The sequence below is a fragment of the Camelus bactrianus genome, chromosome 9 (genome assembly GCF_048773025.1).
Source record: "Camelus bactrianus isolate YW-2024 breed Bactrian camel chromosome 9, ASM4877302v1, whole genome shotgun sequence".
NCBI classification, from domain to species: domain Eukaryota; kingdom Metazoa; phylum Chordata; class Mammalia; order Artiodactyla; family Camelidae; genus Camelus; species Camelus bactrianus.
Window position 1 is genome coordinate 16,419,391 of NC_133547.1, and position 286,004 is coordinate 16,705,394.

At 50.9% G+C, this 286,004-nt stretch overlaps 2 protein-coding genes and 1 non-coding gene across 6 annotated transcripts in view; 1 reads left to right on the forward strand and 2 right to left on the reverse strand.

The window, feature by feature from the left end:
- Nucleotides 1–6,494: 6,494 nt before the first annotated feature.
- Nucleotides 6,495–126,899, reverse strand: CHST8 (carbohydrate sulfotransferase 8). 3 transcript variants are annotated; one of them, XM_074369835.1, is made up of 5 exons: nt 126,407–126,899; nt 92,062–92,138; nt 70,459–70,674; nt 8,638–8,675; nt 6,495–8,073 (listed from the first exon to the last, which is right to left on the reverse strand). In XM_074369835.1, the coding sequence occupies exons 3-5, from the start codon at nt 70,586–70,588 to the stop codon at nt 6,967–6,969; spliced, it is 1,275 nt and encodes a 424-aa protein (XP_074225936.1). In that variant the 5' UTR covers nt 70,589–70,674; nt 92,062–92,138; nt 126,407–126,899; the 3' UTR covers nt 6,495–6,966. The 3 variants fall into 3 exon arrangements, with proteins under 3 accessions (XP_074225936.1, XP_045368907.2, XP_010948352.2); XM_045512951.2 differs by lacking the exon at nt 92,062–92,138 and having other exon boundaries at nt 126,407–126,897; XM_010950050.3 differs by lacking the exon at nt 92,062–92,138 and having other exon boundaries at nt 70,459–70,677; nt 126,407–126,897.
- A 61,762-nt stretch (nt 126,900–188,661) lies between these two features.
- On the reverse strand, nt 188,662–188,734 carry TRNAA-GGC (transfer RNA alanine (anticodon GGC)). The gene has a single exon. It is a non-coding gene; the product is annotated as a tRNA-Ala (tRNA).
- Nucleotides 188,735–200,549: 11,815 nt separating this feature from the next.
- PEPD (peptidase D) overlaps nt 200,550–286,004 on the forward strand; it is a 106,938-nt gene continuing 21,483 nt past the window's right edge. The window contains exons 1-11 of one of the 2 annotated variants that reach the window (XM_010950048.3): nt 200,550–200,691; nt 208,708–208,891; nt 210,745–210,872; nt 219,129–219,192; nt 225,351–225,398; nt 226,760–226,821; nt 233,482–233,526; nt 242,934–243,009; nt 243,935–243,981; nt 283,541–283,609; nt 284,736–284,813. In XM_010950048.3, coding sequence (XP_010948350.2) covers nt 200,675–200,691; nt 208,708–208,891; nt 210,745–210,872; nt 219,129–219,192; nt 225,351–225,398; nt 226,760–226,821; nt 233,482–233,526; nt 242,934–243,009; nt 243,935–243,981; nt 283,541–283,609; nt 284,736–284,813 — 818 coding nt within the window. In that variant the 5' untranslated portion in view covers nt 200,550–200,674. The remainder of the gene's footprint in view (nt 200,692–208,707; nt 208,892–210,744; nt 210,873–219,128; nt 219,193–225,350; nt 225,399–226,759; nt 226,822–233,481; nt 233,527–242,933; nt 243,010–243,934; nt 243,982–283,540; nt 283,610–284,735; nt 284,814–286,004) is intronic. The other variant, XM_010950049.3, reaches the window with a different exon arrangement.

Below are 286,004 nucleotides of genomic sequence, written 5' to 3' on the forward strand. Positions count from 1 at the left end.
CTGGGCGTCCCATCACACCTGCTGGGCCCGCCAGGACTTTGCCAGTGTTGTTGGAGTTTCCCAAGTGAAATGCAGCGTGGAGATGAAATGACCCCTGAGCCTCAGGCTTGGGTGGGCGAGGCTGGGAGGAGCCGGACCAGCCCATGGGGCCTGGACCCCCACCTGCTCCACCCGCCCCTTCTAGGAGCAGGGCTGCCGGGTCTTTACCTTCACCCAGGTTCTCAGGATCTCCCAGAAATGGTTGCCTCGGCTTCATGCCTGAAACCTCAAACACAAATAATTTTCAATTTGCCTGGGAGTTTCCATTGCACAATCCAATGTTAAATAATAGATTAGATGCCTCAGGGAGAGAAACAGGGTTTAAGCAGAAGAAATAAATAAAAGGAAAAGTAAAATTCAGCACATCGGCTCAGAGAGTAAGAAGGCAGCTTTCCCTCCTGAACTGCATTTGCTGCCCTGGCCTGTCCTGCAGGCTGGGTCCGCCTCCCTGTGTGGCCTAGAGCTGCCTGGAGAAGGTTCCAGGTGTCAGTGGTCCTGGGTCTGGTTCCACCCCTTACCCTTGCTCCCAGGCACTGCACACCAAGAAGATGTCTGACTCACAGCCCAGGGACCTGCCACCTGTCCTGCAGTCAGGCTGACCTGGACACTTAGCAGTTATAGCCACAGAGCCACCGTCAGGCAGACACAGGCTGTTCTAGGTGACAGGCAGTTTAGCAGGCAGGTGGCAGACATGACCTGATGGGGCTGGATGCAGGTGTGGGATGATGGCATCTTTGGACCCAAGAGGAGGCTGAAGAAAGTATGTCTATGGGACGTGACTTGTCTTCAAGCTCTGGAACTGATGTCATCTCTGTCCAGTGACCTTCCCTTCTGCCCACCCTGCCCTTGCATCTCCCCCCATCAGCCACAGTCTGTCCTTGTTACACAGAAACCACACTATCTCCAAGGTCACAGATTCCCAACTCCCATCTTTCTTCTTCTCCATAGAACTTCCTACCTTCAATCTGCCAGCAGCCTTTCCTGTCCTGTCCCTTCTGGTCTTGCCCAGGTCCCTCAGGCCACTGTTTCCCTGTCCCCTCCCCTCCTTCCAGCACACATGCCTAGGAGGAGCCCAGCTCTGACCTTGTCTGTGCTGTTTGAGAAGCAGGACAGCACATGGGGGACACGAGGGCCAAACTGCCAGAGTTTGAACCCTGGAATATCCTCTTAATAGCTGTTTGAGCTTGGGCAAATTACTTAACCTCTCTGTGTCAATATCCTCTTCTGTAAAAAATGGGAGGATAATGACTGTATCTACTTTACAGGGTACATAAGCTAATATATATATGAAATGCTTAGAGCAGTCTCTGGTAAAGCAGTAAAACTATAATTCTTATGATTGCTTCAGGGGCTGAGGAGGGAGACAGAGGTGGCTTGGGTTAAGCTGAAGGCACTGGACAGGGAGAGAAGGATGGATTCAAGATATACTCAGGGGACAGAGAGAATGACCTGTGTGAAAGGGAGGAGTCCAGGGCTAGAGGGCTGAGACAGGATGCCTGGGGAGGAAAGACCTGAGCGGGGAGAGATGCGAGGCTCAGCTGGTACGTGAGAAGCCAGGTGCCCTGAGACACGCCCACCAAGGTGTGCTGCGGGGGTCTGAGCTCAGGGCTGGAGGTGCCGATTTGGGCACCAGCAGCACAACGATGTGAGGCTGGCTGAGCACGTCCAGGGAGTGTGTAGATCCAGGAGTCTCTGTCCAATTCAGAACATGGGATAGTTGGAGACGCTGAAGCGAGCTGTTTCTATGGGTGGGGGGACTGGAAGGCAGACCATGGTGAGCTCAAGAGTAAAAGGCTGGTGAATGTGTGAGGCAGCGGGACAAGTTTTGCTGGGAAGGAGAGGACAGAGATGGGACAGGAGCTGGGGGGGGTGGTTTGGGGCTAAGGCTTTCCTGGTTTTGAAGATGGGGCACTGATCAAGCCTGATGAGCTGGCAGACAGAGGGTGAGGTCTTTGCGGAGGAGAGGAGGGCTGGGATGAGGGAGTGGAGGGCTGACCCTGGCAGGGCAGGAGGAGAAGGAGAACTGAGGCCAGGGCATAAGGAGCATCAATTCGACAGGAGACAGAGAAGGCCTCTCTGGTCCTTCCCTTTCATTTCACTGCAGTAAGAGGTACACTGTCAGCTGTGCACATTTCTCTGTGTGTGTGTTTCTGTGTGTGTGGATGTGTTTCTGTGTCCAGGTGCACCTGGGTCTCTGTGCATGCTTATATGTGTATATGTGTCACAAGTGTGCATGCGTGTGTGCGTGCGCACATGTTTGTATCTGTGCATCTGTGGCTGTGTCTCTAGGTCTGGATGTGTATGGATTTCGGAGAAAGGGTATGTGTGTATCTGTGTGTGTGGGCATGTCTGCATGTGTTTATGCCCACAGAAGTGTGTGTGTGTATGTATGTGTGTTGTGGCTGAGGTCACAGAAGGCCTGTGTCACCCTCCTGGAGAGTGGGAGATAAACACTGGCTGGTTGGTGGTGGCCCTGTGAAGTTTGTGATCGTGAGTGTAAGGAAAGCTCAGTGCACCCTCTCCTCCTGCAGCAGAGGGGGCAGGCTGGAGTGGGTTGGTTGCACTGGGGTCCGCCAGGGGCAGGAGACAGAAAAAGGTCAAGGTCGTAAGGTGGGTCAGAGTGCACTAAGCTTGCCAAAGGAGTGAAGCCAGCAGAGGTGATGGCAGCCCCCCCATCCCCCCACCCCTGGTGACACTTGGCCCTTCTGCACTCTGTGTCCTTCGTGCTGACCAGTCTGTGCTTTCCATGGCTTCCTGGCCCCATTAGGCCTGTGAGGGGTGAGGAGCGCTGGGGAATTTTGGGGTTTTGGTGTTAGGGCAGATGTGTCCTCTGGAACTGGTGGGTTTGAGAATGACCTCCAGGGTCTTCCTGGAGACAGAGTTGGAGAGGCAGGGTCCCCGTGACCCCATGGCTGGGAGGGACAGAGGGCAGAAGACCGATGCACTTTCCGCTGGGTCTCGGGGAAGCACCGCCTCGCATGAGCTGCACACATTCGGGGTGTTGCTGCCACCTCGTGGGCCGATCGGGGATGCTCAGGGCACAGCTCAGGAGCGAGGACTTTGCGCCCTCTGGTGGCCAAGTGCTGTCTCTGCCCGTGGAGACCCGCGCCCTCCTGCAAAACCCCCACCCCACCTTCCATCGCCCTCCCGCCCCCACAGCACAGTTGCCGAGGGGGCGGGGCGGTGGGCGGACACAAAAGCGAGGCGGCCCAGCCCGCCTGCATGGGTCGGATGCCAGCTCCAGGGCCTGTCGCTGTGCAGCTCTGGGCAAGCCTCTGCGCCTCAGTCTCCTCACCTGAAAAGTCCGGCGAGGCGTGGTCAGGGCTGCGGGGAGAGGCATTTCAGGCAGCACGTAGGCGAGGCCAGCACAGCACTGGCGCATCAGGAGCGCTTGATTCAAGCGGGCACATCCTAGGCTCCATGGTTTGGAATTACCCATTTCTGACCTCTGACCCCCGACCCTTACCCTAGGTTTCAGGTGCTCTCAGGAACAGGCCTCCAGCCTTCTCTCTCCACCTCCCACTTCCGGAGGCGGGGAGAGGGCAGGAGCGTCTGTTCCCAGGTGGTCCCAATTTCGGCAGACCCCTGATCACCCTCTGATGCCATCTTACGGTTGAGTCTTGTGTGCAAAGGGCCCTTCTGGGCAGCGTGAATAGTCAGGGAACAGCAGCGGGCCTCACCGCCAGGCCAGGCCAGCCCCAGGAACCAAAACAAAGCTCAGGGCTCTCGCACACCTTCCCCTGAGCCTGGGCCACCAGACGCTGGAGCCCATTCTCTCTGTAGTAACAGCTGTCAGAGCTAACACATGCTCCATGCCAGGGGCAGCTCCACCAGCCTCATTCAGGGTCATTGTACCCATCAGCCTCGGGGGCCCAGAGTTGGAGGCAGGAGTATTTCAGGCCTGCTCAGCCCCAGACTGCTGGCCCCTGGCTTCCAGAGACCATCCTGGTCCATTCCTGGGACCATGAGTCAACTCTCAGCCCCCCACCCCGACCTGTGCCCAGCTCTGGGTTCTCCAGCACTTGGGTGGGATGGGGGCGACCCCAGGATTAGCCAAGGGTGTTCCCCAGAGAGGAAAGGGCTAAGATGCTGGAGGGAGAGAGAGCAGACCACCTCCCCACCTCAGGCTCCCCTGGGGCACCCATCCCCCACTGAGGGGGCTCAACTCCTGAGGATGGAATTGGTAAATGGGCCCTGCCTGGGTGGGGAGGGGGTACTGGACAACTGTTCCTCCATCCACTGCCACCCACCTCGGTCCTGGGTCCTATGTGCAGCCAGGACCCTGGGGACAGCACATAGGAGGGTTTGGCCATGTCTAGGAGGCCGGGGGGCCTCAATTTCATGTCTGACCACCTGGCTTGATCTGGCACCTCACCTCCCCAGGGAACTCCAGACTTCTGGGGCTCACAGGCCTCAGTGGGGACCCTAGGTTTGGGGACATCTATTTTCTTCAGTACACAGAGAGGAGGGCTCATGTCTGGGAAGGTCTCAGCCACTCTCAGGGCAAAGGCCTGGTAGGGGCTTCAGTGAAGTTTGGAGAACCAAGCTGGCAGAGGGCACTGGGGGTTCTCTGGTTATTTCCCCAACTCAATGGGCCTGCTTGACTCCTTGGAGGAATCCATGGCCCCTTCTAGATGGTTCCCTCTAGACTATACCCCACAAAGTGATGAGAAGATACAATCGGGCAGGGATGGGCAGGGGAGGGAGCAGCACAAGACTGTCCCACAGAGGAGGACTGCCCACAGTCCCCCGACCCCCTGACACGTATAGACTCACACACATTTACATATCCCCTCACCCCAGACACTATCCCCATCAGACGGATACCTACTATGTCACTTATACACACATACATACACGTAGACTCACATGCTCACCACCCTCTTCCTAGACACACACACACACACACACCCACCATGGGAGGATGGCCCCCGGGCAGTCTTGATCATCTCCAAACAGCAGCAGTGAGTGAAGGCGCCCTGCAGGCTGCCTCAGCTGGGCTTCCCCGTGTCTCCTCGTTGATCAGATGACCAGTGACACAGCCACAGGCTTCACCAAATGCATCCATGACCAGAGACATTGTTTCTCTGTATTGTGTATTCCCTCTCACTTTGTGAGCACCACAGCCCAGGGGCAGCTGTTTCCGGGTCATTGTCCGCCAGGCCCCTCCCAGCTTCCTCCCATGCTGACCTGGCCCTGCCCAAAGTGTGGGTCCGTCTCTCTGGCTCTCTGAGCCTTCGGCATCTCCCTTCCTGCCCTTCACATCTGTGAGTCCTTCCAGCACTGATCACAACCTCCTACCCTCCCGCCTGACCTCAGGGGAAGCTTCACCCTACTCAGGGTTCTTGGATGCGTGTGGCCCCAAGCAGACAGGTGGCAGCCTCAGCCCCCTGTTCTACTTTTATAAATTTCCAGAGCTTAGGAAGAAAGATGGAGCAGTTCATGACAGTGTGAGCCTGGCTGGGATCCAGCATCATGTCCCACCTTGGGGACCAGCAGCATCCCCGCAGGGTCTGGCGGCACCCCCCTAGCAAGTGGGAACAGATTGAGAGCAATCTCCCAGGAGAGACTCAGGCCACAGAAAGATGTGGGAAGCTGTGCAGCGGACTGCTGGCAGACAGGTTGACAGACAGATGAGACCTCAAAGTGGCAGAGAGACAGACAGACAGGCCCCTGGAAACAACCACGACAAACAAGACCCCAAGACAGCCACAGTCATGCCCTCACTTTTTCTGAGAAATTTCAAGAATCGCCCTGGCTTTTTGACAATTTCAGAACCATTTTTGAGTGTGAAAATGTATGGTTTTGGAGAAAAAGTTTCCTATGCAGCTTCTCCTCCCCCTCCCCCTGAGTTGGTTCACAGTGGGGCAGGGAGTCCTAGCAGTTTTGAGGTGGTTTTGTCAGCTGGAGTCAGGGATCAAGGTCAGGGTCAGGGGGTCTGTGGATGACATCTTTGGGCCAAAGCCCTTCTTCCCCTGAGGTTCAGAAAGCCAGGGATGGCATCACTCCCTGCTGGAAACGCAACCCCCTGAGACCCATGTGCAGTGTCCCACTGAACCCAGAGGCAGCCCCAAGTGGTAGCTTGCCCGGAGAGACCTTGTCACTGCTCTGGATGTCCCCAAAGGGCCCCCCACAAAGTGCACTTACAAGAAGGGACTCTGATGGTCCTCCATGGGGACAGGTCTGTCTTCTTTTGGGATGACTGTGCTGGTAGCAAGACGAGAGGACCCCGCGGACAGAGTCCTAGCCTGGGGAGCCTGAGGCGGGATGCTGCCACCGAGTCCCCTGCTCCTTCTGCTCCTGTCACACACAGGCTGCTCCTGCCCTCGGCTGCCCTGGGTGTTGCTTGTGAGCACCTGGCTCAGGCCAGCGTGGGGAGGGAGGAAGAGCCCCAGAAAGCACAGGGAAGGGTCTGTGTGTTCCCACACCAACACACGGAGTATAGACAAGGCTGCTCTGGAAACCATGTGCTTTATTTGGAAACTCATCCCAAGGGACCCTTCCCCCCTTGGTCTTAGAAAAGCTGCAAACCGTGTGGTTTGGTACAAGGCAATGGCTAAGGGACTGCAGGAAATCCCTTACCGCTGGGGCCCCTGTCCTCTGGGCCTCAGACTTCCCTGGTCATCCTGACTCTTGGCCGAGCTGGATATGGGCAGCTGGGACTCCTGGGGTGTTCGGCTCACCCACCACCAGCATCTTCCTTATTTGAGGAGTGAGGAAGTGGGTATGGGGCAAGGGCCAGGGTCCCCATTCAAGGCCTGGGCCTCTGTCCCCCCTGACGCGCCGGCACCACCCAGCAGCCACGGCTCCTCACCTCCTCAGAGCCCTGTTTCTCTGGGTACATCTCAGCTCCCAGGTGAGGACCTAGGAGGAGCGGGATGCCGCCTGCCGACAGGTGAGTGGGTGGGGCAGGGTCGCCCACGCCCCTCAGTACAAATCTGCAAAGGGCTTGGAGTAGTTGAACATCAGGTAGTCCATGTAGTAGAAGTCGTAGGTGCGCTGCCGCTGCAGGGTTGAGAGCTGGGCGAAGTACTGGTGGGTGATCCGCGCGGTGGTCCGTGCCTCCTGCGAGTGCCGGTCCTTGAACCGGGGGAAGGTCAGGTTGCGCGGTGCATGGATGAGGCTCAGGAAGAAGTTGGCATCGTCCTCCATGCTCTCAAACTTGCCCACAAAGTCATAGTCGATGAGGCATGGGCTGCAGAGCCGGCTGACGTGGTCCCAGTGGATGTCCATGCCCACTGGCCGGTGCACGTCCAGCAGGTACTGGACAAACTCGGGGAACCGCACACCGGAGCCCGTCCGCAGGGCCTCCCGAGAGGCGTTGGCCCGGTACCGGGCTAGGATGGCCTTACCGAAGACAGGGTGATAGTAGCTATTGGGGTGTTCGAACTTGTCGCGGAAGGCGGAGACCAGCCTCTCGAAGGGCTCGCGAACAAAGAGCATCTTGGTGTAGGTGCTGAGGCGGTGAAGGATGCCCTGGCGGTCGAAGGTGTCCAGCCGCTTGAGGGCGCTGCCGTAGTGGACGGTGTTGTGCTGGATGTCGGTGGTGGATGAGGCCAGCCCTGCCAGCACCATGAGCACCCGCTTCCAGTTGGAGCAGCCCGCCTTGGGCACCTCGCAGTACAGCACGCGGTGGCGGTCCTCCACGAAGATGCGGGACACGTGGCGGGGCGTGACCGCCCTGCGGCTGCTGCTTGCCCGGTACTTGGCGCACGCCTCCTGCATCACTCGCTTGCGCTCCTGCTGACGCCGCTGCAGGCCGACCCAGTAGCTGTCCAGGGCCCTGGGTGCCGGCTGCACGAACGTACTGGCTGAGCTGTTGGTCAGAATGGCCGCCGCAGCCGGCATTTTCTTGATAAGCAGCCGGCGGCGGCGCTGCCGTGGTCGCAGACGGGCCCCCCTGTTTACGCGAGGTTGAGGCTGATCTGGCACCAGCAGGTTGAGGCCTCTTGGGGCCCGGCTGGACAAGTCTCGAGTGGCCCTCTCTGTGGGTGCCTTCAAGTCACCATCCTGGGAACTGCCTGGTGGGAGGTCCTGGGGCAAGAAGAGAAACAGTTAACAAGGTGGACAGGATAGCTGGACACTGAGGGTTACACAAGCCAGGACCTCGCCATGGCCAGGTCCCTGCCACCCTCTTTGGACTGAGTTTTTCCCAGGTGAGGGAGCGGGGGACAGGCTGACCCTGCAAGATGTGACCTGCAGGATGTGACCCCCTTGGTCTGAGCCCTGGTCCAGCCCCCACTGCCCCCTCCCCTCTGCTGGCCATAGTGTGAGGGGCAAGTGTCGTTTTGGCCACAAGATGGCGCAGGTCTCCCAGGAACCTCTGTCTGGCGAGGAGGAGTTGGGGTACTTGGTGGCCTGAAGGAGCCAGGCTCCGATTTAATGCTTCTATTAGCACAGACCAAAGCTGCCATCCAATAGGAAAGGGAACTTCATGGGCCCAAAGCCCCGGCATTTGTTCCTAAGGCTCCTGGGAAGGACCGGACACATTTTTCTTTCCAAAAATAGATTTAATGTGAGCTCCTAGTTTTCTTCCCTGCCCTCCCCAGCTTTCCCCAGGCTGCCCATGCTGAGATTTATCAGACTCTCTGAACTCACGTTGCGGTGCTGCTGTGGCCTGATGTTGAACTTTATTCCTGAAAAGCAAAGAGAACAGTATTAGCGGTGGAAGTACCACTGTGTGGCTCCCAGGGACCTGCTTATGGGCTCTTGACTGCAGGTGCCTGGGCTGGAGGGTACTTGGGGTGGACTCTGTGAAAGGCAGTTCAGAGGAGGGAGCAGAGGCACCCCTCAGTGCAAATGCCCCTCCAATCCCATACCCGTGGGGAGAGTAGGGGTGCAGCAAAGATTTGGTCTCACTGGCTCCCAGCTGATGCACACATCTGTGGGTCTCACTTCCTGATGTGACCTGGAAGGTCCAGGAAGCACCCTGCCCGGGTGTGCCCACACACCCACCCAGTGGAGCAGCCAGGAACCCCACACTGTCAATGTCACGAGGAAAGGGCCCTTCGGGAGGATCTGTCCGTCTTCTCTCTACACCCTGCCCTGGCTCTAGTCGACGTGGACTTTTGCACTCAGCTATGACCCACTCCTACCCACACTCTTGCTCACGCCAGGCCTGGGAGTGGAACACACTCCTTCCCCTCAAACTGGGGCCTCCTCGCTGGCTCCAGAAAGTTCCTTCACCTAGGTATCTGTTTTGCGATTTTGGCTGTCTCAGGTGGTCATGGGGCTCTGGGGTGAACTGGCTTCATCCTGCTCACCTGGTCTCCTCTAATGGGCAGAGGAGAGGCCAACACAGTGATTGATTGCCTGGCTACCCCTGTCTGGAGACTCGGGGGAGATGGAGAGACATCAGTGCATCACTGGCTACACTTCAGAACATCCTCTCTGCCCACCAAGGAGGTGATTTGCCTGTGCTAGGGCCAGGGTCACTCAGGATAAGCTCTGGGGAGGCAAACCTTTGGCCAGAGGAGAGGATTCTGCTTCATACCCAGTTTGACCCATTTTGGGGGAGGTCCTGAGAGGATTTCCTTCAGGGAAACCTACTTAGGAGTCTTGGTCTCCTTCCCTGTCCCTGCCTGGCCACTGAGACACTGGGGCTCTTCCTGCTCCTGTGCCATGTGAGTAGACATTTCTGCTCTGAGGCTTTGCCAAAATAAGGACAAGCCATCCTTTAAACAAGCAGAGAGCTCCAGCTGGCACAATGGGGCACTGTGTCGACCACACCTGACCGAGTTCTGGCTGCTGCCAGGGGTTGGGGGTGGGGTGTTTCGGAGGCCCAGCACTTCCCTGGCTGTCTCTGTGTACTTGGCAGAGGTCCAGTGGCTGGGGCCCAGCTGGCGAGGGGACATCCAGGTTCTCTGTCCCTGAACCAGGGACTCTGCTGATTTCTCATGCTGTCTAGTTTTGCAGGTTCAGCCACTGCTATAATCCTGGCCTTATACTGGTCAGTCTGCGGATATGCCCACAATTCTTCATTCATCAGCAATAGAGGACTGGGGATGAGGGAGGACATGAGGTCACCCATGGGCTGGAAAGTTAAAATCCCTGAGCCTGCCGGGAACTTCCTCGAGTCCCAAGAGCGGTGGAGATAAAGGCACAGCTTGTCACGTTGCATCTTTCATCTGCTGCAATACAATTCTTTGATCTCTTTGGACTGGGAACAGGGGCCGACCCTTCCCTGGGCAAAGGGCAGAGTGTCCACACCTTCCTGGGCATTTCCAAGCTGATGTGCATATGTGTGTGTGCATGTGGGTGAGCACTGAAACAGGCCATCCAGATTCTTCCATGGAGGCTGAGGGGAAGCTCCATGTAGAACTGGCTGCACCTCTCAGGGGATGGGGTGTGAGTAATGGGTGCCCAGCCTTGAGAGCTCTTAGAATTAAGCCCCTCACCAGGGTCCCCCTCTCAGCCCAGAGTCTCTTTCCCTCTGCTGGCCACCCCCTGCCCCACGGCTGTCCCCAGCATGCGTTTCCTGAGCTCATTTCCTTCTGGTATGTGTGGGTTTCCTCCTGCAGCCAATGAACACAGATCCCTTCACTAGAAGGGACCTTCTGCGCACTCAGTTTTCCTCCACACTGCCGGGTTTCCTTAATTATTTTCTTCTGGTGATGGCAGCTGGCTCTGCTAAATCACTTTTCCTCAGAGTCTCAGATACGGGAATTTACTCTGCTTGTCAGTCCTGTCAACCTGTCAAGGTGCGATGGCACTTATTTATATTCGTTTTCTGGAGCAAATGAATCACGCCAGATTTGGCCGAGAGTGGGGTGAGGAGCCACTTACAAAAGGCATCTTGCTGGTGGGTGAAGTCGGACGAGTATGTGCTTACAGAGGTCACAGCCCCTACAGCTGTGACCTTCCACTGGCACCGTCCTCACAGCCTGGAGGGTGGTGGGCTGTGGGGCCTGACCCATTTTATCTGTGCAGACTGGACAAGAGGGCACTGAACCCAAAGGGTTTCCAAGGTTGGCCCACTGGAAGACAGGTGGGGCCAGAGCTCTGAGACAAAGACCTTGCTGGACAGCGCCCAGGGCTCAGTGAGTCTCCTGACATCTTGGTTACTTTTGCCCAACAAAGCCAACGTGGCTGCAACTGCCCGCTTTGGGGAAAAAAAAATCAAACAGAATTATCTTGTGGAAAACCCAATAACAGATCTTATGTAGAGCCTGAGTTTGCCACAAGCTGCATGTTCCTGACCTTGAACTTATGACAGCTTGTTTGTGAAGACTGAGACTGTCCCATGTAGCCACTTTGGAATAAAGAAAGAAACAACGGAGGAAACGTAATGGGCTCGCCCGCTGGCCGGGGGCCCAGTGTCCATACTTTTTCCGCGGAGGAAGCTGCTCCTTCATGCACTGCGCAGATAACGGCTGAAGCAAAGACCGTCTCCAGCTCAGAGTGCAGCGACCAGGAATCCTGGGCATCTTGAGGCCCGGGGGGGGGGGGGGGGCTGCGCATTCCCCAGAGGGCTGCACTTCAGGACCCTGGACAGCTCCGAGGCGGGCCAGAGGAAGGGCTCTGCCTCTGCTACACCACGAGGAAGGTACTGCCGCCAGGAGCCCCCAGAACCCGTGCCATGGGGGACTTAGAGCAGGGCTTGGCCTCAATGTAACACCATCAGCACCCCCCCCAAGCCCTCAAATAAGTGTGCAGTCTAGATAAAAGCCATGCCTTCAGCCTCCCCTTGCATCCAAAATCATCACGTTGCCTCTCACATCCCATGTCTCCCTACCCCGACACTGCGACAGGAAACCCCAAGGAGAGTCATGTACACGATCCACTTTCAGAGTCTGAGTCACTTGTCCTCTCTTTTCAGCATAATATTAACAACCTGTAAGGGAGCCCTATCCCCCTGAAATGGTGAGAAATAAACAACCACTTTCTCTTTCTGGACAGAGAACATTCGCGGAGCAGTTGAAACACACGCGGGATGATAAGAGTGAGCATTGGTGAGAATAAACAAGGCATGAGTTATTGGGGCTGCCAAGTGTGCTCCACACTGTGAGCTCTTCATTGGCTGAAGATTTTCTTCTGAGCATTTGGCTGAAAAGCTTTCTGGTTCCCTGCCAAGGGGAGGCAGAGGCTGATGTGAGGGTATGTTAGGCCAGGTTCCTATAATGAGGCCACACTGCCTGGGTCTGGAGCAGAGCTGGGGCAGGGGCTTCAACCAGCACGTGGGCTGCTGGGGAGGAGGGTCCCTTGCCCACTGTTTTCTAAATCACAGGAGGGACACCTGCTGCATTCAATTCAAAAGCCCCAATCCTGGATGCCCACTGGGGCTGAAGGCTGAGGACCAGCCTTTTGGTGAGGCTATGTAGACAGGTGACACTGACATGAGTCAAAACAGGACTCAAGTGCCTAGAAGGGGCTGCTTCATGAGCCCTTGACCCCCTGGTCCCAGGTTGGTCATGTCTGAAGAGAGTGACTGCTATTATGGCTGTTCAAATCCCAGCCCTGGGCCCTGATGGTCAGTAGGGAGAGGGTCTTATCACTGTGAACACTGCAGCCTTGGCGAAGGCATGGCCATCTTGAAGGAGTCAGACCCATAAAGAGGGACAGAGATGGGGAAGAACTGAAGGGGTCAGGAGAGGCCACAGGGCTTGAGGGTAAGTCCAAAGTCCCTGCCCTGTACAGAGTTTCAGACTTGTGGTCCTTGGATTCCCTAGAGTTTCTGACACCAAGCTGTGTTTCCTTGGCTCTTTTTCCATGGCCTGGCTCTTCTGTGGCTGAGCCTATATGATGGATGGCCCCACACCCACCTGTGCCATCCACCCACTTATCCACTTACGCTGCTCATCAGGCCAGGAAACTTCCAGTGGTTTCAAGCTGAGTTGGGCCAGGAGAAACACCAAAGGCAAGTCCCTCACTGCACCTTGGCTTCTCCATGCATAAGATCCTGTGTCCAAGTGTCAGTCCCACCCCAGATTTGCTGGCAGTCACATCTGGTGGGACAAACACTGTTGCCCTGCTCTGCCGTTTCCACATTCCAATTAGAAAGAAGTATATCCTGTACCTGGCATGTGTGCTGGGAGGAAGACCTCCACACCCTGGGGCTGCCCTGCATGGCTGGCCAGTGTACGGGACATCACATAAGTCGGGATGAGCCACAAGGTGTGAAGCAGGGCTGATGGCAGGAAGAAATGCAGTCAGGGTGCACATGCTGCCTGCTGGGGTCTGGGGAGAAAATTCTGAGGGAGCTGCCAGGCTTCACTCCAAAGGAAGTCTGTAAGGTTTCTGAATGAAGGTCTTCCAGGGAAACAATCCATAGGAGATATATATATATATCTGGAGGGCAAATTATTTTATGGAATTGGCTCATGCAGTTACGGGCACTTTGTGAAATCTGCAGGGCAAGTCAGCAGGCTGGAGACCCAGGGAAGAGTGGATGGTGCAGCTCAAGTCTGAGGGCCATCTCAGAATTCCTTCTTCCCTAGGGGACCTCGGTCTTTTCTCCTAATGCCTTCCACTGATTGGATGTGGCCCACCCACATTCTGGAGGGTAATCTGCTTTACTCAAAGTCTAATGATTTAAAGGTTAATCACAGGGAGGAGGGTATAACTCAGTGGTAGAGCACACACTTAGTGTGTACAAGGTCCTGGATTCAATTCCCAGTACCTCCATTAAAATAAATAAGTAAATGAATAAATAAACCTAATTACCTCCCCGCATCAAAAAGAAAAAAAGAAAGAAAGAAAAGAAAAAAGAAAAAAAAAAAAAAAAGAAAAACAAATCCCAAAAAAGGAATAAAAAAATTAAAGGTTAATCACATCTAAAAATTATCTTCACAGTAACATCTAGACTGGTGTTTGACCAAACATCTGGGCACCATAACTTCGTCAAATTGGTTTATAAACTTAAGCATCATGGCAGGTATATTTTGTTCTTTAAAAAGAATGAACATTTATTCTCTCACAGTCTGGAGGCCAGAGGTCTAAAATGAAGGTGTTAGCAGGGAGGTGCTCCCTCTGCAGCCTCCAGGGGAGCATCCTTCCTGGCCTCTCTCAGCTTCTGGTTGACGAGGTGTTCCTTGGCTGTGGCAATTTAAATCCAATTTCTGCCTCTGTCTTCACATGGCTGTCTTGGATACCTATCTCTTCTCTGGTTGTTTTGAATTAGGGCCCATCCTAATGACTTCATCCTGATCACATCTAAAAAGACCCTATAATGTGGTCATGCTCACAGGTTCAACCCATTGTGGGGGAGTCCAACTCACAAGGAGTGGCGAGATTTCAGAGGCTTTAACAGCATGTGAAGGCAGGGCAGGAACGGCCTGGAGGAGGTGAGAAAATACTTACCCTGCTGGGTTGGGTTGTCCAATCAGTAGCAAAGGATTGTGTTAGTTCTCTGTGTTCTTCGGGGCAGGGACTGTGTCCTGTCCACCTGTGTTATTGGCAGAAGCTTCATAAATTCTTGTAGAAAAGCAGATGCTGTCTGAACTGAGAGCTGGCCCTGGATGTAGGGGTGGGTGTTGGGCTTTTCTCTGAAGAAGCTGGGCCCAGGGCTCTGGCTGGAGCCTGCCAACTCCTGGCCTGGCTGCCTGGGAAGGCTCTGTGTGTCTGGGGGCAGCTGCCAGCTGAGCGGCCAGATACAGACAGGAGCTGCCCCGGCTGAGGGTCTGTCCACCCCACGCTGGATGTGTGGGGTCTGTGGGGTCAGAACTAGGACACACCCAGCTGGCTGCCTCCTTCTGCCATCAGCAGGGCACAGCCGGGGCCTGCCCCCGGTGGCTGTACCTCCTCTGGCTCTTCTCCCACCAGCTCAGGCTCCGCCCTTTGGAGGGGCAAACCCTCTCCACTCCCCATCGGCCTCTGCCTGCCTCATTTTGAGCGGCTCCCTTCAACTAGGCAGATTGTTAATTTATGCAGATTAGATGCAAAACTGAAGTTTAAACACTCAGCAATTAGAGGGCAGCCTGGGCTCAAGGCACAGAATTCAGATAGAAGAAGCCTCACCAGAGGACCTTAAACCCTCACTTGTGTTCACTAGAAAATTCAACTCATTAAATTCTCTGCTAAGGCCTCTGTGCACAGCCGTGCCACCTCTGCTGCCCCCAGGGCCCAGGGCAGGGAAAGGGGGCTCCGGGCAGCAGGAAGCTCCAGACAGAGGTGCCGGCTGCCCCTGGAACCCAAAGGTGGCTCTATGGTCAGAGTGTGGACCTCAGGAGAAGGTGAGAGTCACGCCACCCGTGCTCCCCTCTCCTCCTGCCTCTGGTGGTGGGGATGTGGGGGGTGCTTCTTCAGGTTGTTCTGAGACAACCCAGCTCACAGTGGTGTCACACATTTTTGGCCTAGATCAGAGCAGGGGCTTCCTCTTCCTTCACTTAGAGACTCCACCGAGTCATAGCTGTTAACAGGGGACAGTATATTTAAGAAGAAGAAGAAAAAAAAGAGAATGAGGACCTTGACCTCACTGAACCTTAGTCTCCTTATCTGTAAAATGGTATAAAAATTCCCATCTCACAGATCTGACAATGTACAAATGAAACGATGCACAGTGCTGGGCACAAAGAGCGCACGGGATGGAAGCCGCCGGCTCCCGGTGCTCCAATCACCTGGATCCCTTCCTGGTAGCTGAGTTTCCCTGAGCCCAGCTCCTGCACCAGCGCAGGGGCTCTGGGAGCTGTCTGTGGGGGAGGGAAGTGGGCATCTTCCCGTCTTGGGCTGATGGGCACCTGATGGCTCTGACTGCTACTTGTTTTGTTTAGCGATTCCATTGCCTAGCCTCTGTGATTAGGATCTACGATTCAACTGGGTAGTTCCCTGTCAGCTTAGCCTTGGCTGTGAATTCCCTTGGAGCTGTCAGAATGGAGCATCGGAGCTGCCTGTCAGTCAACCAGCCAGCCAGTTAGCCGGTCTGCAAACCCAACAGCTGTCCTGCCACTCCACATCCCACCCCCCATCTGCCCATCACTTGGTTGCAGGAGGAAGGGGGCAGTGTGTCCCTGAGCATCCTCTGTGTGTCCTGTCCACAAGGGAGGGATCCCCAGCTCCTGCTTTGAAGCTCTCCTCTGTCAGAACCTGTGGGTGACTCCACCATGTTTGGGGTGTGTGTGGCCCCAGTACACATGCCATGCACTGCACTGCACCCCCATGTGTGCATGCTGCATGGAACAGGGCTCATGCTGTTTTGTGCTGTGTTGTACCATGCGTGCCGAGAGAATGCATCACATCACATCTCTGTGCTGCACACTTGCAGGCTTCTGCTGTGTGCTGTGGCCTGTCCTGGGTGGAGAGTTTGTTCACAGCCATGTACAGTTTCTGAGAGCCCATGGCACGTGGTTTAGGGCAGGTCACACCTTTTCCTCCCTTCAACACACATGGGCCTGGAAGGATAAGTAGGACCTAGTGCATGCTGCTGCGGATGAGACAGAACTAAGTTTGTGACACTTGCCAGCAAAGCCACGGTGCCCCTGGCAGCCCCTGTCTCTTCTTACCCTGCAGTATGATGGCAGAGCACAGTCACACAGGCCACCACCATCTGTCCTTTCACTCTACAGTGACTGAGTACTGTATGAGCCAGGCAGTGACTCAGGCACCGGTGACGGTGTCTTGGCCATGAACAGGGCAACCGTGGCCCCGCCCTCATGGAGTTTACAGTCTAGCAAGGAGGTGAGGCTCTGAAGTTCCACGCGTGATGGCAGCAATGGAGGACGTGGCAGGCAGCATGTCGTGGGAGACGTCAGCAAGCCCAGGGCATCAGGTGAGGCCTCCCTAAGGTAGTGACAATTAATTGGCACTGGGCGGTAATGAGGTCATTCCTGGCAGAGGTTGGTGGCCTTGCACCATGACAGCAGGGCTCATGGGACAAAGAGATGCAGAGACTGGCGGGTGTCAGGAAATGGCAGGACCACGGTGGCTGCAGGAGTGACCAGCAAGCAAGGGGCCTTATGGTCCTGGTAAAGGCAGCAGATCTTACCTTCTCTCCTAAGACCCAAGGGGAACCTAGAAGGGCTTTGAGCCATGAGGTACGTTGAATTTACAGGCCATTCTGAGATGAAGAGCTGAAGACAGCAGCAGAAAGGCTGGTCAGCAGAAGTGACCATTGTCCAGGCAGGAGACGTCTGAGGCCTGGACCCAGGTGATGATGACAGGAGGTGGAGAACAGATGCAGAGGATATTTCAGGAGGAATAATCTGCAGGGCGGTGTGCTGCTAAATGTTTAACAACTGGCTCCTTGGGTGATGGGGTGGGGGTAGGGCGGAGTCTAATTTGTAGTATTTGCTGATTTCTGGGGTGTAAATACTCCTACTGTGGCAGATTTCAAGCTAATTATGTGAACGTGGTGTTGCTGGGCCCCTGTGGGCTGGTACCAGCCGGCTCCTGCAGCTGCCTGCTTCAGCAGGACCTGGGGACTGACTGAGTGCAGAATAAGGGAGAGTCTGGCTTTGGACTTGAGCAGTGGGTGGATGCTGGGACCATTTCCTGCAAAGAGGGGCAGACTCTCGTTGAGTCTGAGATGCTGTGGGTTTCCCAAGAGTAGACATCCAGAAGGCAGGGGACAGAGAGGGAAGGAGGGACAAGCAAGGGGTAGGGGCAGCTGTATGAGCCGGGGGCACATTCCACAGCCTGTGGCTGTCCAGGGTTGGTGGCGGTGTGGGACCCACACTTTCCAGAGGACAGATTGCAGGGCTGAGGCAGCCAATTACCTGAAGCACCGGCAGTGGGCCTGGCCCGAGTCCTGCCTTTGTCCAGAGCCTGTGGGGCACCACAGCTTGGGCTCTGAGTGGTCGTGGCCATGTTTAATGGGATGGATGTAACGGTTCCTCCTGTGTGGCTATCAGGACCCCTGGTGACTGCTCTCCAGCCAGCCCTGCAGAAGGGGGCCGAATTTGGCTTAGATATTGGTGAGTTCCCGCCGGGGGTTACCAGAAAATAAAAATGAGTGAGTCATGCTGGAGCCTGAGGTGGCCCCACCGAGGGGCTGCCTGCTTGCAGGAAAAATGCCAGCATCACCGGCTGGTCCAGGCCTGTGACAGACACTTCTTCACCGGAGCCGAGCCAGGCCAGCGGAGGCCACCAGCAGGGCAGTCTCATCATCGCGGTGGCCTGGCCGCAAGATAATGATTGGTCTGGCTCTAGCCGGCTTTAGGATGTGACGTTCCGGCCACGGCGTCAATTACTGAGCTGGGCTGTGGCTGTCAGACCCGTCACAGCTGTTGCCTGCGATGCCTGGAGAGCCACGGAAGTAAATCCTAGTTGATGGTTCCTTGAAGTGCACCCCTCCACCTGCTGCCAGACAGCTCGGAGAGGGAGGTGCTCCAGGCCCCCAGGGGGGAGTCGGGCTCCTGCAAGTGAGGCTGCAAAGAGCTGCCCAGGGGCTTGGGGATGGATATGCTGATCCTCAGAGGGGCACTCCAGATGATCGTGCACCGGTGGTCGCCACTGTCCCCTGACTGTACCCAGAGGGGCCCCCAGCCCCAACTCCAACACCGCCTAGGCTCAGCCTGTCTCCAGTGTCTCTTCCAGCACCTCTGGGACCACTGAGGGGCAGTGCAGTGGCATTTCAGAGATCATCCTGTGTGTCCCCTGAGCAGAAATGGGTCCCTGGTGACTCACAGATCACATGGGTAAGGTTGGTGGTGCCTGGAGCACCTGGGGGCCCTGGAGGTCAGTCCTGCTGTTCTCTCCCATGGGTCTGGAGAGCTGCCATCCACATCTAAGAGGAGAGGTGACTCTCCCAAGGCAGGGCCCTGAGAGTGGAGTTGGGTCCAGCCAAGCACTGCACCACCAGCAGCTCAGAAATCCTCTGGCCTGAGGATTTGGCTGGTTCTCCTAAGAGGTAAGCCCCAGAGTACAGATGTGAATCCTGGCCTTGGCAGTGGCTGGTTGTGGGAACGTCACTTTCCTTGGACATCTGGCTGAGACCCACTTCCTCTCCCTTCCGGTTGGCCAGCCCTTGGCTCTGCCCAGCTTAGCACCCTGGGGTCCAGCTAGCAGTGGACCCCACTGGGCTGGCAGTGGGCTGACTACGGCAGCCCCAGGCCATCCTGGGAAGCACAGACATCCTATCCTGCCACTGCTCCACCACAGCGTGCTGGGGCTGGGCTCCACACCACGTCACACAGCCCTGCAAACACCCACAGGCCCAGCGCATCCAGCTTCTGGCTCATGACCAATCCTAGGGCACTGACCGCATGACTGGGAAAAGTGGGGAGGGCAGAGGGGCCCTGTGGGCTGCATGTTCAAAGGTCTTTCTGGAGGCAACTGGGGAATGACCTGCAGAAGAGTAAGGCATAAAGAAAGGGGAAAACTGACTCATATCTCCTAACATAGGCGAGCAATGGTGGGCCCGAACTCAGGCAGGGCAGGGAGATGAGAAGGGGAGAGTAGATTCTGGAGGATGACCAGGTGGGAGGACTGGAGGACTTGGTGGGTCAGGAGTACGAGAGGTGAAGGTGAGGGAACTGTCTGGGGGACCCGGCCGCGTACATGCTGTCAGAGGGAGGTTCGGGGGAGGGAGGAGCCAACTGGAGGAAGACCCGCCCCTGGGCTTGGCCATCTAGAGCCTGACACCCAAGTCTTGAGTAAAGCCTGCATGTAGAGGCGCTCTGCTGGAGACAGTGTCCAGACACAAACCACGAAGCCCAGCCCAAACTTCCAACATCCTTGAAACAGGGGCCCATATAACACTGCCTAAAACCACCCTCATTAGCTCTGAGCACAGGAATTTTAAGTGGACCTGCACCCTGGCAATGACATCCAGAATTTTCACAAATGTCAAGTGTTCTTAGAATTTGCCAAAATCTTTAAGGAAATCCCTCAGCAGAGACCCCCCGCTCCGTGTCCCCTCCCCTGTCCAGGATTTTGGGGCTGTCTCCTTAACTCTGAGAGGCACCCTTCTCGGGGAACTCAATGTGGGCCTTTGCCTGCGCTGGGGTGCGGCTGCAGGTTTCCTGGAAGGCAGGTCTGAGGTCCCCCTGAACGTTCCCTTCAAGGCTCAGCAGGTCTCCTCTTAGCCTTGGCCTGCACATTAGCAGCAAACCCCTGGAAATTAGACCCGTCAGCTTTGCAAATAGAACATGGTCCCTGTGTAATGGCTGCTCGAAGGGTGGCGAGGGTCACCATGAACAGGGAGCTAAAGAAGATGTTCTGAGCTGTTTTCCTGTTTTCTTTGAAGTCCAACCAGAGGCTGCTCTCAGGACAACGCATGCCAATCACAGGCATAGACGCGGCCCCTCCCAGCTGTGTGCATTTCCTTTGGAATTAAGACTCCTGTCTGGACTGCCAGGCACAGGTTTGGGGCCCCTCTTTGCAGTCGTGAATGTGCTACTGCACAAAACAAAAGCAGCCTGGCTCGTCCCTTCGTCCTTCCAAAGCCTGTGTGCGGTGGAGACGAGGGGCTGCCCGTGTTGCTGCAGATGGGGCCATCTTCTCTAGAATTAATGATTCTCTGGCTGGGTGAGAACAGCTCAGCCCACTGAGGCTTCTTCTGCAGGATTAAACGTCATTCCTTCTAATGACTTGATTTATGTCTGGAGGTTTATAGCTCCAAACAAAATATTGTGATGATGGCAATAAATCACACGGGGGATGCTTACAACAGCGACTAGCATGTTTTCTGTTTGTTAGGGAGGTGATTACAGAATGAGGGGCTGCTGTGTAACAGCTCATGTGGCGCGTGGAGTGCCCAGGACACTGGCAGCGTCAGGTAGAGGAGCACTTGAACAGGATGTATCAGGCTTTGAATGCCTGAGGCCTTTGTGAGAATCTGTGGTTGGAGATGGTGGGGATTTTGGAAGAGCTGGAAAGCCACAGGAAGGCACTATCCTGGACACCGGGAGGGGCGGGGCACATGGGTGGCAGGCATCCTGAGAATATCATTTCCAGCTTTCAACCACTGTCTGCCCTGCTGCATCTCCGACTGAGAGCACAAGCCAGCTGAGATCGGGGCCCAGGAATCCATGTGTGCCTCCGGAGGTTATACCATTCCTCTGTGTAAGGACAGCTTCTGGAACACACTTGGGCCATTTTCCTGTCTTGGGTTGGGAGAGGACCTGGATGGGTCAGGCTAAGATGGCGCGGCAGGGCTGAGCTCCTGGGAAGAATGAGGACTAGTCGGGCTGCAGAGGACCCTGGGCTGGCATCTCTCACTGAGATGCTCTGGGATTGGCTGTCCTTGTGAGGCAGGACAGAGGCTGGAGATGGCATGCGGGGAGGTGAACACTCGAAAGGCTGTCCCAGAATAACCTGGACTGCTCCCACCAGCCCAGCTGAAGCTCCATTCTGGCCAGAAGTCTGTGGGAGCACGAGACTCCTTATTGGTAAAATGAATCCCATCCATGGCCTCAAAGCCGGAGGTGGGGGATGCGGAGCAGGGGTTGGGAGGTGATGGGAGGAGGCAGGACTGGGGTCAAGTTTCTGGGGAAGGTCTGCTCATCTAATGGGAACACAGCAGCTCTTCTGGCCCCTGGACTCTCTTCCTAGGCAAAGAGATGTATTCTCAGAGGAGCTCCATGGCCTAAAATGCCACATCAAAGACAGGGTGCTCATTGGAGGTCATGATACGGGGTGACTCAGGGCTGCCAGGCACTGGAAAAAAGTGATCCGTGGCCAGATAATGACCCCAGCTGCTCATGGCACATCTAACTGGGAGATGTGGGTGGGGAAATCTGGGTGGGGGGAGGCTCATGTGCTACACACAGGGTGTCTTCCACGTCAGATGTGATGCAGCACAGGTGAAGGGGAGATGGCAGGTGGCTGGGACACTGACAGCAGCTGGGATACTGCACAGGTAGCGGGTGGGATGGGATGAGCATGGCATGTGAGTGGTGGTGGATGATGGGTGGATGCTTGGTGGATGGGGGCTGGACGGAAAGTGGATACTGGATGAAGGGGTCGAGGTCCAGGGAAAGGGTTTGCGATGGAGGCTAGGTGAGAACTGTGGCTGGACAAGTGGGTAGCTGGAGGGGAGATGGAGAGAGAAGGAAGTTACACAGGCGCAGGCAGGTGCAGTCCAGCCCCACTGGCCAAAGACGCAGCCTCTGGTTGTGCCTTGCCTGAGGACAAGATGGACAGGAAACTCCAGCCTCCCTGACCGTCTTTGGCTTCCCTGATGCTCAGGAGGTGGCTTAGGTGACAGCAGCAGTGGCAGCTCCAAGTCAAAGAAAAACCAGGGCCCCCTCTGACCCCCTTGGGCCCCGAGTGTACATCCTGGTGGCTTCGAAAGATGGCACTTCTCTTTCCATTAAATGCTGAAAGCAATCTCCAACATCAGAAGACAAAGCTTCTGTCCATCTTTGATTAAAACAAGGACCAAAAAAATGTTTGTTTTATAAAGTCTGGCCAATTTTGATAATGAAACCTTTAGAACATATAATACCGAAACCTTTCGAATTCCAGGCAGATAAGGAATGATGGTAACGTATTTCAACTTCAGAAGCAAGAAATAACCTTTTATCACCTAATTTAACAATGTTACTGGGAAAATATGTTAGGAGAATGTAAAAATGCTATTTAAATGATAAAATATGCTGTCTTGGATGCCAAGGATTTTAATTGCCACACTCAGAGTCTAAACACACTTTCACGCCAGCTCCAACAGACACCGCTAATGACATGGTGTCTGTCACGAGGCACCAAGGAGAGGGTCAGCATCGACTTCCACCGTCTCCCTCGGGATCTGCCAAAACCCGACAGCTGTCTGGGCTCCGCAGTGCTCATCTGCATCCCTGCCTTGTGAAGTATGAACCGGTTTGGTATTAATATTAATCGGCCAACACATTAATATTAATCAGTTAATATATACTTCCCATGACAACAAGAGATAAAGGAATCTTATTACGTGGGGAATCAGGGAACACGGAATATGTAAGTGGATTTCCTTGGGATGCACGGTCTGAAGGAACCTAAGCCTCTTAGGCGTGTCATCTCTGCACAGAATGGAACTGGGGCGCATGCGTGGGCAGAGTCACTAGCAGGAAATGCCTTGGGGGTGATGGTGAGTCCTCTCCAGGGGCAGGGAGATGTTCCCCTGGTTGGCAAGCAGGTTGGTGGGACTGCGGTGGGTGTGGGCGGCCCCCACAACCCTTCCTCTCCAAGGAGGAGTCCTTCCCAGGGGAAGCAGGCTTTACAGCTCAGAAGGAGAGAACACAATGACCCTGTTCTCAACCCCCAACCCTCCTGATCCTGGTGGAGGGGGAGCTTTGCTTCTGGAATTACTTATCTGGAACCTGGTGGGTACTGAGGACACAAGGGTGTCTCATGCACTCAGCAGAGAGGGTCTTGCTCTTTCTGTTTTGTACGAGCGCATGAGTCTCAGAGAGGTTCCTTAGGTTGCTGGCCTCCATGCTGCTGGCCTTGTGGGTGGCAGAGCTGGCATCCAGGCCAGACCTGTCCGACTCTATGACCTCATTCTAACCATTATGCAACACTGCCTGCTAGTGTCTGGGGACAGTGGTCTGGCCAGACAGGGGTGTCACATCAGGTCTCACAGAGCCATCACGCTCTGTGTGTCACACAGTCAGATTGGGCACCAGGGTCTTGGCCTTGGGCTGCCCACTCTGGGCTTTCTGGGGAGGCCAGCCTGCAGGGCAGCAGCAGGGGGTGTGCAGAGGGTAGAACTTTGTCCACAGAGGACCGCCTTCCTGCATGCTCGCTCGCAGTTTCCAGAGGCAAAAGCACATCTGAGCACAATTAACATTTTAAGCACTAATTATTTTACTTGGGTGTCTAAGTCTGAGCATCCTTCAATTTCAGTTTAATTGGAGAAAAATGGTCATCAGTTATTGAACAACGGGAGGGCGGCTCCATGCTTCCCCAACACCGAGCCAAGCTGAGAATCATAGGAACATATGGGTCCCCACGGCAGCCGTGCCAGGCGAGGGTGCGGTGGGCGGGCCTTGGGCACCCTGCCCCGCCGTCCCTGACATCTGCTGGGAAGGCTTTGGGGCCAAGTTAATTACTCGCCTTTTTGTCTTTCCCATTTTGTTCCATTTTCTGCAACAGCATCTGTTGCAAGAAAACCAACTGCAAGAGGAAATGGGATTCATCATCAAAAGGGACCTTATAACATCCCCTTCCCTCCCCCTTGTGCTTGGTAATAATCTGAGCTCAGGCCCTCCCCCTCACGGCTGGGAGGGTTGGGGGCCAGGACGGGTTGCATTTGGCTGCGGCTGAGGGACACAGGGGCTGTCCTGCATGGGAAGCTCAATCTGAGGGGCTCAGGCCAGTGCCCATGGCTGCCCCTGCCCTCCCCTGGGGGTGGGAACCCCAGCATTTAAGGTCTTCTGGGAGAATCACGAGGTTTTGTTTTCCACACTTGTGGAAAACTAAAAGGAATGTTTTATTTTGCTCTGCCTATTTTTCATTTTGGTCCTCTGTGGGTAACCAATTAAGAGAATCAATAGTTCTGGATCCCTGACAGGGAGATGAGAAGGTGGGTCCCAGGAGCCTGGCTGCTGGCGGAGTGGGGGTATGGTGTTCTCTTCTGGCAGTCTCTGCAGACTGGATGGTCTGGCCCACAGCTGGGGAAGGGGGATGGGGAGGGAAGGGTGGCTCAGGACACAGAGAGGCTCTAATTTTGTGGCTTCTCCTCAAAGACAGACCCTCAGGGCCACGTAGCCCCAGGGAAGAATGCACAAGAGACTCTGAGTAGGAAGGGTCTGCCCCAGTGCATGCCCTCACTGGGGACCAGAGTCCCTGGTGCAGTCCTGCAAAAACTGAGTGCAGTTGTGACCCTCTGAGGACATGGGACAGGCCCCTGCCCAAGAACACATCCTCCAGACCCCCCACTGACCCCACTCAGTAATCTCCCCTAGTCACACCCTGTGACCCCACTCACTGACCCCATCAGAGTCTCCTAAGTGACCCTGAGACAGGAGGGAAGGGGGCAGGGCACAACCATTAAAAGAATGGCACAGCCATTGATGACATGACAAAAACTGGTTAGAACCTACTAAGCCCAAGATGGCGGAAGTTTCCACTTCCACTAGACCTCGAGCCTCATTATATGCTCACTGTAACACACCAGCTTGCTAAGTGATACCCGCAGGCTCCACGACAGTTCCGAGGCTGACTGCCAAAAGCCAAAAAGTGGGCAGTGGCCAATTCTGGGAAATCCCCACCCCTTCCCCAAAGTAGCTGGAATAATCCTCTCACTTGTGAGCACGTGAAGTGACCGAGCCCTTAAAACCAACAAGCCTGCACCCTGTGGCCTCTCTCTCCCCCCTCTCACCTTCTGAGACGGCCCACACTCTGTCTAGGGAGTGTGTATCTACTTTTACTCTAAACTAAATGCCCCCAACGAAGTCGTTCTGTCTTATTCATGATTTAACTTGGAATTGATGCTAACTAGAGCAGTCTGCTTTATGGCCTATGGAACTTGCAGCGTACATCTGCTTTAGCCATTAAAAAAAAAGAATTCATTTAACAATCTGAATGGAGTAACCGTGGTTCAGGCATCCAGAATGGAGCCAGGTGGCCACTGTGGATGTGGTTCTAGACATGTTCCTGCATCACTGAGAACCTGAATCTTCTGATCTGTATCAGATGCAAGGACACCACCAGCCATTCTCAAAACAGCGTCTGCCAGCATCTGCCAGCTGCAGCCTTATGGTCTCAAGGTCTCCCCTTGTAACTGTGCAACCATTTCAGACTCCAACCAACCCTTGCTTAACAAGCACCCTTGCTTTTTGCCAGCTCCAATTATAATTCTTGACAAACAACTTACATAATTGTGTGGTTTTTGCCTTTATTAGCCTCCCCAATTTTGTAGTCTGGAAGAACACAATTCAAGTGCTTCTTGAATGTGCGTCTCCCAGGCTGTAGCCCTCAGTTTGGCCCAAATAAGACTTTTCTATTCCCATTAAAAACATAAACAAAACAAAACAAAACTAAACCGAACATCCCCACACCTCACAGCCTCTCGCCTTTTGAGATGGCCAGCATTCTGCCTATGGAATGTGCATCTCCTAAGCCACTCTCACTTTCAAGACCACCTCATCTCCTGGGACGGCCACTCTGCCTTCTGGGACAGCCCACATTCTGTCTATGGAGTGTCTATCTCCTTGAATAAACTTGCTTTCACTTTGCTATGGCTCACTCTGGAAATCTTTTCTGTGCAAAGCCAAGAATCCTCACTTGTCAGGGTGTATCCCAGGGACTCGCCCAAGACCTGGGACATGACCAACCTCTCACACCCCATTTTTCCTGCAACAACCCCATGCTGTCACCACCCTGCTCAGGACACTCTTCTTGGGCCCCATTTCTCTTTCAGCTTCCAGACTCCTCCTGACTCTCCTCCTCAGGGAGGGGCCCCTCCTCCCAGGCAGGCCTGACACAGAGCACCCTGATGCGGGGTCTGGGTCCTCCCAGCCCTGACCCCTCTGGCTTGCCCCAGTGCTGTGGCCCCTCAGTTGTGTCAGCTGCCTCGGACAACCTTAGCTCTGGTTGCACTTTATAGAGGCCCTCGGGCCCTGCAGGACTTAGGTGATGCAGCCTGTGGACAGATGAAAGGCAGGACCCATCCAGAGATTTGAGTGCCTACCGTGGCCCCACCTGGCCTGATGTGTGCCATTAATGACCCCAGTCCTCTCACAAATGTGTGAGCCCACCGCACAGTGCCCACCCTTGGCAAGGGGCCCCTGCCTCCCTTCTCCTAAGGCTCTGATCCTTGAAGGCTGGGTCTCCCATCTCAGCAGCCCACCCACAGTGCCCAGAGACCACCCTGGGGGCCACCGAGGGAAGAGCAGGCACCGCCCTGCTCCTGAACTGACCCCGTGTTCCTGTCATTGAGGGCATTTGCTGATTCCAGGCAGCCCTGTAGAAGCTCTGGACCCTTACAGAAGCCCACAAGGCTGGTGTGATTTTGACCCAACTGACCCATGAAGAGATCAAGATGCACACGTGTTAAGCAGCCCATGGGCACACAGCTGGTCATGGCTGAGCCAGGATTTGAATCCAGTGGTCCTTGGTCCCAGGGTCTGCTTTCCTCCCCATCTACTGCTTTCTTTCTTTCTCCCCCCGCCCAATTCTTTCTTTGACTTTATTATTTAAAAACTTTTTAAAATTGAAGTATAGTCAATTTACAATGTTGTGTTAGTTTCTGGTGTATAGCAACAGTGATTCAGTTATATATATATGTGTATATATATATATATTCCTTTTCATATTCTTTCTCACAATAGGTTATTACAAGATATTGAACATAGTTTCCTGTGCTATACGGTAGGACCTTGTTTATCTGTTTTATATATAGTAGTTAGTACCTGCTAATCCCGAATTCCCAATTTATCCTTCCTCATGCCCTTTCCCTCCTGGCAACCATAGATTTGTTTTCTATGTCTGTGAGTCTGTTTCTGTTTTGTAAATAAATTCATTTGTGTCATTTTTCTAGATTCCACATGGAGCTGTTCACGCCCACAGGCAGGGCTGCCCTTCCTGAAGCAAACGGGACTCTCCATCCACTGGACCACACTTAGAGCTTGTTAGGAGTGTGAACTTTGTAGCTGCACCCCCAGTGGATGCAGGGGGAGCCAAGAGCAGCCTTCAAGCTGCTTCCACGATCTCCACCAAAAAGCCATACCCCACGTGTGTAGGTGAATATAAGTTCAAAGCTTAAAAGGCTTCCTTAGGGTTTTTTTTTTGTCATGAAACAATTCATCACACAAAAGAATATACATAACATATAATGTTTACAATATAAAGGAAAAAAACCCACAAACATCCAGGTAATTCACCACCCAGCATAAGAAACAGCTTTGTTAATATTATCAGTATCACCCAGAATCCCTCTGCCCCTCTCAGACATCCCCATCCTGCCCGGCCAGGGTAACCACTACACTGAATTCTGTGTTTATCACTTTCTTGTCTTTTAAATGTCTTTTCTCTTTTTTTGCATTTGCTTCTCCTCCTAAGAAAAATATTTGTTTTTGCAAGGTAGCTTGGAATTGGCCACACTGCGGACATTTACACCACAGAAATTGGCAAATGCTACCAATCAGAGATTTGTTTGTTTGTCTCCTGCCCCCAAAACACGTTTACCAGCATGTGTCTCGTTGGAAGCCACCTCCAGGAGGAAGGCATCACCTTCCAGAACAGGTTCCTGTCAGCGGAGGTCAAATCTCTGATTAAGGGTGCAGCTGTGAGCCATCAGCAGCCCTCACTCACGGTAGCGGGTAATGGGCGCAGCCACCGGGGACGCAGATTTGGGCAGGGCACCCACAGCATCCACAACAAGAGTTATAGCAAGACCCAGATGAGAAGTGGCCTCACAAATCTGCCCCTTCGTTTTTTACTCTACGGCTCACAGTATTTATAGGCCACTCCCTGGAGTCAAGCACGTGCCTACCAGAGCTCTTCCCAACCTGAAGTTATTTATGACTTGGCATTCAGGGAGGAAAAGCAATTTTCTCGAAATGTCTCATGTCATGATATATAGTCCTTTTGACATGCATGTGCCAAACCCGATTGCTCTGCTGGTCTGCCCCTCAATTACTATTACCCTGAATTAAAAAGGAGAATTAATGTTGCTTGGCAGGATATGAACTCAAGTAGCACCCAAAGAAAATGCTTAGAGCATCTTCTAGAAAAATACATACCTTGGAAGAAACTACAAAATGCACCGGTTTTTTGGCCAGAGCATTGTCTCCTAGAGCTCTTTGGGTAAGTGATGCTGGAGGAAAGTCCAGCCTCCTGGCTCAAGGAGTCCCCCTCGTAGCTAATTCTGTCTGCATGGCTGTGTACAGGTCACACCTCCCACCTGAACTGCACTAAGGAACATGCTGCCTGGGTCCAGGTATGCCGTGACAGTGAACTCTAAGAACATGCCCACAAACAGACGAATGGGTAAATAAATTATGGCAAATCCATACAATGGAGTGTTAACTGTCTGTAAAAAGACACAGCTACTGACACACATGGCAACGTGGATGAAATTCACAGGCGTCACGCTGAACAGACGAAGCCATACTGTATGTGCTGCGGGGTCTCACCTACGTGAAATTCTACAACAGGCAAAACTAATCTCTAGTGACGGAATAAGATCGGTGGTTGCCTAGGGGGATGGGGCGGAGTGGGCTGAGAGAGCAGGGGTATGAAAAAATGTTCTAGGGTGAGGGAAATGTTTTATATCTCGATTGGGGTGATGGCATTTCATTTGTCAGGACTCACTGACAATAAATGTGTTTTCCCGTGTATAAATTATACCTTGATTAAATTGATTAAAAATTGTGTGAACATGTTTTAGAACATGTCTAAGGTGCCATGTTAGAAAAAAATGCTCTTTTTGTTTTGCAGAGATTGTGCTTGTAGCTCAGAAACCAAATGGCAATACCTGGAACGAAAAGGTTTTTAGGAAACTGAAAAAAAGAAGTGAATTTATTAACATCAGCTACAGTTAATTTTCAATGATCCTCGAGTAAGCGAAGCAATTTGGAAAAACTGCTCCCCCACAATTAAGGCTTAAGCACATGTGGGTTGGAGGGGTCAGGAGAGTGAGGGCTGGGAGCTGGAGGTGAACACTGTGGGGAGGCTGGGATCAGATAAGATTTGGGGGATGATGGGGTGCAGTGGCCACTGTTGAAGCACAGTGACACTGCTCACATACAAGTTTCCTTCCAGAGATCACTCTCAGCTGTGGAAAGTTGCCTCACCCAAGGTCGCATCTTCCCTGGGGCTGCCGGTATCCAGTGACTGGTTGATGTAGACCATAAGGCTCCAGCCCCTTGCATCAGTTTAGGAGGACTGGCTGATTAAATCACAGTCTGATTTCTCCCTCTGCCCACTCTTACTTCCCTCCCTTCCCCCACTCCCCCTCCCAGCCCCCGAGCCCCACATTCCCTGCACTTCCTGAATCTGCTCTGCAAGAATCTGACAGTTGGTACCAGTGGTTTGAAAAAGGAGATGCTAGGATGAAGTATTAGAGTTGAATCACATGATGACCAGCCAGCAACAAGGACCCCAGACCTGGCGGTAGGTAGAGCAACAGACAGCCCTTGGCAAGAGGCAGTAATGCAATTGTTAAAACTTTTACTGGTGGTGAACTAGGATGGCATACCAGTGGAAGGAAATGAACTGGTGTGTACAAAAATGTATGAGACGTTTGAGAAATATAGGGCAAAAGGTAATTTAGGGACAACGGAATTGGCTGTCTATCGCCTCTTTGGCAGCTTATCAAAAGACTCTCATCTTCTGCAGCAAGAAGACCAGTCTTAGGACTTCATTGTAAGAGAAGTGGAGTAGTGGAGTGAGAAGGTTAATTCTCAGCAATGTCAGGCACCTGATGGGGAAGGGATGGGACCCTGAGAAATGGGATGGGGACATCTGGATTGATGCATGTGAAGAGGAAAGGGACTATACTCCTGAGAGAGGTGAAGGACCCAGGAAACAGGTACCAGTAGGAGCCAGGTGTATACATAGAACTTGATTCGGAGGGCATTAGACAAGAAAGCAGAACATCAAGCTGGAAAGGGAGGAACAATTTATAGGGGAGCATTCTCTTGAGATACAGGATTTAAGAGTATGGCCAGGACCAAAGATGGTGATGCTAACATGCTGCTATGATAGCTCTGAGAAACACAGAGAAGGTGACGGTCCACACAAATTAAGCAGAAATGACAGAACTTCTGTGGCAGACAGTGAAGGAAGAGATCAAAAGGCTCACAAAGGTGATCATGCCGGGGTAATCTGTGGAAGGCTGGAGAACCCATAGCATGACTGTTTTGTAGGAGGGCCTGGAGGGTATTCCCCTGCCTAAAGCAATAGAAAATGCACCGGTGAGAGGGGCACCAGCAGCAGTGAGAAGCTCAGTGTTGGCTCTCCTGTGTAGAACATGGCTGGGTAGGGAGATGCCTTTACAGACCAGGATTCCTTGATATCAGTGGGGGACAACAGGATCCTGAAATAATAAAAACCACATGGTGGTGCTTAGTTACTAGAAGTGAATCCTGAGCAGCAATGTCAGAGTGGCAGCCAAGAGGAGCTAACCTGCAGAGAACTATGAAGAAGGTTAATAGAACATTGTATTCCCAAGGGCAAGAGTGATGGACAGCCAACAAAGGTGTTGACCCATATATACAATGAGAGGCAACCAAGGATGGGACAATCAGGAGGCTGAGGGCAGCTGTCCCAATAAAATGACACAATCCCTTGGACAGTTTTCAAATCCAGAACTCAAGGACTGAGAAGAGGTTGGGTTCCCAAGAGGAAGACCCTTATATCATCGTGGCAAGGGTACACAGTAGTCCTCCCTCAAAGTGACCTATGGCCATTTATTTGGATAAGTGTACACTGCAGGGGTGTGTGGGGAATGACACCTGAATGTTTCTAGACTATTATGAATTGACATTTACACCTGGGAACTTGGCCCTTGGGGAAATGACATGTCACTGTAGCCTCCCTGGTAGGGTGCGGGAATATAAGGGTCGGGTAATAAATGGCCCACGTCTGGCTCAAGTCAGGTTCATAGACTCCCCCTCTGATCTCTAGATGTACAATCAAAATGGACATATGTGATAGTTGGCAGAGCCCCTGTGTCCTTACCCCTGGGATAAGAGCTATCACAGTAAGGAATGCCTAATGGAAGCCTTTGAAAGTTACTATATACCCTGAGCCAAGATATTAAATCAAAGATAATACTTAATTTTCCATTTTACCATTCCTGGGGAAATGGCAGAGATTAGTGCCACCTTTAGAGATCTAAAAGATGCAGGAGTAGTCAAACCATCAAATCTCCACGTAATTCACTAGTCTAGTCCAGAAAAGTGACAAATGGGTCCTGGAGGATGACAGTAGATTGCCGCAAACTCTATCAAGTTGTAGCCCCAATTGTAACCACTGTGTCAGGTGTGGAATCTTTGCTAGATTTACGTGGCCTCGGATACATGGTATACGGCCATGGTTTGACAAATAGATTCTTTTCCATCCCTGTCAAAAAGGAGTATCAGAAACAGTTCACACTGACTTGGAATGGACAACAGTAGATGTTTAGTTTGCTCCAAAGCTTCTTTAACTCTCCTCTCCCCTGTCATAATACAGTCCCAATAAATTTCCTGCACGTAAATCTCTGTCTCAGGGTTTGCTTTCCCAAGGAACCCAACATGCAATAGGCTGGAGTGGAAATAGAGCTTTGCAATCAGAGGCCAGAGCTGGTTCAGGGCCTGGCAGGACTGAGGTTACAGGCAGAGGTGATTCAGACAGGCTCACGTCAACAATTGCAAGGACTAGGGGCATGACTGAAGCAAAAGGCCAGATTCTGCCTGGGATCTAAGCTGGACCAAGAACCATAGAAATCAGGTGATTAAAACCAGGCACCACGGCATCCCTGAAAATGGGACCCTGTGGTGGCAACTGAGCCATCTGGGAGAAGGGAGGCTGTTTTCAGGACTACGGACAGCTCCCAGGGCTCTTTCCCCTCCAGGGTTTGGCCCTAGGTCCTCCTGTTCTTCAGCTCTCCCATTCCAGGAGCCCCCCCGGAACTCTTGGGAACAACTCTTTGGGACTGATGGAATGAATCTTGAATTCCATCTAACACACAAGCAGGTACACAGTTTCATATCCATGCAATCACAAATGTAAGTACCACTTGAGTCTCATGCTGTGATTTGTGCAAAAAGTAAATGAGTGACTTAATTTTCATTTACTAAGCAGTCCTGAGCACACAGGATAAAGCTACAGTGTAATCTGGGATGAACAAATGCAGACACTGTGTGGAGTGTCTGAGGATGATCAGACAGCGCCTCACTCAGCTCAGACGGAACGGAAGGGAGGGAGAGGTGGACGGAAGGTTTTCTCTTTCTGTGACTTCTGGGGATGGGTGAAGTCCAGGCAGGGCTAACCTTTCTCTGCTTGTTATCACTCCATCTTGTGGGAGTGAGAGAAGAGTTAGCTCTGGCTGGGAACGGCCATGGCTGGGAGTGAACTAGGGAAGAGATTAGATGGTTGGAACTAAGTTAAAATGAGACTCTAAATCTCCAAGAACTTACATTTTCCTTGCTCCCCCCACCTCCCCCGCAGATGGAAATGGAGAGAGGACAGTCAAGGCACATCCTGTAACTTTAAATGGTAAACGGATTTCTGAAGGGGGCAATGTTGCATGGGGAGCCTTGCCTGGTCTTCTTGGACACAGCCCATACCAGGGAGCCCTTCTGGAAGTGAAAGCAGGCAGGATTCTCACAGCCTGAATTAATCCTGGCAACCTCCTCTGCTCCCACTGTCCCCCTCTCCAGCCAGGAAACCGTCAGTGCACTTGCTAAAGAACTTGTGCCCCGTCTCTCCAGACGTCAACGAGAACTAATATTTACATCAGAGTAACAGCACACAGGTCTGTAGTGGCTTTCTGACTCATTTGGAGTCCACGACTCCTTGCTTCTGAGAGAACTGAAGTTCTGAATGTGTTCAGTAATCCCCACTCTGCTTCGGCCAGCTGGGTTTCCTGGAAGCCCAGGGATGGCGAGCTCAGAATGACTGCAGTCTTTTCGAAGGCTGTTGTGAGCTCTCCTGCCTCTGCAATTGTTCCATTGCCCCGATTAATGACTCGGAGAAGGGCAGAGATGAAATGCTGCACAAACTTTCCAAACATACATTGTCAGGACCTTTCAAAGTGGCCAGCCCATGACTGCGTCCTCTCACACAGGCCAATGGTGGCTGGGGGACACAGAGTCCCCAGATCAGCCCCTGGGAAGTTTTGAGCAGTCAGAGAAAATGATATATTTATCTAGCAGAATGTTCTCTCGCTGCATGTCATATCCTCATCAAGAATGGGAAAAGGGTAATTGGATTTAAATGTCAAGATGTTCCCAGTGTAAGGTGGAAGGCACATATCTATTTTCTCAGCTACAGTTTTTTTTTTAAGGTCTTATGATAATGAAAACCGCAACCACATGTTGCTGAGGATGACAGGAGAAAATTCTCTGGAGATTTGGAGATAAATGCTGAGTCACAGCCCAGGGGCCAGGTGCGTGCCTACCAAAGGCAGAGGCCCCATGACAGGTGGTCAGGGGAAGAATGAGAACCCAGGATTGGGCAGGGGGAATAGGCTGGGCAGAGAACAAACTTGGAGGAGCCCTGGGAAGAGATGGCTAGGAGAATGTGACAAGCCCAGGCACTCCCTGGGGACAAGTCCTTTTTGGATTTCTGTCCTGTGGCCTTTGTCTGGATCTTGAAAAGCTAACTGTAAGGACTGAATAGCAGGGGAAGGTGAACTGTCTCCCCCATTTGTCTCAGCTCTAATTAAAGCCACCCTTATCCCCAGTCACCAGGCAGCCGATTTCCAATGCAGGGCACAGCTCTGAATGCATGTCCCACTGGCCCTGCACTTAGATGTGGAATGACAATGAGACACCACACATTCTTTCTTTCATGTATATTGGGGGCACGGCTGTATCCTACATGGCCACAGATCCCCAACTTCTGTGGTGTGGGGTCGGGAGGTGGTTGTGGGGGACAGTGTGTCTGCTGCTGCTGGACCATCCCTTCAGGAACAGGAAGGGAGTTTGGACAGGACACTTCCCCAACCCCAAGGACACAGGACCTCTGCAGTGCCCCAGTTCCCCACACTGCACCAACATACTCATCTGCCAAGTAAGCGGTCACCCCAGTTGGCCTGGCAGGCACTGGACTAATCATCTGGTCTGAGCTCAGGCAGACACCCCTAGAGCCTCAGAAGAGTCCTCAGAGGGATTCCTTCTCTGTAAAAGCGAGGTCCCGCTCTCTGGAGATGGCAGTACCCTGCTAAAGGAACAGCCAGGTGCAAACCATAGACAGGGGAGGGGAAGCAGTTTAGCTGAGGACCAGCTGGGGAGACTTTCTAAGAAGTGCCACCCACCCTACACCTTCATTCTGAACAGCAGGGTCTGGGGGAACCCCGTATGATCCTAACATGCATTCAACGTTAAAGTCCTGGTTAGACTTCTCCCTTGCCCCCATCCATGTTCATGGCTGATGATGAAAGATGGTTTCCTCAGGAGGTGGGAGTGGAGTCCCGGAGGGCACCTGAGGAAGGCAGGCAGGAGGCAGGACCCCAGGTCAGCACTGAGTGTGGCTTAATCAGTTCCTGGCTAGTTCTTCACTGCTGGTTTCCAAAAAGCACCTCAACTCTGATGCACTCTCTAATTCATCCTCCAGCCTCCTTCCTTGCCCTTCAGGAAGGGGTCCAATTCTCAGTTCAGCAAGCACAACTGATAGGACAAGGATAAAAGCAAATCATTCATCCGGAGGGCAGACTTTGGGGCGTTGCTAGGAACTCAGTGGAGCACAGGCTTAGGAAGGGATTCCAAAGGCTGCCTCCACCCAGAAGGCCTCCAAGACTGTTCCCAGGCTGAGGGTCCGTGCAGGGGAACGAGGCAAGAGGCCCTTCCAAGAGCAGGCTGGGGCTCGGGTGTCTGTTTTGTCATTTGCAGCAGCAACATAGATGGACCTAGAGATTGTCACTCTAAGTGAAGTAAGCCAGAAAGAGAAAGGAAAATACCATGTATCACTCATATGTGGAATCTAAAAGAAAAAAGAAGAAAAAAGGACACTATGAACTCACCCACAAAACAGAAACAGACTCGTAGACATAGTAAACAATCTTACGGTTATGGGGAAAGGGGGTGGGAAGGGATAAATTTTGGAGTTCGAGATTTGCAAATGTTAGCCACTCTATATATAAATACATTTTTAAAAAACTCACAACCCTTAATTAGAAACAGGTGGCGGAGACATTGGATTCCATTCACAGGTGTGAGTGATCCTTCTGGTGGAAAGCAGAGTCTGATTTTCTACGGCTGGTGTGGAGCGAAGTGTGTGTGTGTGTGTGTGTGTGTGTGTGTGTGTGTGTGTGTGTGTGTGTGTGTGTGTGTGTGTGAGAGAGAGAGAGGGAGAGAGAGAGGGAGGAAGGGGGAGAGGTGGGGAAGGAGATGGCTCTAGTGCAGACTCCTTGGCTGCCTGTGGGCTGGGGAACCAGGAGAGGGGGCAGCACTCAGCTGAAGTCAGGCAGTGTCCCCTCACATTCACTTCTCATGCTGCCAGGGACACACTTGGCGCCTTTCCCCATCAATCTGTGAGTTCTCTTCTCCAGCTCAATCGCTTACTCTGAGTGCTAAGTGTATGAAGCCTTGGCTGGATGTGCCCCCCTCACCCCCTGCTGAGAAGCAAGGAGGTGGCCTCTGTGGCAGGAGGCTGAGTGTCGGGGAGGAGGGGGCCCGAAGCTGTCCCCGCCTCTCTTCCCTCTCTCCCCAGCCAGGCTGTGTCCAGGGATTGTCTTTGTCTCTGCCAACAGCTGGGATTTTGCTAATGGAAAGCCAGCTCTGGCACTGCTGCTTGCCAGCAAACACATGCCTTTAAAGGCTGCCTCCTCCTCCTCCTCCTCCTCCTCCTCCTCCACAGGGCCGCGGGCTTCCCTGCCTGAAATTTACTGCAGCTTCTTGCCTTGCTTGGCTGTGGTACGGAGGACCCCTGGACAGAGACCCTGCTCACTCTCTGCTCAGCTTGATGCAGAAGAAGGGGGATGTTGGGGACCAACTGGGGAGGATTCATGGTTGTCACTGGGACATCACCCCCAACTCACTGTGCAGGGTCTTCACTCACTCTCCACCCTTCAGGCAGGAAAGGTACTCAGGGTAAGTCAGCTCTCAGGGAGGGGTGCCAGGCATGGCGGGAGGGGCAGGAGAGGCCTTACCCCGCTTGGCTCAGGGCAGCTCTGGGAGCAGGACGGGGGGTCCCCATTCCCGGCAGACTCTGCTGCTGGTGACCCTCCTGGCCTGGGTGGGCACTGAGTAAGAGCCCTCCCTCCCCCCTCTGCCCTCAGTGAGCTCCTGCAATTGGGGTGACAGTGGAAGGGCACACTCCTGGGGGTTAGGAGCCTGGGGCCTGGCCTGGCTAATCACCACCCCCACCCCTTCACCTCCACCCAAGGGCAGCACCCTGAGTCATGCCTGGGGGTCCCTGCTGCTGTCTGCTCATAGAGGAAGGAGCCTCGACTTGGAGAATCTACAAGATCAGCCCCTGAAGCCTGAGATGGGCTGTGGGTGTGAAGCGGGGCCTCGAGAACAGTGCTCCACGAGGTCGGGCGTGACACAGAGCACCCTTAGATGTCATGTGTTTTTTTGGAGCTGAAGCTGGAACCAGTGATTAATCCATGATACTCCATCTTGTGTGGAGAGGGTTGAGGATGGTGTACAAGACACGCCCGCATAAATTAAAAGTGGGCCCGACAAAGGAGAAACAAGGAAGGGGCTCTAAATGGATCCAACGTTCAGCCTTCACAACGATGTATTCATTTGGGAATAGGCTGTGGTGTAACAAAGAATATAAACAGTCTTTGTCCTCAGCTCCTGGCACAGAGCTTCAAAAACCCCTGGAATCTCCTGAGTGGTAGGTGTCTTTGTTATGCTAATGAGATGACTCCTGTGGGGGTCCCAAGAGAACTTCAGGATGGGGGCGGGTCACCAGAAAGGTCAACCATCTGATTGGAGAGTTGGGACTTTCAGCTCCTGACGGAGACGGGGTGGGGGCCTGCAGACTGAGCTCTATTGTGCGATCAGTGATTAACTGATCGTGCCTCCGTTCTGATACCTCAGTAAAAACTCTGGACACTGAGGCTCAGGGGAGCGCCTGGTTAAACACACTGATGTGCCAGGAGGGTGACGTGCCCTGACTCCATGGGGAAGGACATGGAAGCTCTGAGTTCAGGATGCTCCTAGACCTGCTCTGGGTGTATCCCTTATAACGGAGCTGTTACGGTAAAGACAGCACTTTCCTGGCTTCTGCGACTGATTATCAAACTGGAGGGGATGGTGGAACTCCTGAATTTGTAGCCCACGGGTGAGCAGCGGGGGTGGCCTGGGGACCCCACTGGCGGCTGGCTCAGTCTTACAGGGGACTCTGCCTTCCACTTGTGGGACTGACCAGGGTGTTAGAGTCAGAACTGCATTCTGTGTTGTAGCCCCCACCCCACTCCTAGTTGTGGGGAAACAGACCAGAACATGAGCTTCTCAACAGCCAAAGAAGAACAAGGATTCTTGGTGGGGGCATTAGACAAGGGGACTCCCCTGTGACAGGTGAATGCGTTGACCTCATCCTAAAATTCAGAGCAATGACAAGCCCCAGGAGCTGTTTTCCAGACCCCTTCAAAGAAAGAGTCAGCGTCACAGGGAGCACAGCCAGCTCTTGGCTGGACTCACAGGGCCATGCTCAGTGTGGTGGCACACCCAGTGGGGTTAAAGTGTACGCTCAGAGGCCCCAGCATGTGGATGAAGGGCCCCCCGACACCTGAACCCCAATCCCTGCCATGTGATCAAGGTGCTGAGATGCCTCTCCTGTTCCCGAGGCTGTGAGCTGCTTCAGGTGGAAATGGGGTCTGAGGCAGCCAGCAAGGAGAACAGAGCATCCTCACACCTCTCCTCTGCCCAGGCTCTTCCTGGGCAAACCAGAGAATTAAGCCGTACTCTGCTGCCCAGGGCCCAGAGCTCCATGGCAAGAACTTAAACTTGTCTTCAGTCACTGTTTGCACACATGCGGACACATAATGACACATCCAGTGAGCTGAAGGTGAAACCCAGTTCCCCTAACACCCAAGTTCCTCTGCTGAGTTTATGACTGACCTCTCTATCCAAAACGTTGTTATGCCTTTTCTTGTCCTGCACTTGTTCCCCTCAGGACTGAGGAATATCAAAGAAAAGGCGGATCAAAGCTGAGCAGGACACTGCGGGGCCCTCCCGGGTACAGGGGCCTTTCTAAGTCCCCCATCTCATCTCTTGTTTGTAGAAAAAGGCTCCTAAACCTTCCCTGAGTTCCAAAGAGTGTATTAGAATCGTTACTAATTAGACAAGTGAGGGAATGCAGAAACAAAGGAAAAGGAGTCAAGAAACAATAGTTCAGCAATAACACAGAGTCCAAGTTCCTCCTCAAGGGATATAGAATTGTTCTGCAGGAACTAAGGCCCCCCACCTAGGTGGAGGGTGGGGGATGATGGCTGCGTGCTGAGCAGAAGCATGCAGACCCCAGACTGGCTGGAGCCAGAAAATTGATGATTGATGTTCCTAAAACACGACCAACAGATCAGAAGAACGTTATGCCCCCTGCATCCTTCATCCCAAATGCCGGGGGCAGCCAGTAAGATGGATTTGAGACAAACCTGTATTTCCCATTCCCTCAGTTGGTGCCCTCTCGATCAAGAAAACTTTCCCTGCTCCAAACCCCAATATTTTGGTTTGTTTGGCTTCACTGTGTGTCAGGCACACGAACTTGGGTTCAACAACAAAGAGGGCAGCAGTAAATGCCAGGCTCTGGGAGGGAAAGGGGCAAAACGATGTCCGAGGGAAAACGATCACATGTCTGCGTAGCCCCACGCCGAGCCTGGTCCCCATATTGCCTCATTTAATTCTCACCTGCCATGTGAGGAAGCTCTGTTAGTAACCTTACACCCACCTTATGGATAGGGAGACTAGTCTCAGAGAAGTCAAGCTTCTCCCCAGTGGTCTCCCTGCTTCACCCTTGCCCCACCCCAACTGTTTGCACACAGCAGCCAGAGTGATTCTTTATGCTGTAAATCAGAACACGTCATTTCCCTATGAAGGCGCCCCAATCACATCCCACCTGTGGTATGCAGCCCCCAATATGGTGCTCAAGGGCCCCCCTGCCTGGTAACATGCCCTTGTAGTCCCCTCTCCATGTGTGTGGGAGACCAGCCTCTAATACACAGGGGACAGCTAACGTGATGGATGTCACTTCTGACTGTAAGTTACAGACACTGAGACTGCGGTTTGGTCTGCCCTGTCCTGCTTACTCGCTCTGAAAGCAGCCAGCTCCCATGTTGTGAGAGGGGGAGGCCCACACAGCAAGGGACTGGGGGAGTTCTCTGTCCTGAGAGGAATGACTCCTGTCAACATCTATTTGTGTGAGCTCGGAAACAGATGTGCCCTCAGTCAAACCTTCAGATGAGACTGCCTCCCCAGCCACACCTTGATTGTGGCCTGTTTGCCCCTGAGCTTCCACTGGACTTCCCTCCAAGTTCCCCTGGCGACTGAGGCCCGGAGCTCCTGGGGGGCCCTAGTGGCAGGGTATTCTGGTGTAAATGGGGTGGGCCCGTCTCCCCTCTGTCCCACTCCTGCTAGATGCCAGCAGGGCAGCTCCCTGGGCTAGAAGGCTTTGTCAGCACTCGGTCAGATGCTCTTCTTGTCTGTTTCCAGCCTCTCCCACAGGATGCAATGTGGTCCACAGAAGGTGGGGTTGGGGGCAGAAGTCAGACTAGGGCAGCCAACACCATGGTTACATGAGCTTGTCTCCATTCTGAGGCCCAAGGCTCCCTCAAGGGGGCAAACCTGCCTCAGGATGCATTCTTTCCCTGGGGGACCCCAGCTCCTCTTGACCCCACCTCACAATCTCCCAGACAGCTGGAAGGGGTAGGCTCTGCCTCCCTCCTTCCCTCCCTCTCCTGTTATGGGCTCCCTGCACCTCTCTTCCCAGTGAGCTGTGAGTCTCATGAGGGCAGGTGCACCTCTGGGTGCCTGTAGACAGCTTGAGGGTGGCCAGGTTGCTGAGTGAATGAAACCCAAGTATCAGAGGACATGCTGGGAGCTCTCAGCTGGGACTGCATGAGGGCCCTGGGGCATGGTTATTTGAGGTCCAGCCTGAATGCACCCGATCTTCACCTGGTACCAGTTGGCACTAAATCCCCCCACCCCTTTGGATCTGGCAGGCACCCTGAAGGACATCCATTGTCGGAGGCTGTGGTGTGTAGTCCTGGGAAAAGCCAGGGGGAGAAGCAGATGCTACTCAGAAAGGTTAAAGGTACCACCACCCCTGCCACAGGAGCCACCCCCAAAGCCGCATCCACATACAACCAGATGGAGGACACAGACATCACCCCTCGCCTAGGCCAGAGTCAGAGTGGATCCTAAACTGGATGCGACTGTGTTAATTATCCCGAATTTGTCCAAGAAATCATGGGCTGGACTGAATTTACCAGAGAGAGTAGCTAAGTAGTCTGGGGAGGTGGGGTGTGGCTGCGGGTCTAGAACTAAACAATTAAAATCTATTCTGGAAAGAAAGTTCTGACTGTGATGCCAGAATTTCTGTGGACTGCCACAGGTGTGGCTGTGAACCTGTCAGGAGGCTAGGGCTGGCTGCAGCCCCCAGGCTCTGCTCACAGCATTGGGGCTCGGCTACCCACAGCCCTGCCCTGGGGCCCCTGGGGAGAGGACCCCCCATCCGTGACCCACCACAGGTGGTTAGAGCCTGGCTGGGTTTGGGGCTCAGCAAGACAGTGGGGCCAGGGCTGCGGGACTCTGGAAGGGGAGGCAAAGGAAGGCACACAAGTTTGTGCAAACAGCACACAGAGGCTGTCCTGGAAGGCAGCCACCAGCCCGCTGCAGCAGGAGGTGTCCCCAGGGAGCAGATTCACTTGGCACCTGGTCACGGTAATTACTGCTGAACTTTAAAACCTAACGCAGCAAAACCACAAATATTTAACATGTGCTCCTCCTCCCGGGGGGGCACGGAGGAAACAGGAGCAAGTGGCCAGATTCACAACATGAACTCCGGGTCTGCTCACAAAGCGGATTAATAAAGAAGCCAGCTGAGACAAGATGCATGCCCCCCGGCCAGCAGCAGTCCCTCGCCCCCAGCGCTGCTGGGAGCATGAGCCCGGCCAGCCGCAGATTCTCAGCTCCTCCGAGGCCCACTCTGGCACAGACAAGTGCACAGACACTCATGTGTGTGGATACACCTGCCCACAGGCTGGCAGGAGCCTCCCCGCTCTCTGCCCAGTCCCCGGGCCCCCCCACCCAGGACTCCTCGAGTGGTGCTGAGAGGAGCCATGGGAACTGGTCCAGCCTCCTGGGTTAGCACAAGTTAGTGGTCTGGCCCAGCCTTTCCATCCAAGCTCTGCAGATGGAGCACTTCCAGGAGGGGATGCCCACGGTACCAGGATTCCCCTCTGGTGGGAACAAAGGCCAGAGCAAGGGAACACAGTTCTGAAGAAGCTGGTGTGGGAGCATCATGACTTGGGCACATCTGGGAAGCCAGACACATGGCTGTCAATGGCTCCCACGTGATTCTGAACAAAGTGCATTGTCCCAGCAGGTGCCTGTGCTGGGAGCGGAACCCATCAGGTCGGGAGAAATTGGGCAGCATGGCCAGGCTGGGTGCTGGTGTGGGTGGGAGCAGCACCGAGGCCAGGCAGCTGGGAGGCCCAACTGCGGGGTCTGCTGTCACCTTTTCCTCCCACTGTGTTTGCTCACAATCCTCGCCCCTTACCAGGGGACCCCTCCTTCCTGGCAGCTAGATGAAGACACAAACCCAGAGCTGCCCTTGCCAAGTGTGGGGCTTGGCGCCTTTGTGGAGAGGCTGTTATTTGGTGGGTGTCTCTGCTCTAGGAAAATAGACCCAGCTCCAGATTTCCCACCCAGCAGAGAGGTCTAGGGTCCGCGGCCTTGCCACCACACCGAGGCTGATGCCTCACCTTTAAGTGGCCCAATACTCACTGTGACCAGACCCATGTGACCTGGCTCTGTCCCCTACCCTACCCACAGCCCCACCTTGCACTCCCAGTGGGCAGCATGGTCATCTCAAGAGATGAGTGGCCCAAGGTCCCACTGCCCAGGTCCACGAAGACCTCAGGGCAGAGCTGGGTCAACTCCAGCCTCCAGCCAACTGGCCTCTTCTAGGTCAGGGAGGGAAGAAGAGGGATTGTGCAGGATGCCCCCCCCACCATGAGCAATGACCTTCCTGTGCAGCCTGGCCACTTCCCTCCGGGCTGCTGGACTGCAGGCAAGAGCCCCGAGGGGCCCTATTCCAAGCGGCGAGTCTAGCTGAACCCAGGCCCCCGCCAGGCCACCCTGACCCAAGTGTCTTCAAAGTGTCTACCATGACCAGATGAGGGGACACAAAGGGACAGGGAACACTGGGGCCAGAGGTGAGGGCTCACGCATAGCTGAATGCCCCAGTCTGGTGCTGCCTGCTCCCGCTCCCACCCGACCCCTTCCCTGCTCACGCCTCTCTACTGAGACCCCCAGAGTCCCAGGTGAGGACCGGGATGGAGGGTGGTGGGGAGCCACAGGGGAAATCCTACCTCCCGCTCGTGTGCCATTTGGAACAGACAGGGAAGAGAAGGCGGGAAGAGTCACCCCCTTCTACTAACGGGGACACCAAAGCCCCTCCAGGTGCCAGGCCTCCAAGACCCCACCCAGGGCCCAGCAGGAGCCCAGGCTGGCACAGTGACCGAGGGATGTGGCCATTGGTTTTTAATTTTCACCTTTCCCAAATTTCATCAACGAAAATTTCAGGTTTGAAGGCTTAAGACCTCAGGCTCCACTCTTAGAATGCGGGTCTGAGGAGCCCGGCCAGTGGCCAGTGGATGTGCTCCAGGAGGGGATGCCCTGGCGGTACCTCTGAGGGTGGTCAACCTAAGCTAAAGGGAGATGCCCTTCCAGGCTCGGGATCTCCTAGCCCTGCTCGAGTCCCTGTGACATGCAGAGGCATAGACCTGGGGACCCAGCTGTGATCCCTCAGTCACACACACAGCTACTCAGCTTCTGACCCACCCACACAATACCACACACCGGCACACACACGTTCCTGGCTCTCATGACACCTGCTCCCCACCCCTCAACACGTCCATGCACAGCTGAGTTGGATGGCTCCCCAGGGCTTGGGGCACACTGCCTGCCTCCTTTCCCCATCACCTCTGGGTGCCTCCTTCAGGGATCTGCCTTGGAGCAGCTGCAGGCTGTCTGTGCTCCAGCCTGGCCCCCCAGCTGGAGTGAGATGGGCTCATATGTGGCTCCTCCCTCTGGGCCCCTGGATCAGCTGCAGAGAGGAGGGGCTGCTGGGGATGGCCCAGGCCACTCCCCTGCCCCACCCATAAGCGGCCTTTTTGTTTGAGCTGGCTCCCAAGCCCTTCCCAGGCTTTCCACGCCTGCACGTACAGAGGCAGTGACCCCACTCCTGCCCTGAGGGCTCCAAGGATGGGGAGGTGCGTAAGGAGACTGGTGCAGGGGGCAGCCCCTGAGGGGCAGGCTTGGGCAAGGCCTCCCCCCTCTCCAGGGCCATCCCCCGAAGATGAGACCCACCCAGCAGAGCCATCTGAGCCTGTTGCTGCACGCAATGGGGGAGGAGCATCCTCCAGGCTGCAGGCGCACATTTTAAGGTGCCTTCAATTATTCATGGAGACTTGGAAGAGCTGCCTGCCTGCTGTGAGCCACCCTGCTGCCACTCGCAGAGGGCTGCCTCCGGCTGCTCTGGCTGTACCCCAGAAGGGCCTTGGATGTCTCCATCCAGGATGGGAGGATCACTGGGAAGGCAAGGCCCCCACGCTGTACCTGACCCCCTAGGGGAGCACTGGCCCAGCACCTTCCCCTTCTTCTGAGAGGCTGCCATGGGGTTGGGGGACCCACACCCAGGGTGCAGACTGGGTCAGAGTCTGTCGGGAAGGGGGTAGGCAATAGAGCAGGAGCAGGACGGGGCCTGGCCGGGGAGTCTGGGGGGAGAGTTTGGGTTTCATGGGCAGAAGCCAGTTTAGGGCCTGGGTGACTGGTAACCAGTGGAGCCTCGTCCAAGGCAGGTGGCCAGGGGCCAGGGTTGTTGAAAGCCTGAAGCTAGAACAGCTGACCTCACCCAGGGCCCGCATAGTGGCTGTTTTGAGCTCTGACAAGAGGCTGGGGGCACTGAGGATGCAGGCCCAGTGCCTTCAGGCTGCACCTTTCGTACCTGGGACAGGAGACCCTCGCCAGGGAGAAAAGTGCCAAATACGGCTCCTGCCCACTGAGCCTCCCGTTCCCATCCAATCAGCACCCACTGTTCCCCCTCCCCACTCTCAGCCCTTGCAATTTGGACAAGATGACACCATATACACCAGGAGGGACATGTGATCCAGCTGCACCAACCAGCTTAGTTCATCCCCATAGGAATTGACTCAAGGAGGGTCAGGTGACAAAGCCAGGGTGATAATGGAGGCCTAGAGATGACAGGGCCACCCCTTGGTGAAAGGCTGCCTGGGAATGAAGCCCATAAGAAGAAAGCAGAGGTGAGGAATAGAGAAGCTGTGTTCTGATGACTGAGATAGCAGCTGAATACAGCCCTACCTGATGCCATCTCTTTCAACTGAAATGTTCTTGTCAACCCAGGACCCTTCTCCCTACAGATTCACTTCCTCTTTCTGGCACCTGCTTTCTCCAGCAGGAAAGGGACAATGGGTGGGCACAGAGCTCCAGTCACCACTCCTCCCTTTCAGGCACCAGCTAAGGGGGGAGTGACATGACAGTGAGATGGCCCAGGGTAGGGCATCCTGCAGGCACCCCTCTCCCAGAGAGAGGACTCAGGGGTACCCAAGGGGGCTGCAGCCTCTGGCATGTACAGCAGCATCCTGATGACACACACAGGCATCCGGCACACACCTTCATGTAGACACACATGTGCACACACAGTCACAGACATGGGCTTCTATACATGTGCACACACTCAGGGATGTGCATGCAGATCTGCACACACAGACATGCCTATTCTCAAATAAATGCTCACTGTCAGATGCACATACAGAGGAGCCCTCAGGCACACCCTAAAGCTGGCAGTCACCCTCCAAGCTGCTCATACTCACAGGCACACGTGTGCTCACGAGCTCAGGGAGAGTTCAGGTTCCCACTAAGTGGAGCTCTTGGTGGGATCGCGTGTTGGGAGTGGACCAGGGTGAATGCCCTTGGCCTGCAGGGGCATGAGGCAGAGTCTGACACTGCCTCCTGGTCTCCAGCAGGCCTCGGAGCAGAGCCATGGATCTCTGGAAGGGTGAACACCAGGTGAAAAATGATTAACTGTCACTCAGCCCTTGGCTGATGCAGCTTGCTCTTGGCAAAGGGCTGACACGTTATTGATCCACTTAGTGTACTCAAACCAGCAGCCCCAGAGCCTGAGCCAGGACGAACTAAAGAACATAAAGGGCAGGGGAGGACAGGGCCACGCGGGGTGAGGGGTGCGGTGCTGGACCAGCAGTTAGGCCCTGGCGGGAAACAGTGGTTTCTCTCCAGAAACCTCATTTCTGTAGTCACACCCGTTCCAGATCTGCGTCCCAGTGGTGAATGCCCAGCCCAGATTATTGGAGAGGGGAAGGGATGTAACCAGGGAACAGGCAGGACAGAGGTAGAACAGGTAGAAACTAGATGACAAGATCATAGGAACACTGGGTGTGAGAGCTGGAAGGAAATGTCAGCATTTGGACCTTTTTCCTGGAGATGTTCTCTGTTTCCTGAGAGAATTTAGTCCACAGCAGGGGCTATGGCTTCAGTCTATCAGTACACCTTTACTGATCTCCCTCTCACTTCCTTCTTATAGTACATCCACCTATCCATCCATCCATCCATCCATCCATCCATCCATCCATCCATCCATCCACCTGTTGATCCATATACCCACCTACCCATTTGTCCATCCAGCCATTGATCCATCCATCAATCCACCAGTCCGTCTCTCCCCCTTCCCTCCTTCCCTCCTTTTCTTTCTTCCCTCTTCCCTTCTCCCTCCCTCCCTTTCTTCATCTGTTCTTCTATCCATCCTTCTGTCCATTCAACAGACTAGACAGTTGTGAGCTGGCTCAGGGCGCCCTCTGCTGGTGGCAAGGCAAATGCACACCTCTAAAGGCAACATGGGGCTCTAAAGACCTTGGAACTGGGCTTCGAGGGGTGTTCACAGGACACCCAGGAACCTAAGAACTCCTAAGGGACCACCAGTCTTCCTGTCGGATTCCATCACCCCTTTACAAAATTTTCATTCATGGATATATGGACTTTGGGTTTCCTGTTGCTACAGACCAGTCACACCTGGGACAAATGACCTTGAGCCCGGGGACGGCCACATATGCAGGCCAGGGACAGGCAGAACATGTCTGGTCGGACCAAGCTTCAGCCACCCTGGCTCGGGCCAGGTCCGGGCACCATTCCTTCCTGCGTCCAGGCTGACTCAGAGTACAGCAATGACGGGCATGGCCATTCCTGTGGAGGGCTCCCACACACCTGGCCCCAGCTCCCGGGCGAGATGGCCTCTACAGGGGGAAAGGAACTGAGAGGTCCCTGCCCTGGGAAGCTCCTGCACTGCACACCTTCGCCTGACCAGCTCCCTGCCGGCTGCATCCTCATGGCCTTGGAGTGGACACGTGCCCTAGCTCTCATCACTGGGGCGGAAGCTGCAGTCACCACGGGAGCCCCAGAGGGTTAAAGGAAGGAAAAGGGCTGCCCCCTGCAGCATGCAGACGCCAGGCTTGGAGGCAGAGCTTCGGCCGTGCATGACTTTGGCTGGTGAACAGCAGCCAATGGGACAGAGTGTAGTGTGTATGTATGTCGGGGTGTGTGTGATGTGTGTGTGCAGTGTGTGTGTTATGTGTGATGTGAGTATGTGTGGTGGGGTATGAGTGTGATATTCGGTGTGTATGATGTGTGATGTGGTGTGTATGTTGTGTGTGTGTGTGTGTGTGTGTGCACATGTGGGTGTGAGGTCCCTCCCTGCCCCTCCCAAGGCACCTGGAAGCCCAGGTCCTTTCCCTCCTCTGACAGGTTCTCTAGTCGAGATGGTCTGGCTGGGAGCTTCTGCCCCTCCGAGGGGTAAGTCCCAGCTTCCACGGGGGAGGGCCACTGAGGCAGACTGGAGGATGGCCCCGCCTCCCAAACGCCACAGGTTTGAAGGTCCCACAGTGGGGAAGCCGTAGCCCAAGTGTCTCCTGGTGGCCCTAAGCCTTCCCATTGTCATCCGGCAGCTGACAGGCTGAGTGTGTGGCCACAGCGGTGGCACTGTCACAACACAAGCTGGTGGCCTCCCTGGCGGCTTGAGGGCTGTTTACAGGAGCCGGTCACACGCCGTGTAAAGCCTGGGCTTGCTGTGAACGGTTCCGGTTTCACTGCAAGAGTTTCTTTATTTCTTGTAACTCAAAATAAATTGCTCCGGGCCCCATTCGGCTGACAGGAGGGTCAGGCTCAGCCATGTCTGGCCCCCTTTCTTCCTTGCCGGGGTCCTGGGGTGTCCTCCTTGGTCAATGCAGGCAGGTGGAGGTCCAGTCCTCAGGCACTGTCCAGTCTCCCCTGGTCCCTCATCGTCCTGCCACCTCCCTGAGCCTGTCACCTCCTACCCAGAGAACCCCAAACACCTGTCTTTTCCTAGCCTTGAGCAAACTCCCATTCGTCTCAGCTTTGGACATTGAATCTGCTCACATCTTTCAAAGACACCCCCGTCCCTTTCCCCTAGAACAATTCCTCAGTGAGTGCAGACTTTCCAGAACAGAAACCGGAAGTAGGGGGGCGTCATCTCAGATACAAATCCACTCCCCCACAAGGACACAGAGAGACCTCAGAAGGAAAAATTCAACCAGAACTAAACATGAATTACTATCACCATGGATTATTCTGCAGCAACAGCACAGCCCCTTCCTGCCTGCCCTGCAGCTCCCCCCTCCCCCCTTACAGACACAGGGTTCCACCCCCAGGCCTGGGTCTCCCCAGAAGCCTTTCTTTATTTCCTGGGGAGAGTCCTTGCTCTGATCCTGTTCCTCCAGTCTCAGGCCCCCCACCCGCTCCCGACCCACACCCGGCTGACAGAAGGCATTTGCCTTATATCAAGGGAAGTGTAAACAGTTTTAAAAAACATTTTAGCAGCTTCAGCAACAGTTTGGAAAACATGCATTATTTTGGAGGTGTCAGACGCCTGCCCTGTCTCTGGCTCTAGAGTGTCACACCCATGACATCACTAGTGGGAGAGGGGGCCTGGCAGGCATGGCAGTTCCAGGCCCTGGGAACCAAACCTGGGGTCCGGAGCCCGCCGTCACGCAGAGAAAGACCTGGGAGCCTCCTCCCTCTATCCGAGTAGCAACAGGGATTCAGGATTCTATGGCAGCCCCACGGGCCCCTCCCGCAGACCCCGTCTCACCCCGTCTCAAGCCCCAGGTGGCTGTTGCCCCTCCCCACCGGGTCCAAGGGCTTCCGCACTGTCCCCTGCAGGCCAGGGGCTTCTGGGTGAACAAAGTGGACTGAACACATACATCTATCTCATCTTCCTCCCAAGATCCTCGTGTAATGACAGCCAAGGAATAAAGCAGATAGAGGAGCAGAGACCTGGAGCAGGGACCTGGAGGAGGGTCAGCAGCAGATGCCAGATTTCAACACATTTTTGGAAGCTGGGAAGTGGATGGAGGGTGATAACAGATGCTACAGGGTGAAGGAGCCGTGTAGCCAAGCCCGCAGAGGCACGTACGGCGGACTGATCTGCCTCACTGACTCCAGAGAGGCTTGGGACGTGGAAAACCCCAGCTGCCGGGGCTGACGTGTGGGCCTAGCCAACTGTCCCTTCATCACCACCTGCACCCCCGATCCACCCAGCACGGGATGGAAGATTTCCCCTCCAGTGAAAGTGCTAAGGGCTTGGGGACTCCAGGTGGGGAGGGGAGCAGGGCTGCTCTGGAGTGAGGATGAACTGCAGGTACCGGAGGCCTCCCTGCAGGCTAGAGACGGCAGATCTCGCTGAGACCCGAAATCCATCTGTTGAAGTCCTATCCCTCAGTAGTTCTGAATGCAATTGAAGATGAGGTCTTTAAAGAGGCAGTGAAGTTACAAGGAGGTTCTAATCCAACATAACTGGTGTCCTTGTAAGAAGAAGAGATTCAGACAGAGCTAAAGACAGACCATGTGAAGACGCAGGGAGAAGACGGCCACCTGTAAGCCAAGGAGAGAGGCCTCAGAAGAACACAACTGTGCCAACACCTCGATCTTGGATGTCTAGCCTCCAGGACTGTGACGGAATACCCTGCAGTCTGTGGCAGCCCTAGCAGACTGACATTCTCCCTTGGAAGTCTCCGGCTAGAAGGCTGACGCCTCCCCACACTCCATGGAGGAAAGCCTTGCCCCCGACCTTACATCAAACAATCAGGTGTTTGGTGCCCTGCTGTCAACTATGAATCGATATCTTAGGGTCACCAAGCATCGGAGGACTGCCCCCAACACAAGAGAGACCAAAAGAAGCAAACAGGAAAAGATGACCCCAGAGGAAACAGAAATAATTTATAAACTAGACAAAAATTGCAAACACTTTAAACGTAAATCAGTGGGGAGCTGGTTAAACAAATCGATGGTACATCTTTACAATGAATACTGTAAGGCTGTTAAGAAGGGCAAAAATAATCTTTATGTGTCTGTGTGGAAAGAAGTCCACCCAGCAGCATTAGGTGAGAGAAAACAGATTACAGGGTGTGGGGTGTGATTGTGTTTATGCAGATTACATCTATCTAAGAAGGGCCTGGCAGAGGGTGGTAGGCAGGCTTGCAGTGCATGTGTGTTGAGAATACCTTCCAAATGGACTCACACATGTGTTGGTAGACAATCTCTATGGCCTGCCTGACTTGCGTGCTTGCCCAGGTACCTCTGGATCCATGGAACCACTTCTGTTTGACCTGGAAGGCCAGGAACTCATACACCTGCCTGAAGAGGTCAGCATGAAGCCAGGCACACAGCAGACGCTCAATGACTGCTTGCTGGATAAACAGATGGATGGATGGATGGATGGGAGGATGGGTGGCTGGTTGGATGTGATCACATGATCACGCTACGCTGGGAGCTGGATGACGACCAAGACCAACCAACTCAGCAAGGAGATGCGGAGTATCCTTGGCGGTGAGCCGTCTGCCCGTTGAAGACCTGCACATCTCCAGGGCTCCTGTCACCTCCTGCCTGAGCAGACACTGATGCCCAGAACAGAGACTGAACCTGTTGAGTTGCCAAGGTAACCAGAAGCACGCTGGGATGCAGAGCTGCCAGTCCCAGGCAGTCTTATCTTCCATTTCCTAAATCACAGCCCTATCAGCACTACCTTGAGACCAGTCCCTATCAATTCATAAACCAGCCCTCTGGGTCTGCTTTCCCTGCCTGACCTCAGTTCCAGGAGAAGCTGTAAGACCCCCGCCAAGACCCACTATGTTCCCCACCCCGGGAATGGGGGTCTAAGTCCCTGCTCCCGAAAGGGCTCAGATCACGCAGGGGGCAAGGCATAGCCAGGCAGCGGGTTGGGAGCTTCGAGCCATTCACAGCATACCCGTGGCCTGAACCAAACAGCAGCCCCGGGAGAGTGGGGAAGGGGAGGACCAGGGTGCAGAGCAAGGGAGTGACTTGTTCAAGGGCAGGGCTGGAGTTTTTTACTGGCTGGAGAAGAGAGGCAGTTCAGATGGCAACAGGGCAAACATGAAAACAGCAGGGTGAGCATTCTGCACGAGCCCCATCTAGAGGGAAGCGGGAGTGTGCGAGAAGGTGACAGCTGGTAGCCTCGGTGCTGGGGTGAGGGGGCTGTGGAGGGAGGGGCTGGCTGGGTGCAGGGCGGGTGGAGTGGGGTGGCTGTGTTGATGACCGTGCTGTGTGTCAGTAGGCTGTGCCATCCCCCTGATGGGCAAGGCTGCTCTGTGAAGCTGGAGCTGAAGTTCCGAGGCTTGGGTCAGTATGAGCATGTCTGGTGTCAGGATCCCACACCCAGTGGGATGGGGAAGGAGGGGCTGAAGCAGGGGCTTAAGGAGGACAGAGGGAGGGCCACCCCCAGCTGGGTCAGGACTCAGAGTGGAAGAGGGAGAGGACGAAAGAGCTGTCAGGAGCTGGAAGGACCCAAGCCTGGGCATCGTCATTTGATGACAGAGATGTTTGCCTGTGACCCCCGATGAGGTCCAGAAGCAGCCCTCCTCTCTCTCAGGCTTACTGGGCCATTAAAGTCTCCTAAACGTGTCTCAGCCTGTCACGTGTCCAGCGTGTCTCGGCCTCCAAGTGCATTCACACCACATGGGAATCTTATCAATCTGCAGATTCTAATTCAGGACATCTGGGGGCAGGTCTCAGAGTCCGAGGTTTTAGGAAGCTCCCAAGTGTTGCAGATGGTGCCAGTCGGTCCACAGGCCACATTTTAAGTAGCATGATTCAAATTATGAACACTTGCTGTTAGAAATGCAGAATCTTGGGCCCACTCAGACCCTCAGAATCAGAATCTGCATTTTAACAGGTTGTCCAAGCGATGAGGAGATACATTAAAATCTGAGAAACACTATTCTTAATCCAATGGCTTTCAGAATTGCTTGCAGAGTGGAGTCGCCTGGGGAGCTCTGTAAACTTCTGCTGCCTGGGTCTCTTCTCCAGAGATTTGGATTTGATTGGTCTAGCGGGCAGTTTAGACTTCAGGATTTTAAAATGTCCGCAGGTAATTCTAACATGCACTCTGGGCTGAGAACTGTTATTTCTAAGTAGTGGCTGCCCCTTCCAGTACCAGGTAGAGGGTGCTGGGTAACTGCAAGGCCTGGCATTCAGGCTGCTCTGGCCCAGCCCTGCACTCCTCAGCCAGGGTCTGTCCGGCACCTGCAGCTCAAAAGCCCAGGTAGATTCAAAACCTCCATCCCAGCCTCTCCAGCAGTCACAACTTGAAATGCTCGGGTTTTGCCTGGTAGCTCCATGCCTCGAGGAACGGAGACCCTAGGAGGGAAAGGGGGAGGGGAGGCAGTGGTCTCACCAGCACAACTGCCTGTGACCCGGTGGCATTTGAGGCAGCGCCTCAAAGATGGCTGAGGGGGAGCCTACTGCTGCTTTACTGCTAACAGGATGCCAAGGCCGCCCCGAGCAGCGGTGCCTGCCCGGGCGACCAAGCCTCGTTCCTCTGCTGGGAGAGCAGACACTGGAAGATGCGGTACCTCCACAGACCCCTGTGGACTGAGAGAAGCCATGAGTGGCAAGTGGAACCTCATTTCGCCCACCCACTGAAGTACACTGGTTCTTGAAATGGCAGTGAGCATGGCTGGGCGACAGACCCCTCTCATGCGTCAGGGATGGAGGGGCCTGTGCCAGGTGATGCTGGGGTTACCGATGGCAGGTAGGGGATGTGAGTGCCAGAAACCCCAAGGCTGGGCTCAGGGCCTCATCACTGATGCCTGGCTGCTGTCCACGGGGTGAGAGGGCCCACACTGGATGGCCAGTCTCCATCTACATTGTATCTGAAGGAGTCATGAGCTAAGCCTTTTATAGCATGTCCCTCTAAATAAGGGTGGACAGATGGTGGGGAGAGAGGTGGACATACAGACTGGCAGGGTGGAAGGGCAGAGGGTGATCGGCAGCAATCAGGCAAGGTCCCAGCACCCTAGCTGGGGTGGGGGGGTGTCCTAAGACTAGCAGGGCAAGGAGCCCCCTCTCCAGTTCTTGGCTCAGGGCTGCCCCGACTCAGAGTGAGGTATTTCCACTTAGGCTCCCATTGGACAGTCCGCTGCTGTGGAGCAAGGCCTAAAATTAAGGCCCAGTATTGTGTGCTGCCTTGACACCTGGTGAAATCGAGAGGGCCTCCCGTGGCCCAACTGCAAGCCCCCTCCCCACTCTGCTCCGGCAGATGAGGTCCCCTGGTCGAACAACCCACCTGTCGGGGGTCCAAGCACAGTTCAGGCTCACCCTGAGTAGCAGGTTTCAGTGCCCTACCAGCCCATGAAATTATTCAAATGAGCCAATGACATCCTCCTGTGAGAATCAGGGGGCCCCTTACCCTCCTGATACTACGAGCCTGCCTCCCATAGTTCCTGCTTGTTCCCTCTCCATGTGACCCTAGGGGAATGGCATGTGGTGTCCGCCTGCCCGAGGATGTGGGTACATGTGACTAGTCAATGGCTGTTGAGTTCAGCTGTCTAGTGTTGAGGGTTGGCCACCTCCATAATCACAGGTTGGGAATCCCTTCTTACCAACGAGGTCAATAGGAGGTAATTAAACAGGCACCCGGCTCTAGGAGTGGGGCTACACTGAGAGGGGCCGGTGCAGAGACTCAGAAGTTACATATTCTGCTTCCAAGGGTTAGCTGCATTTAAAAATAAAGTCCAAAGTTTATTACTATCCCTATTTTCCTCCCTAACATGATAAGGATCCTAGAATTCTTAACTCCAATTACTGTCTCCCATATAAATTTCCATGTTATTGCAGTTCCTAAACCTCTGCAAAATGAGTGTTTATTATATTTTTAAAGTAAATTTTAATTACATTTATCTACATACCTACAACTTATTTTCTTACCACCATTTTTTGCATCCCATTCTTTCTGGTTAAAATTTTTTCTTACAGAATTACATCTACAGGGTGATTTATCATCAAAATAAAGCCACTTCTGGGAGTTGAGGGAGCATGGATAACAATTATACCAGGCCATAGGTATAAACTCGGACTCTCCCAAGCAAACTGGACCAATGGGCAGAGGGCTTGATGCCTTCTGTGAGTGCTATTTACAGACAGATTACATTCTAGTTCAGCACTTTAGTCAGGCCAGAGATCTGCCCCCTCCTGTCTATGCAGACATCGAGACCCCAGGATGGAGGTGGGTGTCTGGAACAGCTAAGTGAGGAGCTCAGCAAAGTCCTTCCCCAAAGGAAATGACGTAACAGGAAAAAAAATCAAAACAACAACTTTAGAACGCTGGAAATTGACCAAAGATATACAACATATTAGGAAGCAATTATTCAAGAAATTCTACTGAATCATAGGAAGAACAATGTAAACCCACAGTATTTCAGCCTAGGGCTACTCCCATCACCCTCACCCAGTTTCCTGGTGGTTGAAGTCCCACCAAGGTAGAGACGGCTATGAAGATGAAACATTTCCATGCTCAGGAATGTTGTTGAAAGTAATAATTCCAAATTCCCAGCTAGCTCAAAGTGTGATACAGGGGAGGGGAAGGAATAGACCAGCAGACCATACAGAAAGTTAAAGTGGGATCTAAAATGAGACAACTAAAGCGGACTACAGATAAGGCAGTGCTCAGAAGGAAATTTATAACAGTAATATCTATATCAGGAAACAAGGGTCTCAAGCCAGTGACCTAAACTTCTGCCTTAAGAAACTAGAAAAATAAATTAAAGTCAAAGAAAGAAAAAAAGGAAATAATAAATATTAGAGTAGAAATCAATGAAATAGAAAACAGGGGAAAAAAAGACAAAAACAGTGGAACTAAAAGTTGGTTCTTTTAAAAGATCACCAAAATGGACAATCAGGAACAAAAGAGGAGACGTCACTAAAGAATATATAGAAATACTATCAACATTTTTACACCAACAAATGAGACTTGAATGAAATGAAAAAAGCCCTAGAAAGACGTAAATTACTGAAGCTAACTCAAGAAGAAATGGAAAATCTGAATAGACTTGGAGTAAAGAAATCAAGTTTGTAATTTAAAAATCTTCCCACAAAGAAAAGTCCAGCTCCATATGGCTTCATTAGCAAATTCTACTAAACATTTTAAAAAGAAATAATGCCAATCCTTCACAAACTCTTCCAGAAAGATAGAGGAGGTGGTGGAGGAAACACTTTCCAACTCATTCTAAGACCTATATTAATCTGATACCAAAGTTAAATGAAAACATCACAAGAAAACTACAGACAACTATCCTTCAAAAAATTCCACACCGTAACTTTACCAAAATGAATTCAGCAACCCATGAAAAATAGTATACACCATGACCAAGAAGGATTTACCTCAAGCATGCAAGGTTGATGTATTAGTGTAATACACCATATTTACAGAATAAAGGATAAAACCATATACACATTTTGATAGATATAGAACAAGCACTTGAAAAAATCCAACACCCATTCATGGTAAAAAAAAAATTTTTTTTCCCAACAAACTAGCAATAGAAGAAAACTTCCTCAAACTGGTAAAGGTCAAAAATCCTACAGCTACCATTATACTTAATGGTCAAAGATTGAATGCTTTCCCTCTAAGATTAGGAATAAGGCAAGGATGGCTACTCTCACTACTTCTATTTCATATTGGAGTAGAGGTTCTAGTCAGTGTAATCAGGCATGAAAAAAAGGCATTGAGATTGGAAATGAAGTAAAACTCTCTTTATTTGCAAACAACATGACCCTATATTTAGCAAATCCTAGGGAATTTACAAAAAGAACTACTAGAACTAATCAACAAGTCGCAGGGTACAAGATCAACATAGAAAAACCAACTGTATTTCTACATATTAGTGATTAACAATCCAGAAGTGAAATTAAGAAAACCAATTTAATTCACTATAGCATCAAAAAGGATAAAAAACAGGAATAAATTTAACAAAAGAGGGGTAAGACTTGTACACTGAAAGCTATAAAATATTGCCAATAGGAACCAAAGAAGATCTAAATAAATGGAGAGGCATTCCATGTTCATAGATTGGAAAACTCAATCGTTAAGGGTGCAATTCTTCCCAAGTTGATTGTTGGATTCAGTGCAAATGCCTATCAAAATCCCAGTGGGCTTTGTTGGCGGAAATTGACTGATCCTAAAATTTACCTGGAAATGATCTTTACAAAGACTCAGAATAACCAAAACAATCTTAAAAAAAAAAAGAACAAAGCTGAAGGACTTATACTTACTAATATCACAACTTATTATAAACCTATGGTAATCAAGACATTGTTCTGTTGGCATAAGGATCAACAAATAGATGAACGGAATAGAATTAAGACACCAGGAACAAACCCTTACATTTCAAGCCAATTTATTTTGACCAAAATGATAAGGCAATTTAATGCAGAAAAGATAGCCTTCTAGAAGCAGTGCTGGGATAATTGGATATCCACATGCAAAAGGCCATTATCTCACACGAAACACAAAAATTAATCTATAATGAATCATGGACATAGATGTAAGAGCTATAACTTTTAAAGGAAAACATAGGAGAAAATCTTAATAACTTTCAGTTAGGCAAAGATTTCTTAGATACAGTTCGAAAAGCATGATCCATAAAAGAAAAAAAATGAATTGCACTTCTTCAAATTTAAAGACTTTCGCACTTCAAAAGACACCATTAAGAAAATAAAAAGACAAACCACAGATGGGAGAAATTATTTGCAAACCTAATAAGTACTTGTAGCTAGAAAACAAAGAATAACAACTCAATAAAAAGACAAATAACTCAATTTAAAAGATGGGCAAAAGATTTGAATAGATATTTCACTAAAGAAGATATTCGAACGGCTAATAAGCACATGAAAATATGCTCAATATCACTAGTCATTAGAGAATGCAAATTAAAACCACAGTGAGGTACCACTTCACCCTCACTAGAATGGCTATAATCAAAAAAATAGATAACAACAAACGTTGACGAGAATGTGAAGAAATTGGAACCCTCATACACTGTTGGCGGGATAAAATAGCGTAGCCATTTTGGCAACAGTTCCTTTAAAAATTCAACATAAATTTACTATACAGCCTAGGAATTCTACTCCTAAATATCTACCCAAGAGAAATGAAAACATATGTTCACACAAAGACTCGCATGTGAATGTTCGTAGCAGCATTATTCGTAACAGCCAAAAAGTGTAAACAAATCAAATGTCCATCAACTGGTGGATGGAGAAACCAAGAATCCATGCAATGGAATACTACTGAGCAAAAAAGAGGGATGAACCACTCATTCAGGCTACCTGATGAATCTCAAAAACATGATGCTAAGTGAAAGAAGCCAGATGTAAAAGACTACATATCATATGATTACATTTATGGGAAATGTTCAGAAAAGGCAAATCTATAAAAATGGAGAGTAGATTAGCGGTTGCCTGGGGCAACGGGGAATGACTGCAAATGGACCTGAGAGATTTTGGGCTGGAGCCGGGCTGGAGGGTGGGTGGAAATATCCTAAAATTGGATTGCGGTGATTACACAGCTCTGTAAGTTTATTAAAAATCACTGAAGTGTACACTTGAAATAGGTGAATTTCATGGCATGTAAATTATACCCGAATAAAGCTGTTTTGTAAAAAAAAAAAAAAAAAAGCCCTCGCCCCAGGCTCTGTGGCAGGCGTCCCCTGGTGCTCACTGCTTCTCTCTAATTCCTCTCATTTTCTGCCTCCTGGGAGTCCTCTTTCCTTCCTGAGTTTTAAAGAAGTCATAGGTTCTATTTTACCTGGGGTGGGCAGGTGTACCAGCTGTCAGCTGCACTGTCGGCATTTACTTTCCTGGGATTCTGGCATTTTCTCTTCCCTGAGGAGGGCTGTGTGTTCCCCTCAGTGAAGCGAGTGGAAGACATTTAAAAAATCGGCTTGGTGGAGGATGCTCCAACCTGGGTGGGAGCTCCGATCGGCTCCTGCTGTTGGACCTGGCTCCCCCACCCCTCTCTCTAGGACACAGGACAAGTCAGATGGGGGTCATGCCATGCCAGTGCCCTTCCTTTCCCTTTCTCTGATCAGCAGGACATCTCAGCATGGTCTCAGCCTCAGACCCTAATTCACAGGCCCTAAAGTGCAAGAGGAAGCAGACCCAGACATCATCGCTCTCCTAGGACCAGCTTGTTTGGGGAGGAGTCAGGTGGACACCAGGAACTCCCCATCACCCTACTCACTGTGAGTTCCTTGTGGTCCCGTTCTCTGCAGAATCCCAGTGCCTGGCTGTGTTAGGACTCAGTAAATATTTCTAAGATAAACAAATGAAAGTGGAAAAGTGCCCCCAGCAAGAACCCACCTCCTTCCGGCTTGTGGCCTTCTTGTTCTCACTGACGGTTCTTCCAGTCCCCAACAAGGGGCAAGGCCCACACACATTTTGCAAGCCCTGTAGATTGTACGTGCTCGATGAGCAGAGTTGGTTTAAGCCCAGAAAATCCTTTAATTACTGCCGCTACTTCTGGCTGGGCTCTGGGAAGGAACTAATTCGAGCAGCCGTCACTCGACCTGAAATATTATGAATGTAATTTCATTATTCGGTCTGCCCCGGTCGCAGGCAGGGGGGTTACAGTAACTGGTTCTGCTGAGTTCCTGCTGGAATGGCAATTAATTTCTTACCCACTTCAATGGTGACAGACAACCGCAGACAACTCCCTTCTGTGGTAGCACAGACAACTCCCTTCCGTGGTAGCAAAGTCACCTGCCCCGGGCCAGGTCCTGAGGCGCATGTCCCACGCCTGCTCATATCACCTGCAGTTGTGAACATCAGTGGGTGTTCCAGGCAGCCAGCCCCAGACTTCAGTGGGAAGTGTTTCCCACGTGAGCTGCAAGTCTGAGACACACCCTCTCTTGGTGTTGTGCACGCACACACTCCATACACACGATCGTGCATGAGAGCCAGACATGCACACGCAGTCATAGAGGTCCCCGTCCCTTCACCAGCACATGTATGCGCAGACCAGAAAGTGTCTGCAATGCACAGGAATGAAGCACACCCCACACATCAGTGTGGCACTGTATGCGGGCCCCCAGTCTGGCCCTCCAATACTGTGTGTCTCAGCTCCGAGTGACTATCAGGGTCACCAGTAAAATCCTGTGTCTTTGGGATCCAAAGACCCGGGTTCTAACTTAGACACTGCCACTTCCTGGCTGTGTAACCTTGGGCAAGTGACTCTGCCTCTCTGGGCTTTAGTTTCTCTATCTGGGAAATGGAGATTGGGTGCTGTGAGGCTTCAGTGTGCGAAAATTTATAAAGCATGTAAAGTGTGGTGCCTGGTAGACAGTAGGTCCCTGGCACTCACACCATCATCGCTGCTCACAGTGCAGCCCCAGGTGCCACCTCCCTGAATGCTCTCCGGTCCCACTCACAGCCCCCGTGGCATCACCCCCAACATTGAGGCCACTCCCTGGCTCTCGCTTCCCTGATATCTCTGCCAACCAGTCACCTGGTCCTTGGTGCCCAGGTCCCAAGCCTGAATGGTGAACAGTTGTCTGGTGGGGCTCCTGGCCCCCTGAACCAGACAGGGGTCCCTCAGGGTTCTGGGAGGTCATCCTTGGGCAGCAGGCCCTAGAGAAGCTCTGCCCATGATTTGCTTGGGGACTGGCTTGATGTGAGTCCTGCCAGGACTGGAAAGAGCTAACAAGTCTCCTGCCCACCATGGAGACCCCCCACCTCTCTGTGCCAGGCAGGTGGGGGAGGGAGAGTGGGATACGGGACAGACCCTCTCCTTCCAGCCCATCCAACCAACAGGTGTCAAGTGTGACCAACCAACTCTGAAGGCACCTTCTACAATTTGAGCTGCCGCTTGAAAATCAGGAGAAATTACATAATTCTATGTTACAGCCTCCTAGCTTCTTTGAAAAAAATAAAAACTAAAAAGGTGGATCTGGCCACCCTGGGTCTGCATCCCACACAGAATTCTTGGCTGCAGCTGAGCAGTGGCCCTGCCTGAGGAGCCAGGAACCATCTGTCCTCCCCTCTTCCCCATCCCATTCCCCGCGGTGCCCGCGCCCTGGCTGCTCTGTGCTGAAACATTTTCTGATGGACCTGGTGACCCCACACGGTTTTCACTGACATCCCCCCTCATCTCCTCCTCTTTCTTACCTGCCTCCCTCAGGCATAGGCCCAGACCCGAGGCCAAGGTCAAATGCACTCATACATGCTTGGTAGCCTTTGGGGAGGTGGGGTGGGGGGCCTCAGTGCCTCCCAGGCTGCCTTTCCTTGACAGGACAAAACACATTCAGGCACATAACCAAAATGTGGTGAGCGGTCCACAGATCACCCCCTCAGTCCAACCCAGGTTGGGAACAACCCAGGCTGAGAACCTTGGGCCAGGGACTGGACCCTTGACCTGCTCTGGGGACAGTCAAGCCGGGGTGAGCGGGGAGCTTGGAGAGGAGTCAGCCCACTTGACAGGTGGCCGGTTTTCAGGACTTCTGGAGGCTGGGAACTGCAACAGCCAGGCTGCAGGGCTTAGCAAGACGCAGCCCCCAGCTTCCGGCCCGGACCCCAGACTAGGAGAATGGGAGGACTCTCCCCCACCCCGGGGTCTCCTCACCCCTCCACTGAGAGCCAGTCAGCTGTGCAGGAGATCCCAAGCAGCAACTGCTGGGGACAATGGAACCTGTTTATGTTTGGCTATTTTTCCAACATAAATAAAAAAATTTTAATAACAGGACTGTCCACCGAGTTCCACCGTGATTCAAGTTAAAACTGCAGAGCCACAAATCCTGGGAAATAAGCTTTCTAATGAAAACATGGGCAAATCCGTAACAATGAGCTTCTGGCTTAGACGGGGTCTGCCTGAGCCCCCAACTTCCTGCAGAGATTTCGGGAAGGAGATCCGCATTGACCCTAAAGCCACATGAAAGGCATCACCACAAACAGGAGGGGTCAGCATGCCCATCTCTGCCCTGAGCAGGCAGCTGGGGCCCAGGTGAGAGCCCCACAGGACCGGGCCCGAGGCCCGAGGGCCTCAGCCCACACCCAGGGCATCCCTGATGGGCCCACTGCATCCATCGTGGACCCACATGGGCCTCCAGACCCAGCCTCCGGTGCTTCCGTTGTCATAACTACCACCATGACCTTTCCAGGGTTTACAGAAACAAGAACCACCCAGTGGCTGTGGAGAAGGACAACGACCCGTAGCGACAGCCTTGTCCTTGGACCGGGTTTCGGCACAAAGTCATCTCTCTGCTGCCAGCGTTAGCAACCTAGCATTTCTGGAAGGTTAGCGGAGCCTCGATAAGCACATGTTAGGACCTGACGGGACCCTTCCCCACGTGGGCAGTGAGATTCACCATGTGTCCTGAGCCCCTCTCCCCACACCCCGTCTCCTCACCCAGAGACTGAGGCCAGCCAAGTGGACCTGAGCGGGAAGACGAGACAGGCAGAAGAGGCTGCCCTCTCGGAGCCCTGTGCCACTTTGGGGTTGGAGTCTTGCCCTGCCCTCCTGGTCCCCCTGGCAGAGCTCCTGGGCTGAGTAGGGGGGCCTGGCTCTGAGGTCAGGTACCCCCCACTACTGAAGACTCCTGGCTGGTGAATGGGCACAGGGGTGGCAGAGGTGCGGGACACATGTGGAGGGAGCTCAGCCTGGCTAATGCTGCCACAGGTGCGGTCACCACGGTGGCCCAGGCCAGACGTAATTCTGGGGCATCACACACAGATCTTGAGCCCTCTTCCTCCTCCCTGTGTCCCTCTTATTCATTCTGGGCAGATGGGAAAGGGGTCACCCACACCTGAGCCCCGCTCTGGGCCTGTGGAGTTGTGACTCACATCGCAGGTGAACAGAGCCTGATTCACCCTCCCAGGTGGGGGCCTGGGGTGGGGGAATAATCACCTGCTGTGGAGACACAACCCGAAACCAGGGCTCCCGGGGCAGCGTGAGCATCGGAACCGCCAGCCCCACTTGGCCCGGCTCAGCACGGCTCAGCCCCACCCTGCCTGGACACAATGGGAAACCCAGTGTTCCACTTGCACTGTAATTTCAGAAGATGTCTTTGTGCGGGCTTCATTAACCAAGACGCCAGAGGAGACTTGGGGCTGAGCAGGGTGGCCAGCTGCTAACAAAACCTGCTGGGTGTTGGCAAGAAATGCCTTTTGAGGAGAGGGTAGAAAAACATCGAATGAGAAAATACGAGCACTGCAGACTGACACGTTAACCAGCAGCAACAGGCGAGGAGGGCGGACTGAGCTGAGTGAAGAAGGGTTTTGAAGCAGGCAAATCTGGGTTTGAATCCCGGCTCTGGCCACTCTGGCTATGGGTCTTTGGACAACTGACCTAACGTCTCTGAATCTAAGTTGAGGACAATGATGCCTGCGTCTCTCTCACAGGGTGAAGGAAGATGAAATGAAGGCACTGGGGACAGTGGCTGGCGCCAATGAATGAAAACTATTACTAGGTTTCATGCACACTGAAGCTTAATTACATTGTCTCGTTTAAAAAATTATCATCGTACACGTGTGTGGAGCTCCGTGGATTTCAAAGCCATCTTTGTCCCTTACTTCATTAGAGCTACACGGTGATCCATCTTCTATTTTTAGCATTTTACTTTAGTTCCTTTAAAACCCAAGTCTTGCTCTTATTGGATCCGATTGTCCCCATTTTCCATTCATCTCTCCTTTTTAATTTCCCCACCCCTAGGAACCTTTAGCATAACAATGCTGGGACCATTTTCTATTAATATCAATTTTCAGATTACAGTGATATGATGTCTGTTTCCTAATTTAATTAGGTGATTCCTGTTATTAGTTCCTACATGCTCATTATTTTTCATTTAGCATATTTTAATGCACCAAAGGAAAAGTGAGGCTCTGGCTGGAGACCTCCGGGGTGTCTTCTGCAGGGGGTAAGGAAATGTTCCCTCCCCTCTGCAGGAGGGTAGAGGAACCCCAGAAATGGGGGCTACATCAGAAGCAGATGCCAGCGAGCTGCAGGCCAGGGCGGTGTTTCAGGTGAGAGAGGGTGGGAGCAGAGAAACTCCCACTGCAGGGGCCCACAGTGGGCACCCCTGAGGCCAGGGCCTTCCAGGGAGGGTGGTAGTGAAGGTCCTCCAAGAAATCCTCCCCAAAAGCAGACTCTAGAGAAGATTCCAAAGCCAGCACCCCCAGGGCTCCCAAACCCACTGGGCTGTGGCACTCACACTTGAGGGCTGCATGTTCTGACGACCCCCCCCCATTTCTGATCGCCATGGGTACGTCCCAGGTCTGCCCCTGTTGGAGTACTGTCCTCTGCACAACTCCAGGGGGCGCCCTTCACACCACAGTTTAAATCAACACTACCCTGGAATTAGCACTGCATATCACGTGAAGGGTGCCCCCCAAAATGTGCAAGCTCTGCCTCAATGCTCCCACCCCATCTGTGGTGGGTACTCAGCCATTATGCCATGGGCTCCAGCCACCCCTGGTCGCCAGTCCTCTAAATTGTCCACACTGACCCCACCAGTTTCCTTCCCTCGGCTGGCACAGTGATGGCTGGGCTGGTCAGCTCACTTCCCACCCTATGGCACCAGAAAGAACCCCGGTAAAGTCACTCGAGTTGAGGAAAGAGAGGCAGAAAGCCCCAGGGCCACGCTTGGAGAGAGCACTGCTATGAGCATCCTGGCCCGCAGCCCTGACTTTGAGAGGCCTGTGCATTCTGTGACGAGGAGCAGGGACTCCAGATACCTGAAAACTCACTGAGTGGGTTTACCCAGAGTCCACTTGTCTCTGCTGTGGCCGCAGAATGGCAAGGCGAGGGAGGTGAGGCAGCCTCCGTGAGCCCTGGGTGGCATTCGGTGAAGAGAGTCTGAACACACACGCTTGCAGGTGCATTGTTTAGAAACACTGGGTTCTGAGAGTCCCAGCCCTGCTGATTTTGCAATGATATATTGCCAGCTACTTAACAGGATGGATCACTGCAATTACATGTCACTTCTGATATTCACAGTCACAACAAGGAGGTGTCAGCCTCGCAAGGTTTGTAGGAAATATATATGATGTTCCACAGTGCCGTTAGAAAATGGTTTCAGGAGACAGACTCCAGAGGATTCCAATAAAACCCACCTGCCCAGGCAAAGTAGATGGCTCCATGGAAACTGGAGGGACTGGCTCCCCTGGCCCTGGAAGGAGCATGGGCGTAGGCACCCCGGCTCCAGCAGGCTGCCCGTCCCCCAAGGCCAGACTGGAGCCACTTGCCCAGAGAGTGCAGAGGAGGGACAGCCATCACATTGCTGTTTACTCTGTCACGCTCACATGGGTGAGCTGTTGAGAGCATCTCAGCATTTTGTCCCTTGGTCCTGGCCCACCCAGAGCTTTTCACCTGGTGACGTGTCTCGGGGATACAAGGGGTCACACCTGGACAAAGACAGTTGCTGTAGGAACAAGACAAATCTTCAGCCTTCAGTGTTGGCACAGGCAGGGCCATGGGTCCCTGGTAACTATGGAATCGAGGCTGAGGGCCCCACTTTATCCAGCCAAAACATCCCTGCCTCGTGGGTGCTCTAGGGTGGGTCAGACCCCTGGGCTTGGAATTCTGGCTCTGTCAGGTTCTAACTACGAGATATTGGGCAAGACACATAACACCATGCATTCTGGAGAGAGACCCCAGGCTCCCACAGAGTCTCACCCAAGTCCTCTTCACTGTTTCCGCTGGAGGTGAGTACTTTGTTGCCTCTTGTGCACTGGAGAAGGCAACCAAACAACCGACAGCCTGCCTCCTCCAGGAAGCCCCCCCTGACTTCTCTGGCCAGGACCCTGCCCTTGGATGTGTGAGAGCGAAGGAGTGAGTGCATGACCTGTGAGTAGGGATGCAGGTGGAGGAGGGGGGTGGGGGCAGGGTGGGAGCTTCTGCTTCTCTCACCTGTTCTGTGAGTCTGGAACCCTGGATGCAGGAGTCACAGGGCAACACCACACACCCTGCCCAGCATCTCAGATGCCATCTGCCCAAAACAGAACACATGGTCTCCATTCCCTCCCCCAGACCACTCCCTGTCTGCTGTGTCTGCCTTGGTGAGTGGCACCCCAAGTCCCATTGACCACAGCGAGAAACCCTGAGCCAGAGTCACCCTGAACCTGGACGGCTGCCCTCCTCACCCTCCTCATTCTCCCATCCACATGGTCGCCAAATGCCCGGACCCGCTGATGCCCCTGAATCACCCTCTCCTGTCCCTGCCTGCCTGCCCCAGGCCTAACCATCTCTTCCGGCCTCACTCACCCTCTCCCAGCTGGTCCTTGGGTCTTGTGGTCTCCCCCTCTGCTGTTGCCCACGACTCCATGACATGCAGCCACTGGAGTGGGCTCTCCGATGGCCACTGCCCCTCAGAATCCCCAGAGCTCCCCCAGCTGAGTCTGCGGCAAAGGCTCGCTCCCCTGAGCGGTCCAAGGGCTCGGGGTCCCTGAGCCTGCCTGCATCTTCAGCCACAAGTCTGGACCCACGGATCTCACTCCAGCCCCTAACGTAGCCGGGGGCTCTTCCTACACACATTCTCTAGTGCCTCCGAACCTGGACCCACGCTCTTCTCTCTGCCACGCTCTGCTCTGGGCCTGGACAGGCCCTCCTGTAGCAATGACTACTGTTGGGAGGGCAGTAGGTACAGCGGGCAGGACAACTCTCGGCTCTGAAGCCCAAAGCTGTGTGATTATGGGCACAGCGTGTAACCTCTCTTATCTCAGGAGTCTCATCTGTCAAATGGTGTAATAGGACTTAACTCAGGGGGTTCCGAAACCATTAAATGAGTGCTAAATACTCGTGAAGTGCTTGTCTTCCCTAGTGCCGGGCACACAGGGAGTGGCTCGGAGGGTGAGCCAACATCAGTGGTGGTGGTGTCTGTGGGTCCACCCTGTACATCTCGGCATCTTATTTATTATAAGAATTATACGCATTACAACATGTAGAGGGCTTACATGAGACCTGGCATGTGGTGAATTCCCTGTTGTTATTACTGTTGTTATCCCTGGAAGCTCTTGCGCCCTGGATGAACGTCCTGGGGCCAGCTATCGACCAACAAGTCATCAGGGGCTGTCTAGTCCCCTTGTCTGCACCTGGGGCCCCTGAGCCGTCACTGTGGCTACCCTCCCCACTCGGCACCCCAGCACTGGCCCCAGCCCCCAGCAGCCTCACCCACAACCCCACGGCTTTGGGAAAGCAAAGAGCTACTTCACTAAAATGTGGAGCGGCCTGCTTTAAAGAAATTCACTCTGCAAAAGCCAAACATTGAAACAACTATAGTGTGCTAGAAACAGAAACTCTCATTAGATCGCTTTTTTTTTAATGTATCAATGAATAAGCCAATCAATCCACTGATCACTTTGGCTTCATGGGTCACTAACAACACCTCACCTCACCCCATTAAAACAAAATCCATCCCACTTAAACGAATGACGAAGGAATGACACAATTAGCGCATGGCACTGTGCGGCCCCGAATGAACAGATGGTCTAGACACACGATCAGTGGCAAATTGACATCCCAAAGCAGGTGCATGCCTCCCGACAGAAGAACACCGGACCACATGTAAATTCTTGCCAAAAAAAAGAAGTAAAAGCCAAATCTATACCTGGCCTGCTAGATCTACTTTACTGACAGGGGATACAAAGAACAGAAGGCAACGTTGAGCTCCACCAAACGGGCACAGTCAGCAAAAATCCCAACTGTGGGAAACGTACAGGACCTGCAACCCAGTTTCCTCCAATAAATAACAAGAGAAAAATTAAGATGACGAGGGACTCTTAGAGACTGAGAGAGACTTAAACGACTCATCCAGCACCTGCGGTGTGCAAGCCTTATCTGGATCCTGGATAAAACAAACTGGACAGAAAGGTATTGGTAGTGTTTGCGGGACAACTAGAAATTTGAACACGGGATGTTTAATGATATTAAAGAATTGTTGAATTTAAAGAAGAAAGAGTTCTTATCTTTTAAACTGAAAAATATATTGAAATAATTACGGCTGAAGTGACAGGCCATCTGGTATATGCTTCAAAATGAGACAGGAGAGAAGTGGATGGGGTCATGTTGGGGCTGCTGGGTGTTGGGTGCACATGGTTCATTGTACTATATACTAATCTACTTTTGTGTGTGTTCCAAGCTCTCCATGATACAAAGTTCCTAAGGTTCATAAGTTTTTTATGAACTCATAAAAAGTCAGCCTGCCCAAACACACGTGTGGTGTGTGCCTCCTGCACCCCCAGGGTCAGCATATTGGGATGTGTCAGCCCTGGTTCTGGCCTGTTCTCCGAGTCTCCCACTTAGGGAAGGGGAAGCTGTAGTCTCCTGGGTCAACAAGTGAGTTTCCTGAGGCCCCAGGACCTGGCAATAGTGCAGACTGGAAAATAGTTGGATAGGTGAATTCTCTGATACCCAAGAAAATCTAATCTTAGAAGGAAGGTAAGCAATTTTATGTTTTGAAAGGTTTGATTTAAAATATAAGCAAACATTTTTGAAAATATGGCTTGGTTTACAAAAGTGGGCAACCCTGTAGGGTTACGTTTGATGCACAAAGCAGGTGAGACTGGCTGGCCTCTGAGAAGTTCAGATGCTGTTAACACCTGGGAGCTGCAGGGGAGAAATCTGAACCCCGAGGGACCACAAACAACTAAAGGCATGGCCTGCCTTCTCAAGCTTGTTTCTAGAGCTTCACCTGCTCCCCCTCTCCCTCCCTGCTTCATCAGGGCCCCCAACAGCAGATCTCAGGCTCTCCATTCCCAGGGAAGTTTCTGCAGCTAGGAAAGCCAGAGACGCCTGTGTGGAATTTCCTCTGTAAAAAAGTACCTGCCCATTGGCCTTGCCAGATCTAGATGGCAGGGCAGCCTCCGGAGTCTGAATGTCCCATGGGGAGAAATCCGGGCTTGTCCGGGGGCCCACAGTACCACCCACCCATGCAACTGGATACATACACTTTGTAAGCACTGTTTCCAACAGATAAATGTAATCAAGGTTTATATGTTCAGAGAAGCCAACAGGATGGGATTGTTTCACTTGAAAGATCAGAAGAAAATTGTAACTAATGTTGTGGAAAATTACTTTGATATTGCTTTCTTGGTACCGAATCACAATTAGGCTGCTGTGAGAAGTACAGGGAAAGAATAAATGAATAGTAACAAATCAACACAAACAGCCTGTGTCAGGAACACTTTGCTCAGGGAAAGTAACGTAAGCATTACTTAAAGTTTTATGACTGTGTTTGATGTGATTTACGTAGAATGGCCAGGTTGCCCACCACATGGCACGGGACGAGGGTGGTCCAGCTCCATTTACAGCCAGAAGAAGGCAGCTCAAGACCTAAGCATCCTCCTTGCCTGCATCTGCCAGGTCCACAACATTCCCAGCTGCAGGGGACGCTCACCTACATGCCCTGCCAGCCTGAGGCTCCATGCTCCTTCCCCATTCACCACTCCACCCCAGAAATCCTAGCCGTCCATAGGCCCCCGCCCCAGCGATAATCAAGGAGGCCTACACGCACGTGCACTGGGGCAGCTGTGCAGGGCAATGCTGGCTGGGGGGAGGGACAGGAATCCACACCTGCAGAAGACATGAGGGGCAAACGCTCTGCTTTGCCAGCTGCTACGGCACTGCAGGACATGTGTCGTGGCCACCAGACTCCAGCTCCACCCAGGAATATAACACCTGTCCCTGGAGGATACCCCAGATAAGCACATGGCCCGTCCTGCGTGGACACCACAGACATACTCATGCCTTCTCTCCCAGGCCCATCCCACAGAATGCAGACACCAGACATGAGGACCCTCTGCACACGTGCGCCCCAACCATGCACACGCCAGGACGTGCTCCAAGGATACACAGAGCCATGGACCCCAAGCTGTGTCTGAGGGCCTTTTGGGGGAGCTCACTTCTGCACACATAACACCCAACTGCAGAGACCAACTCTTAGTGCCTCCTGACGGTGCTACGTGTGGGGCCCGGGTCTGTTGACACAGGGTCGCCAGACACCCTGAGGCTCCCATGAGGCTGCAAAGTCTCCACAGAGCAGCCAGCAGGGTCATGGGTCCTTGCTTCTTTAGAAGCCAGGGAGCAGCCAGATCCATTTTGACCACCCCCACCCCCTCACCCCCGCCAGTCAGGGTCCAGCCCAGGCATGAGTCAGCACCTGTGACTCACCCGCCATCTCCTGGGGGCCCAGCGCCTGGGCTGCCTCTTGCTGACTCTCTGTGATGAAAGAACCAACTCACCAGCCTGTCCCACCAGGGCCTCTGATCACAGCTGCCAGGCCCAGGGTCCCAGCTCTGGATCCTTTGTGCTCTTTCTGCCTTTCTACGTGGTGCTTACAGACCCTCAGTCTGAGCTCAGGTGGGGTGCTGGCTGCCCTGAGAGTGTGAACCACAGCTGAGGGTGGGGCTGGGGAGGAGGCTGCAGGCCTGAGGGCCTGAGTGCCCTCCCCAAGGGCGAGGTGCTCCTGCATCATGCCCCACACTCCTGGGCTATGGGCTGCAGGCAGGGATGGTACACAAGTCCCTCTGCCTAACCCCCCAGTCTCCATGTCTCTTTCCTGCTGTCCATGTCCTGGAGCACAGGGCTGCCTTCACAAGGCCTCCAGGACCACTGCTGGGAATCGCTGGTCCCCGTGCCTGGCAACCGACGCTTTCCTCTCACCCCAAAGCAGAGTGACCTCTGGCTTTGGCTCGGCACCTGCTGCCCTCCAGCCCTTCCATGCTCTCTGAGGTGGGGGCTGTGTCCCAGCCAGAGGGGCCTTGCCCAAGGTCCCCTCTCCACACCCCTTCTGTCTCAAGGCTCCAGAACCATCCTTCCTGCTCTCACCTCTCTGCCGTCTCACCTCTGCGAGTCAGGGAGGGTGCTTCCCTCCAGTGGGTTGGGGGCAATGGCTGAGGGGGCAGAAGGAGCCGCCTCAGTTTCACAAGCCAAGAGGTGCTGTGACCCCCACCCTGGTCCAGGCTGAAGGGACAAAATTCAAGGGGTCCTCAGGGTTGGGCAGAGAAACTGAGTCCTACTTGGGAGGCCTGGGCTCAGGGAGAAGTCATTCGTCCTCTGATATCCCAGACTACGTGGAAGAGGCCCCAAGAGGTGGCAGAATCCTCCTTAAATCTGAGTTTCACCAACCACAACAACTGGCTGGGAGATGGACAGTCTGGCTATCATTCCCAAGAGGAGTGCACTGGCCAGAGGCCAGAGGGCAGAGACCAGAGGCCAGAACCCTGAGGCTGGTGGTCTGACAACAGACACAGTGTCCCCATATTAAGGCTGATGACCACCAGCAGGAGGCCAGGATCCCTCCTCTGCCTGCTGGGGGGTCTCAGCACAGCCTTGGCACCAGGGCAGCATGGAGGCCTGCACGTTGGGCGGGAAAGCTGCGGCAAGTGGGCGGCGGGGCCGAGTGCACGGGCTCACCTGGCACCTGCTGGGGGGCGAGCTCCGTGGGGTCCTGCAGGCTGATGAAGAGGAGGAGGCCTGCGGCTCCGAACAGCAGGATGGATGAGAACATGCAGGCCAGCCGCATCGCTCCTGCTCTCGGGGTCATCCGGGGCTCGCTCCGGGGTCACCTCTCGGGTGTGGGAGGCGCGCTCTTCCTTCATCATCCACACCAGGCGTCCATCAGGCCACGGGCTACTGGGCAGCAGGGGAGAAAGACGGTCCGTCACTGAGGCATAGGGCCCCAGTCACTGCACGTGACCGAGTATCATCCCTGTAACCAACCCCCTTCTTACTCAGGTGTGTCCCTTTCATCTTTTCAAGCCCAAGCAGGTGAAAGGGAAGGCTGGCCACCACCTGCAGCTGGGACACTGGCTTCCTGCCAGGGTTCCTGAATCTGCACCCCCAGGAAAACCATGGAGGGAGACTCTCCAACTCCTGCCCCGGGGAGCCCAGGGTGGACCCATGACCCCCACAGCCAGGGATAGCAGTCACCCCCCTGCACTGTCCAGGCAGGAATCTGGGTCCTTGTCCCTCACCACTGGCCTGGTGGACAGAAAAGCTCTTAGATCTCTCTGCCCTGGTTCCTCTCTACCAAATGCTGGGGACAAGGGTCTCCACAGAACAGGAGGCTTTGAGAAGGAGCCTCCCAGGCCCAGAGGATGTCAAGGACTGACTCCCCACCCACACCAGCCAGGGCTCTCCCTCCCTGACAGATCGAGGGATGGGCTAGTGGGATCAAGGTCCCATGGATAGTCCCACCAGTAGGAGCTGCAGCTCCGGCCGGATCACGGTTGTCCTCGCTCTCAAGACCCCTGGGCCTGGAGCTGAGACGGGGTGGCCAGACTTGGGTCGGACAGACTTCAGGCTCAGAGGCCGTGTCCCCGAGGACAGATACCTGCTGCTCTGGCCACTGCAGACCCACAGCATCCCCGCATGACTTGCCCCCACCCTGGTTCCTCCTGAGGGGGAAGAAATTCCAAATACCCCAAAGACCAGCCAGTGACCTCAACTGGGCCAAGCTGTGGGTCAGGACGGAGCACCCCAAGGCCATGTGCCCAAAGGAAGGATGTAAGTTCCTGCAGTGGGGTGGGATATGGGGACAGTCAGGCAGGTGTGGAAGACGAATCCATCCAGCAAGCTGGGCTAGATGGGCAGGAATTCCAGGACCTCCCATGGGGGGGGGGTCACTCTGTCCCCTTACCCTCACCCGGTCCTACCCTCCAGGCCCAGGGATGTTGCCCCTTTTCCACCCAAAAGAGCCTTTGGGATCTTCCCCCTTCCTGGCACGGGGCAGTGCCCAAGGGAGGCTGAGGCCTGGTGGGCAGCTCCCAGCAGCCTTGGAGACCACAGCTGGGTGGCTGGGCAGGCCCCAGACCAGACGTGCTGCTCAGCACAAGGTTGGCTCCCTGCCCGGGGTCTCCTTGGCGAAGTACTTTGGTCAGGGAACCCATCCCCGATCTGGCACCTTGGTGATGGGGGCGGAAGCCCCCGATTTTGTCTCTCTGCATCCAGCCTCACGGGGCATGAGGCAGGAAGTGGTAATAAGAGAGGCCCCTCCCTCCCCTGTGCAGACAAAGATTCCCAAGGTCTAGCCTGGTCTCCGCAAAGCTCTGAGGCTGAGGAGTGTTAAATTGCAGGTTTGGGTTTCTTCCCTCTGCCGTCTCTGTAATTATTTTTTCACTCAGTTAACTTTAATTAACCTGCCCCAGGCCTCCACGCACGGGAACACGCCTGAATGCCGGGCGGGCTCTCTGGGCGATGCCGAGCAGGAGTTTCCCACGACCTCCTAGCTTTTGTGTTTGGGATGCACGCAGCGCTGAGCCGGGCTCAGTTTTGCCTCTGGAGTCGGTTTCAGGGTTCCAGCTGGCCCCGACCTCACTGCAGCAGACCCCGCTGCAGAGAAAAACGGTTGCTTCCTGCCATCACCAGGGACACAGCTGCCGTAGGCTTGTAGGGGGTGAAAATGGGCAGCCACGTGTCCCTGAAGGCTCAGACCCTGAAGCCCCTTGTGAGGGACCGTGGCCTCCCCAACCGTGGCTGCCCCAGGTGGGGTTTTCCCTGGGCCCTGGCTCCTCATCCTGCAAAGACACAGATGAAGGAGTGCGGGCCCCAGGCCCCGGGGAAAAACGAGGACACTCTCCACACCGCCCACAGCTGACACCCTGTGTTTTCCCAGCCCCTTCCCTCAGTGATCACAGGCTCCGCATGCAGGGCCCAAGGGGTCAGCCCAGAAGCAAGGCTCCAGCCGTAAGGAAACCCAGCTCATGCTAGCCGTGGTGTTGGCACACTTTCTGCAGACACAGCCTCCTGTGTCAGACACGACGTCAGGAGGTTGATCTGATCCAGGGTGAGCTCTGGGGTCAGGACACTTCATAAGGACAGGGAGAGGGAAGGAGGAAAGAAAGGACAGCAAGTTGATGGCCAGCATACACAGCTGCCAGGTAAAATAGCGAATAAAATGCCACCCGATGTCGACCCAAAGACTACTGATGGAAAAAGGGGACTCAGACGCACGTGGTTTTACCACCGAATTGTTTATACAGCATCTGGCGCTGCAGAAGTGACCACAGAAGAGCTGGCCAGTTCCCTCTTCTCTCCGATCTGTTACACCGTCGCTGTTCAGGCCAGGAGAGACTTCCCCATGTCCTGCAGCCACAGCCTGCCCTCACTTGTTTCTGAACCTGCCCAAACCAAGCTCACCAAGTGGAGCCAGGCTCCGGCAGCCCACGTGCCTGGGAGTCAGCATGAGGACCGCATCCCCACCCCCAAATCTGCTGCAGGGAAGAGAACAGCCCCAGGACCTCACCTTCACCATGGCAGGAGCAACAACGGTTCAGGTGTCTCATTTCAGAGACTCTCCCCTTTGCTGGCCCCCAGGAGGACGTGCGCACCCTCTCCACGCCCAGGGAAGCTGGTGTTAGAGGCGTGCATGTCTTTCCCTGCCCAGCTCCAGACCCTCAGCCTCAGACCCCAGTCTTCCCCTGCTGGGACCCTCCTCCCAGGGTCCACTCTCACTGGAGACCATCTGACCTGCTCTCTCTCTGCTCCGTGCAAACAGGAATCAAAGGTTAGCATGCCCCCGACCCTGGTTTGTAGTCTGGCAGGGTCTTCAATGCCCCAGGAGGGGGCCAATCTCACAGAATGTGTAGGAACCTCCATCCTTTAAAGGGGAGGTAGATGGGAGGTCATCAACAGACCACCAGACACTCCAGACAGGGTGCACGTCTGATTCCCTTTGTTCCTGTGAGGGTCCCTGTCTTCAAAATCACACATTATTTTCAAGGCAACGGGGAGGTACTGTCTCCCTCTCCTGGGAGTTGAACTGCTGCCTAGAAGAGGGCAGTACGCCCTGTCCCAGGCTGGGGCTGGGCTGCCCGGGGCCCCATGCACACATTCACAGGCCTCTGCCCCGACCTGGGACTGGTGCATCCTCACCACTCACTGCATCACACTCAGCTCCAATCACAAGTGGAAAACCCTCCCCTGCTTCCCTGCTTCCCTTCCAAGACCAACAGACAATAAAAAAATTCAAATAGCTGGGGGTGGAGGAGGGAGGGGTAAGGCAAGAAAAATAAACAGCCCATGGAGTTTTCACGAGGTCCTGCCCTCCTCACAATCCCTGGTCCTCCCAGAGGCTTCTCTCCCTGAGGTCCAAATGGCATCACCAATTTTTACAGTAAGAAAGAGAAATCCAATTAATCTTGTAAACACCTCCTGGGACACAGGGCAGGACCAAGGATTTCTCCTATTTCCTTATTTATCTGATTTAAAAATTTGCCTCTTCAGAAAATTCACTTCAGGGCACAAGCAAGGACTTGGGAATTCAGCCAAAACACACGCACCTCCAATGGTGAAGGGCCGGCAGGCAGACGGACGGACGGTTCCAAGGGCACACTTGGCTGCAGCTGCTCCAAGGCCTGGACACTTCCCCCAGTCACTCAGAGGACCCCTCTGGCTGTGGGGACCCACCCACTGCCCCACTGGAGGCAGCAGGAGGCATCCAGCCACATGCCTGTGGGTGAACCCACTTGGTGTGCAGACCCCAGGCCTGGGAAAGTTCTCTGTCCAGCCAGTCTCCTCCTCAAACCGGCAGGAACGAACAATGACGTCCCTCCCAGCTGAGGGCTCCAGGAGAAGCTGCTCATCGGGAGAGAGGCTGCTATGGCAACTTGAGGAGAATGGAGCCAGGCACTGCCGTCACCTTGAATCCGGCACCGAGCAGTCTGCCGTGGCAGCAGCGGGGGCCGTACCTCCAGCTCTGCCCCCACTGAGGCCAGCACTGAGGCTGACCTCCCCGGCTGCCTGCCTCAGCCTCCTGGCCCCAGTAACTCATTTGCTCTTTGTTGAAACAAAGCACACAACCCAGTCCCCTGAGAATACCACCTCCATCTGTTTTGTCAGACGAATTCTTCCGTGTGTGCGGCTCCTGCTCACTTCTGAGATGGGGTTCTTCTTGATTTCAGCTCATTAAAATCCTGCAGCTAATTAAACTTGCTCTAACGGCAGCGGTGGTGGCAGCAGCAAACTCTAAGACAAGTCCCTCCAGTTTTTATGCGTACACATAAAGTTACAATGCTCTGTGAGGATGATGAAGATGAGGAATGGCTGCAAGTGCTGAGGCTGAGGTGGGGCTGCAGATTCCTGCCCCAACACTGACTCAGGGGAGCGCTGACCTGGGTCCTGAAATGGCCAGGGACCAGCCTTGGCACATCCAGGAGGGCATGACTGCTGGCACATCCAGGAGGGCATGACTGCACCCTACTCCTGGGGGATGCAATTCACTTGACATCCACTCTCCTGTTACAAGGGAGGGATTCCCTCCAAATCCTCTTGTTCTCTGCAGGGGGAGAGAAGGGACCATCAGGCAAAGGCTGAGGCATAAATCAGGCTCAAACAGCCCCAAAGCCTTGTCCCCACAGCCCCACTAGAACACCACAGCCCAGCTTCCCACCACTGCTCATCCAAAGAGGATAAGGGGAAGCTTGCAAATACAGAGATGCAGCAAGGGGGTCCCGAGAGCCTGGCCAAGGTGTCACAGGACACAAGGCCCCCCACTGCTATCAGGGGTAAACCACACCATGCTATTTCTGATTTGAACTTCTTAACATTTTCAGGGCATTTTATGACAATGGGGTAAGGTATGGGGTAGTAATTCTGCAGGTAGAGAAACAGTCCCTTTTCACTCTAACTCTGGCAGAAACTGGAATAGGGACTCAGTATCTCCAATCCTGGGGGCATGTGTACCTCAGTTACAGCCCTTCCCCCACTGTGTGGAGAGCATTCACATGTCTGTCTCACACTCTTGGGGCCTCTGCTCATCTTTGAATTCCCAGCACTTACTACAGTGCCTGGCACAGGTGATCGATAAACTTCGCTGCACATTGAACGGGTAGGAGTTAATAGAGAGAGGAGACTGGGCCATCTGGAGAGAGGCACTCCATAAACCTGGAATTTTAAAAAGGTCATTTATGTTTCAGGGAGCTGTGGGTTTGTTTTGATCAGGTCTGGGTTGGAATTAGGCCCGACGAGGAGTCCAACCCTATGATAGAAGAAGAGGCAAGGAACTGAGCTCCACCAGGGAGTCCGATGGGACTTGACAGATCCTAAACACCCAAGGCCCCCTTACCACCAGGATGCCACTTCTGTATCCTCATGTTGGTAGGACAGATTTCAAATCATGGGGCTTGAAGGCTAATATACTTGAAGAGGTAAATGATGACTCTATATATACAGGTATATTAACACAGAGAACACATACACACACACACACACACACACACATACACAAAGACACACACACACACACACACACAAATACACACACACACAAATACAAGTAATTTAGATGCTGTAAAATGGGTGATTCCCAAACATTTAAAATATAGTATGATGCTAGGAAACTCCCAAACAAAACATGGTATATCATGGATGAACCTTGAGGACATCATGCTATGTGAAACAAGCCAGTCACAATAGGACAAATGTTGTACGATCCCATGTAGTCAAATTCAGACACAGAAAGCAGAATAGTGGTTACCAGGTGCAGCAGGGGAGGGAGGAATGGGGATTATTGGTTATCAATTTTAGTTGGGGAAGATGAAAAAAGTTCCAGTGATGCATGGTGGTAATGGCTGCACAACAATGTGAACGTTCTTAATGCCTCTGGATTTGGTTAAAATGGTAAATTTTATATTATGTATATTTTACCACAATAAAAAAAATGAAGGCAAACTGAGCAGAAATCACTCTGATAGTTTCACTCATTCCACAGGTGACTGGATGTGGGCCCAGGAGCTAAGGAGGACAAGAACGGTCAAGTTCATGTGTGAAACATGATTAGGACATGGAGGAACTGGGCTTATAGACCCAGGTAGCCCGAAAAAAGTGGCCAGATGTCATGCGATGGACACTAGCCTCAGAGTGGGGAGCCCAGGTTCCCAGCTTGGTTGCCTCTCCAATTAGCTGTTGACCTTCAGGACTTGATTTTCCTAATTTTGGAATGAGTCTACATCCAAAATAGCCACTATAGGCGAGTTTCCAAGTTCCTTGCAGCTCTGATGTGAGACAAATAGGAGTCTTGGAGAACACAAAGGCACCTTGTGAATTTCATTTGCATGAGGCCACTTTTGAGCAGAGCAAGTGGCCCTCTGGAAAGGGCGTCCCTCACCCACATCTGCTGACTGTCCTTTGCCACGGATTTGGATCCCTGCTGTGCTCTGATGGACCAAAGCTGCCAAGCTGTTTTGGTCCTTTTGAGGTAACTCTGTCCTTGTTTGAGGGGGCAAAGAGCCTTCCTGCAAGCGTCAAACTGGAAAATGTGTTCTCATGTTCTTTCTGATCTGCAAAGCCATGCTCCCCTGAGACCTGCCTAGTTGAGGCCAGTCTCTCCTGGGGCCAGTCTCTACCGAGGTGACCACTGATCTATGTTTGAACCCCAACACTGAGCCCAGTGCCTCATTTATGATGGAAATCATTTCAAGACAGAAATCAAAACAGGGCTAATGATTTGGAACCCACTGTATCCACGGTCATCTTTGCCATTTAAAAATCTTTAATTTTTAAAGAATTCAAAAGGGCAATATGAGGCATCCTTGTGGTGATGGAAATGTCCTCTATCTTGCCTGTATCAATGTGAACATTTTCATTGTGATATTGGACTGTAGTTTTACAAGATGTTACTATTGGGGGAAACAGGATAAAGGGTATACAGTATTTTTCTGTACTACTTCTTATAACTGCATGTTAATGTTATTTCAAAATAAAAAGTTTAATTTAAAAAATCAAGAACTTAAAAATAAAAGCCACTGGCCTTTCAGCTCATACATAATGGAAGCAAATTCTAATGTTGTGCACGTAAATAATAGATAACAGTTTTCATGGATCAGCGCCACCCTCTCTCATATAAGAAACATTTTAAAGTTAGGGGACTATGCCTTTAACAGGAAAATTTGATGTGTTAGCAACTACTGGTTGATCTTTGTGCATTTTTCAATTGTAAATTGCACTTTAAAAATGCAAACAATTATTAATATTGATTTGGACTAAAACAATATTGAATTTCAATATATTTCCAGCTCTTATATGAATTACCCTGTGGATATGTGGTGATTATGATAAAAGAGTATTTGCATGCTCGATTTCCTTTCAGTGAGGAACCTTGAAGAGGACTGACATGATCCACGGATAATGAACTTCACAGGGACAAAGCTGGCTCCAGAGTCCCCCGCCTGGCCCTTCAACTTAGCAGCTGGGATAAACTTTCAGGGACATTTTTGTCTTTGGGCTTTATTCAAATTGATATTACAGAGCACAGGACATGAACAACTCCTCAATTCCGGGAATGGGACTTAGTGCCACAGTGTTTAGTGGAAGGAAAGGAAAAGGAATAGACATTTGTCACACTCATTAATGTTCCATGAACTACGTTGGATATGACATAAACATCTCATTTAGAAGGGGAGGGTATAGCTCAGTGGTAGAGCGCGTGCTTAGCATGTACGAGGTCCTGGGTTCAATCTCTGGTACTTCCACTAAAAATAAATAAATAAACCTAATTACCCTACCCCCAAATTAAAAAATAATTATTTAAGGAAACATCTCATTTAGCTTTCTCATTTAGCTAATCTCCTGAAGTCAAAATCTTCATCCTTATTTTTCCCAGGCTGAGTTCTTTACAAATAGATGCTGAGATGGAGTTCGGGGTGCAAGATGCTTATCAAGGATCAACACCTGTGAAGGGCAAAGGGAGGAAGAGGAAGTGGGCAGAAGTGAAGTTGGTCAGGGATACAGGTCCAACAAAGCCTAGATGGGTGCTCTGGAGTGAGTGTCGGCTGTCAGAGCACTCTGCAGAAATGGCTGTGCCTTCATGTCTCCACCTTACTCAGTAATTAGATGTGGGGTGCCCAGGGAAGGGTGTGACCTGGGATGAGGCAGTTTGCTGCACATCCTGAAGTTGCTGACAGCTGAACACCTGTCTCATGAGTGGTCAGCGAGTCCTTCCTGGAAGGGGATCCAGGCAGCATATCTCCAATTCCACTGCTCTGTTTTACACAGACCCAGAGAGACTAAATATTGTCAAGGTTACACCGTAAAGAAGCCATCCCAGATCTGTTTGAGTCGTTTCTCCCAAACAAAATCATAGATCAGACTGTCCTGACCTTCAGTTACTGAGACACAAAGATTTGAAAGTCTCCAGAGGAACATGCAGAAAGTTTGACTGTGTAAGCAGATACCTTCGTTTCACCTCTGCTAACATCCCTGCAACACACACGTGTGATCTGCATGAGCATACACACACCTACTTCTTGGCAATTATCTCATTGCTAATAGTAGGTGGGGACATGAATTATTTGGGATAAAAGTTCCCCTGACAGTACAGCCTGGAGAACAACCTCCCCCTGCCCCCCCAAGTAGAGCTGCTGGATCTTGCCAAGAGCAGCAGACGATGTATGAAGCTGCACAGCCTCCTTTTACTTTTAGAAAGCACTGAGCTATTCACATTTTCCAGCTGCTCTGACATCCACAGCCACAGCAGGGAAAATTACAGGGAGGAAAAAATTGCATATTTACCTCTCAAAATTGAAAGTTGGGGTATAATATGGACAAAAAGGAGTATATGAGTAAACCCAGAATGCCCTGGCCCCTGGCAGGGTGCAGCTGCCTCCAAGTTGCAAACAGCAATCCATAGCCTCCAGAGGAGGAGAGGATGGCAAGGAGGTCTGGCTTCCTTCCAGGAAATCCCTTTCCCTGTGGCTGGCACAAGGGAGCCCCAGAGGACTTGTCTTTGTGTTTCCAACTGCCAGTTAGTGCCTGGCACTGAGTAGGTACATACTCGTGCAATGTGTAGTGAGTGATGAGAGAGTTAATAAGAGAAGGGAGGAAGGAAAGGGATACTTGCACACTAGGGCCAGCTGGGTCCTTTGAGTTGAGGTCATGTGGAGCCCAGCAGGTGTGCCCTGGGTGTCCTCTCTAAGCTGGCTCTAAGGCTGACCACCACATTCTTAAGGTTTATTTATTTATTTACTTATTTTTAATGGAGGTACTGGAGATCAAACCCAGGACCTCCTGCATACTAAGCACACACTCTACCACTGAGCTATACCCTCCCCTCAGCCCCCGCCTTCTTGATCCTCACCAGTGCAGCATGATTTTCCCCAGAGTTCTCCTCAGTACAGCCTGGTTTCTTAAAATCTGAGGGCTTAAGGACTGAGAATCTGTTAGAACAATCAGTCAAGACTATGGACTCTGTCCTGATTGTTCTGCTGAAAACTGGGTCTCCTTCAGGCTATCAGGATGGAGCCAAGGCTGGGAGTGACCTGGAAGTTCTAATGAGTGGCTATGCATGAGGTAGGAGCCTGCCTTCTCCATAAGTCTCTGCTTCATGTCTCCCTCTACTTGACCCCCCTATACTTCAAGTCTTTTCCATCCCAGTGACCCTCAATGCCTTCTTCCTCTTTATCCACATTGTTTTGGAAAGATAGAAATTTGGGACCACCTAACCCTCCCTCTCCTCTCTCCCGACACCCACCTCTAGACTTGGTTCCCTGTGTCCTGTCTGTCTTTTCCAGCCCCTCAGTGCAGCTGATTCAGCACTAGTGTCCTGGACAGCTCCCTGCAGTGTATTTGCTATCGCTATCCTCCCCTGTTCAAAACCATCTGAAGTCCCAGTTGCCCAATGGTCCGAGTTTAAATGTCTCAGCATGTTCCACAAGGTCCATGAGTATCCAGTCTCATCTCTCACCATTCCCTGACAGCCCCCAGGCCATGTGAGACACAAGCCAGTATGCTCCAAAGAGCCCCTGGGCTTTTCTCCAACACAGGTAACAGTGAGAGGCTAGTGTAGAGAAAAGGCCACTGGGCTTTGAGTGTCTGCTACTCAGCATTAAATCTTCTCCCTGGGAGACTTTGAGCAACATGATTTTACATCTCTGAGCTTCAGTTTTCCCAAACAGGAAGACAGTCCCTGGTGGACTGATACCGCAGGGCTATTTGTGAAGATTCCTGCTGTGATGGGATGCTGTCCTGGGGCGGAGGAAAGAGGCTCAGGGCAAGTGGAGTGGGCTTATGGGTCCCAGTCCCTTCCCTGCAGGGTACATTCTCCCCACGGTTGGTCTCGCCTTTCTCTCCACATGGTTTTGCTGACTTCTTTCCTTAACTTGAATAACACTCATGGTGGAGAGGGGTTGTTTTTCCTTCCTCTGAGCTTGCAGCCTCTTTTCTGCTGTCCTGGGTCCTGTATGTCTTCATCTCTCAGCCTCAAGGACACAGGCAGGAGTGTCATAAAGGGGTTAAACCTTTACAGTCCTTGAACATGGCACTCTGTGGCATGTTTGCCAGGCTGGAGTGGTGGGCCATGGAAGTAGGCAACACCCAGTGAACTGGGAGCATCTGAAAGCAGAATGGCATCTCCACAGGTCCCAAGCTGTGCCTTTGTCCCACTCTGCATGTGAAGGGTCACTTGAGCCTTGACTTCTTACATGGTTGCTGAAAAGAGGAAGACACAGGTGCAAATACACATTTTTTTTGATGAGACTCAGATTGGCCAATAGCTGGCCTTCAATGGATGCTCGTTTGAAGTAGCCTGTTTCTTGTAATTACCGTATGACAATTTTATATGAAAAAAATTTTTAATTGAAGTATAGTCGATTTACCATGTTGTGTTAATTTCTAGTGTACAGCATAGTGATTCATATACATATATATATGTATTTCTTTTCATATTCTTTTTCATTATAAGCTATTACAAGTTATTGAATATAGTTCCCTGTGGGAAATTATTTTTAAATGACCCTCAGATTTTCCAGTCTGGAAATCTGGATTTTTAACTTGAAATTTCCTGATTCTCAAATTGGCAGGCAATGCACATTTTAAAAACTGACTTAAGCCAATAAAAACTCATGTCCAAGTCGGATTTGGCCTGAGGTCCACCCTTCGCCACCTCTGCCATGAAGAACATAGCCTAAACTGGGGAAAAGCACCTGACCTCTGGATGAAAATGATGCCTAAATGTTCAATGAATTTTGTGCAAAATCAGTTGAAGGGAGAGAAGGTGTATGAGTCAGCTGCGGTGGAGAGAAGTTGCATTAGCTTCGCTGGTCAGGAGCTGCTCCCTACAGCTCTGTAACTGGATGACATTCACACAGCAACACGGGCTTCCAGCACAGGGCATCTGTCTCTGCCTGGAGAGTCACTGTGGTGGGACAGGGGAGTAGTGACATAGGACCTCCACCCAGGAATGGCTCACACACACATACACACACACACACACACACAGACTCACACTCATATGCACCTGTTATGGGTTGAATTGTGTCCCCCTGCCCCTCAAATTCATATGTTGAAGTCCTAACCCCCAGTACTTCAAAATGTGATCTTACTCGGACATAGGGCCGTTGCAGAGGTGACTGATTAAGATGAGGTCACACTGGAGTAGGGTAAGCCCCTAATCTAATAGGATAAAACACCATTTTTATAAAAAGGGAAATCTGGACACAGACATGCACACAGGGAGAATGCCCTGTGAGGAGAAAGGCAGAGATCTACAAGCCAAGGAATGCCTGAGGCTGCCAGCAATCCCCAGAAGCTAGGGGAGGGGCCTGGAGCAGATTCTCTCTCATCACCCGCAGAAGAAACCAGCCCTGCTGACACCTTGATCTCAGACGTCTAGCCTCCAGAACTGGAAGACAATATTTTCCAGTTGTTTGAGACTCCCAGTCTGTGGCACTTCATTATGTCAGCCTCAACAAAGGAAAGAGCCCTGGGGAAGAAGGCTCAGCCCTGACCTACAGGCAGCATCCTCACAGGGACACGAAGGAGCGGGGGTGCTGCCCAGAGACCAGTTCTTGCCGGGTTCAGTGGTTGCCATCAGCTGTGTGCAGTGTCAGGCCAAGCATCTGACACGAGCCCCCTGACAACCAGAATGTGTTTGCAAGTGAGTAACAGGAAACCCAGTTTGGTGGGAATCCCGAAGTTCCACGGGGTCACCAGGACCCAGGTCCTTCCTGTGGCTCCCCTTCCCCGTCCTCAGGCAGATTTTATCCTCAGATGTCCCCTCTATGGTTGTATGATGGCTGAGCCACAGTCCAGCCCATGAGCATCCTCATTAAGTCCAGCAGGAGAGAGGGAACCCTGCCCCAACCATGGAACAAAACTCTTGGACCCTAGGCTGACAGCACCTCTGGGGCTGGGGGAATGCCCTGTGCTGGTGGGTGCGGGTCTGGGTTACTGGAACCAGTGGGATGGAACTGGCCTCTCCAGAGCCAGGGGTGGGGGGTGCCTCCCAAACTCAAGGACCAGGGGGCAAGGCAGGGGGCGGAGAGGCAACACGGAGCTTGCCACCAAGTCCATCACTATTCTCCCCTTTGCTCCATATAAAAGCCACATAAACAACTATAACATCATTTTACAGATGAGGAAACGGGCTCAGAGAGGCTGAGTAACTTACCCAAGGCCACACTGCTAGGAAGTGGTGGAGCCAGACTTGAATTCAAGTCTAAGTTCAAAGGACGGGCTTTCCACCACCCCCTATTGAGTCCTGGCATTAACTGTGCCTGTTACTGAAGAAGCCACATCCAAGACACACTCCAGTGCAGACCTGTGTCAGTCAATGAGGAGGGGGTCAGGGCGGCTCTGTGCTCTCAGAAGCCCTCTCCAAGCCACATCCTGCCTGCAGCAATGGCCCACGGGCTCCCAAGCAGATACCGGCCTCAGTGAGGGCTTGAGGGACAGTGAGAGCAAGGAAGGCCCTGAGAGGGCCTGCGGCTCATATATGAATGCGTCTGTGACTACGTGCGGGCACACCCATGTGTCAGCGTGCATATGTGTCTCTGTGACTCCATCCTGTAGATGGAGTGTGACGGCCTGTGTATGCATGCCTGGGTGAGCATGTGCATGAGTGGATGTGTCCATGTGTGTGTGCACGTGCGTGGGTGTTCCAGAACCTCCCATATCTCTCCCCTGTGGCCACTAGCTGGGAGCAGTCCAGCTGCAGCCCAGGCCATTCCCAACTCCTGGTTACCAGGACAAGGACCACAGCAGCTTTCACTCCCAGCTCCACAGTGCTCCCCCATTCCCCCTGCCACTGCCTGGGGTCCAGCCTCCTTCCCGGCAGGGGAGAGCAAGGCTCCCTTTTCTGCAAGGTCTGGAGGGAAGCCGGTGGGAGGGTGGGCTGGGGGTGCTCAGGGGTAGCAGCCCAGCAGGGCCTTCTGCCATCTGTGCCTCCCGCTCCACCGCCCTCTGTTCCCGCTCTGCCTCAGGGTGCATCACTCTGGAGACCCCTGGGAATCGGAAGCTAATTTTCCACGATCATTAGTGATGGAAAGACCTCAGGTTCTGCCTTTAATTAAAGTCAAACGTGGGGCTGAGGAGAAACGCTGCACGCAGGCGTCCTCTTCTCAGTTGTAAAAGCCATATGCAAATAATTAGCTAGACATGGAAGCCATAATTAAAAATTTCACAAACCCCCTCATTAGCTGAGCAGTCTGTACAGTGAAGAGGGACTGAGTTCCTTCCCCATGCTGGTGGCAGCTCCTACAGATGGTTAATGGGGGCTGGCGGGGAGAGGTGGGCTGCATCTAGGTGAAAGTGTCCCTCTCAGTGAGTTTGCAGGACTCCTGGCCTCCCAGGGCAGCAGTAATGACCTCTCACCTCTATCTAGGAAGCTTCTAGCCAAGGACCAGGGGTCCCAGAGTGACGTGGGTGAATCCAAACATTCATCCATCCATCCCAGGGCAAGGAGAACCACAACACAGGACCCTAGTCTGAAATCATGCAGCCTCCCTGGCCTGAGCCCCATTTGTGCAGAGAGAGGATGCACTGATGGAGTGGGGAGAAGGGTCTCAGCTAGAGACTAGACTCAGACTCAGCAGACCCCTTCTCTCTCCCAGCAGCTGCATGTCCTGAGGCCCTTCAACCCTCTCCACCCACACAGATGTCCCCAAACCTGGTGGCTGCTATGCAGGGAGTGACCCACCTGAAGACTAAGGTCCCATACAGGATACCCCTACACCCCCCAAGAACCACTCCGTCAGCCCCAGCTTCAGTCAGCATCCAGGGAGCTGGGGGTGAGAGGGGAGATGGCAATCTCGCTATTCTAGACAATCTCTGGTCCCCTCTCCTCCCAGGGCCCCAGCCTGAGCCCTCAATCTCTGTAGATATCTGGTCCACCTCATGTCCTGAATCGATCCTGCCTGGCCAGCCACCACAGGCATAATCTCCACATGCTTACTGACACTTTCAAATGAATATTCACTCATCCCGATCATGGCCACTTGTTTTCCGTCGGGTCTGATCAATGGCGCTCCCTCTGAAGGAATTATGCTTACCAGAGGCATTGATCGATGTCTTGGAAGCTGCCTGGCATGCATGCACACATGATGTGTCCTCCTAGCCACGAGCCTGGACACCGACCAGCTCACCGCACCCACAGCCTGCAGGCCAGAGTGTCTACACCATCAAGACCCTCATTCCTTCAGTGTCACAGGCATAAACTGAACATGATTAAAAAGAGATCCAGAAACTGGCTCTCCTTTCATGGACTTGGGGATCTTATGGGGCCACAGGAAGTCATGGAGCTGAGTTCTGAGTTCTGTTCCTCTCAGGTCAACCCCAACCCAGAGGAGTCCCTGCCAGACATCTTCCACCAGGTCCCTGAACTCAGCCCTTTGCACCTTCCTCGTGGCTCAGGAAACATCATTTCTCTTTCTGTCTCTTCTCTGGCAAGCAGAAAGGATGGAAGCTTTCCTTTCAAGGGTCATCACCGCCCTGCCAGCATCCTGCTCTCGGAAGCTGACCCCAGGCAGCTATGCTCTTGTTTCTCATCTGTCCCCAACATGCTGTGATGGTCAGCTCTGCAAGTCAGCCCGGGGCTCCCTTCATTTTGCTCACCCTCCATCAAGCTGCCCTGATGGTCAGAGCTTCTGCCTCACCTTCTCTTCCTGTCCCTCCACATCCCTCTGTTACAAACGCATCTGCCTAAGAACCCGCACGTTCAGCCATTGACAAAAATACTACACAAAAATGAGCCTATATGTTTGGATGGAGAAGGGGACCATCCCACTGACACAAAAATATATAAATTTTACTTTTTGACTCAGTTTGATTTTTAAAAGTTCGCTATGAAACATTTCAGATAGATAAATGATATATAAAAATGATAAAGAACAGCCAGTACACTCACCCTTAGCTTAAAGAATAAGACAATTACCAATATTTGGAGACTCTTTTGTACCCCTTCCTGCTACTTCCCTGCTCCCTCCCCTCTTGAGGTAACTACGTGTCATAAATATTTAATGAGCACCTACTATGTGCTGGGCACTATTCTAGGCAATTGAGATCTATTGGTGAACAAAACAAACATCCTGCCCTTGTAAAATCAAATTGCAACCACGAGAGAGACAGCCAGTGCTACAAACATAATACATTAGTAAATTATAAATAACATTAGAGGGTGATAAGTGTTACAGAGAAAAGAAAAACAGCAAGGTGAGAGGGCTGGAAGGACTGGAAGCTACAGGCAGTCTTAGGACCTAAGCATGTGGGAGTAGGTCTCAGTAAGAACTGACACTTGAACTACATGGAGATCTAGGGAACAGCACAAGCAAAGGCCCTGGGGTGGGAACATTCTTGATACCCAGTGTGTGTGGGGAGGAGTGAACATAAGGAAGATGAAGGAGAGACGAGATAAAAGAACTAAGTATGGGTACAGTCAGGTGGGCCATTGAAAGGACATTGGCTTCGACTTTGAGTGAGATAGGGGCAGAGTAAGGACATTATCTGACTTGTATTTCAAGCAGGGTCCCACTAGCCATGTAGGTAGGCAAGGGCAGAGGCAGGGAAGCCAGGGAACAGGCAACGATAACAGTTTAGGTGAGAAATGTCTACAAAGTGAAAATTGCTACAACATGAAAATCCGTGTCTGCCAGTCTCATGAAAATTGGCACTTTTAGAAGAGGGCTTTATTATGATGTTGAAATACACATATTTTTACTTTGATGTTCTGATACCAACATGTCTCAGGTCCACTTGCTGAGCTTTTCCCGCGTGAGTATTCTGGATCCTGAAAAATCTGTAAGTTACTCTTCACATTAAGCCTGGCCTGACAGCTGGTTTTCATACCTGGAAGTGCAGGAAACTCAGCTGCCTGGTGTATGTGAGCAAAATGGAATGAGACATCAGGTGATGACAGGGAGGTGGGCCCTGGAGTGGCCAGGCTGCTTGGGTCCAAATCCCAGCTCCATCACTTACCCACTGTGTCTAGGCAAGTGACTTTAGCTCTCTGTGCCTCAATGTTCTCATCTGCAAAATGAGAGTAATAATGGCTACCTCTCATATATATTCTGTGTTAATGGATGTGATTCAAACACTGACTTTTCCGATAGTGTCCAGGGTCAGGAATTTGAAAGATTTGTGAAATTATAAACTTTACATGGACACATCTCACTATATTTTGTTGTATACAGATATAAACACAAAAAGAAAGAGGTAAGAAAAAATTACCATTAGACAATAACGGAGAAAATGACATTTTAGTTACAAACCTCTCCTCTGACAACCATGCCTCCTCCCCACTGACACTGACCAGATAACTGACCAATCCAGGATGTCAGTTGCTGGTTGGGTTCCGGGTGGAATGTTGGGGTGTCCCCTGGGGCTTTTTGTGGCTGGTGGATCCATGGTAACTGGGCAGAGCCCTGTGGTAGACCAGTGCCATGGAGGGGCTGCCGTCCTCTGTGGAGCTTGGCTTTGGGCTGATCCTTAGGAAGCTGAGTGCGGTCCTGGTTTTGCTGCTGCCCAATGGCCTGTGTTCCCAGGTCATGTTCCAGAGCTTCTGCTTGGAGATAGTGTTGAGTCTGCCTGTCCTCACCTTACTGCTGGGTGTCTTACTTACTTTCAGATTTATTCAGTCTGTTAGAAGTCAACTTAATAGAAGATGTGAAAAATAACTGGCAAAAACATTGGCTGCGCAGATCGAGGACAAATGCCACCTCATTGACAAGCTTTGTGTGGCTAAAAAGGAGCATGCCAGGATGGAGACAATTTTAAAGAATGTCAGGCTAGAGACGGAGCCAGTAAGTATACCCAGCCTCGCTGACACTTACAGAAAGTTGATGCCGGTCAACCTGAGTTCGAGGAAGGAAATCAATTTTCTCGTCCAAGAACTGAAGAAAGAGAGAGCCTTGTAGTCTATAAGAGATGGTGGAGATGCTAAAAGTGCTCAAGTTCCTGGAAGAGGTCATGAGAATCATCACGTCACAAGGGGCTTTTACCCAGCCAGGGGACCGAGCACCAAGTCCTGATGGTCCCTTTCCCGGGAGTGGGCCCTCGTCTTAAAGCTGTGCTGTTCCCTCCCCTCCACTCAGGCCTCCCAAACTGCCAGGCTGCATTCGCTCACTCAGTCAGATCCTCACCTGAGCCGCACTGAGGCCAGTGGATGGAGGGCAATCCCCTCCTTTGGACCAGGGTTCCTCCACCTTTACAACTGAGCACAGCAGTGAACTCCCTCATGGTCAACATCTCTCATCTAAAATATATCAGCAATGTAACTGAAGTGTATATATAGTTACTCTGTGTACAAATATTGCATTATAATTTGAAAATGTATGCAATTTGTCAATATAAACTTTTGGATGGCCATAGCATTTATTTCTAGACTTTAATTCTGAAGTTGTAAGTTTAAGTCAAAGAGCATTTTTTCTACCTGAGTATGTATAGTTTAAAAAAAAAAAGAACTTTTTTAAGCTGAAGTTAAATTGTACTCTTAGAAGAAATTTTTATCATTTAATTTTTATATTCTGCTATTACAATATCCATAATAAAAATAAATTTGATAAATTAAAAAAAACCCGGCTACCTCTCAAACTTGTTATAAAAACTAAACAAACAGTAAGAGTGATGCTCTTGGGGCAGTGCCTGGCACACAGCGGGTGCTCGGTCATGTTACTGATTGTTTTGGGGAAGATGAACTCAGCTCCCCAAAGTGCTTCTCTCTCAGGCAAGCCCATCAACCTGGAGCTGGAGAAACAACCACTTTTTGGATATCATCCAGCAAAGCCTGAAGGCCAGCAAGAAACGGGAGCCGTGGAAGCTTCCAACAGGGGTCTCCGGGAAACATCTCAGGAGCTCAGGCTACAGACAGATTCAGAGAAAAATGCAATGCGTCTGGAAAGGGCTTCCATGAAACTGGGTCTTGAGCACTTCATCCACTGGAAAAAAGGAGCAGCTGTTCTGGGCACCACGCCTCTGCAGCCAGCACTGGCCTTGGGCTGTCTCTACTGGTGTATGTCACCATGCACAATGGGGTTGGTATTTACTTTGAAGTTCCCTGTTTGCAAAACTATTTCAGTCATGTCTGCTGAGTGTGCCAAACACTTCAGAATGATCAATTTTTGAAAGTTTAATGAAATTGGTCTTTTCCCGGATGATTAAAAATAGGTAACCTCTACCTTCAGCCCATACACTCACCAAGCACCTTTGATCATTTCGGTTCAGACCGAAAGAACTCAGCATGCAATCCAAATTCTCTGGCGTGCAAATCTTCTCAGAATTAAGAAAACAGCACAGCATCCAATGCATTCGGTTTGGGTGGGTGTTTTTGGTTGTTGTAGTGTGTATGTGTGTTTTTTAACATAATTAATTATTTTGCTAGCAAGGTTGAAATCTTCTAAAAATTGGCAAACTGTTAGACGCTGAAGCTTGGCAGAGAACGATGGAGGATATTCTGAAAATATTTGAGAGGTGTTCCCTTGTATTCACACATAGAGACAGAGAAACACACATACACACAGTCTTCATCTTGAATCTGGTATTGCAAGAACCCCCATAATGGGAGTCTAATATTATTTTCCAGTTCGACTCAGTTACTTTGAAGAAGTGTGACTCTGGTTCAGAGACATAGTCAACTCTATTGGTAGTCTCCAAAGCTTAGGAAAGCAGCACTTCCTCTCTGATCATCCCCTGAGTCATGCATCACACACCTCTAAGTAGGTAGGCATGGTTTCCTTTATCATCCATTCATCACAGCTAGTAGCCAAATAATAGATCTGACCTTTTGCAAAACTTTTAGTTTGCCACTCTTGTAATGAATTCCTCCAGGATGTGTTCTCTGTTTCGTCACTAAGGTAAGGTCTGGCTGCCCTCAGTGCAGGTTTCATGGGAGTTTCTAATAAGGCGAGAATCTGTATCCTTTAGGAGTTAAAAAAATTTTTTTTTTTGTGGGGAGGTAATTAGCTTATATTTGTTTATTTTTTTTTTAACGGAGATACTGGGGATTGAACCCAGGACCTCGTGCATGCTAAGCACATGCTCTACCACTGAGCTCTACCTTCCTACCAGCATTTAGGAGTTTTGTGCAGACTGGTGACAAATGTTTCAGATGCTGATGGTGTGTTCCACTGCTAGTTTCTTTCATGTGAGGCAGAGAATGATGTTTTGCAGAGGGAGGGGAGAAAAAAATACCCACAGGTTTTAGAATAAATTTCACATGATCTTGGTCCAACATTATTTAAGATGTGAATGTGGTTTGGCCTGATTGCCCAGAATCTGCCAATGCCTCAAGGAAGGTGCACCCTGTCTTTGCAGCAGACATAAATCTACCCTTGATGAGCCTCATGCATCATCATCAGCTACCCCAAGTGTGACAAAGACAGCAAAATCAGAGCCCTGATGCTCAAGTTTGATATGCAAATGGCAACGTGACCTCCACGGCCAGTAGCCAGAGGGTGGGGGTGTGGCAGGCCAGTCATCCACTCACGCCCAGGCTCCAAGAAGCCGGAATGTGGCCGTGGGTCTGTTTAGCATAAAAAGTCGTGAGCACAGTGTGCTAGTGCCTGTGGTGTTGGAAATGATCTTACTTCGTTTTCCAGCTTGTGTCGTGTTAGGACCAACTTCAACTCTTGGAAAGGATAACGCTGAAGATGTAACAAGCTCACAGTCCCTTTTTTTTGTGCTACACACTATAGTAAATACAAAAATCAAACTTTTCCTCAAAGCATATCTTCAACTTAACACAGAAAATGCTTATGTTTATGACTTGTAACAGGAACCACGGTACACACGGCAACACAGACACACAGACAGCCCACAACGCACCTAACACAAGGGTCACAGAGCAACATCTCCAAATCTCTTTCGTAAGAAACTTTGCAGGACCCCACCCACCAGGAAGACAGTGAAAAGCTTTACTTTCTATAGTTTGCTTATGAAAATACAATTTTATACTTTGAACTCTCCCCACAAAACACCTCTTCAATTATGAAATATTCTTTTTTCAAGCCTTACAAATCCTCCTCTCCCTCCCCAGATACTGGTACAAGTGCCTGAGCTTCACCTGCTCTGTCCCGCTTTCTCCCATCTCCCTGGAGAAGTGTGCTGTGGATAACCACCGCTGGGGAAGGCGGTGAAATGATTCCACCTGTTTTTCCAAACCCTAATGGCTCAGAGACATTCCTTCCTTCCCCACAAAGCCACAGCACCTCTTCCCATCTCAGACAACTTGGTCGGGACCAAGTCCCAACATCCAATGTGGCAGAGGGTGGAGTTCCCGGAGGCTGTGTGCTCTCCCTGCCCGGTGATGAAAACAGCCAGTGAGGGCTCTCAGAAGGAAGGCAGGGGTTTAAGCAGCGTGCCTAGCACGGAAAACCCAGGATCCCCAAGTGTTAAGCCTCCATCCCCTGGCAGCAATCACTCAGATGCAGTTTAGTTAATTCCCTTCCACATCATCTCAGCATTCATGGCAGCCTTCCCGCATACAATAGCAGAGGGGGCAGAGTCATGGGCGCGAAGGGACCTCAGAATCATTCTGTCTCAAGCAGAGACAATTAAAAACTAAGGGTCAGATTTGCTCTCTGACACATGCAGGGTTATGGCCACTCTCATTCTTTCCCTCAGGCTCTGTTGTTTTAGGATGATATGAAGTGACTCTAAAGATGGCCAATATTTCTCCCCCGGCACAAAGGCATAAATCACTACATCTTCAGTGCTTTCTTTGTGGTATCGATTCTTCTGAGAATGAAGGCAGATGGTTCCGATATGGCATCATCTAATATTCCCCCAGCTTGATTTATAGATTTCTTTGTGCATTACCTGAACATAAGCCAGTCTTGCATTATTTCTTGCACACTTGTCAAATTAAGGTAAGATATTCTTGTTGACCTTTAAACCTAAAAAAAAAATTAAATGTGTCTGAGACATTTTCCAGCAAGTATTAAAATGAGCTGAGTCCTCAGATGCCAATTAAGAGGATGTAATTATGTAGGGGATTGTCGTCTGTGCTTTGGGTAATGATTTAATTTTAGTTTTAATGCGTTCACTCAATGGGGGAAAAGAAAATAAGCCGGTTACGAATAATCTCGTGAAAGAGACGAGAACAATTTGGCACCATTTGTCCCTTAATTTACCAAAATGGGAGGGAGCCAGGGGAGCTTGGCACCTCAGCCTTCCAGAAGGAAGGAGCGCTTCTTGAAAGGTGTGGAGAGAGGCAGCAGTGGCAAGAACCAAAATAGAGACAAGGCTGCCGTTCGCGGTGATGTTACCAAACAGAGCCAGCGCCAGCCTTCAGGCTGTGCGAGGGTGTGAATTGGATCTAACTTTCAGCAGAGGAGGAGATTCCGTTCGGGCGCTGCATTAAGGCTTCCTCCTCCATTGTTTCTCCCTCTGTCTTTCCACAGTCAGGTCCAGACCCAGGAAAAGGGTCTCTGGGCAGCATCCACATAGGGCTGGCTATTGTGTGCCAGGACACAGATACAGTGAATGCACCATTCACCCTCCTTTTACAAACCTCACTCTTCAAGGCTAAATGATGCTGGTTGCACCTATCTGGGCCAGCCTTAGTATGTACAAACCTAGGAGCGCACGCACGTGCACGCACACACACACACACACACACAACTGTGATCACACTGGGGCTTGCCCATGAAGCTGGCTTTGGCACGTCTTAGGTCCCTTTCAGGAAAATATCCACTTAATCCACTTTAGTCACTTATAAAGCTAGACTGAAGATTAAAAGACAAAAGCAGTAAAAAAAAATAGCTGTGATTACAACAATTTGTTAAGGGATACATCAAGTTAAAAAGATGTAAGATGTGCCATCAAAAACATAAAAGGTGGGGGGGAGGTGGGGAGGAATAATGTTGAGCTTTACAATGAGAGCAAAATTAAGTTGTTATCAACTTAAAATAGACTATTCAATGTAGACCTCCTGGTAGCCACAAAGCAAAAACCTATAGTAAACACACAAAAGGTAAAGACAGAGGAATACAAGCATACCTCTAAAGAAAGTCATCAAACCACAAAAGAAGAAAGGAACACAGAGGAATTACAAAAACATCCAGAAAACAATTAACAAAATGGCAATAAGCACATACCTAGCAATAATTACTTTAAATTCTCCAACCAAAAGACATAGAAAGCTGATAGATTAAAAACAACAACAACAACAACAACAACAACAACAACAACAATGACAAGACGACCCATCTATATGCTGCCTCCAAGAGACTCACTTTAGATGCAAGAACACACACAGACTGAAAGTAAAGGAATGGAAAAAGATATTCTATGCAAATGGAAATCAAAAGAAAGCTGGAGTAGCTATACTTATATCAGGGAAAACAGACTTTAAAACAAAGATTGTAATAAGAGAAAAAGAAGAGCATTACATAATGATAAAGGGGTAAATTGAACAAGAAGATATAACTTCTGTAAACATTTATACACTCAACATAGGAGCACCTAAATATATACAGCAAATATTAACAGACCTAAAGAGAGAAATGACAGCAATACAACAATAGCAAGGGACTTTAATACTCTGCTTCCATCAATGAATAGATCATCCAGACAAAAAGTCAGTAAGGAAATAGTGGGGTTAAATGACACACTAGGTCATATGGGATTAACATGTTTATAGAACATTCCATCCAGAAGCAACAGAATACACATTCTTCTCAAGTGTACATGGAACATCTTCCAAGATAGATCATTTGTTAGGCCACAAGACAAGACTTAATAAATTTATGAGGGTTGAAATCATATGAAGCATCTTTCTCAACATCATGGCATGAAATTAGAAATTAGTTACATGAACAAAACTGGAAAATCCACAACTATGTGATTAAACAACATGCTGAACAACCAAAGAATGAAAGAAAAAGTCAAAAGAGAATTCAAAAAATACTTGAGACAAGTGAAAATGGAAATGGAACACACCAAAATTTATGGGATGCAGCAAAAGCAGATCTAAGAATCTCAGGAACCTCAAGAATCAAGAAAATTCTCCAGTAAACAACCTAACTTCACACCTCAAGGAACTAGAAAAAGAATAAATAAAATCCAAAATTAGTAAAAGGAAGGAAATAAAACAGATTAGAGCAGAAATAAGTGAAACAGAGACTAAAACAATAATAGAAAAGATCAATGAAACTAAGAGTAGGTTCTTTGAAAAGGTAAACAAAATCGACAAACCTTTGGCTAGAATCACCAAGAAAAAAAAGAGGACTCAAATAAATAAAATGAGAAGAGAAAGAGGAGATGTTACAACTGATGGCACAGAAATATAAAGGATCATAAGAGAGTACTATAAACAACTGTATACTAACAAATTGGACAACATAGAAAAATGTATAAATTCCTAGAAATATACAATCTATCAAGACTGAATAATGATGAAATAGAAAATCTGAACAGACTAATTACTAGTAAGGAGACTGAATCAGTAATCAAAAACCTCCTATCAGACAAAAGTTCAGGACCAGACACTGCTGAATTCTACCAAATATTAAAACAAACAAACCAACCAACCAACCAACCAACCAACCACTAATCCTTCTCAAACTCTTCCAAAGGGGAGAATAGGAGATAACTCTTCTAAATTCATTTTATGAGGCCAGCATTACTCCAGTACCAAAACCAGACAAAGATGCCAAAAGAAAACTATAGGCCAAATAGATGTAAAAATCTTCAACAAAATATTAACAAACCAAATTCAACAGTACATTAAAATAATCATACACTTAATCCTAAAATAATCATACACTATGATCAAGTAGGGTTCATTCCAGAGATGCAAGGATGGTTCGGCCTCTGCAAATTCGTGTGGTATACCACATTAACAAAATGAAGCATAAAAATCATATGATCATCTTAATGGATAAAGAACAAAGCATTGGACAAAATTAAACATCCATTTATGATAAAAAAAAATTAAAACTCTCAACAAAGTGAGTCCAGAAGGAACATACCTCAACACAATAAAGGCCATACATGACAAGCCCATAGCTAGCATCATACTCAATGATGGAAAGCCAAAAACATTTCGTCTAAGATCAAGAATAAGACAAGGATGCCCACTCTCTTCACTTTTATTCAACACAGTATTGGAAGTCCTAGCCAGTAAAGATGGAAGACACAAAATGAATACACAAAAATCTGTTGCACTTCTGTACACTAATAATGAACTATTTGAAAGAGAAATTAAGAAAAAAAACCCATTTACAATTGCATCAAAAATAAAACAGGAATAAATTTAAGCAAAGAGGTGATAGGCCTGTGTATCAAAAATTATAAGACATTAACAAAAGAAATTTAAAAGACACAAATAAGTGGAAAGATATTCTGTGCTAACAGATTGGAAGAGTTAATATTGTTAAAATACTACCCAGAGCAATCTATAGATTCAATGCAATCCCTAGCAAAAATTCAATTTTGACATCTTTCACAGAAACAGAACAAACAATCCTAAAATTTCTATGGCACCATAAAAGACCCCAAATAACCAAAGTAATCTTGAGAAAGAACAAAGCTTGAGGCATCACTTGCCCTGATTTCAAACTATATTACAAAGCTGTAGTAATTTATACAGTATGGTATTGGCATAAAAACAGATACATGAATCAGTGGAACGGAACAGAGAGCCCAGAAATAAACCCACATGTATATGATCAATTAATTTACAACAAAGGAGTCAAGAATATACAATGGCGAAGGGACTGTCTCTTTAATAAATGGTGTTAAGAACATTGGACAGCCACGTGCAAAAAAGTGAAACTGGATCACTATCTTTCTCTACACACGAAAATTAGCTCAAAATAAATGAAAGATCGTAAGACCCAAAACCATAAAACTAGAAGAAAACATAGGTGGTGAGCTCTTTGATATAGTTCTTTTTTGAATCTGACACCAAAAACAAAATCAACAAAAACAAGCTCATAGACACAGATAACAGACTGGTGGTTGCCAGAGGGGAGAGGGTGGGAGAAATGGTCAACTGTTTGTTCATTTTCTTAGCTTAAATAAGTTGAATTTAAAAATACCCACTTAACAACCAACCTCTAATTAAGTCTATCCCCAAAGCTCACCAAGATAATAAAAGGGATCCTATGGGTGATGCCCAGCTGCCTCTTGTCTCCATCCAGTCTCCAGATCTTGCATGTATGCACATGCAAGCTGTTCCCCTCGTCTCTCTCCTCCCTTGCTCCAAATGCCCCAACCCCCTTCTCCTTTCACACCCAGCCCTGAGCCCCACAGCCCGCCTGGCCTCTCTCACCTTCCATCCCTTCTCTTCCCTGCACTTCCCTGGGTAACCATGTCCCCTCTTCCTTTCAGGACCCATGGGATCTGTCTCCTTCTTCTCATTACCCTGACCACACAGAGGCCTGGGAAACGCCAGGCAGACAGAATTCTCCTCTTGAGGCTGGGAGGAGGGGATGCTGGGGTCCTTGCCTATTAGTGATTGTTTCCCAGCCACATCCATCTGCGGGTGCCCGTTTGTGTTTGCTTGCGTGTGCGCGCGCGCACACACACACACACACGTGCTCATTCAGCGTGAAGGAGAAGAAGCAGACACTCTCTCGGGGTCCCCTGACCCTCCTGGTCACATGGGGCATGAGGTACTCAGTCCAGACACGAGTGCTCCATCTCGAGCCACATATCAAATGAATGTGGTCTACACAGCCGGGCCCTAATGGGTCCTTCCTGTCCTGCAGCCCACTGCACTTAACCTCAGTTCCCCAGCCCAGGAGAAAGCCAGGAGAGGCAGAGCGGTTCTGAGGCCCATCCAGGAGGGCTGAGGCTGGTCCCCGGAGAAGCCTGGCTTTCAGCATCCAGCTGCAGGGGTGCCACTAGACTCTTTTCCAAACCTGAGGATGTTTGCCCTATCCTGACCCTTCTACTGGCTCCCCAGGGCTGGGCAGGCCAGTCAGAGCCCTGTTCACACACCAAAGCTTCCTGAGTGCAACCATGTGCAAGCTCAGATCCCTCCCAGACCTGCACAGGGTCAAGGAGCACTTCCCAGAGGACCTGCCTCTCCGGCGGGAGCCACAGAGGAGCAGCCATCACCCTCCCTCCTGGGCTTTGGCAGCCCAGCCTCACCCTGGTCTAGCAGGACAGGATTTGAGAAATCTTTTTTATCCTTCAGTTTTGTAAATTCCCAAATAACACTTTCAATATGATAATTCTGATTAGATGCCTAAAATATTTCCATTTGCCATTTTTCTACTTTCATACCCATCTGTGTCTTAAGGATCAATTAAACCCCTAAGGGTCATCCAACTGCATCTCATAGGAAAAGACTTCACACAACACAATTAAAGCAAAGATCCCTTCAAAAACCACCCCAATCCAGTCCATTCCATCCTGGGATAATTTGGTGCAATTCCTTCCAGACTTCTTTCTAGCTGTGTACTGACGACTACGTGAACAGAGAATATACAGTTGTGGAGTTTTTTGCATGTACATATTTTTTAGCCATAAATGGTAATATAAGTACATTCCGTTCACAAGTTTGCTTTTTAACTTAACAAAATGTTTTGGCCATGTTTCCCAGGAAGTACATCCAGATCTACCTCATGCTTTTTAACTATCCAGAATATTCAAATGTTGGGTATTGCAAATTCTAATCTCAATGTACACAAACACCTAGAGTGACCGCTGAGCTTAGCATAACCAGTTTCCCTTCTTCTCAGGAAAGAGGGCCCAATGTCCAAAGGTCACCTCGGAAAACCATCTTTCAGTTGATGCCCTGCAGGCTCCTGGCACACATACATCCCATCTGTTTGAAGACAGTCCCCATCCTTGGAGTCCCTGGTCCTTGTCTACAACTCGTGCCCTGTCAAGGAGTCTATGACCCTCAGCCCCTCCTGGCAGAGTCCCTAAGATCCATGACTCCAAAAACCCCATTCAAAGGAGCTATTTGAAAGGAAAATCACTGTGAATTTAAATGACTTTCTCAGAAGCTTGACTTTATAAAAGGAAGATGAATCTGGCCCTTGCAAATAAAAAACAGATTGAGAAGCTGAGCTTCGTGGAGTGACTTAAACAGGCATTCAGAGCTGGCACCCACTGGGAACAGTGCGGCAAAGGCAGGCGTTCAGAACAGGAGGAGCCTGGAGCTTGGCTCAAGAGCACCCTCCCTCCACCTTTTTGTCTCCTTCTCTTCGCCCTCTGCCTTCATCATCACCCCGCCTTCAACGCCTCCCTTTGAGGGTTCCACAAAACCCTCACTGAACACTGCACTTACTATGTGCCATTCTGTATAATATTACCCTCAAAGAGTTCCCAGTGATGCCAAGACACTTCCGAGGCAAGAGACCACAGCATGTGACCCTGGTCTTGGCAAAGGAAAAGCCCTGTGCCTGGCACATGCAACGTGAGAACTGAAGGAGGGGTGGGGCAGATATGGGATGAGGGATGACTATGAACCTCTCCCACCAGATTGTGCAATTTTCCCTTTAAAAAGACCCACTCTGGCTGCTGTGGGAAACAGATCTGTGGGAGGGAGCTGTCCCCCCATCCACTCCACCCACCCAGGGGCAGCCCAAGTGGCCCTGGGTAAACACCGGCCAAAGAAGCAGGGGTCCCACAGGTGGCTGGGCAGGGGCTGTGCAGGCTACAGGGAAGAGTGTGGCTGGGAGGTGGGCACCGCCTCGCTCCTGCTGGTCCAGCAAGGATAATTCAGCCATGAGGGGCCAGACTGCCCCTCCCTTGGGGAGGAGAGAGGGGTTCAGGGGGTGCTGAGCTCTGCTCCAGCTGAAATTTATGAGGTGGCCAGGAAAACAAGACCTGGGTGAAAACCCCACTGGACCACTGACCACCTGGATGACCACACACATGGGGCTCAACCTCAGGTCCTTCTTCATTCATCGACTGGATTCCAGACCAGGCTGCCAGCTCCACATAGCTTCTGTGCCCTTATGTTAGGCCAGGGGTGCAAGAAGCCTTCCTTCCTGCCATGAACGCATGTATAAATGGATAGCATTCACCTGAACATGTGAGGAGGCTGGGGCTAAGGAAAAAGGTCGAGCTGAGTAAAGAAAGAACTTTCTAGCTTGGAAAAGCAGAAATCAGAAGACGAAGGACTTCTGTGTTAAGGATGCAAACAAGCACCATTTTTCTAACTTCTTTCCCTCCAAACTTCTATTGAAAGGATCAAATAAATATAGACATGGGCAGGGTGGGAGTGGAGCCTATATCCACAGAAGAAAGCTGGTAAGGGCTCTGCCAGGAATTCCAGCAAGCCCAGTGCAACAGGCACAGGACAGGTGACAGGGCAGCCTCTGAAAGGTCAGAGCGCCTGGCAGAGTCCAAGGGCCATGAAGGAGGTCCACAAAGGCTTTAGGGGGACACCAGCGGTTAGCCCCGTGGAGTGACCTCCATAGATGGGCACCAGTACATCTCACAACATAGCTTCAGACTCTATAAAGCAAATGATTAGGGTGGAAGATTTGACAAATCCCCAGCCATAAAGGTTTTAACACTTTTTAAATGAACAAATTATGCAAACAAAATTACATAAGAATATTAAAGATTTGACTAATAAAATCTGGCACTCCCTCTCACACCTTCGTGCTCAGCAAACAAAATACAGTTTTCTCAGTCACTCATAGGATAGTTAGAAATATGGGCTTATATTAGACTACAGGGAAAAAATCTCAATAGAAGTCATTACTTTGCCATGTTGCAATAAAAATAGAATCTAACAAAAAAGATGAAAAATGTTGGTCACAGCATTGTTTTCAATAGAAAAAAAGTTCAAAAATATAAATTTCCATTAGTAGAAGAATGTTTAAATTTTGGTCCACCCAAACTCTGGAATCCTATTCAATTGCTGGAAAAAAAAAAATCACCTCATTCATCTAATACAGAGTTTCAGAAGAAGAGAATGAGGTACTGGTAGAAAAAAACAATAAATTGAAGAAATGTGGCTAAGAATGATTCAGAATTGAAGAAACATGTGATTTTTTTTTGTACTGAAAATTTACACACAGGGCTAAATATTTCAATTCACTGATTTTGGTAAAATTACAGGATACCAAAAACAAAAAGGAAAATCTTAAAGTTTACAGAAAGAAAATCTTATCTACCAACAGACAAACAGCAGACGTCTTAGCATCAAGAGATGCCCCGAAGACAGGACAGGAATATCATTTTTTCATAGGTGTTATAGGAAAATAAGAGTCATTCTATTCAATTATTCAAGAATGAGGGCAAAATAAAGACATTTTCAGGCACTCAAAGCTGAGGGTGTGCCAGCTAAAATGAAAGAATTACTACAGGATACATTTCTGCAAGAAAAATAAACCCAGAGAGAATGAGTGGGATTTTAAAAACACAAACACTGGTAAAATTTGTTAGGAAATTTAATTAACTATCTCAACATATTAAAAATACTATTTTTGTATTAAGGTAGAAAAAAATTCTCAACTATGACAAGAAGGAAGATGGAGGGAGAGGGTGTTTGGTGTGCAGTCCTCATGTGCAAAGCTCCTTGATTGTTTTGGAGGATGACAGAGATAATAAGCTTAGATTTGCTAAAAAATTTATAGTCAAATATGTCTGTTAACATTTTGAGGGTACTCAGTTAGATGATAGAAAAAAATATACTTTTCAAATCAATGGAGGAAAAAAAGAAAGAAAGAAAATTATATTGATTGAATTGAGCACATGAAAGGTCAGTAAACAGAAGCCACAAATAAGGTGATAGAAATGAATCCAAAATACTAGTGATGACAATAAACATTAAGGGATAAAACCCATTTAAAATTTAGCGATGCTCACTATATGCCAAGATGTGGTCTAAGCATTTCACATGTATTGGCTTTTTCAATCTTCCAAACAAGTGTATGAGTTAGGTACTGTTATGATCATATTTTATAGATGGGGTAACTGAGGCCCCAGGAGGTTGAGGGATATGTGCAAGTACCCGCTGCTGGCAGAGAATAGAGCCAGGATACATGCAGGTTCTCCAGCCCATGCGCTTTCTCACATTCTCTGCTGCCTTCAGAAGCAGGTGCTTGCACACAAAGAGAGCGCACTGCCAGCCCAATGAAAACCATCAATCTTGGTCGTAAAACACTTTTAAAAGCAACACAGAAAGGCTGGAAGTAAGTGGTTAGAAAGCAGAATGCCAGGAAGTACTAACCAAAAGAAAGCTGACATTGTGGTAGTATTATCAGATAAAAGTGACTTCAAAGCAAAAAAAAAACCTCATCGGGGTAAGGAGTGGTACAGCATAATAAGAGAAAGAACAATCTAAAAAAGAAGGTATAACAAGTAGGAACTTGTAGGCATCTAACAACAGAACCTCAAAATACATAAAGCAGAAAGTGGCAATCACAAGGAAAATTAACAAATTACCATCAGAGTGGAAGATTTTAATAGTTCTCACTCAGAAATGGAAAGATCAAGCCAATAAAAAATTAGCAAGGGATAAAAAATTTGAGAAGCACAGTTTCAAGACTGATTTTTATATATGCATGTGTGTGCATATGTGTATGTGTGGAACATACAGAAATATGTGTGTGTGTGCACGCTCTCTGGGCATTTCCATAGCCAGCAAATAGAGAAGATACTAATTTTCAAGAAAATAATAATGTAATAATAATAATGTAAAACATTTATAAAAACTGCCACTTATCACATACCAGGTTACAATGTATTGCAAGGACCTAATATATTACAGATCATATTCTCTGATCACAATGTACTTAAATTTAAAATGAATGATAAACTCCATTATTTCATACATTCAAAGATGAACTTTTTCACATCGTCTCTGAAGCCAAGATACATCTTACAATTGTCGGAATGTTAAGAGTTTAACTAGCAGTTTTTTTTTTTTCTTTCTCACTGAAATATAAAATAATGGTGTACAATACAGTCAGCATTGATTTAAATTTCATGTGACTGTGGTAGTTTTTTTAAACAATGTATGATATTTTGTATTTCTATTGTATTTGTTGTAATTTCTCCATTTTCCTTTCTTATTTTACTAATTTGTGCTCTCTCTTTTTTCTTCTTTGTGAGTTTGGCCAGAGGTTTGTCAATTTTATTTACTTTTTCAAAAACCAGCTTTTGGTTTGATTGATTTTTTCTATGGTTTTTTAAAATCTCTATTTTATTTATTTCCTCCCTGATCTTTATAATTTCCTTCCTTCTGCTGCCTTTTGGGGTTTTTTGTTCTTCTTTTTCTAATTCTTTTAGTTGGTGGGTTAAATTGTTTGTTTGAGATTGTTCTTCTTTTTTGAGGAAGGCCTATATTGCTATAAACTTCCCTCTTAGCACTGCCTTTGCTGTGTTCCATAAATTTTGTGTTGTTATGCTTTCATTTTCATTTGTCTCAAGGTATTTTTTAATTTCAGCTTTGATTTCCTCATTGACCCACTGGTTTTTTAATAGCATATTGTTTAATCTCCATGCTTTCCTTTTTTTCTCCTTTGTTTCTCTGTTGTTGATTTCTAGTTTCATGGCATTGTGGTCAGTAAAGATGCTTGAGATAATTTCTATCTTCTTAAAATTGTTCATAGACCTAGAATTACCAAAGCATTACTGAAGAGAAAGAAAGAGGCTGGAGGAATAACCCTCCCAGACTTCAGACAATACTACAGAGCGACAGTCATCAAGACAGCATGGTATTGGTACAAAAACAGACATATGGACCAATGGAACAGAATAGAGAGCCCAGAAATGAACCCACAAACTTTTGGTCAACTAATCTTCAACAAAGGAGGCAAGAATATACAATGGAATAAAGACAGTCTCTTCAGCAAATGGTGTTGGGAAAACTGGACAGCAGCATGTAAAGCAATGAAGCTAGAACACTCCCTTACACCATACACAAAAATGAACTCAAAATGGATCAGAGACTTAAACATAAGACAAGATACAATAAACCTCCTAGAAGAAAATATAGGCAAAACATCTGACATACATCTCAAAAATGTTCTCCTAGAACAGTCTACTCAAGCAATAGAAATAAAAGCAAGAATAAACAAATGGGACCTAATGAAACTTACAAGCTTCTGCACAACAAAGGAAACCATAAGTAAAACAAAAAGACAACATCAGGAATGGGAGAAAATTTTTGCAAATGAAATCGACAAAGGCTTGATCTCCAGAATATATAAGCAGCTCATACAACTTAATAAGAAACAAACAAACAACCCAATCCAAAAATGGGTAAAAGACCTAAACAAGCAATTCTCCAAGGAAGACATACAATGATCAATAGGCACATGAAAAAATGCTCAATATCACTTATTATCAGAGAAATGCAAATCAAAACTACAATGAGGTATCACCTCACACCAGTCAGAATGGCCATCATTCAAAAATCCGTAAGTGACAAATGCTGGAGAGGCTGTGGAGAAAAGGGAACCCTCCTACACTGCTGGTGGGAATGCAGTTTTGTGCAGCCACTGTGGAAAACAGTATGGAGATTCCTCAAAAGACTAGGAATAGACTTACCATATGACCCAGGAATCCTGCTCCTGGGCATATATCCAGAAGGAACCCTACTTCAGAATGACACCTGCACCCCAATGTTCATAGCAGCACTGTTTACAATAGCCAAGACATGGGAACAGCCTAAATGTCCATCAACAGATGACTGGATAAAGAAGGTATGGTATATTTATACAATGGAATACTATTCAGCCATAAAAACTGACAACATAATGCCATTTGCAGCAACATGTATGCTCCTAGAGAATGTCATTCTAAGTGAAGTAAGCCAGGAAAAGAAAGAAAAATACCATATGAGATCGCTCATATGTGGAATCTAAAAAAAAACCAAACAAACAAAGCATAAATACAAAACAGAAATAGACTCATAGACATAGAATACAAACTTGTGGTTGCCAAGGGGGCAGAGGGTGGGAAGAGATAGACGGGATTTCAAAATTGTAGAATAGATAAACAAGATTATACTGTATAGCACAGGGAAATATACACAAGATCTTATGTTAGCTCACAGAGAAAAAAATGTGACAATGAGTATGTATATGTTCATGTATAAATGAAAAATTGTGCTCTACACTGGAATTTGACCCAACATTATAAAATGATTATAAATCAATAAAAAATGTTTAAAAAAATGTATGTGATATGATATTATCTAACTAGAAATTATTAACAAAAGTAAAAAGAAAAAGGTTTAAAATACTCTCCTGAATACCTCTCTTGTATCAAAGAAGAAATAAAAACAGCAATTTTAGACTATGAAAAATTATGATAATAACAATTTACACACATCAAAACTTACGGACTGTGGCCAGAACCATACTCAGAGGAAATGTTATTGTTTTAAGTGTTTCATTCTTAAAGAAAAAAGATAATAAATGAACTGGATATTCAACTTACAATTAGAAAAAGAACAAGATAATAAACCTTAAAGGGGGATGAAAGATGAAAGAAGAAATTACAGAATTTAAAGAGTTTAATAGCAAGATGAATACATTCAGTACCTGTTTCTTAGAAAAGGTCAATAAAATATACAAATCTCTGGTAAGTCTAATTTAGAAAAGAGAGAAAAGCATTAATGAGAAAGAGATACAACCAGAGCTGCCAAAAAATTATTAAAATATAAGAATACTACATGGAATTCTATGCTAATAAATTTTAAAATCTTGATTAAATGTATGATAGTCTAGGGAAGCAGAAGTTACACAAACTGATTTCAGAAGTAGAAAAGCTGAATAGAAAATAAGTGTGGAAAACAATCATCCCCACCCCCAGAGGCGTTGTCCTCAGACAGATTTCACTGGAAAATTTCAAACCTTCAAGGAACAGAAATTTTCTATGCTATTTAAAATGTTCCAGAGGATAAAGAAAGGAGAGAAACTTCCTAATTAGTTTTATGAATAACGCATAACCCTGGCACCAAAACCTGCCAAAGATGAAACAAAAATAAAATCATAGACTAATCTTGCTTGTCACTCTAGATGTAAAAATCCTAAATAAAAGATCATGGCAGACACACATAGCCCCCACCATCACCACCCCCAGTTCCAAATGCAAGGAAACGCCAGATAGAAGATAATATAAAATAATTAAATACATAATTGAGCTAAAGGAATAAAAGGAAATCCTCTGGTGCAAAAGATGAAGAGATGTGAGAGCTGGAGTGATAAACAGTCAGCTGGTGCCCCAGAGGCCCTGAACAACAGATGGCAGACCCCAGAGGCCAGGGCTGGGGCGTTAGTGTCCACAAGGGGCTGGAGATACAGCCTGGCTCTCATCTCTCCTTAGAGGAGGAGTTGGAACTGAGCTCTTGTACAAAGGTTGGGCTCTAGAGGGGATCCCACCCGAGTGAAATGGGGACTGGAACACTCAACCCCTGTCTGAGGAAATACAAAAGATCTTGATGGGGAGGGGGCGGTTTCTAGAAAGAAAGGAAATCCCAAGCCTGTACCATGGTCATGGAGTCCAAATTTACACTACATATGTGGTGTTAGAATCCCCACATGTAGAAATAATGGAGAAAGTGGGTCCCAACTGATGCATCCACATGACTCCCAGGAGAAACAATTTTTGAAATGTTCTGAAGCAACACTTTACAACCCAGGAAGCACAGGGCTACCATTAAAAAAAAAAACAACAAAAAACAAGCTTAAATTAGTTTGGATAATTTTTGCTTCCCCAGAATATCATATAGAAATTATAGTCTGCTCAAGGAAATGATTCACCAAGAAGGAAAATCAACTGATAAACAAACAGAAGGACTAGTGCTCCATGAATGCAATAAGAAAAAAAAAAAAAAACCCAAAGATAATATGTCTTAAATTATTAAGTGAGTAAAAGAAAGACTAAAAATAATGAAAGAACAAAAACTACAAAAAACAGCATGTAGATTTTCAAGGTCTCCATAGAATTTCTAGAAATAAAAAATATAACTATTGAAATTAAAAACATAGTACAAGAGTTTAATAACAAATCAACTAGTAAACCAGGAGATGTAGTGATCCAGGAGATAAACCTGGTATAATACCCAAAATGCATATAGGGAAACTATGAGACTGAGGTTTCAAGGCAGAGAACATAATGAGAAGGCCCCAGAAAATGCTAATAATCATGGAGACTCTGGCAGAAATGCATCCCTAGGGACTGAAACAAAGTTCGATCTTTCTAGAAAACACACAATAATGATTCTGAAGCAAACACGTTAGTGTCAGTGTAGGGTCTCTGGAGCATTCCAGGGAACACTAATAACTAGGACTTACATAGAAATGACCATGTGCCAGGAGCTATTTTAAGCACTTTACATACATTAACTCAATTATTATCACAACAACTAAGAGTTTGGTAATATTATTATGCCCAAATTATAGACAAGAAAACTGAGAAACAGAGTTTATGAAATTTTCCTCAGCTGTGAAGCACTGAAGTAGAGTCAGAGCTATCTGCAGAGTCCATGTTCTGAACCACATGCTATACTGTCCCTATCCATGCGGTTGGCGTTTCAAAGGCCAATATTGAGAAGAAAGGGAAAGAACTATTTGAAGAGACAATGACTGAAAATTTTTCAGAACTTAAGAAATCCATCAGGTTGAATAAATACGCACTTCAACTTCCACGCAGGAGAAATAAAATTACATACCTAGATATATCCAAGTGAAGCTGATGAATATCAAAACAGAGAGGAAAAATCATAAAAACAACTAGAGATAAAGACATTATCTACAGAGGACAGACAGACTGACTCCAGGCTTCTCTGAGGAATTGTAGGAACCATAAAATAAAGGAATAAGTCTTCAAAAGGCTAAAGGAACACAACTACCATCCCAGAATTCTATACCCAGCTTAGCCATTAAGGGCAAAATCATATTTAAATGAACAAAGTTCCAGAGAGTCTTTGGTCTTCTACACAGGTCTTCTCTGAAAGAACTACTAAAGGGTTATGAGGGGTAGTTAGAAATGGAACCTAGAGAGGAGTAAGATGCAATAAGCAAAGGTGAGCAAAAAGTTGGTAAAGTTGTAAATCAAAATAATCATTAACTGAAAATAATAATAATAGTAATAATGATTTTAAAATTGGGGCATTTATTAACAATGTAGTTCTAAAATTAGACAAAATATATGGGATGGGACTATAATCAAAATTAAAGTGTTCTACAATTATAGTGTTGCTTTGGAGAAAGGTAGAGATTCTTACTTAATTCATACTTAGTGGAGGCAAGTCTGTATATTAAAAAATTAAAGGTAATCATTGAAAGAATAAAGAAGAGAATGTGTAACTTTCAAATCAATAGAGGGAGCAAAAAGGAAAAAATAAAATACAAGCAATCTTTTAGAAAGCAGAAAAGGTTTTCTAAAAAGAAACACTGAAAAAGAAAGAAAAGTAGAAAACACAAAATAAAACAGAAAAAAGAATGCAAATACACCAGCAACCACACACACACACACACACATTATTCTTGCTATGAGAAAGTTCCAAAACATGATGCAGCAATGTGGAAAGTCAAGCAATGCTATAAAGCTATACCACATAAAAGACAATGAAAAAGTGGTTTTTACAATAGTAATACAAGGTAAAACAAAATTAAAGGTAAAAAAGCATCAATGGGAATCAAGAGTTCTTACACAAAGAAAAAGATAATTCACTAGGAAGATATAACAATCTTGAACCTGTATGCAACTAATAATATAGCTTTTAAAAAAATATGGACAAAAAGTTGATAAGTTTAAAAAGAAAAAAATCAACAAGTTGATAACCATATTAGGAGATTTCAATACACCTCACTCTGAAATTGATAAATTAAGCAGTCAAAAGCTTTAAAGATATAAAGATGCAAGCAATACAAGAAGACTAAGCTAAAGAATGCATAAAGATATATGTAGACTCCTGCACCCAACAATTAGATAGTATGCATTATTTCAAACATAATGGAACAACAACAACAACAAAAAAACCCATATACTAACCAGAAAACAAAACAATTTTCAACTAAAATTAAAGAATCAATAGCATGCAAGCCACAGTCTCTGGCTAAAATGCAGCAAGACTGGGAAGCAGAAAAGAAAAATTTGCCCTTGAAATGCTTGTTAGTCTAAATAATTCATGAGTCAAAGAATCACAAAGGAAATTATAAAACTTTGGCTATTGAACAAGCAGTATAATAAAATAATTATGTACCCCAATAAATTAAGATTAATCCAGAAATGCATTACAGAATGGCTCAGATTTAGAATATCTATTAATATAATTTATTGCATCAATAGGTCAAAGGATAAAAACCATATTTATCTCCATAGATAGATTAAACCTTTGCAGGAGAGGGAGAAGTCCTTGATTATATACAAACATTAGTAATATGGGACACTTTGTTTTTCAAGTTCTGAAAATATTTTCCCATAGACAGTATTAGAAACATTAAAATCAGGAAAAGAACAAGGGAAGCCAGCTGCTATTTAATATTGTCCTGGGAAGACTTGCCAATTCAATTAGAAAGGAAAATTAAATTTTAAAACATATATAAATAAAAAGGAGAAAGGAGTAAATCTTCATGACCTTGAGTTAGGCAAGGCCTTTTTAGATACAATACCAAGGCACAGCAACAAAAGAAAAAAATAGATAAGCTGGACTTCATAAAAATTAAAACCTTTTGCACTGCAAATGACACTGTCAAGAAAGTGACAAGATAACCTACAGACTGGGATAAAATATTTGCAAATCATATATCTGATAAGGAACTTGTACCCAGAATATACAAAGAACTTTTATAATTCGATAATTAAAAAAATCAATTTATGGGCAAAGGATCTGAACAGACATTTTCCAAGGATATACAAATGACCAATAAGTACATGAAAAAAGGTTCAACATCATTAATCATTAGAGAAATGCAAATCAAAACTGCAATGAAATAATATACTAAATACATGTCAAATATCAAATACAACTTTACATCCACTAGGATGGTTAAAATCAAAAGGACAGACAATAACAAACTTGTAAAGAGGTGAAAAAATTAGAACACCCACATTGCTGGTGGGAATATAAAGTGGTACAGTCATTTTGGAAAACTGGCAGTTCTTCAAAAGGCTGAGCACAGAGTTACCAAATGACCCAGAATTTCTACTCCTCTATATATGTCCCAAAGAAATGAAAACACACATTCACAAAAAAAAAACTTGTCCCATAATGTGTACAGTGCAGCCTCATTAATAAAAGCCAAAAGGTAGGAACATTTCAAATGCCCATCAACTGATAAAAGGCTAAAATAATAAATGTGGTATATACATTGCAATGGAATATTATTCAGCCATAAAAAAGAATGCCATGTCACATTATGGATGAGACTTGAAATCATTTTGCTACGGAAAAAAAGGCCAAAAACCAAAAGACCACATATATATATCGTATAATGATTCAATTTATATGAGGTGCCCAGAATAGACACACTTATAGAGACAGAAAGTAGATTAGTATAGGACTGGGGACATGTAAATGAGGAGTGACTGCTAATCTGTACAGAGTTTCTTTTGGGGGGTGATGAAAATGTTCTAGAATTGGTTGCACAACTATGTGAACATCCTGAAAACTATTAAATTGTACATGTTAAATGGGCGAATGATATAGTATGTAATTAAATCTCAATAAAGTTATGTGGGGCCGGTGGGGACAGAGAGAGAGAGACAGAGAAATTCCAGATTCCAGGCACCATCTGGGCATCCATGATTCTGCCCTCTCAGCCTTCTCTATCCTTTTGTCAGAGGTTACATGTCTGTGCTCCCAGAGCAAATCCCTCCACTTCCACCAGCTCCAATGCTCTCCAACCTTCTCAAGGACTTTGCTCCAGCAATTCTCTCCTCTCCTACCTGTAGAATTGTCCACATTCTACTGGATCATTTCCATCAACATAAACATTTCCTGTTATTTCTCCCATCAGAAAAACCAAACAACAACCAAAAAACCCTCTCTCAGCTCTTCCTCCCTCAGCAGCTAGCTTTCCATTTCTTTGCTCTCCTTCTCAGCAAAACGTTGAGTTACCCACATTCACCATCTCATCTCTTGCCATTCTCTCAAAGACCCACTTAAACCAGAACATTGTTCCTCCCACCAACGCCATCTTGCCAGGGAACACAGTGGATCCATTGGTCAATCCTCGGTCCTCATCTTCCCTGAACTGTCACCAGTATTTGACACACACTCCTCCATGAGATATCTTCTTCACTTGGCTTCTAGGTCATGACACTCTCCTGCTTTCTTCTTATCTCACTGGTCACTTCTTGGTCTCTTCTGTTGATTCCTCATCTCCCTGACTGCCTCATGTTAGAAAATTCTAGGTCTCAGTTATTGGTTCTCTTTTCTTCTCTATCTGCACTCACTCCTTTACTGACCTCAATCAGTCTTATGGCTTCAAAAACCATCTGTTGATGACCCCCCCAATTTATATCTCCAGTTCTAACCTCTCTCTATAACTCCAGACTCATATATCCAACCAAAGAGTCAACATCTGCAGTGGGATGTGTACAGGACATCTCAAATGCAGTGTGTCCTTAGCTGAACCCCCTCCAACACCTGTTCTGCCTACTGCCTTTCCCATCTCAGTTGTGGGCAACTCCATCCTTCTAGTTGCTCAGACAAAAACATTCTTTTCCTCACACCCCCATCCAATCCATAAGGAGATCCTGTTGGCTCTGCCTTCAAAGTATATCCAGAATGTGACCTCATTTTCTCCATGTCACTGTCACCATCTTGACCCAGAACATCATCTCTCATTGCAACAGACTGCCATCTCTCTTTGTCCTTCATCATGGATGCTCTCAAAACATACTCCTGTTTAAAATCCCACCTCATATGAAGTAAAGTCAAATGCCTTATCCTGCCCTGTATAACCCAAATTGTCTCTCCATCCACCCTCCCACCCATGACCTCATTCCCAGCTACCCTCCCCCTCCATCTCTTCACCTCTTTGATGTTCCTTAATTTTGCCTCAAGACTTTCCCTCAGTGCCCCTCTGCCTGGAAAATCTTCACCTAGATCAGAATTTCTCAGCCTCAGCACTATCATTTGGGGCCAGACAATTCTTTGTTGCGGGGCCAGTTCTGTGCATCAGAGGATGGTCAGAGCATCCCTCACCCGTACCCACTAGATACCAATAGCACGTCCCAGATGTTGCCAAATTCCCCTGGGGGGGCACAACTGCCCCAGTTTGAGAACCACTGGCCTAGATCATCTGCATGGCCTGTGCCTTCATTTCCCTCAAATCTCACAATCACAACAAAGCCTACTCTGACCCACCCATCCCCTCCCCCTGACCCCGCACTTCCAATCCCCTTTACCCTGCTTGGCTTTTCAGAGCAACTATCATGTTGGCTTCACGGGGGGGGGGGGGGGGGGAGGCGGCGCTGGGATCTTCCTCTGCTTTGTTTCCCGGTGTATCCCCTGTGCCTAGAACAGTGCCTGACACACAACTGGTTCTCAATAAATATTTGTTGAGTAAGTGAACCAGAAGACTCAATATGGTAAAACATAATACATAAAGTAAAAGGTCAATTTATCTGCAAATTAATCTTAAATTTGTCTAAAATGAAACACAATCCCAGTACAAATCTCTGCGGGATACTATGTGAGATTTGAGCTGATATTTCTAAGAGTGTACCTAAAAGAATAAACATGTGATCTCACACAAAAATAATGAGGGGAGACTTGCCCTCTAAGATGTTACAAATGTGTTCATAAGCTCCACTTATTAAAATAGTGGGTTCTAGTACTGGAATAGACAGACTAAACCAGAAGAGTCCCAAAGCGGCCCCAGTGAATACAAGAATTAAGCAAATGACGAAGCTGGCATTTTAAAAAAAGTAAGTAAGCAAAGAGTGAGAGCTCAATAAATAATGCTGGGACAATTGGCTGGCCATTTTACACCTGCAGTACACGCATGTGATGTGGAAATAAATATAGAAGTCATAATACGTGCCAGGGAAACAGCTCCTGGGGGTTGTCTCTGGGGAGCAAGACTGGGAGGGATGTTGAGGAATGAAGCAGGGAACTGCTGGGTTTATTACACACTTTTTATTATCTGTGCTTTTAAAACTACACATACATACTACTTTGATGAAAACAAAAGTTATTTTAAAAAAGCAACAAGCATGCCTCTCTTTAACCTGTCAAATTGACCAAGATTTTAAAAATGAGGATTTGCTGGTATGCACCACTGGGTCCTTCTGTAAGGTGATTTGTCAGGAAGTATTAAAAGTCTTAAAAGCAAGCCTACCCTTTGAGTCAACAATTCTACTTCCAGGAATGTATCCTGAAATGGCACAAAGGAATATAGCAAGAACGCTCACGTCAACATTGTTTAAAATTGAAAAACAAAAATGAGGTTCCCCCCAAAATGTCCAACAGGGAAAGGTTTATACAAATTATGATAAATTCACACCAAGGAATGCTGTGCAGGTGTCAAAAGCAGGAGGGAAAGAGACCCATTCCCAGGGGAAGGCATTCGTGGTGCATAAAGTGATTAAACAGTTTAGATGCAGTAGGCATAAAAATTATTATTGCATTTTTTAGTAAAATGAATATGACTTATGAGTTTATATACATAAAGGGATTTAAACATAAGATCCTCCCACTTGGTGACAACGTACGGGAGCCCCAAATCCAGAGGGTGGGTTGGGTGATAAGATTTTGATATTCTGCTTTTTGCTTTTATTAAAGAATTTCTGCAGGGAATTGCTAAGACTTGTGATGGTGAAGGCAGGAATGCCAAGGTGAGATGCCCCTCTGCCACCCACTCACCCACCAAACCCCAAGCTGAGTGGCCCAACCGGCCACGGCTGGACTTGCCTGGATCCAACTGCACTAGGGGTTCAGCCAGCGACCTGATGCCTGCAGCCCCGGCAGTGAGAGCCCCCTTCCGGCAGATGGCGGCGGGGGCTGGGGTCCCAGGACAGAGGCTACATTTGGGCAGGCCACAGCTGCCTGCAGCCTTGGCAGTTACTGTCCCTTTCTGGGGCTCTGGCTCTCACCCTCCAGGTGGCGAACTGTTCACCTTGCCAGTGAAGCTCCAGGCTCCAAATTCCTCCAGCCCAGAAGCCAAATGCAGTTCACAGGTATATGGTTTGGTCGGTGGAAGACTTTGATTTTAAATTCTGAATTCGTCTCCAGATTTCAGAAGGGGAGAGATGTCATATAAAAATCTACCCATTCTTGAATATCTGAATATCTGGCTACCCCGAAACCCCAACCAGTTTCTGCAGTGACAGCTGGCGCTGAGTTCCCTGACACCCTTCCAACAGGGCAGGTGTCCCCGGGCATCCCAAACTGCACCACTTCCTTTTCAAGAGGCCTGACTGCAATGGGAGCAGAATTTTACACCTGGGCTATTCCATGTCTGCGCTACATCATGCTCTCTCCCCACTTTACCAGGACCCTCTCCCCTCCCACCGTCAGCTGTGGGAACCAGGCTCCATATCCCGGTGCCCTTGACCCCTGTTCTGACCTGCCCCCTTGGGACATTATGGTTTTCATTGCAGAAAATCCTTCCAAGTCTGCCTCCTACCCACAGCCGAGTGGTGTGACAGCTCAGATCTCGGGGAGCCCTTTGGCCCTGCTGCTGCTCAGACCCTACCCAGGGGGACCTGGACTGAGACCAAGACCTTGTCAGTGCCTCACCTCAGCTCTGGGCTCAAGAAGGGAACATAGAGCAGAAAGGACGATCTTGGTCCTCGGGGACTCTGATCCCAGCAGAAGAGACTCACCTGGAAGACAACTGGTTTAGGAAAACTGAAATCCCTGAGAGCCAGTGTTGTGGACTGAGTTCCCTGGGAATTCTGGGGTTTATTGGGAAGGGCTCTGCGAAGAGGTCCCACAGGGAGCTCTGGAGCAGGGATGGACACAACCAGTCACTGGATGCAGGATGAGTGTAGCCTTGGGCAAGGAACCCCCTGAGGCCAAGGGCAGTTCCAATTTGGTGGGGGAGGGGTGCCACTAGAAGCATCAGCTGCAGATTTTCCCAGCAGCTCCCATGGGAGCATGTGGGCAGAGCACAACTTGGTGGGGGGGATGGTCAGGGACGGGTCGTAGGGGGACAATGCCAGCCTGAGTGCTGGGGACAGTGCCAGCCTGAGTGCTACAGGCAGCCTCAGCAGAAGGGGTCAGGGATCCCTGAGAGACTCCTCTCTCTCAGGCAAAGCCTTCTATGAAGAGCTAGAGACACAAGAGGAGGAGACTGCACTGAAAATTCAGTCACATCCCAGCATTTATTTGAAACAGAACATTAATTCTGACTGTCATTAGAGTCCATTTCAATTTTGTAATAACATAAAAAGTTAAGAGTCTAATTTATTCATACAAATCTTGTTAGCATCCAATTTCCACATAATGTAACATATTCCTTAAAAAGCTGACAAAGCAGAAGGAATTAAAAACGTGAAAAAAAAAAAGACATCCATGGGTGCTAACTGCCACAAAGCCAAAGGTGAGGAGGGGGAGAGCAGGATAGCTCCTGTTAGGGCTGGAAGACTGGAACAAGACCCAGCAGACGTCGGAGAGGCAGGCTGCGCCACCCAAAGGAGCTGTGGTCCCCTCACATCCCAGACTGTCCCCCGGATGCTGCATGGGGGGGTCCTCTTCACCACCTGCACTGGCCCCCACCCCCCGACGCTGTCCCAGTGTGCGTCCTGGCCTTCCAGCTCCACAGACAGCTCCCTAGCACTTTCCTCAGCAAATCCATCCTCGAGAGCCCGTAACTCCTCTTAATTACACGTCTGCGGTGTTTGCATTAGATAGCTGTCACCCTATAATTTACCAGTACACGGGTTTTAATTGTACGTTAATCTTTCCTACACGCCACTCCTCTGCGAGAATCTGTAACAGCAGCAGTTTGGGCCATTTTGTTTATTCCTCAACCAAAAAGAGCTGATGAATGTAATTGCAGACTGTCCCTCCCCTTCTTTTCCAGGATCACCTGCTGTGTGCTGGGGCTGGAGAGGCTCCTGTCACCCGCAGGCTGCCTCTAAACACAATATTGGACTGTTTCGTGGCTGACATAAATTTCAGAGGAAAGGTCAGCAGCAACAAGCAATCTTCCAATCACCCGCTCTGTGTTCCCTGGGTGCCCCTGATCACATCCTCTCTCTCAAGCGCCAGCCTGATGGGTGCTGGAAGCGCTCACATGGGAAACGTTCTCACAAGAGAGGACGACAAGAGAGGGCAACGTGTAAGCCTAAGAAATCCACCAGCACGGAGGTTCCAAGGTCACTCAGAGAACCAGGAAGGAGAACTATAAATTACAAAGCCCTGGATGGCTGCCAGGGCCCTAGGAGGCTACATTTAGCATACGATTCTCCCAGCAGCAGGAGGAAGCTTTCACTCCCGTTCCAATGGAATTTGAATGGGATTTGTTACAAGAACACTGTGATTGAAATATCACCAATTGGCTTTTCATGACAACTCTGCAATAAATTGCGACTGCGATGGTGTGTGTGTGTGTGTGTGCATGTATGTGCGTGTGTGTGCGTGTGTAGGAGGGGTGGCTGTTGTGTTCTCCAGCTGGCCGAGGTGGCAGGAAAAGGACCCCATACAATATTTATGAAATCCAGATGAAGCCCTATGCTGGCAATGAGCTGATAGCATAACACAGATTTCAAAAACGCCTTGACATTTGCCCAAGATCAAATTTTCCCTTGCAAAACCCCACGAGGCTTTGTGCTGACAGCGGTCTGCGCACTTCCCCCCTACAGCAACCTTCTCTATTTAAACCCGGGTAATTAACACTGGATCGGCGGAACCCAGGGATGGGCGTGATGCAGACTGACACCACAGAAGTCCACTTTTCTTTTGTGGAAAACAGAAGCAGTGGGTTCTCAGTGGTGCAAGACAGGAGTTTTGATAATTTTTATTGTTAAACACTTTCAGGCGTGCAAAACAAACTCAGTGATCTCCTTACTGACGAGGCTCTGACAGCGTGTTTGGATGAAGAGAGATGTGTAATGAGCAGTGATCCATCACACATCAGCCTGGGAAACAAAAACGAAAGCAGGAAATGTATTTCCTTGGGGTCACTGATCTCATTTAGGTGCAACCCTTGATTTGTTTTAGGAGATCCCATTAGGAAGAGTGTCACTAGCCTTCCCATGACCTGGGTAACAAGTCATTTCCAAAGTGGTCCCTTAGGGCATCTTCCAGCCCAAAGGGTTCCCTCTCCTACCACTGCCCAGTACCCGGGACTTTTGGAGACATAGGCTCCCCATGTACCAGGACACAGACTGGTGAAATATTGCATGAAATATTGCATGGGATCCAGGCCTGAAGTCCCCAGAGATTGTTTATGAGTAAAAGGCCAGGGCGATTTAGTTGGGTTTTGAGAAACACTTCATACTGCACATTCTAAGAGAAGCAGAATCGTTGTCAAGCATGCATCTTTATGAGCTGTCCGCCTATAAACCTTGCACGAAAGGTCCGTGCTTAATGTTGGTTTGGCAGTAAATTGGCGCGATGCATGGGGCTGCTGCATCAAATTAGCATCAACTCATAAAACGTTACTGAACGATTCCTCAAATCTGCCAACTCTTCAAATCAATTTTGGAGTAAGCGTCAAGGTTTTTTTTTTAACTTTGATAAACTTTTCATATTAGTTATCACAGAAGAGCATAAACCTTTCTAATCTGTCTTCCCATAAAAAAAAAAAGGTGTTGTTTTTCCCAAACTGCTTTTAGCTCTTCCATCTTTGCACACCCGCCTCCACATCGCATAAACAATGTGTGTGTCATGGATTCTTTGTTGCCCTATTTTAAAGCGACTGGTATTTGGTTCACACTGTCCCTGCCCCCGTGATCCCGCAGCTTAGAGAGAATTTCTACCAGCACCAGGATAAAATTTTCTTCTCTTGCCTTTAACATGCAGTCCCAAGCACGCCTCCTCCAGGAAGCTTTCCATAACTCACCAATGAACTCTGATCACTGCTCTATACACTTGTGTGTCATGTCAACTAGACCACAGTCTCCTGTGGGCTCAGTGCACCTCTTTCCCTGAGGACTTCATGCTTTGGTCCCTCGAGGCTGACACTGAGTGATCCATGAGGTGTTATCTCCCCGCTTCCCATCTATGAGGACCAGCCTGGGTCTCCCACCTCTGTGAAGTCCCCAGCAGATGCCCCAACCAGAATCCCTTGCTCTCGGTCCCCAACTTCAGAGATCTCAGCCTCTCCCAGTCAGCCTCCACTGTTTGCATCGGAGTTGGTATGAATCTTCCCTCAGGGGCAACAGCTGGTCTCAAAACGAAATAAGAAAAGAACCTGGATTTGAACCTGAGGGGTCTGACCCAGAACTCTCATGCCCCCAGCCATGCTGCTTTCCAAACAATTATGCCACCCTTGAGGAGAAAGGGAACTAGTCAAGCCCAAAGAAAGGCTTTATCATAGTCCGCATCAAAATGTGATAGGGCAGGAGTGGGTGGGCTGGTAACAGACATAGCTCTGACTTTCACTTGACCGGAGGGCATATCATTTATGCCCTTTTCATGTCATCTGTGAAGAGGTGGTGTTGCAAAGCTGAGGAGGCTGCGTGGAGCAGGGATGGAGTGCTGCTTTCAGCGGGGCTTTCAGGCTTCTCTGGAGGGACCCAATGACAGGTGAGCCCATCAGGGATGAGGTCCCCTAAGGGATGCTCCTAAATGGCCAGCGCCTGGAGCGCTGAGGGTGAGCATGGCTACTGGGGGCATCAGCACAGAGCCTGGGGCTCGGAACCGCAGACCTCGGTTGGAAAATGACTTTGGAGGAGGGGGGGGGTCATTTATAGGAACAGAGCATCAGGATGGGACACCCTCCAGAGCCCTTCCCATAGCAACCCAGGCTTCCAACAAATCCCTGTCAGGTCAGCTGGGGTAGGAGAGGACAGAAGCCAACAGGCAACACTCCATCCTCTGTCTCTTATTCAGTGGCTATTTACAAGGCCCTACTCTGTGCCAGGACCATTCTAGGCGCTGGCACACAGCAGTGCACGTGACAGACAGGAAGTCTCAATGCTCCTGGAATCTGTGAAGGGAAAGAAAGACAAGCCCCAGAGAGACTGATGGACCATGGAAATCCATCTGGTGGTTCTGGGGCAGGTGGCCAGGTCCCCAGCTTCATCCAGAGAAACACCTGTCTATTCCACCCATGCCTAAGAGCATGGTGGTTTCAAACCCGCATGGCTGAGGGAACCACAAGCACCCCAGACATTTAAGACACAATTTGGAGATGGAAGTGAATTTTCAAATTTGTTGAAAAATGTTTTCAACTTCAACATATCCTTGGCAAAAAAAAAAAAAAAAAAAAAAAAAATATATATATATATATATATATATATATATATATATATATATACACACACACACACACACACACACACTGTATTAGTCATCTGGGAAATAAAATTAAAACCACAGTGTGATAACTCTGCATGCTCATAGAATAGCTAACATGAAAAAGACTGACAACACAAAGTGCCGGAAAGGATGTGGAGCATTTGGCACTCATATATGGTTTGCGCCATGGGAATTAGTACAGCCACTTTAGGAAACTGACAGCATCTACAAAAGATGAAGGTATGCATATTCTGAGACCCATCAAGTCTCTCTGAGGTATATGCTTATTAAAACCTGTATATATGCCCAAGAGATCCAAGAATGTCCCAGCAGCATTGTTCATAAACCCCCAAACTCTGAATGATCCAAATGTCGATCAACAGGACAACGGTGCACCTTCACACCCTGGAATCCTAGACAGTAACAGGAACAAACTACAACTCCTCACTGCAACGTGGGTGACACTCACAGACATGATGTACAAAGGTACACAGACTTATGACTCCACTGCTGTCAAGTTTAAAAACAAAGAAAAACAATCCACGCCATCACAAGTAAGGAGAGCGGTTCCCGGTGCTGGAAGGGAAGCATCAGGAACAGATCACAGGGATGCTGGCCACCTTCTGACTCCTGCTCTGGCCCTGGGCACACAGGCCTGTTTTGTTTGCAGATATTCACTGCACTGTACACACAATCTGTGAGCCTTTCAGTGTGCATACAGCACTTCAAATAAAGTTTTCAAATGTACTGAACGCAAGTCCGGGAAAAGGCATCCATGGGAAACTGCTAAGAAAGAAGACATCAGTCAGTGGAGCCACATGCCCCCTCAGCCTCTGTCACATCACCAGACAAGGCCCTTGATCAACATGCTTCCTTGCATCCGAGAGGGAGAAGGACTGAGCCTTGGCTGAAAGACCAAACACAGGAGATGCTGATGCTGGTGATAACGGCGGTTGCCATTTATTGCGGGCTGGCTATCTGTTAGGCACTACGGCTCTGTGAGGTCTAGGCAATATTGTCATCCCCATTTTACAGATGAGGAAACTGAGTCTATAGTCCAAGAGGGACCACATGGTGAAGCTGGGATTTCAACCCAGGCAGTCTGACTCCAGGTGTTGGCTTCAGTCACAACCCCGAGATGGCTGCATGGGGTGGGGTGAGGGGTGGAGCTGGTTGCCATGGCTGCACACTGACACTTTAATTCATGGAGGCAGATTGTGTTTTCACAGGGATGAAAGGTCATGAGATTAAATTTGCACATGAGGCCAACCCTCAGGAGGTAAAATAACATCCATGGATGGGGAGGCCCAAAATCTAAGCAGGAGATGGCAAGATGGACCCAATCTGGAGAAATGCGGTTCACCCTGCACACCAAGGCAGTCATCCATGCTTAAAAGACTTTCATGAGAAAAATGTGCAGGAGTGGCTGCTGCAAAGGATGCCCAGGGGGCCGTGACCACTGACAGCTGGCTCAGCCCCCAAGCACAGTGACAGGGGAGGGGGCGTCTAGGTGAGATCACCATACGGCACCAGGTCCCCACACCCCATGTGACACCACCTCCAGCCCAGTGGCCACACCTCTGCCAAAGATCCTAAAAAGACGTGGGAAAGTTGAGGGAACCCTCAAGGAAAGCCCGTTGGAAGTAAGGCTCCTTATAAGGGAAGGGGTAGAAAAGAGTATTCCTGGGGAAAGTGTCAGAAGGAGCCCCAGACAGGCTGACTGCATCCCCTACTGGCTCCACTAGTGTAGACAGATGGCTTACACCATGAACTGGCCTCAGTCAGTGTAGACAGACTGCACTGCACTTTGGGCTCAACCACCCCAGCTCTGGGAGACAGAGCCTGATGGGCAGGGCCATGGCCAAGGGGAAGCGGAGGCCTGAGGGAAGTCCCCAAAGCCAGAGAGCGTTTCAGAGCTTGTGCAAAGACCCTATAGAGAGCCAGGCAGGCACAGACTAAATGGAAGTTTCCAGTGCTCACCCTGGACTCAACTAGTGTAGACAGACTGTCTGCACCATGTACTGGCTCAGCTGGTGTAGACAGAGTACCTGCATCACACGCTGGCCACGGTGTAGACAGACGGCACAGTTAAGCTCACTCCGCCTGCCAGCAGCAATCACTGAGTACCTTCTCCATGCCGAGCTCATCACGGCCCAGGCACAGGAGAAAGCAGTATTTGCACCAGCTCAGCTAGCTTCCTCCCGACACGGCAGGAGGTGCTGCACATGAGGGACCCCCATCAGAATTTGCTGGGTTCTGGATGCTCCCTCAGGCGCACAGGAAGAAAAGCCCCTTTGCACAGCCCCCAGCATCTCAGGGCTGGAGGAGGGTCTCAGTGTCCACAGGCTTGGGCAGATGGGTCTTGTCCAGGGAGATGAGTCAGCCCCCAAGAAGAGGCAGCCTTGAAGGTGGGGACGACCAGTATGCCAAGGATGAGTCAGCCTGAGCCTGGGCTAGGGGCTGCTGGCACGGGGCTCTGCTGATGAGCATGAGAGCATGACCAGCGGTCCACGGTGGCGAAGGCAGCAGCCAGGATAGAAAGAAAGCCCATCTGGTGAGGCCACACTCCAGGCAAAGAGCCCAAGGGCTGGAGGAATCAGCCCCAGAGATGCCTGGAGCCCGTGGAGTAGATCCGTACCTTGTAGCATCCTCTCCTTGGCTCTCATCCCTTCTGTCCCAGAGTCTAGCCCAGCCAGGGAGGAACTGGCTCAGGTCCAGGCAGAGTGAGGACAGGGTGACAGCGACCTGGGCTGTTGCCTGCAGCTCAGCGGCCGCTCGGCTCAGGGCCCAAAGCCAGCAGCGTAGGCCCAATGGGATGCAGGGTGACTCACAGAATTGCTCCCCCCACCCCAGTTCTGGAAGACAGAGCCAGAGGGACCCAGCTGATGTCCACGGGGAAGCCAGGGCCCGAGCTGAGCTCACACAGCCCCAAGGAACTCACTGGCTTTGGAGGGGGTTTGGGAGCTCAGGACCGTGCCCATCGCAGAGGGTGGGAGCAGGTAGAGCCTGACTCCCCAGGGAGGAGGGAAGGAGAGGGGACAGAGAATGAGGGACAGGCACAGGAGAGGAGTTCTTTCTGGGGCAGGCACCAGCTAGCTGCCAGGACAATACAAGTGGGTGGGAGGTTGAGGACCTACCAGGGAACCGGGAAGTTAAGTGGATGAAACACAGGCGGAGGCCACCTCTGGCCAGCAGGTGGGTGTCTGAGCAGCCTATGCTCACAAGAGAACACTGGCACTGGGCTGTCACTTACTGAGTGCCTGCCATGAGCCAGGGCTCAATGGTGAACACATGGTGGGAGGGAGCAGAAGGTCCAGGGGCTCAGGGGAAAGCTGGAAGGTGGGCTAGCTGGGCAGGGGCACAGAGGCAGGGCCACACGAGTGGCTGCCTGACCTTCCCTCCCTGGCCCTGGAGGATATAACCCAACTAGAGTGAATGGGCATTTGGACATTTTGGTCCAAGGGGCACCCAGTCACGATCCAGAAGTCACCACCTCCCCTCGGCACCTAACCCAGCACCAAGCCCTGGCAGATTCATGTCCACCCACCCCTCTTTAACACCACAGCCGTCCTCCTCCAGGATTACTGCAGCCACCACCACCCCCCACTGGGCTCCCTACTCTCAGCTGCTGGTAGGTCCCAAGTCCCTCCCCCCGTCTGCAAGGCCCTATATGGCCTGTGTCTCCTCCACTCTCCTGGCCCCATGGGTCTTCCCACAGCTCCTGGATGGCGCTCCACGATCTCCCTCCCTCACTCACATTCTGTGCCAGGAAGCTCCCCCTCCCACCCCCACATGCTTAGTTCCAGCTCTTCCTTCAGAGCTCAGCTGAAGAGTCAGTCACCTCCTCAGGGAGGTCCTCCCGAGCCCTCAGCCTAGGTCAGATCATCCTATTTTATATCTCATAACCACCCAGATGTTTCCTTTATACGTTTATCATAGCCTAGACAACACTAGTAATGGTGTTGTCTGGCGCAGCGTGAAACAGTGTGCGATGAGAGGATGGTAAGCAAGCCTCTATCCCACCATCTGCAGACCCTGCCAGGGCACGGCCACTCTCGGGCTGGCCTTCCCCAGAGCCTGACCCAGGAACAGACGTTAATATGCACTCATAAACGCTCACTGACAGCAAAATGGAGAGTGACAACGAGCCTGATGCTAGGAGGGTGGGATGGAGCATTATTTGGCATCAGGTTTCAATGCTGACAACTCTAATTTAGTTCAAATAAATGTCACTCACCAGGGCCAGCTCTGGCCTTGGGTTGCCAGGGACAGGGTGTCTTGCTCTCAGTCACCAGGAGCAAGGAGCACTGATTTCCCAGAAATGCACGTCCTTCAGGGTATGAGTTAAGAATGCCAAGACCCAGGCCTCTGGGAGGGCAGCTGTCTGCGCTCCTAGCCCCTTGCCTCCAAACACTTTCTGACCTCCCAAAAGGTGGCTTTTGAGATATAATTTGGCTTCTTGGTGTCAACCCGCCTAGACACAGGCTTCCCCACTGCCGGTAGCCGAGGCTGCACTTGTGGCCAGCAGGCGCAGACCAGAGCTCCAGATCACAGATGACAGGAAGTTCCGTAAAGGGTAAAAGTCACAACTTTTTCCCATGACCAATTTGTAAGTCTCATCTTCTGCCACAGTGATTTACCGACCGCACGGTCACACATCCTCCAGCCGGAAAGAAATGAGACGGCGTCTCCCGTGTCCTCTGCTACCTGAGCTAATGTGTCCCCGGCTGTCTGAGCCCAAGGGTTTCCTCTGCTTTTGGGCAGCCTTTTCCCAGGAGGGAGGGAACACAGCTGCTCTGGAGTCAGACGAGTCTCGGCGAAGACTCCAAAGACAGTGCCGGGGAGCCTACTGTCACCACACTGTTCCCACGCAGGCTGCCTGCCCCCAGCAAACTTCCTGAGACTCCCAGACATCCAGACATAGTCACCACATACACATCCAGACAACTATCCTCCATTTATTTTTTATTTCTCACTGTCCCATGTCAGAGCTGCGCTGATCTCCTTGGGTCAGCACTACATGAACCTCCTGTTTATAACTCCTTACCTTCTGATTAGCTGAAAGGCTGGGTACTTGTTTCACAGTGTTATCTAATTGCCATAGTTACTCACAAAGGAGCTGCAATAATCCTTTGTCCACTTTCCCGCCCATAGGCTCCCTCCCTGCTCCACCTTTCTCCATTGTAGCTGCCATGCACAGATAAATCAGGGAGGTGTGGCAGGTACCGCTAAAATAGAAGTCTCAGACTCCAGGTCGGGCAGCAGGCAGGAGATGGGGCACCTCAACCCCCCATAAGTAAACTAACAGCCCCCATAAGACTCCAGTGCCCACCACAGGTGTCTTTAACCGGATGCATCAGCAAACAACGATAAAAGCTCTAAGCTCCCATCTCTTCGATCAGCAAAACCGCAAAAAGCCTATCAGGCCACCACTGGCACGAACCAGAGGAAAGAGCAGAGAAGGAGCCTGACAATGTTTCCAATCAAGAGGATCTGACATTCCTCCTTTCAATTGAATTGAAGGGGAATTCTGAGACAAGCCCACCAGGCACACTTTCTGAACAACCACAGGGTGAAAAAGTAGTTACCAAACTTTCCCAGACTTATTAGCTTACATAAACAGAGATTTGAATAAATGTTTAAAAAAATGAAATTCCCTTGATACTCTGTAATCAGTAAATGTTCATTATGGAAACACAGCAAATATGCATGAAATTTCCCAAGTGGTATTCTGGCTACAAGATTAAAAAAGCATCTCAAATAGCAGGCTGAGTTACAAAGCATCCTCCTCTGGTCACAGTCCAGGAAAGCTCTGCCCAGTCCAGGAGGTCAGACAAAGCTGCTCCTCTCCCGGCCGGAGTCAGGAAAAATCAGAAGATGTTCCTCTCACCCACTCAGGCAATTTAGAAGTGAGCCCCGGCACTGGCTGATTGATGTCTCTCTATAAATGATTAATCCTTGACCTTGCTTTAAGAAAGACTTGACTTTTTAATTTGGGGTCTTTTTAAAAATCAATATTGGGGGAACATAATTCACTCTTGTGGAGTCTGATTCCGGGTAAATAAATAAATAAGCTATGCCTCCCCTGATTCCCAGGGTAAATGGGCCAGGCAATAGATGGGGTCAGACTTGGAGGTTCTCTGTGTTCAACTGCTATTGGATTATCGATCATCCTACGTGGCTCAACTCTCTTTAGGGTCTGAATTTTATCCCCACTGTGGGTTACTTCGCAGAGGCAGATCTGATGAAGTCTCCAGGATGTGCTTCCACACCCCCCAGAATCTCCCCGGAACCTGTCCTGCTGTACGTCGTAGTAGGCTGTCTGAATGAAAATAGGGCTTCCTCCAGGGACCAGAGTGTCACCCTTTCTGATAGCCTGTCTCCCTTGCCTTTGGGACAGGGGCAGAGAATGGGCAGAAGAAGCCATGACAGTTGAGAAATTTTAAAGAGGACTCTTAAAGGCCACTCTTGCCTCAGAGGCCACACTGCTCTAAGGCAGGACTTAGGAAAAGTTCTCCATCCCATGAGCAAGGGTCAAGGTGAACTTAGATGTGAGAGGTTAGCCAAAGAGAGTGGGCTTGGTAGTGCAGCTTGTAAGCAGCCCAGGGATGGGGAAGGGGCTAGTTTGCCGCTTACCCCTCTGCAACACCCCCGCGCCTCCTCCTCATCCCCAACACTGGTCCCCTCACTCACCGGCCTCTCCTTCAGGCTCCGCTGCCAGGCCAGATGCCGGCCAAGCGGATACAGAGGGCCAAGCCGGCTCCCCTTAGTGTAGCCAGTTCCGGCTCAGGCTTCAGCTGGGAGGGGGCCCAAGGACCCGGGGTCCACTGCGATACCGGAGGCTGTAGAGGGCCAGGGAGTCCTAAGATTGGCCCCCAATAACCGGCTGGGACAGACAGCCGGGCAATGAGTGCCCAGGGCGCTGCACCGATGCCGAGTCCACTCCTGGTCGGGGTCGCTGGGCCTGGAGCCCGGATGTACCGCGAAAGTTAGGGCGGCAGGAGTCCTGCGCGGAGGAAGAGAGAGGGGTCACTTCTGACCCAAGCGCCAGCACTGGCACTGTCAAACCCCGGAAACTCGCCTTCCCCTGTCTGGGTTTGCCTCTGCGAGACCACAACTGATGTGCAGAACTAGCAGCCAGCAGCTGGAGTCGCAGCCGCCGCCAGAGCTCGGCTGCGTCCCGCGGCAAAGCGTATCCTTTCCCCTTCCTCCGGAGCCGCCCAAGACTCCGACGCCTGCACTCCTGGACACACGCACGCACGCACCTTCACACGATCACTGACGCACACACACTCTTCTCGAGTTCAAAACAGGCGGGTGCCCGGGAGAGTCGCGGGATGGGGATGAATGCGATGGAATGGGAAGGCACCTTCCGCCGTTCGGCAGGAAGCCAAGAAGGCAGCCTCGAACTCTTGTCTCGCCCCTGCCCGCCACAACCGGTCCCCGAGTCCCAGTCCCGAGCGCGCGGGAAAGCCCTAGGCGCCTCGGGGACTCCAGCCCCGCCCTTTCGGAGCCGGACGTTGCCTCCCCGTGCCCAGCATCTACAGCGGGAAAGAGGAGCGGAGGATCCGCAGGGACCTAGAGAGCCCAAGGGGTGGCAGTTCACAGACGCGCGGCGACGAGTGAAATCCAAGAAGTAAAAGTCTAATTAAAGTTCCCGCTACTGGAGCCAGTCCCCAAAGTGCAGCCAGACCGGAACCCCGTGCGCCCTATCTCCGCCACGGCTTCGGACTCTTATCCGCGTCGGTTCGCAAGGCTGGGGCGCAGTGCAGTCCCAGATCCTCCCGGGACCTTTCGGGGCGCCGCTCCCGGCGGGAGCTGGCATAGGGCGGGGACAGGAGTGGGGCCGGGACGCAGCGCACTTACCTGGCGTAGCCGGCGCTCGCGGGGCCGCGGACGCCTCCAGCCCGGGCGCGGTCCTCCACGCCGAATCCTCCGTTCCGGGACGCACGGGCTGCAGGGAGGACCTCCGCCCCAGCTCGGGCCCGGTGCCTCCTCCAGCTCCGAGCGGAGCCCCGTGAGGTCTGTCAGGCGAGACGCGTGGGGCCGGCGGCCGGAGCGCGCAGAAAAGGGAGAGGGCGCGGTGGCGTGTTCCTCCTCGGTCACTGGCCCCCGTCCATCCCCCTCCCACCTCCAGCCTCCCGCCGCCGCCGTCTCCCTTCTCCTCACGGAGCAGCCAGATCGGCTCTCGCACAGGGAGGGCTCCCAGAGAAGTGCGAGCTGAGCCTCCGGCGAGGCTGGAAATAGCGCCGCGCCCGACCGGCGCCCCGCCCCCGGCCTGGGCCCCGCCCCGCGGTGGTGTAGGCTACGGCGGTGGCCGGGCCGGGAGAGGATCACTCCTGCGATCTGCTCGGCCCTCCCGGGAGCTCATCCGCGCCGCGCCCACGCGCGCTCTGCGACTCCGGCGGCCTCAGGGGCCCCGCGCTCGCAGTGAAACGCCGCTGGGCGCGGTCCGGCGGCCACGGGGGTGGGACTGGGGGTGCTGGGGGCGGCGCCTGTCTCCCAGGTTCCCTGAGAGCCGGACTCCCGGCTGCCACTTGGCTCCAGACCGCAGCCAGAGTGCTGCCACTGCCTCGGTGGGTCGCAGGCCGGCGCCGACCCGGGCAAAGGACGAGGCGTCACCGGAGCGGGCCGTGACCACCGCTGGGCAGGAGGGCGCGCCTGTGACCCGACGCGGCGGGGGCGTGGGGCGGGCGAAAAGCAGAGGATTGATCCCAGGAAGACTCCGTGAGATCCCTTGGCTACAGCCTCGGTGGAATTCGGTCAAGGTCTTGGGCAGCATCGAGCCCTGGTGTCCGGACCGATCCCCAAATTCCTGGGGCTCTGGAAGTGCCCCATGACCCAGGCTCTCCTTGAAATTCCTGTTGGGTCACGGGCCTGAGAGCAGGGAGGGGTTGTGAACGAGGTCAACGTGGGTCAACCAACCCCTCTGCATAAACACCCTCAACAACAGAGTGGGCACGTCACAGATCTACAGCTACACAGCGCCAGGGCAGAGCAGGGACATAAAGGGGGTGGGTGAGATGCTCTGATTCGGTCCTCGTTATTCCTGAGAAGAGGCAGCCCCCATCTGCAGGGGGCAAGCAGGTGCCCGGAAGGAAGGCAGTCTGGCTTTTCACAGGAACGATATGAAACTAAATCCGTCACCTCTTCTTGAAGGGCCACTCAGTATCTTAAAAAACCTATAGAGAAACCTTTAGTAAAATAAAGCGAAAGGTGTTCACCCTCCTTTCATTTTATCTGCTGATAAAGTATCATGATCTCCCTTAGTTCCTGCAACAACAAAGCGGGCATTATCATTATTCCTGTTTTATGGATGAGTTACAAGGTTACCCCAAGCAGACAAGTGACAAGCCACCAAGCCCCAGGTTGCTGGAGTCCGCACATCTGAAGGACGGCAGAACCAGGATTGATTCCACAGCTGTATAGGTTTGGGACCGGGGTTCCTTCTCCAAGACTGAGCTCAGACATTGTCAGATCCAGGGTGCTAGGCCCAGCCTCGCTCTATTGGCTGCGTGTTACTTGTGTGTGTGTGGGGGGGGTGGATTGGGGGGAAGGATATGTAGACGGATGAAATTGTCCTCCTCCGCCTCAGTCAGGTGCATATTAGACAAGCCTGAATATAAGGGAAAAGGACTCAAGTGTCAGAAAGAGCAGGACAGTGGCATCCTTATCCATCCTGTGACCAAAAGCTGTCAGAGCAGAGCAGAAGGAAAGAAGATGGCAGACAAAGAAGGGGTGGGGGTGCTGGTGGTGAGGTGAGCAGAAAGCTACTTGTCTGAGGAGCCCAGGATGCCCTGACCCTGTACCTGCCCCCGCGCCCTTTCATCCCTACACCTCCGACCCCCTCTCACCACCTGGGGTCCTTGCCGCTGGTTAGCTGGGCAGTGAGGCTGGTTGCTGAAGAAGCCCAGTGGTGAAGGGAACCTCTTCAGTACTGTGCACACTCACGGGGGCACACAGGCACACTTACTGGGCAGTGGGGAAAGGATGGGAAGAGGAGTTCCCAGCCCCGCAGCCAGGAGGAGGCTCTCCACCACAAGAGCTTCCACAGGATAAGTCTATACAGGCTGTATGTCTGCAGGACGAGTCTACACAGGCTTTACTGAGGCCAGGCTAGCAGCGAGTGTGGCTGCCCTGTGCATCTGTGTGCAGTGATCCTGCTGGGAAGGACGGTTTTTCCATTAGCTTTTCCAACTGTGCTTATTAGCACTTATTGCATCTAATATTCAGGCAGACCCACTAGGAATCAACAGCGCTGCATTCCTTTGACATATGTACATGTTCGATTTTTCGCTCAGACTTCCTTCTTGTTTTGAGAGGCCCTCGGGGAAAGCCCTGAAGGGGGCCTGAAGTCCCTGGCACCAGCAGACACTGAGTTTTCCTCCTTGGGATTTGCCCAGGGCTGCGTGCCCTTTTTTGAAAGTCAGACTCGGTCTCTGCAGAGAGGAAGGCGGAGAAATGCTGCAAATCCCAGGCATGAAGCCCTGTGCTCGCTTACAGTTTTTGATATGTGTGTCTCCCCTGAAAGATTAGTGGCAAACTTGTCCCTTTGCAACCCAATGAAGGCAAAAAGCCATTTGCATTGGATGGCCCATGAGTCCATATCCCAGGCCCCAGGAGAAGTAACGGAGATTCAGAAGACACTCTGTTTGCTGCCAAGGGGGTGGATGCAGGAGGGGACTGGACGAGGCTTGGCTAAAGATGGCAGGCAAACCACTCCTCCCTGCTGGGCCCCAGACCATTCCCTGGATGGAAGATTCTTGCTGCCTTTAGGCAGAGAGCTGAAGGCAGCATGGGGCCGGGGAGGGGGAGGGGGAGAGGGGAGGGGTGTGCAAAGCACCTTGTATTTGATGAAAGGCATGTAAACCCAGTGGTATGACTGACTCCTAAGTCCTAAACCTTCCATTCTGTTGCAATGAGCAGAACTCGGGCACTGTTCCTGGGAGGGGAATGGGAGCCATCTGGAATGGCAGGTCTGTCTCCCTTATTCCATGGGAGAAAAAAGAGAATGATGGGATGGATCAAAGGGTCTATCTCAGCTCTCAAAGGGCTGGCTGGGTGGTCTTGAGCGTGTCTCCTAGCCCTCCCTAGCCTGTGTCCCCCATCACTTGCAAAACGGGAACAATAAACTCTGCCCTGGTGAGGTGAAGGGTGTGAAAGCATTTTGGAAAGTAGGTCTGTTCTGAGTCATGTTCAGATCAGCCACTTCAAGGCTTAGGTGTCCAGCATCTGGCTGTGTACTGGCTTCTGAAATATCGTGATCCCAAGGTTTCCCGAAGTCAGTTAAACACACCGTGACATGCTGATCCAAGCACCGTTCAGATGGAAGACTCTTCCCAGCCTCTTCTGCTGTGGCCCTGCTGTGGGTTGGTGGCCAAGCCTTCCCCGCCATTTGAACAGGGATGGGAGTGCAGCCCAGGTCTCTGAGGCCCCTCCAGGCCTGAGCTGTGATTTCATGATTCCTAAAATTTCCTCATCTGGAAAGGAAGCCCAGAGCTTCCTTTGGGCACTTGGGAACTTACCAAATGAACGTCCCTCCCCTGCCCTTTTCCTCTACTACTCATGATCCTTCTTCTTTCCTGTCCCCCATGGGTTTCTGAGGAGCTGGATGGAATGGGTGGCTTTGCTTCCTTCTGTGTTGAGTTGCCTGAAATTTCCTGAATGCCAGCGTGCTTGTGGGAGAGTTGGCTACATTAGCAACGTTGCTGGGGTTCCAGGCACCCTCGCATCCCACACACCTGTTATAATTTCTGAAATTTCACCATCATAAGAACAGTTCCTTTTTAAAGACCAGATTTCTGGGACAGGCCAAGGTGATACCAGTGTCTGTCTTTAACACGACAAGACTTGGGGAACAAATAGGGTTTTCTGGGTAGCACATGTCAGAAACAGACTGTGGCTAATGAGTAAAAAGGGAGGGCTTCCTTAAAGGATACTGGGGATCTCAGAGCAGAGGGGGAGCCTAGCATCCAGGAAGGAGTAGGGGGGAAATCAGGGCAGCAGGGTAGAAGACCCTTGGAGTCTCCAGGAAGGGACACCCTGCCCCAATCTAAGATCTGCAGGTCTGCAGATGGGCTTTTGTTGACTCCAGAGTCCAAGAAGGAACCAGATCCAAGTCCAGCCCATCCATGCAAACTGGGCCTGGAGCCAGCCGGGTTTCTCTGTTGAGGTCTTGCCAATTTCAAGTTCATTTTGATGCTTCTTAATTAAAAATAAAAACAAAAGCAAAACACTCCTGAGTTAGTCAGCTGCTGGTCACTCCTTCAGTTCCCATGAATCCTTGAGCCCCAACATCCTCTGGTGGTCTGCCTACGGTGAAGAGAGGACACTGTCTAAGGTGGGGGCTTGTCTGCAGGAGAAGATCCAATAGACCCTGAACACAAACGGTAGAGATTTTTCTTTTTACTTTGGGGTAAAGAGTGTAAAGCTCTAGAATATCTATACGTCACAATTCAGTAAATGAATTCAGCTTTCATGTCATGCAGGGTTGGGCTGAAGTTTACTCTTTCACTGTCGGTCAAAGACAGTGGGAATAGGCTGGTGGAGGGGCTTGTCTCCCCTGCCTTAGAGAGTAAATGGGTTTTGATTTCTTCTTGCCACTGTCGTGTTTCTGTGCATCTATCTGCAGCCAGATACAAACGAGCTCATTGTGAAGATTCCCCTCTATTCAATCAAGTTCTCTGGCTGACCTTCTTTTGGGAGGGGGCTATGTGTTATTAGTCATTAACTGAGGTGACTGTTAAAATGAGGAAATCACTGTATGACATAAGTAAATGGCACTTCTTTTTCAACAATCCCTAATTGGAAGAGCTTGCTGATTCTCTAGGACACCCTCTGGCTTATTCCCGATTGGCACGACTCAGCCTCCTTTCATGCCGGTCACCGCTCCGCCCTCCCCCCCCCCCCCACCGGAGTAGAGCAGCTGTAGGTTATTCAGCTTGGTCCAGGGCTCTGTGGGGTCTGAGAGAGGCAGCGGGATCTCTAAGGGCAGGATCTCTTTAGCCTCAGCAGCCCATATGCTCTTACCAAGGGTCAGAAATCATCTCTTTCCATTGTGGGGTAAGAAAGTGGAGCTTAAGTATCTTCTGAATTCCTGAGATAGCTAAAAGCAGTTTTTATAACCACCAACTTGAATGCTGTTCCAAATTTAATGCTTAGTATTAAGAATCAGGTTTGGAGATTTTTGAAGAAAAGGATTGCTTTGAACTGAACACAGTATTTACACAGGAACACTCCTGAAACATTTATCAGGTGCCACTGGGGGCATGCCATGAGGTTAAGAAGGTACACCCTGAGACTTCCCTGACGGGGGTGGTTTATCATCAGATCAGCTAGAAATGTGACACAAAGAGGACTCAGAAGGGGCAATTTCTTAGCCAGGCTAGGAGAACCACATTCTGGAGGAGCAGATCTGTGTCTACGCCCTCAGAGCTGGAAAGCAAGAAGGTCATGAATTTCAGTAGTGATGTTTGTTTGAGGATAGACACTCCAAAAATCTCCCAGATGCAGTGGGTTAATCTCAAGGTTTTCTCAGACCCTTTGGGCACAGGCAAGTTGTGCCATGAGCCATGTGGGCGGCCACAGCAGAGATGGAAACACAGCGGCAGGTACTGCCCTTCTTCTCCAGGCAGTCTTGAGCAAGTGGTATTTTCACAGTGTGCCTGGAGCCCACACAACGCCTGGCGGCAAGCATCTTTCCACCGGGACTGAAAACAAAAGCTTGGTGGATGACGCATCGAAGGAAACAGATCGGGAGATGCTGTCAATCAGGCAGCGTGCCTCCCCAGAGGGACATCTAAGGCCAGCAGATGAGGAATGCCTGTCCCCAGTCCAGCACCCAAGCTGGGTCCCTGACCCGCACCCTCTGCCATTCAGTCTTCTGTGGGAAGATACCTCAACAGGAAACACCCGAGGTAGCCTTGGAGGGAAGGACATGAACCCTTCTCCTGCAGGTTCCCTGTGAAGGAGAACCTTGAAAAGCCTGAGCGGGTTTGGTCCCTCAGACCCTCCAAGGTTTTCCAGATTGGAAGCAGGTCCTGCTAAAACTTACTGTCAGCCCTTCCTATCCCATGCCCCAGCACGTTGCTGAGAACCAGCCAGCCACCCAGACTCCCCTCCCAGACTCCCCTCCCAGACTTGCAAAGCCATCCCCCAGCACAGAGAACGTGCCAAGGTCACCAGGCTTTGGAAGCAGATGACATGGCCTGCAGAAGGTTTGCGGGGGAAGAGACATCTCCAGCTTCCCAGGATTTCTGGGTGCAGGAGTGTTCTGCAGGGAAACCCTTGGATACCTGGAGAAATTAAACCCTGTCACTGAAAATAGAAGGCAGTGGTGGCAGAAGCTCAAATAAGCAACTGCCACTTGATTGTCGCATTCTCCCAGATCCCAGGAAACTTCGTCCTGCAGGCAGAGCCTGAGATGCTCTGGAGTTCAGAGCGCTGCCCAGTGGCGTCCTGTCAGTAGCTATGGAAACAGTAAGCCGTTGCCTCTCTGTCGGCTTTTGTGCCAGAGACATCTTGCTGTCAGTAGTGTTTAAAGTTAGCTTTAAAAAAACAAGACAACCCAAATCTCCTCTTTTGACACCACGCAAGGGGTCCTGTGGCATGGAGGCAGCCCTGCAGTTCCCAGCATGGAGCCTGTCACACTCTGTCCCCCATCTCTGTCCTCAGACATGGCTTCCTAGCTGCTTGCTTTTAGCAGTGATGTCTTGGGCTCAAATAAGTCCACCTTTGTGCCTGTTCCAGCCTTGCTGCCTTGTCCCAAGATTCAGAGGTATGGGACATGAGCCCAGCTCAGCCCTGCGGAGAGGTGTGCTGAGATGATGCACTCACTGGAGATGAGCACCAGGGTGAAGTCTACCCACTTCTACAGTGTCTGGCCACTTGCTTTTATGCACAGACTGCCCAGCCCGGCCTTCACTCAAGGACTGCTAGGGACAGGATGAGGGGAGGCAAAGGGGAGAACAGCTCACAGTCACGAGGAAGGTAGATGGACAGACTAAAATACAAGGCAGATTATGATGGAATCATGAGAGAGGTGGCTGATTTGCCTTCCCCGAGGAATCAGGGAGGGTTTATTGGAGGAAGTGGCATTTGACTTGACCTAATCTCACCTGCCTGTTCTTACTCATAAGACTCACAGCCACAGAGAACCAGGGGGACAATAATTCAATGTATATTTGGTTCAACACCAAGAATACTCTGGCATCTATAGATAAAGGAGTCTCACTTCCACGTCCAGAAAAAAGTCAACTCTACAATTAGAAGGTAGGATTGCTGAATTCTGGAAAACAAGTCTAGCATTTAGAAAAAATGTAAAGGGGAAACAGCTAATCAACCAGGGCCTTTTGAGGAAGTAAAGGGGGCATAGACAAGGAAAGACAAACATTTCATTTGTGTAGAATAAAAGATGTCTCACCAAAGGCTATTAAAAATATTAAGCCAACATCATTCTATTTTTGACAGTCATAAGCAGGTTATACCACATGAGGGATGTTTGAAACAGCCAAGGCTCCTGGAACACAGCTTAGTCTCCATTTTGGGCTTTTTCCCCCCAAAGCCGACCCAAGACAAGCATTTGGGCTTGGGTAGTTTATTTGAGAGTGACTTCAGGAAGCCCAAGTCAGGCCAGCAAGCTTTGGTGGCACCAGGGAAAGCTCTAGAGAGGAGAGAGATGCAGGAGCTTGAGGTTGGAACCGTCTCCTGGGTTGAACTCAGATGGGCTGAGGGATCAGCAGGGTCTGCTGCAATGTCATAGTCAGCACAAGACACTCTACACAAATGACTGTTTACATGGCTCTTCTCCTCTGGTTCAACTGTGCAAAAGAAGCATCGCTCAGTGGTGTTAAAGTGCCAATGTTAAAAGTTCTCCCTGTGCTATTTTTGAGAAGATGGCAGCAGTCCTAGTAGTATATTTTTGAATATCCTTGAATCTCCTAATGAAAACAGACAGACCAGGGAGGGAAGCAGCTCAGTGGTACAGCGCATGGTTAGCATGCATGAGGCCCTGGGTTCCATCCCCAGTACCTCCATTAAAAAATGAAAAACAAACAGGCAGACGAACCAGATAGGCAGACCTAAAACCTGTGGGAAACGTTCTCAATAAAACTAGAGGACAATGTATTCCTCCAAACATCAAAATACTAGCAAGGGGAAAAAAAACAGGGTGCTTGTCACGCCTGAGAGCAGGAACACCCTCAAAACAGCCAGCAGGTATTCTCTGGGAAGCACAGAGATCCCCTTTTAGAACAGTGGCTGGAGCTGGGAGGCGCTTGCCCCCTCCAACAGCATGTAAGTGCAAAGGGCATCAGGTAAGATGATTTAAAGGGGATGGAGCAGCCCAGCTCCTGCGAATTTCCTGTAACTGACCAGCCAGGTCTCCCTTCCAGGACAGGGCTCCCACACAGAGGAGACACTGCTGAATGAGGAATCAGAATTGAACAGATCAGGGACAAAAGAGGGGAAGGAAACAGAAGATCCAGATACAAGTGGAGACATGTTTGTAAGAGCCAGAATCTTGGAAATCAAACTGCCAGATCTTTTAATCGCATGAAATGAAACAGGGAGCTTTGTGAAGTTAGAAAAGCTATCTTGAACTAAGCCGCCTTCTAAAAGTTCAGAAAAATTAATTTCATCTTTACAGAAATGAGCGGAAGAAAAGGATCAATGTCATATCCCACACAAAATAAGAAAAAGGAGAAAAAGGAGCAGAATACCATGTCTACAGATAATAAAAAGCATTCAGAAAGACATGCCTACAAAACAAATAAAAAGCAATAAGCTACTATCCCCCCCTCCAAAAGCTATAAGAAATTAAGGGAACAGTATAACAAACAACACAAATCAGAAATGAAAAAAACTCGGAAATGAAATGACAGACTCAGGGAGGAATTTGGCTTAAAAGAAAAAAAAATTTCAGAAATTAAGACTAAATCATAAAGAATCCAGGACTGAATAAACATGACAGATAATGCCTTCGAAGAAATAGGAGATGGGAAAAACAGAAAATATTAAAAAGCACAAAGAAATGATCATGATACAAAAGATTCAAGAGAAAGTGACAAATGTTGAAGCCACGTAAAGATGACTCAATATACGGAGAATAGGACTCCCTGAAGAACAAAAACAAAAGTAGGGATCAGAACAAATATTAAAAGCTATAATTCAAGAAAACCTTTCAGAAATAAGAAAGGGTTGAAACTACAATTGAACAGTCACACCACATTCCTGAGAATATGGACCCAGAATGGCCAACATATAATTATAAATATATATATATACACATATATATATATATATATAAGTTTTATATATATACTTATTTATATAATTTTAGTAAAATAATGAAACTTTAAAGAAAAATAAAATTCCTTTGAGTAAGCGAATAAAGCATATGATTTGTAAAGGACAGAAAATTGGACTATCGTCCACTTTTTTACTGTAACACTTGTGCCACAAGAAAATTAAGTACTGTACTGAAGATACTCAGCAAAATAACATACTAACCAAGGATCTGGAGAATTGACTTTTACATATAAAGGGAACAGGGGGAGGGCATAGCTCAGTAGTAGAGTGTGTGCTTAGCATGCACAAGATCCTGGGTTCAATCCCCACTACCTCCATTAAAATAAATAAATAAACCTAATTACTTCCCAATCTAAAAAAAAAAAAATTGAAAAAAAAAGTATAAAGGATACAAACTGTTACCACTACCCCAAAATTCAGGAAATATTGAGCCCTTCCTGCGGAATCTACCAGAGACTGAGCTTCAGTGAGCCAAAGTGACTAGAGAAATGTCAGCATAAGGAAGTGAAATGAACACCAAATATTTGGTTGTTTATGGAATTAAAAATAAATGAGGATTAAAAAGGAAAGAGTGTAGTATATAATGGCTGTACGCTCTGAAAATATAGAGTACAGCTATTTATAAATGGGAGGAATAAGAGAATGAAGAAAGCACACGGAAATTTTTAAATTATTTTTCTTTTTAAAAAATTATTTTCAATAATGATGTTGATTAAAGTAGTGTTAGTGCTTTAGATGTTTTTGCGTATAGTATGGAATAAAGTAAATAAGTAATTGTTGGATATTCTAATTCTGTCATCTCCTGTGCTCTTGAGAACTACAATTCTTTGGTGAGAAAAGGAATTTAGCATAAGAAAGAAGACTTTAAACACTCGATAATTCTTGAATTGGAAGAACTGATATACACTCGTGAGGCATTTTATGATTTTTTAAATTAATATAATTAATTTTTAAGAGTTAAGTCCACAGTGTAATTGAGTGGAAAGTACAGAGAGTTCCCCGATACCCCCTTCCCCCACCCAACAATCTCCTGTACCATCAGTGTCAGTGGGGACTTTTATTACAATCCACCTACCAACGTTGACCAACATCAACCAAAGTCCACTGTTTACATTTGGGTTCAGTCTTTGTGCTGTACACTCTACAGATTCTGACAAATGTATAATGTTATGAATCCACCATTATAGTGACGAAGGATATTTTCATTGTCCTAAAAATCCCTTGTGTTCCTCCTATTCATCCCTCCCCCACCGCCTCTTGATCGGAACCCCTCGCAACCACTGATCTTTTTTACTGTTTCCGTACTTTTGCCTTTTCCAGAATTTCGTATAGTCAGAACCATACAGACACAGCCTTTTCAAATTAGCTTCCTTCGCTTAGCAACATGTGTTTATGTTTTTTTCATAGATCTTTATGATATTCTTTTTATTTCTTTGTACATTTTGGATAACAGTCCTTTATTCAGAGGTGTATTTTACAATATTTTCTCCCAGTTTATGGTTTGTCTTCTCATTTTCTTGACTTTTTTTTTTAAAAAGATAGGTAGGTAGACAGATAGGTAGATAGAGTCCCCTATCTACAGAGAGCAAGGAGGCTAGGTAGCTAGCAGATAGTAAGGAGGCTGTCAGAGACTAAAAGATCATGCCAAAAGGACACGGAAACCATCTGTAAGAGGCTCCCAGTGGCCAAATATGGAACCATTTGAGCTTTAATAAAGATTATAATTATAATGAATTAAAACCATCAAGTGTATTTAAACCTTTAATTCATAAGGCTGTTTAAAGCATAGTCACCTTCAGAGGAGAAAGAACAAATTTATTCTCTCAGAAACTGGTAAACAAAGGGAAAGAATCAAACATTTATCCTGCCTTTAATATGTGAACTGTGCCACTGGGTAGCCAGACAGTTGATGAGTGGAAGCATCGCTTTCTAGAGGTACTCAGGTTAATATATGAAAGAGAAATGATAGAATTATCACCATTTTAAACCCCCAGTGAATGAACAGAGCTAGATATTGTGCAGCAACAGCTGTTAACTTCACAAAAGGCGAGGCAAACAGACATTATGTGTCTGTTGAGGAAAGAATACACCGCCACCTATGGTCTTGCCAAAACGACTGAACTGGAGTCTGATCCAACCCCTGGATTCAGCTGCCAGTTTGCAGGAAATACAGAGGAACACCTTGAACTCCACCAAGAGTATCAATCAGCAGAATCCAGACAGTGGAAAAGTGAGGGGCAAAAGGCTCAGATTCTTCAACAGATAAATTGTAAAAAATAGGAAGGGATGGAGGGGGAAAACCTGTAGATTAAAAAAGACTCAAAAGATAGATCGGATTTTGAAAAATGGCAAGACTACAACACGTGTCTAGGAAGGCAGTCGGGTGATGAAACCATAAAGGAAGACAGAGACCAGATTTCTATTGGGGTCCAGAGAGCGGTCACTTCTGCAGGGAGGAAGGCAGCTGAGATCGAAAGGAGACATGTGAGGACCTTGTAGCGATGCTGGAGAAGTTCTGTTCTTTGATCTGGGTGGTGGTTATTATGATAACTCCTTACGCTATAAATTGGTTGGCTGATTTTTTTTTCTGTCTGTTTTATTTTACAATGAAAATACTTCTTTAAAAACTTCTCCCAATCCCCAGTTTCATCCTCATTCTCCACATGCCCAGAGGCAATGGCTGTGGCTGTGACTGATTTCCCAATATGATGCCTTAGGGCTCTATCTTGCTCCAGAGTAAGGACGCTGAATGTCTAATTAGAGAGACCCATGGACCCACCAGGATATACACTCCACAAGGCCAGAGACCATGCCTGCCAGGTTCACAGCTGCATGCCCAGCTGCACCTGGCACGTAGTAGGTGCTCAATAAATACTCGTTGAATGGTTGTATGACACAAGCTGGACTCAGAGGTTTCACTCTGTCGGGGTGAAATGTATAGTATAATCAGTCACATAAAAGATACTGTGACCCCATCATAAAAAGGCCTTGCTCCTCGCTGTTTCTGAGTCAGTCATATCTGTATCTCTGAGGTCACTTCCTAGCCCACCTTTGCACACCACCCCTCCCACTACTTGGATGAGGTGAACCTCCTTGGTGAACCACAGCTACCAAGGATGCCTTGCTGCTCCTAGAGGAAGAGGGGGCCAGGCTGGGCCAGGTGTGCGGCTGGATCATCTTTCGCCTTCATTCTGAACCAGAATTTGGTGATGCTTCAGAGACTTTGCCCAGGTCTCCATGTCCCCCTGTCTGGAGAAGCATTCACCATGGTGACTGCTCAGGAGAAGCAGGGATATCTGTGTGTTCTGGGGCTCAAGAGGGTTCCTCCTGAAAACACAAGGGAAAGACAACATGGGCTGACACTGGTGGTGCCACTTCTGCTTCCCGTCCCTGCCCCAAGATGTCCCCAAGAATGTGGCGATTCCGGGTGCACCTGCATACAAACAAGGTACCGTTGGCATCCCTGGAGACCCAAATTCAGAGCAAGTTTGGAAGGTAGCATTGTTGCTGAATAATTCTCAGCAACAAAATTGCTGGAATTAACTGCTTCCCATAGCCCCTTTTATCCTGGTTTATGCCCACTTACCAGCTGGGACAGCAGAGGCCAAAGGGTTAGTCATTATCCCAACTGGAGAGGATTAAGGGCTCTTGAGGGTGATGCCTCTGTTTCCATTTAACAAAAGTTTACTGAGCCCGTCCTGGGCAGGGATGGTCCCACTCACCCCAGTACCTTCCGACCTCAACTTTGGCAAAGAGGAGCGGGTGGTTCAAGGGACAGGAGGCAGTTTCCACTCACCTGGCGTTTGTTTGCAGTTCTCTTCCCAGACCACGGATGCCGCGTGCCCCTCCGCGCACAGTTCCACCTTCCTTTCCAAGAGATAAATTATAGAAATCCCAGGGTCTCCGGTTCCCTACAGTCAGATCTCTGGGCCTCCTGTTCCAGAGAGTCACTTGCTGTGACTCATCCAAATGTAGGGAGTTGACTCCTTCAATGTCATCATCCTAGTAAATGTCAGGCACAAAGTGAGCAAGACAAGCCTGGACCTCCCTTCGCAGAGCTTATCCCCTGACCAGCAGACATTAGAACGTCTGCGCATCACAATTTCGAGAAGTGGATAGATGTTCCCTTGCTTAATAAAGAAGAGGAAAAAAATGGATTGACATATATCTCCCAGGTACTCAGGTAACCAACCCTCTTCTCCACCAGTTAAGTACAGTAAACCTATTTTAAGAGCATCTCTCAGGAAGCATAAACTTTATTTCACTGCATCATGTAATCCCTTGTAATAGAAAACCAGTAATGAGGATGCCAGCAGCAGGTGCAAAAGGCAGTTTTACATCAATAGAAAATTCAATTCTAATTAATCTCTTCACAGCCAACATAATTGAGTCTTCATGGGGACCACCGGCCTCACCAGCACCCCCACCTCACTCTTTCCTTTGACGGGCCTGTCTTGCCCACTGCTGTGCTGGAATGTGTCTGGAAACAAAGGGAAAAACAGTGCTGATACCATCTCGGGCGAGCTGGGTTTGCAGCCGAGTCTCTTTATTTCCATCACCAAGTTATTACTGACATCCAAGGCACTGAGCGCAGTCTCAGAGGCCTTCCCTGGGTATGTAAATAGCATCCCGCTTTGTTATTTATTTCTTAGCTCTCTTCTTTGCTCCCCTGCCCCCAGGGTTGTTTTCTGGTTCTTTTTTTTTTTCTTTCCAAAGACATCATAAGGGTCACATCTCTCTTTGCCATCACAGTGCTCTCCACTTTTGCAGCCTAAGAAAGAATTATGAGCCGGGTGAGTGCCCATGTCCTATGCGGGGGTGTATATCTTGTCGGCCTCCCCATCCTCCCAGGTTGAGGCCGTAATTCATGCATGGGTGACAGCCAGTTTAAAAGCCATCACTATGAAGCCAGAAGAAAATGCACAGGATTCATAAACTCCCAGTATTGCCTCATCTGATCTATTTCCTTCATTGCTTTCTTCTGATGTTGAACTGTGATCATCCCTAGAATGGAGCAAAGTTGCGTCAGTCTAATGTTTCAGACCAGCTACGTTAATTAAAATGCTCCCTCTATGCTGATTTCCAATAGGTTCTCCTCCCAGCAAATGTAAGTGCACAAAAATAAAGCCAAAACCAAACTTGGATTGGTTCTTCACGCCCACTGTGAGCGACAAGCCAAGCAGAGATGGGGTGGGGGCACTGTCTGTGAGCCAAGGGCTGGCACAGAGAAAGAACGCTGCAACTTCAGAGCCCCTCCCTGAAGCGGAGCTCATGATCCCTGTGATCAGAACGAGTACTTTGCCAGGGTGAGTGGTCTCCCACCTTATTCAGAGTCTGGGGTCTGCTTTGGATGCCTCTAAAAAAAGTCTGCACCTTTTATTGCCAGAAATAGATTTGGGTTTCTGCCCTACCCAGGTAAGTCCAGGAGCACTGCCAGATGAGGCTGTGAGCCTCAGCAAGTGTGGGTGGAGCCTCAGCAGGTGTGGGTGGAGCCTCAGCAGGTGTGGGTGGAGCAGTCCTGCTCATCCAGCAGCCCACCACCTGCATCATCACCAGATACCTATTTGCTAACTATCAACTCAAAGTTCCCAACTAGGAATCCAGGGCTGGGCTTGGGAAGAAAATCAGGGTCCATCTCCTGTTCACCATCATTCTTGGACCTTGTTGTCTCAGAAGCTGGGGACGCTTGCTCTGCTCTAATGCTTACGTGAGCAAAGATGACTAGGGACAGCAGAAAGCTAAGTCGAACCAGAGAGAAGCTTGGGAGTGGGGTCCAAATAGACTCCTTACCAGCGGGGCTCTGGCTTCTTAGTGGAGTTTGGGGTCAGAGGAGCAAAGGAGTCTGTGCCAGGACTTGTCCTCCCCCATGTTAATTTCCCTTGAGGACGGTTTTTTTTTTTTGATCAGAGAAAGTTTATTGCTGGGCTGAGCAAGGAGAACGAGCTGCTCGTGCCCCTCAAAACCCCCAACTCCCCTTCAAGGACTTTGAAGTGTCCCTGTTTCCCCAGTCAAACGCCCATTTTCAAACACACAGCCCACTTCCCAGTCTCCTCACAGGGCTGCCCTCCACCCACTTCTCTGCCCCTCTGGGCTTTCCCTCCTCCCTTGCCTGCTTGGTGCCCGCCTGCTCCTTGTTGCCCCGGCTGCTGTGGTGCTGGTGCTAAGCCGCCTTCTCTCCAGTCTCCAGGTCTGGGCTCATCCTCTGGCTGCCTTCTGCACTTCTGCTGCTGTGATGGCTGGATAGGGAGGGGAAGGAAGGAGCCTGAATGGCTGCCCTGGGGACTGTGGGGGGAGTGGGGAGGTGTTGGCACCACAGTGAGTCAGTCTCTCCCAGACCTGCTTCTATTCTCACACCACACCCTTGAGGTCCAGCCTCCCCACTAACTTAGAGATGTCCACTGATGTCCCAGACTGTTATGGGGCTGAACTAGCCAAGGTCAGATAATCGAAGAGGCAGGTGGGGAAGCCTTGACCACAGTAGGAGAAAGTTACCACCGCTTTCTGTTGTCTCAGATGTTACACTGAAGGCTGGGGCCATAGCCCTTGGAGGCCTGAAATCTTGAGTTTTTATGGATTACTATTTACGTTATTATGCATTCAACAACCACTAACCAAAAACACACACACACACACCCACAAATTCCACAAAACCCCGTCTCTACTGGGTAGTACAACTGAGGATGTAGACATTCTTCTGGAGGGCGAGATAGGGAGGGCAGAGGCTGCCCTTGGGGCAGGCTATCAGCTTGATCCTGCCACACTTGACCCTCTGGAGGAGGAAACACGAACCTCCCCATGCTGCATGGGGCCCTGGGGTTTTAGTACCTAACCCTAATCTCAACAGAAGACTTAGTGTTGCTTACCACAGGGGGCACCAGCAGACACTACACAGCTCCTGTCCTCACCATCAACCCGTTGATGATTGGTGAGGACTTAACTAATCACCCTATCTGGGTCTCACCTCCCTGTGGTCTACCCTCCATCATGATCTGACCCATACTTCTAAAATACAACCTGGTCACACCAGTCAGATGTCCACCACTTGCCACGTCAAATCCATAATCCCCACTCTGGGAATTTAAGACCAGCTTCTCCTTTCTTTGCCCCATTCTCTAGACACATCCCTGCTTTCTTCATGCCTATTCCCATTCATGCTGTTCTGCTGAAATATCTCCCGTGCCACCCACTGCCTCTCCTCAGTACCGTCTTGCACCTGCTACTGCCTCTTATCCAATAATGTTGTGAGAGTCTTAGCCTGTGCAATAAGTCAAGAAAAAAATATATAGGTATATATAATGGTATAAAAAGAGAAAAGAAGGTAATTATTTGAAGATTTTGTGCTTTTCCAAAAAAAAGAAAAAAGAAAAAAAAACTGTAGCAACAAAAAAAGAACTGAGATCCATAGTTTCCCTATATACAAATAGTAACTCATTAAATATAATGAAAAAAATCCCATTTACCATAGCAACAAAATATATAAAATATCCAGGGATAAACCAAAAGAAATATGCAATAACTGTACCAAAAAAATCTATAAAACTGTACTATGAGATATAAAATAAGAGCTTAATAAATGAAGAGCCATGTTACGGCATAGAAAAACTTGGTAATAAAAATATTTCAATTCTCCTTAAATTAATCTATAAATGTAACTCCAATAAAAATCCCAGCAGGATTTAGGGAGAAGAACTTGATAAAATTCAGTTGGAAGAATTCCAAACAACCAAGATGAACTAAGAACTTCTTAAAAAAGAACAAGGAAGGTAGAGTTGGTTTACTGGCTATTGAAATAGAATATAAAAGGATGCTCCTTAAATATAGAAGTAGACAAATAAAACAACAGAACAGAAAAGAACCCCCAAATGGATTCTGGCTTATGTAGAAATTTGGGGTTACTAAGAATAATAATAGTTACTTACTGAGTACTTCCCAGGCGCTGGACCCTGTTCTAAGCGTTTTATGTGTATTAATTCATTTAATCCTGATGACAACCCTGTGAGGTTGGTTACTATTACTATCCCAAGTTACAGATGAGGAAACAAAAGCACAAAGAGGTTAAATAACTTGCCCAAGGGCACACGCCATTACGTGTTAAGAGTGACAGATAAAGTTGGTGTAAGAAGGATAGTCTATAAATACATGTCAATAGGATAAAAGGAAGAAAATGGAATTAGATTTCCTACCTCAATCGGGTACAAAATTGAATCCCAGATATGGAATCAAGGGTATTGGATGCTCATAGCAGAACTATTCACAAGTGCCAAAAGGTGGAAACAACCCAAATGTCCACCAACTGATGAATGGATAAACAAAATGTGGCATGGCCCTGCCATGGAATATTATTCAGCCATGAAAAAGAATGAAGTACTGACACATGCTATGATGTGGATGAAACTTGAAAACATTATACTGAGTGAGAGAAGCCAGACACAAAAGGCCTACATGTTGAACAGGTCCATTTAGCTGAAACACCCAGAATAAATAACTATAGAGATAGAAAGCAGTGGTTTCTACCAGGGGCTGAGAGTAAGTGGGGGAAATTTGGGAGTGACTGCTCGATGAATATGCATTTTCCTTTTAGGGTGATGAAAATATCTTGAAACTAGATAGAGATGATGGTTTCCTAACCTTGTGAATGTACTAAGTGCCATTGAATTATACACTTTAAAATGGTTAATGGTTAATTTTATCTTATGTGAAATTTACCTCAAAAAAAAAAAAGTATTGGGGTGAGGATATAGCTCAGTAGTGGAGTGCATGCTTAGCATGCCCGAGGTCATGAGTTCAATCCCCAGTACCTCCATTAAAATTTTTTTAAATAAATAAAACCTAATTACCACCCCCAATTAAAAAAAAATGTACTAGAGGACTCCGCAGAAAGAGTAATTTTAACATATTGTGGTAGGGCATTACTGTAATGGACATTACTGTAATGGACACTGAATCACATCTTCCTAGGGCTGTGCCTCTTTGCATGTGATTTTAGTGTTCTTTCCATCAAGAGTAGTTCTTTCCATCAAATGTAGTTCAGGGAAGTGACACCGGGCCAGGTCTAGATCCTCTTGATCCAACTGGAGAGAAGTCACAGCTTCCACTTTACCCTCTCATAGCACTAAGACCACCATGCCACGAAGGAGGCCAGTTTAGCTTCTTCGAGTAGGAGAGGGCGTGTATTGGAAGCACCTCAGCCCAAAGCCAGAACCAACAACTGCCAGCTTTAGCCACATGAGTGATCCCAGGTGAGACCAGCAGAAAAACCACCCAAATGCCATTCAGAGAATCATAACGAAGAACAGATGGTTAATGTTTTAAGCTACTATGCTTTGGAGTGAAGGGTGGTGCAGCAATGGATAACTGATACATTTGGACTGAGGAAGGTTATTTTTTCTTTCTGCAGTAGTAAAGAAAAAATAGATGGTGATGAAGTAAAAATTCACATTTTAAGGCAAGACAAGAACAATTTAAACAGAAAACTTTTCCTCTGCCCTTTGGCCTCCTCTCTCCCTTCCAGTGTGAATTGTGCACCTGCTTTATGCGTTAACCAGACCTCCCCGGTGGCAGAAATACCTCCTCAGCCATAAAGATCATTTTTTAAAATTCTGGCACCAGCCATGTAGCTCCTTAGATGATAACATTCTTTTCTCAATCTTGTAAGGGGTCACGATGACCCTGCGCTCATCTTGTATGCGCAGACATCTCTGGTGAACTTTATCTACAACGCTAATATATCATTTCCCCTAAAGATAGTGCAGAACAGACTGGTCAGATGACCTGGGGAGATACTGGGCTGCACCTAAGAAAGTTCTTGGCTTAAATGCTTAATTATGACCATATTATGTTACTAGCTATATTACTTGTAGTCTGTCTATGTTACAAGATTATTGTTTCTTGCATTTCCAAATAGTGACTGAGCCTCTGATAAAATTAATGATGATTAGGTGACTTGAAATGATTGATTAAAATATAGTTCTATAAGACCAATGATTGTGGTAATCAAAAATTGGTGTAATTCTAGACATGGGAGAAGCAAAAAGAGGGGACTGTTTCCTGGACCATGACAACTAGTAAGACAGGTGGTCCAGTGGCCTTTGGCTACTGTTAATCACATCAAGTGACCTGTCAACGAAATCCTCGCCTGACCTAGGAACGAGCATTTCTAGCACCATGGGACAAATTGGTCATGAAATGCCTCCCAAACGTTGGTAGAAATTAAGGCCAAAAGGGAAGGGACTGTAAAATAAAGAATGCTGTCCACTGTCAAGTTCTGTAAGAATCAAGTCATTAACCACTGCAGTCGCTGACCTACAGTGGACCCTGAAAGGAATTCAGGGTGACGATCAGGATGAGGTGCTTTGTGCTTTGGGAAAACTGAGAACTGGCCCTCAGATAGTTAGACATTTTCAGGAGAAGATTTTGTGAACTGAGTTTCTTGCATCTTCCCATACTTAGAAAAGCACTAAACCAATTACCTAAGATGTCTTCCTCATGGCTAGGGGCAACCTTCTACCAAGGTGTGAACTTGATTGCACGGACCCCTTTGACAAAATCATTTACATACTGGCCTCCCATTTTACCTCTTCAGAACAGTTTTCAGATCTCTTTGAAAGAATGTCTCCCAGGTTATAATCCTCAGATTGACTCAAATAGAATTTTTCACTCTTTCTTAGATTGACTATTAAATTTTTGGTGACAACAAAAATAGGATAAATTTGGCTAGGTAAAAATGCAAGACTTCCATACAGCAAAACACAAACAAATAAAACACCACTAACAACTGGTACTCGTCCCAAGGATATGTGAAAACTGCCTGGGGAGCTTTTTCAATATGCACATACCAGTCACATCCCAAGGAAATATTTCAGACTCTCCAGGGTTGAGAGTGAATACATGTGGCATTACCTCATGGTTAGAACAAGGAACCCGTAGACGGGCAATGGCTTAAATTCCACTTGCTGGCTGTGTGCCCTTGGGCAAGATGTTTCTCCATACCATAAAGTATGGTACTTTATGTACCATAAAACTGGTACAATAATAGTATGTACCTCATAGGATTATTGTTGTATGGATTAGATAAGTTAATAACTGTGAACTAATTAGAACAGTGCCATATAGTAAATTGTCACATAGTAAATACTTAGTAAATGTAGTTAGCATGTGAATACTGAAAAATTTCTAAATGATTCCCATACACCATCTGAAAAACCAGAAAACAAAATTCGACTGGAATGTGTATGTGGGCAGTGATTTGCAACATATTACAGAGAGCAAAAGGTTATTGTCCTCAACATGTAGAGAGCCCTTAATAATCAATAAGAGAAACATGTACAAACAAATGCTATCAATTCCAAAAGAAATAGAACTACACAACAAACATTAAGACATTCAACTTTAATATCATCAGAAATATACATTAAAATAATATGTTTCTGGTCTCTGATATTTGCCAAGAGTGAAAAAGGATAATTACCAATGTTGATGAGCATGGGTGGAAAACCGGAACTTGTATACCCTGTTAGGTAGATTCTGAATTATTACCATCCTTCTGAGACCAATATAGCAGCAATGTATACCTACATGTAATGTGATCCACTCTTTGGAATAATCATAAGGAAATCAGCAATCGTCAAACAGGTTGAAGGCAACATACGAATAAGGATGTTCATTGTAGTCCCCATGTTAAAACACCTCAGACGCCAATTAATGGAGCTTCACAAAGAGACAAAACTGGTTTCAGAGCAAATTGAATATGATCAGATCCATTTTTGTAGATACATATGCAGAGGGTGTCACGAACAGCTGTCCTGAGTATTAGGGAGGGGGTTGGTGGCAGGTATGATATTAGGAAGCCCAACAGGGGCTGCAGATCCTTGGAAATTCACATCAGCCTCCTCATGCCCAAAGCTGACGATTTCAACTCCATCTGTCTGATTACTGAATTTTGTTTCACAGTTGGTTCAAAACTTGATAGGGAGAGAAGAGTATTGTTTAATGCTCACCGCAAATGCCAACGAACACCTCATCTTCTCTCATTCTTTCACAATAGACCTGATTTGATGAGCCATTAAGCCCATCATTTAGCAACCCAAACTTGGTTACCCTTTCTCTCCTCAAGGGCAGGAAGGGCTTAATATGCAGACCTTGCCGGAGGAGAGATGAAATATTTGCATTCTGTCTCTCTAATGCAACAAAAAAGAAAAAAGATCAAAGAGCTTAGATTCTTTAATGAAGCAGGCTGAGCATGCATAGTCTGCTACCACATATACGTAAAATGTATTATAAGTAACAGAGAAAAAAGACTGGAGGGATGTGCACCCAAGGACAAAGTGGAGGAGGGGCAGGAGAGTTGAACAAGACGTTAATAGTAATTGAATAGAAAGGATCAAGGATGTTTCCTGTTTTCTTGAATTTCATGATTTTTTCCTGTAATTTACATATATTTCTTCTGAAGTAGAAACAATCCTCTATACACTTAGATTGTAGTCTGCCTTTCAGAGGTGTCTCCTCAACTCAAAATCATCTCTAATCCTAGCCCTTATTTCGACAGTGTTGGTGGGTGTCTAGCAACCATCTTGTACCATGCGCTTACCTGCTTCCAATCCCCAACGCTACCTACCTCCATCCTGGCCTGAGGAGCTGAACCAGGGGTGGGCAGTGTGGACGGGGGAACGTTGCCTGCCATTCCAGTAAACAAAGAATGTTGTCCACCCTTCTAGTTCTCCAAGGATCAAGCCAGCAGCCACTACTGTTGCCCCCCTCCACCCCTCCCATCCCCACCCTGTGCACCCTGAGGGGAATTCAGGATGGAGAAAAACAGGGAGCGTCCTGTGCTTCAGAACTGGCCCTAGACAGTTAACTTGCATATCTAAGGGATAATTTCAAAGAGATCAGCCTCTTGCATCGTCACATATACAGAAAAGCACTAAAATCCTTAACTTGAAATGTCTGTTTTTTGTGATTAGCAGTAATCTTTTGATGTTTGATTACATTTTTTCCAGCAAAGAACTCCTGTGCATCCTGGCTCCTCCCTTACCTCTTGGGAGTAATTCCTCAGAGTTATCTGAGAGGCTGTCTCCTGGGCTATTGTCCTCAGTAAGGTCCCTAAATAAAAACATAACCTGCAGTTTTTCGGTTGTGCATTTAACTTCAGTCAACAGCAGTTACCCAAGCTGGGCCAGTCAGGATCCTCCGGCCAGGAGTTTGATTCAGGCTGAGAAACTCAATCCTTCCCGTGGCTACACCTGTAACCTATACAGCCAGGAAAGGTGGAAAGCCATGTTTTTAACCACGTGGCAATGGGAGTCTGGGCTCTAAGTGGTGGACCTTCCTAAGGTTCCTGCTCACAGGTTCTGTAGCCTTGAAAAACCCATGTTTTTGTTTAAGCCTATTCTAGTTGGATGGTATAATCAGAGGAATATTAACACATAACCTTGGCACCAGAAGAGGAGTTACAAGGGGACAGTCCTTGAAAGACAAGGCAGGATGAGAGTGAAGATGAAATGACCACAGTGAGGTATCCCGCCCAACACTGAGAAGCCTCCCAGTTGGGTTAAATATTAGAGAAGCAATGATGGTGTTTGTTGGCCCCTGGGTCTAGGATTAAGGGCTAACAGAGAACAAGGCTGTAGGACATGCCTATAGTTAGATGGCTCAGGTTTTCACAAGAGATGTGTTTCCAGATAAAGAAAGCCTGGTCTGATACAAACTACTGTGTACAGAATAGATAAACAGCAAAGTCCTACTGTACAGCACAGAGAACTATATTCAATCGCTTGTAGTAACCTGAAATAAAAAAATATGAAAAAGAATATGTGTGTGTTTGTGTGTGTGTGTGTGTATATATGTGTATATGTGTATATATATGTATGTATAACTGAATCACTATGCTGTACACCGGAAACTAATACAACATTGTAAATTTTTAAAAATTTCCTTAAAAAAAAAGAAAGAAAGCAAGCCTGGCCAACAGGGGCTTATAATTCTTAGTCCCTCAAAAAATCCACAATTCTGAGCTTGGGCTCTAGCAGGGAGAGAACCATCAAGGCAGTCACTTCCTTGGGGGACTCTTCCTCACTGCTCCATTTCGGAGGGTCCCCACAGGACACTGAATCAGGAATTTCCCCCAATTCCCCCCAGGAATTCCACCCTGGGGTGGCTGCTGGCCAGGGAAGCGAGCCACCAAACACCTGTGGAAGGCAAGAATCCATTGGTCCCATCACTCCCATGTTCCTTCTGGGCAGGAAGAAATGGTATCTGCTTTGGATTGGCAACTGAGAGGGGTGCAGTTTTGTTCTAGAAGGTTCTTAACATGTCCCCTCTTCTAAATGAAACTCAGCACTGTAACTGGGATGTCAGCCTAGGGTGGCACTGGGCATAGATGGAGTAGTCAAGTGACCCGCTCCTTAGAAAAAGAAGGTGAGCTCTGAGAAGAGGAGCCTTGTCACTGCCTAGGGCATCAGGGTGGCAGGGTCAGGTGAGTTTTAATTACCTTTCCACTGGGAGGAAGTCCTCCGATGTAGGTTGGGGACTGATGGACAGGCAGGAGGGGCTGTCCTGTTAGCTTTACGTCCCTATTTCCAGGCCTCTTACTACAGGCTGCCCTCCAAGCCTGGAACTCCAGGGTTGACTACTGCCTCCTTCAAAATAGGTGTCCCCTTATGCTCAAATTAGCTCCGGCTATGTTTTACTTGCAACTTACAGAGTCTTGAATTTTCAAAATTAATTTACTTTTTACTAAAAAGGTCATAACTGAACATGATAAAAAATTCAAAGAGGTCAAAGGGTAGTCAAGAAAAAGTAGGTCTGGCTTCAACTCCAGACCCCTGTCTCTTTCTCTGGAGGCAGCCACCATTAACAGTTTATAGAAAGGTTTTCTATAAGCCCTTTCAGAACCGTCCATGCATAGAGAAGCACTTGTACGTGGTTTTTAAAACAAATATTATACACACTGTTTGGCACTTTGATGTTTGTTCTTTTTATTTTTTTACTTAATAACATCTTAGAGATCATTTCTTATACTAATTCATTTTTAATTTAAACATAAGTAAATAAATAAGTGGTACTATGATAATTAGCTAACTGTTTGTGAAAAATACTAGTTTTCTTCTTTATACTATGCACCAAAATACATTCCAAGTAGTAGGTTAAAGGTTTAATTATAACAACAGAAGCTTTCAAAAATAATGGAAGGAAACATGCGTGCATGATCTTCACATGGTGGCTCATGTGTGAGATAAACATGAAAACTACAAAATCCAAGGCCCCCGGGCTCAAGGGCGGGCGTGTGGGTTCTCTCTGCACTCCACTTTTTTTCCTATAAGACAGGAGTGTTTTAGATAGGGTTCCCCAAATGCAGACCCCAAGATGAGAATCCGTGTGGTTTATTAAGGATACACTCTTAGGGAAATGCATTGAGGGAAGAGGGCAGGGCAGGGCAGGGCAGAAGCTAGAGAAGATGACCATCTCAGGCAAAGTCCCAGCTATTTCCATCTTGAGGCAAAGAAGCTGGGCTTTCCTATGCCTGCATCTGTCAGTCATTGATTAAGGGTTGCCCAAGGGACATGACCTCTCTGTGTCTGGGGGCGGAGCAGCTCCTGTAACCCAGGGAGGCCTCGAGAAGTTGCAGGTACAGCTCACAGGACTGGGGCACAGATGCCCAGGTATGGCAAAGGGGCTCCGAGAGGCTCTGGGAGGAACATCAATTGTGCTGACCACGGAGGGAGGCTTTCACAGAGGTGGGGGCCGGGGGAGGCCTGTGGGGTCAGACCAATGCCATGGTCAGCTGGAGGTCAAGACGTGAAGTTACAACTCTGAGTCTGCAGCGAAAATTCCAAAATGATGGGATCCCCCAGGCCCTCACACCCACAGCCAGCTGGCCCCGGAGCAAAGGCATCTTCAGGGCAGGGAGTTTGTGCTGAGGGCTTTCAGGACAGACCCCTGTAAGGAAGTGAAGAGTGCAGGAGTGGACAGAGAGAGAAGCCAACCCCAGTGGAGTTATAACCAAGACCTCAGCCAGTCCCACAGAGAGGTCTGGAGCTGGGACAACCCTTCAGAGTTGCCCCCGAATCTATGCAAGGAATAAGCCATTGTATCCTGGCATCAGCCAGACACTGGCTGTGGAATCGCTCCAGGAGAGGTGCTTGCTGGCTGCCGAGGTAATGCCTGTTGAAGGACACAGTGAAATTCCCAGCAGCCGAGGGGTGACGGTGTCGGCCCTGTAGAGGGGGTCTGGGTGGCGCACAACGGTGTCCCTTGTATGCAGAGATGGGAACATCTCCTCTCCTGCAGACTCCCGGCTGCTGTGACTCTCCCAGGAGAGGAGCTGAGGGGGAGCCCTGGGAGCCGCAGATCCAAGGCCATTGGCATGGACTCACCCCTCAAGGAGATTCCTTCTTTGGAGCCCCAGGGAAGCGGGGATGGGTGGGTGGGGGTGCTGCCAATGGGAGAGATATCAGAGAAGGAGATGTTCACAGAAACCTGGCTAGGGGGAACACTAAGGGTCAAAGGTGAAACACTAGAGTTGGGGCGCTCCAGCCTGGGGCCTGTCTCTCCAGAGCTTTGCTGTAGAAAGCAGAGTAGATTGACTAGGCGGTCAGCCAGCCTGAGCAAGGTGGACTTCAGCGAATGCTCTGCCCCTCTCTGGGCTGAGCAGACCGTGGCAGGTTTACCTTTTGAGAAGGGTTCCCACAGAGGGTGGGGGGCCTGTGGCTGAGAGCATGTTGCTTCCCTTTCCAGCTGCTGGATCAGAAAAGCAGAGAGAGTTGCCCAGGAATGACCAGGCCTGGCCTGGCTTGGAGAGGACTGTCTCGAGCCTGAGAGGTGTGTTTCTGGCCCCACACCCCCATCCCCATCACCTCAACTGCTGTTGCTTATAAACAAATTATCCAGAGAATCAGAAGTGGCAGAGGGGTGTGGGTAGTAATTGGAGGAATTGTCCCCACCCGCCACCCCACCCCACCGCCTGCCTCCCGCCCCTTTACAGATGAGGTTATGGCCAAAGGCAACCCTGGGAGCCCAGAGAGGCGGTGATGGAAAAAGCAGGCCAGTTCAGGGTGTGGCCACCCAGGGAGGGGTGTGGACCCCTGCAAAGCTTGGGTCCAGCCAAGAGGTGGGGTGTGTGCTCTTGCTGTTCCCTGTGCTGCCCAGCACTGGGCTGGAGCCGGGGTCTTAGGAGGACTTGGCTTTGGGTTTGGTTGCCAGGATACGGCACGGCCCTGCCTAAGCATCCCTGGAAAGCTTGTTTCCCTGAAATACCCCCGACCAGGGCCGGAGCGGAAGGGCCGAGACTCATTATTGGCTGAACAGACGGTTCTTAACAAATTGTCCTCGGCAAGCTCTGCAGACAGGGATGTGTGGGCAGCTCAGCCGCATGAGGAGGTCTGGGGAGGATCCAGGCATCTGGTACTGTGGGGGAGAGGAGTTCGTGTGCCCTCTACATCAGGAGCAGCCAGGCTCCTTGCTGGAGGAGCTCAGCCCCCATGCCCCTCATTGTTCTCCCAGAACTGCCCCCAGGACTATTTCCCTCCACCCCAACTGGACACCCCACTCCTGCACACACACACCCCCCGAGCCTGTGGGGAGCCAGCCACCAGGAGCCAAACATTATGGATTACGCCCCAAACCAGAAAGGACAACTAACAACTCAGAACGGAGCTCCGCTCACACTGGTATTGATTCTGGCCCTGCAGTGGTGCGGAGGCCGGTGACAACCAGGCGCACCTGTGGAAGGAGAGTGTTTCTTGCCTCGCAGACACTGAAGGTTTTAATTGACGCAGAACGTCTCAGGACAGCATGTGCTCCCCCACTGCCCTGTGCTAGGCTGGGGCACAAGAGCGGTAGCTCAGGCAGTTAGAGCTGATGCCTTTGGGATGCAAGACCAGGTCCAAAGCCAAAGAGGGTTCCGTGGACTTACGAGCTGGGGAATCCTAGGAAATGGAAGGGACCAGTCCCATTGCATGCAGCTCAGGAGAGCATCAGTCACCCGGCTCAGCACACCAGTCCTGCAGGTGGGAGGACCCAACACCAGCCCATGTGCCCTGGAGTGTCTGATGCTGGCTATAAGACTTGCTCCAGGGAAAATATTTGAGCTGTGGATATGTGGGACTTTGGCATTGCATCCTCAGTGGCCCCTAGCTCCCCTTTGCTTGCCTTGTGGTGGCTGGATTTTCAGGAAGCAGGTCCTCGTGAGGAGGGGGTGGGGCTGGGGTGTGTAGGGCAGAACTTCTTCCTAAAGAGCAGTGTGGTTCCAGTGTCCTTCAGAGCCTCATTTAGGGAAGCCCGGACAAGTGGAGACTGTGTCTGCTCAGCTGGGAGGCGTGAGAGGTGGGGAGGAGGGGCAGGCAGATTCTAAAGGAGGCAAAAGCCCTGAGATGTGGCTTCCAGATGACGGGCCCCAGGCCGACAATGCTCATGGAGGTGGGCCGGCAGCTGGGAGGAGAGCAGACCCACCAGGCCCAAGAAGGAGCCCCAGCTGGGCCAGCAGTTACTGGGAGCAGCCTCCAGGCGTGCTCTATCTGGGATGCTCCCTTTGTGGCCAACACCAGAGGTTTATCCTTATCATGGAGGCTGGGTGTTTCCCTCCAGTGCCCTCTCCTTGCAGCCGCCCTGGACAGAGTGGGGAGGATCACTTAAACATGGGTCATGTGAATGCGCAGCCCAAAGATCTTGGGTTGGCCAGGAACATTGAGCCCTTTTCTCACAGGCTGCTGGGTCCGCGGGGAGCCTTGGCAGCGCCCCCTGGAGGAGAAGTGGGACCTGCAGCTTCCCCTGTGAGCCAACCCAGCCAAAGGGCCAGGCGGCTGCCATCGAGGCAGCACCTCTCTGGAACATCGGTGTAGACGGCATCCCCAGGGAGCCCAGGAGGGCCGAAGCTGGGGCACAAAGAAGGACTGGCCTCCACATGCACATCAGGGCTGCGGGAAATGCTGCCAGGAAGAAGAAGGGAAAGGCAAAAGTGCCACTCTCCACGAGCTCAGGAGAGTGCTTCAGGGACAGAGAAAACGTCTCCAAACTGGGGTCCTTGGTCCACATGGGAAGGAGACCCTCCCTTCGGGAGCGCCAGAGGGATCCAAAGTCCTATCTCAGCTGTTCTGGGTGAGTAAGGCACAACTCCATACACGTAAAACGTGGGCACGGGCTTCCCGCCAGGAGCCTACCGAGTGAGTCATTTGGGGCTGCTGAAATTGAAGTCTGGGCGTCAGTGCATTCATCATTCATCTTAGTGTTCCGCTGAGGTGTGCGGCGGCCAGGCCGCACCGCACGGCTCCCCACTCACAGGCACCCAGGGCATGGGGATCACCAGTTGTCAGGGAAGAGCTTTGTTATGATCACATCCTCAGACTGCTGTGAGTCGGTCTCAGCACAGCTGCTGTTAATCTTGTAGGGGGGTTAACACGCAGTGGAGGAAAAGAATTGCAGCTTAAAACTATCATTCTATTCTTGGGAGGGGTGCGGAGCCTGGTGAAGGAAAGATGACCATCCGAGGGTCTCCACCGTTCTTTCAGAGGGTCTGCTCTTGGTTCTGCCCCAGTGACCCTCACGTGCGTGTGTGTGTGTGTGTGCGTGCTCAGCACAGCGATGGTGGGCTGGGAGTGCCTGTGGGAGTAAGAGCTTGAACTCCTGGGGGTAGCCACCTCTGGGACAGGGGTAGGGGGCAGGGGGCAGAGGTCGTGGCCAGAAAGTGGGAGCCCAGGGCAGACACAGAGAAAAGGGGTGTCTAACAGGCAGCCCCTCCTCACAGGTCCACACGGTCGCAGGCCTCCGCTTGTGTTCTCAGTTGATTTGGAGAGGCTGGGGAGGGTAGACCATGATGACTAAATCACAGAGGCATGACAGAGAGCAGAGGACAAGAATTCAGCAGCGGCTGCAGCTGGAGCCTGAAGCGACATGAGCATATAATTCACCCCCACTCTCAGGCTCCAACGTGCAGAAATCTCAGGAGAGTTATGAGACTTTCTGTTGCATGTGAAATAGTATTTAGACCATAAGGGGCATCTGGGTTACATTTGTTAGGTTTTAATATTGTTTGGTTTAATTTTTAAATGTTGTTATTAAAGCGATGCATGCACCTAGCTCAAGAAGTCAAATAGTACCAAAAGAATTATAATAAGGAACAGTGGCTTTACTTCCCTGCATCCCAATCTTCTTCCCAGAGACAGAGCTTTTACCTCCTGTCCCTGCTCCCTCCCGTGTTCACCTCCGTGTTTTCAGTCCACATTCACAACCATGGCTGATTCTTCACTCGTGGGTTCTGTTGTTCTATTTTGATATCCCACCATGCGAATGAGTCCCCCTTCCCAGGGCACCCCCTCCCTACTTCTTCAACATCCCCCATCACACTTCCTGTTAATATTCTGGGCAGTGTTTATTACTATGACTACAAATATTGTTTATTGTTGAGTCAAGAATATATCATCATCTCATCTCCTTTCTTAGCCAACCTTGTTTTTTTCCCTCTAGAGTTATTAATTGCTTTGCTTTTTTATTTGCCTGGTTTTCAATATACCTATCATTAATTTTTCTCATTTTTTCAAATGGAAGTATAGCTGATTCACAATGTTGCAGGTGTACAACAGAGTGATTCGGTTATACATAAATATATAAATCTATTCTTTTTCAGATTCGTTTCCACTATAGGTTATTACAGTATGTTGAATATTGTTCCCTGTGCTGTGGTTATCTATTTTATATATGTTAACCCCAAACTCCTAATTTATCCCTCCCCCCTTCCCCTTTGGTAACTAAAAGTTTGTTTTCTAGGTCTGTGAGACTATTTCTTTTTTGTAAATAAGTTCACTTGTATCATTTTTTTAAAGATTCCACATATAAGTGATATCATATGATATTTGTCTTTCTCCATCTGACCTAATTCACTTAATATGATGATCTCTAGGTCCATTCATGTTGCTGCAAATGTCATTATTTCATTCCTTTTTATGGCTGTGTAGTAATCCATTGTATAAATATGCCACACCTTCTTTATCCATCCATCTGTCAATGGACATTTAGGCTGCTTCCGTGTCTTGGCTATTGTAAAAAGTGCTGCTATGAACATTGGGGTGCATGTATCTTTTCGAATTAGAGTTTTCTCTGGATATATGCCCAGGAGTGGGATTGCTGGATCATATGATAACTCTATTTTCAGTTTTTTAAGGAACCTCTATACTGTTCTCCATAGTGGCTGCACCAATTTATATTCCCACCAACAGTGTAGGAGGGGTCCCTTTTTCTCCACACCCTCTCCAGCATTTAATATTTATAGGCTTTCTGATGATGGTCATTCTGACTGGGGTGAGATGATACCTCATGGTAGTTTTGATTTGCATTTCTCTAATAATTAGTGATGTTGAGCATCTTTTCATGTGTCTGTTGGTCATCTGTATGTCTTCTTTGGGATGTACCTATCATTAATTTTTTCTACGTGTTTTGAAACCTCTGCCACAGCCTATTAACATTATTTTTTGACACACTATAATATCACATGTCCAAACTGCACCAACACACCCCAGGACATTGGAGTGAAAATACAGAAGCATCATGGGATATTTTTAATATGTGAGAGAAATGCAGTGATAATCAATATTTGTTAGCTAGCACAAACTACTAGCACAAAGCAGTTCACTGTTTCAATGTTAGCATGAACTACATTCCTTAAAGCGATGTCACATTTTTCCAAAGATGGTTTTCATCATTGACTAGGATAATATGCAAGTACTGGGTAGATACCAATGTGAAACAGAAAATTAGGGTGGAGGTATATAATCTGATTCAAAAGTTTGAAAAGTTGTGGGTATACATCTCAATAGGAAATAGATATTAAAAATGAAATTCAAATATTTTAATTACAATTTATGTGTACTGGTTTTTCAAAAGACTACTGTGTTGTTAGGATGTAAATATTGAGTCAGTTTTTCAGGCCTAATTATTTAGTAAATAGAACCATTAGGTATTTCTTTTGGCCTAGACTTATGAAGAAAAAATGACCAAGACAAGGACACCAGGAACGAAGAACATCTGGGAACCTCTGCTGTAATACAGACACTCTGTCTCATTCCTGAGGACTGCCCTCCTGGAACTTTCTCGTTCTTGCTGCAATCTGCTGTGAAGCTGCCGCCTTAGGAACAGCCTTCACTCTTGTCCTGTGCGGATCAACCATTTCCCAGATGCCATATTCTTTCTCATCTTGCTGGACTGTGTCCTTCAGGTTCCTGAAAAAATAAAAGGGATTTGGAAAATCAATCTTTTTAGTGCCTGAAGGTCTGAAAATGCCTTTATTCTGCTCTCATTCTTGATTGACAGTTTGGCTGGGTATAGAATTCTATATTGAAAATAATTTTTTCCCAGAATTTTAAAAACATTGCTCCATTGTGTTGTAGTTTTTACTGTTGCTATTGAAAAGTCTGATGCCATTCTAATTTCCAGTTCTTTATAAGACATCTGTTGAAAACATTGTCTTTTCTCCATTGAATTGTCTTGGCACCCTAGGTTGAGAATCAATTGACTATATTGATCGTCTATTATGAGATTTGATTTCTAGGCTCTCTGTTCTATTCCATTGGTCTCTATGTCTTTCCCTATGCAGGTACCACACTGTTTTGATTACCATAGCTTTGTAGAAAGTTTTGAAATCAGGAAGTATGAATTTTCCAAGAAAACTTTTCTTTTCAAGATTGTTTTGTCTATTCCAGTCTGTTGAGATTCTATATGAATTTTAGAATGTTTCTCTATGTCTGTAAAATAGACCATTGGGATTTTGATAAGGATTGCATTGAATCTGTCGATCACTTTGGGTAGTGTTGTCATCTTAGTAATATCAATCCATGAACACATTCAGGCCTCCTTTAATTTCTTTTAGCAATGTTTTGTAATTTTTGATAGACAAGTCTTTTACTTCCTTGGTCAAATTTATTCCTAAATATTTTATTATTTTTGATGCTATTATAAATGGAATTGTCTTCTTAATTTCATTTTTGAATCATTCATTACAAGTTTGCAGAAAAACAAAATTTTTTGCATGTTTTTATACCCTGCAACTTTGCTAAATTTGATTATTAGCTCTAAATTTTTTTAATTACTTGAGAGTTTTCTACATACCAGATCATGTCATCTGTAAGCAGAGATCACTACTTCTTTGCTTGAATGCACTGTTTCTCTTTCCTGCATAATTGCTTTGACTAGAGCTTCCAATGCTACTGAACAGAAGTTGTGTTAGACATTCAATACCACTGTTGAAAGCATACATCCCTGTCTTGTTCCTGTTCTCAGGGGGAAAGTTTTCAGCCTTTCATCATTGAGTATGATGTTAGCTGTGAGTTTTTCTTTTATGGCCTTTGTCATATTGAGGAAATTCTCTTCTATTTCTGATATACTGAGTGTTTTTATCATGAAAGAGTGCTGAATTTTGTCAAATGCTTTTTCTGCATCATCTGAAATAATCAAGTTTTTTCCTTCATTCTATTAATGTGGTATACTATATTGATTGGTTTTATTTGTGGATTTTTTGGTTGTTTTGTTTTGCTTTTCTGGTTTTTAAAAAATGTTGAGGCATCTTTACATTCTGGGAATAAATTTGACTTGGTCATGATTTATAAGCCTTTTTATACGCTGCTGAATTTGGTTTGCTAGTGTTTTGTTGATTTCAGCATTGATATTCATTAGGGATGTTGGTCTATAGTTTGTTTGTTTTATAGTGTCTTTTACTGGCTTTGGGTAATTAAAATCTGGTCTCATAGAATGAGTTAGGAAGTGTTTCCTCTTCAGTTTTTTGGAAGAGTTTAGGAAACATTGATGTTATTTCTTCTTTAAGTGTTTGGTAGTATTCACTAGCGAAATCATCTGGTCCTGGGATTGCTTTGTTATGGCCTTTTTAAAAAATTACTGATCCTGTCTACTTACTAATTATGGGTTCACTGAGATTTTATTTTTCTGTTTTGGTAGACTAATGTGCTTCTAGAAATGTATTCATTTCATCTAGGTTTTCCACTTTGTTGCTGTATGACTGTTCATTCATAGTATTCTCTTATAATCTTTTTCTACTTGTGTATAATCCATAGTAATGTGCCCACTTTCAGTTCTGATTTTAGTAACTTGACTCTCTTTTTATTCCTAGTTAGTTTAGCTAAAAGTTCATCAACTTTTTAAAAAATTTTCAAGGAACCAATTTTGGTTTAATTGAATTTAGTTTTCTATTCTCTATTTATCTAACCTTTGTTATTTTATTCTTCTACTTGCTTTGTGTATAATTTGCTTTTATTTCTCTAGTTCCTTAAAGTATACAGTTAGGTTATTGATTTGGGATATTTCTTCTTCTTAAATGTATGTATTGGCTTCTATAAATTTCACTTTTAACACTGCTTTCATTGCATCTCATGAGTTTTGATATATCATGTTTTTGTTTACATTAGTGTCAGGCATTTTCTAATTTCCTGTGTGGTTTTTTTCTTGGACCCATTAGTATTTTAAGAGTGTGTTGTTTAACTTCCACATATGTGTGAATTTTCCAGTTTTCCTTCTGTTACGGCTTCTAGTTTCATTCTGTGATCAGAAAAGGTACTTTGTATGATTTCAATCTTTCAATTTATTAAGACCTGTTTTGTGGCCTAACACATGATCTACCCTAGGCATTGTCCCATGTACATTTGAGAAGAGTGGGTATTCTGCTGTTGTTGAATAGAGTGTTAAGTATATGGCTATAAGTCTAATTGCTTTATAGTGTTGTTCAAGTCCTCTATTTCTTTTTGATCTTCTATCTTTTTGTTCTATCTGCTATTGAAAATGAGGCACTGAAGTCTCCAACTACTGTTATAGAGTTATTTCTCCCTTCATTTCTGTTAATTTTTGCCACATATATTTGAGGCTCTGTTATTAGATGCATATATGTTTATAATTGTTACAGCTTCTTATTGTATTGAATCTTCTCTCCCTCTCTGTCTCTCTCTCTCCTCTCCTTCTTTGCCTCTTTTAATATTTTTTTGATTTAAGGTCTATTTTGTCTGACAATAATATAGTCACCCTACCTCTCTTTTGGTTATTTTTTGCATGAAATATCTTTCCCCATCCTCGTACTTTCAACTTCTTGTGTCCTTATATCTACAGTGAGTCTCCTGTAGACAGCATATAAATGGATCTTGTCTTATTTTACCAATCTTCCGATCTCTTTCTCTTAGTAGGAGAGTTTAACCCATTTACATTTAATGTGATTACTGATGAAGAAGGATTTACTCCTGCCATTTTCTGTATTATTTCTGTAAATAGAAACAAATATGTAACTATTTGTTTTCTGTATGTCTTCTATAGTTTTTGTTCCTCAATTTCCTCACTACTGCTTTTTTTGTATTTGGTTGATTTTTTGTAGTGTACCATTTTGATTACCTTTTTTTTTTGTTTGTATATTTTAAAAGTTATTCTCTTAGTGATTACCTCGAGATTGCAATTAACACCTTAAACTTATAACAATCTAATTTGAATAATGCCAGCTTAGTTCCAATAGTATATACTCTGCTCCTATACATGTCCATCCCTTTCCTTTATATTGTTTTCATAGATTGCATTTTTTAAATTATATGCTCATTAACATAGATTTACAACTATTGTTTTATGCATTTGCCTTTTAAATAATATAGGAAAAGAGGAGGAGGAGTTACAAACCAAATCTAAAGTACAATAATACTGGCTTTTATACTTACCTATGCAGTTAACTTTACCAGTGTTATTTCTTCTTATGGCTTCAAGGTACTCTTTGGTATATTTTTAGTTCAACCTGAAGGACTCTCTTTGGCTTTTTTCTTTTTTTGGAAGAAAGTCTATTGGTAATGTTTTTGCTCAGTTTTTATCTGGAAATCACTTAATTTCTCATTCATTCTTGAAGGATAGTTTTGTCAGATGTAGAATTCTTGGTTGCATTTTTTTTCTTTTAGAACTTTAAATATGCCATCCCACTGTCTTCTGCCCTCCATGGCTTCTGTTGCCTGAGTAGACTGCCCTAGGAGAACACTGCTAAGATTTTTGTCAGAGAATGTTTTACCTATGTTTATTCTAGGAAGTTAATTGTGTCTTGTCTTATATTTAAGTCTTTAAACCATTTGGAGATTATTTTTGTGTATGGTATGAGGCAGTGTTCTAACTTTATTGATTTACATGCTACTGTCCAGTTTTCCTGAAACCACTTGCTGAAGAGACTAACTTTTCTCCATTGTATATTCTTGCCTCCTTTGTCGAAGATTAGTTCACTATGGGTCTTTGGGTTATATTCTGTTCCATTGACCCATATGTCTGTTTTTGTGCCAATACCACACTGTTTTGATTACTCTCCATGGCTTCTTGTGAGATATCAGCTGTTAATTTCATGAAGATCTCTTGTATGTGACCAGTTGGTTCTCTCTTGCTGCTTTTGAAAATTCTTTCTTTTTCTTTGGGTCCAGCAATTTGAGTATAATGTATCTTGGTGTGGATCTCTCTGAGTTTATCCTACTTGGAGCTTCTTGGATGTTTATATCATGTCTTTTATCAGATCTGGGAAGTTGTCACCACTATTTATTCAAGTATTTTTCTGCCTTTCTCTCTTTCTCTTCTTCTGTGGGTCCTATAATGCATACATTGTTATATTGATGATGTCCCATCAGTCCCTCAGTCTGTGTTTATTTTCCTTCATTCTTTTTTCTTTCTGCTCCTCAGACTGAATAATTTTAATTGTCTTATCTTCAAGTTTACTGATCCTTTCTTCTGCCTACTCAAATCTTCTGTTGAACCCTTCCTGTGAGTTTTTCATTTAGATTATTGTATTTTTATACTTTAATTTTCTATTTTGTCCCTTGTTATAACTTCTCTTTATTGAAATTCCCATTTTTAAGACAAAATTTTCATGATTTTCTTTAGTTCTTTGTCCATGGTTTCCTTTAGCTCATTGAATGTAATAAAGGCAGTTGATTTCATGTCTTTGACTAATAATTCCTATGTCTGGTCCTCCTCAGGAATACTTTCTATAAAATTCTTTTTTTCCTGTGAATAGGCTACACTCCCCTGTTTCTTCATATGTTTTGTTAATATTTTGTTGAGAAGTGGACATTTTGAGTATTATGTTGTGGTAACTCTTTTACTCAGATTTTCCCACTCCTCAGAGATTGCTGATTTTTGCATGCTGTGGGCCGAGGCCATCTATTTGTGATTTCTTCAAACTATTTATGCAAAGTGTGTATTCTTTGTTGTGTGAACACTGAAATTTCTGTTCCATAGTCTCTGTGATCAGTCAGTGACCTGACAAAGATCCTCTTAGATATCTAGGGGGAGTACTCTCTACCCCTCATGGTGGGGAAGCTGCTTGAGTTCATGGGGCTTCTAACAATGATTGACCACTGTGCCAGCCCCTCAGTGATCAGAAGCAGTGTTCAGCAATCAAAACACACAACCCTTGTTCTTGAAGGACAAGATCCTTATTGCCTATCCTGGCACCAGCAAGCCATGCTAGGAACATGGAATGCCATCCCCAGGACTGCCTGCCAAGGGGCTGGTGGCTGGAGGACAGTAACAACTATGTAAAATGTGAGACTTTACAGCAATTTACCAGTTTCATCAAGCTCTCCCCTGGACACTGCAAGTGTTCAACTAGATTTTAGAGTTCCAAAATGATTGCTTCAGACAACTCCAACCAGCTCAATAGTTGTGTGGATGGAGGGACAGATTTCTGTAGCTTCTTACCCTGCCATCTTTAGTGACATTACTAACCCCCCTTGTTTTTAATCACCCTAAATGCACACTCCCAGCCCCAGCTTCTAGAACCCAGCCCCTCCCTTCCTGAGCCTAGGCATTCTGTGGCTTTGCTCACCAGTGTCCCCCTCCAATGCACCTCTGACATTATTTTCTCTGCTCTGCTCAATCAGAATGCACTCCTCACTCTACTTTCTGCCTTCCAAAATTTATTGAAACCTCTCACTGCTACTATTCCCTCAACCGTCTTTGTCTTTGTTGGTTTATTCCCCCTTTAAGTTGCCTTACTTTCAAGGTTGGGATGGGGAGGAGAAGATGCCTGAGGTCACATCACTGGTTTTTAACAGGAACTCACACCAGGTTTCACTACTGCTAAACACCTTGTTCTAGTGCAAGGCAGCACTGTTACTGTTTGACTGTCATTGTGTTCCTCTATGTATTGGCTATCATGGTCAGGAGAAATGGTGGAATAGGCAGTTTGCAAGGGTTTGCCCAGCAGTGTGGTCATGTAATGGCAAGATAGCCAGCCCTGAGTTGCATTTAGGGAAAGATGAGTCAAAGTGAGATGCCTGGGGGCTCCTTGGCATATTACAGGAGGGGACACTAGATCCTAAACAAGCCAGCACGCAGTCCTGCTGAATTCCTAAGCAGCCTGCTACTGTGGCTTTGTTCTGTGCCTAAACTGCCTTGAACTGAATGCATGAATAACAGGCACCTATGATGCCAGGAGGGTGCCTGAACCTTTAGGGTTCAAGAGGAGTGGTGGGCCTCTCCTCTGAGCTGGGTTCAGGCCCCCACACACTTGCCTGCAAACAGGTGTTACTACCCTCACAGGCGAAGGGAAGGCACTTCCTTTCTCTGTTCTTTGGTGTTTGATATTGAGTTTCAGTCCTGACTCATGATTGCAGCTGCTGTCAAAGGATCTACAGGAAAATCCGTTTTTATTGAAGCTGAAAAGGTCAATTTTCTTGGGCGTCTCCATGGTGAAAATAATACATGCAGCACATTCATACCCTGTGTGATATTTAGGCTCTCCAGCTGGAATGACCCTTGGGAAAAACACCTGAGATTTTAATTATGTTTCTTATCCTTCCAGGCAACAGTTACTGCAGAGGATGCCATCTGGTTTCTCCCTGGGTCATAGGGTAGGTATGTGGTCAGGGACTTGGCCACCCTGTTAAGTTTTATCCAGCTTAGCCTGGGCGAGTTCCCAGTGGGCCTTCCTGGCTCAGGAGAGCAGGACGCCATTTGGTCTAAAATATGACAAATTAGCTACATGACTTTTGCCGTTCAGGGCTTATCTCATCGACTGACCTGAATTTGCAGAAGGACTGGTCTCTATCTGTCCAAATTCCACTTTCAGGTAGGGACCTCCTTCTGGGAAACCCTGAACAGCTGAGACTCAGCTTGTGGGCTCTTTCCCAACACTCCCTTTACACGTCTCATGCTTGTTATGTGCTGTGTCCTTCAAGGCCCTCGGATACTTTTTAACCACACATGTCAATGGCTAAAGAGTTTGAGCAATTATCCCAATGAAACTTTAATAAGGGACAAAAACATTTTTTTGTAATGAGGTTGACAGTGTATCTTTGGGAAATGTGGAGATAAACTCAGCTTCTTTATCTGAAGGCAGCAAAATAACAGCACCTACCTCAGGTTCTATGGCTTGAATTAATTAAGACGATCAATATCTGTGAAGCCCTTAGAACAGTGCCCAGCGCGTGGAAGCGATCAATAAGTGGCACTTAGGCTTTATTTATTATAATAAAAGTTGTCACTCCTATTCCTGCTATAACACGACCTCCTTTGGTTAAATCACTATGTTATGGTGAAATCGCATTCTGTATGTACAGTGATATATGCTGCAAGTCTCCAAAATACAGATAGCCTAAGGATGGGATTATCTTCTTACCTCAGATTCAAGCTGTTACTAAAGAACATCAGTGGATAAGTATACCACTTCCTAGGGGACGTGAAAGGCCACTGTGCTATTTAGGTTTATCCTATAAAACTAATCTTGCCCCCACACTCTCGAGGAAGAATAAATTATATATACGCACTCATGGATACACACACATAGATATGCATACATATACATGTGTGTATATTTTATATATGTAAATATATATGAAAAATGTCGGTATATAATTTTATATGTGTGTGTATATAAATAAATATGTGTTTACATATACATATATATGTTACAAATACATATATAAATGTATACACACATATATGTGTATATGCATATATATAAATTATATACGCATATTATATATGTGTATATACATAAATAATAATGACTTTAGAGGGACTAATTTATACCTAGCTTTTGAATCCTTTTCCAACCACATTGAATATAGTTTAGGCTCCTCTTTGGGACCCGGAGTCTGGCCCTTCTCCCCTCAGAACCTCTGAATCCTGGAATATAGCCCAGAGCTCCGCCTTTTTCCTAAAATTCAAAATAAGGGAGTTTTTCCCCCCTCAGAGCAAAATTGGCAAATGGAGACAACTCTGCAAACAGGGATGTGTGGCCTGGGGCTGAGATAAAAGGAAAACCCTGTGCATCACAGCTGTTCAGTGTCTGTACCAGGGTGTCTCCCCATTCCTGGACTCTGAGCTAGGAAGTCTCAGCACATTGAGGTCCTGGTTGGGCCCTGCTGTCTGGCTGGAGTGGCAGGAGAGGAGGGCTTCATGGAGGAGGTGGCAGGGTAGGCTCAGCTGACCTCAGTGCAGGCCACAGGCAGCTATATAACCTCTCTGAGCTTTGGTTTCCTGGCCTGTGATATGGGCTCACAGCACTGCTCCGGGGTGAAGAGGACATGTGTAGGGAGAAGTGCTCTGTAGATGGACCAACTCTATGAGTCCTGCCTGGGCGGTCACCTCCCCCTTTTCCTCTGGCCTGGCCACTTGACAAGATGTCACACCCGTGACTCTACCTACTCCCCTCCCAAACACTCCCTGGCTCCCTCCAGCTGGTGTGTCACAGCACAGCCTGGCTGTTTTCACCAAAATTGAACAGTTCCACTCAATCACCAAGTCCCTTGCCCACCCCCCACCCCACCACCCCCTGTTGCCCGCCCCTCCACCTCCTTCAGGTTGAACAAGGGAAGTGAAACAGAACTCGGGTGACTCAGCTGCCCAAGAAAGATTCCTTAAACCTAGCAATGACCCTGTACCTGCAGGCCCTGCCATTCGCTAATGCCCAACAAGCTGCTAAGAAAAGAATGGGCCTCCAGTGCAGGCAGTGGATTCCCATCCCACCGTGGTGTGCCACAGGGTACCTGAGCTTTGTCCTGCACCCGCTGGGCAATCTTTCCAGCCCTTAGCACAGTCTGTTCCCTGAACAGCACTGACGCTGTTGGATCAGAAGGCCAGTGTAAGGGAGGGCAGGTGCAGACATGTGCCCCGCACCCCCATCCCCACCCTCTTTGGATGCAACTTTGGGTAACTCTGTGGTCAACAAAGACAGATGTTCCTGGATCAGCAAACACAGGTCACGAGCACACACAAATCCAGGCACCAATATGCTTATCTGTGTGCACACACGCACTTTTGTGCATACACACCCTGCACAGGTATGCATGTATGCACACTTATGTGTATGTACACACATGCACCACACACACCCATGTGCACAGACACAGGCACACAGGCATCTGGGTGCCTTTCCTGTCTGCAGGACCCCTGAGATTGCCCCTGGGCCTGGGTGGACCAACGGGGCAGGATCCGCCTGACTGTCCTTAGATGCCCTCTCGCCCCCCACATCCCCCGGAGCCTGGCCTGGGCAGTCCCAGGAGGCAGCACTGTTATTTCATTTTCCATTTTCTTCTTCTTACCAAGGAGACCTCAGCAACACGAGCCGCCCAAGGGTATGAGTGGTGCATATAGCTGTACAAGATTCATTTGAGAAGCTCCAGTGGTGGTGTCTGTCTGTGTCAATTCCAGAGTGTCAGGCTTTATTAAAAAAAAAAAAAAAAAAAACCAGAGTCTGGTCTAGACATGGATCCTCTGGTGAATGTGCATGCACACACACATCCTTTACACACATGAATCCTCAATTGCGCATGTGAACGCACTCACAAGCACACATACTCACACATGAGAGATACACACACCAACACATGCACATGTACTCACACAGATGTGAGCATGCCATACACATTTTCACACACAGCACAAACACAAGCGTGTGCAGGCATGCACACGCACACTTGTAGAGAGACATGCACCCAGGTAAGCACAGAAACAAGGCTGCGTGCACCACACCCAAAGCTGGTTTGGGATTCCTGCCCCAACTACTTCTGCTGCCTCGTTCCAGGCTGAACAGACAGGAGACACTCTGGCTTGGCTGACCTCCAAGAGAAGGGAAGCAGAAAACGCTGATTCTGCCTTCTATTTTTCACACGCACTGGCCTTCTCTCCAGGCTCCCTCCCTGCCCCCCAGGGGATCAACCTCCAGGTCACTCTGAACTCCAGCTCTGAGCTGCAGAGATGCCTTTAAGACCAAGCCCTGTTGCCTTGGCCAAATGCTCCACTCACCCCAAATTGCCCCCCTCATGGACATTACCCTGTGCTCTGGGCACGTCAAGTATTTCTTCTGCCCCCAGACCTCCAGGTGGTGGGCACCAGCTCCAGACTCCTATGTACCCCTCCATGCTGTCTTGGATGGCCCCTTCTCTGGTGCCCCCCTCCCTCACCAGGCTGTCTCTTTGCTGTTCCTGAGCTGGGTGTCCCTACCTCCGGGACTGTTCTGCTCACACCTTCATTCAGTGCGGCTCCGTTTTCTCTGCCATACCCATTAAGCCCTTCTTGGAAGCACAGGCTCCATCCTCCTCATCTGAAGATGCCAGGAGCCTGGCTGGTGGTAAGCCCTCAATAAATAGATGTTGGCGGAATGAATCAACAAATGAATATACCAATGGTGCTAAGTTGAAATCAGTTCTGTTCTGTTTGGAGACAGGGACCTAGGCTGGCTGGAGAACCTTCCCTCTCTGCCATACTGTTCTGAGTTCATCTCTGTCCCCAGAGGGGAGGCTCTGGAGGAAAAACTTAGCAAGGGAAACGCCATCTCCTTTAATCTGCAAATGCCCACCTTCCTCAGGAAGGTCCATTTTCTAAGTGAAAGGGCACGTAAGATCAGATGTTCTGTGTTCAAATCTATAAGAATTTCAGTTCATTAGCTCAAAACTTTGTATTATCATCCAGCTTTGGCTCAGATGAGCAAGGATACAGCACTCTGAAGGGAAACGTTCAATGACAACAGAAGGGAAATATTCCCATGGTGGTGGCTCCAGCAGAAGGATGTCACGTCTCTGTTTCCATGTCCATAGGCTGAGCCTGTGCCCAGTGGGCACCTGCAGATGGCCAACGTCTGCAAATGCCAAATGTTCGTAATGTATTCTTATCCCATGCACCCTGGTGAGGTCAAGTTCTGCTTTCTCCATCCCCTCCCCTAAATAAGGTACACTCACCCCAGTCTCAGCTGAGGCTTTGCCTTTTAAAGACCCTTCGGATATTTTGGTTCTTGAGTTTCCACATTTATCATTAAAACAATTATCAGCTAAAAAATGCCCTGCCTGCTCTGTAAAACAATGCAATCAGACGGCAGGAGCATATTTGAAGTTATAAATAACTTCCTTTCTCTCTGCTGCTTGTTTGCAGTGCTATATAAATCTTTAGGTGTGCGAGTTTCATCATTACTAATGTTCTTTAAAATGTAATAAAACTTTTCTCATTAAAAAAAAGCCAGCCAATCAAAACAAGCACCTCACAGACCCTCAGACTCGGCGCCGTGGTATTTGCATTGCAGAACAACTGTAATTTTATTCATGGGTCGGCATAGCCGCAGCCCATCAGTAATTAAACACGGAACAGCTGTCACTCTGCAGCATCCAAAGCAGGCAGGATGGGATAATGAGCCCCTGTCCCTGGGCTCGGCGCAGGGGGCTGGCGCAGGAGGAGGGGGGCCATACAGGGAAGGGCTGGTGCGGGCAGGGGCTGGCGTGTGGGATCACTGGGCTGGGCTCAGGGCTGTCCCGGGTTCACCCACTCCAGCCTATCCTCGACTCTGCGGAAAGAGGGGCCTAGAAAGATAATGGAGGGTTTGCTGTATTTGCATAGACCACAGACTCCTGGTGGATATGGGCTGGGGTGGGAGGCACTTCCAGCTTCCACTGTGTATCTTCTGGGCTGTTGGAGATAGGTTCACAAGCCGGCAGGTGATGACCTGTGTAACTGACAGAGCTGATTTTTAAAAAGGGTCAGATCCTGAGTCGTAAGAGCAGAGGAAGAGAGGGGACTCTGGACCCGTCAGGGCACCTGCTGGACTCCCACAGACTCGGAGGAATGGGTCTTAAGTCTTTAGGTTTCCAAGCCAGAAAAGCCATCTGCAGCCTTCTGGCCCAATGCTTCCATTTTGCAGAGGAGGACAACTGAGGGAGGGAAAGGCACCGTGGTGTGAGGCAGTCACTGGTGTGAGCCCAATGCAGGACTGGGAGACTGGAGGTCTGAGTTCTAGACACCCACGACCCACAGTGTAACTCAGAGCTCCTCCTGCCTCTGGACCTCAGTTTCCGTCTCTGTACAAGGAGTTGGGTTGGGGTGGGGGCTTTAGGGCTGTCAGCCCAGACATCCTGGGAGCAGAGTCTTCTCAGGGCCCTTTTTGGTGTGGACCTACTCATCTTCCATGGGGGCCCAGATGGGGAGCCAGGGGTAGTGGTCCAATCTGCTCTCTGCCTGTCCCTCTAGGGGCCCCACCTGGGCTCCCTTTATACCTCTCCAGCCCCTAGTCTGCACGTCAGCTTCTCCGAGGGTCTCTTTCTCTCTCTCTTCCTCTCTCTCCCTCCCTCTCTCTTTCTTCTAGGCACTTCCAGGTTGTGTGTGCCATCCCCACCAGCAGGGCACAAGGATAATGTCCCAGAGCCCTTGAAGAGCCCATATCAGGGGCCTGAAGGCAGGACCTCAGGATTCTGCCCTCCTGCAGGCCTGGGTCCCTGCCCACTGCCCCAGGCTACACTGCTGACCATCATAACCCAGGCCTCCTGCTGGTCTGGAGGCCAAGGGGGTGGGGACCCTTCCTCCAAGAAGGACTCTTGGCTTGCCCGGTCCCCCAGGGCACTCCCATTTTTCTTGATCTCTGCCACACCCAAGTCAGGGAAGAACTGTGCAGACCCACTGGTCACATGTGGGTGGGAGACACAAGGCCCCCTCGGGGGGGGGGGGCTGCACTGGGGTGGAGAGGAAATTCTTCCCAGAGTGGGCTGGCGGGGCCAATGGTAATATCTGAGATCAGAAAGATTCATGTCCTGGACCCACGGTGACAACAGGGGGCAGAGAGGAACCTACTCAGTGCCTTGGGTGGGGCACCATCTGTCCTGGGTGTGCAGATGGTGGTCGGAGGGGTCTGTGTGTCCACCTGTCTGGAGGATGGCTCTGTGGGAGCTGGGGGGAGGGCTTCAGAGGGAGGGGTACCGACTAGGAATCCCCAAGGCCATCACTGTGGGCATAGGAATGAAGTCATTGCTGGGGGAGGGAGGGGTGTGCCCACTGCCGGGCTGTGCCCTCGGGGACCCAAAGAAGGGGAGACCTGTAATGCAGACCAGAGGCGGAGGTGCCTCCATCAGACACACACAGAGTCCCGGGGGCTTTGCTGTACCACAGGCACCCCCAGGTCTGCGTGTCTCCCTGTGACTGCAAGGATTTTATATCCTACTGGGCCTGGTGTCCTCTGTACCTTCATGTCTGGACCGGTGAGGGTGGCTGGATTTTCAAAGCCATCTATGACACCTAAGGGCTGATGACAGAGAAGAAGGTTTGAAATCAGGGACCTCTGGTGAGGCTCCTGGGGCCAGGTGGAGAGAATATCTCACTGGGTCGGTGGAGTCAATGTTTGCAAAGATAACTGAAGCTGACCTACGTCAGGCTGGGGACCCTGAGGACTGGGACTTCCAGGAGAAGGTGGTCTCCCAGGCTGACCTCCCACATGCCTGGGACTCGTGACTGCTGTAGAGGGCCACAGACAGTTGCCTGCCGAGCTCTGTCTGCTCTCGTACAGACAGAAAGATCAAGTGCTTTGGGGTACGTGAAGGTGCCTGTGTGCACGTGTGCACGTGTGCGAGTGTGGGTGTCACTGCTGAACCATGCAGCCTGGAGGACCAGGAGTGAGTCCCAGGAGGCAGCTGGATGTCCCAGGCTAGCACTTCTCTTGGCCTTTCCTTCCCTGAGCAGTGGGCCCACTGGATAAGCCCCAGTGTTGCTCCCCCAGGTAGACAGTGGAGGCTTTCCCCGCAGCTCCCACTGCCATTTAAGACCAAGACGGTCTGAGTCCAGCAAAGAGAGAGAAAGCTTTCTTGGAGCAGGGTGGCAAGGCTCCCGCTGCCTGTTAGCAACTTTGACAGATGTGGCTTCCTGGGGCACATGGCTGCTTTGGGAGAGAAAACCTGCTCAGAGTGGGTAGGGGTTTAGAGTCACTTCTGGCCACGGTGGCTGGCGGTACTGTGGGGCTGGTGGGCACGCAGGCCAGGCCTGCTTAGCTCTAAATGCAGGGCCCAGAAGCTTCGCAGTGTGGTGGGAACACTGAGGCATCCATCAGCTCAGCCGAGAGCCAGGAGATGCTGAGGAGGAAGGAGGAGAGGAAGCCTAGTGGGGCGCTGGGCTGAGCACCATCAGCCGAGTTAGGCCCACGTGGGAGGGGCCCTGATGGAGAAGGCAAGGGAGTGCTGCCGAGCCTGCAGAAAAGCTGCTTCTGCCACCCAGGAGCACGTGGGCTGGGGCCTCCCAGCAAGACGCAAGTCCCTCCTGGGCTGCAAAGTCCCCTCAAAGGCTCAACTTGGTCTTCCTTCTTTACACTGGGGACAAGTATCCGTGTTCCCCGATGCCCCTGACAACAGCCATGGTGGCTGTTTAGAGGGGCGCTGTGCTGGGTGCTGTCCCAGGCACTGTACAAGCTCCTCTGCGAGCATCCTCGTAACAAACCCACATGGCAGGTGCTACTGCTCTCCCCCTTTACAGAAGTTATATCAGTTACAGGGATGAAAACCCAGCTCAAACAGGCTTAGGCAAAAGTGGAATGCGCTGGCTGAAGTAGCCATACCGTCCAGGATCAGCCCTAGCCCCAGGGCTCTGAGCGGTCACATGCTTAGCCCAGAACCGATCACCATGGCTGAGGAGTGTGATGCTCTGATTGGCCAGAGTGTCAGTGGCTCCAGAAGCCAGAGGGCAAACCGTGGGTGTTCCCAAGGGAAGAATGGGGTGGCCAGGAGGCAGATGACTCCTGGCGTGGTGGCAAAGCACAGATGCCCATCACATAAGCCAGATCTGAGCCGAGGTCTGGGCAGACTCCAGAAAGCCCCACATCTCTGCTTCCCTATAGTGCTCTGGGGTCACTGGGCTGGCATGCCTGCCCCTAAATCTTTACTGCATGGCCCCTGATGGTGGCCCAAGCCTTGGGGACCCGTTTATGTCATTGTCACCTCTGCTCTCAATTCTGGGAGGTGCAGGGTGCTAGGGTAGGACAGGGTCCTCTAGCACAGGCTCCAAGCTCGGACCCTGGGAGCCCAATCAGATTTTCCCTGCAGTTACATAACTTAAATATACAGGATGCAATTATTTTTTTAAATACACCAATAAAATTGTCTCTGATTGTTTTAGTCACAATACAAATAGCCTCAATTAGAGCAGAAATAGGGCGCGGGTTTATGGCTCCCATGAATCTGAGATCAACCTCAGTTCTAAGGCAGAAAAGCCAGCAGTTCCCGCCTGGCCCAGCCATGAATCCTGCAGCAGAATGTCCCCGGTTCCAGCTTGGGGACAGGAGCCCGGGAGGAAGGGGAGGGAGGCTCCCTGGGTTGCCTGTGGCAGGCCTCATCTCCCACAGCTGGTCCCAGGCCTGCTGGGAGAGGGAAGGCCTGCAGGCCCTGCAGGAAATGTGTACGTGGAGTTGAGGACACTGACCCACTTACGGGTCCCCGCCCCACTTGCAGTCAGTGTGCCTGTCGGTCCCTCTGTAGCGGCCTGAGACCTGCAGGGTCGGGAATAGCCCCGCTCTGGGTCGTTCTCCCAGGCTCTCCTGGGCCTTCGGCTCTGGTCTGGCCCACTCAGCCCTCCCAGCCAGCCCGACACCCAGGATCCCCTTTATAAAAGGATGGTTTCCACCTGCTGAGAAAGGCAGTCCTGCTGGAGAGACCCAGACCCTGAGATCCAGCCAACTCCCCCATATTACAGATGGGGAAACTGAGACATCGATGCATAGAATGGTCCAGGGTCACACAGCAAAAGAAGTGGCTGACCAGGGGGATCCCCAAGCTCTGCAACCCATTCCCAGGAAGCCACAGAAGAGGGCAGGATGGAGTGGGGACAGCCAGTCCTTAGCGGGGAAGCTAGGTCCTTACAGTCCTCCCTGCCCTGCCCTTCCCCCCGTTTCTCTTCTGAGCATCTGTGCAGCCACTGAGACCCCTGTGAGTCCAATCCAGCCCCCTCTGCCCTGTCAAGGCCAAGGAGACCTCACCAGGCATGAAGCCCCTACGCTGGGCCCACCGCCACTCCCCTCAGGAGACCCTCACCTTCCTGCCTCAAATTCAGTATATACTGCAGGTGACTCCGTCTGTCCTGGGCCACCCACCCAGGAAACAGCATCAACACCTGAGGACCCAGAGCTGGCACACTTCCTGGCCTCATGGTGACACTGTGGCTGTGTGAGGCCACAATGTTCCTGCAGGGCTGGGGTGGGGCAGGAACGCGTCTGATGTGTGGGGACAGCAGTGCCCCTCAGCCTGGCCATGCCTGCTCTTTCTGATGAACTTGAGCCTTTTCCTCTCAAACTCCAGGGGAAATGTTTTGGGGATTTTGAAAACTGGAATTGCAAGGTCCACACAAAAACTACTAGAACTAATAGAAGAATTCAGCAAGGTAGCAGGTTACAAGATTAACATACAAAAATCAGTTGCATTTCTTTACACTAATGATGAATCAACAAGAAAAGAAAGTAAAGAAACAATCCCCTTTAAAATAGCACCCAAAGTAATAAAATACCTAGGAATAAATCTAACCAAGGAGGTGAAAGACTTATACATGGAGAACTATAAAACATTGATTAAAGAAATTAAAGAAGACTTTAAAAAATGGGACGATATCCCATGTTCCTGGATTGGAAGAATCGATATTGTTAAAATGGTCATACTTCCGAAGGCAATCTACAGATTTAATGCAATTTCTATCAAATTACCCAGGACATATTTCACAGAACTAGAACAAATCATAATAAAATTTATATGGAACCACAAAAGACCTAGAATTGCCAAAGCATTACTGAAGAAAAATAAAGAGCCTGGAGGAATAACCCTCCCAGACTTCAGACAATACTATAGAATGACAGTAATCAAAACAGCATGGTATTGGTACAAAAACAGACATATGGACCAATGGAACAGAATAGAGAGCCCAGAAATGAACCCACAAACTTTTGGTCAACTAATCTTTGACAAAGGAGGCAAGAACACATAATGGAATAAAGACAGTCTCTTCAGCAAATGGTGTTGGGAAAACTGGACAGCAGCATGTAAAGCAATGAAGCTAGAACACTCCCTTACACCATACACAAACATGAACTCAAAATGGATCAAAGACTTAAACATAAGACAAGATACAATAAACCTCCTAGAAGAAAACAGGCAAAACATTATCTCACATACATCTCCCAGGGCAGTCTACCCAAGCAATAGAAATAAAAGCAAGATTAAACAAATGGGACCTAATTAAATTTACAAGCTTTTGCACAACAAAGGAAACCATAAACAAAACAAAACAACAACCTACAGAATGGGAGAAAATTTATGCAAAAGATGAAACTGAAAAGGCTTGATCTCCAGAATATATAAGCAGCTCTTACGACTTAATAAGAAAAAAAAAAAAAACAAACCCAATCCAAAAATGGGCAGAAGACCTAAACAAGCAATTCTATAATGAAGACATACAAATGGCCAATAGGCACATGAAAAAATGCTCAGTATCACTAATTATCAGAGAAATGCAAATCAAAACAACAATGAGGTATCACCTCACACCAGTCAGAACGGCCATCATTCAAAAGTCCACAAATGACAAATGCTGGAGAGGGTATGGAGAAAAGGGAACCCTCCTACGCTGCTGGTGGGAATGCAGTATTGTGCAGTCACTGTGGAAAACAGTACGGAGATTCCTCAAAAGACTAGGAATAGACTTACCATATGACCCAGTAATCCCACTCGTGGGCATATATCCAGAAGGAACCCTACTTCAAAAAGACACCTGCACCCCAATGTTCATAGCAGTACTATTTACAATAGCCAAGACATAGAAACAGCCTAAATGTCCATCAACAGGTGACTGGATAAAGAAGATGTGGTATATTCACACAACGGAATACTATTCAGCCATAAAAATGACAATATAACACCATTTGTAGCAACATGGTTGTCCCTGGAGAACGTCATTCTAAGTGAAGTAAGCCAGAAAGAGAAAGAAAAATACCATATGAGACCGTTCATATGTGAAATCTAAAAAAGAAAAGAAAAAGACAAAGGAACACAAATACAAAATAGAAACAGACTCATAGACATAGAATACAAACTTGTGGTTGCCAGGGCAGAGGGGGTGGGAAGGGACAGACTGGAAGTTCAAAATTTGTAGATACTGACAGGCATATGCAGAATAGATAAACAAGATTATACTGTATAGCACAGGAAAATATATACAAGATCTTGTGGTAGCTCATGGTGAAAAAGTATGCAACAATGAATATATGTATGTTCATGTATAACTGAAAAATTGTGCTCTACACTGGAAATTGACACAGCATTGTAAACTGACTATAACTCAATAAAATAAAATTTAAAAAAGAACTGGAATTGCGGTAAGAACACTGATAAACCTGGAGAGAACCAGGATCTTCACAAAGTGAGACTTCCCACCCCAGAAAGAATTATTTCTCTCTAGTCAGGCATATCTATTTGTCCTTTCAGTGTTTTAGAGTTTTCTTCATCTGGCTCTTGCATGTTTCATGTTAAATTTATATCATTTGTAGCTTTACTGCTGTTGTGAATGAGGCTCTTTTTTTTTTTTTCATTTCACTGGCCAAGAGGAAGCTGTGGATTTTTCTCGGTGTATCCTCCGTCAGCCCAACTTTCCAGGCTCTCTTGGTGGCTCTAATTGTTGTGCTGTTAATGTTCTTGGATTTTCTAGGTAAACATAAATAGGTTGTCTGCCAAGAATGAAAACATTCTCTTCCTTTCTAATCTTTAGTTTCCTTTTTCTTCATTTCCAGTCTTACCGTGTTGGCCAAGAACTTTTGTTTAAAACTCATGGATAGAGGGGTCACCTCCAGCTTTTCAGTGAAGCCCCAGAGATGAAGCCCTAATGGCTCACTGTCCCGTGCACACCTGCCGGCCTTCCTAGAGAGGTGGCGCTTTGGTCCTCAGTAAGCCCATGCTTCCAAATGCCTTCCCTTTCCCCGGACTCTCTCTTTCTTCTCAGGGGCCTCCAGGGCCAGGCTGGGGATGGAGGTGGCCAGTTCCGCTTGCTCTGAGGGCTCCTTGTGTTGGGGGCTCCAAGGGACATTTTCCTCACTGGTCCCCATGTACTTCCTCTTGAGTGCTCCTAGGTCCTTGGGTGCCACAGTGCTGACCACAGGGATGAACCCCTTTCCTGATCTATGATCCATCTGGGTGATCCCTAACAAAGGGTGGCAGGCCCAGCCTAGGGTAGGGGTGGTCTCCGTGATCCTTGGAGTCCTGGAACGTAGAACCGGGGTCCCACGTCTCAGCTGTGCCATCTGATCCCCCACTCAGCATGTGTTAATGGGCACCCACTACTGGCCACATCCAGCACAGCAACTGCGGGTCCAGGAAGACCAGATGATGATGAGGGAGGACACGCACTCACAGTGCAGCGAGATCGGCCTGGGTCCATGGTTTAGACATGCAGCAGTGGCAGGTGAGGTGGCTGTTGGGCTTGAAGGTGAGAGCAGCCCCTCCTGCTTGGCTCTGTGACGGGGGAAGCACTGTGGGGACAGGTCGGGGTCACCTGGTGGAAAGATGGGAAGAGCATGACAGATGGGGGAACAGCAGCCCAGAGGTGTAAGAGGAGTACTGACCACCCACGTCCCAGGATTCCAGGTTGGATGGGAGAGGACTTGATGCTGCAGGCAGATGGGGGAGTGGCAGGGAGGCCCAAGGTAATGAGCTGAGATCTGGAGGGTCTCAGGCTGAGGGTGAGGGGCAGGTGCGCACATAAGAAAGATCACGACCTGGGAGAAGGGGAGCTGAGAACATTCTCTGGGATTGTCCACCACCTATAAATTTATGGTATTTGGATTGGACCAGTTAGAAATATGGATCCTCCTCACTAAGGGAGGGGAGAAAATGACCACCCATCCCTGCTGTGGCTTTGGCTATGCCCAGGCCTCCAGCAGTCAGGGGAGGATATACTCCAAGGGCAGTTGTCTGCTCTGATAAACCTTCATCATGGACTTGCATCACATACTGGTGACATTAAAAGGAAGAGCGCACAATTTTCAATTTGGGGAAAAAAATGTTAAGGTGGCCTGGATTGCAGTGGTAGCAGCATGCACATTTTAGCAGCTGCTGGTGGGATGTCTCCCTGCTCTCAGAGCCCTGCTCTTTCTCTGGGAAGGCCCCAGGACTCAGCCAGCCAGGCCCCGGCAGCCTCGCCCGGGACTTAGGCCTGGCCAAGCGGATCTTCTCTCTCTCGGGAACCAGAGGTGGTGAAACTGAGTGGCCTGCTCATGGCCAGCCCTCAGGAGAGGAGGAGCCAGGAACTCCAGCCTGCAGGGCTTCAGGCCACTCTGATTTTGCTCAGCCCTCCCTGGTCCAGAGACCCACCTTCCCGGTGTTTGTCAGTGTGGGGCTGCCCAGCACCCGTTCCCTCTTCTCAGGATCCTGATTCCCCCATGGGACTCACTCCTCCTGTGTTCTCAGCCTACATGCTGTGGATAGAGCTGTGCTACGTGGGGCCAGCTTGTGACCCAGGCCTCAAGCCCATCAGAATGCTGCTCTCCTGTGCCACGGTGATGGGCCCTGGGGTGTGGATGTGACTCTGGCCGCATGGCTGGGCCCCATTAGAACTAACCCCAGGGTTTTTGTCTGAGACACTGGCATGTGGTGCCCACCATGTCCTAATAGACCCGCACCTGGACCAGTGTGAGCAACGACCTTGCCCCTACGTGGAACCCACGAATGTCAGCAACAGAGTCAGCTGGAGCCCACAGTCCAAAGTCCAGAGATAGTGGCTGAATCTAACCCCGCCAGTCTGCCCTGGACTGACTGAGTCCGGAGTGGGCTGGGTGTGCCACCCCTGGCCACCCCAAGAGACCTCCCCAGGTCCAACGTCTTTCCAGCAAACCTTCTCCCAGTCTTCTGGCTTAAGTTAGCCCAAAGCAATTTCTGCTGCTGGGCAGAGGAGGCAGACGGCTGCTCTGTTCAAGTGGACAAGAAGGGGGATACCCAGATCCAGGAAAGCCCAGGGTTCTGACCAGAGCAGGGAGAGATAAACCCAGCATTGTCCTTCGAGGATCCGGACAGCAGTCGGGAGCTCCTGAGGCAGATCCAGGGATGCGCCTCAAGACTGCCTGGGGTGCAGGACGCCTGGGGGCAAAGTGACTTGCACTGGGCCTTGGTGGCATTTGGATGGGGGAAGACACGCTGGTGTGGGACGCCCAGGGACCAAAGACCAGAGGCAAGACTAAGTGAGCCTGGGTCCTGAGACCTGGCAGAAGCAGAGGTGGGAGGAGACTGGCAAGCAGGCTGGGGAGTTTGGATTTAACACCCAGGAAATAGGACATCACCACGATGTGATTTACTCCGGGTGAGTGATCATTGATTTAGGACTCCTGACAGGTGCACTATTCTGAAAGTTGACAGAGAGAAACATTAAGTCCAGGAGTCCCCATAATGCGTGGAGCAATAGCATTTCTCTACACCCGGTCAATTCTACAGCCAAAGCACTTTTGTCCCCTGGAGGGAGTCAGGATGGATTTGAATTAACCAGGAAGTTCTTTGATTGCTATTTTCAAACTTCTCTCTGTTACCTGGCCTGACATAATAATTACCTGCCTGTGATTTATCTCCGGCAGATTATGAGCGATGATAGGGTTTGGGGTGATAATTGAGTGTGTCCAACACCTCGCCTCCTCCCTCGTCATTCAAGATGAAGCAGCCTTGGTTTTCCCTCTGGGCCACTGGTGTTCCCTGCCACCTTGACAAGAATGGGTTGCAGAACGAGGTGGGCATTTTATAATGAGTCCTATACAGCTCACCCTCCTGCTCTGGCCAGCCTGATGGGGGTCTATCCAGCTCAGTCTTGGTCCAGCACCTTGTAAATCATCCATCCCTTAGACCGAGACTCACAGCCCCAATACTAAGCCAGACCTCTGCTTGCAACTTCCCCAAATATTTACTGAGCTCCTACCGTGTGTCTGGCACTGTTCTGGAGACAGATCGGTGAACCGAACAGAAAGAGCTCTGCATTTTGGGAGTGCGGAGGGAGCGTGAGGGGCAGGGCACCCAAGGCACATCATCCAATCAACGGGAAAGGAACTTCAGAGACAGACGTGTGCTATGGAGGAAGTGCGACAGGGCTCAGGAGGGCCCCTCCGAAACAGGCCTTGGAAGTGGGAGCCCAAGGAACGAGCCGTGGAATAGGCTGGAAGGAGCAGGCTAAGCAAAGGGAATGGCAAGGTGGGGAGGATGGGAAAGAGGCTGAGGGGTGGGGAATGAGGGGAAAGTGGAGAGTGTGAGCTTTGAGAGGTTGACAGGGTGGGGGAGACAGTCTTCTGCAGCTGGGGGTGAGGTTGCTGCATAAAGCAGCCCCCACACTCCCCAGAGGAAGCCCTCAGGGAAGGAGTTGCGGTGCAGCCAGTAGGAAGCCCTGGATGGAGCCCTGGAGGGTCTGCAAAAAAAATCATCAGTGGCCCCTGGAGGCAGAGTGTCTCCGTAATTGTGGGGCCCATTGTTCAAAGAGCAGGGCAAAGCGTCTTCCTTTCTTCCACAGTCTCTCTGGCCACCTGTCATGGTGGTTTTTAATTTGCTATTTAATGCTGCTTTCCCTTGAGCACGGGGAACCTTGGAGGGTGAAGCAGATCCTCAAGGGGTGCTCGGAGTACCCCTGCCTGCAACTCAGTGCTTAACCCGGCCTCCTGTTGCCTGTGCACAGGGAGTGGAGGGTGGAGCAGTCACTGGGCAGGGGCGGGGAGTAGGCTGCTGGGAATGCATCCTGGGATGTGGGAGGTGGGGGGAGGAGGGGACTCCAAGCCCCAGCACATGTTCCATTGTCCCTTGAACTTCACTTACAAAACACAAGTTCAAAGATTAAAGTTATAAAGTGGTGGCCACAGAGATTAAACCCCAAGTACTGGCCCCACTCTGAGCACGGCGTCCCAGCAGCTGAGAGCCGGGCGCTGCCAGGGATTGGCCAGAGCAGGGTCTGGGCCAGGCTCCCCACGCTGGCCTGGCTCTGCCACGGCACTGTGTGCCTCTGGGGGAGTCATCGCCCTCTCTGGGCCCCAGAGTCTGCAGCTGTGGAATGGTCTCGTGGCTGCCATGGAGTGCCTCCTATCTCCCTTCAGAAATTGTCACTGAGCTGCAGGAAGCTGTCAAGCCACAGCCAGGTTCTTCCCAGGATCCCTTAGCTGGTGACTGAGGATGGCAGTGGTACGAGGACCTGTCTGGTTTTTTTGGTCCTCTAGCAGGCAATTTTCGCTGGGGAGCTCTCCATTAGGTTGGCTGAAAATTTGTTGCATCACCATTGGGGTCTGAGGCTCTCCCTGCCCAACCACTTGCTCTCCTGTTATCATATATCATATCATTTCATATATTACCCCCGAATGAACCTGTTCACCTCTCACTCCCTCCCTGCGCCTGCTTCCTGGAGGACCCATCTGGCACAGATGACAGGATGCTGTCCTCATGGAGCTGCCAGGAAGAAGGTGAGAATGCCAGGCCAGGAAGCACGACTCCTGGGGCACCTGCCACCTAGAACAGAGCGGGCAGCACTGCCTGGAGTTGTGCCTCGCACCTGCCCAGACGTCTTGTGGGTCTCAGGCCACTCGAGCTGTGGTGGACTCTGCATCACAGCACTACCTTTCTCCCGTCTCAGAGACTAAAATGTCCCAACTCCAGGGACCCGATGAACAATAGCACATTTGTCCCCAGCAGCAACTGGCCCTGGCTTGAGGTCTTCTAAGCCTGCTTCATGGAGAGCCCAGCTCATGTGCAGATACACCTGGCAGCTGCCCAGGCATCCAGCAGCCTGGTGTGGTGATGGCTACCCTCAGAACCCAGTGTTCAGGAACTCCCAAGGGAAGATGTCCTCAGTGCTGTCCCAGCAGTGGCTGCAGGTCCCTATCCACACGGGAGACTTGCCTCCTTCCCCTCCCTGCTGAGGGAGCCCAGTGCCCCTAAGCCATGGCCCTGGCTGGCTGGTAGGGGGTGGGGGACAATTGGATGAGAGTTCCTGGCTTGTTGGTACTGCTGGTCTGCTGTGCACAGGGCCATTGCCATAGGGTGGTGCTGCAGTGGGTGTATTTTATTTCTTAACAGGTCTCAGACCTGGACTCTGCCCTGGTTTTGCCACAAGCTTCCTATGGGTCCTTAAGAGAGACATCATTAGCTCAATGTGGCCTCAGGGTATTATCCATGAAATGGGCATAATGCCTTCTCTGCTCCCGGCTTCTCAGAGCTGTGAGTGAGGGCTGTGAAGGGCCTGGGGGTCAAGCAGTTACTGGGCTGGGGCTGGACTGCTGGGTGGCTGGGCCTGGTAGCCACATGCCCCGAGTTTCCATCAACTCACAGGGGAGTGAGAGAAAAGAACGGAAAAAAGTCTATAACTTTCTGGCTCTGAGAACAGAGTAGTTGGTGGTCATACCATTTATCGAACTGGGGAAGTACAGGTTAGAGGGGGCAAAATCCAGTATTGGGACGCTCTCTGGACTGGGGCAGCCTCAGTTCCTGTCTGCTCAGTGTGCTTCCTTCTTGTCCTCCTCTGGTGACAGAGCCTGTCCTTTCCGGGCTTACTGACTCCCACCCCTTGCTTCAAGTGTGGGACCTGACCCAGACCTGGCCAATGAGAGGACCTCATTCCCTGGCTCAGTGATGGGCACGTGACCTAAGCCAGCCAACCAGAGGAGTCCTTTTGGGGACTTCAAGGGGTGAGGCTTTCTCTTTTCCTGGGATCACAAGCTGATATGTGGAAGTGCTTTAGGAAACACTTGTGGCTGTCTTGGCTGCCAAAGGGAGTCAGCCTGTCTGAGAATGAAACCAAGAACACAAGAAAGCAGAGCCAAAAGAGGGTGGGTGGACACCTGATGTTATCGTTTGGAACCCCTGGATCCCACCGTACCTGAAGCAAGACAACCCCTTTGGACTTCTCAGTTGTGCAAGTCAATAAATTCCTCTCTTCTTCTTCCACAAGTAATGTTTGAGCAGTTAGTAAACGTCCAGTACTATGTTGGAAGCAACGTGAGTGCAAACAGACATGGCTGGCCCCTTTAGGAGCTTTGGGGTTGATCAAGAGAGTGTTTCCCTGAGCTGTAAATCTAATCAGAGTTTGTCAGTTGGATCTTTGAGAGGGTTGTGAACATCACAGCAGACAGCATCCACGGGAGCAGTCATATGGAAAATGCAGAGGCCATTGACACGTGTGCATGGCATGTACTGGTCCTCAGCAGAAACTGAGGGCACAGATGTAGTTTGGTAAAAACAGCTCTGTGTGAAAGCAGAGAATTGTAGTGCTGGTGTGTAACTTTTGAGGGCCTGGAGAATCTGTGAATGGTTGGCCTGTCTCCTGAGCAACCTCTTCTGAGTGATGATTATCCGATAAAGATAACATAACTACACTAACAAACATTTGGAAAACAGATGAATATCCTTTATAAGTCCCAGATCCTAACATCACTGTTGTTAAAAGTATTATTTGGGGGAAATGATGGCAGAGTCTTTGATGTGGTTGATGATCCTGTGAAACACACTCATTATTCTGAGGCCCTGGTCAGGCCTCTGAGGCAAGGGTGAGGCAGGTGATAAAGAATGACTCTAAAGCCAGACCAACATGGTTGGAGCCCTGCCCTATTTGTTTAAGAACTGTGTGATCCTGGGCAAGTCACTTAGCCTCTCTGAGCCTCAGTTTCATCTATAAAATGGAAATAATAATGGTACCTATTTCATCAGTACATTAGGAGACTGAAATGAGACGGAACTGGGAAATATTGGTCCTCTCCTCACCCTCCCACCTTGACCACTACCTAGGCACAGCCACACACCTCTGAACCTGGCTGAGCCCCATGTCCTGAGACCTCCATCAAGAGAACGTGGATGGTCCAACCCTGAGCTGCCAGTGGTGTATTGGGAGGCACTGTCACCTCCATGCAGAAAAGGCTGCACATCTCATGTGGGGGTGGGCTGGACAGATGTGTGCTCTCTCTCTCTCACTCTGCACACCTTAAGATGGGTCGGGTCAGTGTAAGTGTCTTGGAAATGAATCTCCTGTCTCCCCCCAGGTCCTCCGTAACCCACAGGCTCCTTTGGAGATGAGTCCCCTGATGTCCTGACTTGGACATCATCCCCCATTTGTGGCTTTATAGGAGGCCCAGCTGTGAAGGCTCACAACCCCATCCTTGTTACTAGAGGAGCTGAACTCCCCGTGGCGTCTGGCTGACTGCATCCTGCTCTGTGCCTGGTCACCATGTGTCATCCTTCACTGCCTGCAGGGAACTCAACTGATGCTGGAAGAAACTATTCACATCCAGCCACCATGGGAACACAACCATCTGGGAAGTTCTGGGGCTTCCCAAGCCCTGCCACATGCCCAGTTCAGGCATATCCCACCCCCAGGCACACTGAGACACTCATTTCATACCTTCTATGCCGGGGTATGTGCGGGATGCCAGGCTCTCTGAGATGTGAACAGAGGGGCTGTAGCTTACATGCACAGTCCCAGAGCCGGGGCTGCAGGAGGGACTGGAGCACCATCTCTGCCTAGAGAGGGGACCTGCTTACCGGAGATCACAGAGCAAGTCAAGGGGCAGAGCCATGCCTTGAATCCAGGTCTCCTGACTCTGAGCTGAGTGCTCACCTTTGAGGAGGAGTTGACAGAGGCCGGGAGGGTTTGTGGACCAGAACTTGGGGGGGTCTCAGTTTCTTTATCCCTTCCACACTCCTGAAACTTCCCTGACTGGCCCTCTCCCCCGTGGATCTGCTTTATGATCCTGGGAATGCCCAGCAGAGTGCCAGAAAGAAGGATGTGTGCTCACTGAGTCCGGTGTAGTGAGTTGAGTGTTGGTCCCCCAAAGATAGGTCCACCTGGAATCTTGGCATATGACCTGATTTGGAATAAAGGTCTTTGCGAACCTTATTAAAGATCTCAAGATGAGATCATAAATCCAACGTTGAGTGTCCTTATAATGGACAGAAAAGGAGAAGATGCAGAACCCAAGGGAGGGGGCCAAGTGAAGGCAGAGGCAGAAATTGGAGTTACACCACCGCAAACCAAGGAACGCCAAGGGCTTCCAGCAGCTCCCAGAAGCTGAGAGAGAGGCTGGGAACGATTCCCCCTCAGAACTTCCAGAATGAACCAATCCTGCAGACAGCTTGATTTTGGACTTCTGGCCTCCAAGACCATGACATAATACATTTCTGTTGTTTTAAGCTACCCAATATGTGGTAATTTGTTACAGTGGTCTGAGGAATTCAATACATCTGGGGAGCCCCCCCCCCCGGGGGGCCAGAGGCCGGGCCAGCTATGTGTCACTTTCTCCCATATGGGCTCAGGAGAGGTGGGAGGGAGCCTGCTCTCGCCCTGCCTGTCTTTCACTCAAGTGTAAGTTCTAGAGGATGTCAAAGAGCTGCAAAGCTAGACACCAGATAAAGGCAGCAAAGATAGATCTTATTGAGGAAACACTGCAGGAGGAGAAAGAGACTCGGGTGTAGAACTGAGCTCAGCTCCTGGTGTAGAGGCCATTGGACATCTTAAAGGGAGAAAGAGGGAGGGACAGGGGAATGGGCAGGGGCTGGGGCAGTCAGGGAAGTGAAAAACTGCAAAAAGAAGGTGGGGTGGGTCAAGGCGATCAAGCCTCTGGGTCTGCTCACTGGAGCTTTGGGATGTAGGCTCCCACCCTCCCCCAGAGACTGGGAGACTGTCGGCTGGAACAGACAGTGCATTTTTTGGCAGCCCTGAGCTTTCCCAGGCAGGAACTTAAGGGGGGCCGGGGTATCCCAGAGATACGGCCTTGAGCTACAGCTCTCTTGGTGTGGGGAGTGGAAGAAATTGTGCTGAGAGGCTGCGGTCCTTAAGGGCCAAGGTTGGGGCCAGTAGACAAGAGGGTTCAGAGGAGCCTGAATTCTGCCAAAGTGAGAGTCTTTGTCAAGAGATGGAAACACATGCGGGCCCCGCCCTCCCAGCAGGGAGTTCTAGTGGTGAAGGCAAATCTTCCAGGTGGGGCAGGGCCTCGGGGCCTTGGGTGAGCTTGGGGTGATGAGGAAAATGCAGGAGTGGGAGTTGGGGGTGGGGTCGGGGCACACAGAGAAGGGACATCTAATGAGGCAGGAGTCAGGGCCCTCAGGGAAGGAGGGACAGTCCAAGCTGTACCTGAAGGTGATGAGGGCAGAGGTGGCAGGGAGTGTGGCTGGGTGGGGGTGGGGGGGCTGCATATTTGATGTGTGAGGCCTGGGAGCAGAAGAGCCAGGGTGGCAGGAATGTAGAATTAGGGGAGGTGGGTGCGGGCAGTGAAAGATGGACCCAGGCTGACAACAGGGGGCAGGTGGAGTTGTCCCAACGTTTGGGGCCCTCTGCCCAGAGGTGGGATGCAGATACCACATTGCCAAATGCTCTCAGGGTGATTATAAGATGCAGCCCTGTTTGAGACCTGAGTGCTCTAGCCTAAGGGTAATGTGACATCTCTGAAGGGCTATAGCCGGGAGGAACAAGGTTGGATCTCTTTTATTTAAAGGATCCCTGGGCAGAAGTTGGCAGAGCCTCGCTGAAGTTTCTAGCAATAACCCGGGGAGGGAAGAGGGAACCTGGTCTAGGGCAGTGGGCTTGGGAGAGAGGAAGGGTTCCAGGGATACCTGGTGGGGGGGGGGACTGGCAGCATTTGGAGACAGATGGGATGTACCTGTGAAGGTGAGGTGACACCAGATTTCTGTGGGGACAGCTGGCTGCGTGGCCAGTGAGATGAGGAATCACAATGGGAAGGGAGCATTCAGTAGTGACTGTTTGTCTTGCCCAGTGATACCTGAGACGTGCTGTTGGGAGATACAGAAATAGGGCCAAGGGGAGACTCTCAGCTGGGGAGGAAGCTGCTGCGGTTGCCAGCATGTGGGCAGCAGTTAGAGGATGGAGGGCCTGTGACAGAGCCCTGGGTGGCTCCGTTTTTGGAGGGATGGGCTGAGTCTCAGCAGTTGGAGGAAGACTTGCCAGAGAGGCAGGAGGAAGTTCAGAGAGGGAGGGCAGGTGGGAGACAAACCAAGGGAGAGTTTCAAGAAGGAGAGAGTCATCCTCAGTCACCTCCCGTAAGGTGCCAAGAGGCTGAGCAGGACGAGGGTGAAAGGTGTCTGATGGATTTGGAAGAACAAGGAGCCTAGGCTGGGCTTGGCTGGGTGGGCTCTCCTCCTATCCCCACCTCCAGGCCCCCAGGCTGAGGCTTGCCTCCTACTTGGAACCCCAGGCAGCCCAGGGGTCAGGGTAAAAGGCAGCTCTGGGGGCACAGAGAGAGATATCTCCAGCAGGATGTAAATGTTCAGCTGGCTTTAAAATGGAAACCTCGGGGGGAGGGTATAGCTCAAGTGGTAGAGCACATGCTCAGCATGCACGAGGTCTTAGGTTCAATCCCCAGTATCACCTCCATAAATAAATAAGTAAATAAACCTAAATACTGCTCCCACCACACTGAAATGTATACCTCAGAATTTAGGTTTCTTCTCCTTTTCTGCCTCAGGAAGAGGGAATGCAAATGTTTCCCTCTTCTTCGTGTCCTGTCCAGGGCAGCCTGATTAATTACAGCAACCTTTCCTTCAAGTCTAACACGCAGGCTGGAAAGTGCACACATCCTAAGTGTGCAGCTCCATGTGTTTTCACAAACTGAATACACTAATGGAACCACTCCAATGAATTCAACCCAACCTCACTGGTCCCAGAAGTCTCTCCTGTCCCCTCTTCTAGGCACTACTGACCATAGGTGCCTGATTCTGACTTGTAACCATTTAGATGAGTTTTTCCAGTGTTCTTTTTAAACTTTTCCCTTTTTTTGATTTTGTTTTTACGTTATTTTTTATAAACAGGCAATATATTCATTCGTAAGTCCTGATAAAAAGCAAAATTCTACCAAGTAAATCTGGAGCTCTAACTGGCTTTATTCAATGATACATGGATTGGACAGCATCCCATCCAGCAGACAGAAAGGAGCTTTGACGAGCTGTACAGAATGGAAGACTATTACGGGCAGAAGGAGTCTGGCAAGAAGTTATTCTAGCAAAGAGTGGATTGTTTCAGGCAAGGTCAACTTCCTTTGGGGGAAGGGGGCGTCTATCAGCCAGATTACCTCACCTGTGCTGACCAAGTCATTCCCGGCTGACTGGTTAAAGGTCACCTTCCTGGGAGAGGCTGAAACAGCAGTTAGGTTAGGTGTTGAGTCTTTGTTTGCTGACGCTGAGGCTGAGCACAGGTGACTCCATTTTGGCCTGTTATTTCTTTTTCTTTTTTTTTTTTTTAACAGTTCAAAAACCAAAGTGACATAAAAGAGTGTGTCTGTTGAGAAGTCTGCCTTCCACCTGTCTTTTTTCCATTCCACCTACCTTATAAATCACATGTTGGTAAATTTTTCTGAAAAGGGCCAAATCATCAATATTTTAGGCTTGCAGGACCTGCAGTCTCTGTGGCAATTACTCAGGTCTGCAGCTGTCATGCAAAAACAGCCATAGACTCACATAGCACATGCTCTTCTGTGTTGAGTGTTTCTGAGATTCATCCTCTTATCTGAGGTTCACTCTCTTTGCAGCATGGATTCTATTGCATGGAAGCTTACCTTTTTGGGGGGGGGCGTAAGTAATTAGGTTTATTTTTTAATTTATTTTTAGAGGAGGTACTGGGGATTTAACCCAGGACCTCATGCATGCCAAGCATATGCTCTACCACTGAGCTATACCCTCCCCCCGTGAGTCGCTGCATAAGAACATCACTCTATCCCATCTGCCACTGATGGGCATTTGGGTAGTTCTAGTTTGCAGCTTTTCCAAACAGAGTAGCTACAAGCAGCCGTGCTCGTGTCTGCCGATGGACAGATGCTCACATTTCTGCTGGGTGCTCGCTCACCCGGGAGTAGGGTTATTGGGTCAGAGGTGAGCACTATTTTAAGGCTGCAAATGAATGCTTTCTTTTCCAGGTTTTGTGAGTTGTCTAGGCTGAATGTGAAAATGGAGACAGAATTTGGGGTGAGTGGTGGAGGGACAAGAGGATGAGGGAGCAGAGCCCTTCGGCCACCTTCAGGAGGCCGGAGCAGAGTGGAGGGGTGGGGACCCAGTGGGGAAACTAGTGTGAAGTTGGTCGGGAGAGAGAAGATCCTGCCCGTGGACCACCGCTGCTTCCCTCTTACGGGACCCTTATCCCACTGTCCCTGCTGACAGTGCCAGGGAGGACTATGTCTTGAAACTTTTTTGGTCCTGGCTCCCAGCAAAATCAACCAGGGAATTTTCAAAGAATCTGAAATTCTGATTCAGTTGTTATGCAGCGTATGCAGTGAAGCTCTGTCACCAGCAGCTTTGAGAGATTGTCCGGGAGATTCCAGTGGGAGCCAGGGAAGAGGACCACAAAGCCTCATGCAGTAGTGGTCCCTGAGGTCACAGTTGGTCCCCAAGAATCTGGGTGCCCACTGAAGACCACCCACCCTCTGGCAAACGTTGTGTCCGGCAGGGCTCTCCGTTGTAAACGACAAAAATGGACTTAAACACAGGTATGCGGAAAGGAGCTCCTGGAAGGGTGTGAGGCAGCTCTCGGAACCTGCTGAGACCCAGGCTGGGGAGGAACCCCCGGAGGGCAGCCTACAGCACCTGCTCCCTCCGCAGCCTGCCCAGCTGTCAGCGCTGGCTCCGAGTGAATCTTTTCTGCCTGAGCGGAGCCCTGGGCAGGGCACTGGCTTGGCTATGCTTGGAGCCTGCACACCCAGCAGCCCTCGAAGGAGAAAAGTGTGTTGGAGCACAGGGCAGCTGTGGTGACAGTGCCCAGGAGTGCTAGCAGGGTGGGGGTGGGGCAGGGAATTCTCTGCCTGATCAGGAAGGGGCTAAACTGGGCGGGATGGATACTCCCAAGTGGCTGATGGTCAGTGACTCCCCACTTTCTCTCCAGTGGCCCAGATTCTGCAGCCAGTACTTAAGCCCCAAGAAACATGGGACCCAAGTGAGCTCTTAGCTGGGCCCCTGGGTCCAGCAGAACAGAGATTGACCAGCAGTGTCCTAGGCCCCTTCCCTAAACTATCTCACTCTTTTCACCAACAGTGTGACCTTTACCACACAGTTTGGACAGTGTCCCCTCTTGCTGTGGTCACTATTGGCATTTTGTGGTTGACGTGGCAGTCCCTCAGTGAGCTGGCTCTGAGGTCGATCAGGGCAGAACATGTTTCCTGGAACCCCCTGGGGCCACCCAGGAAGATGAGATATGCATGTCAGGATCCCAGGGAGTCCCCAGCCACCCCCCCCCCCCCCCCCCCGTAGCCCAGGTGCCCCTCCAGGTCTCTGGGAGGAGGGAGCAGGCAGGGAGGCCTGTGGGGACTGTTGTGGAGCAGCCCCCCTCCCTCCCCAGCTGACTGGGCTACTTCCCTCACTTCCCTCCCCCTCACTCTGGGCTCAGGTGCTGGGAGAAATCTCTGAATCCATGGAAACCACAGAGGAGGCAGAAATCAGAAGGAAGGAGGGGGCTGAGCACTGTCTTGCAAACCCTGGGGAGGGGGAGGGCGGACAGTCCCTTCCTCAATGAGTAAAAGCCTGAAACACCATTTCTCTCTCAGTGGCAGCCACCTCCCCCCACCCCAGGGCTGGGCTCCCATTTCTCTCCAGGGCAGGGAAGGGACAGCGGGAGGGGAATTGTTGCTCTGGGAGGAGCCAGCAGGCCCTGGGGTTGGGGGCAAGGGTCAGGGTAGGGGGCAGGGCTCTGGGGCTGGGAAGTTGGGAGATGCGAGTCAGTTGTGGAGAGAGGCAGAGTTTGGGAGGCAGGGGTCAGGAATTGGGGATCAGGGGCTGGGAAGGTGGGGTTGGCTACACCGGGCCTGGGCTCCCATGAGCCAGGGTTGTCCCCACCCCCAATGGCCCCAACCACCCAACTGTCCTCCTGGCACTGCCCCGGAGGGCTCTGTCCGTGATCCTCGTAAGTAATAACCAGGCCTTTTCCTTCAAAACACAAACCAACCAACCTCCCCTCCCAGACAGTCTGTGTGACTCAGGAGCCAAGGACGGGAGGGGGGGGGGGCGGCAGGCCAGAGTAGGAGGTGCAGGGAGCACTGGGGGAGGATCCAGCAGATTCCGGGTTCCCAGATTAAAGCAAGCTCCCTAGTTTGCAAAGGACTGCAGAGCATTCCTGAGATAGAGGGTTTTTTTTTAAGTGGTTTTCTTTCTTTTTAATTACACAAATGCATGAATATATTCTCCTTTTTAAAAAAATTGACCATGAGATAAATGTATAGTCCCTTCCACATCCTCACACGACCCCCTCCCCCATCCCCAAAGACAACACTTTGGTGTATCTTCTTCCAGACCTTCTCAGCTTTTTTACAACATAAACATGTGCCCGTAGAGAATTCATAGGATGTCTATTGTTTCACAGGTTTGTAAACATAATGATGTAACACAAGATGCACCGTTCTTCAACTCTTTCACTCAACAGAGCGCCACTGAGATTTCTCCACGGAGATACCTGTGGATCTAGGACATTCCTTTTAATGGATCTCAAGTGCGTGCAGATGAGGGTTCACGTGTGGATGAACACACAGACTGCTTCTAGTTTTTCATTGCTGCAAATGATTCTTCAGTGTGCGTGCTGGTTTATAGCTTCTTGTACTCACAAGGTGGAGCTTCTTTAGGGTAGATAATGAGAATTGCAATTACAAGTCAGAAGGCTTAGTTTAAAATTTTTTGGTTTAAGAGATATTCCCAAAGCGCTCTCCAAAGTAGGCGTTCCAGTTTATTTTCCCACAACCTTAGAACATTTGGTCCCAGCAAGCTCTTACTTGATGCCCACTTTGGGGTGGGAGGGTTGAGCTGCGGGCTTTTTAGCCAGCAGGGGCTGGGTCCCTTGGTGGAGCCAGCGAGCTTTCCTGTCTGGGCTGGGAGTGGGGCGGGAAGGAAGGGGTGGGAAAGTGAGGCATGAAAGGTCCCTTACTGCAGGGAAGGGAGGGAATAAATGTGTGGGTGATGGGGTGATGAACTCAGGACTGATGCCTGGGGCCCATGCCTCCTCCCTGGAGAGGCAGTAGACAGGTCCAGCAGAGTAGCACATGTGAACTCAAGACACAATGGAGGCTGAGCTGCCTTGGGTGGCTGTCCACACAGTAAACCCCACACCTGGCCGCAAACCACAGGTAGCTGGAGTGCTGGTTAAAAGTCCAGGCTCCTGGGCCACACTTTATCCCACCAACTCAGGATCTCTGGTGGGTACCCCCCACCACCCCCAAAAACCACACAGAGAGAGCTGAGGGCTTGTCCCTCTGTGGGTGAGCCTTCCCCAGCAGACACAGACCCCCTGAGAAGGGGCCCTAAGTCTTCACATAGCAAGTGCCCTTGGTGACAGAAGGGACAGAGTCTGCCCTTGGCATCAGATCCAAAGCTAAAACTGGTTCTCCGTTCAGCCAATTTTGCAGACGGAGTTTAGGGAGCATCCGCAAATAAGCCCGGAGCTCTTCTCAACCCAGTTTGGGCCGCCTCCTCCCTCAAGCAGAGCTGCCGCCAGGGGGAAGTTTTAGGTCCATCCTCCTCTCAGGTCCCCGTAAAGAAGCCCTGGTTGCCCACCCCCGACCCGGGCTGCTGCTGCGGCTCTGGGAAGCCCTGGTTGATTGCCTGGACTCCCCCAGAGGCAGCTGGGGGAGGCCTTGTGCTGGGCCGGCAGCTGGTCCTGTAGGAGGAGGATTCGTGGTCTGGGAGGAGCTGCCTGTGCAGAAGCTTCCGCCTCTGGCATTTCCACTGTGAGATGATTTTCAGTAAATTTTCCCTCAAGCCCTAAATATTGATCTCTGAGCTCTGGAAATAAAATTGTAATTTTCCCAAAGACTGTTTGAACGGAACATCCAGACAGGATGGGGAAGCGAGCGAGACCCCTGCCGTCTCATGAAGCTGCCGGCTAACTCAGCGTCTGACTCAGAGACTGTGCTGCTGTCTGGACTGAGTACAGCAGTGGCAACGCCTTGGGTATCTGCAAGTCTTTTTAAAAGATGCTCCGGACAGAATGACTAGCGCTTGGAAGTGTGGTGGGTGCTCAGCTTGGACAGTCCGAGCCTCGGACTCGGGCAGGCGTCTCTGCAGAAGGATGCTTGTCTTCATTTAGGTAAGAAGGTGCTTTTGCTTTGGGAGGAGCAAGGCTCTCCTTGTGCTCTGTGCTTGGCCTCCCACGAGGTTTGGGTCTGTGTGAGCAAGGCTGGCCTCGAGGTGAACTCCCTGCTGGAGGGCTCTCTTCCTGGCTTGCAGATGGCTGCCTTCTTGCTGTGCCCTCACATGGTGGGGAGAGAGAGGGAGCTCTCTGGTGTCTCCTCCAATAAGGGCACTAATCCTATTGGACCAAGGCTCCACCCTGATGACCTCATTTAGCCTTGATTACTGTCCCCTCTCAGCTACCCATCCAGGCTACCCAGGTACAATCCCATGCTGTGTACACCCTGCGCTGGCCTTGCTTTGGGCTGTGACACTGCAGGCCAAGTTCCCAGGCCAGGCTCACTGGCTCTCGGTGCACTCAAGGCTCTACTAACATAATCATTTGGATTTAATTGGCACCAGTCCCATCCCTATCATCAAGTTCCGTTGAAAGTCTCTTCCACGTATTCCGGGGGTCCCCAGAGGGATTCTTACAGAAACTCAGAATCCTCCCGTTTCTTGTGCTTCAAGGCAGCTGCCCAGGAAGCCCCACTAGGGGCACCATGTCTCTGCACCACCGCTGCCCAGTGGGGGTGCTGCCTCTTGGGGCCCCCAAGGCAGTTCAACCACATGGTGCTGGGCGGAATCGAGGTCCCTACAGCCAGGCTGTGCACCAGGCAGAGGTGACGTGAAGGTCATACTTTCTCCCCAGGGTCCCCCAGCAGTTCCGCTGGGACTCTGCACCTCCCAGAGTTCCTTGTGAAAACAGCCCCTACCACATCTGTCCCCAGGCTCCCCTCTAGGGCCGTGGTCCCAGGCCCCTCTCCCTCTGCCCTGTGTGATAACCCAGCATAACAAATTGCCCAATGTAATGGCTCAAAACCATCATTTACATAGCTCAGGATTCTGGGGGTGGCTCGGCAGGTCTCTGTTGGACTCATTCGTGGATCTGCAGTCAGCCCTCAGGTTGGCTGGAGGCTGATAATCTAAGCTAGCCTTGCCTGTATGTCTGCTGGTTGGCAGGCTATCAAACAGGTATCTTATACCCTGGCAGGCTAACTAGGGCATCTTCACCTGGTGCCAGGGCTTCCCAGAGCGGCTAGAGGTTCAACCCCAGTGGGTGAGCCCTTTCCAAGGCCTCTGCTTTTGTGAATGTCTTATCATCCAAAGTAAGTCATGTGGCCACTCCAGATTCAAGGGCTTGTGAAATAGACTCTAGTTCTGGATGAGAGGGGCTGCAGCATCACTAAGCAAGGGCTTGGGCACAGCAGGGAAGAGAATGTGAGGCGGATTTTGCAATCCTTTGTATGTCCCTAACCCCTCTCACAAACCTCCTTGCCGCCCTTCTTCCCTACATGCAAATCTATACCTACGAGCAGAGCTCTGTGGGCTTCACAGGTGGGGCCAAATGCCCTGGGTACGGCCAGGGATGCCCTCTCTGCGGCCTTCCCCACTCACTTTCGTTTCCCTGCATCTCTTCAGCATCTCTGTGTTTAGCCAGACTGCCAGCTCATGCGGAGGGAGCAGGGCTGGCTCAAGGTTGGTAGCCAGGCAGCCCCAGGACCCAGCCAGTCCTCTTGAAGGCAGTAAGCACAGCTCTGAGCACCTTGGCTTGGGATTATGGGTTCACCCATTTGGGTCAAAGTTGCTCTAGACGTGGACTGAGAGTGACTTCGTGGGGCATCCCACCCACCTGCACGCCTTGAGGATAAGGGTCCTGGTGCTTTCCTGCTGCCCGTACTTCTTACGTTAGCACTGAAATAAGGATGGCAGCCACCCCGAGCCAGGGGCTGTGCTGAGTGTCTCACAGGACCACCCACCTAATCTCCTTAACAGTCCTCCGAGCTGAGGCCCATCACATCCAGTTTATGGAGGACGCAGCTGAGGCTCAGAGAGGTTGGGTAATTTGCCCAGTGCCACACAGTGAGCAAATTAAAAAAAAAAAAAAAAGAAGAAGAAGCCAGGAATGAGACCTAGGCTCCTGCATCCACAGCCTTAACCTCCATGTACATGCTGTAAGATAAGTATCAGAGTAAGGGAAGTGACCACTGCCTCACTTGAATAGTGTTAAACTGTCCCCCAGCCCTGGTGTTCAAGGAATCCTCTGCCCCTTGCAACTGCCTCTTAAGGGAAACAAAGGCACTTTGTTGTCTCTGCCTCCAGATGGGGAAAGTGGGGTCCAGAGAAGTCACGGGACCCAGGCTTCCGATTCTGAAGTCCACACACTTCTTTTCTTTCTCCCCTATGTGATTTCTAATGGGCCATTGGTGCTTTGGGCTATTTATTCGGCAATGATATGGAGGCAGGGCGAGCTGAAGAAATGAAAATGATGTATTCTCCTGTGTAAACTGCAAAGAAAAACCATGAAACGAGAAACTCACACTTGTGCTGAAATGAAAATCGCTCCATTCTACACTTTTTGATCGTAATATTAAGGACAAGTTTGTTCAAGTCAAACTTTCCAAGGTTTTATTTGGGGGGAGCTGCTGGCACCCCAAGTTGGTACCCACAAGACTATGTGTCTTAGGAGTTTGTGTATATCTCCCAGCATGTTAACCCTGATCTGTTCTGAGAATAAGACTGGGTGAGATGCCAGGTCCCCAACCCTCCCCTCCTGCCTGCAGAAACCCAAAGGGACAAGATGGCCAGAGAGTGGGCATGAGGCTTGGGCTCTGCAAGTGACTGCACTGCCCACCAAAGGCTTTGGCTGTGCAGGGAGAGAAGCCTGGATGCCGTGTCAGTCCAAAGTGATGTCCAAGAGTAGGGGTGGTGGCAACAATTTGGGGCAGCAGTGTGTGGTGTGGCTTGGCTGTGTGCTTGGCCACCAGTGTGCCTGGCTCCTGCCAGTTTTCTGAGCCTGCCTTGCCTTCAAATGTGCCACTGGACATTCCCCAACACATCCTCCTCTGCTGGAGATGGCCAGACTCGGGGGCTGTTTGCTACAAAGAACCCTGATAAGCATGGGGCTCAAAATGGGAAGAGACTACAAGCAGCCTTGGCAGTCACACGGGAGAGTGGTGAAGGGGCAGCAGGAAGGGAGATGTGGGGGTGGAAATGGCAGGGGGCGGGGGACGACAGGCACTGAGGAGGAAGAGCAGACAGGTGTGAGTTCAGGAGAGCAAGGAGTCACAGGTGACCCCAGTTTTGCACGTAGCATGGACAGGCTAGGTGGCTACTGGGGACATAGTCTATGGGCTGAAAAGCATCCTCCTTAAAATGACACCAATGAGAGGGGCAGTTGTGAATGTCAATAGGAATGTCAGAGACATTCATTATCTTGGAGCTGCACAGAGGGAGAGCCCATGCCCTGGGTCACAAGCCACAGAACCCAGTTTCCCTGCTCTGGGACTGTACCCTTATGCTTTGGAATTTCATTCATTTTATCAAGATCTTGAAATGTGTTAATAAAGTTACACCGATGAATAGCCCAGCACGACATGGGAAATGCAATAAAGGTGAAAGCAATAAAAGGTGGAGGGACCAGCCACTCGACACTGATACAACTCCTAAGAAATGAAAGTAATTATCACCTGCCCATCCTGGCCAGCCCACTCCGCGTGCACGGAGGAAAACCGTTTCAGAACTTTATTTCCTATATCGGATGTCGATAACTGGATGTATTTATAAGTCTCTCTAGAAGAAAACAGCTTGTGATTTCAAGATGAGAAAACAGTCTTCCGAACAGTGGAAAACAATATATTCCCCATTTTCACACACAATACACACACAAATGCACACACGCACACACACACACACACACAAAGAGCTTGTTTCCTTCGATGTTTTTAAGGTGCTATTGGAATGATTTGACTTTCCGAAGCCACCGTTCCATTTCTCATCTTGAATTGCCTCGTAGACCCTGGCAAAGCACTCAGCGGGGACCACTTCATCTGAGGCGGTGACGGGGCTTCCTAGGGAAGGGGCACCCCCACCCCTCCCCTGGCTGCTGCTTGCCTCTTTTCTGCGGGAAGATGGATACCCAGGTGGGCTGGGTGGGGTGATGAAGGGCAGGAGGAGGGTGGCGTGGTGTGGGGGCTCCTCTGGGGGGCTGACGGATGCTGGTGACAGCTGTGGCATGGAGCAGGAGGAAGGAGCAGGCCAGGCTGGCCCCTGGAGTGGGAGAGCCACGGCTGCCACCGCTGCTGATGTTGCAAAGGCTGAGGGCTGGGATCTGCCAGAACCGTGATGGAGAGGCGGCCTCCTGGGCATTTCATTCCATCACACTCCTTCCTTCCCTGCTCGAGATGAGGTTGGATTGGAATATGACACCCCTGCCTCCCATCTCACACCCACACACACCCATACCCCGCTCTTCTTTCTGCTCAGTCTACTTGGTGCTGGTTTTCTGAGCCCAGTCTTCTGGTCTCAGCAAAAGCAAATGATCACAAAACCCCCACATAATGTCCCCTGGGGGGTTTCACCCCCTGAGGCTGGTGCCCCATGCAGTTGGCACAGAGCCTGTTGCCAGCTCTTTCTAGTTCTCTCCTCCAAGCCTCCCGAGCTCCTTACTCCTGGCAAGGGCTCAGACTGCACTGCTCTCCTGCTGAGGATCCTTCAGTGACGCCCCACTCATCACACACTCCTTCTTCTCTTGGCCCTCCCAGATGGTGGGCTCCTTGGGGATAGGGCTAAGGGCCCCTTTTCCTTCTCTGCTCCTGGACAGGGCAGGGTCTGAGCCCCATCCCCTCATAGTGTGACACAGTGATACCATGGGACAGCTTGTTAGCAAAGGCAGACCTGGTGCCAGGTCACCTCCTATGTGGTCCCACAGAGCCTTCTGGCCGACCAGTGTCCTCAGTATGCAGCAGGAGATGGACGGAGCCTGTGTCCTGGCTCTTCCAGGGATGCCCCTGCAAGGCCTCAAGTCAGAGTCTGGCTGGTCGCCAACTCTGAGCCTACCATCTCCAGGCAGCCAGCTGTCAGCAGTGTCCATGGAGCTGCAACACCGTGGTAACTGGATTGGGCAGAGTGGGCCGAGCAGGGAAACCTGGCAGGACACAGCGTCACAGGGACAAAGGGAGCCTTGGGGGCCTTAAGGAGGAGACTTCCCACGACCAAGTTTCTTTTGTGGATCTCTGACCGGAGCAGGGCACTTCTGGGGAGACGTGATGCTCTGGTTACTGGGCCGGCTGAGCACAAACACTTCTCAGCCACATGTAGGTCACTACGAGAGGAGACTATTTCAGCCAAGGGTCCGTGACCTCGGAGGGGACGCCGCGTGAGGCCCGAGTGTGCTGGCTGGAGCTCTCCCTTGCTGATTTACACACTCTAGTTCCAACTCTCTAAAATCAATCTTTCCCCAATTGCTTCCTGGCTCCTGGCAGCGCTCAGGGTCGGCCCTGCATGAGTAACTATGCAATCTTCTCCCACTCCTAGGGCTGCTTCTCCTGGAGCCCCTGCCAGAGCCCTGATGAGAAGGGGTGGGAGTGGAGGCAGCCCTGCCAAAGTCTCTGATGGGAGGGGTGAGCAGTGGCAGCCAGCCCTCTGTGCCAGTCTCACCTAACATGGGCAGGGCAGGCCTACTGTCCAGACAGGCCTGAGTGGGCAGGAGGTGTGGGCAGGTCCTCCCCAGCACTGCTCACAAACAAAGGTTCTCCATCCATTTGGCAGATGCCCTCCCCCTATTATTTTGTGAATGTTTAGGTTAATTACTTCTTTTTCATATTAATAAACACTCAGAGCTGGATTAATTTTGACATATTTCCTGTCAAAAGAAAGGGTAGAGGGGCTGTGATTATCTCCAGGGCAGGTTTTCCTTCCGCAAAATAGCATGAAAAGATCATTTTACTCACCCTTTTTATTTTTAAAAATTGTCTCTTATTAGAGAATCAAGTCTTTTTAGCTGAAGGTGGAGAAACTGTTTAATGGGAAGAGGGGGTCCAAGTCCTCAGGACAATGGGCTGGCCAGTAGAGTGTGGGGCCTGGGCCTCTGTTCTGCTCCCTGGAAACTGACAAGAGGGCTGATCCATCCTCTTTGGGGTCCTGCCTGGAGGAAGTGGGAAGGGGGAGGAAGGTTCGAGGTCCCCTCTTCCTCAGCCTTCTCTGGGTAAGGGAAGTGAGAAGGGCTGCCACTTTCCTCCTTACAGCTCTGGGCCATTTTAGCTGTGCCACAGGCTAGAGGTGCCTAGATATTTGCTCATGAAATCTTGCAGCAGCCCCATGAGGTGAGTACCATTAGCTTCCACCTGACAGATGATGAAACCAGGGATGATGCTGGGACTCAAGGAGGCACACTGTGTCGTCCATCCTGTTTATGCTCTGTCTTGATTCCTCTCCCTATTTAAGGGGCCTGCTCTGTTCCCAGCTTTACAGGGTCAAAAAGCAGCTGTTTTGCCATCTTGCAGTCCCTGATGCTTCCTAGTTCAGTCATGGTGACCCACATACTTGTCCTGACAAAGAAATAAGCTCTTCAAGCAGAAGTTACTTCCAGCCGTGAGATAGCTAGGCACTAGGGTCAGGGGCTCCATGGGCACAGCCTCCTTCCTGTCCACACACATCTGCATACCCTCGTGGGGCCCAAAACTCAAGAGGTATCCCCTCCTACCAGCCCTGGGACTCCTTCCTTTAGAGAGCCAGTGTGAGTCACCCCAGAGCCACTGCTGCACAAGCTCAGCCCCTATGTGAGCTCAGGCGAGTTACCTACCTCTCTGGGCCTCAGTTTCCTCATCTGTAAAATGGCATTAAGGATAGAGCCTACTTCACAGGGCTGTTGTGAGGATTCAAAGAACTAACATTTGCAAAGCATCAGGACACAATTACTGCTCCGTATTTGTTGGCAGTAGTGGTTAGTACTACTGTTACTCCAAGGCACGCACAGCACAGGGAGCTCCCCTGGAACATCTACTTCCCATCCCCCTCCCTGTCCCCTCCCCAACTCCCTGGAGGACCCTGCATCCAACACGACTGCACAGAAGGGCAGAGATTCTGGTAGATTCTCCCTCCTCAACTGTGCCCTCCATGTGCCTATGCCTTCCCAGCCCTCCTCACTGGCCTCTCTGCCTCCAGGTCCCTCTTCATTCTGCAGTTGAGGGAGCTTGGAAAGGTCCTACCAGAATTAACTCCCCAGTGCCATATTTAAGGCGCTGCGAGATCTGACCCTTGCTTACCCCTGAGGCTGCACCTCTCACTCCCACACCCCTCTCCTGGGCACTGAACTTTTAGGCTACTCCAATTGCCTCGGCTTTTGCTCAAGCCATTTCCCTTCTTCAGCAAAAGCTGTCACCTCTGCCCGCCCCTTGGTGACCTTCCCCCTGGGCGGGCTGGGAAGGTAGGGCTGAATCAAGGTATCTACTGCCTCAGGACGTTCCTTCTTATTTTGGAAAGGCCTCTGCCCCAGCCCCGCTCCTCGCCTGCTGCCAGAGGCCGTCGAATAAACAGATTCTCCTCCTTGTGCCGGACTAAGCCCCTCCTGGCCCCGCGGAGCCCAGTGTTGGAAGAGGCGGGGCAGGGGCTTAAGGCCCCGCCCATGCCCCGCCCCGCGAAGTGGGACTCCGGTGGAACTCAGCTGACGCCGCACTTCACGTGACGCTGGAGCTGGGCAAGCATGGCGGCGGCCACCGGGTGAGTGCTGCTGCTGTCCCCAGCCTTTGCCCCGCTGTGCGCTCCGGGGGCTTGGGCCTCCAGGCTGCACAGTCTGTGAGGGCCCCGCCGCCGGGCGCGCCGTGTGGCCGCGGGCAGCGCGCTTCTTCTCGCGGGTCTGGCGTCCGAGCGCGGGGCGGCTGGCTGCGCGTCCGAGTCAGCCCCCCGGCTGCTGCCCACTGCCCTCGGTGACCCCGTGGCCCTCAGGCCCCACCCGCGCGTGTGGCGTCCCCACTCCGCGGCCGAGGTCGGGGCTCGGGTCAACACGCGCGGTCACGGCCACATCCCTCAGGTGGGAAGGCGGTGTTGCAGGACCCTAGCTCTCCCTGGAGGAGGCAGTGTTAGAGATGCGCTTGGAATCCCCTCCCCATCGGGGCACTTCCCCACTCCCTTCAGGGACCAGGTGTTACCTCCTCAGAGAAACTTTCCGTAAGCAGCTCTCCCATTCTTTGTAGCCCTTGTCACCACCTGGTAAGCTATATAGTACATTAATGAACAACAAAAAGGACTTGTTTCTTGTCTTCTCTCCATTTAGAGTGTGAGGTCAAGGCCTTTGGTTCACTCCTGAGCCTTGTTAGCATAGTGCTTTGCACACAGTAGCTGCTTCATAAATTCTGCTGAATGAGAGAATGGATGAGTGGTCCTAGTGGGAGGAAGTGTGGACAGATAGGCTTACTGAAGCGTTGGGGAGAGTCCCAGATGAGGGAACATCCGAGCAAAGGTTGAGAGTTCAGAGTGTTCTGGGGACAGGGGCAGGGGAGTGCATCCCTGTGCTGGAGGGTGTGGTGTCCCAGCTGGCTTTTACAGACTTTCCCCTAAGGGACTGAGACTTCCAAGGATTTTAATCTGCTCACATCTGCCTTTTAGGCGATTGCCCCCTGGGCTATCTGTGAGTTCAGGTCAAGGCCCAATTATGGGGACAGCACGTGAGCTTGATGTTGCTGGGGGCTGGGAAGGGTAGTGATAGAGGGAGGGCACTGCCCCGGATGCCAGGCTGAAACTGAGATCAGATGGGATAACTGGTAAACTAAATACGTCTCTCTTTTGGGGAGGTAGGGAGAATGGCAACAGAAAATGGCCCCCTCAGTTGGCCTGCAAGTTTGGAAGAGCTTAGGACATACAAATCAGATATTTAGTGGGCACCTGCTGTATTCCAGAAACAGTACTGGGCCTACACTTAGGTGTTCACTGGCCCCTGGGGCAGATGTCATCCATCTGTCTGCCTCTGGTATTTGTGTGTGCCATAGAAGGGCATGGATTCTGAGCTCAGGGGAGAATGCAAGTAGGCTTCACTTCCTGGATGACATTTGTGCTAGTCTTTGAGCACCCCTCAGGCAGAGAACTGTGCTTGCAAAGTCCCAGATGAGTGTCAAGCAACCCAGTGTCAGATCCTTGAACCTAGCCTGTGACCCTGTCTTAAAGAGCAGAGTAAGCAGTAGATGTAGGCCAGAGCCCAGAAGTGGGTCTGTTACCCCTATATCTAGGCTGCCAGGTGGTCATAGGAAGTTCTAGGGGCTGGGTTTAGGTGCAGGTCTCCATGCTAGCTTGAGGTCTGCTGCTCTCCTGAAGGTACAGGGGAGCCAGGATGGTGATTGGTTGGGGGTGAGCCTGGAGTTGGCTGAATCCTGGGAGGAGGGCTCTCACAGCAAAGCAGATTCTCTGGGCCATGGGGCGGTACAACTGAGTGACTGAGGTCTTAGAGGTGTGCGTAATTGGAAGGGAGACCTGACAGGTGCAGGTAGCTTCCAGAGCTTGACAGGGCCTCCTTGGCAAGAGCCATCCCAGGCTGGTACGAGCTGCCCTGCTGGACACTTTGAGCCCGAGGTCAAGCCCAGCAGCTTCCTTAAGAGGAAGACGTTTTAAATGTGCCTCCAGCAAAGTTCGGTGCCCAGCTGCACACACAGGACAGATCAGAGTGTCAGGCGTAATGAGGCGTCGCACCATGAAGTCATGGCCACGGGCTCCCCGGGAGTGGGATTTGGTTGCCTGGGCCAGGGGAGGCCAGGAGAGGCCGGGGAGCCTGGAGTGTGCTCCCTGTGATTTGGGGAGCAGTGGAAGTCATAAGCTAGCATCTCAGATTCAGTTAGAAATTTGAGATACTCCTTTGGGATGTGTTTCAGGGTTAATCTTGCTCTGTCTTGCCAGCCTGGGCAGGGACTTCAAGTTAGAGTCAGAGGGTCCCTCAGTCCCCAGAGGGCCTGCTGTGAGATCACCTCCATGCCTCCACCCCCCATCCCATAGCGCTTGGTGGGAGGGAACCCTGCCTTCTCCTTCAGTCGTGCTTTGAGCTTTCCATGGACAGATTAGAGACTTCTCTGCTGTAGCCAGACCTGCTTCACCTGCCCTCCTCCTTTCTCTCCTCCCTTTGTCCACTCATCTGCTGGCCCAGAGTGCCCTCATCCTCTGATCTGTTGTTCACAAACTTGCAGACCCAGGCTGGATGATTCCTCCTCTTCGAAGCCTTTCCTGAACCCCCCTCTCCCCTTCTGACCTCCAGTAAAGGCTTCCTGCTCAGAACTCTAGAGAATCCCAGTTTTACCCACTGGCAGCATATGCTTTCCTACATCTGCATGCATGCCTATCATGGTTGGGTGAGGGGGTGCTTCCCTTCATGCCTCTGCCAGCATCCTTGGAACCCAGGGACCAGTTCAGTCTGTATCTCCAGGGCCATGTGTCTGCTCTGTGATTGGTGCTGGATGACACACTGCCAAATGAATAAAAGGAGGATTTACTCTAAATTAGTTCAGTGTACCATCCAGCTTTCCAGAGAGGCTCTCAGTGATTGAGGAAAGGAGTTGTGGGTGGGAGTGGGAACAGAACTCTGAACAGGATGAAGAAATATCTTTAATTCTTTAACTGAGTGACTCCCAGGAAGCTGCTGTCCAGAGGGCCTTTGCCCAGTGAGAAATAGCACGTGAGCTGCCCTGGGTGTGTACCTGTGGTTGCGCTGGAGTCAGCATTTCTGGAGAGAAGTTATCTGGAGGAGTCAAGTTCTGGATCAGAGCCCATCCCCACCCTGATATGAACCTTGTGCTCTTGGAGAAGAGGCATCAGACTGACCTTGGGGGCTGGGGGTGGGGGGAGTCTGTGGGAGGCAGGCCAGCCACTGAGCCCTTCTTTGCCCTCCCAGCCCTTCCCCAGGCTTGGTCTGACTCCACACAGGTCTCTGTGTACACTTAGCCCATCTGACCCTCCTCAGGAGGGAGGGAGGGAGGGTGGGAGATGCTGACCAGCTGCCATGAGGCCATGAGGCCCCACCAGCCAAGGTGAGAGGGCTTTTGCCAAAGGGCTCGGTGCCTGGCCTGAGATGGAGGCTGAGGCTGGGGAAGCAGGCGGGTCCTTGACTGGCCTCTCTTGCTGGGAGCTTAGCTGCATGGCCTCATCCAGAAGTGGTGTTACATTCTAGTGAAGGGATCGTGTCCTCATCTGTGCTGTGGACCCCAAGGGCATTGGTGAGACCTTGGCATCCTTCTCAGCATGATGTTTTTAAATAATGTGAAATAAAATACAGAGGATTATAAGGAAAACCAATTACATTGAAATATGATTATAAAGATGTTAAGAAATAAATTTGTGGTATGGTAGTATGTGCTTCTTTATTAACATGTTGAGTAATAAAAGCAGCAGTTCTAAAAACCACCTTAATTTTGAAGTAGTGATGAGTAAAAGTGGTGTTTTGACAGACTATAACATCAATAATACAACTTGAAAACACCTCTGATTTCTGTGGGTGACAGATTCACACACTGCTGATATTGGGGTTAGCTGTTTACATTAAAAATTGAAGAAAATGTTAATTTGAAGGAGAGGTTAGAGAAAATAAAGATATAATTTGCTTTCCCATCCAAGTAGATGGAATCCCTAAATTCCTTGCTTGAATCCCCAAGGATCCATGGGCCTTGGGTGAGAAGCCTGCAGGTGACCATTGAGGGTGAAGTGAGAGGTGGCTCAGTACTGATTTGGGGGCACAGGAACGGGTTGCAGGGGCAGCGGCATCACCCCTTCCCTAGGGGCTGGTCACTGGTCATTTCCTGGGCTTGGGCTCAGGGGGTGGGCTGGCCCCTGGGGGCCAGAGCTTGTCCTGTGGGCCTCTCTGATGCTGTTGTCCACCAGCCCCTGCGGTCTTCCCCAGGCGTTGCCTGTGCCCTTGGCTGCCTGCAGTAAAGTGTGCCTTATTTACGCTAGGACCTGGCTTTTGCCTTTTAAATTCCGGATACCAGTTAGCAAAAGCTCCAGCAGAAACCAGTTGGAGATATTTTATTAGAGCTGCTTTTGCTGAACTTGCAGGGAGAAGTCACTTGCCTTGGTTCTGGGCCCAGCATTTCTCTCTGGGGGTTTGGTTTATGCCATGAGAAATCAAAGGGCATGTCTCTATAAACCTTAATTCTGGGGTGCCCTGCAGTAAGGAATGACTGCAGCCATCAGCCTGCCTGGAGGCTCTGGCTGGCCTGCCCTTCTCTGTCCTGGCTGAGATCCATGGAGGGTTAGGAAGGATTGTAGATTTCCCTTGCAGTAGCAGCTCACAGAGAGGGTGCTTTATCAAGTTTCCTGTCTTGACTTGTGCTGCCTGGCCCTTGGGCCAGAAGGCCCCTGTCCAGGTACCCTGAGGAATTTAGGTCTCTCAGAAGGTTCTGAGAGCCCAGCCCTTCTGAGAGCCTTCCAGGTAGGGCGGTGGGTGGGGTTTGGCAGTCCAGGTGAAGCTGGCACCTGCTGTGGCTAAGGAGTGGTGGGTGGGGCTCTGCAGGCTTGGGGCTGAGATGGCGTTTTCAGGCAGTTGTGCTGTTGAGTCTGCACGAATCTAGGCAACTTTGGCCAAGGCCATTGGCATCAGATGCTCCCTCTGTGCCACTGGGAATCTGTAGAGACCAGGTTCTTCCCTGTGCCCCCTCTCTCTGTGGGTTTTGCTGAGTGAGGGGAATCAGGGGACATGGGGAACACTGTGCAGGGGTGCTGGCGCTGGCACTTTCAGTTCCTGCCAGCACGGCCAGCTGGGATGCAGGCATATTAGCGAGCTGTCACCTCTGCCCTTTCATCCTTGTGGCTGAGCACGGCAGGAAAGTGGCCCAGCTTAGAGGAAGCTCTGGCCCCCTGGTGTCCACCCTTCTGGGAGGGTGAGCGAGGGCCCGTGCCCGGGGTGGAGGGCGGGAGGGCAGCTCTTGTCCTGTCAGCATGTGTGGGGTGGGCAAGACCCCTCCACCCTTCCTGGCCAGGCTGGCCCGAGGGTGCAGCTTCCTGCTCTGCTGGGGCTGTTGGGGCAGCTTCTGACCTGCACAGCTGTGTGTGTCCCCACGCTGTGACAGTTGTTCACTCAGCAGATATTTACTGAGCACTTGCCGCGTGCCCAGCACAGAGCAGGCATGGGTCTCTGTGTTCACGGGGTTTGCATTCTAGTGGTCGGAGGCCGACCTCACCAGCGAGCACCAGCACACAAGTATGTTGGAAAGTGAATGTGTCATTTCAGCAGAGACTTGGACGAGTCTCACTTTAAGGGGGAGACAGGGGAGAGTGTACTGCAGGGTCAGTTTGCAGAGATGTGGGCAGGTTGGGGTCAGGGAACACACTGCCTTTGTACTTCCAGTTTCCCCCAGGGAGGGAGCTGGGGATGGATTCTCTGTCCTGCCCCGTCTCCCACTCTCCAGCCTCTCAGTGGCTAAATCCTCCTGAAGCTAACGAAGTCCTCGCAGGCCAGGCCTGGGCAGAGTGGGGGTGGGGGGTGGGACTGAGAGCACAAGTGGAGGACACAGCCCAGTGCGAAGTGGGGAGACAGGCCGGGGAGAGCGCTGCAGGGTTAAAGCGGGAAGCCAGGGAGAGCCATCCTGAGAAAGTGGCATCGAGCCAAGATGTGCAGGAGGTGTCACCTGCCTCCGAGGGTCCCAGGGCCAGGTGAGTGCGGGAGGTGCCCCTGGGCCAGGAGGGAGGGTCCATCGGCCTGGCTCTCACCGCAGTCGCAGGCCCGGCTCCCTCTCTCGCACCAGCTCCCTCTCTCGAACCAGCTCCAGGCTGCCCCTACCCTTCTTCACCTCCATGCCCACCTGCTCCCTGCTGGCCAGAGCCTGCAGGGCCTCCTCCAGCCCACACCACACACACCTGCCTAGCTCCCATGCCCTGGGTCCGGCCTTGCTAGCCCCCAGCCCCCTCGCGGGGACCACACTTCCTCCATGTAGTCGTTCATGCAGCCCCCTTTAGGTGCCGAGACCCTCACAGAGCTTACATTCTACCTGGGGAGACAACAAGCAAGTAAATATATACTGTTAGGCAGCGTGCTCTAGAGAGGAGGGAAGGGAGTGGTGGGGAGGTTTGGATGGGGTTGTTGGAAAAGCTTCTGGGAAGAGAGGGCATTTCTGCAGAGGCCTGGGTGAAGTGAGAACGGAGCCTGGTAGGCCCTGGGAGAGAGTGTTCCTCAGGGAACAGCAGCTGGGAAGGCCCCAAGTGGGAGTGTCCTTGGCGATTAGGGAAGAGCCGGAATGCCTCCTAGCTGGGAGGAGGTCTGCACTGTGTTCCAAGTGCCCTCGAAAGTGGGGAGGGGTTGAGCAGGGGAGCACCTGCTGGGACTTGCATTTTTTAAGGGTCCCTCTGTGTGGGTACAGACCAGGCTGTAGGGGAAGCTGGGACTGAGAGCCACTGAGAGTTCCTGTAGTTAGTTGTCCGGGGGCCCAAAGTTGGAGATGGGCACCAGCATGGAGGTGAGCTGAGGAGGGAGGGAGACTGAGGATGGAGGGGCCTGGAGGGGCTGGTGCTAGGCAGGGGTTCAGTAGAGAGCATAGCCTCTAATGTCCTGGGCACTGAGGCCCCCTGAGGACTGGGCACCTACCTGCAGATCCAGGAGCCTGGGGTCACTGTAGCCTGGTAGGGGCTGCAGTGCGGGAGTGGGTGGGCTGAAGTCAGTTTGGGTGGATGGAGGAGAGCATGGGCGGCCAGGATATGGAGACGGGCCTGGGTGACTCTTCAGAGGAAATTTATTGCAAAAGGAAAGAGAAATAGACTGCTGGAGGGCATGAGAATCAAGGGAAGTGCTTTTATTTATTTATTTTAAAGCCAGGTGAGATTCCTGTGTGTCTGGATGCTGGATGCTGAAAATGATCCTGAGGGGAAAATTTATGATGGAGCAACTCGGCGTGGGGGCAGGGCTGGCCACGCCCAGATGGAGGGGAAGCCTCAGGTGGGGGCAGTTGCTTGGAGGGTTCTGAGGCAGGTGGGCTTTGGGGAGTGGGGGCCAGGAGGCTAGGCAGTGTTTGCCTAGTGAAAAGGGAAGCCTTGGGTGGGGATGGGGTGGGGATAGGGAGAGACACTGACCTGCTCTGTCAGGCCTGGCTCCGCCCAGCCTTCAATCAGGTCTCAGCAGCTCATCCGTTACTGGCTGCTCTGCTTCAGGTCAGCACCCTAGTGGCTGCCACTCCCAGGTCCATCTCGCCATGGGTCCCCCTCGGTCACTTGGCGTGTGCTAGCCTGGCCCAGCTTAGGGCCTGGTGCTGAGTGCCCTGGATGTGTGTGTGTGTGTGTGTGTTGGGGATAGGTGGGTGCCCGGTTCAGGTGAGGAACAGCCAGCCCAGGCTGCCGGGTCTGGGACTTGCAGAGAAGAGGGCAGCGTGCAGACACGTGGTTAGGGACCTAGTGTCATCTGGGCTGGATCTCGCACAGATGGGAAGCTTCTTGTCAGCAGGTGTTGGGGAAGGGTGCGTCTCCACACCGTTGCAGGCTTTCCCTCCATGGCCTCACCTCTCCTGGTTAAACAGACCCAGCTCTCCCTCATCCCCACTTTTGGTCCAGCACTCAGGGATAGGAGGGGAGGATGTGGTTGACGAACCCCTGTTGTCTTTGGGTGGCTCAGTGAGGGGCTGTTTCTGAGTCACAAGCAGGTCGAGGTTGTATCAGCTTGCCACGTGCTACTGGGGTCCCATGGCAGGCTCAGTCCCCCAGCGATACTGGACTGTGCATGGGGGACATGCTTGGAGGTGCTAACAGAAGCCTACATGGTGATGTGTGTTCATGTCTTTGCAGACCCTCATTTTGGCTGGGGAATGAGACCCTGAAGGTGCCACTGGCGCTCTTTGCCCTGAACAGGCAGCGCCTGTGTGAGCGTTTGCGAAGGAACCCAGCCATGCAGGCCGGCTCTGTCGTGGTGCTGCAGGGTGGGGAGGAGACTCAGCGCTACTGCACCGACACCGGCGTCCTCTTCCGCCAGGTGAGCCCACCTGGCAGCTTCCTGCATTTCTGAGTGTGCACTGGGCCTCCTGTGAGCTGTCTGCTCCTTTCTAGCATTGGGGCTGGTGAGCCTGGACAACTCTGACCCTGGGGGACCCTGAAAAGGCTCTCTGAAGGCAGGTCAAGGCCTGGGTACCCAGGGAGCCCACATTCAGGGGGACAGAGCCCTCCCAGCTGTGGCTGGGGGCAGAGCTGTTGCCAGCCAGCCTCAGCTCTCTCAGGTCAGAGTACCGAGAGATGGTGTTCCTAGGGGAGCATTCAGGGAAGGCTTCATGGAGGAGGCAGTATTTGGTGTGGGCCCTGAAGACCAGCATGAATTCTTAAAGGTGTAGCTGAGGGTGGGTGTACCAGGTGGGGAGATGGCATCCACAGGCTTGGACCTCAGAGAGTGGACTGGGCAGCTTTCCCTGGCCTGTGAGAGGTGCAGATGGGGAGGGCTGAGTTCCTGGGGCCAGATTCTGCCACAGCAAGGAGGACAGGGGCTGCAGACATCCTGGGAGGAGACGTGTGAGCAGGGCCTGAGCAGGAGTCGGGGGAATGGTAATCGGTCCCAGCTTGGCCAATGCTGACTCTGTGACCCTCACTGGGCTTCTGTTTCCCCACCTAGGAAATGGCCCAGGGGCTCCTCAAAGTACTGGAACCTTGTGGGGTGGCGGGTTGCCCAGCTGCAGGAAACCAGCCTGGATGTGGTGGCCTCAGCTGAGAATTGCTGGCATCACTCAGTTCCCAAGAACAGGAACAAGGACATTGGACAGAGGGACTCTTTTAGAAAACCAGGGAGGCCCTGAGCTGGCCCCTCTATTGATGCTAGTAAGGCATCCACTGTACAGATGAGGAAACAGGCTCAGAGGGGAAATGACTTGCCGAAGGTGGAACTGGGATTAATTAGAGCCCCATCGCCTGATTCCAAGTCTGGTGCCCGGAGCAGGGGTCTGACGTACTGGGAACTCCCTTGGGCAGGCAGAGCCTTGGGGACATGGCTGTCCAGCATCCCTGTCAGGGAGGAGGCAGGGGAACGGGAAGGGGAGCTGAGTGTGGAGAGTGGGTGGTAAGGCATGGCCTCCCCAGCTGGGCAGCGTCCTCCCCGCAGGGCACAGGCTGGCTGAGCTCCACTGCCAACAGCCACTACATGGTGTTTTCTATGGAAAGTGCCTCCTACTGGAGGGCTTCCCTCTGCCACAGCGTTCTTGCAGCCGCAAGCCTGCCATCCCCGGCTTGCTAGAGACGTGGAGGTCTAAGTAAGTTTTCTTCCGACTAGCCTTGATGCTTCTTGAGGTTTCCGTATTCTGTAGCTTAAAAACCGATCTCCTAAATTCAGCTCTTGGCTCCCTTACTGATGTTATGCAAGGTTAATTTTAGAAGAGAGCCTCCTCCACTTCGTACCTTTAAAACGCGGTTTTAGCTCCGTGTTTAATGCTAAACACTGGAGTCATCAGCTGCCCCGGGGGTGGGAAAGGAAGGAAGACGTCCTAAAAGGGGGAATCCATTTCTGAGCAGACGTCCGGCCTGGGCGTCTAAGTCAAGGTGGCATCCTGCCAGCGTGCGGGCAGTGGGAATACTCAGAGAGCTGGGGTGGCGGGGGGGTGTGGGCAGGGTTGAGCCACACCTGTGGTGCTGGTGGGCACCCATGTCCTAGCCTGTGCTGCCAGGCGCCTGAGGGCTGGTGAGGTAGGGGTGCGGTGTGAGGCTGGGTGGGGGTCAGTCTCTGAGAGGTCGGCGGCCTGAGCTGACTCTCTGAGATGCGGAAAGGAAGGCGCTCAGTCAGATGCCCCTCCTCTCTCCTAGCATCTCAGTCCTGCTGACTGGATGACCTGGGTCCTTGTTCCTCCACAGGAGTCCTTCTTTCACTGGGCATTCGGTGTCACCGAGCCAGGCTGCTACGGCGTGATCGACGTTGACACCGGGAAGTCGACTCTGTTCGTGCCCAGACTTCCTCCCAGCCATGCCACCTGGATGGGAAAGTAAGGAGCACTCCAGGGCGTGTGACGGTGCCTGCCGACCGCTGGCTGGTGGTGGGGGTTGGTGGGCAGTGCAAGGCCTGTGGGTGGCAAGGAGAGAAAGAGTAGCAAGAAGGAGGGTTAGTGGTCAGACCTGTTAACGGCCTGCTCTGGTCCAGAGCCCTGAACCCTTGGGTAGGGGTTTCATAGCCAGAGCCACGGACTGTGGTCATGTTTGTTTTGAGGTACTATTTATTAATCTTGAAATTCCAGATTCCCAGCCTTGTTAAAATACCCAAGGCTTCCAGGGAGGAGTATAGCTCAGTAGTAGAGCACATGCTTAGCATGCACGACATCCTGGGTTCAATCTCCTGTACCTCCATTAAAAAAGAAAAATACCTGAGGCTTTGGCCCCGGTGGACGCATCACTCCTGCATGGCATGGATAGGAGGGGGCTCCTCCCTGAGTGTGGTGGGGTTGGCTCGGGTTAAGGAGAGCAGCCTGGGCCCGCGCTCTGAGGCTCATCTCTGATGTGTAGGGTATAACTAGGTGCCTCCTTTGAGTCTGCCTCTGGGCTAAGCTAAGCAGGGCTGCAGATGTAAGCCCTGCCTCAGTTGGCCCACCTGGGAGACAGGGTCATGCTCTAAGGTTGTGCTGTGTGAGAAGTGTGGGACCAGAGGCCTGAGTGCTGCTGAGAGGCTGCCTTCTCCGTCATCCATGGTGCCTGCCAGCTTCAGGGCCCGTGGCCGTGTCTGCCCCTCCCAGGAGCCATTCCTGCCTGCTCAGAGGCACTGAGACGGAAGCTGTACTTAACCAGGGATGCTTGAGGTAATGAGAGGATCGCGCTAAAATCTCACCACCTTCCAGCTTCTCATTTCTGCCTGGAGAGTGCTTATTCTGGGCTGATGTATAAATTGCAGCCTTCACTGCCTCTTGGCCCCAAATGCTCATTACCAGGTGGCTGGCAGGTCTGTGGCTGGTTTGAATGAGAAGGCACTTGGCTGCTGCAGGGACCCCGCTCTGTGCAGAGACCTGGGGCATGGCCCCCCACACCTCCTCCTTTATGTGCCGCCCTCCCCCACTGGCCCGTCAGTGCAAACGCCAAAGCCTCCTCTGTTGGCCTGGCATGTACCTCTTCTGCTGTCTTGGGGTGAGGGGTTCAGCTCTCAAGTTGGTAACAGTTCTGCTCTGAGGATGCCTGGCAGGATCCTTGGCCCTGGCCTTCAGCTTTGCTGTGAAGACTCAGCTTTAAGCAGAGTTGGCAGCAGAAGAGAAGTGAGCTGTGCTTCCCTTGGTGGGTGGGGTGTTTTCCTGGCTTGGCCCTGGGGAGGGAAGGCGGGGAGTGGACCTGCCCCATCCAGCTGGCCTTTGGGATGGATGCCTGGGTGGCCACTTAGGTTCTGGCTGCCTTGGAGGCTCCTGGGGCAGATGATGTAAACGTGTCTCTGCTGTGGAACGAGCAGGCTCCCACTGGCCTCCATGTGGGGTGAGGGTGGGCGTTGACGGGTTGTGCTGCCTTCTTCCCAGAGGGAGGGGCCGGGCATCGGGCACGGCTGAGCTGGGACTCCGTGAGGGCCCTGTAGGCTCCACACTGACCAGGCCTGGGTCGGGGTGTGGAGTGGAGGCCGGTGTGATAGACCGCTCTGTCCTCTGGACCTTCCTGCTCACTTTGCCACAGTGTGTCTTGTTCCTACAGAGAAGTTGGCTTCAGATTTGGCCTGGTGTGGGCTCTCCTCGGTGCCTACACCCCGGCCCCTCATCCTGTAGCATCAGCAGATCAGACCAGGAGATGCGGGTGCTCCTGGGAAGGTGGCTCCTGCCTCACCCAACGCTTGCCTCCCATCCTGTCGGGACCTTTTCTGTTGACCTTTATTTCTGTCTGAATCCTTACAACGATGGCTGTGTTTTAAAGAGGACATGGGCTCCCGTGGCCTGGTCTTGCTGGAAGCTGGCCTGACGGCTCCGCAGGCCTCTTCATGGAGCGAGTCTGGCCACCGTCACGGCCTCCGATGTCCTATCTGTGGAACAGCCATGACACTCCTTGTGAGCGATGGTCACTGTGGGGTGGCTACATTTGTGACACTGAAATGAGATAGTGAGGGTGCCAGGGACAGGCAGCTTGTAGTGTCCAGACGGCCACAGCTATATTTGTGGACACTCCCTATGGAGAGCTGGAATCGTGTCCCTCCTGCTTGACTCAGCCAGGACCGGGGTGACTGCCCTGATGCATGACCATGGCCGGGTCACTGTGTGGCTTCTGAGGCTAGACTGTAAATTGCTCTATGACTTCCACCTGGTTCTCCCTCCTGAGATGCTCTCCCTCAAGCCCAGCTGCCACGTAGTGAGGAACCCAAACTTGCCCTTGCGGAGGGACCACGTGGAGAGGAGCGGAGCCCCGGCTGACAACCAGCACCGTCCTGAGCCCCGACCTTCAGAGTCCGTGAATTTGATACATGCCTTTTTACTTCCTTGCATGTCAGGGTGGTTTGTCATGAAGCCCTGCTAACTGGAGGAGTTCCCTGGTGAGAATTTAGATCTTGTCTTGGTAAGAGGATTCACCCAGAGCCCTTCCTGCACCCTGAGATGATCACAGAGCTGTAGCCTCAGCCTTCCCTGCCAGTGATGCGTCTGGGAGTAGCCAGGCCCCTGTGCCCTCTCAGCCTCCCCCTGGCCCTGCCTCCTGGCTCTGGGTGTGCTGAGATGCCCCACTACTTGGAGCCAGCACCAACGTCAGAGATGCAGCATCATGAGATGAGGGCATGGACGTGAAGGGAGGTGCAGGGCAGGAAATGGGGGGCCCTGAGTGCACCACCTTTTCGGTCTGTGTTGCTTCTTATGCCAAGCTGACTCTTGTGAGAAGTCAGGGAGTGCCTGTCCACAGTGGAGGATGGACATCCTCCAGGGTGGGGGGCCCTGCCTCGAGGACTCCACTGTCCAGTGGGAAATTGAGCAAATCCACCATCTGGGGGGCTAAATAACACTTCACTCAAAAATGATCGGTCAGGGAGCATCTGTTAGCGGTTGGCTATCCCGGAGCGTAATCTCCAATAATACAAGCATGACGTTCTGCACTGTGGCCATGGCTGGGTTTCAGAGCCACTCTTAAAAGTTTTCTTTTAGTCTGTCTCTGCTTGGCCAGGGCAGCTGATTGTTTGGTGAGGACTTTTGAGGGTACAAATGGGTCTGCAGGGTAGGTCTCCTGGTTGGAAAGCCTCCACGTAGGCTCTGGGCAGGCGCTGCAGTGTGTGTGGTGTGCAGACCAAGCAGGCAGTTCCCACGGGGTGTTCTGGCTCCACCGCAGAGAGCTAGCCCCTTGTCTCCTGCAGACCTGGCTCCCTTCTGTGCCCACCCCCAGCAGGCCTTTCCCTCCCTCTCCTCTGGTGTGACCATCTCCAGTCCCCATGTTCTCAGCCTTCCGGAGAGAAGGCACAATGGAGACAGGGCAGTGGGTAGGGGGTTGGTTGGTCGCGAAGGGTTGGAGTTGGAACGGCCAGGTCTGATGTGTGTAGCTGTTTCCAGACACTCGTAATCAATAGGGCAGGAGCCAGGCTGATGGGGATTACCTGGCCTTTGCAGTCAAAACCCACCAGACTGAACATTTGACCTTCAGCTCCTCAGCTTCCTTTTGAGTCACTATCTGATGGCTTTTGAAAATCCATCTGGCAGATACTGCAGTCCAGAGTCGCCCAGGGAAACAACACCCCCGTCTGCAGATCTGCCACTTCCTGTGTAAACAGCCTGTCCCGTTGTCAGGGCTGCAGACACTGCCGAGGGCCCATGGGCAGCCTGCTGCCCGGCCTGTTCTCACCCCAGGCCTTTCTGGGGATGGGCATTTGGTAGCTTCTGGTTTGTTTTTATTTGGAGTCTGTGCTTGCAAAAGTCTGGTGCCTTTTTGATGTGAGAGTGTTTCCCATCATTTTTGTCAGGATCAGGCTCAGCTGATGGCAGTTTTGGCTGCCGGGGTGTTGAGGGTCCTCTGAACGGGCAGGAAATTGTCTCTGTGATTCAAAGCCTGGGCAGCTTTGGCGCCGTCAGAGGGTGAGCGACTTTGGGCCAAGTTGGGGGACCCTCCTAGAACCTTTGCAGCCTGGCTGCGTTCTGCTCTTGTCCAGGGCTGAGACCTCGGGTTTGGAATATGAGAATGTGAATGGCCTGGGGTTTGTTGGGAGGAGGGGACTCTGTTCAGGGCTGAGGCCTTGAGGCCCTGAGCACTGTATTTCCTGGTATGGGAACCGATGTGTGTGTGGTGTGTGGTGTGTGGGGGTGAAGAATGTGATGTGTTGTGTTGTATGTGTGTGCTGTGTGGTGCAGTATGTGTGTACGTGTCTGCAGTGTGTGTGGTATGTCTGCATGTGCAGTGTGGGGGGAGATGTGTGGGACGATGTGTGGTATGTGTGGTGCGGTGTGTGTGGGAGTGTGTATGTGGGGGGTATGTGGTGTGGTGCCTTGTGTGTGATGTGTGTGTACATGGGGTGCAGTGTGATGTGTGTTTATGTAGGCTGTGGGGCGTAGGGTGTGTGGGTTGTGCTGTGTGTATGGTGTGTGGTTGTGGTGTGTATGTAGGTTGTGTATGTGAGGGGTGTGTGGAGTGTGATTTTCCACAGCCACTGCCCCCCACCCCATACACACGTGGGTCACAGGACACAGGCTGCCGCGGCCTGCCTGGTGGCCTGGCCCTGGCTCCCTATGTCTTCAAGGAGGGCATGGGGGGCACGGGTGAGGGGTGCAGGCCTCCCTGGAGGAGAGGGAATTCCTTTGGCTCTTCCCTGGGTGGTTTGTGGGGAGTCTGATCCCTGGCGGCCCGAGCCTGACTAGACATCTACCAGAAAGCTCAGCCAGGCTCCTCTCCCGGGCTCCTCTCCTGGGCTCCACCGACCCGGGCCTCCTCTCCATCACCTCTCCTTCCCGCGGGGCGGGTCTCCCACTGCCGGGCTCTCTGCGAAGGTCTGCCTCGCCATCTCGATCATGGGAGCGGCCCCCAGGATCGGGCGCCTGCGTAGCCTCAGAGAGGTCTGCTTTTCTCTGACACGCTAATAGAACCGGGAAATGGTTGCTGACTTCATTCGCAAGTGCAGGGTGTTCTGCGGTGAGCAGGCTGAGAGGCAGCGGCATTGTTGGTAGCCGCCAGCAGACTCGGCTGCGGGAAACTGATGATGATGGCTGTAATTTGGCTCTATTACTTATTCATTAACCGCACGCAGGTGGTCAGCTAGCTGGGTAAGATGGTGCTTGGAAATTTCGTTTTCTAGAGGGCTCCATCATGTCTGCACCATGGGCATTAATTGAAAGTTTCCTTCTCACAGGAGGCCCCGCACAGAGTGTTGGCACTCACTGCACTCACCCTGACCGTGACTTCTGGGAAAGGCCTCCCCCACCTCCTGCCAGGCCCAACTGTCCATGGTGAAGGCCTGCGTGGGCCGGGTGCCTGGACACAGGCTCCTTTGAGTGGGCCACTCCCTCCTCGCTCCTGCCAGAGCTGTCCCTTCCATTAGAAGGGAGAGTTTCTGGGGTGGGGTCGGCTTCCCTGCTGACCCACCCTCTCCCAGTCGGTTGCTTCTACTTGGATCTCCCATATGACCGAATCTGGCACGAGCTGCCCTGCTGGACCCCGGACTCAAGTTGGGGCAGTGTAGCCTGTAGCCCTCTGCGTGGCCACTGCCAGCCTGGCCCTCAGTGGGCACATAGCTGGCTGGTGACTTCCACAGCCTTCCCCTTCCCTAGTCAACCCGCCAGATCGTGGCTGCCAGGCCTCTGTCGGCTGGCTTGACGTGGCACACTTATTATCCCTCAGAATGACATTTAAATGATTTTTACTATAATTGGCCCCAAAACATGAAAAATAAGTACTATTCAAACTTAATTATCCCTGCCATTTAGAAAAAAAGGACACGCAAAGTGCCAGAGAGAGATGCTCACAGCTTTTCAGGTTGTATCTGTCAAATGGTTTCTCCTGTTGAGAACCAGGCCTGTGGCTCATTGGGCAGTTTGGGCCCGTAAGGCCCAGTGTGTGCTCTGGACTGCATCGTCTGACCTCGTTGAGGAGGGCAAAGGGCTTTTGGTGGGGCTGGCACCGGGGCTCACTTCCTCTCGGACATCGGGCTGGTAGCAGCTGGCTCTCCCATGGGCTGGCTGGCCCTTGCCCCTCCTTGGTTCTTGTAGGGAGTGAAATGGCTCTTGACTGCCTGATGAGGGTGGACAATTGAGCATAAAGCCGTGGGGCCCCCACAGATCACAGCCACCTTGTGTGCTCCCCTCCTTTGCCCTTCCTCCCCCTACCCCCTCTGGTTCCACCTTGTTTCGACCTTGATATCAGCCTGAATACATGGAGATGTTCCCAGGTCTCAAGTATCCTAGGTCTCTGCTGAGTCCTGGTCACCAAGACTCCTGGGCAGGGCCGGCAGGAACACCTTCCTGGGAGGTCCCTCAGCAAGATGGCTTCAGTGAGCTGGGAGGGTTAGGGTCCCTGATGGGAGGGGAGGTGAAAGGTTAGTGCCCAGGCTAATGGCCGAGACGCCCCTCTGTAGGGGTCATCGAGGCTGGCTCCTCCTGAATCTTTTAGGAGTTTACTTTTGATGCTTGTTGCAGCTGGAGGTGATGAAATGACTGGGAACCACAACTGAATTGGGGACCTGGGCATCGTCCTGGAGCTGGTCCTGGAGCAGGGCAGTCAGAGTGAACGTGGTGATGACGCTGATGGTCCTGCCTCTGGCCCTTCTGGCACGTGCTTTTGTGCATGGCTGCAGGGTCAGCTCTGCTGAGAGTGTCACCGCTTGGTGGCAGAGGGTCAGCGAGCTCTCTGCAGTAAGCCCTGGAACCGGGGCCTCCAGTATCCAGGCACAGTGCTTGTCATTAGTCCCTGCTCCATAGCTGCTTCAGGCGGTGCTAATGGAGGCACCAGACTTTGGCCATTTAACTTTCGTATTTCAAACGAGGAAGCTAATGCAGCTAGATTGGTTGAATTTAACTAATGACAGGAGCTTGACATCCAGTGCCCACTTCAGGGAAGCCAAATGGGAGATAAAACAAAAAGGGTTCTGGGGCACTGAGCCACCCATCGCCGTGGACCGTGGTCTCCCCAGCCTGGCTCACCGCCTGCGGCTGTGAGCTCCCTGTTGCTTGTTCCTGAGGCCCACCCTTCTGTCTTCCATTCTGTCCTTCTCTGTGCTTCCTGGCCACGATCCTGTCTGGGACGCTTGTTTGGGTGGAGAGGGAAATGGTGCAGGGCTCAGAGAGGGAAGTGGGAATCTGTTTCCTGGTCATTGGTGTTGCAGAGGCACGTGGGGCCCACTCTCAGAGGTGGTCATCTCCAAGTCCCAATGCGTGCTCCCTCTCCTGTTCCCTCTGGGCCTCCCCAGGCACACTGTCCTTGGCACCTCCACCTCCCTGGCATCTGCTCACCCTGGAGAGCCCAGGAAGCACAGTCAGAAAGCCATCTGCTGTTTTCTCTGAGGCCTCTTTCGGATCTAACACTTGGTGACTAGAATACCATGCAATCATAGGCAGGACAGCGTAAATCCTCCCGAGCTGACGTGGTGCACAGGCGTGGGATGGCGCAGGACGGTGTGTGTGCGTCACCACACTCAGCTTGGGCACTCTCCCCCCAGGCTACTAGTGCTCCTGATGCGAGCTGTGTCACCAGCAGTGACACTGACTCATACTTTGACCAACAGGCTGGGGGGCAGGGGTGGTGCTACTTGGACCCACGGGATCCCTGACCAGTGCAGCCGTGACCAGGTAAGATGGGCAAGGGCTGCCAGCCTCCTTCGCACTGTCTCTTTGTGATCTCATGGGCTGATTTTTCAGGGATGATGAGTAAGCTTGAATTTTTCTCATCCTAGTGAGTAATACTGATACTGACTTCTTGAAAATGTTACATTTTAAACTTTCCTTTAAAGAAGCACCGTGGGGGCCTGGGAGGGGAGGCAGCTTATTTCATGCCCTAAGGAGTGGGGTGTGCTGGCTGCCTGCCTGTTGAGCTCTCACTAACGGTGGAGGGAGGTTTGTCTGCAGCTACGGCCGTAGGTAGCCAGGGTCACAGACTGGAAGGAGGAGCAGAGATTGGCTGGGGGAGGTGGAGGGAGGAGGTGGGGTTCAGCGGTCACTCCCTGGCCAGTGCCCTTTGCCCCCCCAAGGCCAGGTTGGGCAGACCGGCTGGTTGCCAGGTGCCGGCAGGAGCAGGGATGGGCCAGGGGCTTCATGGCCTGGGCTTTGGGGGAAAGGCAGCCTGGGCCCAGCCGTGACCAAACCTTGACCCCAGCATTCCTTGTGCTTCCCTTTGAGGATCCATTCCAAGGAGCACTTCAAGGAGAAGTACGCCGTGGACGACGTCCAGTACTCAGATGAGGTCAGTAGTCATCCCTTTGCTCCTCCCTAGCCGAGCCTGGCTGGACGTTGAGGGACACCATGACCTGGCCGCCAGCCCCCTCAGTGCTGCTCTTGTTTGGAAAGAACAGGCAGGAACCATGCATCTCAGACCTCTCTGGGAGGCCCCTGCTTGGCCCAGGCAGTGCCCCTGACTGGTGGCCAAAAGTGTCAGTATCTGGGATGTGGCTGAGCTGCACGGGGGAGAGGATTTCTCAGTGAAGATCTGATCAGGCTTGGCTGGGCTCTAACGTGTCGGGAGACCCTTCTCACAGGCCCTCATCAGCTGCAGATGCCGTCATCAGAGGATGCCCAGACTGTGAGAAGGGTGGAGTTGGAGGTCCCCTGGCTTTAATTCTCTTCCCAGTGGTTGCCCATGTGGACTGGATAGTTATGTGACTGTCCTCCTGGGGCTCTGACTTTGTCCCCAGTGCAGGCAGTCGAAAGAGGCAGCCCCTGCCTTCCACTGCTGATAGGGCAGGGCCGTAGCAGAGGTGAGACCACAGCTGAGCGCCCCTGGGGTCTCCTTGGGAACCAAAGCCTCGCAATACTGCACCACCACCAGGCACATACAGGGCCTCTGCTCCATCCCTGGACACTGTTTTAGCCCTCATGCTCTGTACTGGTCAGTGCTGGATAGATCATAAACACTGAGAGGTCAGTGCCTGCTGCCCGAGATGCAGCCCCGGCCTGGCAGGGTCGGCTGGACAGGGCCCCTCTGTGCCACATTTCCCCAGACAGAGGTCGTCATACACAGAGCTGGGTGCAGCATGGAAGTTGCTGGCAGAGCCAGCCAGCTGGAGGCTGAGCGGCCCTTCTTTCCCTGGGCAGGACACAGGCTGTTTCAGGGAAAGACAGCACTGAGTGAGAGGCTGCTTTTCGGGGATCCTGGCCAGACACGCAGGGCTGTGTGGAACCAGGGTGTCTCAGCCCAGCCTGCTTGGGGGCAGACAGCTCACGTTGATGAACACGTGTGCCTGCCCCAGGCAGGCCAGCATCAGTACCACCCTACACAGAGGACAGTCCTCCTTAGGTTCTGCTGTCCTGGAATGCCATGCCCACTTCTCTGTCCATATCCTACCCATCCTCCAAGGCCTTGTACCAGCCCCCTGTGTCCCCTGCCGACTCTGGTCCATACTGACAACCCTCCCCTGGCTCTTGGGACCCGTTGTGGACATTAGCTGTGTTCTGGTCTGTGCCCTGCCCTTTACTGTCTTGTCTTTGTTGCTGAGGCCCAGTTCTTTCCCCCCAAAGTTCACTAGCACGCTCTCTGCCTGCTCAGTCATGGGGACGGGTAGGCTTCAGAAGTGTTTGGGACCCAGGGCTGAACTCAGCAGCCAGGGGCATATCTGGTGCAGAAGGTGAATGAGCGGGTGGATAGTCAGCAGTGTGGTGGTGCTCGGTCAGGAGGCCCGCCTGAAGGAGTACTGCTTACATCCTTGGGGCCTCGGGGCCTGTGTCTGCAGCTCCTTCTGCCTGGTTGGATTGTGAAGCAAGGGGGCACTTTTAGTGGATCTTTATTTTATGTCATGTGATTCCATACAGAGTTTTTTGGGGGAGGGGTGACATAGCATCTAAAGAGTCTGTTAATATACATGTGACGTGTTGTATTGTTTTCTTTAGTATAGGAGCTCAAGTAGTCTGAACATTTATTTGCGTGCTCCTGACGAGGTCATTTGCCACTTACCTTGTATCTCCAATTGCTAGAGAGGGAGGGATGCCCACCCTTAGTTCTGATTTTCTTCTGACCCTCTCTTTTGGCAGGTGTATCCCTCCTGCCTCTGTAAACTGCATCTTAACACTATTGCTCTTTGGGACCTTGACCTTCCTGGTCTCGTCGGCGGGAAACGTGGAGAGGGCAGCCTGAGATGTGGCACAGTCAGAGTATCTCTGTGCTACAGCCTCCCAGCTGCAATCTGACATTTTTGTGTTTATGCCTGGGGAAAACAACTCCATTTACACTGTGATTTCTGGGGAGAGGCCTCCAAATGTAGTGAAACAGAGGAGGTCTTGAGTGTCAGGACACAAAAGCCTATAATGATAGTGTAGAATTACAGCCTGCAGATCAGCTCATCCTGAGTCTGTATTTATGAAGTGGAATCTTAAGTGAAGGCTTCAGTGGAATTCAGGGCACAGGAGCGTTCTGCAATGCCCCACCATTGTCACTGTCATCGTTAATTGGCTTTGTCGTGCCCATCACTGCCATGGTTCTTATTTGAAATGAGGGCTCCTGTGGACTGTGGGACAGGTGCTTCAGTCTAGGCCGACACCTGCATGTTCCAGTAACCTCGACAGCTCCCACGGCTCCCCTCCTCCCTCCCACCCTGTCCTGTGGTGGGCGACAGCTCTCTCCCCATGACAGAGGGGGCTGAGGCTCAAAGAGGTGAAGGGCGTCATCCACAACCAGGGAGTGCCAGAGTTGGGATGCGACCCCAGGACCTTTGGACCCCAGAGGCCTGCCCTCCACCTCTGCATTTGCCCTGTCAGAAGTGGGGGCGTGCTGCAGGACATGCCTGTGGAGGTGACAAGGCTCCCAAGTGCCTTTGATTTTCTGTGGCTCAAAATGGAGCCTGACAAAAATACAGACACCTGGGCTAGGAGGCTAGAGGTGCCTGGGGCCTGCTCCATCATGGAAGGTGACAGAAAGCCCTTTTATATTGGGGAAGGGCTCCCTGGACCAGTTCTCTGGTGCTCAGCTTGGTTTAACCTCGGGCAGCCTTGGCCATCTGTACAAATCACAGACAGGAAGCAGCTGACACTGTCTCCTCTGGAAGAAGATGGGAAGCCCTCACCCCAGGTCATGGACCGTCACTTGATACAGCATGTAAAATGCAGGTGTCTGATGCAGCACACCTGGCTATTTCGTTCCCCTCCTCCCATAGGTGATCCTGAGTTTAGTTATTGAGAAGGTAGAGTGAATGGTGGCTCCATGAATGGTAGAGAGGGGGGCGCTCAGGAGAACCTTGAGAGGTGCTACAAGGCATTGCCATTAAGGTGCAGTGCAAAGGCCGGGATTCACAGGGACAGGAACTGGCCAGGGGGAGGGAACATTCTGTGCTCTCTGTGGCACCTGGTGAATGTTGGGGGGCACCAGGGTCCCTGGCTCAGATGTAGGCAGGATGGACATAAGAGACCTTGGTGGCAGCACAGTGATGGATGCCCCTGCCTCTCCGCCCCGGTGGGTTGAGGCATCAGGGAGTGGTGGGGTCTGTGGCAGGCTTTCTGAACAGACAGCTACGTTTTGTGACATTGCTGGTGCAAGGTTACTAGATACTCCAGCTGTTCAGGAGTGGCTGCACATCCGTATTGTCTGTGGTCTTTCCTGATGTTTAAATTTAAGAACCAAATTGAAAATTTTAAATGCATTGCCAGCCACCAGTGTGTAGCCCTGTTTCAGACTGCCGTGAAAAAGGTTCATTTTTTAATAGCTTTGCTTTTTGCATGGTGGATCCTAGCTCCCTGGAGCAGTGCAGGCTTTCTTGACAGCACAGGTCGAGGATTGTCTAGCCCCTTTTTCTGGATCATCACCCTTGAAGAATGGCCTGCAGGCCTCGTTGGAGCCCTGGCCATGAGTGCGTGTGAGGTGTCCACCGGAAGCCCCAGGAGAGGACCCTTGTCTGCAGGGCTCTAGAAAGTTCTGTGTGTGCCGTCCACCTCAACCTGCCGGAGAGGCTTAGCTACTTGGGAAATGGTGCTGTGGCATAAAGCAAGGCCAGGGGCGTTTCACAGCGCCGGTTGTGAGAACTGATGGGTCCCCAGTGACCACCTTTTGTGGAAATGAGGCCTTGTGTTGACAGAGCCATGCCACCTTGTGTACATTTCCAACTCATGACATAGAGCTGCTCATGTCACCTTAATTTCAGAGCCATGGGATCAGGGTGTGCTGATGAGAGTGTAGCACTGACGGGTCTCTGCCGGGAAGGGCACGTGCAGCCGCCCGGCTCGGGGAGGCTCTGCAGACACAGAGGTAACCAGGGCCCACTCACGTGGTCCACTGTGATTGATAAAAGATGCTGTTCTGCCCGGACTTGCAGACGCCGCACCTGCTGCATCAGGCCTCCTTCCGTCTGTTTTCTCCCCCATTATCCCCAGCCAGCACGTCCTGAGTCGTAGCCAAGAGAAAAACCATCAGCTCACACATTTGTTATCCTGCTTCCCTCTCCCAAGGACAATAGCACATGCAGTCCCCCAGCGCCTGCTCGCTTTCCGGTTCTGCTGCCGTAACCGACCCACTCTGTGCTGATGAATGTAGCCCCTTCGCGTCGACGTAGCAGCACACCCAGGGCCCCACAAGTGCGGCTCCTGTTCCTCTTAATGAGCCTCCCCTCCTGGAGGAGAGCCTGGGGAGTGCCAGCCGCTCACCACACCGTTGTTTGTGCAGCTCAGAGGCTGGGATTCAGTTGTCCTCGGAGCAGTTACTGAGCAGACAAGGAAGGTGCAGGGAGACGGGGTGTCGGGAGGGCAGCTGGTGCACATCGGGAGAGTCATCTGACTGTGAGCATTGAGACCTTGATGAAGTATGTGGTTTTTCATCCAGCAGTTTCACTGGGTCAGATTTTTTTTTTAAGGAAATCATTTTTTTAAGGAATTTATTTTAAGGAAATAAAAACTTATATATGAGGACATCCATCAGGATGTTATTTATAATAATCATCAGAAAAAATGTAAGTGCCCGGTGGAGGAATGAATAAATGACCTATACCAGGTCTGTTACGAGACTATTTATACAGCCATAGGCATAACTCTGGGCTGTGCCCTCTTTCAGCTCTGAACCTGGGCAGACTAACCCATAAGCTTTTTCATTTGTGAAATCTGGACGTCTGTGGCACCACCTTCGTGGGTGGTTATGTGAGAGGTGTCCGCCATGACTGGCACAGGCTGTAATCCCGGGCTCCCTGGACGTTTACCATCCCCAGTGGCAGTGACTGGTAAAAATGGTGTGTTTGAAGAATACTTAATGACAGGAAATAAGCGAAGCGTGTAACTTCATATGATCCAAATGTCATTACAGATCTCTGTTTTTATGTGCAGAGATAAAAAGTCTCGGGGGATGGTTTTTGTAGGTGTATTTCATCTTTTTATAGTTTTCAATATCTTCCAGGTTTACTCTGGGAGCCTCTCAATATTAAAAAGCATATATATACGTATGTCAAAACTTACCAAAATGTGCGCTTTAAATATGTGCAGCGTAGAGGATGTCAGTGATAGCTCAATAAAGCTGTTAAAACAACAAACAAGAAGTCCTCCTCACTCTCTCCCTGTGTCAGGGTGTTAAAAGTTTAGGGTGGGGTGTCGGGAGGGAGCTCAAGTACAGTAGGAGCTGCAGCAGCCAAGACGCAGCGCCTGCTGAGGGGTGGGGCCAGGGGAGGAGGAAAGTGGTCCCACCAGGGTGGTGGGCACCCTTGGGGTATGGATGTCATGGCTGATGCTGTGTGATGGGCACTTGGCCACGGGAAGGCCTGTCGGGGGGCAGCAGAGGAGGGAATGAACCAATCTGCTGCATGGGGATAGGGAGGCCAGCAGGCAGGGGCTTCCACCCTGAGTACAAATTGATGAAGCAGCTGAGATGGGGAGAAGGCATCCCAGGCGGAGGTAAGAGCCCTGGCGAAGGCATGGAGAGATGAGCTTCTGTGGCCTGCTCCTTTGGGGGGCTAGGTAGGAAGCCACTGGTGTGTGTGGCGAGGTATGAGGTCTGAGTGGGCTGTAGGGAAGGAGGAAACCTAACCCCACATGGTCCAGGAGATGAATGAGGGCAGGAAGGAGAGGCGTCTACCTGGGAATCAGAGGCTGGTGGGGCCAGTGGCTGAGAGATTGCCACAAGGGGTCTTTCAGGAGGGGCCTGGCAGATGGACAGAGGTGCTGGCCTCGGAGGGTGGGTGGGTCCAGCTGTTTGGAGCTGGGACCTGCATGGGACGTGGAGGCAGGGCAACATGTGGGGAGGTATGCTGAGTTCAGATTTGAATCCCTCTCTGCCACTGAGAGCTGTGTGGCTTTCAGAAGTCCCTTATTTTCTGTAAGCCTCCTGTTTTACGGATCTGCTTGATCCATGTGAGCTGTCACTGTTTAGTAACGCTGCTATGTCATCTCCATCACACTTCGCGTGGGTTGTGCTAAAGTGGATTTTTCTTTCTGACCTTGCAGATTGCCAGTGTCCTAACGTCACGGAGCCCCTCTGTCCTCCTCACTTTGGTAAGTGGCCTGTGTCCAGGGACCAAGCAGTATTTTTTTATGGGGAGGGGCTTCAGGGAGCTGCTTGCCCCTACAGAGGTCAGAGCTGTAGGGGAGGACTGAGAACTGAGAGCAACAATCATTGGTGATAAGTAGTGACACTTCAGTGTGAACAGTTGAATATGTCCAAGACCATGTCCTTGATTCTCCAGTCGCCCTGGGATGTGCTGTGTCCTGTCCTGAGGCCACTGTGGACAAGACGCCACACACACTGCAAGGGTTAAAACCCAGCTGTGATCTATCTGTCAGGCTGAGCTGGTGGGATTTGTGGATGCAGAATATCAATTTGCTTCCACCCTGTGTCTCCTCCATTGTTAACAGAATTTGAAAAACACACCCTTTGCATCTGCCATGAGGATCCTGGGCTGTGTGGCATCAGAATTTGGACTTGGGGCACTGAATGACCGAGGTCCTGCTGCAGCCTTGGGTGGACAGGGGTGCACGGTGCACCCTAGCAGGGTGTTGAGGGTGTTTGGGCTGTGGAATGGCTCAGAGGAGAAGCCTGCTCTCTTATATTTCTTCAACCTTGGGGAGCTTCAAATATGAAGAGTGTGCAGCCCTTCTTTCCTCCCAGAGTGACCCTTCTCTCCTTCATTAATTGATTTTTACAGAAATAGTTCCCCTCGGTTATTTTTGTTAGCACTTCGCGTGGTCTCTTTTCCCCGCTCCACTATTTTGGTGGCTGAGAAGAAAGGTTAGATGATTGTGGTCACAGAGGGTCCAGTGTGTTTTATCGGGGTGGGGAGGGGGATACAATTAGACACCGACTTGCAGCTCTGGTGGATGAAGTGGTGATTTAGAAGGCCTTGCCTCTCAGGGGATGGCAGGTTTTCCTCTGAATCTTTTGTTTTGTCTCAGTTCCACTTGGAGTCTCCTTATGATTAGGAAAGGAGAGAAAGGTAACAGAGTCCTGGTGTCATCGAGAAAGGCCCATCCTGCCTGAGTCCAGTCCTGCCCCCATCTTTGGAAGGGCCGGATCTGACAGTGCTGGTCGGGACACTGTTCGTGGGGAGCTTGTGCGCACACGCGTGCACAAGGGAGACAGGCCAGCCTGGGAGGGCAGGTTGTGGTTGGGGATGGTGCCGGTCTGCACTCTTCTCCCCCAGCCCCACCCAGTGGCCGAGCAGCCCTAGCTGGGGTCAGCCAAGGGCTTGGATGGAGGAAGCCTTGTTTTCTCTGCTTTTGAAGCTGCCCTTCTGCTGGGACCTGGCTTGGAGCCACCTGAAAGGCAGGAAGTGGTGGGTTGGCCGGGCTGGGGTGGGGGCTCCCCGTTCTTACCTCTGTGTCTGGTCTGTGCCCTCAAGCTCCCTCTCTCTCCGCAGCGCGGCGTCAACACCGACAGCGGCAGTGTCTGCAGGGAGGCGTCCTTCGAGGGCATCAGCAAGTGAGTGCTGGGGCCCCGAGAGCTGTCTTCCTTCATCCTCCACCAGCTCACATCTTCACCAGCTGCTCCAGTCCCAGAAAGGGCCCCTCCGCTTTACCTGCCCTCACTCCCCAGTTTAGCCCCAGGTCGAGCCCCCAAGCCCCGTTCCCCCTTCTGGGCCTCTGCGCAGAAGGCCAGGTGTTGGGCGCACGGAGCACGGCGCCTCACCTGCTTTCATCCTCACGCCCTGGCCCCTGGAGTGTGCCGCCTGCCAGCTGTGCCTGTGTCCCTGGGCTGGCTGGTGACTGGCCCTGCAGGGGGGTCTGTCTGCAGCAGACAGCCCTTGAGGGGAGGCACCTGCTCCCTCCGGCTGCTGACTGTGGCGAGCTCTCCCACCCGCCGGGTCTCCTGTACCTCCAGCCCCAGCCCCTCCCCCACCACACATACTCTGCACCGCTGTGTCCTCTGTTGTCCTTTGGTGGACCCAGGCGGTGGCAGAGGAAGCGCCTTATAATTATGCATGAGCCTGAGCCACGGGGGTTTGTGCGTATGTGTGATGTAGGGTGATTAGGAGGGATTATGAGCTTATAAATATGTATCACGTCCCCCAGTGGTAAGCACGATGGGGCAGGGGGAGCGGGTATCAGGTTTGCTTCTTTTCACCGCACAAATCTCCGCATCCTCTGGGAATTCCCCGGAGCGGCCTTGCCTCCCACACCGGCAGTGATTAGCCCGGCTCGTTGAGATGCCGGCCGTGGAGCCGCTCTTTCCCCAGGCCCTTGAGGAGGGTGCTGCGGGGCGCAGCCGGCTGCTGCCTGTCCTGGGCCCAGACCTCCTGGTCCCCCAGCACTGCCAGGTGCCAGGGCTCCCGTGCCCTGCTCGCCTGCCTCCACCAACACCGTGGAGTGTCTGTGGTCCCATGGGCTGGTCCCCTTGGCCTTGGCTGGGGTCTGTGCCTTGTTGGGAGGTCCTTGAGCTGGGAGGAGGGAGCCCTGGTGGCTGCCACACTGATCGGTTCTGTGACCTTGGCAAAACTTGCCTCTGAGCCTCAGCTGCCCCTCCCCTCCCCCATGTAATATGATGCTGCTTGGAGTTGCCATGGGATGAAGTGAGATCCTGCTCATCCCAACTGGCTTGGAGCTGGTACTTAGTGAAACAGTTGCCTGTGAGCAAACCCCTGCCATGCCCTGATGCCCCTCTGGGCCTCAGTTTCCCCAGCTGTGTAGTGGGCCAGTGGACTTCAGGATCTCTGATGACAAGAGTCCTGGATGTCAGAGAGCCGTGGGGCTTCTTGGCTATGGTGTCCTTGCCTTCCCCTTACTCCCTCGAGGTCTCTGCTGCGGAGAACACCTCCTTAGCACCCTGGAAGCACAGGTCTGGTGGGTGGTGTGATGGATATGGCTCCTGGCTGGGAGCTCAGGATGTGGTCCCTGAGAGCAGAGCTCTCCTGGCTGCTCCCTAAGGTTTTCTGGGGGAAGGCCGGGGGCTCCTAGGGACACGATCACTGTTGGTGAGCAGTGGAAGCTGAGGCCTCGTCGCCATTCCTCCTGGGAGGAGTCCCACTGTGAACCAACTTCTCCCTCCACTGAGTAGACCCCAGCCTCTGTCTCCTGCTGCTCCCTGAGGACCCAGAGTCCCTGCCAAGGGCCTAGAGGAGCCCATGCTTGGCCAATACCCACCCCCCCATCAGCATTTGGGGGGCTTTTTGGAGAGCCAGGGCTTACCTTAACTGTGCACACTCTCCCAGACACTGGGCTGGCCCTCCCCAACCCATGGACCAGTCCTGACGGGCTGACGATGGGCTGCCCCGCAGGCCCCTCACTGCTGGGCTGAGCGCCTGCCCCCATATGGGGGATTTGTTTCCACACCCTCCTGTCGGGCTAGGTTTTCTGACTTGGAGAATGTACTGTAAGTGAGAGCCCCCCACGTGTGTCTCTCTGCCTTGGGGTCCCCTGGCCTGCCTATGGTACTCCTGCCCTCCTGTCCCCTCACACCTTGCTCCGGGCCTCACATCCCGCTGTGGCACCTTTCATATAGCTCCACCCCAAGGGGTTGCTCCCTTTGGGTGCCCCCTACCCCCCATGCCATGACCGCTGACCTTGGGCCCCCTGCCGACACTTTTCCTGCAGAAAGTCTCGTCTGTATTCCTGGGGTCTAGGTGCAGCTCAGCCCCTGCCTCCTACCCACCCGGCTTCCAGCACCTCAGCTCTGCCACCTTCTAGCCTCTGTGCCAGCCTGGGGAGGCCCTTGTCCTCCAGAGCCGCTGCGGCTGGGTGACCGCGTTCACCTGCCTGCCGAGAGCCTCTCCAGCTGTTTGCGGGGATAATAATAGCCTGTTTCCTAAGCAAGATGAATCTTGCTGTCGTCCTGCTTTCCAGTGCTCAACTGCTTCTGTCACTGGTCTCTCCTCACTGTCCTAATGAAGTGTCTTATTCCTGGAATTTTTGTTTTTGACCCTTTTGAACTTCTCTGTGATTCTTCCCACCTTGACTCCTTGATTGACCTGCTCTGACAGAAGTTTGGGTTTTGGCCTCTCAGTGTGTCCTGCTGGGCCAACCCAGGCTGCCTTTATCTCCTGGCCTGGGGGTGGAGGTGGGGGAAGCTTGTGGTGGAACAGTGGCCTCACCTGCCAGACCCTCTGGGCCCTGGTCCAGTCGAGTGGTCTTCCTGTGACCTTCTCTCCAAGGGTGGCTCCTCAGGGTTGGCTTCTTCAGGTCTGTCACCTTTGTGAGCTGTGCATTTGGTCCTTGGAGACCTCAGCCTTCCCTCAGCCTTCCCGGATCAGGGCCAGGCCACCGGCTGCCCCCTGCAGGGAGTGTGCCAGGTGTCACAGTGATGGGATTGGTAGAAGACTAGGAGCAGGGAGGCAGAGGCAGGGTGAGGGTGGGAGACGTACCCAGAGATTCCTCATGGCCTGGGGTCCCTGGACTCACCAAGGGGGTGGCTTTATCCTTCCCAGAGAGCCAGGGCTGTGGTTATGCTGGGGTGAAGGGAGCAGGTGGGGACAGTCCACAGTCCTCATGCTGAGTTTGGGCTCTGGCCAGGGGATAGGGTCAGGCGCTCATTGCCAGGTCCTGGCGAGGCATGGCCGGGGCTGTTTTGTGGAGAAGGTAGCCCTGCAGTAAAGACAGCTTCTTCCTGGGGGCTGCAGGTAACACAGCTGCCTGGAGCAGCAGCCTGGGTGCAAAGGCAGACATGATAAATCTTTGTTAGCATCTGAGGAGGTCAACTAGAGAGCGGATTTTCCTGAGAGAGACAGAGACAGACTCTGACAATGAAGGGAAAGAGATTATCCTTCAGGGGCCAGGTGGCCTGTGGGCTGCCTTCCTGGCCTGAGACAGTCCCCTCCAAGGCATGCAGACTGCCGAGGGGCCCTGGGCGGGGGCAGTGAGTGCTGAGGGCTCTGTTTCATGCCACTGTCTGACAGAGAAATATGGTCGATATTTTACATCAGCTGGGTGCTCAGGATAAGCATATTTCTTATCTTTTGGCATTTACTTAAATTGCCTTGCATATTTGAAGACAATTGGTTACAAATTAATTCCATTTAAATAAGCAGTTAAATATGAAATTGCTGATTTTGGCAGTTATTAATGCAGGAATATTAATATTCAGTGATGTGAATTTTTAAACCCACGAAACAGAGGGACATCATTAAAATTTGACAGTCACAATAAAATGCCAGTCTGTGGTGTGGGGACCATTGGTTTTCTGGTTACTGTTAACTTACGTATCAAGTTAATATTTAGGATTGGGCTTCTCCATGAGTCTCCTGAAGAGATAAGAACCCGCCCCCAGCAGGTGAGGGGACCCTCCTGAGGCTTGCTCTCCATCCTTGGGTTAGAAACTGCAGGGAGGCAGGGCTGGCCGGTCCCACACGACTCAGCCTTCATCACCCAGCCCACAGGTAGAGCCCACCAGGGAGTTACCCTCTGCTTCCAGGACACTCCCCACCGTCATGGGCTCTGGTGGGCTTCATAGTTGTTTTCGCACAATTATCACGTGCTGGTTGTAGAAAACTCTTAACTGGCACATAGGCAAAAGTAAGGCGTGTTCCAGTTCCATTACCCTGAATTAAACTGTCACCACCACAGTGCATGTCTTTTGGGCTCTTCTGCGTGTGTTTCTCTGAGTGTTTTTGTGTCTGAGTGTGCATTTGTGTGAGCCTGTGTGGTTGTGTGTGTGTGTATTTGGGTGTGGATCTTTGTGTGTTAGGCTAAGTGTATGCTCATCTCTGTGTGTGTGTGTGTTTGCATCTGTGTCTGTGTGCTGGGTCATTTTGCTGCTTGTGCGCGTGGGCGGGTGTATGTGTGTCTATACGTACATTTTGTAAAGTGAGATTTTACTGTCATGTTTGGCTTTTGAGGAGACAGGCCGCTGCTTTTCCTGGCGTCAGAGTGACATTTGGCAGAATGGGAGTCGGAGTCTGTGTTGCCGTCTTTGTTTATGTCATCCGCTGCTCTGTTCTTCACTCTGAACCACTTGGCTGTCTGTGGTCTCTTTGATATTTCACAAGTAGGGCTTGATTCTACAACATTTTAGTTGACTTTGAATTAAGTAGTCTTAATTGTGTAGTTAGGGATCCTGAAAGCTTTGAAGATCTGGAATTCTCTCAGCCTGCTATCACCCCCTTCTCTCTCCTCTCCCTGTCCCTCCTTCAGCCAGGAGTAGGGGTGCCAGCTGCACACCCACGGCATTAGATAGGTGTCTTCAGACACCAGTCAACGAGGCCGTGGAGAGTCCCCAGTTGGTCACAAGTCTGTGTGCCCCATGTGTAATATCGTGACTGAGATGCAGCTGGGGGCAGAATCCCAAGGGTTGAAGGCTTGCCAAGGATTCTCTGCTGAAGCTTGTACATTGTGCTGGGCCACGTTGTGCTTCCCCAGCTGTCTCACCAACTGATTTCTTGAGCTCTGGGCCACACATGACACGAATGTCAGTGATGTACCCCAACCTGATTCTTTTGTCTCCTGGGTTCTCTTTTCAGTTGTATTCATCTTATCAAAGGACAACTTTTGGCTTTATAGGTTTTTCTCTATTGTGTGTTTGCTTTTTATTTCATTGAATTCTGCTTTTAAAAATTTCCTTTTAATTTCTTTAGGTTTCGTTTGTTTTTTTCCTCTACCTTCTTGAGAAAGAAGAAAGGGGTATTTCTGAGAAGTTCAGATCATTGATTTTCAGTGTTCTTTTCTATTCCATACACATAGAGCTATAAATTGTCCTCAAAGCACTGCTTTAACTACGGCTCACCAGTTATGCTATTTCATGTTTTTATTTTCTAATGTCCTTGTTATTTTTTAACAGTAGGTGTTTAGAAGTTTATTGCTTGATTCTCAAACAGTTTTGGACATTATAGTTTTCTTTCTGTTACAGATTTCCAGTCTAATTCTACTGTAATCAATCAGTATTCTCTGAATTTCAATCCTTTGAAGTTTGTTGGAACTTCCAGCCTGTGATCACTATGATAAATATTTCATGTGTACTTGAAGAGAGTATGTAGTTTGCAGTTGTTGGCTGTAGTGTTGTGTATATATCAATGAAATCAAGTTGGTTAATTATATTGTTCATATCTTCTACATTTTTAATGATTTCTCTTGTTCTGTCAACAGAAGAGGTATGTGGAAATCTCAAACTATGCTTGTAGATTTGTCTGTTTTTTATTTCTATTCTGTCAGTTTTTATAAATCAATTGTATTGGAGTAAAATTTACATATAATAAAATTTGTTATGTGTATAATTCAGTAAAGTTTTAAAAATAGCTTTGTCGGGATATAGTTCACATTCCCTACAATATACCCACTTAAACTGTACAATTAAATGCTTTTTGTATATTTATAGATTTGCGTACTTATCATCACAATCAATTTTAGAATATTTTCATCACCCAAAAAGAAACCTGTATCCATTAGCAATCATTCCTCTGGCCCCTGGCAACCACTCATCTACCTTCTGTCTCTGAGGATTTCCTGCTCTAGCATTTGATATATATGGAATCATGCAGTACGTGGCCCTTTGTATCTGGCTTCATTCATTTAGCATGTTTTCAAAATTCAGCCATGTTGTACTATGAATCAGTACTTTGCCTATTTTATGGCTGAAAAATATTCCAGTCTGTGGTTATATTGGTTTCTGTTTGCGCAATATACCTTTTTCCATCCTTTCACTTTTAAGCTATCTGTGTCTTTGAGTCTAAAATGTCTAAATGTTTCTTTTGACAGTTTGATTGTATGTCTGGATGTGGATCTCTTTGAGTTTATCCTACATGGAGTTCATTGAGCTTTATGGCTGTGTATACATTAATGTTTTCCATTAAACTGGCAGTTTTTAGCCATTATATTTTCAAATATTCTTCTTCCCCATTATCTCTTTCCTTTTCTTCCGGGACTCCTATTATGTATATGTTGGTGTACTTGATAGAAGAGGCTATGCTGTGTCTGCCTAGCGAGGGTGGAGGATGGTGTTTTACAGCCAAGCAGCTTGGTCTCTAACTGACTACACTTGGGGGACCTGGCCCGGGCTGCCAGGTCTGCTGCAGGAAGTGAGCAGCAGGCCTTCCATGGTCCAGGGAGTCATGAAGTTAAAGCTTGGGGCCCTTCTCTCAATATGTCTTGAATGACATATTTCTTGCTGAGAGATGATAGATCATTGAACTAATGGGCTTGACTTGTTTTCTCTCTGTAGGTTCAAGGTCAACAACACCATTCTTCACCCAGAGATTGTTGAGTGGTGAGTAGGACTTGTGTCCACCCTGGCTGTTTGCTGTGCTCCGTTCAGGAGGGTGAGAGACTGTTCAGCAGGCTGTTCCCACCCACTCCCTCTCAGAGAGCCCCTCTTCTGTTTTGTTTGGGTTTCTTCCTGTGTCAATTGGTCTGTTTTTCCAGAATGGCGTGAGTTACTCAAATGTTAATAAAATTTCTCTTTTTCTTTATATAGGAGTTTTAAAAAAAATCCTACCATAAATAAGCCAAACTTACATAGCTCAGTTAAAGTAGACAGTGAAAAAAGTAAAAAGAAAATCATACGTAATCCTGTTGCCAGGAGGTAAACATACTTTCCTCATGTCACGTGTATGTCTTTCCTAGTTGGCATCCTTTTTGCACGTCTTGTGTTGCCTGCGTTCTTCCCTTGCTGGTGCTGGCAGCCCCTTCGTGTAGAATGGTTTCTGTTACGTCACTTCAGGCGAGCTGTCTCTGGCTGAGCATCGCCTCTGTGGACCCTGGAAGAGGCCCTCCAACTCTGATGTGCTACCAGTTTTCTTCCTAAGCCATCGAGTTGCTCTTTGATAGCACCAAACTGTTTTTAAAATTTGTTGTCTGGCTGCACGTCTTCTGAATGTAGAAGAGAGGAGAGGCAGGGCCTTCGCCACATCATCCCCTGACTGGGAGGTGTGTGGATGTCTCACGTTTGACCCAAAGGCCGAGTATCAAGTTTCCCTGTCTGGTTGGGGGACCTTGCTCACCTAGGCTTGGAGCTTGGGGACACTGTGACCTAAAGGTTGAGTCTGAGTCAGCTGGTGAGGTTGAGGGAAGTGCAGAGTGGGGGAGAAGGGGAGAGAATGATCCGGGCCAAGGGGCTGCTTATTCCAAGGTTGGAGACGAGAAAGGTTGGTGGCCTTGTGTGGACAGTGTAGAGCCACACACTGCGGAAGTGGTGCCTGATGTTGGTCAGATGGGCAGGGGCCAGCTCGGCCACGGTGTCTGCCTGGACGTCGTCTTGAGAGAAATGGGATCCAGGGGAAACCCTAAAGGATTTAAGCAGGAGAATGGTAGGATCGGGTTTGCATTTTTCAAAGTTGTGGGTTAGGGGTTTGGGCTTAGCAGGTACAAACTACTGTGCACAAAATAGACAAAGAACAAGATCCTACTGTATAGCACAGGGAACCACATTCAATAGCTCGTAATGTCCTATAATGAAAAACAATATGAAAAGAAATACATGTGTGTGTGTAACTGAATCACTATGCTGTACACCAGAAACTAACATGACGTTATAAATCAACTCTACTTCAGTCAGTCAATCAGTCAATAAAAGTTGTGGGGCAGGAGTGGGAGCAGGCTGCTGCGGGGTCCCAGTGGCAGTGAGGGGGTGGTGACAGAGTAGAGAGTAAGGGGTGGTCACAGGGAATGCTCCTGGGAGGAGCTAACCTGGATGCCTGAGAGAAGGCTGGAGTGGAAGGTGACTCCGTGTTTTTGTCCTGAACAGCTGGGAGGGGCAGGTGCTGTGGCAGATGAGGGGCTTGGAGGTATGTTGAGTTTGAGGCAGGTGCCAGTGGGAGAGAGGCTGGGCCACAGACGAAGATCTGAGGGCTGTCTTCAGGCACCAGTATGCACCCTTGGGAGAGCTGGAGGGTGGGCCGTTTAGCAGTTCTGTTGGCAGCTGTGGCCCAGTGCCCATAGTGGCCACACACTCTGTGATCCTGTTCCTGGCTGCCTCTCCTTGTTTTTGTAAAGCAGCAAATGCCTGGCCCATCTGCAGCCCCCACTTGGCAGAAGAACAAATCCTGGGTACTCAGGAATGGGCCATTGTCCCCTTATGCCCCAGATGTGACATCCCTCACAGCTGCTTATAGTCCGGATGCTCTGGAGACCAGGTCTGGGTTGTGCACCCCCACATCTCCCGAGGGACAAGTCATTAGTTTGTCACTTTGGAACAAGCATGCTTTAATTCCAGTGACATTTCCAAGGTTCTGAGGTAGAGTCTGCGTTCATAAGATACTTACCAATTTTATTAAAGCCAGCAGCAGAAGGACTTATTTGGCATTTGATGGCAGTAGAACTATTTTAGAAATGTCACATTGTCCTTAACTGCCTCAGGGGTGTGTTTTAGCAGCATGGGTTCTGGCCTCTGCAGGGACTGTGGTCATTCTTGGCGAGATCCAAGGGGTCACAGTCATCGCTCCCCTCCAGTAACTGAAGGAAGGACTGGGGAAGGGGATGGCGGGCAGGCCCCTCATTTACAGGAGAGACTGGGCTTCCATGGTGTTGAATTACGACTCATTGAGGTGTCTTTGGGTCCCTGTGTCCTGAATGCTTTTACTACCCCCTCTCCCTAGGCCCCTAGAGAGAGGCTGCCTCGGGTAATGGAAAAACTGTCCACTCGGGCATATCCAAATCCTAACCCCCGCCCACCCCCAACCCTCCTCAGGAAGCCATTTAACTTTCCTGAGTCTCAGCTTCTTCATCTATGAAATTGCAATGTAGTAATGCCTGACTCACAGTGTGGATGTGAAGACTCATGCTGCCCACCAATTACCGTAGACCAGGTGGCTTATAAACAACAGAAATTGATTTCTTGCAGTTCTGGAGGCTGGGAGGTCCAAAGCCAAGGTGCTGATGTACTTGTCGTCTGGTGAGGACCCACTCTCTGGTCTATAGATGGCCAACTTCTTGCTGTGTCCTTGCATGGCAGAAGGGGCGAGGGAGCTCTCTTGGGTCTCTTTTATAAGGGTACCAGTTCCATCATGACCCAAGCCACACCCCACCCCACCAAAGCTTTATCCTACCTCCAAATACTGTCACACTGGGGATAGGAGTCAACCTGTGAATTTTAGAGGAAGCACAACATTCAGTGTACAGCACCAAGCCTCAGCTTCCTCACCTGAAAAGTGCAAGTGGTCTCCCTCGAGGGATGGCTCAAGGATTGAGTGAGAGCATAGCTCAAGTGCTAACACATCCCAGTAATATTAGCCATCACCTTTTGAGATGTACCTTCTGTGTACAGGGTGCCGTGTTAAGCACTGGATACACGTCACCTTATTTAAAGAGGTATTTCATTTGTAGGGGCTCTGATTATCCCCGTACTACAGATGAGCCAACTGAGGCAGGGGGAGGGGATTTGCCCAAGAAAAAGCCAGGAGCTGAGCCCAGGCCAGTGGTTCTAGCTCCTTGTGCTGCCCTGTGTGGCTCTGAGGAACATCGTGGATTTGGGGGTGATGGGGAGCTGTCTGAGTGTCAGCCTGTCTCTGGGTTCATTCTTGGCCACTGGACCTGCTCAGAAACCCCAGAATAGATCTCGTGTCAGGCCAGGGTGTGGTGGGGTGGAGGGCCTTGGGATGTGCCTCTGCACTTCCTCCAGCACCGCGTCCTGCCTCCCCGGTGGCAGCTGGGCTGGGGAATTGGGATTCTTCCTGGAGCCTGTCTGATGGGGAGGCAGCAAGCAGCCTCTTCTAGCACAGGGGAAGCTTCCACTCTCATTTGTGTTTGGGTGTCACTCATTTCCCTTCTGTGACTGCTTTATTGTTTTCTATTCTCTCCAGCAGTGCCTTTTTGATTTCCTGTAAATTCCTCTATAATCAGACTCCTCTTCCCCACAAACATGAGATCATAACTGATCATTCTTTTCCTTGTGCTGGGTATTGCAGCTTGAAAGTGGAGGTCGAAAACTGAAACTTAATAAGGGCAGGCGTCTCACTTCCATAATTTAGGCTGTGGTTCTGCTTTCCTGTTAGGCAGATGATGAAACTGATCTGAAGGTGGGGTAGGAAATAAAAGGAGATACTTCTATACTGCTTAAGAGCTTAGCGCCATGGATTTCAGTTAAGCACCTCTGGAAGCATCACAAAACAAGCATGTCAGCCATCGCCAGGCACCTTTGTGGGTTTTAAGTGCGACCATGTTAACCTGAGTCACATGCTGGTGTTAGAGCTGTTGATTACACAGTGCCAAGGCGTCCTGTGCGCATTCATCAGGCAGTGGGGTAACCTGTCTATTTCTACTCCCCTAACTTTCTGTGCACTGGAGACGGTGAGGTGTGGATGGTTTGGGGCAGACGCATCTCAGGGTCCTGCGTCCTGGGTAACGTGTCCGAAATGAGAAAAGGTATGTTGATGATGACCTAGATTCTTGGTGTGCATATGGAAAGTATTCCAACAGGCGTCTGCCTTTGTCTCCCGATGAATAGGCGTTGAATCCTAAGTCAACGAGAAAGCCAAGAGGAAAGAGAGGATCAGAGAGTGGGGGGTACACCCGGCTTACTGTGCACCAGAAGGTCAGACACAGGATGTGGGGGCATCAGGCCCCAGTCCCGGGTCTTCCTGCATGTGATCTATGTCTTCCTGGCCCCGGTCAGGTCTCAGGCACCCTCAGCTCACAGCTGAGCTAAACCACCGTTTTCTTCCTGGCTCTGGTTTCTTTGAGAGGACTTATTGATTGAGCCTCCTGGGGCTATGTAATTCCAGCCAGCTCTTTCCTTTCTATCCCTCCTGTTGTTCTGGGATTTTACCCCTTGCATCCTGGGGTCACGGGGTAGGGAGGGAATGGCCGTGGGGTTCCTAGGGTATTGAATTCCCACCCACCTCTCCCTCAGAACCAGCCCCTGCACATACATCTCCAGGAGAGATGGAATTCCTGTCCCTTCAAATGGGTTTTTGTTCAACACTGGCACTTTGATACTTAGAGACTGATTTTGGAAATCCTTCATCCTGTCTTGCTGCTGTTTTAATCAGTGGAGCATTCAGACCTCACTTAATTGATGTCTTAATCCTGAGTTTAATGCCCAGAGGCAGTTTTGTGACCTGGGAATATTTAAGGGGGAAAAAAAAAAGAGGTTGCACAAATGAATCTGAGCCTAGTCCAGTTTTTGCCGTTTTATGCCTGTAGCAGGGGACTCTGGACTGGTGTTGGGGAGGAGCCTCCGCCCCCCACGCCCACCCGCCCTGGCCCATGGTGCTGCTTTTCTCCTTGGTGTGGGGATCCTCACCAGCATGGCCACGAGCCTGGGACTCTGCCTGAGTGTCTGCGTCTTTCGCACACATCAGGCACCTCCTCTTGCTGATGGAAGAGCCTGACTGCCTTCTGCCCAGACTTCTTAAGTGGCATCCGTGTTGCCCTGTCCTGAGCCTTGGTCCTCTGATGCTTCATGGCGGAGGTGGCCTTCATCCTCTCCTGGGGAGAGAAAGCTCATGGATTATTCTAACTACCACCCTACACATCCTCGGGCCGGAGACGGCTGGGGCTGAGTGTGACACGAAGCACCCCTCACTCCAAGGCCTCCAGAGGCTGAACCAGGGTGGAGTCCCCTCTCCTTGCCTTTTTGTGCTCAGGAGTAAAGGAGGTGGCCTCATCAGATTCAGGGCAGTGACTTCTTCCAGCAGATAAGGAGAAACTGCCGAATGCTGAAAAGTCTTACTGCTTTCTGCAGTAACCTCAGAAACAGTTTCTGGTGCTGGTGGCGTGGGGATAACTGGGCCAGGCTGGGACGCCTGGTGCCAGGGCGAGAATTCAGGCCCAGAGTGTCCTGTGGATAATTGAGTGAAGCCAGCACACGCCAGCCATCTACTTTCAGGGCCTTTAAAGCTTGGATTAAATTGGGCCAGGCCAGTACTCAGCCAGGCCAAAGGGCCTGAGCAAACCAGCTAGAGGTTTAGCTTGTCACCTTCCCCAAAGTAAAACTGGAAAAGAAAGCAGGATTGTGGGCCTCGATGGCTGAGCATGCTTATCGTCTCTGACGGGCAGGGAGCGTGGTCTGGGCCCCAAGCGTCCTCTCTCCTTGGTTGGATGATGTCTTTTCCTGGCTCATTTCAGGATGAGAGGTGCTCACGCTGCAGGGAGGAGGCCCAGTGGCGAACCTGTGAGGTGGGCTCCTGGGGTTCAAATGCTGGGGCTGCCTCTTCCTACCTGTGTGGCTGGGGGCGAGGCAGTGGTGGTGGGAGTTTGAGCTGCTGAGGCCTTGGGGAGGTCCTGCCCTGGGTCTGCCAGGCTGCACGACATCCCATGCTCACCTGGTGAGCTACCCAGCATGGGCAGGATGCAAGAGACCTTTTTTTTTTTTGAAATGAGCCATTATCTCTCCTGACTGGAGTAGGTGTTTTCCAGCTCCGGTGCAATGCCCAGGCACTGTTCCTAACTTGTAGTTACTATGTGTCTGCTCTGGGCCAGGCTCTGTTCTGGCCCTGGGACCCTGCCCTCCGGGGCTGTGGGCCCAGGAGGAAACTTAAATGAAAATGAAATGACAAGTGTGATAACTTACTGAGGATTCACATAGCCTGCCCAGGGAAGAGAGGGAAGGGATTTAGCCTGGGGAGGGGCTGGAGAGAGCCTTCCCCACCCCCCTTTTCTGAGGAAGGTGCATTTTAAGGTGAGACATAGAAGTTGAGAGGACAGGAGCCAGTTCCAGTCCCTGTGGGGGTGGATGGGGTAAGTGGTGGAGACACACGGGGTGGGGCCTGGGGAGCCTCCTGGTCACCTCGTAGTTTTAACTTCATCCAGACGACATCTAGAGGCTGCTCAAGGTTTTAAGCAACGGAAAGCACGATCAGATTTGCATTGCCTCAAGGTCCGCAGCGTTGTCAGGGAGCAGACAGAGCTGGAGGCCCAAAGAGGCAGGAGAGGTTGTCCAGGCTGGAGACAGTGAGGTCTGGATGGAGAGAGAAGGGAGGCGTGGGTGGTTGGAGAGGTGGAGTTGCAGCCCTTGGTCATCAGTTAGATGTGAGAGTGCCTGCCAGATGGGAGGGAGGCACCCAGCTCTCTGCATTAAGCAGCAGGGGCCGGGGAGCCTGAGGAAGGTGGGAATTTCTGTCCTGCTGAGCTGGAGGTGCCTGGGGATCTGCAGGTAGAACACAGCTGAGAGGCCGGTGCCAGGGCCAGGGGTTTGGAAACAAATGCAGTGGCAAGGCTGAGGGGCAGCAGGTGGAGGGCCTGTCGGAGAGACAGAGGAGGGGAAGCAGCCAAGCGCGTGCCTGGCGGAGGCAGGGCTCACAGTGCCTCTGGGTTTGGCAGCCTTGGGGGTCGTTATCCCACACACTGGTTTGGGGGGGCAGGCAGAGTGGTGAGGGGTAAAGGGAGAAGAGGAGAGGGGAGAGGGTTGGTGAGAAGACGGGGAAGGTCCGTGAAAGCTGCTTTCCTTCCTCTCCAAGGCAGGGACCATGAGGGTTTCCTTTCCAGAGACCTGGCTGGGTAGTAGGGGTAAAGCTTGCTGGAGGAGGAGGAGGTGAGTGAGTGGTCACGGAGTTTCCAGCAAGCGGGGCAGGTGCACGGAGGTGGCTAAGGGCTGGGATCTGAGCCCAGGTGTGTGTATGTTGGGAGGGACTGAACCTCCTTGGCAGGAGGGCATCCCTTCCCTTGTAAGGGGTGGGGGCAGGAGAGGGTGGAGGAGGGGAAGGCATGGGAGTTTGGAGAAGAGGTGAGAATATGCCCACCCGCTGGCTTCTGTGTTCTCCATGAAGCAGTGGAGTTCATTCACTTGAGCAGGAACCCTGGGAGGGCTCCGAGGTGGAGCCAGTGGAGAGGAGGCTGCCTGCTCCGAGTAATTCCTGGCAGAGCTGAGGCTTGCCGAGGCCCCTGGGGGCTGCCTGGGCCGCCCGCCCAGCTGTGTGATTTCCTGTCCACCCTCGTGTCCTGCACGCCCAGGCATGGGTTCCGGTTCATCCCTCGTCGGGGTTTGGCCAAGCCCGCGTGGATGGAAGGGCTCAGGGCCTAGGGGTCTAAGGTGCTGACAAGAGCGGTGGCTAGAGACTGGGCCAGGGCTCCAGGCCAGAGAGAGAGGCAGAGGGTCAGAGGTGGCACTGCCTGGGCCTGGTTCCCACCTGTGTTGTCACTCTGGTCATTACCGCATCGGAGGATAGAGAGGCCCGCTCCCCGCCCACAGGTCCTCGGGCTCGTGCAGGGCAGGAACGAAGCACCAGGGGCCACTAGGTTTTTCTGCATGTGGATCTGGACCCCACCCTCTGGGGCACAGGAACAGCTTTCTGTTCCCCCAGGTGGAACTGCTCCCAGTGCCCGGAGGTGGAACCGGGGCACCTCTCTGATGATAAAGAGCAGGCTTAGGCTTCAGGGTCTGCGCCTCGAGAAAGAAGTTTTGAACAAAGTCTCAGTGGGTTGGGGGTTTGTCTTTCCCACAGTCCTCGGAAGATTTTACAGTCTTAGGAAGGCGTCACTGTGCTGGAAGATGCCTTCCTCACTTCCTGAGTGACGAGTGGCTGGCTGTCCCAGCTGGGCACCATGGAGACAGCGTGTGTCAGTGGCTGCCTGTGATGGGGGTGGGAGCCCCTTTTCCACTGTCCTCAGCCTGTCTGGGCTGAGGCCAGCTCAGGGCCATCACAGTTCAGAGGTGGACGGCGGCTGGATGACAGGTACACTATGGACGGAGATGCAGGTGCTAACCTGCCACCGTCAGACATTCAGCTCTGCTGATCTTGAGTGCGTTCCCTTTGTGAGAGGGGGAGGTGGCCATGTGGGAGCTTTAGTGAAGGCAGGTCACCTCTCGTAAAGGGAGCAGAGTGGGCCATGGGGATGCACCAAGGACTCTGTGCACTTAAGGACTGGGTAGGGCTGCTTACATGAAATGTTGCTTACATGAAATGGGTAGAAGTATAAAAGTGACTATTTATGTAGCTTCCCTGAAGAAGTCTTGGAGTTGAGATTGATTGCAAAGACTGGAAAGCTAACTAAATTTGGGCAAATTAACATGAGTTTATTGTGAGGACTCCCCTGGAATTCAGTTGGCAGGAGGCCCAGCTGAGCATTGAAGGGACAGCAGGTTCTCTTGGTTGCACTGCCTTGCCCCACAGAAAGCGCCCTCCCTCATTGCTCCTAGTCTCCTGCTTCTCTGCAGACCCCCTGTTTCCACGTTCACAATTTGCACACAGGGCTGGAAATGACAGCACTGCCCCACCCCCATTCCCACCCCCACCCTGCCTCACTCAGGGGGCCTGAGTCCCAGGGTTTTCCAGAGCACCTTCTGGCAGATGGGGGTGGGGTGGGATGGGGAGGAAATGGGAGGACTCTTCAGCCATCTGAGCAGAGTCCTGGGAGTCAGCACACTTAAGACTCAGGTCCAACAGCCTTGCCATGTAGATTGTATCCCCATTTAATAGATGAGCAAACAGTCTCAGCGAGGCAGGGTGTGTCTGGCTACAGAATCTGGGCTTCTGCCACCCACAGCGGCTTCCAGATCTTGTACCTGGAGACATCCTGCACACCTGAGGCTGGCATTGGGTGGGGATGGACCATGCTCAGTGCAGCTTCTCACTCCGGCGGCTTGGTGGCCCCTCCTACCCCCACCCCACACCCCAGCAGCCCATCTGCAGCCCTGGGCTCCTTCCCAGGCTGGACAGAGTGTGGAGGTCTCCCTGGAGGGGTCCGCCAACTCTTGCTGGAAGTCACTGACTTGCTGTTTCGTTTTTCTCCTCTCTGCAGCCGGGTCTTTAAGACGGACATGGAGCTGGAGGTCCTGCGCTACACCAATAAAATCTCCAGCGATGCCCACCGGGAGGTAAGCTGGGCACTGGCTCATTGGAGATGCTGTTTCGGGTGGGTTGGGGAAGCAGCAATGCTCTGTGTGGGGCAAGAGGACAGTGCTGAGATGGACAGTTCTGGGGTGACTCTGGTCTCCACGGCCACATCAGCAGGCAGGAAGTGTCGCTGCAGGCTGGAGATGGGGTGTTGAGTCTTTACTGCTCCCCAGTGGGGACAGGGCAGTGGGGGCAGAGGCCCTGCCTCAGTTCCTCACCGTAATGGACCCACCCTCAGGGAATTTCCCAGCCAGAAGTCCAGAAGGATAGGGGTCTCCTTCCTGGTGTTCTGGCAGTGTCAGCTTCTCTTAAAGAATCTTTGGTCCTTAACTGTGATTCAGGCTCATTTATTACCATCTTCCGTTTTCTGAAAACACCTTCTCATGGTTCTTTCCCAAACCTTCACACTCAATACCTGAGGAGCAGGAGCAAATAAGGAAGTGGATTGCTTGAAAAAGGTCCTGGCGATTGGGATAGCCCAGCGCCTGCTCACTGACATTTGCTGCTTTGTGTCAGGAGACAGACGGGGGTCATTGGAAGCACCAGAATCTCTTGTGTGAGTTCATTTTCTCTGTGCTTTATAAGGAAGGGACCCTTTTAGGATAGTTGTCACAGCCCCCTGAGCATTAAGGATTCACCAAACACGCCTTGGTTAAATCTTTACTTGCCTGCCGAGTGAGGTGTTTATCGGCTTCCGAATATAAATGCTCCAGAGTGGTTTAAATAAACTGTGTGGCTTTGGATCTTTACAAAAAAAAGTTCTAATTTGTCACATTTCTGCATCACTGTGTGCACATATTTTTTTTTAAAGAAGAGATTCTTTTGAAAAAGTACTATACATTATTTATAAGGCAGTGTTACTTATCTCCATAATACAAATGTCTGTGCTTAATATCCATCCTCCAGGTAATGAAGGCTGTAAAAGTGGGAATGAAAGAATATGAGATGGAAAGGTAAGCTCCTGTGTTTCTCTGGGTAAAGATTAAAATGTTAAAATAAAAAAAACCTCAGCAATTTATGACCCTGAGCAAGTAACAGATGAGACGCAGCACCACCACACACAGATTGAGTAGGAATTAGGAGCCGGGCTTCGGCGTTGTGGGCAAAGATTTTTCTTCCCACTGTGGCCACCTCCCTGGCTCTTGGCAGAGTGTTTGATGGTAATGGTCTTTGATGACTTTTCAGGGTGGTTTAGTGCCCCATCACTCCACTCTTGGACTTCGTTTCTGCAATTTGCAGGAAACTTTACCAAATAGCCGCTATTGTGACTCTGAAAGCCGCTAGTAAAACAGCTTGCCATTTTTATGTGTAAACACTGCCATTATGTCTGTGGTGCTTGGACTGCTGGGTCACGGGATGGTTAAGTGGCTCATAAAGCGTTCTGGAGATCTCCATCGTCCTTCAGCTCCAATTAAACTGCCGGAAGCCTGGTGCCCCCCAGGGGCCTTCCCCGATGCCTTGCTATGATGGGTGTGGTCTGGCCAGCCCCTCTGCCCTGCTCCAGGACCCCGGGGTCAGCATGCTCCAGTGGCTCCCTTCCTGCCTATGTCCTGGGGCGGGAAGTCCCTGTTCCAGCGTCTCCCACCAGTGAGTGCCCCGACTGGAAGCCCCGCTGGGGGAGAGGACACCAAAGAGGCTGCCATTTCTCCCCCTGTGACATAATAAGAAATGCGAATTTGGTCTCTGCCCCCAGTTCCTGGCACTAAAACCTTTGAAAATCCCTGAGTGATAGAGAGGAATGTCTGTTATTATTTATAATAAACCCCTTTCCACCCAACCTGAGTTTATGCTAATGAGGGACTCCTGGAGGATGGGGTTGGTTGCCAGAGGAACCAACAAGGTGATTAGAGGGCAGGAATTTTGAGCCCCGCCCTGAACTCCCAGGAGAGGAGAGGAGAGGAGAGGATCTAGAGTTTGAGGTTGAGTTCTGACCGATGATTTAACCAGTCCTGCCTCTCAGGAGATAATTGAACTGCCTGGAAGACCCTAAACCACAGGGTTTGGAGACCTTCCGGGTTGGTGAACACGTGGAGGTGCCGGGAGGGTGGAGCACCTGGAGAGGAAGCTCCGTGCCCCTCCCCCATGGTGCCTGTGCCTCTCTGCCATTGGTTCTCCCTGAGTTGTATCCATCATAATAAAGTGGTAATAGTAAGTAAAGTGTTTTCCTGAGTTCTGTGAGCCATTCTAGCCCATTATGAAACCCAAAGCTGGGTTTTGTGGGAACCCCTGATGAAAGGCCAGTCAGTCAGAGGTAATGGGGGCCCGGACTTGTGATTGGTGCCTTGAAGGGGGGGCAGTTTTGTGGGACTGGGCCCGTAACCTGTGGGGTCTGTCCTAACTCCGGCAGTAAGTGTCAGAGGGAGAATTGGAGAATTGCTTTAGTGTGGAAAACCTACACATTTGGTGTCAGAAGTGTTGCGTTTTTACCTTGTATCCTCCACCCTGGGCTGTCTGAGCTTGAAGAGGTCTACTGCCCCTTCCCCACCCAGGTCCTCCCCAGGTACCCCCAGGGCGTGCTCTGCCCCCTCGTCCCCCAGCCTTTCTGGCCTGCCTGCCTTAACAGTGCAGGGGAGGGTGAGGTGCGGACGGAGTTGGCAGTGGGCATCGCGGGCGTGTACAGCCACCAACACGTGGCTCAGGAAGAGGTGTCTTTCTCAAAGTCTAGCCCTGAAAGGAGTTCTGAACAGGGAGCTTCTGTATTTCTCTGCTCTTAAGAGACGTAAGAGATTGACATGGCCTGGATGGCTCCGCTGCCGTGGATTCTCAGAAGGGGGCATGAACGAGGACCCAACTCTATCACGCCCGCAGGGGAGGATGGGGAAGGGCACGTGGCACCATCCCAGGTCTCGCCTCCCTGTGGTCTCCTGCTGCAGTGCGGTGTCTGCTCTGGGAGTCCCAGGATCCTGGCCCTACCTCTCCCCCAAAGCGGGGACAAGAGGAGTTCTGTGGGGCTGTAGGAAGGTGGGCTGGACAGTGGGTCCCTCAGATTGGCACTGCCCCAGAAACCTGTTCCCAACTGAATTTGCCCATATTCCCCCACAGCTGATGCTTCTAGTGAAACAACCCAGAAGGTGGAGCAGGACATGCTTGCCCCAGTGTGGAGTCCTGCCACGGGCTGCATTGTGCCCGCGCTGCAGGAGGTTTAGCTCGGAAGGTGGCTCCTGGGAGGGGCCTGGGCCGTCCTCCCACTCAGTGTCCCTGAGCCTGACAGGCCTGCGTGTGAGCTCTGGTCCAGGGAATACCACCCCCAGCTCCCTACTGCCCCACCCAAGGTAATGGAGGTCTTTTTTTTTCCTTTGGTTGGAATATTCTAAATAGCTGCCCCCCCCATAGAATAGAATAATGAATGACAGAGTCCCCGTCAGGGTGTTTTTGTTTAGTTTTGTTTTGCTGGGAATTTAAAACCAAACCCCAGACATCATGTCATCTCACCTGTAAATGCGTCAGTGGGTGTCTCAGTGGATAAGGATATTTTTTTCCTTCTCACATAACCAATGTGTCATTATCACATCTAAGTAATTTAACACCAATCCTTAATATTATCAACGTCTGGTCCACATTGTCTAAAATTATCTTTTAGAGTTGATTTGTGTGAGTTGGGATCCAGAGTCTACACATTGCATTTGGCTGTTATTTGGTGGAGAGTCTCTTGTTAAGCTGAGCTCTGGGGAGATCTTATGTTTGACTACAAAACTGCTCAGCCTCTCCCACCACCCCTCATCCCAGGTCGGCCCCACTGCTGCCTCCTCTGAGGACAAGGCTCTCAGAGAAATGATCCTGAGGCTCTCGGCCAGAAGCAGCTGCCCTGAGTGGCATTAGTCCAGCTCAACGTGCCCGTGTGCACCACTGTGCACCTACTATGCGCTGTGCCCCCCACTGTGGCTGGCAGAGGGGATACAGAGAGTTCACAGCACCTGCCCTCGCAGCCTCAGCCCAGCAGGGGGGCCACCTGATCCGTGGGTCCCTGAGAGCTGAGAGCAGGGGGGTTCCTGGGGTGGAGTGTGGAGAGGGGTTTCCCGCCAGGGAAAAGCTGAGGCAGAGATGTTGAGAACAAGAGGTACAATCTCTTCCTGAAGGGTGGGGTGACCCTTGAGGACAGACAGTGTCACCCTCCAAGAGACAGCGGGAAGATCGTTGTCCTAGGACATTGTCGCATCTTGGGGTGTCTCTGGCCAGATTTAAGAAGGACACCCCACCCCCACTGCCAGTGCCAGCCAAAGCCGGGGGGCATCTGCAGTGGCCAGGTGGGCTGATGTCTCTGCCCAGCTCGTTCTCCTCCCCTGGCACGTCTCTGTCACTGCCCAGGTAGCCGGGCGATGCTGCTCTGTGTCTGCATCCTTGAGAGCCTGGGGGCTTCTTCTTGGAGGCTCCATCTCATTTATTGGCAGCATCCGCCCCATAGTTGCTGCCAGGAAACACGAGTGGGTGGGTTAGATGGGTGAACGGAAGAGAGAAGGAAATGTCCCGAACCGTTTTTCTGCTGTCCTCTTTGCCACTGTGAACTTCAGCATTCTCTTAACCCAGTGGGAACATGAAATCTCTTCTAAAGTAGGTGGCAGCTCCCCAGGGGGCGTAGCCCTCTTAACACAGGCTGGACTGATGCCTGGGAAGGCCCAGGGCAGCGACTCCGGTGAGGCCACCAATCCCTGGGTCAAAAGAACTTCTTATAACCTTTTGGACGTTCTTCTGGGAGCATGGCCAACTCCAGCCCCACAGAGGGACACAGGACAAGAAGGGCAGGGACTTCCTGTGTCAGGGTGGGGGTGGGCGAGGAGACGGGGCTGATTTTCTGGAAGGAGGGTGTACCATTGTGATAGTGGTGCTCAGACTCAGACAGGGTCTGCTGACTAGGAGACCTAGTTTTTTTGTTTTAAGTTTATTTAGTTATTTAATTTAATTTTTTTTTAACTTGAAATGGTGGTAATTAGGTTTTTCATTTATTTAGTTAGTTATTTATAAGGAAGTACTGTGGATTGAACATGCTAAGCACGTGCCCTACCACTGAGCTATACCCTCCCTCCCCAAGAGACCCAGTTCTAAGCCTCATTTTTTGGTTTTGTTTTGTTCTGTTATCAAAGGTTTGTCATAAAATCTTGAGGGCACGTTAGAAAAAAGGAAGTGAGCTGATGGCATTTATTAAGACTCCTCCTTTGTGCGGTGCCCGTGAGCCGGGTTCCAGAGGAAATGAAAATCATTTTCCACAATTGAGGTGTAGTAAATTGCGTTAAGCCAATAAGATGTTAATGTTTGGGTAAATCGGGCGCTAACAGCATCTGACTGCAGGCCCAATCAGGCAGTCCATTTTACCGCCTTGTATTATTTAATGTTAGCGGCGTCACCAGCTTGTAGCTGGCTGGCCATGGGGCTGGCAGCTGAATCAATTACCTGCAAACACTAATTTAGAGCATGCTCAATTGGCTGTGTAAGCAGGTCCCGGTTCACATTTGCCACAAGGAGATTAATAACTTGATGTTTTTGACAGTCTGGGACCATAATTGAAATCATGCTCGCTCGTTCTCTCTCCAGGCTGTGAATGGGACTTTTCCGGCCCTTTCATGGCAGCTTCCGTGGGGGTTGAGGGAGGCATTTAACAGACAGAAGATCTGTGAGGTGTCGTCCTCCTCCCTGGCCTGGGGTCCTTCTGGGCAGACCCCTCTGACCCCATCTGGAGACCCTTGACAAGACCTGGGTTTTCCTGTGCTCTGTCACAGGCAGAGCCCACAATAATACTCCCCTGTGTTCTTTCGATCTTTGTTAATGACAAACTGCCAGGTTAGGCTACTCTGTGCTCAAAGTCCCCTTGCTTCTTCTCTGCCCTTTGGCCAGATGGAGTGAGTCACAACTCTTGTGTGTTTAGTGTGCCTGCTGGGTCCGGACTGTGGGTGAGGAGATGCGGACCCGGCCTGAGGGGCTTCTCCCCAGGCTGGAGGTGGAGGGGTCTTCCCTGCACATACACCACCGCACACATACACATCACACACACCTCCCCCACCACTTATACCACACACACACACACATGCATGCACACACACCCCCCCCCACCATTCACACATGCCCCACACCACGTACGGATACCACACACCACGCCGCACACAGATTCCCTCCCAGCCACGTGGGGCTGGATCAGGTGGTTGATCTTTCAGTTTACCCACCCCAGGGAGCAGGTTGCAGAACCCTTAATGTGTTCTTATTAAACAAGGCCCATATTTTGTTTGTTTTTTGTTTTTCCTGAGGATTAGAAAATTCAGCTCCAGTGAGGAGAATTGGAAGGTGGGAGAGTTGATGGGAAACCCCACAGCCCTACTAAGCCATGGTGATTGTGGCTGCAGAAAGCACAGGCAGCTGTGGCAGACCTTTTCTGGTCTCTCCTGGCACAGCTGACCCTTGACCCTACCCTTTACTCTCTGCATCCCCCCTCATCCCCCTGCTGGTCTGGACCAGCTTCTCTGTCAGATCTGCAGGAGCTGCGTTTCCCACGCTGGGAGACCACTGAGCCGTTGCAGGTTAGCACCCTCTTCTTTCGCTGTCCATCCCTCGTGGTACACTGTAACCCCCGAGGGGCCGTCTCTCAGAGGCCTGGGCCTGCGTCACCCTTCCCTCACTCTGGGTCTGGCCCCGGGCTCTCCCTGCCCGGCACGCTGGGCGTGGTGGTCACACATGGCCCTGTACGTCTCTGGCCACCCCACAAGGCTCATGCTGAGGATCCAGGTTTCGTTGATGATAGATGTCACCAAGAGGCCCTTACTTCCCGCCTTCTGGAGGTTCTGGAAATGGAATGCTTCCAGTTACCTGGGATTGGTCCAACCTAATCTAGTCTCAGCCGAGGCAAGCCTGGACCTCAGTGAGGCCACCCTCAGTTTACCTACCCTAGCAAGGTGCTAGAGTTTGGCTTGGGGCCTTTAAGGCAGGTCTAGGTCCAGGCAACCTCTGAGACCAGAGCCCCTGGGTAAGAACAGACGTGTTGGAGCCTTGTCCGTGGGCCTGGTCACTGTCTGTGGCCAGTGAGTGCCCTGCTCTCTCCGCAGCAGACACAGCTCTCACTTACTCTCATTTGCCACTTTGACGGAGGGGGCTGCGGTCGGGCCCGCTGAGACCCCCAGGTCTCGATGTGGCGAAACCGGCTCTTCGCCTGGTGTTGTGAGGCTGATGCGGGTTTCCTGCCAGCACTTCCTCAGCTGTTGGAGATGGGCCACACACAGCCTACCACGAGAGGGCCAGGAAACCCCCAGCTGTTTGGTGCACCCCTCAGGAAGGCAGCCCGGGCCCTGCACCCCGCCAGCCACACCTCGGTGTATTTGAGCCGAGCCCTTTGTGAGAGTCAGGGCCATCCCTGGTGGAGAATTCCTGGGAGTTCTGAGCCACCTCTCCCTCATCCTGGGCCACCAGTACCAGGCAGGGCAGGTCCTGCTCTGTCTACAGACCTAACATCAGAGAGTGGAACCATGAGGTTTGGCAGAGCACAGTGTCTGAGAGTGTAGCTGAGCCTTGAGGGCAGAGAGGCTGTGGGGATCCGTGACTTAAAGCTGCGATTGCTCATTCTGCCTCGACAAGTAACTGCGAAATGGGCACGTTTGGGGTGCAAACTAGCCTGATAATCCAGCGGGAGAGCTGAGCAGAGAGCCAGAGGGAAGAGCCTCCTGCACACGCGCAGTCTGGTTGGTGCAGCCCTAATTAGAGCTTCTGGGGGCAAAGCCAACCGAAATAGGTGTTTTCTTTTCAGATGCCAGGGGAATTGCCCCTGAGAATCCCATCAAGTAACAGTGGAGCCGGCAGGCATCTTTATAGATTTGCCTCTAGCGTTTCACCATTGAACCTGGTGCCGACTGTTGATTTTCGATAAATATTTATCATCAGTTTAAGGAAGTACTGTTTTCTCCCTGGCTTACTAGGTAGGAGATTTTATCAGGAAAGGATGTTGAATTTTATCTGCTGTATTTTTAGCGTCTCCCTTGGCCTTTTATGTGTGTGTTTTAAGCAATTAATAAACTTTTTACTTTAGAACAGTTTTAGATCACAGAAAAGTTGCAGGAATATTGCAGACAGTTCTCTTTTTCCCCTTATTGCTAATATGATTATGTTACATTGTCACAACTCATAAACAGTATTGATACATTATTATTATCTAAAACCCATACTTTAGTGGGGAAGGGTATAGCTCAATGATAGAATGCATAGAGTGGTAGAGTGTATACTTAGTATGCATAAAGTCCTGGGTTCAATCCCCAGGATTTCCATTAAAAATAAATGAAAGAAATAAATGAACCTAATTATCCCCTGGAAAAAAAAAAAAAAACCCATGCTTTATTCCAGATTCCTTAGCTGTTACCAAATATCCTTTTTCTGTTCCAGGACCCCACATTACATTTGGGTGTCTCCTACATTCGACTCCCCTCGGCTGTGGCCATTTCTCCAGCTTTCCTTGTTTTCAGTGACCTTAACAGTTTTGAGCAGTACGGGTGAGGTGTTTTGTTGACTGTCTTTCAGTTTTCGTTTTTCTGATGTTTTTCTCATGGTTAGACTGGAGATACGTGTCACTGGGAGAGGACCACAGAGGCAGAGTGCCACTTCTATCTCAGGGTATCAAGGGTGCATGTGATCAGCCTTATCTCTTATCACTGATGTTGGCCTTGGTCACCTGACTGAGGTGGTGTCTGTCAGGTTTCTCCACTGTAGACCTGCTCATTTTCCCCCTCCCCGTGTACTCTTCAGAAGGAAGTCACTGTACACAGCCCGCACTGAAGGAGTGGGGACTTAGGCGGGGGGTATCTGCATTCACTATAATTCTTCTGTACGGGTGGTTTGTCTCTTGTCTCCTGTTCATCTATTTATCAACCATTTATTTACTTATATCTGTATGGACTCATGGATATGTATTTCATACTTTGGGTTATAATCCAATTATTGTATCATTTTGTTGCTTAAATCGTTCCAGCTTGGCCACTGGGGGCTCTTTCATTTGGCTCCTGACACATCCCATCATTTTGCTTTTTGAGCACTTCCCTACTTTCTGGCCCTGCAGGATGCTCCAGGCTCATCTTGTACATCCCTTGCTCCACCCTTGAATCAGCCGTTTCCTCAAGGAGCCATGGTTCCTTTTACTGGAGCATGGTCTTAGATACCAAGGTTGGGCGCTGGGTGTACCATAGGTGAACATTACGGGCAGACCTCCCGGTGCAGAGCCAGCGTGGGATCCCTGGCGCGCCCTGCTTTGTTGCGGTGGGTTGCTGTTTTAATACACTGCAGGACCAAAATGGCGAGGCAGGATTCTTTAGTAGTTAGGGCACGGTCTTTAGCGACTGGTGACCTGGGTTTGGATCCCAGCTGTGCCACGTACTGTGCCTCAGTTTCCTCCTCTGGAAGAAAGGATAGTAATAGCACTTCGTAAGACAGTTGGGAAGATTTGGTGAATTAATGTATGTACGATATATAGAACAGGACGTCTAGTAAGCATCATACTGATTGTTTTGATGTTAGTCTTTTTACTAGCATGGAATATAGGCTCAAAATAGGGGACTGAGGTATGCAACTTTTTTTAAACCTTTCTTAGCCATATTTTGAGGTCAGAGCTTTTGAGATCATGATTTGGGAAGCTCCCCACTTTATTCTGTTTTCTGGAACAATTTAGAAAGCATAGGGTGGGAGGGCGTAGCTCAGTGGTAGAATGTGTGCTTAGCATGCACAAGGTCTTGGGTTCAATCCCTAATACCGCCACTAAAAAAAGTAAATAAATAAGCCTAATTATTACCCCCCCAAAAAAACCCATAGGGCCTGTCTGTCCCTTGAAGGTATAAAGAAGTCTTTTGATACTATCAGAACCTGTTGTTTCTTTGGGGAAAATTTCTTTGATACCTTTTCAGACTTTCCTATGAGAGAGTTTTATTCCGACTTTGTCCCTCTTAGAGTCAGTACAGTACATATTCCAGGAAAGTTTTTCTCTTCGTCAAGGATTTTAAACTTCTTTAAACCGAGTTATCGATTTTATTCTCTTAAGTTTTAAAAATATCCTCTCTATATCTATAGTTGTATTTCCTTTCTCGTTACTAGTATTATGCATTCGTGTTCTTTTTCTATTGATGGCATTGCCAGAAGTGTACCAGTTTTACTGGTATTTTCGTAAAATCAGCTATTAAATATATTTATTGATTATGCTTGTTTAACTCACAAAGTCCCTGTTTTATTATTAATTCTTTTCTCCTCCCTTCCTGACCTTGTTCTGAACATCGATCTTTTAATGTGCTTAAGTTGAATCTTAGTTTATTTTCATTTTTTCCTTCTTCAATATAAGTGAATTTTAGCTAATATATTTTTGAATGCTACCTTGATCATGTCCTAAGAATTTTTTTTTTGAGTTATAGTCAGTTTACAATGTTGTGTCAATTTCCAGTGTAGAGCACGGTTTTTCAGTTATACATGAACATACGTATATTCATTGCCGCTTTCTTTTTCACTGTGAGCTACCACAAGATCTTGTATATATTTCCCTGTGCTATACAGTACAATCTTGTTCTATTCTGAGAAGTTTTGATTGATTTGTTTTTTGACCCCAAAAATGAACCAAGAGCATTTCTTTTCATTTCTAGGTAGATGTGGTTGGTTAACTTTTTGTTTATTAGTTTCTGGTTTTATCACCGTTGTAGTGAAAGAATGCAGGCTATGTAAATTTTATTTTCCTTAATTTTGAGATTTTTCTTTGTGGCCTATTTAGAAATATTTTTGTGAACATTTAATGGAGTATTGGGAAATGTTTATTTTTTATTTGTAGAGTACATATTTTGGTGTACATTAAATCAGGTTTTTTTTTATCTTTCCAGTTTTCTGCCTTCTTCCTTATGTTTGCATATTTAAGATGAGGAGAGATGGTTTTACAAATCCCTCTTTGTGATTCCTAGTAGATTTTGTTTGATTCATTTCCATATCGACTTGCTTGAGGCATAAAGTTTGATGCCTATTAAGTCTGAAATCTGACTTTTTCTGCTACTGGTTTTCCTGTTAAATGTTTTGTTGCCTTTTCCTGGTGTATCTTTGCTTACTGCTTTATTTTCAACTTTGTTCATCAGCTGCAGTTTACTTGTTCCAAATGGAGCCCCTCCCAGTGTTAGGAGAGCCATTCACATCTGTCATGATGACTGACAAGTATGTTTGTGCTCTCATCTAGAGTCTCATTTGGTGCTTTCTGGTTTCTGTTCTGTGTTTCTGGCTTTGAAATTTTTTTTCTGTCTTTGGAAAGTTGGCAACATTTCCTTTGATCTGTTTTTAATTGATCAAAAGTGGATGCATTCCACTTTTATTGTAGAATTTGCGTTTAAATAACTTTTCTCTCCATCAATTATTTTCAGCATTTGCATTATTTTATAATTATTTTAATAACAGTTATTTAGACTTCATTATCTTACTGAATCCAGTGTGGACCCCTGTTTCGTCCCTCTAATGCATTGAGTTTGACCTTGCATGTTGGAGAGTCCTTTCGTTGCCTCCCATGTGAAGGATGGCTTGACTGGGTATTGAGTCTTTGTTCCATGAAAACGTTTCCTCCATTGTTGCCAGAGATCTTAGGCAAATCATATTCCTTCCCCTTTCCAGGGAACTTTTAATTTTCTTGCCTGGCGCTTATAGGATTCCGGAGAGTAGCAGTGTTTCCTGTGGATTCTATGTTTCAGTCGTGCTTCGGGACTTACCATCTCGCCCGCTGGGCTGCGGGCCCTGGAGGCCGCTCCCTGAGAAGAGGCATGAGCTGGGCCGACGGTTCTCTAGCCGGGCGGCGGGTTGTTGTGGGGGGCTGCACAACCCAGGTGGCGAGACGCAGATCAGGTGTATTCTGACCTAGGCCAGTGAGAGGCAGAGCAGAGAAGCAGTCACACCTACACACGGACCAGACGAGCTTGACTGTGATCCAGGTGACAGGTCCGGTGATGGTGGCCCCAGCGCTCTGGAGTTGGGAGCAGCTTGGCCACCAGCGAGGCTGGGCTGCCCACAGAGGACAGGCCAGAGGCAGTGGCCATGTGCACACCCAAGTGACAGTGTCACAGGCTCTGTGTTTCCTGTCAGTCACAGGAGCTAATGTGACCCACTAGGCGCCAGCAGCTGTGCAGACAGGTCTGGGAACCGGTTCTCTAATCTGAAAAGTGAAACCTTTCTTCACCTCAGGGCCGCCTTTGAAATTCCTGTTTCACACGTATTGGGTCCCTGGCCGCTGCCTCTGGGCTCTCATCTTTTCTTTCATAATTCCCACTTCTGCGTCAGTGGGAAATTCTCCAACTTGTCTGCCCGTTCACCTCCTGTCACCCTCCTCCAGCAGCTCTGAGGCTCTATGATGGTGCCCATTTTATAACTCAGCCACCACGCCTGACATCTTAGAGAGCCCCTTCCCATCGTGGCCCCTTCTCCATCCACGTCTCTGCTCTTGCTCTTCAGATGTGCTGTCCTCATGGACCCCGCAAAGGCGTGGGCTGGAGACTCTCTCCAAGTTGCCTCCCGTTTCCCACAGGGAGACCTCCTTCTGCACCACTGACTGAGAGCTGACTGACTGACCCCCAAGACGCAGGGTGCTGTTGCTCAGGCCCAGAAGGCAGGATGATGGTTTGGGTTGCCTGTGGATTTGCTGTCCAGATGAGCCACCCAGAGGAGCTGAGAAGAGGGTGTGAGCCACACAGGGGGTGCTGCAGGGCAGGGCCTCCTCTCTCTGGCGGTGGGAGACATCGCCCCTGCACTGGGCACTGCTGGTGCTGGCTTTGGCCATACCCCGTTAGCCGACCTGCCTTCCCCCCGGGGCCCCAGGGAGAGTGGGCTGCAGCCCCTATGGGTTTCCAGAAGCTTCTGTCAGGTTAGGATCATGTTGGGGGAGAACCTCTGGTTTCCCTGTCTCTCACTTCCCAGGAGAAATTTTCTAGCAAGACAATGTCTAGAGATTAACTGATAGGTAGCCTTTGGGCTGGACCCAGGGCACAGGCAGCATTTTAAGTTTGGTCTACACAATGGGATTTTTAAATTTGTTTTAGTTGTTTTAAGTCAGCAATTAAAAATCGAGGCTTCTAGGTTTCCCTAGAAATTGAAATTTATAGTATCCTGGGAACTCCCACAGAGCAGCAACCCAGTGGGGGTGGAATAGCCTTTGGGGAATATGCCGCAGGCCCTGCCCCTCCCTGTTGCCTCCCCCAGCACCAAGGCAGACCCTTTTTATCTCCCTTTGTCATGGTTCCCATGCTGTTGCTTCTTTCATAGTTGAGAAAGGTTTTTCATATCAGTGTTTCTATCAAAAGAAGGGAGAAAAAAAAAGATAGTCAAAGGGTCATGTATTTCAAGAAAAATGAGAGAGCTATGGGGGAAAAATAAAAAGGACTGTTTCTCATATTTTGTGTGTAAATCTCTGGTCAGCTTTACTCCTTTACAAGTTACCTGCCAGATGCCCCCAGGCCTCTGAGCTGGTTCTCCCTCACCCCCAACCCAGAATAGCTTTCCTGCTTTTCTATACACCCTGTGAAGGAGCGCCGTGGCAGATAGGAAGGGGTGAGGATGCAGGGTGTGGACCAGGGGCCCATTTTGGAGGGGAGTTGGTCCTGTCTGAGCCTAACGATCAGAAAGCATCGGTCCAGGTCTCAGGAGCATCTGGCGGGGCATTACCCTGTAGGAGCCGTCATTTCTGTTTGGCTCCCAGAGCAAGCAGACGGCTGTGATTTTGCTGCAAGGTTTGGTGCCGATTTTTAGAAAATTCTCATCCAGACCTCTTATATTCTGGTACAGAAAGACGCTCCCTATGGGAGCAATTATTCTAGGCTGCGAGTTTTTCCCTCCTAACTCTGAATTCTGTAGATGTCATGAAGGGTTTAGTCCAAGAACTCTGAAAGCCGTTTCTGTATCTGCCAGCAGGCACGTATGCTTTTAAAACCTGGAGGTAGTTTATGATGGAACCACAGAGAGGATTTCCCACTTAGAGGTCCCAACAACAGGTGTCGTGTCCTGGAGCTGTTGTGAAGCCAGAGTTGTGTCGCGCACAAGCCCCTGGGGCCAGGCTGGCCTCTGTGCCCTGCGCCGTGACTCCCCTTGGTCTGTGGTGTGGAGGGTGGGCAGTGTGAGCCTTTGAGCCTTCACAGCTGTGGATGGGCATGTCATGGTCTTGGCTGTGGCCTCCACCTCACTCAGCCAACCCAGAAGAGTAGGGGAAAGGTGCAGGGTCAGGTGGACGGTCAGAGAGGGGCTCCTGCAGCTCTCAGGGACCTGGGAGTCCCTGCACGGTTTGAGGTGTGGAAGAGACGAGGGTGACTGGGTCTGTGTCCGATGTTGGTGACAGGCCTTGGGCCAGGGATCTGGGCTAGCATGTCGTTCCTGTGGAGTGTCCTGGGTTCCTTCAGTCCCCTGCACTGCCATGACCCAAGTCCCCTCCTGGCCCCTGCTTCTCTGACCAGATGATACGATGGCCCCTGCCTGTGGGCGAGGCCCTGGCCACAAAGGCTGGCTTTTCCTGGCTTCGGCACCTGTGGGAACCTGGCATGGTTACTGCTGCTCACAGATCCAGCTGACTGCGTTCACGTTAATTCCGCTGTTGGGTTAGAAAAGCCAGCTCTGCGGTGGCCGAGGCCCGGTGCCCACACCTCCTCATTCCCCTCTCCTCCTGCGTCGTATGTCCCCCTGTGGCCGCCCCTGTGAGCATGCCACACCCACCCTGGGGGCTGCACTCGTGACAGCACTTTGGGTTCCCTCACTTGGGCATGGGGGTTGCCTCCCTTCTGTGTCCTGGCCTGGGGTGGGGCTGTTCTCATGGCATGACCCTCAGAAGCAGCACGGTAGCCTGCCTGGCTGCTCTCCTGGGTGTCCTGGCAAAGGCCAGATGAGCTGTAGCCATCCCTCCAGGGCAGGCCTGGGGTGACTGGGGCTGGTTGGTGGAGAGCCCTGCCTGTCCAGCGCTCCCATCCCGCTGCTGGCGACCCTGCCTGATGGCTGTTAGGCTCAGGGCCTGGCTGGGCTTTGTTTCTGCTGTTTCACTTTTTCTTGGTGTTCATTCCAGCAAGAGAAGTAGGGTCTGACTGCTCAGCCTGGAGCCGGCTGGTGGCTCTGAAAATGAGCACTCTGGGTCCAGGAGGCTGATGTCAGCTGGGCCCTGACCCCTTGGGTGGTGAGTAGGCCTTTTGTGAGGTAGGGGTTCCTGGGGAAAGGGGGTCCCAGCTGCAGCACTGGGGAAAGGGGGTCCTCCTGAACACACAGTTTGCAAATGGGGCACCTCCTTGCTATTTCTTGCCACAGCCAGCTGGCGTGTGTCCCTGGGCCCTGGGCAACATTCTGCTGAGGGGCAGGAGGCAAGGAGGCACAGGCCACTGGTTCTGGCTGCAGCTGGATGAGTGTCACTCCCCCATAGATGAAAAGACACAGGCAGGAGTGTGCAGATGCCAGAGCGAGTCTCGGCTGGAGTGTGGTGGCCACATTTCGCCTCAGTGAGGGGCTGTTCAGAACAGGCTCTCTGCAGTCCATATATTTTCAGCACGAGCTGGAGTCTTTGAATCATTTATCTTGGCAGCTCTTCTTGAAACTGGAGAAAGGTAAAAATTCATCTAGGTGCTGAGAAAGGAGCCTGGAAGAAAAAAGTGTCTGGTGGCTGCCGTGATGGGTGGCGTGCCTGGAGATAGTGCTGGTGGCTCAGAGATCAAACAGCTGAGAAATGGTTTCCTGGGAAGAACTCAGGGAATTCTAAGTAGGTAATGAGTAGTGACTTTCTTTTGATTTACGGCAAGACTTGGCAATCAATCCATAATGCTTTGAAGAGGAAAGAAGTGAATCTCTAAGAGGCTGCAGTCTGGATGGTTCGGACTGGCAGCCCTTCCTGGGGGTGGGGGTGGGGGTGGGCGCCAGAACCCCAGCCAGGGGGGCGGGCTGCTGAGGGCTCTGCTTCTCCCTTCTGCCGTGAGGACGCAGGCCCCTCCTGGCAGGTGACTGTGCTATGGCTGGAGCTGGCTTGGGGGAGGGGCTCTTCACATCCTCTCTGTGGCCTCTGAGGTCTTGGCTTTGACCCTGGTAAGACTCTGGTTCAGCTTCCGGGTCAAGGGTGATTTAGGCCCTGGAGGTTTGCAGCCACAGCCTCTCTGAGAGCTCCGGGGCCTCTCATCCCTCTGGCCTGAAGGCACCTGTGTTAGTGTGCCAGGGCTGCCATAGCAAAATGCCGCAGCCCAGGGGCTTACGCAGCAGAAACGTGTTTTCTGATAGTCCTGGGAGCTGGAAGAGACAAAGTCAAGGTGTGGGCAAGTTTGCTTTCTTCTGAGGCCTCTCTCCTTGGCTTGCAGAGTGTCCTCACATGGCCTTTCCTCTATGGGCGCACATCCCTGGTGTCTCCGTGCCCTCGTCTTTTCCTCCTGTAAGGATGTCAGTCAGATTGGATTAGGGCCACTATAATGACCTCGGTTTAATTTAATCACCTCTTTAAAGGCCCTAAGGCCCTATCTTCAAATACAGTCACATTCTGAGGCACTGGGGTTATGGCTTCAACATATGAATTTTGGGGGCACATAACTTGGCTTATAAGAATACCTTTGCTCCCTGGAGAAATCAGGCCTGGTTCTGTGTCTGCCGGTTCACAACCAGTGACTTAGAAGGACCCACTTTCTGGGGGGCTCGGGGTAGCCTCGGGGACCAGACGCACAGCTCATGTGCCAGAGGGGAAGGCAGACAGGCAGAATTACCTGTGGGGAGAAGTTGGAGTCCAGGAAGGGAAAGGGAGCTGACAGCCCAGCACTGACCACTCGGCAAGGGGCACAGAGGGCGGGTCCCTGTGGGTAAGAGTGGAGCCGGTGGCAGCTGAGGTCTCGGTGAGACGCCCCTCAGAGTGTCTGTGAGCCAAGTGACTTGACCTGGTGAGACTGTGGCTTTGGGTGGCGAGTGGACAGAGGCGGTAGCAGGAGGGCAGTGAGGGGGCCGGGCTGGGTATAGGGCTGCGGGAGGAGAGAAGGGTGGGCTGGAGGATGTTTGGGGCTGGATCTGAGGACTCGCCGACAGATGGGATGTCAGGGCTGGGAGGGGAGTGGTGGAGTCCTGGGCTTCTGACCTGCTGCCTGGTGGTGCCGGGCCTGCTGTGCAGACGAGTCACGCTTCCCGGTGTCTGTTGCCTGTCGTCCCATTACAGGCAAGTCTGGTCCAGGCAGCTCCGGGTGCTTGTTCCCAGACTGCTTGCTTCCTTTGCTCCTGCCTCCTACCTCCCAACCATTGTCGTTCTGGCCTGAAACAGAAACTCTGCCTTCGGGCTGTGCTTTTATGAGGTCCATGAATTTGGAAGGGAAAGAGATCCCTGGGGCCCTGCTGCACTTTCATTCAGGGCCTGGCTGTATTTCATGACCCCACCTTGAGTGTATGGTGTGTGTGTGTGTGTGGTATGTGTGTGCTGTGTTTGTGTGGAGTGCGTGTGGTGTGTATGAGGTGTGTGTGTGCTGTGTTTGTGTGCTGTGCGTGTGGTATGTATGAGGTGTGTGTGAGGTGTGTGTGTGGTGTGTGTCTGTGGTGTGCATGTGGTGTGTTATGAGGTGTGTGTGTGTGCTGTTTGTGTGGTGTGCGTGTGTCTAGTGTGTGTGTGTGTGTGGTATGTGGTAGGCACACCCCTGCAGTGTGTGTGTGCCCCCTTACTCTGCCCACCTGAGAGCACACAGGCCTGGCCCTTGCAGATTCCCTTAGGCCTCGGGCAGGAGAGTCTAATGACACCAATGGGCCAGCTCTCCAGAGGGCAGATTCGTGGGGCCACCATCTGGAGGAGTGAGGAGGAGCCCAGGGGCAGTGGGTCTGGGGTCTTGGAAATGACACATCAGTGACCTTTGTGGACAGGAAGCTGGTTGTTTTCAAGGAGAAGCCAGGGAGCACTCAAGGAGACAAAACCCCTGAGTGTCTGTCAGTCAGACCACTCCTCTTTCGGCCCATTTGTTCAGCAAGCATTTATTAAGCACCTACTGTGTGCCAGGCACTGTTCTAAAGCCCCCGGGGTGCAGCAGTGAAGGAGAGGCCCTCCCCCCTGGAGCTCGTCCTGGGGAGAGAGGCAGTGGACATCATTTCCAGAGACCTGGGCCCTGGTACTCCTGAGACCAAGTGAGGGTACGGTGTGTTTCATCCTCATGGCAACCTTCTGCGTGTAAGGGCTATTGTTAAACCTCTTTTACAGGCAAAGAAAGTGAGGAACAAAGAGGCTGAGAAACTTGTCCAAGGCTGTCCCATTGACAAGCAGAGGAGCCAGGATTTGAACCCTGGCCAATGCTCTGGGGCCTGCTATCTTGGCTGCTTGGCGGCAGCGACCGCTGCCCAGGGGATGGGGGCCTGCTTCTTTGGACCTGGCAGTGATCACTGGACAACGCAGGGTGCCAGAAAGGCCCAGTTACCTTCTGTGGGAGTTCTGATTTTTTAAATACCCATAAAAATGAAAAACGACCAATACTTATCACTTTATGAATTATGACATAGAACCTCATGCCAGAATCCTGGGGGAATCTGGCCAACTCTAGGTAAGGAAGAAGGTTCTGCCTCCTAAAGTGGAAAGAGACTGCCTAAGAAATGGCAGGACGTCCAACCCCCTCCCCCTGCTCCCCCCCCCCCCCCGGTCAAGGTCAGCTTCGGCCAGGACGCCCAGGAGGCCATTGTCTTGAGGCTAAGGCTTAGCCCTCAAAGGTTACTGCAGCCTCTTCGACTTTCTCTGGCCCTTTAGAGACAACAGGTCCAGAGCAAAGAGACAGCCTGGGCAGGGAGAGGTGGGGCAGACATGAAGAGGGCGCAGAGGGGTGGCAGAGGTCACCAGCCAGGATGGATGGTTCTGGAACCGTAGACAGAGCAGAGGGAACAGGCCCTGCGGCAGCCTGGTATCCAGCAGGCGCTCAGTAAGTATTCCTGAGGAGGGGGAGGAGGACTCGGCCAGCTCCTCACTCAACCCTTGGAGGATTCAGGGTCCAAGGAGTGTCCAGCTGGCTGGGGCCAAAGTCATGCATGTCAGAGAGAGGCTGTGCCCCGCCCCATCCCACCCCATACTGTGTGCTCCCCCAGGCAGCCTCGCTTCCTGTGGCTGTGGTCACCCGCCCTGGTGCGCCCGGCGGCCCAGTGGTTATCAAGGCATCGGGCCCATGCCCCTGGGTCGGCAGATAAGGGGCATGTTGGTGTCGCAATGAGGCGCGTGTGGCAATCGTTCACAGGTGGTCCCCAGGCCAGACAAAGGCCAGCCTCACTGGAAAGATGTTCATAAGAGGGCAGGCTGAAGACGCCATCTCGGGAGGCTTGGGTGAGCCAGAGCTGACCTCTCTGGGCCTGGTGGAACCTGCACCAACCAGGCTCATGGCCCCTTCAAGACCGTGATTTTCCAGAACCGTTCCCAGATGTAGTAAGTGCAGCCAGAACTGGCTAGGAACTCCATTTAGGGCTGTCCATTTCAGAGAGCTCTGATCTGACCGTTAAGAGGGTTCCCCGGGAGGACAGCACAAGCCCCCAGACCCTCTCGCTGGTCTTGGCCGATCAGATTGACAGGTGCTGCCCCACACGCTGCCTGTCCTTAGCAAGCAGGCCACCCCTGGCCCACCCTGCCCTCCGGCCAGCGCACCTTGGCTCACCCCCAGCTTGCCTGGGCCAGTTCGTTGGATTACAAACATTTATTGGGGAACCACAGATGCCAAGCAGTTTCTAGGAGTGAGGAGACAGAGGAGAGGAAAACCTATTTGTGAAGCTCTAGAGGGAAGAGAAACAAAATAAGTAAAACGTACAGTGTATTCAATGCTGACAAATACTGTGGAGAATGTAAAACCAGGAAAGATGACTGAGGGAGTCCTGGGAGTGATCTGTGGTTTTGAATAGGGTGATACTGGGGCCAAGTAAGACCCAGAGGGGGCCGCAGGAGGAGAGGGGCAGCAGAGAGGGCTGGGGGACGAGGGCCAAGAGGCGAGGGATCGGGCAGAGGAGGGACTGTCTGGTGGTGGAGGGCGGCCTTTGGCGGCTGTGCTGAGCAGAGACTGCAGTGGCCCGGTGAGGAGGTGACAGTGGTGAGGAGTTGACAGGGCCCCGGCCTGGAGTCAGGACGTTCGAGATGGGAAGCCGGCAGGTTCTGGGCATGTTTTATGCCAGGCCTGGTGAACCCAAAGACTCAGTGGTTATGGAGGAACCTGGTCTTCGTGTGATTTGGAAGGTAGGGCCAGCAGGATTTGTTGTCAGATCAAGGGTGACTCCAGGGTTTCGACTTGAGTGCCTGGAAGGATGGAATCGCTATGAAATGAGTGGGGGAGACCGGCTGGGGGTAGAGTCCAGACCACCTGTGCCTGGGGGGACTGGGGCAGCAGAGGGGAGAGCAGGGGAAAGAGTCGTCTCCAGCCAGGGTCACCCGTCTTGTGACAGGTCCCCCTGGACTTCATTTAGAATTTTTATAAATGAACCACTGCTATGCATAAGGAAAAGCCAGCATAAAATCATTCAGGACATTTCTTGGAGCCGTGTCTGGTAAAGTTTGACGTTTGCTCTGGGGAGCATATGAAAGGCGTAATCAAGGCCTGAGTGTGGCAGCACCTGGGAGGCTGTGAGCAGGTGCAATCACAGGCGCTGACAGCTGGGGGCGCCAGCCACCCTTCCCGAGGATGGTGCTGGGCTGCGTGACCCGCAGACACCTGACGAGCCAGCTGTGGTGGTCATCTCTTGGCTGATCCTTCTCACCTTGGGATTCTTCTTTTCGGAGAGCACCCCAGGAATCTGGAACCAACTGCCTGGGCCCCCCTCAGAGACCCAGCTGCTTGGGCAGGCTTGATGGGTGTGCCAGCCTGCCCCGTGCCCAGTCCTCCTCCCTACTGCCCTGGGCAGAGGAGAAAGCCTTTGTGCTGACCTCTCTTTGTCCAAGGTTTGGTCCCTCCAGGACAGGATGGGGCGGGGGGTCTGATGCTGCTCCCCAAGCTTGGCAGAAGTCATGGCCACCAACAGCGGGGACCTCTTGTGTTACGTGCCCAGCTGAGGGGAGGTGGGGCCAGGAGGTGCAGGCCCCAGGCACTACCAGTACACCCTGGGTCCTATGGGTATATGTGAGACGTGGCAGGTTTTGGGAGCTCTGGCCAGATCATGATTTTCTGTCCCCAGGCCATGACCCATTCGGAGCAGCCCCTAACCCTCCACTCCAGAGCCCCTCCAAGAGCAGCTACTTTTACACTGCCCAGGAGGAGAACTGTATCGCTGGCCTGTCCTAGAGCACAGGTCCCTCTTTGCTAGGGAGCATTCTGCTAGTTTCCTGTGTTCCTGTAAGAGAATGCCTCAGCCCCAAAGGAGTCATTGGTTGAGGCTTTACAGGTTTGCACCAGGGAGAGCGATCAGTGAGGGAAGAGGATTTTCCTCCAGAACAGTTGCCTTGCCAGGGCTGACCATGATGTGGGCAGGACCCTGCTGTACCCACCTCCATCACCCAAGGGCCACTCCAGTTTGGCGTGGCCGGCTGGACAGTGGTAGAGCTCAGTGGTAGATGAGTCTGGGGGCATCGTGGCCCCCAGCAAAGGTCTTAGCCTTGCATGTAATAGGGCTAAAGGGCCAGTGGAACCCTTGGCCAGCCTCTTCTCTTGATGCCCTGCAGTCTCCTTTTTCTGGCAACTCCAAAGCGGGCCAGTCTGGCCCAAGAGAGGGAGCAGCCAGGCGTGTTGGTTGGGGCTGTGAGCTGGCACAGGATTGTAAGACCGGCATTGTTTCTCCTGCTGAATGGGCACAGCATGGGAGTTGGGGTGTGGTGCCCCTGCCTCTGGGACAGTTCTCCAGGCCCAGGGAGCCGATGGGTCTGTTCACTGTGCCAGAAGCCCTGCCCCCCCCCCGGGGGGGGCTGTCCTCTGAGTGCCCTTCCTGGTTCCTGAATGCTCCACAAAATCTTGGCTGGCGACATCCTCGGGGCTTGCCTCTGGGCAGTGTGCCAGCCGGCGGGATGTGGAGGATGATTTTCAGCTGTCAGGGCGGGGATCACCCATTGCTTTAATGCACTTCTCTCCTTTTATTTCACGGCTGGACACTTCACTCCATCACTCCTCCTGCATTATTTCTTTCTGCCCATTTCACTGGCTCTGCTGTGCCTTGGTGGTTGCTGGGGAGAGCTGGGTATCTGATCCCGTGTGTTATCGAGCGTTGGGAACCCCACCTCTTCCGACAATGCGATGACATGACAGGATGTGGTGAGGGTCAGAGAGAAAACAGGCCCCTCACCACGTGCCCCACGCACCTCCAGAAATCACTGTCGCAGCAGCTCTGATCCTACCACTCCCTCATGTCACTGGCTGCTTACCTGTAGCGGGCAATTTGGTTGGATTTATTCCGATGGGCTCTCTGTACTTAGCAGTTGAGAAAGAGATTTGTCATTTTGCTATAGAACATCAAACACACCGTGGCCTAAATGACTGTGACAACAGAGAGTTCAACCACAGTCTAAAATTTCAGCATTATTTATGACACTGAGAGGTCCAGTGTCTACGGGATCTCCTTAATCCAGTCTAAATCTGGAGTCCTGTCTCCCAGGCCTGCCCGTGTGTCTCTAATGGCTGTTAATAACAGTCCTCCAGGCGCCCTCTTTGCCGACGGAAAATCCATCTGAAGCTTTTGCGTCTCACGTGGCTGTTAAAAATTGACGTCTTTTTATTGATGTAAGTGGCTCCTGCCAAATACTTGGGGACAAATAAAAGTGATTGAACTCGGAGATAAGCAGAGAACCATTTGTTCATGGAATTGCTGGCCAATTGATGTTGGTAGTTAAACAAGCTATCGTTTACAAGAACCTTGAAAGAAAAAAAGTAGACTGTTTTGAGAAGTTGGCGACCAGAATGCCAGGAACGGGCGATGCAGATGTTCTGAGAGTCAGAGCCCCCGAGCTCTGGCGGCCTCCTCAGGCCTTGTCTCTTCTCCTCTCATGTGTCCTGCTTCTCCACCTCGGGATCTCCTGCCTGCTCTGCCCTCTGCTGCAGACCCCCTCCTCCAGGAAGTCTTCCCAAGAGTCCCATCCCTTTGGCTGTGCTTTTGCAGCACGTGGCTCCTGCTTTGTCCAGCTTCACGCGGTCACTGTTAGCCTCTCCGTGGACTGAGGACCTGGGTCTGCCCTGCTCATCCCATGGTCACAGCACATCATGGCTGGCGCATAGTAGGTGTACGATAGCCTGATGAACGAGCCAGGGAGCTGGGTGTGATGGGTCTCTCCTGGCAGCTTCCCTTCCTGGGTCCTCCAGGGATGCAGGGGTGGGGACGGGTGGGCGCGCCAGGGAACACTGGCCTGGTTTTGGCCCGTCGCCCTGCGGAGTAATTACTTTAGAGCAGCAACAAGTGGGGAAGATCGAGGAGGCAATATCATTGATTTTCCCATAAAGGTGCAATTTATAGTAAGTAAGAGAACCTTCCTGGCAGTTCCTTACCCGTCTTCACTGATGGGCCCAAGCCCCTACAAGGACAGTAGACAGAGTCACTCGGGCGACCTCATCTGTGGCAGCCGCCAGAGTTCCCCCTGGTGGGCATCAGGCTCATGGCCCACTCTGGGGCGGGTGTCCCCTCAGCATGGGTAGGACTGCAGCTCTGGCCCCGCTGGTCTTGGTCAGGCAAGAACAGCCTGTCCTGGGCCAGTGGCAGATGCTGGAGGGGGCTTGGTCTAACCTCCATGTGAGGTGGTGGGGCCCGCTGGGGAAGGCTGCCCGTCCGAGCCCTCATCCTGTTCCACTACTGCTCCTCCTCCACCTCCTCTTCCCCCTCCCCCGACCTCTCCCTCCTCTCCCTCCTACTCCTCCATCACCTTTTCTCCTCTCTCTGATTCCTCTTAGCTAGAAGCAGCCCTGAAACCAAGCTGGGAGCCAAGAAGTTAGGGAGGCTCTGGGCCAGTTTGACCTCAAGCTTTTCCTCTCCTCCCCCAGCTCTGACCCGCCTTTTATTCTTCCTCTCTGCTTCCTGGAGGCCAGCCTCTTCCTCCACACCTGCTCCATCATCCAGTGACATTTGTTGAGGGATGTTCAGTGTCAGGTACCAGGCCAGCAGAGGATCTGCTGAGAGCCTGGGGGGGACGCAGACCTGCAAATGGGCCTTGGACTAGTGCAAGCACCTTGGTGGGGCTAGTGGCAGAGACCAGGTGGGGGACACTGTGAGAATGTGGTAGGAGGGACTGGAGGCAGCCCTCTGCCTGCAGCCCTTGGAGATTCTGACCCCCAGAATGCTGATATGAGTGAGAGCGAAGGATCATAGCATCAGCACTTACGTGACAACATCCAAAGTATGGTGGTCATTCCCATTTCACAGGTGAGGGGACTGAGGCCAGAGAGGCCTGCTCAGGAGCCAGGACCACTACCACCAGGGAGGGCCCTGCCTGAGACTGAACCAGGGGGTGGGTAGTGGGGCCTCTGTCTCCCAGCCAGACCCAGGCACCAGTTGTTCTTTGCCCTGGGTGTGGCCAGGTGAGGGGCCTGGTGCCCCCACCTCCTGACTACCTGTCTGTTCTGAGGGGCTGAACGGCGGGAAATGACAAAGGAGGAGACCTGCTGAGTCACTCACCCCGGGGCCTCCGCTTGGCTTCCAGATCCTGTTTTTCATCACATTAATTGCATTTATTATTCATAAACTTCTAAAAGTGGCTTCCGCGGCCTTAATTTTCCAAGCCCCCAGGCTGGCACAGCTGAGGCTCTCTGTGTCGGGCTCACCAGAGATCCGCTGTGCCTTTGAGCCGGGATCAGACGCTGGCTGATGCTGGCTGAGGGCCCTTTGAATTCGGAAATGAAAACAAAGGACCCTGGGCTTGGTGGCTTCCTGGCAGCCCAGAGAGGCTGGGTCTGTTCTCTCTGCCTAGAAGTGCCGGCTGGACAAGAAGTTGTCCCCTCAACTGCCTGTACTTGGTCACCCCCTCTCTGCCACCTGCTTGGTCCCACCTCGTCCCTCAGCATCTCTTCTGGCCTGTGCCCTGGTCCTGAGTGCCCCGCATGCGCAGCAGGCCAGCACATCGGGGCTTCTTCCCCTGGGAAGCTGGTATCTCCCAGGCTCCCTCTTTCTGGTTCTCTTCAAATGTTTGGACCTGTCCAGTGCTTGTGTGGCCCCCGGCGGCCCTGTCTCAGTCCCTCACTCAGGGCAGGGAGGCCTGGACCTCACATGTCGCTCCCTGTACTTCCTCCTGTCCTGATCCTGCTCCCGAGGCTGAGTGGACACTCAGAGGGCAGGACCTTCCCCAGCCACTTCTGCATGTCCCCATCTGGCACCTTCCTCCCCGAGTTGAACCGGTTTGTGTTTTCCACTCCTTCTGCCTCGTCCCCGATCAAGTTTCCATTTCTGCAGAGGTCTCTCCTTATAGATGAGGGGCGTCAGAGTCCATCTGCAGAAACACGTGTTCCCGCCTCTGGGGCCGGGGAAAGGCCAGCTATGCTGTCGTCCCACGGGGTAGGTCTGACTTTAGAAGGCCGTTTCTGCCTGCTTTGCCCAAGCTGGCCGAGGGAGGCAGGACCCAGGCCTGGTGAGACGCTCGGGTTCAAGCCTCTAGTTCATAAAAGCATGGGCTCCAGTGTTTCTTCTCTGCCAGCGAAAAAGTAGCAAACATGAAAACAGAGGCGCTGAAATGGTCACTGGAGGATGAATGGCAACAACCCCCAAAGCTGAGCATCCCACGCCTGGTGACCCACAGTTCCACGTGGCACACAGCAGACACAGCAGGAGACCCGTGCGAGAATGTTGTGTATGTGGGCTGGGAGTTCTCTAAGACCGGCAGGACCCAAAGCCTCGTGTGGATATGGGTGGACTGCAGTATGTTTGTAAGATGAGCACCGTTGAGCAGTGAGGACGAACAGGTTGTTGCTGCACCCAAGGCCAGGGGCGGGCGTTCCCGTGAAGGCAGGGTCAAGAGAAGGAAGAATCATTCCACTGCCTGAAGTTCCCCACCAGGCAAAGCTTTGGTGATGGAGGAGCAGGGGGCAGCAGTGGCGCCTGCCAGAGGACTAGAAAGATTCTGCATCTTGATCTAAAGGGTACATTTGTGAAACCTCGTCAATCTGGACACCTAAGATGTGTGCAGTGTGTTGTGTGTATATTATATTTCAATAAATAGGTTTAGGGGGAAAAAACCAAAACAACTCTTCAAAGCAGGGCAGCTGCTGCAACAGTCTGGGCTTGTCTCTTGTCCTGAGTGGCCCTTGTACCTTGCAAATTTATAGGCATCTCGGGAGCTACAGGCAGACACAGTAAGATGACCATTTGTGTGCTTTCAGAATTATCCTGTTGGCGATGACAGAGAGAAGATGAAAAGTTAAGTGTAATTTGGCAAAGTACCGCCTGGGCTGTCTGCTAAGGCCAGGACCTGAATATTGAGTCTATTAGAAGCAATTATAAAAGGGACAGCATTTTTTAATGTTTCTCATTTGACGGGAAGGTTTTTAAATATGGGGCATTAGTTAATAAAAAGTCCCCAGAAGCCTATTGTAATATATTACCTAATTCCTACCAGTTCGTAGTCACTGAAATAGGTAAAAAGGGAATGTAAAATTAATATATAGTTATTATTAAAATTGCCTTATAAATTAGTTAAGTGCCCTCGAGGTACCAAGTGGGCATCATTATTCTAAGACACTCTGAAGGGCCTCGGTGTGCCCTGTGTGTGTGCAGAGTAGGGAGCAGGGCTCAGGCCCCGTCCTTAAGGATGAAACACCTGCTCATGCTGGAAGAGGCGAGAGCTAGCAACCAGCCCACAAAAATTTCATGAAGTCTTCTTTCCTAGTTATTGAAGTTTCTGGGGAGGCTGGCGTTTTGTGAGCTCACCAGCCTTGTCCTGTGACCAGGGCAAGGAAGGCCAGGAGAGATAGCTGGATTCCCTTGGGGTGGAATTGACTGGGTACCACATACAAGTGTTCCTGTAGCTCCTGGGGCCCTGGGGCCCACCAGTTGTCCCAGATCCGGGGAGTGGGAAGCAATTCCCTTTAAAGTGTCTTCCCCCTGCTGCAGGCCGGTGGCTGGAGGGTCTCACGCCACACACCCAATCGCAGCTACAGGCAGTACAGCTGAGGGGGCTCAAGGGCCTCTGGGAGACCCAACTTCTCACCTTTGCATGCAGCAGTGCATTGCATTAGGGGTTTAGAAGCTGTGAATGGAAATCCTTCAGATCTGAGCTGTTTGCTGAGTCCAGGTGCCTTTTCCAGGGGCGTTGGGTGGCTGTCATGCTTTATACGTCCTAGGGGAGGTTTGCCCTGTACCTGCTCAATCTGTTGACAGCGGCAGGCTCATTTCCATGGAGCAGCACTGTCCTCTAGGCAGAGAGGCTTCCTTCTGCTCCCAGTGGGGATAAAGCTGGGGTTTCCCAGGGGCAAATTTGCTTCTTAAGTTGGCCTCTCAGAGCTGCACATACAGCCCTATTCTGTCACTGGCTCCCTCCACTCATCAGGAGGCCAAGCCCTTCTTGTTTTCCTTGGGTGTGGGGGGTCCACGGAGGGCAGCACTTGTGGGGTGGGCAGCCAGAGGAAACAGGTGAGACTCTTTTCCAGCCAGTCTCTGACATCCCCGACTCATGCTGCCAGAGGGAAGCTTCCTCACGGGGACAGAATCCCATTCCAGAGAAGACAGACAGGCGGGCTTTCGAAGCAGGGCTGAGCAGACATTCTTGTGGCTTGTATTCCACACCCCATACCAAAGAGCCTGGTCTACAGAGTTTCTTTCTGCGTTGTCCCTCCAGCCAGGCTGAAGGTTTCTCAAGGTGCTCCGCATGGGTGGCAGGCGGTGTGCACTTGCGACCCCTTGTGGCAGCTTTGCAGAGTCGTCCTGGATTGTGGCTGTGAGGGTCCTGTCCAGTGGGCCCAGCACATGGGGAAGCGGCCTGGTGGGGCCAGTGGGGCAAGGCTGGGTCCAGGGAAGCTGGTCTTCAACAGGTAGCTCTCATTTCTTCCAAAACATTTTCTAAAAGGAAAACAACTCTCTCGGATAAAAAGATATTACATGTGCCAGCAGGAAATTCGGTCAACACTGAGCATCACAGACAAGATATGAAAAGAGTCCAGGATACAAAGGTTCACTAGCCCCTGCCGCTTTAGCAGACATGCTCTGGGGCTCTCCAGCGGCACAGACAGACAGACTTGGATCTGCTGGGACCACGCTAGGCCGAGTCGTTCCTCCTCCTTTGTGAAGTGGAAATCTCTTGCTGTCGGTGAACTCAACTCGGGCACTCTGCACTTGCGGGGCTCCGCCGTAATCCGTTTAGCAGCCCTCCACCGGGGCGGCCAGGTGCTTTCCAACTTTACAGCGTGAATAACGCTGTGATGATCAGCCTTATCTAGCCACCTCTTGGGTGTTAACTGATGATCTCTTTGGGGTAGATTCCTGCTAACGGAATTTGGGGGGTGGGTGGAGAGTTTGATGCACAAAGCCCACTGCCCTCTAGAAGCTGTTCTCCATCACAGCTTGGGTGGCGTTAATGTCGGTGTCTGGTGAGCACGTACTGCGTGCTTGCTGGGAATTCTCTCATTTTAATCCCATGAGGTTCAGAGCGGCGTCTTTTGCACTTTACAGCACACAGAGCCAGGAAGGCTTTGAGGAGCTGGCCCAAGATCTCACAGCAGGCAGATGGTTCTTAGAGGAGCCAGGTGACCTCTCTCCAGAAACCGAGTTCTCAGCTACTGAGCTGGACACACACACACACTTGTGAAAGCCTGTGTGTCCACTCGGGCCTCAAAGTTAACCATATTGTTTTTATTATTAGTCATCTTTACCACTCTGATAAGGGAAAAGTAATACCGCACCATTATTTCCACTTTTTTGATTATTGGCGAGGTTAAACTTCTCTTACAGGTATTTTCTGGGCATTTGCCTTTGTGGCTTGTCTGTCCTTGGCAGTTTGTTATTGGGACGTTTGTAGGTTGACTTACTGATCTACAGGAGCACTTCATAATAAGGCTCTTCATGTTACTGTTTGTCAAAGTATTTTTCCCCATTTGATATACAGAAATTTCAAATATAAAGTCAAATTGATCCTTTCTTGTATAGTTTATGCCTTTCGGATAGTTATGTAGACCATCTGTACTACCTCAGTACAATTCAATCATTTGCATGTTTTCTTCAATCTTTATAATTTTATGATTTTCTTTTAAAAAATATTTTCTGTACTATTATGAAATATTTCAACACTGATGTATGTAGTATGATACATCCATGTATCCATGTGATTTCGTTTTTTAATTTTTAACTCTTTAGATAAAGTGCATTTGAGAGTGATGAGCCAGCAAGGATTCTGGGGTTTTTTGCCCTCCCAAAATGACAAGTAGATCCACTGTCTTTGGAATAATGTGTTTGCCCTACTGACTTAAAACTCCACCTTCACTGTATTCTAAACTGTTATATGTGTTAGTCAGCATAGGATAGCCATTGCTGCGTAATAACAGAGCTCCAGATCTCAGTGGCTCAGCCTAGTGACAGTTTATTTCTAACTTATGTTGCAGTCTGAGCGGGCCCCACGGCTCTCCTGCAGCAGCGTTGGGGCTGCTCCATTGCCTGACTCTGCCCTCTTTGAGAAGGGAGAGAGAAAGCACACAGAACTTACTTCCACACTTAAAAGTCTTGCCCAGAAGCAGCTCACGTCCCTTCCCTTCATACTCCACTGGCGAGTCAGTCCCGTTGTCCCAGCCTAACTGCAGGGAGGCTGAGAAATGTGCCCAGGATGAGGAACTGGAGTGGTGAGCACATGACCGGGGCTCAGCCTGAACAGATGATGATGATGATGATGATGATGATGATGATGATGATGATGATGATGATGATGATGATGATGATGATGATGATGTGTGTGTGTGTGTGTGTATAAGGGAGAGAGAGAGAGGAGGAGGGGGGCTTACCAATGAAGGACTTTTGATGGGGAGACAGGGAGAGATCACTGAGAACTCCCTCCAGCTACCCTCCATCCCTCCTGGGTGGATGGGTGGGTCCTGAGGGGACCTGGTTAAGGCTAGCAGGGCAGCCAGGTGGACTGGAAGGAGCCATGAGGAGGGACGGTAGTGGTCCCGGGGAGAGGGGACCTGACGGGGTGCTGGCAGTGGGTGGTGCTGGGGACAGATCCTGGAGCAGAGAGCTCAGGGCATGCTCGGCAGTGTATAGATGCTTCTTGTGGTAGCCAGCGTGGCAGATGAGAAAACACACCATCTCAGGGAGACCCCGCTCTTCCTCATCCTCTTAAGCTCTCACTGCGTTTTGTGAACTTTCTGAATTTTGGCAGGTGATTTGGTTCCTCATGTAGCTAACTCTTTGCGACGCTTTGCAGGGTGTGCAGGGAGAGTGGAGAAGTCAAGGGACTTCTCTGCCTCGTGGCTGCACAGCAGAAGGGGAAACCCAGACCCTCATCACCTGACTGGTGTGTCCACCTTGGAGCGTGACTCTTACAGGCCGTGACCCAGGAGGGCACTTCCAGACCAGGCAGTTCACTGTAATTAGATTGCCGTCTGCCAGGACGAGGGCAGAGTTCCTGTAGTACCTTTGCTGTGATACAGCTCCCTCAATGGGAGTTCACACCCGAAAGTGTTCCTGCCAGTTGTCTGCTGGCTTTGGTTAGCAGTGTTAGTACAAGGAAGAAAGAATATTTAACTTTGCATCAATAGGCAAAGAATAATTAAAATCCAATTAAAAGCATGAATTCTTCTACGTATTGGCTTTATATAATGTGTGTTTAAAAACAAGACATCTGTTAAGGCTTTCTTTTGAATCTATCCAGAAACCAAGAGAGGGTATCATTTTAATTAAAAATGGATTATTTTGGAAACAGTTTAATCACCCTGTTATCGTGGGACTTAGACCTTACTAATTAGCTACTGATAATTAGGTTTAAGTTACCAAAATTTTGAATTCATGGGGGTTAGAGGAGTACTTTTAGGGACCTGGCCTGCAGCTCTGGGCTGTCAGGAGGTGAAAGGCTCAGACCACGTGAGTGAGTTCTTAAATCACATCTGTCCTCTGTGGACCCAGTGGGGACACCCCATGGCAGGTTGGGGGCAGTGAGGAGCACCTGTGGCTGTCTCACCTCCCCCACCTCCTGCCTCCGTGGTATGAGCAGGTGCCAAGGCCCTGGAAGGTGGCACCTCTCCCTGACCGTGTCCTCGCTGTGCTGGCCTGTGTCTGAGGGAGGCCCCACTGATGGGTTCCCACCGGAGCACAGATGCGGTCCCCACCGTGTGGGAGGCCCTGCCAGCCCTGCCAGGCCCCTGCCCCTTTTTCTCCCCCCACCCCCACCCAGTGCTCGGAGAGAGTCCCCACCGCCTGCACCTCCTCCTTTAAGGGCTGGTCTTTCTATCTGGGTGGCGGGAGCACAACCCCCATTTATCATCTTAAGTGGAGGACGACTTTCTAAGTGATGAATGGCATTCTTATTGCTCCTTCAGCCGAATGTGACTAAAATAACATCTGGAGTCGTGAGTAGGGGTGGGAAGGCTCGTTAGAGGAGGGGTCTTCAGCGGCTCACACAAAACAGCCCGTAGCGTGCCCTACAACACAGCCACATGCAGGTCGAAAAGGGCTGTTGCCACCAAGGGCCGATCCAGGCCCTGCTGGACGGTGTCCAGACCTCCTTCCGCTGCTGTTCTGGCTTTGACCTGGTCATTGTGGCTCCTGGGCTCTTAGGAGAATCTTCTCAAAGAAGAGACGTCATATAACAGGTACCCCGGGTAGCAGTCACCTAGCAAGGCACCTGCAGTTCTTGTGGCCTGCAGTCCTGGGCTGCAGTGACCCAAGTCCCTCCAGCCTCGGGGTCCTGCTGCACACTGACCGCCTGGGTGAGCAGTTCCCTCTGTCCAGTGGCCTGTGCTTGAAACACCAAGAGTGGTTTGTGTGCAGCTGGGCCTGGCAGGGGCGGCGCCTGCCGCTTCTTCTCCTCTCCCCTCAGAGCCTGGCGCAGGGGGCAGCTGGGAGGGAGGATGTGGACATGAGACCCAGAAGATGAACCAGAATCAGCCGGGCCCGGCTGCGAGTCTCCGACCCAGAAGATGAGGGCCACGGGGTTTGGGGTGGGGGGAGGTAGGCTGCCCAGAGCCAGAGCCAGGGTTGGGGGAGGGAGCCGGTGCTTGGGGCTGCCACGTTAGAAAGTCATTGATGTGAAATGGTTCTATCTGAAACAACATGTTTGTGAACTATTTTAAGATTGTAAGGCTGAGAAAGGAATTTGATGTTTGGAAGTAAAGTAGCACTGGAATCTATAGAAACGAAACAAAACACCCTAGAGGGATTCAGAAAGAAGAGATAAAAAAAAAAAAAAGAAAGAAAGAAAGAAAGAAAGAAGGGCTGGCCAGGGCATCCTGTCCTAACTACGCCGTGTGGAATCCAGGGCCCTTGTCTCCTGCAGGATTGGTATTCATGAAGCACCTGTTTGGTGGAGGATTCTAGGTTTTGTTTCTTCCACCGGGGATGGGAAGGGAGTTCATGGAGTGGGGAGAGTCATGGCAGCTGGTGCCCACAAGGACACCCCAGGGTGGAGTGAGTCAGCTGCCGGGTACCCGAGGAGCTGTACAACCATGGTCTGATGCGGGCATCCAGCAAGACGGTCATGGCCTTGACCAGGCTCCGCCTAATGACCTGACTTTATGATAAAAGAAGGTAGGAATGGTGTCAAGTGAGGCTCCAGCCAGGATTCTGGGTTCAGGGGAAGCTCTCACTTACCTGCACTTGGCAGCGAAGCAGAATATTATGGTGAGAGCTTGGTATCTGCTTGTCCGAGACCCTCAGCCACCAGGTTTGCCGGAGGTGGGCTTTGTTCCCTGAGACCCCTCGGCACCCCAGGTGCTGAGGACCGAGGGCCACTTTGGCCCTTGTCCAGGGGTCCCCACTGACCTGGTGTCTGAGGCTGCTGAGCTGCGGGCAGGAGCAAGTGGGGGCACAGGAAAGAGCCGGGTTCTGCTGGAGTCCACCCCACCAGCTGTTTTCCAAAGACTGGCAGATTTGGGGGACATCTAGGGACAGAGAGCTTCTGGACAATGTGCTCCCACCCAGAACTAAAAACAGGCTTTTCCTCCGAGAACTTCTGCCAAGTCCTTGTATTATTTGCTTAATAGTTTATTTACTTTTTCTTGAAATATATTTTAAAAGAAACTTGGTATTTCCATCATGAGTGAAACCCAGAATAATGTGCCAGAGTAGAAGATAATACTTTAGAATTAACACCTGATGCGTAACACCTGTTTATCGCTGTAACCCATCCCATAATGTCCTTGCACGGACTTTTGTCATGCTTTGGGAAATACGAGCTCAGAGAAGGCCCTTCCTCCCTCTCCCCACCCCCGGAGTCTCCCTGTGTCCCAGCTTCCCTGCCCTGCGCCTTCCCGGGGAGGGGGTGGTACTGGCGTCCCTTGGAGAGAAAGTAGCCTCTAGATGGGTTGAACAAGGATTATCTCCCCTCACCGTTTCTTGGTCGGGTGGTTTGAGCCTCCCTGGCTGTTTCCTAGGGTGGCCTGGGACATGTTTAAAGGGGAAGCTTTCTGTTTGGGGCCACAAAGGATTTCTTGTTGACATCAGCAAGAACCATTGAGTGCAGACGTCGATCTCCTACAGAGGCGGAGAGCAGTTGGCGGATTGTGCCTGTGTTTCCGCGGCTCTTCCAGGGCCTTCCAAAGCTGGGGCCTCTCACTTGTTTGAGAGTGCCACCCCCAAAGGGGTCTGGATTCACAGGTCTTAGAACTTCCCACCTGAGCTGTGTGCTGCCGATCCAGGCTTCTTCATCCTCCTGTGTGTTGTCACCATCCTGGGTACCAGTCATGTCCCGCCTGTGACTGCAGCACCTGCCCTAGGCGCCCTGTCCTTCTTTTGGGGAATCAGCAAAGAAGGTGCCGGAGAGGATCAGAGCAGGCCAGCTGCTCGCCACATAGATGACGGTCAGAACCACCAGCTGGTTTCCTTCACGTATAAATTCCTTAAAGATCAGTAACAAAAAAAAGATGAACTTTCAGTTTTCTAAAATAGAAGCAGGCCACTGAGAAAGGAAGAAATACCAGGAAATAAACATATAAGCATGTTCAAATGTGCCCATTAATGAAACAATTAAAAACTTTTTTTTCAGGGGGTTTTATTTATCTATTCTTAATGGAGGTACTAGGGATGGAACCCACGACCTCGTGCCTGCTAAACAGGCACTCTACCACTGAGCTATACCCTTCCCTCAGACCCTTTTCAGCTCAGTTGGGCCCTGTACACAGGGATGACGTGGAAGAACTTAGAAGCCAGTGAATACATGGCTCCAGCTACCTGGAAAGGCTGGCTTTTTCTGCTAAAGCTGAACCTATACGAAGTCCGGCGACCCAGCATTTCCACTCCTGGCTCTGTGCTTGGCGGGGATGCGTGCGCACGTGCCCCAAAAGACCGCAAGAGAGCGTGCTCGGCAGCACTAGTCACCACCGCTCCGATCCAGCAACCACAGAGAGATCTGGTCACTGACAGTTCAAAAATGGGACACACTCACCCGGCGGAACGCTGCCAGTGATGAGAAGGAGCAAATGCCAACGACCCGCCACAGGGATGGGTGGTTCACCAGCGTGATGTGGAGCAGCGGAGGAAGCCAGACCCAGCCAGACTCACCTTGCTCACATCATTTAATCCATTTACATCAAGTTCAAAAATAGGCCAAACTAACCTGCCGTCTTGGAAGTCAGGCTCCTGCTGCGGGGAGGACCGAACGGTGGGGGTTGGGGGGGGGGCTCTGGGTGCTCGGCACAGAGATGCTCACCTCGCAACAGGCCATTGTGCCCCGTCCTTATGATTTGGGTCTTTTTCTGTGTGTTTGTCAGACTTGTCAAGAGGTGACTCTCAAAAAAGAAGTTCAGTTTATTTTTATTTTAAAAATCTGTGTTTATGCATTAAAAAAATCTGGCAGAATATTCAACAGAATATTTGATAGACGTTATTTCTCAGCGGTAAGATTAAGGGTGATTTAAATTTTTTTCCTTTGTATAGAAGATTTCTAAAATCTTTTCCATTTTACATGCATATGTGCAAATGTATTTATACTTGAGGTTTATTAGCAGTCTGGTGCGGCCAGGGCTTTAACGGCTCAAAGGATATAGTGCTTTATCCAGAAAAGCAATACCCAGGAACTCAGGAATTCAGCCTAACCAAGCATGTCAAGAAAAAAGGGGAATATTTGTTAATTGAATGTCATGTTATGTCCTCAGTTATGCCTAATACAAGATAGGCAACTCAGAATTCTCTATCATCCAATTAAAATGCTAATTATCTTGATAAGGCTGCTCTCGGGGAGAGTGAGTGGCTTCCCGCCGGTGCTGCCCGTCTCTGCCCTGACCACCGCCGTCTTTGCACTGCTCTTGCCTCTGGTTGGTGGGTCCTTCCCTTCCAGGGCCTCTGCATCTCCCGGGGCCCCTCCCGGAGCACCAGCTCCTGCCTTCCACCAGCCCAGCTGGGATTGAGGGCTGTTTGTCCTTCCAGACCATCCTGGCTCAGTCTGGGCCCCGTGAGCAGATGTGAGGCCAGGACTGCAGAAGGAGTAACACAGCATCCTCCACCAGTGGTCTTTCAGGAACACGAAGCCTGGCCCCACCAAGGCAGGTGCTGTTCCAGCCACACTGCCGACAGACCTGAGGCTTTGAGGGTATTGGGGTTCAGAACCCCGCGTGGACTCTAAACTCAAAGGGATTCTTTGGAGGGGGTCCCTGACCCCACCACACCACTGCCTTGACCCGCAGTTTCCTCATCAGTGAAGGATTGTTGCAGACACCAAATACTGCAGGTGGCTGTTAGGGCTTCCTTACTGGCCGGGTCTGAGGGAGGTCCTGGGTGGGAAGGCGTGGTCGCCCCCAGTCTGGCCAGGGTTGCAGATGGTCCTGTGTCCCTGGTGGTGCTGCATCTGTGCAGGCTGGGCCACAAAGCTGTGCTATGAGCTCTGGTTTTATCAGTAATGCACTTCTGGGTTTAGTCCAAGGCTTTAAATCAGTCCCTTCTTGATGACAGACCGTGTGAATGCTACTTGCTTATTTAAAACCTGCTCAGAGCCTAGGTGGTGGCTCCCTGGCGTGCAGTGTGCCCCCCCCCCCCGCCGGGGGGCCCTGAGTGAGGAAGGCGAGGGAGCAGCCCCCCAGTTCACCCCTGAGTCCCAGTACCCCTCTCCCCAGAAGGCCCACACGCTCTGGCCCCTGCCCACCTTTATGACCTTGTGTCCTAGCTGCCTGCTCTCCTAGACCCTCTGCTCATCCAAGTGGCCTCTTCCACCCTTCCCATCTTTCCTTCCACGCTCCTGTTGGTGGCTCGGCCATGTGGGAACCTGATATGTATCACAGCCCAACCTGAGAGGGGGACAGGGTGCTCAGTGTCACCCACAGCCCCTGCTGACCTCCCTGGCTGGCCGATCTGCTGATTCTCACCCTTGAACGGATACCTTGGCAATCGCTGCTGCCTGGGGCAGCCCTTCTGCCGTTATCTTGGGCGGCTGATGCATTTTTCTGGGGCCGTGGCCATCTCCCCAGCAGATGGTAAACCTCAGAGGGCGGAAGCTGAGCCGTGTGCCCTGGAAGGCTCCATGGGATGGATTTGCAGGCCCTTGGGGTGGCCCAGTAGTATGGTCCCTGGAGAGAGAACGTTGCAGTGGGATCTGGGCCTTGGAATCTTCTGTCCCTGCCCTGTTCGTCATCTCCAGGCACTGACAAATGGGCCTGCCCCACTGTCACTGCAGGAACTCAATCCACGTCGCTATTCACAGCACAGACTCTCCCAGTTACTTAAAGGTTCTCATCTACTCCTGGATACAAAGCGTTTTCTACCGTGTCTTGCAGGGGAGAAATTTATAAGCAAGGGTGTTAAAGGGATGGCCACACAGGGGAGTTTCGGGGACCGACACCAGGCTAGGGGCAAGGATGTGGGTGGACCCGGCCCTTCCCTCTGCTGGTCAGGGAGCCCCTCCAGCTGCTGGGAGAGGCTGTGGGCCATGTGCCTAGTCGGGGTGCCCCCCACCCATCCTCCGTCCAGGTGAGTAGGAAGGAGCAGGGGCAGGTAGGCCTAGCCTGACACCAGCAATGCATGTGAGAGTCAGACGGACTGCAAGAGCCAGGGGAGATGCTCACACTGCTGTCCGCCTCCCCGTCTGCCATCCTCTTATGGATAAATGGTCACTCCTAGCAGCTGTGTGTTGGTTCTTTGTAAAGTCTGCCTGTTCTGTTTTCATACTGTACTTTTAGGTGTTAATTTTCTTATATGGTTTATAGTCTCCATCTGATGGTTCTGTTATCGGAAGTCCTTGGGGGTCTCAGCCCGCTGCTCACTATGTCTGACAGTCTTATGGACTATTTTCAGGTTGTGAGTTCATCTTCAGTGTGTGGGGCGTGTATGTCTATGTGTATCTGTACCCGTGTGTGTACCTGTATGTATATGTGTGTGTGTGTGCGCGCGCGTGTGCTGGTGCACAGACGGTGGCTGTCCTGCCTGGATTGAGAGTGTGGCTGCCCAGTTTGGCTTTGTCAGTTTGGCTCCAGGTATCACCAGTCAGGGACCAAGTTTTCTGTTAATGTCCTGGCCGGCAGGTTTCCAAACCATGCAGGTGGTTCACACTTGAACCTGAACCCCATGGACAGACCTATGCTGTGAATTCCGAGGGAATGTTTATTATTTTTTCCCTGAGCCCAAGAAAGCTTCCTGATTGCCTCTTATGCTGGCGAATTTTCTCCAAGTCCGTCCTTCCCCCGAGGGTGCATCCCTGCCCGGGCCCCAGCTTTGTGGGAGGAGAGGTCTCCGTTCTGGTCCCCTACCCCTGGCTTGCCCGAGGCCTCGTCGCTGCCCGCACATAGCAGTGCACGCCAAGGCCTCCAGGTTAACAAGACTGGTAGCTCCCTCTTCCCTTCTGGCCTCGCTTTACTTCCTGACCTGTGGACAGGGCTCTGCTTGTTCCATTTAATCAGCACCTCCGAGGGTTGGGGGTGAGACGGTTTCTGACCGTGTACTCAGGGCCATCATCTCCTTGTGGCTGCAGAGTTGCTGATCGGTACCTCGCAGCCGGACTTGGCCAGAGATGCCTGTCGACAGCAGTTAAGCCCCTCCAGCTGCGTGTCGGCTGGGCCCTCACCTGGCTCGCGGTTTGCCATGTCTTCTGTAAAGATCACACGAGGTCTTTATTAAGTGTCCTGCTGTTGCCGCCTGGTCTGTGAGCCCTCCAGTGGGAACGGGGTGGCTCTGCTGCCGTCTGTCCTCCAGGCCCATTCTTGCCAAGCTCCGACCGGGCTGTGCAGGAGCCCCAGTTTTGCACGTCCTCACTCCCCCCACCCCTTGAGAATCAGAAATAGTTCAGGCTCGCATCTTGGCACAGACCCCTGGGCCACAGCACCTGCCTCAGAATTTGGACGCCTTTGGGTGTCCAGGACCCAGACCAGAGGTCCCAGGGAGAGGGTCCCCTGAGGCGTGTGAGCAGAAATGGGGCCCGTTGCGTCCACCTGTTAACACCACCAAAGCACCAGTTTGTCCTCACGTCATGTCAGACAAATTGATTTGAAACAGAATTAGGTGCTGAAGTCCAGTGTGAAGGACTTAAACCCAGGGAGAGCAGATCTCCAGCACGTGGCGTCCCCTCCCCTTTCTAGCTCTTCCTCGTCGGGGTGAGGGACTGTCCGCGTGGCCAGCAGAAGCCACCCAGTGCTGGGCTGCGGTTTGTAGGTGAAAACTGGGCCTTCCGTTCCTTAGTCCGGTGCTTCTGTAAGCCATGCTTTTTACTCTAAAAGGCTTTTTACTGAAACAGAAGCCAGGATGTGCAATGAAGGCTGGTTCTATCCAGTAGCTTACAGGGCAGCTGAGACTGGCTGTGGGCGAGGCAACCAACCCTACCCTGTTTCCTCCGGCTGCTATAGAATGTTTCCTTTCATTCCTCCACTGCCCCCTGCCTGTCCCCAGTCCCAGCAGAGGCCCACGGTCCCCATCACCGAGAGAATGGCTGTGTGGTCCCCTGAGGCCTGCTTCCGTCCGGGCAGGGCTACTCGGGGGGCCCTGTGGCTCCGTGGGCTGCTATGTGGGGTCCTGGTGTCTGGGCGGGCAGTGTGTAGCCGCCTCAGGGCCCTGACCTGAGGCCAAAGTTGGTTGCAGTCCCCCAAGTTCTCCTGCCGTGAATACGGGGGCAGCTGATGAGGGGAGCGTGTGGCTTTCCTCGCCTCCCTGGCAGGTCCTGAAATCCTTTGTGTTGAGGAAATACTTCATTTGCAGAGCCCCAATTATCCTGTGAGATTTGTAAAGCAAGTCTGAAAGCTGATGGAATATAGCAGAACCGTTCCTGCCTGACAGCTCCTTAATACCCAATCATAACAATTATATATAATTAGTGTTTACAGTGCCTGGAAGATTAGACTTCTCTCCACACAGACATTCTCTAGAACAGGCCTAGAACATGTGGGGCAGGATTGCCACTTAGTGTGCCCACGGGCGGCCTTGGTGTTCTGAGCACAACCCTGTGGTCAGTCTCCCCTGCCCTGGTGGTCGGTAGGTGGGGTGGGGTCCACCTGGGCCTGCTTCTCATCTGGGGCCGCCCAGATGGCTGGGCCTGAGCTATTGCCCAGGTCTCAGGGAGGGGGTGAGGGCAGCCCCCCGACCATTGCCCCCCTCCCCAGCTGGGTTCTGCAGAGGCTGAGCTCTTGGAGTGCCGAGTCCCCCACTCAGACGATCTACCTTCCACCCCTAGATCCTGGGGCATATTGCAGGCGGGGGCAGGCAGGGTCCTGGCCTCTCCAGAGCTCTCGGCAGCATGGTCTCCCAAGGGATCAGCACTGCTGGTGGGGTGATGATGTGGTGGGGCTGGTCCACCAGCCCCTGCAGCATCTCCAGGATCTGCCCCAGGCCTCTGTCAAGGCTGTCTCACCCTCTGACCCTCATCACACTCCTGGGTTTGCCAGGCTCTGCTGCATCCTGGAGGCCTCCCCTGGCTCTGGCTCTGTCTGGGCTCAGCCTAGGGGCAGTCTACTGGCTACCCACGCTGGGGTCTTGTCTTTCCCTCTCGACCTTGCTCCTGGCCTCCCCTGCTCAGGGTGTGTTAGCGTGTACAGGGAGCCAGCCAGTTTGCTGCTCGTCCCAAGTAGGGGGAGGGCAGGCCTGCCCCCAGACCCTGACTCTCAGCCACCTGGAGCCCACCCTGCCCTGCCCTGTCTGCGCGAGGGCCTGCCCCTCAACCCTGTTCTCCAGACCAGAGCCCAGCAGCTCCTGCTCTCCTTTCCCTGCGAACTGCCGCAGGGTCAGGCTCAGGGCCCCGGGTTGAGTCCAGCACTGGGGCCGGGAGAGCCCACGTCCCTCTCTGGCTGTGCATCCAGCCCTCCTGCTGTGGTAGGATGTGGCCACTGGTGAAGGAGTCACAGGGAGACACTCCCTCCAGCCCTGCAGAAACAGGCGGCCTCTGCCCCTGCCCATCTCCCCACAGGGCCAGGCTGTCCCCCTGGTGGGCCTGAAAGGCGTGGCATTGGAAGCGCTGACCTCTGTGCTTCTGTGCCTGTGGCTAACCCTGCGCTCCAGGCCGCCAGCCTCACAGACCCATGCTGGGGGGTTCAGTCTTCCTGCGGGCGCAGCTGAGCAAGGCCTGGCTGAGGACGTGTCTCGGGGCAGGGGTGTGCATGCTCTGGTGACTTCGCCCTGACACATCTTCCTTCCCTGCAGCCTCTTCGAGCACTATTGCTACTCCCGGGGTGGCATGCGCCACAGCTCCTACACCTGCATCTGCGGCAGGTAAGTGGGCCTCCTGGGCCACGTGGGAACGATCGTGAGAGGGTGCTGGGGGAAGGGGAGGGACCCCACCTCGGAGGAGCTGTATCTGCAGGAGGCCACGCACGTGCGCGTATGTGTGGCTGTGTGGGGAACAGCACGGCTATGGGTGGGTCTGGGGCTCTGTGGTGGGGGGTGTCACTATAGGTGTGTGTGTGGCACATTGTGGCTGCAGGTGGGGGACTCTGTGTATGTCTGTGTGTGTCACCTGCCCTTGGCTGGGTGTGCTTGGAGGCACAGGGTAGAACTGACCATGAATATAGGGGCAGCTCATGGCCGTGAGTGTGCACTGCTGTGGTCTCCAGAGGTGTGCAGAGCTGTGAGTGTGTATCACTGTAGGTGTGTCTTTGAGGGACACGTCCTGGCTGTAGGGGGGCCCCTCGTCTCCCAGGCTCACCCCCATCTAGTCCCCTGTGCCCTCCCCGTGGGTCAGAGGGTCAGGCCTCTGCCCGACCAGGATGGAGCCGGCAGCTCTGGTGATGCGCACGTCCTTGGCACATGAATAATACATGTGAACCTCTCAGTCCTTGGCAACGTTCTTTTCTGGTGGATAGAGAGAAAAATCATTATTTCTACTTTTATGATTCCTGAGACTCCCAAACGGGGCCATAAATATTACACCCAGGTGGGTTCCCCCCCCCCCTTTGGACAGACTTAACAGTCCTTTTTTTCTTAAAGGCATCGCTCATTAGGGAAGCGCTCTCCAGCAGAGGAGTGAGGAGCCACTAGCTCGCTGTCCGTGGCCCTGGCCCTTGGGCCTCCATGGCAGCTTCTAGCACAGTTCGGGCCCTTCCCAGAGGGCCTCCTCTCCCCCTTTAGCCACCAGGAGATAAGGGCTTCCTTGGAGTCCCTTTCCTGGGCCCACAGGCCCTTGCTCCCATGTCAGGCCCACATCCCCAGCTCTGGGGCACCTACCTGACCAGCATTCGGCCGAGGAAGCACCACAAGAGGCCCTGCCATAAGCCGAGAGGTTGGCCGCCAGCTGTGGCTGCCGGGTGGATGGTCCTGCCCATGGGGCAGAGGATTGGGGCACCAGCCCCGGGCCTGCTGGGTGAGGATGGGCTGTTGACTTCCCCCTGGTACTCCACAGCGGTGAGAACTCGGCCGTGCTGCACTATGGACATGCCGGGGCCCCCAACGACCGGACCATCCAGGACGGAGACATGTGGTGAGTGAGACTCGCCCCCAAGCTGCCCTGGCTCTCTGTGTGAATGGCGGGGCCATGGCAGTACTCATCCCAAAGGTGACTGACCAGGGGCTCTTGGTCTCGCTCTTGGACCTCAGGCTGACCACAGCGAGGTCCCCAGATCTGCTCTGGGCCCAGACTTGTCAGCCAAAGCTTTTGGCCTGCATGGTGCCTCCTCTGCAGGGCCAAGGAGGCACTGTGGGAGGGGAGTGGGAGCCCCTGTGCTGTGGGGTGAGGCACGACCTCTGAGAAGGGCCTGCACGGGCGCCTAGCACGCACTACGCTCCCAGATGCGCCCAGCACACGTCTCCGTCTCAGCTCTGGGAGGGCAGGCACCTCAGTTTGGAGCAGGGAAGACCCCTAGGGAGCCTCCCGCCCACTGAACCTGCCGGCTTCAGCCACAGGACGGCTCGGCATAAGTGGTCTTCAGTTCAGGAGGTCAGAGGTGGTGCTTGACCCTCAAGGCTCTTTGCAGGGCTTCCCTGAGCAGTGTGATGCACTCACCACTCCTCGTGGACCTGGGGCTAAGCAGATATAGGCGGGACCCACAGCCTCCAACCCTCCGATGTTTGGTGTAGTCACACATCCTGCTCCCAGAGCCCCAGTGTGTAGGGCTCACACTAGGCACATGCCCCACCTCTTGGGTGGCCGCTCTGGCCTTGGCAGGGGTCTGTGGATGCCTTACTGACGTGGGCCAGCCCTGTCCTCAGCTCGTGGGCACTCAGTACTCCCTGCCTGTCCTCTCCACCACCCAGACATCCAGCAGGACCAGTCCTGGCTGCTGAGGGCTACTGAGAGCCACCCAGAGGCCACAGGCCCCACGGGGACCCCTGTCCTAGCCTGCAGACATCTTGTGGTGGTCACCAACCCACAGACGAGGGGCGGGTGGGGAGTGCACACTGTCCCACCGGGTCCTTTGGTGCCTTTCCGTCCTCTTGCTGGGGCACCTGAGTCAGCTCCCCCAGGGCTGCTTCCGGCCAGTGCCGCCTCCCCCTTGGGTCATATGTGTTGCCCCATTAGACTCAGTCCTCGAGCTGGAGCTCCCGTCACACCCGCACACTGTCCAGGACCCAGCCTCACGCAGGTGTAGCCCAGGGCTGCTGCAGGGAGTGAGGGCGCCTGCGCCTGGGGGTCCCGGGCCCACAGCCATCAGCCACCCTGTTCTGAGCTGCC

Coding starts and splice junctions, on each gene's coding strand:
- CHST8 (XM_074369835.1), bottom strand. CDS start 70,588: ATGACCCCGAGAGCAGGAGCGATGCGGCTGGCCTGCATGTTCTCATCC. Junction 8,676..70,458: donor CGCCCCCCAGCAGGTGCCAG/GTGAGCCCGTGC, acceptor TTTGCTTTTCAG/GAATAAAGTTCAACATCAGG. Junction 8,074..8,637: donor GGCCACAGCAGCACCGCAAC/GTGAGTTCAGAG, acceptor TTCTTGCCCCAG/GACCTCCCACCAGGCAGTTC.